The 249,263-nt window shown below is 47.0% G+C and overlaps 2 protein-coding genes, 1 long non-coding RNA gene, 1 other non-coding gene and 4 pseudogenes across 4 annotated transcripts; 4 read left to right on the top strand and 4 right to left on the bottom strand.

Annotated features, from left to right (window-relative positions):
• Window positions 1–17,523: 17,523 nt before the first annotated feature.
• LOC138996765 (uncharacterized) lies at window positions 17,524–57,486 on the top strand. Its single transcript, XR_011468859.1, has 2 exons — window positions 17,524–17,840; window positions 56,385–57,486. It is a non-coding gene; the product is annotated as an uncharacterized lncRNA (long non-coding RNA).
• Window positions 57,487–71,487: 14,001 nt separating this feature from the next.
• Window positions 71,488–71,779, bottom strand: LOC138997109 (U6 snRNA-associated Sm-like protein LSm3 pseudogene; annotated as a pseudogene).
• Window positions 71,780–82,551: 10,772 nt separating this feature from the next.
• Window positions 82,552–82,696, bottom strand: LOC138997465 (small nucleolar RNA SNORA48; annotated as a pseudogene).
• Window positions 82,697–96,857: 14,161 nt separating this feature from the next.
• On the top strand, window positions 96,858–116,271 carry LOC138996716 (cell adhesion molecule CEACAM21-like). The gene is made up of 3 exons (XM_070397859.1): window positions 96,858–97,043; window positions 98,051–98,410; window positions 115,606–116,271. The coding sequence occupies exons 1-3, from the start codon at window positions 96,866–96,868 to the stop codon at window positions 115,890–115,892; spliced, it is 825 nt and encodes a 274-aa protein (XP_070253960.1). The 5' UTR covers window positions 96,858–96,865; the 3' UTR covers window positions 115,893–116,271.
• Window positions 100,431–100,503, bottom strand: TRNAM-CAU (transfer RNA methionine (anticodon CAU)). The gene has a single exon. It is a non-coding gene; the product is annotated as a tRNA-Met (tRNA).
• LOC138996715 (heterogeneous nuclear ribonucleoproteins A2/B1 pseudogene) lies at window positions 106,137–107,731 on the bottom strand (annotated as a pseudogene).
• An 18,147-nt stretch (window positions 116,272–134,418) lies between the features above and the next one.
• Window positions 134,419–168,956, top strand: LOC138997295 (cell adhesion molecule CEACAM21-like). The gene is made up of 5 exons (XM_070398898.1): window positions 134,419–134,482; window positions 136,044–136,403; window positions 142,881–143,159; window positions 159,720–159,846; window positions 167,431–168,956. Coding segments are annotated over exons 1-5 (831 nt in total). The 3' UTR covers window positions 167,432–168,956.
• Window positions 168,957–207,543: 38,587 nt separating this feature from the next.
• LOC138996767 (cell adhesion molecule CEACAM1-like) lies at window positions 207,544–226,259 on the top strand (annotated as a pseudogene).
• The last annotated feature ends 23,004 nt before the right edge of the window (window positions 226,260–249,263 follow it).

Here is a 249,263-nt window from a genome sequence, read left to right as displayed (position 1 = left end):
AGGCTTGGTTGCCCTGGCGATGGAGGAAGCCAAGCTTCCCACCTTCCCTGGCTGGCTGTGACCTCGGCTCAAGGCAACAAAGTTTCAATTATAGAAGATAAAAAAATCCCAGATACCTGCTTCCAGCCAGCCTCTACTGGGAGCTTGGGTGGCTGGGGGCCGTGGCCAGTCTGCAAACAGCCATCAGCCCCTCACCCAGGATGGCCATACTCTCATGGGGTGAGGGTCCCTGCTGGGGGGCTTGCCAACCTGCAAACAGCCATCAGCCACTCACCCAGGCTGGCCAGGCACCCCAGCAGGACCCCCCTCCCTGAAGGGGGTGTGGCCAGTTTGAAAATGTCCCTCAGCCCCTCACCCAGGCTGGCCAGGCACCCCAGCAGGACCCCTACCTTGATCTGGGACACCCTTCAGGGCAAACCAGCCGGCCTCCACCCATGCACCAGGCCTCTATATAATATGCAATATGATAAAAGGGTAGCCGAAACCGGTTTGGCTCAGTGGATAGTGCGTCAGCCTGTGGACCGAAAGGTCCCAGGTTCGATTCCGGTCAAGGGCATGTACCTGGGTTGTGGGCACATCCCCAGTAGGAGATGTGCAGGAGGCAGCTGGTCGATGTTTCTCTGTCATCGATGTTTCTAACTCTCTATCTCTCTCCCTTCCTCTCTGTAAAAAATCAATAAAATATATTTTAAAAAAAGGGTAATATGCTATATAATAAAAGGGTATGCTATATAATAAAAGGGTATGCTATATAATAAAAGGGTAATATCTATATAATAAAAGGGTAATATGCAAATTGACCCTAACAGCAGAACTACTGGGAATGACTGGTCACTATGACACACACTGACCACCAGGGGGCAGACACTCAATGCAGGAGCTGCCCCCTGGTGGTCAGTGCACTCCCACAGTGGGAGCTCTGCTCAACCCCAAGCCAGGCTGATGGCTGCCAGTACAGCGGTGGTGGTGGGAGCCTCTCCCACCTCCTCAGCAATGCTAAGGATGTCCAACTGCAGCTTAGGCCCAATCCCCTGGGGAGGAGGCCTAAGCCAGCAGGTGGTCATCCCCCGAGGGGTCCCAGACTGTGAGAGGCCACAGGCCGGGCTAAGGGACCCCCTGAATGCACACATTTTTGTGCACCGGGTCTCTAGTAGGATATAAAAACTACCCCCATCTATGGAATGTTCAGCTGACACCCAAGATAATCAAAGTCTCCCATATTCGATATCCCACTATTTTCTGGTTGTACCAAAAAATAAACAACCAGCAAATGATTTCACCTCTTAAGAAAAAGCATTTACACTTAAAACAATGGGGTGAGGTGGAATTCCCTCCTTCTTAAAAATGTTTCTAGAGCTACTGAAAAACTTGCATTTACAAAATAGTTGATAAAAATATTCCTCTGGGTTGTACAAGAAGGGAGACAGGGACCACTGATAAGACATGGCATATGACATTAATCAGACTTGGCTTCTTTTTCTCCTGCTTCATCTGAGGTTGGACTCTCCTCATTTTTAGTTTCTCTGTTTTCTGCAGGTAGATCTTCTTTAGGTTCCTGGTCAGCCACTTCGGCCTGCTTTCCCTTTGCTCCCCTTTTCCCTTTTGTTTGCACTTTTTTGTCTGCAAACTTATCCTGAAAGATGTTGTGTAGTCAGGTTGACTATCATATAATGAGTAGCTAAAAGGATCGATTTTACTTTCCATCATGGGTTAAAGCAAGTCTTTGTTGGAAGGTGATTTTGATCAAAATCTCACAATGGTCTTGGCAACAAGTGGCTAGGTGATCTCCTTGAAGGTTGGTGCCATGCTGCTGGCACAGTATTGGTCTGTTTCTGTAAAGTTGGGCATTCAGTGGTGGCAGTGGCTTTGCCAGCTTGCCAAGGGGAAGCTCATGCTGTGGGGCCATGCATAGCTTCCATCTGTGCCACATTCATGAGCTCATTGTGCAAGCACTGGGGAGGGTAAGGACCATTTCCCCTCACGAATGTCTCTCCATCAAGGCTGCCCATGGGTGGGAGTGTAGTACACTCTCTGTCTGTTTGAGCTCAGAGGCCCTTACCGAGCTTCTACCTGTGAACAAGCTCAGGCCTTTTCCCTTCTCTGTAGGCTGATGTGTGTGTGTGTGTGTGTGTGTGTGTGTGTGTGTGTGTGAGAGAGAGAGAGAGAGAGAGAGAGAGAGAGAGAGAGAGAGATCGGTCTATTTATCTATATTATATACCTATCAATGTCTATATATCTGCTCAAAGAAATTTATTATAAGAAATTAGCTCTCAGGATTATAGAGGCTGAGCAGTTAGTTCCAAGAATTGCATATTGAAGGCCTGAGAACCTGGAAAGCTGATGGTGTAAGTTCCAGTCTGAGTCCAGAGACAGAAGACTGATGTCTCAGCTCAAAGATCATTGGGCAGAGAGAGCAAATTCTCCCTTGCTTAGTCTTTTTTTCCCCATTTATGCCTTCAATGACTGGATAAGACCCACCCACACTAGGGAGAGCAGTCTGATTTACCCAGTCCACTTACTTAAATTTTAATCTCATTCATACACACACACACACATACACACACACACCAAGAATAATGCTGAACTAAATATCTCGGTATCCAGTAGCCCAGTCAAGTTAACACACAAAGTTAATGATCAGAGCTAGTTACAGGGAGCTTATAGGTGTGAATGGAGAGGGTCTTAGTCACCTGTCCATGCCTGATTCTGTATGTATCACTCCTGTTGTATGATGGATGTGCTAGGTCTGCCTGAACAGATGATTTGGTGTATCTGATGGAACCTAGATCATGATGACAAATTCTGGCTACCGGGTCACTCTATATCCCAAGTTCTGACATAACATCACTTTTAAGGCCTAAAAGCATGTCAGGAGCTCTTTTTCTATTGTTGCAGAGGAATGGCCTTGCCCCAGAACCCTAGGAGTCTGCCCTTGTACTCTCATTAGGTCCTGATAGAGGTTCAATAAATGATTTTTCATTCTTCCAACATGGGTTAGAGGAGATACAAAGTGCAGTAATGTGAACCTTTTTTCGAGGGCATGTCAAGCATGCCCCAACTATTGGAGCCTTAAAATCATAATAGATACAGCAGATCCCTAAATGATCACAGATGTGGATAGTGCACAAGGCCATTAAACTCTCACACTACGTTCTAAATTGCTGATGACTAGATGTACCCATTTCCAGAATTCGAGAATTCTCAAGAAACAGCTAGTCTTTTTTCATCTATATTTCCATTCACTGTCCAGGGAGTACTTTCTGGTCTAGGTCTTCTCCCAACAGGAAACTTGAAAAAGAACAAAGGAATCCACAGACAGGACCCGATCCTAAGGGACAGAGGCTCCCACTGGGCTGGTGGCCCCATCCAGATGTGAGGGACAGGGAAAGGTGCCAGATCAGGAGAGGCAGTGAGCAGCATCCAGGTGGTCCTGTGGGGACAGCAGAAGGACCTATGCCTGTGGGAAAGGAAGAGGAACAAGCCAAGTCACGGAAATACATAAAGATGTCAGCAGACAGTGGAGGTCAGGAGAGGACAAGGGCCAGGGGGTGGCTGTCATGAGCTTCGGAAGGTGCAGAGCAAGAGGCAGGTAAACTCTGTATTAGCTTATGGGACACAGGGTCCTAGTGAGGGACTGGCCAGCTAAGGGTCCCTTTTTTCATTCTTTGGCCAAGGAATAGCCAATGTGTGGCCTGGTCCGAGGCTAGGGTCAGTGGGTTGGCAGTGGTGAGGTGAAGAAGGTATCCAATTTCTAATGGGGTCCTTTCTGTAGCCCCCCTCAGGGCATCCAATTAAAAATCATCCTCTTCTCTCCATAATGAAGACAAAGGGTAGATCTCCCCATGTGGGCAAAATCCCTTGGAGGTTCACATTTTGACATTATTGTGCCAGCACTTTTGCCCCTGATGTAAAAACTGGGAAGTGTGTAGGCTTCTTTAGCAGTTAGTTGCTCTCTGGCTTCTGACACTTGGGAGGAAATATGAGAGGAGCATTCCTTGCAATGAACCTCTTTTTTTTTGTCATCAGAACTCTGCTTGTCTATCTGATTTCTCAGGTTCTCTTCCTATAGGAGCTCAGGGGTCAAATGATTGATTCTGCTAAGTACTGGAGTGCAGGGGCCCTCTTGGAATAATTTTATTTCTCATGACTTTCCTCTTTCCCTCTTCACTCCTCTTCCACTCCCTCCCTTGGGGCACTTCATTCCCTTTGTTCTTCCATCTGCCTCTTCTCATAACTCTTACTAGTGTGTTCCCAGGACATCAATTTGGACTCCTTTTCAAAGAAGAAGGGACATTCTGCAGACAGCCGGGGGGGGGGGGGGGGGGGGGTGTGTGTGTGTGACCTGCCAGGTAGAAATGTCAAGTATGGGGAACAGACATCTATCCAAACAGAAATTGGAGACCACGCAGCTCAGCTGGGCTGGGGTGCTGCATGGCCCAGGCCCCCTCATGCAGTGTGGGGACAGGGACTGCAGAGGGGCTGTGACCTACTGGTCTCTGGCTCTTCAGTAGCATTTTCCAAAGTAACCTTGTTGACAGATGATTCCTGCGACACTCCCCACCCCATGCTTTTTACCAAGCTGTGCTATGTTTTCACCTGTAGGCACAGTAGTATCCCACCAGGGTGGCTTCCAGGGATCCTAATGTGACCTCACTGGTCTCTTCCCTCACATACACCTAGCCTGCCAGTCATCACCTTTTCCCCTGGTGCCCTGGCTGTTCCTGTCCTTTGCAAGAATAGAGATGACAAACAGGTAGGTGTGAAGTGGGTCCCCTTCAATAGTGTGACTGCCTGTGTAGGTTTAGGAAAAGAGGAAACTATAGAACAGGAAGGATGGATAAGAAAGAGGTCATTATGGTTAGGAAAGGGACAGAGTACTGTATCTGTTATCATCCATGGTGTCAGCTTGCTACATAAAAACCTAGTGACCTTGCCGGACCCCAGCGTGTATATGCATTCATTTTTTCTCTATTCTGTCATGCTCTGATGCCCACTGGGATCCCTGAGCAGGAGAGGGGGCCTTTGCAGGCCTTGGACCTTGGGCTCTGGAAGGATGTCCACCAAGCCTGTCTCTAGTGTCATTGTCATCAGTGCATGCCAATGTCATCAATCAATATTAGCAAGCATCAACTTTCACCCTTTGGAGCACATGTGTCTTACTAGACATTCCGAATACTTGCCACTTCTCGTTTATCAGGTCTGATTATCATGTGTTATCAATACAATAGATCAATGTGATGTTGTGCAGAGTGTCCAGGTAGCCTCGATCCCTTAGGTCTACAATGGGGCAAGACTATGAATGCATATTGTTTTTGGTCCCATATCCATGCAAACTTTTACTGATTCATCTTCCTGATGAATTCTGAAGCATACAATTTGGGAGAGATGTAAAAGTTAAGGTTAAGAAAAGTTCCAGATGCTAAGCTCTGTTGTCTTCTCCCTGTGTAGCGACGATGCCACCCTTTCCTGGCACGTTGATGTGTTCACCACCCAGGACCTCACCCTGTTCCCTTGTCCAGAGTTTTTACTGGGGTTACATCATGTAGACTTGATTTTTTTTTTTTCATTTTCAACCGTGTGATGGAGCCCAGTCTGCAGCTTCCCCTACCCTCTGTGGAGATCAGGCTGACCCCAAGCCCCAACCTTCCTGTCACTTGATTAGTCTTTCTGGTGATCCAACCCCTTCTGGATCTTGTTAGCATAAACTTAGGTGGAATCTAAGAGGTTCACACATCACAAAGACACTGCTATGAGAAAATGCCAAGAGTTTTAGAATTTACCTCCCAGGAGCCAGGGAGAAAGACCAGACAAATCATTGTACAAAATCCAAGTCTACACTTTTGGAATTCACTTGGCATTCACTTATTTTAAGCTTCCAAGGGCTATCTCAATGTATCTACTCCCTGGGGCCATTGCCAAGGGGTTAAATCCTGCGTGACAGGAGTTTGTCCATTATGGTTCCTCTTCCTTAGGATCGTCAAAGTCCTGGCTCCCAGGAATACTCTCCCGATCCTTCTCCAGCACATTAGTGTGATTCTGTAATTCCTTTGCAGTATAGTCCCTTCCCTCCTTCTATTTTTCTAGATTCCTTTTTGAGAGAGAGAGCGAGAGAGAGAGATAGAGAGAGAGAGAGAGAAACATCCATGTGAGAGTTAAACCATGCATCCTACCAGGGATCGAACCTGCAACCAGGGCATGTGCCATGACTGGGAATAGAACCAGTAACCTTCCTGTGCATGGGAAGATGCCCAACCAATTGAGCCACACCCACCAGTCAGGGCCCCTCCCCTCCCTTTAGCCAAGGCAACAATTCCTTCTTCTGCTGAGATATGGCCCTAATTGTGGGTATGGTGACCAGAAGGGCTGGTGGGTACAATTTGTGATGGGTCCAGCATTGTCTTGTAAGGCAAGTTTGTTTGGCTTCATTGGAGGCATTGGCATAGTATTTCAAAAAGCAGGGTGTGCTAGTTTTCTATGGTTGCTGTAACAAATAGCCATAAACTTAATGGTTAAAATAATGCAAATTTATTAGCTTACAGTTTTGGAGGCCAGAAGTCAGAAATGAGTTATAATAAAGGTGCTTGACGTGTTGATTTTTTTTTGAGGCCTTAAGGGCAAATTCTTCTCCTGCATTCATTGGCTCATGGCCCCTTCTTCCATGTTCAAAATACAAAAACCAAACTCTGCCTCACCACATCCCCTTCTCTGACACTGTCTCTCCTGCCTCCCTCTGATAAGGTCCCTTGTAATTTATTGGGCCCACCAGGGTAGTCCAGAATTATCTTCACATCTCAAGATCTTTAATTTAATCACACCTGCTATAGGGGAAAGCCCTAAAAGTCTAAATTTAGGATGGATTCCAAAGAACTGACATGGAGACTTATTCATATTCATAAGAGCTTTAATAGGAGAAACTTACATACGTGGGCAAAACAGCTGCTTCCAGTGGTGATGGGCCAGGAAAAATCTGCACCCCTCCAGGCCAGGGTCCCTTTTTACAGGAGGTTGATAGTAAAACCAGATGGTGGGTAGTCACACAGACCACCAGAAAGAACAATGCATTCCTAAGTTAACAGATAACATCAGGCACTTACACTCTATACATTCATTAACCTCTTTCGTGGGGGCATGCTGTTGGTCTTGGGCATCATTCCAGTTTTCTGGGGAGTCAGCCGAGTGTGAGGCTACAGAAAATTAAACGATCACATAGAGTTCAACATTTCCTAGATGCCTTTGCTGCTGGAGCCATATTGCATCTCTAAAATGAGTTCCCCTTTCACTCCACCCCACTTGTAACACGGGTCCTTCCATTCTACAAGACAATCTTCCGTAAATTCCCTTGGACCCTTAATACCAAGCATGTCAAACTCAAAGGCTAACATGGGCCAAATAAACAAGGTTTAAGTTTATGTGGGGCCCCCAAAAACAAAAGCTTCCATTTTCATAGAAACATAGGTGTATTTCGATAGAATACAAAGGGCTGAAATAAATGAGTAACTGTTAACATAAATAATAGAACATTTTAATAAAAATTAATACATATTTTTAAACATTAACTTACCAGACACTGAACAACTGCACAAATTAATAAGTGTAACCCAAATAAACCCATTTTTCTTGTTCCCCGAAAGCAAAATATTTCCTGTTGCGCACACCAAACAAGTCAGTCCAAGACTAATGACATGGCAATCGGCTGCTAAAATATTCACTGCTAGTATTGGTGGAGAGAAATGGTCCGCCTGCATGTAAGACATAAGGGAAATGAATGCAACACGATTATAGTAACCAGTCATTAGTGAACGTTGTAGTTCGTTATTAATAATTATGTATGACAGGATATTGTAAAAATTAAGTGACAAAATTTTTATTAAAATGTTTCTTATATACCATTATATTGGGTGGGCCACAAAAATATTTGTTGTGGACCGCGAGTTTGACATGCTTGCTTTATACCATAATGATTTGGAGTCTGAGAGGACAGCAACGTTATTTTCCACAGAGGCCTAGCATAATTAACACAGACATAACAGTAATTCCCATTAGAATCCCGGTAGTAATTTCACCCACAAATAAATGTTCAATATCTACAACTATAGTCCACATATCTAAATCCAAGAGTCACCACTTATAAACAATGTTCGGTGAATGATTTGCTCACGATCACACTGCATCGCACGTAGTAATTGGTTCTGTTGTCGAGTGGTGTGACTTTCTGCAGCGGTTGTAACAGCTGCCAGCTGATGTTCCGATGTGTGCTAAGCCACGCTCCAGCAGTTTGCATTTGTTTACTCTCAACTGATGAATGTATGCATTTACTAGACCTAGTCAGTATAAGTTTAAAATCACAGTAATACATATAGAAACTTTTCTGTGAAACAATTTTTCATACATACTTAACTTTAATTACACAAACATGTCTAAATGAGTAAAAACAGGTAAATTAACTAATTTGTCAATTGTTTAACATACACATTCGGAAAACCTACTTTATTATATAACAAATTTTTGGTTTTAACGGACACCCCTTGCCTGAATTAGTCCATTATATCGAGCTTTTACTATAATCCAAATAATCGCAAAGGGCATGACCTTAGTCAGTGTTTGGTCTGATGTGTTCTGCACCACCAGCCGACGAGGGGTATTGGAAGCAACCAAGGAGTTATCTTCAAGTTAATATTTTGTCTCTCCCCATGGGCTCCAATGAGCCCAAACCATCTGGGGGGAACTTGCCATACCCAAGGTACCCGTAGGTGACTGGTCCCTAGCCCTAGGTCGTGTGGAGCTGTCAGTAAGATGGCATTATGTGGTCTCAGTAGCAGAGTCCATTCATCAGTTGAGCTCTCCAGCTGAATCCTCATCGCTGTCAGCGGTCTGCTGGTTGAGAGATGATGTGCACTAGGAAGTTCTTGTCTGGCGTAGCTGTTGAGTCCATCAGAACTTCTTGCAACCTATGTGTCCACACCTTTGAAGAGTGAGTTTCTCTTCACAGATCCTGTTTCAACAGTCTGTTCATCCTCTTAATCAATCCAGCAGCTTTAGGATTGTAGGGCAGATGGAAGTGCCACATTATAATGTTCTCATTGGCCGATTCTGCACCTGGTGACCCATGAAGTGAGTCTTCTGGTCACTGTTGATATCTGTGGGTTGTCTGTATGTAACACACAGTTGCCGAAGTCTCTGTACGGTCCTTCTCGGTTGCTTTCTTAGTAGGATATGCTTGCAACAGCAGTATCACGCATGCCAATGCACATCTGCAGTTTTGATACAGTGGCAAGGGTCTGATGTAGTCTACCTGCCACCCCATGGCTGGCGTTCCTGCCCTTGCTATCTGTCCAAGATGCCATGGCAGTTGTCTCTTGCGTTCAAGAGAACAAAGAGTACACTCCTGGAATGCCTCCTTAATATGGGCATGGGTGAGGTTCATGCCCATTTGTTTGGCATTTTCCCAAAGAGTATGTGCCCATTGTGTCCAGTCTTTCTATGTAGCCAGCAGGGTCACTGTTTGAGGGTCACTGCTTACCTCTGTGTGTTGGACCTGGGCCAGCTGATCTGCCTTCTGATTCCCCAGAAGGGACGTAACATTGTGGGCCGGTGCATGGTACACTGTGACCTCAATCTTCTTGTCCTTCCCCAGACCTCATCCCACATTTTGGCTCCCCATAGTGGGAGGAGCTGGACTTCCCAGTTGTCTTTTTCTGTTGTCCTAGCCACAAAGTGAGGCCTAGCGATAGGACTTGGTTCACGCATCAGTATGATCCAAGCTGCTCACAACTCAGCCATTTAATGCTGACTTCCTCCATCCAGCCATATAGCGTCTGTACGTGGCTGTGTGGCCAATGTAGTCCAGCGGGGCGGGTTGTCCTTAGCATATCCATCGGTGTCCTAGGTCTAGTACCTAGACAGGCACAGGGATTGGTGCCTGACCTTCTGTAATATGTGATTCTTATGGTGGGTGTGTCCACAAATCCATGTCAGTGCCTGCAGGCATTTCACTAATGTACGTGACTGTGCATAGGATGGCATGCTGCTCGGCACTATGTGGACCAGTTGATGGAGCACATTGTTGATGCAGGTAGGCATACCATAGTGCACTGAGCCGCCCCCAATGGGGTTTGGCAAATTCCTTATCCATCCAGCGGTGGGGAATTGTGTCTTTGATGTCCCTGGCAGGGCTTTCATGATGCTCTCCACATGCCGTATACTAAGGTACGCTGCAGCAGTTGCTTCTCCATAGGACTATACTTTGTTCAGCTCCCTTCCATATCTGGGACCAGAAACCTAGGGGTACCTTCCACCCATCCTGCTTTTGCCATAAGCCCCGCCCAAAGCCCTCTGGATAGACCGAAACATCTAATTCATAAAGGTTGGCTGCATCCACTACCCCTAATTCTTGAATTTGTTTTACTGCCACCTTTGAACTGGTAAAGGCATTAATACCCTCTGGTCTCCAATCCAAATGGCTCCTTTCTTTACTAATCCATACAAGTGACATAACAGTTGAGCTATATGGGGAGTGAAAGATTTCCAATATCCAAGCAAGCCCAAGAACCTTTGCAGTTGTTCAACTGATTCTGACATAGGATACTTTTGAATCTTATCCAGCACAGAAGCTGGAATGACTTTTGTCTTACTGGACCAGACAAGTCCCAAGAACCTTACACCTTATTGTGGTTTACAACCTGTCCCCCTCCTTCTAGGTGCTCCAGCAGACTCTCCAACACCTTATCTAAAATAGCAAGGTCATTACCAGCTAGCATAATGCTATCCATAGAATGATGCAATGCTACCCCCTCCCCACCTTTCCATATCGATAATATTTTGCTACTAAACCATAACAGATTGTAGGGCTATGCAGATAGCTTTGTTGCAACAACCGAAGCATCCAGCGTTCTTCATTCCAGTGGAGGCGAATCGATCCTGACTTTGAGGGTCTATAAGAATACTAAAAAAGGCATCAGCAAGATCAAGTACAAACTAGTATGTTCCCAGAGACCCACTGACTTTTCAGAAACCCAACAGTTTTTTCTTTTGTGGATTGAAGCCCCTATGGGTCTGCATATAGTAATAATCAATGAAAATCAGGTGCTGCAATTGCACCAGTAAAATGATATAGTTTAAAATAATAACTTCAATGAAAAATCACCTTCTTGGTGCTTAAAGTAAAAATAACACCGCGCTTGATATTTTGGAATTACAGCAGCATATTGTGTAATTATCCCAGGCAAACTGAAAAATCTAATTCCTTAGATGCCTGGCAGCAATTTAAAGAAAGAATTTGTTCCTTTACTTTTGCCTTTTAGCATAACCACTATTACCTGTCTCATTCTTGTTCTTATTTCTTTAATTTTAGTCTGCAGATGCGGAATAAAAATCTTAAAAGAATTGAAACTCTGCAAGCGACATATCAACCTCTATTAAGAATTTAAAGACTGGGGAAATGTTGGAAACCAAGATCAACAGTAATTGATATAAATGTGAGGAGAATGGCAGAAGGCTAGCCCGTACTCCTTTTGATATTCACAGGGTGAATATTTACATTTTATTACTTGCTGCTGACTCAATGGCCTAAAGCAAACTCCCCCAAAACCTGACAATCTTTTTTTTTAATATATTTTATTGATTTTTTACAGAGAGGAAGGGAGAGAGATAGAGAGTTAGAAACATCGATGAGAGAGAAACATCGATCAGCTGCCTCCTGCACATCTCCCACTGGGGATGTGCCCGAAACCCAGGTGCATGCCCTTGACCGGAATCGAACCTGGGACCTTTCAGTCCGCAGGCCACTATCCACTGAGCCAAACCGATTTCGGCAAAACCTGACAATCTTACTGTTTACTAAACATTGCCATTGATATGTCTGCTTGCATTCCTAAAGGCAATTGTGTATTCTAGTAAATAAAAGCGGCTGGGAACGGAGACTCAGAGAGAACTCGACTCCTATGGTTGAGTTTTCCTCTGGTTTCCCCCAGTATCAAAATTAATATTTTGCCTTGTGTGTCATTTGTGCGTCAGCTCTTCCTCCAAGCCTTTGAACCCCGAAAGCCATGCTGGCCGTGGACTTTCACACGAACCTTCTTTCCACAGTCAGACACTGTGCCTGTCCATACGGTAATCAGTATCCTCTAGGCCAGTGGTCGGCAAACTGATTAGTCAACAGAGCCAGATATCAACAGTACAATGATTGAAATTTCTTTTGAGAGCCAAATTTTTTAAACTTAAACTCTATGGGTAGGTACATTGTTATTAACTTAATTAGGGTACTCCTAAGCTGGCCTTTGCTAAAAACCTCCTCAATCTGATTGAGGTACGTTCGCTGAGGTTGACCCCTTCCAACTCTCGTCTTGTATACTTGTTTCGTCTATCTCCTTTCGTTCATCCTCTCTATATGTCCAAACCATCTCAACATACCTTTCTCAATCCTCGACACTACATCTTCTTTCACTCCACAACGTTTCCTAAAATCAACTTAATAAACTTTACTTAAAGTTTTAAGTCTTAGTTAAACTATAGGTACGCTGAATAAAACTAGATATCATACTCAATAACGATATTACTTATTGATAAAATGAAATTCCTTACAATTTACCTTACAATATCCATAAAATTAAACCATGACAATGACTGACAAACACTAATGTGAACAATGGCCTTGCATCTCCTTGGAAAGTTTGGGTAAGTCAGGTTTGTATGTTGTTGTTTTTAATTTTAGGCACGATTCCAGGTTTTCATCAATAAGACGACTTCTCATTTACTCTTGATAAGGTTCATGCTTGAAAATGATTGTTCGCATAAACATGTAGAACCGAATAAGGAAAGAACAGCAAATGCTAGTTTTTTCAGTTGATTATATGAGTCAGGAATACTATTCCCGGTGTTAAAAATCAACATATCTTCCTTCTCCAGGTCTTTCAAAGCAGACCACTTGAGCTGTGAACTAAGTTCACATTTGTTTTTCTCCAATATTTCTATATCAGCACGAAGACGTTCAAATTTTGAGCTCCACAGTTCTTTGTTTTTTAAATCCAGCAATTGCATTTCAAAGTTGCCAATGTCAATATTAAAGGGGAAAAATTTAATTCTGTTGCAGTAGCATTGAGAGGTTTTTTTTAAACAAAGGCTAACGTTGCTTTGCTGTTTCTGAATTCCTGTTGAGAAAAGCTTCCCTCATATTTAAAAGTGTTGTTTTGAAATAGCAAATGTCAATATCAGAATTATTTTCTTGGCAATGTTTCAACAGTCTTGGAAAGTGAATCAAAGTTTCTCTTTCAAAATCTTGAGCAAAAAGAGATACTTTGTTTTCGAATGAAACAACTTCTAACATCGAAAAAACTGTGTTTCCTTTCCCCTGTCGTTTACGATTAAGCTGTTTTAGATGAGACATAACGACTACCATGAAATAAAATTTTTGGATCCACTGATGGTTTGTTAGTTCTGGATAGTGAACACCCTTCTCAAGGAGAAATGCTTTAATTTCTGTTAATAAGGAAGCGAAACATTTCAAAACGTTTCCTCTTGATAACCAACGTACCTTGTTATGCAGCAGAAGATCTGCGTACTCACTCTCCATTTCAACTAAAAATTCTTTAAATTGGTGATGATTAAGAGCTTTGGCTACAATGGAATTGATAATCTTAATCAAAATTCCATAACTTTGCAAATTTCTTCTGGAAATGTCTGTGCACAAAGCACTTCTTGATGAATGATGCAATGGTAAGTAAGTATCTCGTGATTAATTTTTTCTTTCAAAATAGCAACAAACCCATTTCTTACGCCGGTCATACTTTTCGACCTGTCTGTTGAAATTGAGACAATTTTATCAAGTGGAATATGATGTTTTTCAATGCACTCAGTTACAGCATTTGCTATATCCTCTCCGCGTGTTTGACCTTTGAGTGGCAATAATCCTAAAAGTTCTTCTTTAGGAACTGTAGATGAAATAAATCATACAAAAAGTGAAACTTGCGCTGTATCATTTATGTCACAAGACTCGTCAACTGCTTTTGATAAAGCTGAAACCAATTTAATATCTTTGACTTGCTGGTTGGTTATATTCAAAGAAATTTTGGCTGTTCTATCTTTCACAGTTTTAGCAGACAATGGTAACTCTTTAATTTTTTTTAGAATATCTGCTTTGTTCTTAAAATCCCGAAATAGCTCTTTGGATGCATTTATAAAACAACTTTTTATGTATTTGCCGTCTGTATATGGTTTTCCTCTCTTAGCAATCTCTTGACTAACCTCAAAACTTGCAATATTAATATTGTTGGAAGATTGCATCCAGTAATTAAATACAGAACTTGGTTTTTCTTGACTCTTCTGAAGTTCCTCAACTGCTTTCTTCCTTGCATCACCGACAGGATATTTAGTACTAAATAACACGTGTTTAGTTGTTGTTATGCCCAGATTTCAAGATTACCAAGAAACCACATCAGGGAGCCAGCCAATCCGATGCAAAAGCATAAGAATCTGTATTTCAAGCTAGCTTGAGCTCCCCATCCACCAGACTCACCGACACCACGGCAAACCGAGTGGCTGAGAGACAGAACCCCGCCTAGAGACGGTTTTTAAAGGGGGGGTTGGAGTAAGGGGAGGAGAAAGGACTGTGCTCTGCCGATTGGCCAGGCGCAAGTCGATGTCTTGTTCCTGGGTGTGGCTAGCAGAGTCTTAGACTTCTGGGAAGAACCTTCTTGCCAAGCACGTGGCCAAGGTAAGATGGAGGACGTAGCTCTTACCCTGGGGCAAGATGGAGGGTGTAGCCTTTACCCTGGGGCAAGGTGGAGGGCCTAGCCTTCGCCCTTTCAGTTGTAAAGTGTCTCTTCAAATTTGATTTCTTGTTATGCGCCAGTTTTTCCTGACAAATAAGAAAGGTAGGGAGGCTATTTAAGTTTTGAATAAATGCGAAAGTCTCGGTCCATTCAACTTTAAATTCACGGTTTTCATCTTCTGTGTTTCTTTGCTTCTTCTTGGTAGCCATGTCAAACAGGGCACCTAAAAAATGTTTCATTATATAGTAATAAAGCCACCAACACAAAATAATTACAATTCTTAAATTGATGAGAAAAATACCTGTAGGACTCGCAGCTGGTTGGAAAAATACAGGTAACTTTATGCTTCGAGTAGGTACTTTTGTCACCCGCGAGCAATTTGCGGACACGACTGGCACTAACCACTGCACCATGAGACTGCTGACTGACGGGCTCACTCAACTCGTGCATGAATAGCAAGCACCTCCCCCACACTGCGTATCCGTGGCCCCCCTGCGCCTCGTCTCCCGTCGCCTGACCGACCAACACCCCCCACTTCTTCTAACATCACTTCTTCAAAATAGACTCGCCCAGACTGAAAACCGGCTTCTGCACAATCCCACTGTACATGCACACCTGCACATGGTATTTTGTGGAAGAGCCACACTCAAGGGGCCAAAGAGCCCCATGTGGCTCGCGAGCCGTGGTTTGCCGACCACTGTCCTAGAGGAAGAATGGGAAACAGGATTTAGGAGGTTAATGGAGGGGGTGCTGGAAGCAATCAAGGCAGCACACAGCAAGGCAGCACATAGCAAGGGTCAGGTATGACTTGGGACGGAACCTACTGCAGCCTGACCATGGGGTTCTGGAAAACACACTGCAACCCAGAGTCATCTCACTTTGTGCCACTCCAGAGCCATGTGCCAGGCAGTCCCTGGCTGCTGGCTGCTCTCAGGAGTGGGTGTGGGGCAACCACCTGGGGAAAAGACATTGGCTCAGCTGAGGGAAATCTATGCTGCAGAAGTATCTGTGGGGATGAATGAGCAGCTTGGCGTATAGGAACTGCACAGGGAACCAAAAGCATTCACTATATTGTGTAAGTACTTTAAAGACAACTATCAGGTACTTTGGGGCAGGAGGGGGTGGGGAAATCAGCTACTTTGGAAATTAGAAGTGGCAGTGAGTGGTGATAAGGAAGGATAGGGTTCTGGGCAGAGGCGAGATGGGAGGTTGTGAGGCCACCAACGCATGATCAGGTTTAAAGGGAGTTAGTAAGAAAAAGGAATAACAGAGAAAAGAGAGAGAGAAAAGAGAGAAAAACATTGATGTGAGAGAGATACATTGACTGTTTGCTCCCACACACATCAGAGCCCAGAGGGAAGTGTCTTTGATGGAATGTATCAAGAGCTTAGGGGGAGAGCCCTCTGGGCTGTGTGTGTGTGTCTGTGATTGTGTGTGTGATTATGTTGGTGGCGAAATGGCACCAAGTTTTAGGTCAGTGGAGTCAGACCAAACCTTGGTACTTGAGTTCTGGCTAAGAAAGAATTCAGAGCCAAGACTCAAACTATAAGAGAACGTTTATTTAGAGAAAGTCACAGGTAGAAGTGATCCTGATCTGTAGAAGAAATGGGCTCAGAAAACAGGTTACAGAGGCAAAGAAGGGCCCGTGGGTGGAACTTAGGAGAAAGAGATGCAAGGGAAAAACATGCCTGGGGGGAGCGGGGGAGGAGGAAAGGCATGGGCATGCTCCCCATACAGAGAGCTGTGTTAGGTCCTCCCTTCTCAGGGTGTTTAAGGGAGGAGATTATAGGGGAGATCCCATGGGTGGATCTCAATAGAAAATTCATTAGCTTTTCAGGTGTGCCCTTTCATGGCCGTGGTGTCTACTGATTGGTCAGTGCCAGGGTCATTAGACAATGCACTGATCTTAATGCCTGCCATGGTTTTGCTGCTTTTCTGGGCCTAGAGCTGCAACACAACTGAGGCCTAGATATATTTCATGTAAATCAGAACCTCACTGTCCTGGGGGCTTATTGCTTAAGGGCTCTTCTCTGGCTCCTTGTTCGTTCCCCCTCTAGGGGGTCTACAGCATGACCAGCGGCATGCCAGGGGAGGACGGGTCAGGGAAGGGTCTGAACTGCATGACCAGCAATATGCTAGGGGAGGAAAGGTTACCCTGGGGGCAAGATCCTTGTTTCCCCAGTTTTTCTTGTTGTCAGGCACCCAGGGATTTCCTCCCAGGTGACCTTCCATACCTGACCTATTGTCCTTGCTCTGCTCATGTCTAAGTGCCTACCACAATTATATGTATGTATGTGTAATTGTGAGTGTCTATATGTCTGTGTATATGTGTGTCTGTGTACACATGTGTATGTATGTGATTATTCATATGTATGTGTAACTGTGTTTATGTCTGTATGTGTTGAATTACACGAAGGGACACAGGCACAAATTTCAGGGGCACAGGACCAAATTTCAGGGGCACAGGACCAAATTTCAGGGATACAGGCACAAATTTCAGGGGCACAGAACCAAATTTCAGGGACACAGGCACAAATTTCAGGGGCACAGGTTGAGGAGTAAGGCTCATTGGACAGCCCGACAGGGGACAAGGGACAGGGAATAAGGTGAAGAGGGAGATTCAATTGCAGCTGGGGCTAGAAATCCAGAGTGGTCAGGAATGGGGAAATGACATTAGGACTCTGTGGAGAGGGAAGTTCTGACCTGAGGGTGTTGGTCAATTCAAAACAGGAAGGGAGTTGTGCGGAAACAAGGTTATTGTGCAGAAGTGCGTTGCCCTTGGGGGAAGGGCAGCCAATACGGTTGGGGTGAGCACAAGAAAGGTCCCACACAGTTTACAGAGCCAGAGAAGGGTTTCCATGTCCAGCTGCCACAAGACTGAGAGGTGCGCAGCTGATCTCAAAGCCAGGTACAGGTTGGGTAGTTGTGGCATCTCCGGTTGTGTATAGGAAAGCTAATGTGAACCTCCAAGCTTCAAGATGTCCTTCAGCCCTGCTTTCAAGTTAACAAGATGCCAAGATCTGTAAGTGAAACTAACTGAGGCCCGTATGGAGGCTGAAAAGGAGCCTGGAAGAGGTAAGGGGGCAGGGTGAGGGAAGGAGGGTTGGAAGACCTTGGAGTGTTCTGAAGGCAGAAGAATGTAGAAAACATTCAGAAGGAGGGGTGTGGTGGAGGGGATAGAGGACCAGGGAGACATGGAGTGTGGGGAGCCCAGAAAAATCTAGAAAATGGAGAGGTGGAAAGGGGGTGGTGTGGAGGCCTAAGATGGGCAGAGCCTAGAGCAGCCGTGGGCAAACTATGGCCCTCGGGCCAGATCCGGCCCGTTTGAAATGAATAAAACTAAAAAAAAAAAAAAAAAAAAGAACATACCCTTTTATGTAATGATGTTTACTTTGAATTTATATTAGTTCACACAAACACTCCATCCATGCTTTTGTTCCGGGCCTCCGGTCAGTTTAAGAACCCATTGTGGCCCTCGAGTCAAAAAGTTTGCCCACCTCTGGGCTAGAGGAATATAGAAAAGAGGGGGAGAGGACAAGAAAAAAGGAGGGAAGAGGATGAAGAAAGGGCCACTACTCTGGAGAAGGGTGGTAACTCTCGAGCTGAGGAATTATCTTACCGGGGTTGGACTACTTGTCCACACTTTTATTTCTTAATACAAACAGAGGCCTCAACCATATCCCATGCTGTTTAAACTGTAGGACTAACAGGCTCCCTTAGATGGCATGGGGGCTTGTTCAGGTTCACACCCTTCCCCAACCAAGGTGTGTCTTTAAACGTCTGAGGGATCCTCTGCAGCACGGAGCTTCATCTTCCCTCTGTCTCTACCATAATTTGTCCCCGGCCCCCACTTTTTTGGTTAATTCTTACCTGAGGATATTTCTTCCATTACTTTTTCTGAGACAATGGAAAGGAAGGAGCGAGGGAGAGAGAGAGAGAGAGAGAGAGAGAGAGAGAGACAGACAGACAGATAGATAGATAGATAGATAGATAGATAGATAGGGAGAAACATTGATGTGAGAGAGACACATTGACTGGTTGCCTCCCTCACATACCTAACCAGGGGCGGGAGTAAACCCTTGACTGGGAATCAAACCCATGACCCTTCGGTGCAGAGGCCCTAACCACTGAGAAAGGCCAGCAAGGCCTTGAAGACTTCCTGCCCCAAAGGCCGCTGGCTGGGGCTGATTCACTGCGTTGATTTCCTTTGGCTGCCATTTTGTTGAATCTTCCCCTCAAATCCGGAAATGCCCTCGATCAGCCCCTGTTAGCTGTACTTACAGCGCCCTCTCCTGTTCTTCATGCTAAGGCAAGAGGTTTTCAAAGTCTCCTCAGTAATCCACTCCAGAATTTCAGCTCTAAAACCTCCCCTTCCCCTAAACCAGTGGTTCTCAACCTTCCTAATACAGCGACCCTTTAATACAGTTCCTCATGTTGTGGTGGCCCTCACCCATATAATTATTTTCGTTGCTACTTCATATAACTGTAATTTTGCTACTGTAAACAATATGTAATTATATATGTGTTTTCCGATGGTCTTAGGTGATACCTGTGAAAGGGTCATTCGCCCCCCAAAGGGGTCGCGACCCACAGGTTGAGAACTGCTGCCCTAAACCCCCCTGCCCCATGGAGATGTCCTCCTGGCTCCTCATAGTTTCCCTCTAGATGGGGACCCTTCCCCAGCTCAGAGCCCAGGCCAGAGACTCACCTCAAAATGAGAAGGAAGTCACCACAGAACCAGCCCGGAGACCACATTCTTGTTGGGGAATCCTTTATCCTCTCAGCCTTAAGGTGGAGTTAATATGAAGATGAAAACATAGTCCAGGATGAAAATTTCACACCAGTTGTTTTTGTAACTGCAGTTGAGGAATTGGTCCAGGCAGCCAAGATAGGAATCTGTTTGTCTTTCTAAGATGATTAGTGTAATGTATGGGAATTATATTTAGTAATGAAGCAGCAGTCTCCTCTGTTAATGTCCCACAAAAGCTCATAAAAAATGTCAGCTTAACTTTTAAGAATTCACAAGGATTGTGTAGACACAAGCAGGATTCATAAACAGAAATTAAGGCACAATTACTTTTTCTAGTTGGCGAAGTATTATCTTCTAAAGAAATATGTTTTCTAAAAATTTCACGATCTACAGGTTAAATGCAGCTGAAATTATCTTGCCAAGCACAAATCTCAGAATAATTCCAATTACACCTGGTGCCCATGAGTCTAAGATGCTCACGGCTTGCTCAATTCCTCTTGCTATTAATTCAGCTCTTACCAAAGTCCATATGTGCCTAGAGAGAGCAGCAGAAGTAGTAGTAGCCACAGTTTCTTCTATGTGCCTGGCGAGAGTAGTAGCCACAGCTTCTATGCACCTGGCGAGAGTAGTAGCCACAGCTTCTATGCGCCCGGAGAGAGTAGTAGCCACAGTTTCCTCTATGCGCCTGGAGAGAGCAGTAGCCACAGCTTCTATGCACCTGGCGAGAGTAGTAGCCACAGCTTCTATGCGCCTGGCGAGAGTAGTAGCCACAGTTTCCTTTATGCGCCTGGTGAGAGTAGTAGCCACAGCTTCTATGCACCTGGTGAGAGTAGTAGCCACAGTTCCCTCTATGGGTCCAAGGAGAGTAGTAGCCACAGCTTCTATGCACCTGGCGAGAGTAGTAGCCACAGTTTCCTCTATGAGACTAAGGAGGGCAATAGCCACAAATTCCAGCAGACGGCCCATGGCCTTGTCCTTGCGGATTCAATCCCAAATATGATTGCACTGTAGGACAGTCTATTGCTCCTCCCGCCTTAAGGAAGCCTTGGCCAATGAGAACCACTTGCGATCCACACTTCCGTGAAGAAGGTACTAGGTCATTTCCGTCAAGTGGGTCCAGGCGCCATGATAACTAACATTGCAAGTGCCGGAGGGAGTGAGAGGCAATGAGAACCCCCAGTGCAAACAATGCCGGGAGAGCATATAGCAGTTCAACTACAGGACCAGCGTTGCTTATATAGGAAGATTGACTATTTGGAAGTTGTTTTAATGGTGGGTTAAATAAGGGTGCCCCAAATGCCATCCTTCGTCCCCACAAGCGGAAGCCTGCTGAAGTTGCAGAGGCCGGGAAGGGCAGCACTGAAGCAGCACTAACCACTAACACTGTTGTAATTCCATGTACACGTTCACTTCACTTTGAAGAACAGGATCGCACAGCCTGACAGCCTGTTTGTTGTAACGATCCCTTAAAAAGCCATCGGCCATCACTCTCCGGTGCAGTAAGGATCCTGGCTGCTGTCAGCTGCCCCACAGCCTCACTGCAGGCTCACTCCCCAGTGTTCCCCTGGGTTTCCCCCTCTGGGCTGATATTTGTGTTCTCAAGTATGTGCTTTCTTTGTTTATTCACAAATTCGATGTGCCTATCTGAAACAGAGGGCAAAAGCAGGACTCAGAAGATGAGGAATAGCTTCTACCATATGGGCTGTCTTGCTTTTTGCTCATGATAGCTAGTGAACATTGGGTTGAATCCTAGAGGATCTGCCTCAGAGATGGGTAGTTGAAACGTGAGATGGGCAGCAGGTAAAGGCATGGAGGGATGAGCTTCTATGCTGAACTGTAAAGCCTGGGAGGGGTGTGGGGTGTTGGATAGATTTGGGATTAAGTGGATTAACTGGTGCCATGGAAGAGGGCTGTGGGGAGAGGGGCTTAAGGATGAAGATGTGGACCCTGAGTGGGGGGTGGACCTATCATTTGAGAGGGTAGCAACTGAAATTGCTTTTTAAAAATTTTATTTCAAGAAAAACGATTTTTATGAAACATATATTTGTATTGATTTCAGAGAGGAAGGGAAAGGGATAGAGAGATAGAAACATCAATGATGAGAATCAGTGATTGGCTGCCTCCTGCACACCTCCTATTGAGGGGGATCAAGCCCACAATCCAGGCATGTGCCCTTGGCCAGAATTGAACCTGGAACCCTGTAGTCCGCAGGCTGACACTCTATCCACTGAGCCAAACCGCTAGGGCAAGAAAAAGGATTTTAAGTATAATAATGTTACATGCAATAAACATTAGTATTTCAAGAAAAACAATTTTAAATATAATATTACATGCAATAAATATTAATATTTCAAGAAGAAAAATATTTTTTAAAAGATATATTTTTATTGATTTCAGAGAGGAAGGGAGAGGGAGAGAGAGATAGAAACATCAATGATGAGAGAGAATCACCACACGCCCACCCACCAGGGATCGAGCCTGCAACCTGGGCATGTGCCCTTGACCGGAATTGAACCCGGGACCTTTCAGTCCACAGGCCGATGCTCTATCTACCTAGCCAAACTGGCTAGGTCAAGAAAAAAAGATTTTAAATATAATAATATTGCCAAAACTGTACTAACATAGTATAATATCACAAAATTTGTAGGAAATATTAAAAATCTGCAAATAATAAGATTACTACTATTATATTCTAATTTATTTTTCTTCTGGGTCTATTCTGGGTCATCAGTTTATGTTGTTCATTATATTCCACAAATGAGTGAGATCATGTGATATTTATCTTTCTCTGACATGCTTATTTTACTTAGCATAATACTCTCCAGGTCCATCCATGCTGTTGCAAATGGTAAGAGGTCATCCTTCTTCTTCTTCTTCTTCTTTTTTTTTCCAGAAGTGTAGTATTCCATTGTGTAGATGTACCACAGTTTTCTAATTCACTCATCTGCTGATGGGCACTTAGGCTGTTTCCAAACCTTAGCTATTATAAATTATGCTGCTATGACCATAGGGGTGCATATATCCTTTCTGATCGGTGTTTCTGATTTCTTGGGATATATTCCTAGAAGTGGGATTACTAGGTCAAATGGGAGCTCCATCTTTAATTTTTTGAGGGAACTCCATACTGTCTTCCACAGTGGCTGCACCAGTTGGCATTCCCACCAGCAGTGCAAGAGGATTCCTTTTTCTCCGCATCATCGCCAGCACTTGTCATTTGTAGATTTGTTGATGATAGCCATTCTGACAGGTGTGAGATGGTACCTCATTGTTGTTTTGATTTGCATCTCTCAGATGATTAGTGACTTCGAGCATGTTTTTACATGTCTCTTGGCCATCTGTATGTCCTTTTTCGAGAAGTGTCTATTTAGGTCCTTTGCCCATTTTTTGATTGGATCATGCATCTTCCTTTTGTTAAGTTGTATGAGTTCCCTGTAAACTTTGGAGATTAAACCCTTATTGGAGATAGCATTGGCAAATATGTTCTCCCATGCAGTGGGCTTTCTTGTTGTTTTGTTGATGGTTTCTTTTGCTGTGCAGAAGCCTTTTTATTTTGATGTAGTCCCATTTGTTTATTTTCTCCTTAGTTTCCATTGCCTTAGGAGCTGTATCAGTAAAGATATTGCTATGACATATGTCTGATATTTTGCTGCCTATGAATTCTTTAATATTTTATGGTTTCCCGTCTTATGTTTAATTCCTTTATCCATTTTGAGTTTATTTTTGTGTATGGTGGTCTAGTTTCATTTTTTTGCATGTATCTGTCCAATTTTCCTAACACCATTTATTGAAGAGACTATCTTGGCTCCATTGTATGCTCTTGCCTCCTTTGTCAAATATTAATTGAACAAAATGGCTTGGGTCAACTTCTGTTCTCTGTTCTGTTCCATTGGTCTATGTCTGTTCTTGTGCCAGTACCAGGCAGTTTTGAGGACAGTGGCTTTGTAATACAGCTTGATATCTGGTATTGTGATCCCTCCAACATTGTTCTTCTTTCTCAAGATCGCTGCAGCTATTTGGGGTCTTTTTTTTTATTTCATATGAATTTTTGGAAAATTTGTTTTAGGTCTGTGAAATATTCCATTGGTATCTTAATGGGGATTGCATTGAATCTATAAACTGCTTTGGGTAGGATGGAGGTTTTAATGATGTTGATTCTACCAGTCCATGAACACGGAATATTCTTCCATTTGTTTATGTTTTCCTCTATCTCTTTTTTCAGCGTTCTGTAATTTTCTGAGTACAGGTCCTTTACCTCCTTGGTTAAATTTATTCCTAGGCACCTTAATTTTTTCTTGCAATGGTAAATGGGATTGTTTTTTTTAGTTTCTCTTTCTGTGAGTTCATTATTAGTGTATAAAAAAGCCATAGAGCCCTAGCTAGTTTGGCTTACTGGATAGAGCATCGATTTGGGGATGGAAGGGTCCCAGGTTCGATTCTGGTCAAGGGTATGTACTTTGGTTGTAGGCACATCCCCAGTGGGGAGTGTGAAGGAGGCAGCTGATCGATGCTTCTTTATCATCAATGTTTCTAACTCTCTATCCCTCTCCCTTCCTCTCTTTTTAAAAAAAAAAATCAATAAAATATATTTTTAAAAAGCCATAGATTTCTGTGTGTTAATTTTGTATCCGGCTACATTGCTGAGTTCATTTATTAAGTCTAGCAGTATTTTGATGGAGTCTTTGGGGTTTTCTATGTACTATATCATGTCATCTGTGAAAAATGACAATTTTACGTCTTCTTTTCCTTCCAGCTTATTGGCATATAGTTGTTCATAGTATTTTCTTTTTCTTTTCTTTTTTAAAAAACATATATTTTATTAATTTTTTACAGGGAGGAAGGGAGAGGGATAGAGAGTTAGAACTGGTCAGGGCAGTATTTTCTTACAATCCTTTGTATTTCTGTGGTGTTGGTGGTTACTCTCCATTTTTGTTTCCAATTTTATTTATTTGGGTCCTCTCACTTTGTTTCTTGATGAGTTTGGCTAACAGCTTATCAATTTTGTTTATCCTTTCAAAGAACCAGCTCTTGGTTTCGTTGATTTTTTGTATTATTATTATTATTATTTTAATTGTTTTATTGCTTAAAGTATTACAAAGAGTATTACATATGTCTCCTTTTTTTCCCACCCTTAACAATCCCCCGGCCTCCCCTACCTCCCAGTGTCTTATGTCCATTGGTTATGCTTATATGCATGCATAGAAGACCTTCGGTTGATCTCTTACCGCTCCCCCCGCCTCCTGCCCCTCAACCCTCCCCGGCTTTCCCGCTGTAGTTTGACAGTCTGTTCAAGGCAGCTCTGCCTCTGTATCTATTTTTGTTCATAAGTTTATAATCGTCTTTATTATCCATGAGTGAGTGAGATCATGTGGTGTTTTTCCTTCATTGACTGGCTTATTTCACTTAGCATAATGCTCTCCAGTTCCATCCATGATGTTGCAAATGGTAAGAATGCCTTCTTTTTTACAGCAGCATAGTATTCCATCATGTAGATGTACCACAGTTTTCTAATCCATTCATCTACTGATGGGCACTTAGGCTATTTCCAGATCTTAGCTATGGTGAATTGTGCTGCTATGAACATAGGGGTGCATATATCCTTTCTGATTGGTGTTTCTGGTTTCTTGGAATATATTCCTAGAAGTGAGATCACAGGGTCAAATGGGAGTTCCATTTGTAGTTTCTTGAGGAAACTCCATACTGTTCTCCACAGTGGCTGCACCAGTCTGCATTCCCAACAGCAGTACACGAGTGTTCCTTTTTCTCCACATCCTCTCTACCACTTGTCGTTTGTGGATTTGTTGATGATAGCCATTCTGACAGGTGTGAGATGGTACCTCATTGTTGTTTTGATTTGCATCTCTCAGATGATTAGTGACTTGGAGCAAGTTTTTATATGTCTCTTGGCTTTCTGAATGCCCTCTTTTGAAATGTGTCTATTTAGGTCCTTTGCCCATTTTTTGATTGGATTGTTTATCTTCCTTTTGTTAAGTTGTATGAGTTCCCTATAAATTTTGGGGATTAGGCCCTTATCAGATATGACGTTGGCAAATATGTTTTCCCACGCAGTGGGCTCTCTTATTGTTTTGTTGATGGTTTCTTTTGCTGTGCAGAAGCTTTTTATTTTGATGCAGTCCCATTTGTTTATTTTCTCTTTACTTCCCAATGCCCTAGGAGCTGTATTGGTGAAGAAATTGCTTCAGTATAAGTCTGAGATTTTATTGCCTTTGGATTCTTCTAGTATTTTTATGGTTTCCCGTCGTACATTTAAGTCCTTTATCCATTATGAGTTTGTTTTTGTGTATGGCATAAGTTGGTGGTCTAGTTTCATTTTCTTGCATGTATCCGTCCAATTTTCCCAACACCATTTATTGAAGAGACTATCTTGACTCCATTGTATTTTCTTGCCTCCTTTGTCAAATATTAATTAAACATATTGGTTCGGGCCGATTTCTGGGCTCTCTATTCTATTCCATTGATCTATATGTCTGTTCTTGTGCCAGTACCAGGCAGTTTTGAGAACAGTGGCTTTGTAATACAGCTTGATATCTGGTATTGAGATCCCACCTACTTTGTTCTTTCTCAGGATCGCTGCAGCTATTCGGGGTCTTTTTTTATTCCAGATGAATTTTTGGAGAGTTCATTCTAGGCCTGTGAAATATGCCATTGGTATTTTAATGGGAAGTGTATTGAATTTATAGATTGCTTTGGGTAGTATGGACATTTTAATGATGTTGATTCTACCAATCCAAGAATATGGTATGTTCTTCCATCTGTTTATGTCTTCCTCTATCTCTTTTTTTCAACATCCTGTAGTTTTCTGAGTAGAGGTCTTTTACTTCCTTAGTTAAGTTTATTCCTAGGTAGCTTAATTTTTTTGGTACGATGGTAAATGGGATTGTTTTTTTAGTCTCTCTTTCATAAGTTCACTATTGGTGTATAGAAATGCCATAGATTTCTTGGCTGACCAGCTATTTTGAATGATATCCTTGCTGGATATAGTAATCTTGGTCTCAGATCCTTGCTTTCCATTACCTTGAGTAATTTATGCCATTCCCTTCTGGCCTGTAGAGTTTGCGGTGAGAAATCAGGTGTCAGCATTTATGGGAACTCCTTTGTAGGTAAAAGTTTTCTTTTTTCTTGTTGCTTTTAAGGTTCTCTCTTTGTCTTTAATTTTTGGCATTTTAATTATGATGTGTCTGGGCTTGGGTCTGTTTGGGTTCTTCTTGTTTGAGGTTCTCTGTGCCTCCTGAACTTGTGTGACTTTTTCCTATACCAGATTAGGTAAGTTTTCTGCCATTATTTCTTCAAACACCTTCTCTATGCCTTTCTTCCTTTATGCCTCTTCTGGTACAAGTACTATTGTAATATTGTTATGTTTCATGCTGTCCCACTGCTCCCTTAAGCTGTCCTCCTGTTTTTTAATTGTTTTTTTTTTCTTTTTGGTTTTCTGATTGAGTGATATTTTCAACTCTGTCTTCTAATTCACTGATTTGATCCTATCCTCAGCTTTCCCTAATCTTCTGTGTATTCCTTCCAATGTGTTCTTTATTTGTGTTATGTTATTCTTTACCTCATACTTATTTTTTCATAGTTACTATATCTTTTTTCATGCTGTTGAGCATCTTTTCCATCATTACTCTGAACTCTGTTTCAGATAAATTTTTTTAAATCTCTGCTTCATTTATCTCTTCTTCTGGAGAATTTTCTAGTTCTTTCATTTAGGGGTGTTTCTTTGTCATTCTGGCTTTCTGCTTGGGTTTGTGACTATGTATTATACCTCTACACCTCTCAATCTCTAGTGCAGGACAGAGTTAAAAGCTATTTCTGACTAATTAGATCAGGCAGAGACTCAAAGTCTCCAGAGACAGCCTCTGTCTACAGACTGATAGGATTTTGACTTAATTGCCCCCCAGGCAATCATCCTCAGGTGTGGTGAGAGTTTTTTTTCAACAGGGTGGGGCAGTTGCTACTGCATGGAGGCTAAGGGCAAGGTGTTTTCCAATAGTGTGTGTCAACTTTGTTCCCCCCATGCAAAGTAGATGTCTATGTGGAAAGATGTCCTCTGCTGTGTAAGGAAATGACTCAGCCCTGGAAACTTGGGGTGTCTGCCTTCTGAGTTCTATCCCTCGAGTCCCCATTCCTGGCTTCTGCCCTCACAGCTCCAGTCCACTTCACCCTCCCTCTGTCAGAGCACAAGGTGAGTGGCTTCACGTGGAATTTTGTGAGTCGGCCCTTTAAGAGGGTGCCTGAATTTTCAGCTGTTACTCTCTGGCAGATAATGCCCCACTGCTTTTCACAGTCAGATGTTATGTGGGTACCCTCCTCAGTTTTGGTGCTCTCTGCTGGGGGGCCAGGCTTGGGATTAGAACCCAGAGTTCTCAGTGGCAATCCCCCACAGCTGAGATACCTCTCTAGGACTCAAGGTGCTGTCTGTGGGTGCCCAGCCAGCCCTTTTGCACCTCTGCCCCTCATGCCAGTCTCCATGCGGTCTCCAGTTTCGGTCCCCAGGTATCAGGGTTCTCTCCTGCAAGTTTTGTTGAGTATTCAGGAAGTTTTTCTATATTTTAGTTGTAATACCAGTTTGTTTTTGGAAGCATGTTCTGTGTTGCATCCAATTACTATGCCACCATTTTTAATCTCTCAAAATTGCTTTGATGAAGTCTAAAGTACTATTCTTCCAGACTGAGACGGATTTAGGGTTGCAATATAGAGAATGAAGGAAAGAATAAGGACTTGAAAAGTCACATCAGTTCCCTGACATTAGGGACAAGAGGGAGCCCCCAGTGTACAGGACACCAGGGGGCATGAGAAAGAAGCCAAGTGGGAGAGGGAGATGAGTATCTAGTGGGGTATCTATGAGGCTGGAGCACAATGAGGGATTGGAGGAATGAGGATACCATGAACACAGAAGACTTGAGCTGAGGGTGTTTGGTGACTTGAATCAGGAAGGGAGTTTGAGTGGGAGGTAGTCAGACTAGAAAAGAGATTAGGATAGCAGTTTGGGGGAATGTGGTGAATGGAGAGCAAGGAGCAAATATACAGCAAGCAGAGTGAGTGCCAAAGTTTTACAGTGTCTACCTGTGACCAGGTTGATGTGTGCAGCTTGCTTTAAAGTGTGGTCTGGAGTTAGAAATTTCAGCATCTCTTTGGGTGCTCTGTAGAAAAGCAAAATGTTGCCCTCTTTTCAAAGTCCTTCTTTATTCATGTGAGCTGAGGATTTGTATGTGAGTGAATAAAGCTGAATAGCAATTTGGACAGGTGGGGGAATTGTAGATATGTCAGGATTGAAGTAAAGAATCATTTGGAGATGGGCCTCCTTTTCCTTCTTTGTTGACTCATCAGAGTGAACAAAGACGTGTGTCAGGTCACAGTGCTGGTGTCAGGTCACAGTGCTGGAGTGGTAGGTTTCAACTGTCTAGGACACTTGTCCTTATCTAATACAAGTTGTAACACTTCTACTTGTTATGGATGCTGTTCTCCCCACCTGACCTTACTAGTATATTGGTGGATGTGATAGGACATGATGAGGAGTTCTGGATACCTGGACATGTTACATTCAGATACTCCATGTCTTCTGAAACCTAGAGGTAGGTCAGGAGTGTTGTTCTATTGCTGTAGAAAACATGGCCTTGCTCCAAACCCTAGGAGTCTGCATGTGATTTTCTTATGTCCCACCAGAGGCTTCAAAAATCATTTTTCATCCTTCTAACATGGATTAGATGGAGGTACAAGTACAGTATCTTGACCTTTACTCCGGAAAGTACGTCCAGCATGGCCCAGACTATTGGAGCCATATAAGCCTCATAGATGTAGCAGATTCCTGAATGGACACAAACGTGGATGTCCCTATGTTACTGGTGAGATGACAAGACCTTGATTCTTGTTTTCTTGAAGGAAAGATTTCAATCAATAGACATAGTGTAGCAAAGCAGGCAAGATTTTATTGGCCACAGCAAAAGCACACTTAGGACAGTGAAACAAGGAAGGGCATCGAAGAAGCAATAGGAGAGTCTAGGATGGGCTGCTTTAGCTCACTGGAAAGTCAGAGAAAAGAGGGCCTTTGAGACATGTTCAGGGGGTTAGCATGGGAGGAGCTGCTGCTGCCTATTGCTCCTTCCCCTGGGTTGCAAGTCTCCTGGTGTCCCTTGGAGTTTAGGAGATACATGCATGTGGGGGTAAGGAGAGGGGAAAGGCATGCATGGGCATGCTCCCTTGTGGGAGAGCCCACCCTGGGTCCTTTCTGTTGAGGGTACTTATCTCTCTCTTGCGGGTGAAAATCCTAGGGGAGATCTCAGGCAAGGGTCTCAATAGAATATTTATCAGCTTTCTAGGTCTTCTCATTCAGGATTATGGTCTCCACTGATTGGTTGGAGACAGGGCAGGGGGTCAATGCAGCTGGTCCTGGGGCAGCCATGGTGTCACTTGTGTGATTTTGCTGCTTTTCTGGTTTGTGGAGCTAAAATACAACTGAAAGGCCAGGAGGTCTAAATTGCAGGACTAGCAATAGAAAGGTCAGGGATCCAAACTGCATGACCAGTGATATGCTAAGGGAGGAGAGGTTACCCCGGGTTGAGGTTCTTGTTTTCCACCTTGCTAGGTACCTGGGGCTTTCTGTCCTGGTGAGATTCTGTACTTGGCCTATCATCCTTGCTGTACTCACGTCTGTCTCAGCGGTTCACAACCTTCGGGTCGCAAACAATGAAAATACATCCTGCATATCAGATATTTACATTACGATTCATCACAGTAGCAAAATTACAGTGATGAAGTAGCAATGAAAATAATTTTATGGTTGTGGGTCACCACAACATGAGGAACTGTATTAAAGCAAGGTTGAGAACCACTGACTGCCTATTACACCTACAGCTCATGCAGCTCTCACACTTTGCTTAAATTACTTATCACTAGAGCTGTATCTGAGAGTGGCATTATTCTTTTATTAAAAAAAAATCTTTATTGTTTAGAGTATTACAGATGTCTCTTACTTTTTCCCCCACTGCCCCATTCCACCCAATTCCTGCCCCACTTCAGGCCTTCACCACCCTATTGTCTATGTCCATAGGTAATACGTATCTATATCCTATCTAATAAAAGAAAAACATGGTAATTAGCCATACATCCGCTACCCTTCCCATTGGCTAATCAGGGCGATATGCAAATTAACTGCCAGCCAAGATGGCGGTTAACCGCCAACAAAGATGGCGGCTAATTTGCATACTGCAGGCAGGATGAGACAACGCTATTCTGCCTGCCCCGCCGCCATCCTGGCCTGTGACCCGACCCAGGGCTGGCGGCCTGACCCCAGCTATCTGCCACTGGCCAGGCCCTCAACCGGCTCTCCCTCTGGAGATCCGGCACTGGCTGGGACTGCTGCCATGCCCCCAACCAGCCCTCCCACCAGGGATGAGCAACCGGAGATCAGGAAAGGGCGGCCTCTAGCCACCCCCCCCCCGTGCGCCTGCCCGTGGGATCACTGTGGCGATCACGGAGCAGGAAAAGGGGGCCTGCAGCCAGCCCCTGTGTGTGCCTGCCCCCTGGGTCACTGCTGTGATCCCCGAGCAGGAAAGAGCGGCCTCTTGCCAGCCCCTCTGTGCGCCTGTCCCTGGGTGGCCAAGGTGATCCCACAGCAGGAAATGGCGCCCCACCCTGGCCACAGCTCAAGGGAGAGTACAACATGCAGTGGAGGCCAGGAGCCTGAGAGATCAACAGAGAGGGGTGCCTGCTCCAAACCTCCAAGGTATGGCTGGAGGCAGGCCCCCAGCAGACACACACACACACACACACACACACACACACAGCGCCTACTCTGAGCTTCCAATGTGGCTGGGAGCAGACCACCAGTGGACACACACACACACACACACACACGGGGACACCTGCATCGAGCCTCTGCTGCCAGACTGTGGCCATCAGTAGGACATCCACTGAGGGCTCCCGGACTGAGGGGCAGGCTTGGCTGAGGGAGCCCCATCCCCCAGTGCACAAATTTCGTGCACCAGGCCTCTAGTCCTATCTAATAAAAGAGAAACATGGTAATTAGCCATACGGCTGCTACCCTTCCCATTGGCTAATCACTGAGATACGCAAATTAACTGTCAGCCAAGATGGCGGCCGGCAGCCATGCACTGAAGCAAAGAGGGAGGCTTGCTTGCTCCAGTGACTGTGGACTCCAACGTTCCCCGCCTGACTTGCCGGCCTCTCAGCTGCAACTATAAGCAACTATGTTGCAAATATAGAAGCTAAACAAAACCCCAGAAACCTGAGTTAGTCAGCCAGGCTTCAGCCAGCCAGACCGCAACATTGTATCAAATACAGAAGGTAAACAAAGCAGCAGAGGCCTCAGAGCTAAAGCTGGCCCAGAATAAAAAAAAAAGAGAAAAAAAGGAGTGGTTGGGAGCTTCAGTCACCTGCCAGCCTGAAAACGGCCCTCAGCCCCTCAGCCAGACTGGCCAGGCACCCTAGTGGGGACCCCCACCCTGATCCAGGACACCCTTCAGGGTAAACCAGCCAGCCCCCACCCATGCACCAGGCCTCTATTCTATATAGTAAAAGGGTAATATGCCTCCTGGCACCAGGATCAGCATGACAGGGGGCAGCGCCCAAACCCCCTGATCGCCCTGCAGCTCTGTGTGTGACAGGGTGCAGCACCCCAACCCCCTGATCAGCCCTGCTCTGTGCCTGATAGGGGGGAGCTCCCCAATCCCCTGATTGCCCTGCGGCTCTGTGTGTGACAGGGTGCAGCGCCCCAACCCCCTGATCAGCCCTGCTCTGTGTGTGACAGGGTGCAGCGCCCCAACCCCCTGATTAGCTCTGGTCTGTGGGTGATAGAGGGCGGCGCCCCAACCCCCCCACGGGCCCTGCTCTGTGTGTGACAGGGGGTGGTGCCCCAACTCCCCAATCGACCCTGCTCTGAGCCAGACCAGGGGCTGTACCTAGGGATTGGGCCTGCCCTCTGCCACCCAGGAGCAGGCCTAAGCCAGCAGGTCGTTATCTCCCGAGGGGTCCCAGAGTGCTAGAGGGCACAGGATGGGCTGAGGGACACCCCTTCCCCCCCCACCCCCCAGAGTGCACAAATTTTTGTGCACCAGGCCTCTAGTCTATATATAAAGGGGTAATATGCAAATTAGGCCGGGACGGTGTAATGGATTGCCACAGTGAAGCCCTGAGCAGAGTTGGAAACAGAGACAGTGGGGCCGGCCCAAGCCACCATGGCTGAGCCCAGGCTGGAAGAGGAGAGGGAGAGCCTGCCCGCAGCCTCCCTGATCGCAGGCCCTGAGAGGAAAGGATGGGCTGATTGGAGGCCCTGAGAGAAAAGGGCGGGTCTGCCTGCAGCCTCCCTGGCCAATTGCAGGTCCTGAGAGGAAAGCGTGGGTCAGCCTGCAGCCTCCCTGGCCAATTGCAGGTCCTGAGAGGAAAGCGTGGGTCAGCCTGCAGCCTTGTGTCCTGACATAGGCCCTGACAGAAAAGGGTGGGTCGGCCTGCAGCCTTGTGTCCTGACATAGGCCCTGGCAGGAAAGGGTGGGTCAGCCTGCAGCCTTGTGTCTTGACATAGGCCCTGGCAGGAAAGGGTGGGTCAGCCTGCAGCCTTGTGTCCTAGCTTAGGCCCTGGCAGGAAAGGGTGGGTCAGCCTGCAGCCTTGTGTCCTGACATAGGCCCTGGCAGGAAAGGGTGGGTCGGCCTGCAGCCTTGTGTTCTGACATAGGCCCTGGCAGGAAAGGGTGGGTCGGCCTGCAGCCTTGTGTTCTGACATAGGCCCTGGCAGGAAAGGGTGGGTCGGCCTGCAGCCTTGTGTCCTAGCTTAGGCCCTGGCAGGAAAGGGTGGGTCGGCCTGCAGCCTTGTGTCCTAGCTTAGGCCCTGGCAGGAAAGGGTGGGTCGGCCTGCAGCCTTGTGTCCTAGCTTAGGCCCTGGCAGGAAAGCGTGGGTCGGCCTGCAGCCTTGTGTCCTGACATAGGCCCTGGCAGGAAAGGGTGGGTCAGCCTGCAGCCTTGTGTCCTGACATAGGCCCTGGCAGGAAAGGGTGGGTCGGCCTGCAGCCTTGTGTCCTAGCTTAGGCCCTGGCAGGAAAGGGTGGGTCAGCCTGCAGCCTTGTGTCCTAGCTTAGGCCCTGGCAGGAAAGGGTGGGTCGGCCTGAAGCCTTGTGTCCTGACATAGGCCCTGGCAGGAAAGGGTGGGTCAGCCTGCAGCCTTGTGTTCTGACATAGGCCCTGGCAGGAAAGGGTGGGTCGGCCTGCAGCCTTGTGTCCTGACATAGGCCCTGGCAGGAAAGGGTGGGTCAGCCTGCAGCCGTGTGTCTTGACATAGGCCCTGGCAGGAAAGGGTGGGTCAGCCTGCAGCCTTGTGTCTTGACATAGGCCCTGGCAGGAAAGGGTGGGTCGGCCTGCAGCCTTGTGTCCTAGCTTAGGCCCTGGCAGGAAAGGGTGGGTCAGCCTGCAGCCTTGTGTCCTGACATAGGCCCTGGCAGGAAAGGGTGGGTCGGCCTGCAGCCTTGTGTCCTGACATAGGCCCTGGCAGGAAAGAGTGGGTCAGCCTGCAGCCTTGTATCCTAGCTTAGGCCCTGGCAGGAAAGGGTGGGTCGGCCTGCAGCCTTGTGTCCTAGCTTAGGCCCTGGCAGGAAAGGGTGGGTCGGCCTGCAGCCTTGTGTCCTAGCTTAGGCCCTGGCAGGAAAGGGTGGGTGGGCCTGCAGCCTTGTGTCCTAGCTGAGGCCCTGGCAGGAAAGCGTGGGTGGGCCTGCAGCCTTGTGTTCTGACATAGGCCCTGGCAGGAAAGGGTGGGTCGGCCTGCAGCCTTGTGTCCTGACATAGGCCCTGGCAGGAAAGGGTGGGTCGGCCTGCAGCCTTGTGTTCTGACATAGGCCCTGGCAGGAAAGGGTGGGTCGGACTGCAGCCTTGTGTCCTGACATAGGCCCTGGCAGGAAAGGGTGGGTCGGCCTGCAGCCTTGTGTCCTGACATAGGCCCTGGCAGGAAAGGGTGGGTCAGCCTGCAGCCTTGTGTCCTGACATAGGCCCTGGCAGGAAAGGGTGGGTCAGCCTGCAGCCTTGTGTTCTAACATAGGCCCTGGCAGGAAAGGGTGGGTCGGCCTGCAGCCTTGTGTCCTGACATAGGCCCTGGCAGGAAAGGGTGGGTCGGCCTGCAGCCTTGTGTCCTGACATAGGCCCTGGCAGGAAAGGGTGGGTCAGCCTGCAGCCTTGTGTCCTAGCTTAGGCCCTGGCAGGAAAGGGTGGGTCGGCCTGCAGCCTTGTGTTCTGACATAGGCCCTGGCAGGAAAGGGTGGGTCGGCCTGCAGCCTTGTGTCCTAGCTTAGGCCCTGGCAGGAAAGGGTGGGTCGGCCTGCAGCCTTGTGTCCTAGCTTAGGCCCTGGCAGGAAAGGGTGGGTCAGCCTGCAGCCTTGTGTCCTGACATAGGCCCTGGCAGGAAAGGGTGGGTCGGCCTGCAGCCTTGTGTTCTGACATAGGCCCTGGCAGGAAAGGGTGGGTCGGCCTGCAGCCTTGTGTCCTGACATAGGCCCTGGCAGGAAAGGGTGGGTCAGCCTGCAGCCTTCTATCCTAGCTTAGGCCCTGGAAGGAAAGGGTGGGTCGGCCTGCAGCCTTGTGTCCTAGCTTAGGCCCTGGCAGGAAAGGGTGGGTCGGCCTGCAGCCTTGTGTCCTAGCTTAGGCCCTGGCAGGAAAGGGTGGGTCGGCCTGCAGCCTTGTGTCCTAGCTTAGGCCCTGGCAGGAAAGCGTGGGTGGGCCTGCAGCCTTGTGTTCTGACATAGGCCCTGGCAGGAAAGGGTGGGTCGGCCTGCAGCCTTGTGTCCTGACATAGGCCCTGGCAGGAAAGGGTGGGTCGGCCTGCAGCCTTGTGTTCTGACATAGGCCCTGGCAGGAAAGGGTGGGTCGGCCTGCAGCCTTGTGTCCTGACATAGGCCCTGGCAGGAAAGGGTGGGTCGGCCTGCAGCCTTGTGTCCTGACATAGGCCCTGGCAGTAAAGGGTGGGTCAGCCTGCAGCCTTGTGTCCTAGCTTAGGCCCTGGCAGGAAAGGGTGGGTCAGCCTGCAGCCTTGTGTCCTAGCTTAGGCCCTGGCAGGAAAGGGTGGGTCGGCCTGCAGCCTTGTGTTCTGACATAGGCCCTGTCAGGAAAGGGTGGGTCGGCCTGCAGCCTTGTGTCCTACCTTAGGCCCTGGCAGGAAAGCGTGGGTCGGCCTGCAGCCTTGTGTCCTGACATAGCCCTGGCAGGAAAGGGTGGGTCGGCCTGCAGCCTTGTGTTCTGACATAGGCCCTGGCAGGAAAGGGTGGGTCGGCCTGCAGCCTTGTGTCCTGACATAGGCCCTGGCAGGAAAGGGTGGGTCGGCCTGCAGCCTTGTGTCCTGACATAGGCCCTGGCAGGAAAGGGTGGGTCAGCTTGCAGCCTTGTGTCCTAGCTTAGGCCCTGGCAGGAAAGGGTGGGTCGGCCTGCAGCCTTGTGTTCTGACATAGGCCCTGGCAGGAAAGGGTGGGTCGGACTGCAGCCTTGTGTCCTAGCTTAGGCCCTGGCAGGAAAGGGTGGGTCGGCCTGCAGCCTTGTGTCCTGACATAGGCCCTGGCAGGAAAGCGTGGGTCGGCCTGCAGCCTTGTGTCCTGACATAGGCCCTGGCAGGAAAGGGTGGGTCAGCCTGCAGCCTTGTGTTCTGACATAGGCCCTGGCAGGAAAGGGTGGGTCGGCCTGCAGCCTTGTGTCCTAGCTTAGGCCCTGGCAGGAAAGGGTGGGTCAGCCTGCAGCCTTGTATCCTAGCTTAGGCCCTGGCAGGAAAGGGTGGGTCGGCCTACAGCCTTGTGTCCTGACATAGGCCCTGGCAGGAAAGGGTGGGTCAGCCTGCAGCCTTGTATCCTAGCTTAGGCCCTGGCAGGAAAGGGTGGGTCGGCCTGCAGCCTTGTGTCCTAGCTTAGGCCCTGGCAGGAAAGGGTGGGTCGGCCTGCAGCCTTGTGTCCTAGCTTAGGCCCTGGCAGGAAAGCGTGGGTCGGCCTGCAGCCTTGTGTCCTGACATAGGCCCTGGCAGGAAAGGGTGGGTCGGCCTGCAGCCTTGTGTCCTAGCTTAGGCCCTGGCAGGAAAGGGTGGGTCGGCCTGCAGCCTTGTGTCCTGACATAGGCCCTGGCAGGAAAGGGTGGGTCAGCCTGCAGCCTTGTGTCCTAGCTTAGGCCCTGGCAGGAAAGGGTGGGTCGGCCTGCAGCCTTGTGTCCTAGCTTAGGCCCTGGCAGGAAAGGGTGGGTCGGCCTGCAGCCTTGTGTCCTAGCTTAGGCCTTGGCAGGAAAGCGTGGGTCGGCCTGCAGCCTTGTGTTCTGACATAGGCCCTGGCAGGAAAGGGTGGGTAGGCCTGCAGCCTTGTGTACTAGCTTAGGCCCTGGCAGGAAAGCGTGGGTCGGCCTGCAGCCTTGTGTCCTGACATAGCCCTGGCAGGAAAGGGTGGGTCGGCCTGCAGCCTTGTGTTCTGACATAGGCCCTGGCAGGAAAGGGTGGGTCGGCCTGCAGCCTTGTGTCCTGACATAGGCCCTGGCAGGAAAGGGTGGGTCGGCCTGCAGCCTTGTGTCCTGACATAGGCCCTGGCAGGAAAGGGTGGGTCAGCCTGCAGCCTTGTGTCCTAGCTTAGGCCCTGGCAGGAAAGGGTGGGTCGGCCTGCAGCCTTGTGTTCTGACATAGGCCCTGGCAGGAAAGGGTGGGTCGGCCTGCAGCCTTGTGTCCTAGCTTAGGCCCTGGCAGGAAAGGGTGGGTCGGCCTGCAGCCTTGTGTCCTGACATAGGCCCTGGCAGGAAAGGGTGGGTCAGCCTGCAGCCTTGTGTCCTGACATAGGCCCTGGCAGGAAAGGGTGGGTCAGCCTGCAGCCTTGTGTTCTGACATAGGCCCTGGCAGGAAAGGGTGGGTCGGCCTGCAGCCTTGTGTCCTATCTTAGGCCCTGGCAGGAAAGGGTGGGTCGGCCTGCAGCCTTGTATCCTAGCTTAGGCCCTGGCAGGAAAGGGTGGGTCGGCCTGCAGCCTTGTGTCCTGACATAGGCCCTGGCAGGAAAGGGTGGGTCAGCCTGCAGCCTTGTATCCTAGCTTAGGCCCTGGCAGGAAAGGGTGGGTCGGCCTGCAGCCTTGTGTCCTAGCTTAGGCCCTGGCAGGAAAGCGTGGGTCGGCCTGCAGCCTTGTGTCCTGACATAGGCCCTGGCAGGAAAGGGTGGGTCGGCCTGCAGCCTTGTGTCCTGACATAGGCCCTGGCAGGAAAGGGTGGGTCAGCCTGCAGCCTTGTGTCCTAGCTTAGGCCCTGGCAGGAAAGGGTGGGTCGGCCTGCAGCCTTGTGTCCTGACATAGGCCCTGGCAGGAAAGGGTGGGTCAGCCTGCAGCCTTGTATCCTAGCTTAAGCCCTGGCAGGAAAGGGTGGGTCGGCCTGCAGCCTTGTGTCCTAGCTTAGGCCCTGGCAGGAAAGGGTGGGTCGGCCTGCAGCCTTGTGTCCTAGCTTAGGCCCTGGCAGGAAAGGGTGGGTCAGCCTGCAGCCTTGTGTTCTGACATAGGCCCTGGCAGGAAAGGGTGGGTCGGCCTGCAGCCTTGTGTCCTAGCTTAGGCCCTGGCAGGAAAGCGTGGGTCGGCCTGCAGCCTTGTGTCCTGACATAGGCCCTGGCAGGAAAGGGTGGGTCGGCCTGCAGCCTTGTGTTCTGACATAGGCCCTGGCAGGAAAGGGTGGGTCGGCCTGCAGCCTTGTGTCCTGACATAGGCCCTGGCAGGAAAGGGTGGGTCAGCCTGCAGCCTTGTGTCCTAACTTAGGCCCTGGCAGGAAAGGGTGGGTCGGCCTGCAGCCTTGTGTTCTGACATAGGTCCTGGCAGGAAAGGGTGGGTCGGCCTGCAGCCTTGTGTCCTAGCTTAGGCCCTGGCAGGAAAGGGTGGGTCCGCCTGCAGCCTTGTGTCCTAGCTTAGGCCCTGGCAGGAAAGCGTGGGTCGGCCTGCAGCCTTGTGTCCTGACATAGGCCCTGGCAGGAAAGGGTGGGACAGCCTGCAGCCTTGTGTCCTGACATAGGCCCTGGCAGGAAAGGGTGGGTCAGCCTGCAGCCTTGTGTCCTGACATAGGCCCTGGCAGGAAAGGGTGGGTCAGCCTGCAGCCTTGTGTCCTGACATAGGCCCTGGCAGGAAAGGGTGGGACAGCCTGCAGCCTTGTGTCCTGACATAGGCCCTGGCAGGAAAGGGTGGGTCGGCCTGCAGCCTTGTGTCCTAGCTTAGGCCCTGGCAGGAAAGGGTGGGTCAGCCTGCAGCCTTGTATCCTAGCTTAGGCCCTGGCAGGAAAGGGTGGGTCGGCCTGCAGCCTTGTGTCCTGACATAGGCCCTGGCAGGAAAGGGTGGGTTAGCCTGCAGCCTTGTATCCTAGCTTAGGCCCTGGCAGGAAAGGGTGGGTCGGCCTGCAGCCTTGTGTCCTAGCTTAGGCCCTGGCAGGAAAGCGTGGGTGGGCCTGCAGCCTTGTGTCCTGACATAGGCCCTGGCAGGAAAGGGTGGGTCGGCCTGCAGCCTTGTGTCCTAGCTTAGGCCCTGGCAGGAAAGGGTGGGTCGGCCTGCAGCCTTGTGTCCTGACATAGGCCCTGGCAGGAAAGGGTGGGTCAGCCTGCAGCCTTGTGTCCTGACATAGGCCCTGGCAGGAAAGGGTGGGTCAGCCTGCAGCCTTGTGTCCTGACATAGGCCCTGGCAGGAAAGGGTGGGACAGCCTGCAGCCTTGTGTCCTGACATAGGCCCTGGCAGGAAAGGGTGGGTCGGCCTGCAGCCTTGTGTCCTAGCTTAGGCCCTGGCAGGAAAGGGTGGGTCAGCCTGCAGCCTTGTATCCTAGCTTAGGCCCTGGCAGGAAAGGGTGGGTCGGCCTGCAGCCTTGTGTCCTGACATAGGCCCTGGCAGGAAAGGGTGGGTTAGCCTGCAGCCTTGTATCCTAGCTTAGGCCCTGGCAGGAAAGGGTGGGTCGGCCTGCAGCCTTGTGTCCTAGCTTAGGCCCTGGCAGGAAAGCGTGGGTGGGCCTGCAGCCTTGTGTCCTGACATAGGCCCTGGCAGGAAAGGGTGGGTCGGCCTGCAGCCTTGTGTCCTAGCTTAGGCCCTGGCAGGAAAGGGTGGGTCGGCCTGCAGCCTTGTGTCCTGACATAGGCCCTGGCAGGAAAGGGTGGGTCAGCCTGCAGCCTTGTGTCCTAGCTTAGGCCCTGGCAGGAAAGGGTGGGTCGGCCTGCAGCCTTGTGTCCTAGCTTAGGCCCTGGCAGGAAAGGGTGGGTCGGCCTGCAGCCTTGTGTCCTGACATAGGCCCTGGCAGGAAAGGGTGGGTCAGCCTGCAGCCTTGTGTCCTAGCTTAGGCCCTGGCAGGAAAGGGTGGGTCGGCCTGCAGCCTTGTGTCCTAGCTTAGGCCCTGGCAGGAAAGGGTGGGTCGGCCTGCAGCCTTGTGTCCTAGCTTAGGCCCTGGCAGGAAAGCGTGGGTCGGCCTGCAGCCTTGTGTCCTGACATAGGCCCTGGCAGGAAAGGGTGGGTCGGCCTGCAGCCTTGTGTCCTGACATAGCCCTGGCAGGAAAGGGTGGGTCGGCCTGCAGCCTTGTGTTCTGACATAGGCCCTGGCAGTAAAGGGTGGGTCGGCCTGCAGCCTTGTGTCCTGACATAGGCCCTGGCAGGAAAGGGTGGGTCGGCCTGCAGCCTTGTGTCCTGACATAAGCCCTGGCAGGAAAGGGTGGGTCAGCCTGCAGCCTTGTGTCCTAGCTTAGGCCCTGGCAGGAAAGGGTGGGTCGGCCTGCAGCCTTGTGTTCTGACATAGGCCCTGGCAGGAAAGGGTGGGTCGGCCTGCAGCCTTGTGTCCTAGCTTAGGCCCTGGCAGGAAAGGGTGGGTCGGCCTGCAGCCTTGTGTCCTAGCTTAGGCCCTGGCAGGAAAGGGTGGGTCGGCCTGCAGCCTTGTGTCCTAGCTTAGGCCCTGGCAGGAAAGGGTGGGTCGGCCTGCAGCCTTGTGTCCTAGCTTAGGCCCTGGCAGGAAAGGGTGGGTCGGCCTGCAGCCTTGTGTCCTGACATAGGCCCTGGCAGGAAAGGGTGGGTCAGCCTGCAGCCTTGTGTCCTAGCTTAGGCCCTGGCAGGAAAGGGTGGGTCAGCCTGCAGCCTTGTGTTCTGACATAGGCCCTGGCAGGAAAGGGTGGGTCGGCCTGCAGCCTTGTGTTCTGACATAGGCCCTGGCAGGAAAGGGTGGGTCGGCCTGCAGCCTTGTGTCCTAGCTTAGGCCCTGGCAGGAAAGGGTGGGTCGGCCTGCAGCCTTGTATCCTAGCTTAGGCCCTGGCAGGAAAGGGTGGGTCGGCCTGCAGCCTTGTGTCCTGACATAGGCCCTGGCAGGAAAGGGTGGGTCAGCCTGCAGCCTTGTATCCTAGCTTAGGCCCTGGCAGGAAAGGGTGGGTCGGCCTGCAGCCTTGTGTCCTAGCTTAGGCCCTGGCAGGAAAGCGTGGGTCGGCCTGCAGCCTTGTGTCCTGACATAGGCCCTGGCAGGAAAGGGTGGGTCGGCCTGCAGCCTTGTGTCCTGACATAGGCCCTGGCAGGAAAGGGTGGGTCAGCCTGCAGCCTTGTGTCCTAGCTTAGGCCCTGGCAGGAAAGGGTGGGTCGGCCTGCAGCCTTGTGTCCTGACATAGGCCCTGGCAGGAAAGGGTGGGTCAGCCTGCAGCCTTGTATCCTAGCTTAAGCCCTGGCAGGAAAGGGTGGGTCGGCCTGCAGCCTTGTGTCCTAGCTTAGGCCCTGGCAGGAAAGGGTGGGTCGGCCTGCAGCCTTGTGTCCTAGCTTAGGCCCTGGCAGGAAAGGGTGGGTCAGCCTGCAGCCTTGTGTTCTGACATAGGCCCTGGCAGGAAAGGGTGGGTCGGCCTGCAGCCTTGTGTCCTAGCTTAGGCCCTGGCAGGAAAGCGTGGGTCGGCCTGCAGCCTTGTGTCCTGACATAGGCCCTGGCAGGAAAGGGTGGGTCGGCCTGCAGCCTTGTGTTCTGACATAGGCCCTGGCAGGAAAGGGTGGGTCGGCCTGCAGCCTTGTGTCCTGACATAGGCCCTGGCAGGAAAGGGTGGGTCAGCCTGCAGCCTTGTGTCCTAACTTAGGCCCTGGCAGGAAAGGGTGGGTCGGCCTGCAGCCTTGTGTTCTGACATAGGTCCTGGCAGGAAAGGGTGGGTCGGCCTGCAGCCTTGTGTCCTAGCTTAGGCCCTGGCAGGAAAGGGTGGGTCCGCCTGCAGCCTTGTGTCCTAGCTTAGGCCCTGGCAGGAAAGCGTGGGTCGGCCTGCAGCCTTGTGTCCTGACATAGGCCCTGGCAGGAAAGGGTGGGACAGCCTGCAGCCTTGTGTCCTGACATAGGCCCTGGCAGGAAAGGGTGGGTCAGCCTGCAGCCTTGTGTCCTGACATAGGCCCTGGCAGGAAAGGGTGGGTCAGCCTGCAGCCTTGTGTCCTAACTTAGGCCCTGGCAGGAAAGGGTGGGTCGGCCTGCAGCCTTGTGTTCTGACATAGGTCCTGGCAGGAAAGGGTGGGTCGGCCTGCAGCCTTGTGTCCTGACATAGGCCCTGGCAGGAAAGGGTGGGTCGGCCTGCAGCCTTGTGTTCTGACATAGGCCCTGGCAGGAAAGGGTGGGACAGCCTGCAGCCTTGTGTCCTGACATAGGCCCTGGCAGGAAAGGGTGGGTCGGCCTGCAGCCTTGTGTCCTAGCTTAGGCCCTGGCAGGAAAGGGTGGGTCAGCCTGCAGCCTTGTATCCTAGCTTAGGCCCTGGCAGGAAAGGGTGGGTCGGCCTGCAGCCTTGTGTCCTGACATAGGCCCTGGCAGGAAAGGGTGGGTCAGCCTGCAGCCTTGTATCCTAGCTTAGGCCCTGGCAGGAAAGGGTGGGTCGGCCTGCAGCCTTGTGTCCTAGCTTAGGCCCTGGCAGGAAAGGGTGGGTCGGCCTGCAGCCTTGTGTCCTAGCTTAGGCCCTGGCAGGAAAGCGTGGGTGGGCCTGCAGCCTTGTGTCCTGACATAGGCCCTGGCAGGAAAGGGTGGGTCGGCCTGCAGCCTTGTGTCCTAGCTTAGGCCCTGGCAGGAAAGGGTGGGTCGGCCTGCAGCCTTGTGTCCTGACATAGGCCCTGGCAGGAAAGGGTGGGTCAGCCTGCAGCCTTGTGTCCTAGCTTAGGCCCTGGCAGGAAAGGGTGGGTCGGCCTGCAGCCTTGTGTCCTAGCTTAGGCCCTGGCAGGAAAGGGTGGGTCGGCCTGCAGCCTTGTGTCCTGACATAGGCCCTGGCAGGAAAGGGTGGGTCAGCCTGCAGCCTTGTATCCTAGCTTAGGCCCTGGCAGGAAAGGGTGGGTCGGCCTGCAGCCTTGTGTCCTAGCTTAGGCCCTGGCAGGAAAGGGTGGGTCGGCCTGCAGCCTTGTGTCCTAGCTTAGGCCCTGGCAGGAAAGGGTGGGTCGGCCTGCAGCCTTGTGTCCTAGCTTAGGCCCTGGCAGGAAAGCGTGGGTCGGCCTGCAGCCTTGTGTCCTGACATAGGCCCTGGCAGGAAAGGGTGGGTCGGCCTGCAGCCTTGTGTCCTGACATAGCCCTGGCAGGAAAGGGTGGGTCGGCCTGCAGCCTTGTGTTCTGACATAGGCCCTGGCAGTAAAGGGTGGGTCGGCCTGCAGCCTTGTGTCCTGACATAGGCCCTGGCAGGAAAGGGTGGGTCGGCCTGCAGCCTTGTGTCCTGACATAAGCCCTGGCAGGAAAGGGTGGGTCAGCCTGCAGCCTTGTGTCCTAGCTTAGGCCCTGGCAGGAAAGGGTGGGTCGGCCTGCAGCCTTGTGTTCTGACATAGGCCCTGGCAGGAAAGGGTGGGTCGGCCTGCAGCCTTGTGTCCTAGCTTAGGCCCTGGCAGGAAAGGGTGGGTCGGCCTGCAGCCTTGTGTCCTAGCTTAGGCCCTGGCAGGAAAGGGTGGGTCGGCCTGCAGCCTTGTGTCCTAGCTTAGGCCCTGGCAGGAAAGGGTGGGTCGGCCTGCAGCCTTGTGTCCTGACATAGGCCCTGGCAGGAAAGGGTGGGTCAGCCTGCAGCCTTGTGTCCTAGCTTAGGCCCTGGCAGGAAAGGGTGGGTCAGCCTGCAGCCTTGTGTTCTGACATAGGCCCTGGCAGGAAAGGGTGGGTCGGCCTGCAGCCTTGTGTTCTGACATAGGCCCTGGCAGGAAAGGGTGGGTCGGCCTGCAGCCTTGTGTCCTGACATAGGCCCTGGCAGGAAAGGGTGGGTCGGCCTGCAGCCTTGTGTCCTGACATAGGCCCTGGCAGGAAAGGGTGGGTCGGCCTGCAGCCTTGTGTCCTGACATAGGCCCTGGCAGGAAAGGGTGGGTCAGCCTGCAGCCTTGTGTCCTAGCTTAGGCCCTGGCAGGAAAGGGTGGGTCAGCCTGCAGCCTTGTGTTCTGACATAGGCCCTGGCAGGAAAGGGTGGGTCGGCCTGCAGCCTTGTGTCCTGACATAGGCCCTGGCAGGAAAGGGTGGGTCAGCCTGCAGCCTTGTGTCCTAGCTTAGGCCCTGGCAGGAAAGGGTGGGTCGGCCTGCAGGCTTGTGTCCTAGCTTAGGCCCTGGTAGGAAAGGGTGGGTCAGCCTGCAGCCTTGTTTCCTAGCTTAGGCCCTGGCAGGAAAGGGTGGGTCGGCCTGCAGCCTTGTGTCCTAGCTTAGGCCCTGGCAGGAAAGGGTGGGTCGGCCTGCAGCCTTGTGTCCTGACATAGGCCCTGGCAGGAAAGGGTGGGTCAGCCTGCAGCCTTGTGTTCTGAAATAGGCCCTGGCAGGAAAGGGTGGGTCGGCCTGCAGCCTTGTGTCCTGACATAGGCCCTGGCAGGAAAGGGTGGGTCAGCCTGCAGCCTTGTGTCCTAGCTTAGGCCCTGGCAGGAAAGGGTGGGTCGGCCTGCAGCCTTGTGTCCTAGCTTAGGCCCTGGCAGGAAAGGGTGGGTCGGCCTGCAGCCTTTTGTCCTGACATAGCCCTGGCAGGAAAGGGTGGGTCGGCCTGCAGCCTTGTGTTCTGACATAGGCCCTGGCAGGAAAGGGTGGGTCGGCCTGCAGCCTTGTGTCCTGACATAGGCCCTGGCAGGAAAGGGTGGGTCGGCCTGCAGCCTTGTGTCCTGACATAGGCCCTGGCAGGAAAGGGTGGGTCAGCCTGCAGCCTTGTGTCCTAGCTTAGGCCCTGGCAGGAAAGGGTGGGTCAGCCTGCAGCCTTGTGTCCTAGCTTAGGCCCTGTCAGGAAAGGGTGGGTCAGCCTGCAGCCTTGTGTCCTAGCTTAGGCCCTGGCAGGAAAGGGTGGGTCGGCCTGCAGCCTTGTGTCCTAGCTTAGGCCCTGGCAGGAAAGCGTGGGTCGGCCTGCAGCCTTGTGTCCTGACATAGGCCCTGGCAGGAAAGGGTGGGTCAGCCTGCAGCCTTGTGTCCTGACATAGGCCCTGGCAGGAAAGGGTGGGTCAGCCTGCAGCCTTGTGTTCTGACATAGGCCCTGGCAGGAAAGGGTGGGTCGGCCTGCAGCCTTGTGTCCTAGCTTAGGCCCTGGCAGGAAAGGGTGGGTCAGCCTGCAGCCTTGTATCCTAGCTTAGGCCCTGGCAGGAAAGGGTGGGTCGGCCTGCAGCCTTGTGTCCTGACATAGGCCCTGGCAGGAAAGGGTGGGTCAGCCTGCAGCCTTGTATCCTAGCTTAGGCCCTGGCAGGAAAGGGTGGGTCGGCCTGCAGCCTTGTGTCCTAGCTTAGGCCCTGGCAGGAAAGGGTGGGTCGGCCTGCAGCCTTGTGTCCTAGCTTAGGCCCTGGCAGGAAAGGGTGGGTCGGCCTGCAGCCTTGTGTCCTGACATAGGCCCTGGCAGGAAAGGGTGGGTCGGCCTACAGCCTTGTGTCCTAGCTTAGGCCCTGGCAGGAAAGGGTGGGTCGGCCTGCAGCCTTGTGTCCTGACATAGGCCCTGGCAGGAAAGGGTGGGTCAGCCTGCAGCCTTGTGTCCTAGCTTAGGCCCTGGCAGGAAAGGGTGGGTCGGCCTGCAGCCTTGTGTCCTAGCTTAGGCCCTGGCAGGAACGGGTGGGTCGGCCTGCAGCCTTGTGTCCTAGCTTAGGCCCTGGCAGGAAAGGGTGGGTCGGCCTGCAGCCTTGTGTCCTGACATAGGCCCTGGCAGGAAAGGGTGGGTCAGCCTGCAGCCTTGTGTCCTAGCTTAGGCCCTGGCAGGAAAGGGTGGGTCAGCCTGCAGCCTTGTGTTCTGACATAGGCCCTGGCAGTAAAGGGTGGGTCGGCCTGCAGCCTTGTGTCCTGACATAGGCCCTGGCAGGAAAGGGTGGGTCGGCCTGCAGCCTTGTGTCCTGACATAAGCCCTGGCAGGAAAGGGTGGGTCAGCCTGCAGCCTTGTGTCCTAGCTTAGGCCCTGGCAGGAAAGGGTGGGTCGGCCTGCAGCCTTGTGTTCTGACATAGGCCCTGGCAGGAAAGGGTGGGTCGGCCTGCAGCCTTGTGTCCTAGCTTAGGCCCTGGCAGGAAAGGGTGGGTCGGCCTGCAGCCTTGTGTCCTAGCTTAGGCCCTGGCAGGAAAGGGTGGGTCGGCCTGCAGCCTTGTGTCCTAGCTTAGGCCCTGGCAGGAAAGGGTGGGTCGGCCTGCAGCCTTGTGTCCTGACATAGGCCCTGGCAGGAAAGGGTGGGTCAGCCTGCAGCCTTGTGTCCTAGCTTAGGCCCTGGCAGGAAAGGGTGGGTCAGCCTGCAGCCTTGTGTTCTGACATAGGCCCTGGCAGGAAAGGGTGGGTCGGCCTGCAGCCTTGTGTTCTGACATAGGCCCTGGCAGGAAAGGGTGGGTCGGCCTGCAGCCTTGTGTCCTGACATAGGCCCTGGCAGGAAAGGGTGGGTCAGCCTGCAGCCTTGTGTTCTGACATAGGCCCTGGCAGGAAAGGGTGGGTCGGCCTGCAGCCTTGTGTTCTGACATAGGCCCTGGCAGGAAAGGGTGGGTCGGCCTGCAGCCTTGTGTCCTGACATAGGCCCTGGCAGGAAAGGGTGGGTCAGCCTGCAGCCTTGTGTCCTAGCTTAGGCCCTGGCAGGAAAGGGTGGGTCAGCCTGCAGCCTTGTGTTCTGACATAGGCCCTGGCAGGAAAGGGTGGGTCGGCCTGCAGCCTTGTGTCCTGACATAGGCCCTGGCAGGAAAGGGTGGGTCGGCCTGCAGCCTTGTGTCCTGACATAGGCCCTGGCAGGAAAGGGTGGGTCAGCCTGCAGCCTTGTGTCCTAGCTTAGGCCCTGGCAGGAAAGGGTGGGTCAGCCTGCAGCCTTGTGTTCTGACATAGGCCCTGGCAGGAAAGGGTGGGTCGGCCTGCAGCCTTGTGTCCTGACATAGGCCCTGGCAGGAAAGGGTGGGTCAGCCTGCAGCCTTGTGTCCTAGCTTAGGCCCTGGCAGGAAAGGGTGGGTCGGCCTGCAGGCTTGTGTCCTAGCTTAGGCCCTGGTAGGAAAGGGTGGGTCAGCCTGCAGCCTTGTTTCCTAGCTTAGGCCCTGGCAGGAAAGGGTGGGTCGGCCTGCAGCCTTGTGTCCTAGCTTAGGCCCTGGCAGGAAAGGGTGGGTCGGCCTGCAGCCTTGTGTCCTGACATAGGCCCTGGCAGGAAAGGGTGGGTCAGCCTGCAGCCTTGTGTTCTGAAATAGGCCCTGGCAGGAAAGGGTGGGTCGGCCTGCAGCCTTGTGTCCTGACATAGGCCCTGGCAGGAAAGGGTGGGTCAGCCTGCAGCCTTGTGTCCTAGCTTAGGCCCTGGCAGGAAAGGGTGGGTCGGCCTGCAGCCTTGTGTCCTAGCTTAGGCCCTGGCAGGAAAGGGTGGGTCGGCCTGCAGCCTTTTGTCCTGACATAGCCCTGGCAGGAAAGGGTGGGTCGGCCTGCAGCCTTGTGTTCTGACATAGGCCCTGGCAGGAAAGGGTGGGTCGGCCTGCAGCCTTGTGTCCTGACATAGGCCCTGGCAGGAAAGGGTGGGTCGGCCTGCAGCCTTGTGTCCTGACATAGGCCCTGGCAGGAAAGGGTGGGTCAGCCTGCAGCCTTGTGTCCTAGCTTAGGCCCTGGCAGGAAAGGGTGGGTCAGCCTGCAGCCTTGTGTCCTAGCTTAGGCCCTGTCAGGAAAGGGTGGGTCAGCCTGCAGCCTTGTGTCCTAGCTTAGGCCCTGGCAGGAAAGGGTGGGTCGGCCTGCAGCCTTGTGTCCTAGCTTAGGCCCTGGCAGGAAAGCGTGGGTCGGCCTGCAGCCTTGTGTCCTGACATAGGCCCTGGCAGGAAAGGGTGGGTCAGCCTGCAGCCTTGTGTCCTGACATAGGCCCTGGCAGGAAAGGGTGGGTCAGCCTGCAGCCTTGTGTTCTGACATAGGCCCTGGCAGGAAAGGGTGGGTCGGCCTGCAGCCTTGTGTCCTAGCTTAGGCCCTGGCAGGAAAGGGTGGGTCAGCCTGCAGCCTTGTATCCTAGCTTAGGCCCTGGCAGGAAAGGGTGGGTCGGCCTGCAGCCTTGTGTCCTGACATAGGCCCTGGCAGGAAAGGGTGGGTCAGCCTGCAGCCTTGTATCCTAGCTTAGGCCCTGGCAGGAAAGGGTGGGTCGGCCTGCAGCCTTGTGTCCTAGCTTAGGCCCTGGCAGGAAAGGGTGGGTCGGCCTGCAGCCTTGTGTCCTAGCTTAGGCCCTGGCAGGAAAGGGTGGGTCGGCCTGCAGCCTTGTGTCCTGACATAGGCCCTGGCAGGAAAGGGTGGGTCGGCCTACAGCCTTGTGTCCTAGCTTAGGCCCTGGCAGGAAAGGGTGGGTCGGCCTGCAGCCTTGTGTCCTGACATAGGCCCTGGCAGGAAAGGGTGGGTCAGCCTGCAGCCTTGTGTCCTAGCTTAGGCCCTGGCAGGAAAGGGTGGGTCGGCCTGCAGCCTTGTGTCCTAGCTTAGGCCCTGGCAGGAACGGGTGGGTCGGCCTGCAGCCTTGTGTCCTAGCTTAGGCCCTGGCAGGAAAGGGTGGGTCGGCCTGCAGCCTTGTGTCCTGACATAGGCCCTGGCAGGAAAGGGTGGGTCAGCCTGCAGCCTTGTGTCCTAGCTTAGGCCCTGGCAGGAAAGGGTGGGTCAGCCTGCAGCCTTGTGTTCTGACATAGGCCCTGGCAGGAAAGGGTGGGTCGGCCTGCAGCCTTGTGTTCTGACATAGGCCCTGGCAGGAAAGGGTGGGTCGGCCTGCAGCCTTGTGTCCTGACATAGGCCCTGGCAGGAAAGGGTGGGTCGGCCTGCAGCCTTGTGTCCTGACATAGGCCCTGGCAGGAAAGGGTGGGTCGGCCTGCAGCCTTGTGTCCTGACATAGGCCCTGGCAGGAAAGGGTGGGTCAGCCTGCAGCCTTGTGTCCTAGCTTAGGCCCTGGCAGGAAAGGGTGGGTCAGCCTGCAGCCTTGTGTCCTAGCTTAGGCCCTGGCAGGAAAGCGTGGGTCGGCCTGCAGCCTTGTGTTCTGACATAGGCCCTGGCAGGAAAGGGTGGGTCGGCCTGCAGCCTTGTGTCCTGACATAGGCCCTGGCAGGAAAGGGTGGGTCGGCCTGCAGCCTTGTGTCCTAGCTTAGGCCCTGGCAGGAAAGGGTGGGTCGGCCTGCAGCCTTGTGTTCTGACATAGGCCCTGGCAGGAAAGGGTGGGTCGGCCTGCAGCCTTGTGTCCTGACATAGGCCCTGGCCTGAAAGGGTGGTTCAGCCTGCAGCCTTGTGTCCTGACATAGGCCCTGGCAGGAAAGGGTGGGTCGGCCTGCAGCCTTGTGTTCTGACATAGGCCCTGGCAGGAAAGGGTGGGTCGGCCTGCAGCCTTGTGTCCTGACATAGGCCCTGGCAGGAAAGGGTGGGTCAGCCTGCAGCCTTGTGTCCTGACATAGGCCCTGGCAGGAAAGGGTGGGTCAGCCTGCAGCCTTGTGTTCTGACATAGGCCCTGGCAGGAAAGGGTGGGTCGGCCTGCAGCCTTGTGTCCTGACATAGGCCCTGGCAGGAAAGGGTGGGTCAGCCTGCAGCCTTGTGTCCTGACATAGGCCCTGGCAGGAAAGGGTGGGTCAGTCTGCAGCCTTGTGTCCTGACATAGGCCCTGGCAGGAAAGGGTGGGTCAGCCTGCAGCCTTGTGTCCTGACATAGGCCCTGGCAGGAAAGGGTGGGTCGGCCTGCAGCCTTGTGTCCTGACATAGGCCCTGGCAGGAAAGGGTGGGTCAGCTTGCAGCCTTGTGTCCTAGCTTAGGCCCTGGCAGGAAAGGGTGGGTCAGCCTGCAGCCTTGTGTCCTGACATAGGCCCTGGCAGGAAAGGGTGGGTCGGCCTGCAGCCTTGTGTCCTAGCTTAGGCCCTGGCAGGAAAGGGTGGGTCGGCCTGCAGCCTTGTGTCCTGACATAGGCCCTGGCAGGAAAGGGTGGGTCAGCCTGCAGCCTTGTGTTCTGACATAGGCCCTGGCAGGAAAGGGTGGGTCGGCCTGCAGCCTTGTGTCCTAGCTTAGGCCCTGGCAGGAAAGGGTGGGTCGGCCTGCAGCCTTGTGTCCTGACATAGGCCCTGGCAGGAAAGGGTGGGTCAGCCTGCAGCCTTGTGTCCTAGCTTAGGCCCTGGCAGGAAAGGGTGGGTCGGCCTGCAGGCTTGTGTCCTAGCTTAGGCCCTGGTAGGAAAGGGTGGGTCAGCCTGCAGCCTTGTGTCCTAGCTTAGGCCCTGGCAGGAAAGGGTGGGTCGGCCTGCAGCCTTGTGTCCTAGCTTAGGCCCTGGCAGGAAAGGGTGGGTCGGCCTGCAGCCTTGTGTCCTAGCTTAGGCCCTGGCAGGAAAGGGTGGGTCGGCCTGCAGCCTTGTGTCCTGACATAGGCCCTGGCAGGAAAGGGTGGGTCAGCCTGCAGCCTTGTGTCCTGACATAGGCCCTGGCAGGAAAGGGTGGGTCAGCCTGCAGCCTTGTGTCCTGACATAGGCCCTGGCAGGAAAGGGTGGGTCAGCCTGCAGCCTTGTGTCCTAGCTTAGGCCCTGGCAGGAAAGGGTGGGTCAGCCTGCAGCCTTGTGTTCTGACATAGGCCCTGGCAGGAAAGGGTGGGTCAGCCTGCAGCCTTGTGTCCTGACATAGGCCCTGGCAGGAAAGGGTGGGTCAGCCTGCAGCCTTGTGTCCCGACATAGGCCCTGGCAGGAAAGGGTGGGTCGGCCTACAGCCTTGTGTCCTGACATAGGCCCTGGCAGGAAAGGGTGGGTCGGCCTGCAGCCTTGTGTCCTGACATAGGCCCTGGCAGGAAAGGGTGGGTCAGCCTGCAGCCTTGTGTCCTGACATAGGCCCTGAGAGAAAAGGGTGGGTCGGCCTGCAGCCTTCCAGGCCAATTGCAGGCCCTGAGTAAAACTTTGACAGGAAGTCCTTTCAGTATAATTTGGGCATTAGAGGCCCACAAAATGATAATTTCTTTTTCCACAAAACTCTCTGATACACTATTTACAATTAAGTAAGTTCCATATATTTTGACATTTTACAGCCCTGGAAATTTACATATAATGATTGTTATGCCCAGATTCCAAGATTCCCAAAATACCACACTGGGAGCCAGTTCGATGCAAAAGCAGAAGGTCCTTTTATTTTTGGGCTAGCTAGACCGACCCCGTTCCCGGCCGGCCTGACCCTGCTCCCAGCCAGCCCCGGCGACAGGAAGAGAGTCCCCTCCCATGGGAAAATCCGGCTTTAATAGGGGGGTGACACAAGGGGATTGTGGGCCCTGCCGATTGGCCAGGCGTGAGCCGGGTCTTGTTACACAGGATGTGGTCATATCTATGGTGCGCACTTCCCTTGATTGTCATTGGTTAGTTTAAAATCCCGGGCGCAGCCAGCAGAGGCCTGGGCTTCCGGGAAGAAGGCTACACGTGGCCCCAACATGGAGGATACAGGCCAGATGGAGGGGAGGGCATAGCCCTCACCCTTTCAATGATCAGCAAAGTGAGAGATGAAAAGAATTTTTAGGCTTTTAAAGATGTAACTAATTTCTGTCTAGAAGACAAACCAATTCAAAAAGTGATGGTTTTATTGTTCTATAGGACATTAGCCAGATTGTATCTAATTTAGCAGTTTTACTTCAGCTTTCATCTGTGGCAATCTCCTTTGAACAGCCTTATCATCCTGCCAGTCCCTTCACTGAGTTAAACAGAACTTTTGCATCTGCTATTATGTATTTGAATAAGAATTATGTATTTCACACATGTAAAATTTTGTTTTGACACAATAAAACAAAAGATCATTTGATTCTTCCCTGGAACACAGAAAAGCACAAACTTGAATCATTGGTGTGGCTTCGGCTAATTTTCCAAATATTGTTAATAAAATTCATGTAGGGCCCTTCGCAGAGCCAAGAATTCTCTCTTTCAGGCCTACATATTCAGCATCTCCAAGGAGGAGGCCTGTTATTCTGTGTTTTGTTTTGTTTTTTAAATACTCACCATAAGATATTTTTTCACTGTTTTTAAGAGAGAGTGGACCGGAGGGAGAGGGAGAGGAAGAGGGAAAGGGAGAAGGAAAAAAAGAGGGAGAGGGATAGGGAGAGGGAGAAGGAGAGGGAGAGAGAGAGGGTCCACTTGCAGCTGAGGGCAGGCCCTCACCAGCAGTCCAGCCTCTGCACGTGAGCTGCAGAGGAAACACCTTTTCTTACTGCTCACTGGCTAAGCTCCCCGTACACTACTCGCAGTGTTCTTGGTAACTTGGGTAATAAGAATCCAAGAAGGTGATCTAGGGTTTTTCCACCTCACGCCTGGAGGAAAAAACGAAGGTCTGCTGCTGGAGGGGCTAATAAATGTCATATCCTGCCCTAGCCAGTTTGGCTCAGTGGATAGAGCTTCGGCCTGCCGACCGCAGGGTCCAGGTTTGATTCTGATCAAGGGCATGTACCTAGGTTACAGGCTCCTCCCTGGCCGGGGCCCAGGTCAGGGCTCATGCAGGAGGCAACTAATCGCAGTGTCCCTCTCACATTGATGTTTCTCTCTGTCTTTCCCTCTCTCTTCCACACTCTCTAAAAATCGATGGAAAAATATCCTCAGGTGAAGCTAAAAAGAAAGAAAGAAAGAAATGTCATATCCTATGAAAGAGACATCTTGAAAATGTCTAAAGAAAGTTGTCATTTTTTTTGTGGTGAAGGGACTGGAGTCCATGTTGATGAAAACACCTTGGCAGCTGTGGCAGCCAGCAGTGGCAGCAGCAGAGCTTTCCCCTGATCAGCCAGGTTGCCTCCTGCAGAGGGAGGCTTACTGATGCCTTAGGCCCACAGGGAGAGGGCTTTTCTTGTTGTTCTCTTTCTAATTCTTTAATTTGTAGGGTTAAATAGTTTATTTTTAACCTTTTTTTTTTTTTTTTTTTTGAGGCAGGCCTGTAGTGTTATGAACTTCCCTCTTAGGACTGCTTTGCTGTGTCCCAAAGATTTTGGGTTGCTGTGTGTTCATTTTCATTTGTCTCCAGGAAGTTTTTGGTTCCTTTCTTGATCTCATTGGTAACTCATTTGTTGTTTAGTAACATGCTCCAGGTGTTTGAATATTTTTGAGTGGTTTTACTGTAGTTGATTCCTAATTTTATTCCACTGTGATCTGAGAAGATGCTTGATATGATTTCAATCTTCTTGAACTTGTAGAGACTTGTTTTGTGTCCTAACCTGTGGTCTATCTTTGTGAATGACCCATGTGCACTTGAGAAGAATGTATATTTTGCAGCTTTGAGGTGAAATGTTCTATACTGAATGTCAATTAAATCCATCTGATCCAGTGTGTCCTTTAGAGTCACTGTTTCCTTGTTAATTTTTTGTCTGGAAGATCTATCCAGTGAAGTGAGCAGGGTGTTAAAGTCTCATACTATGACTGTATTTGTGGTCAGTATATTTCTTAAAGTCCTCTAGAACTTCTAAAAATATATATTTAGGTGATTCTATATTGGGTGCATATATGTTTACCAGGGTTATATCCTCTTTTTGGATCGATCCCTTTAGTATAATGTAGTGACATTTGTTGTCTCTTGTGATGGACTTCATTTTGAAGTCTATTTTTTCAGATATGAACATTGCTATCTCAGCTTTTTTTCTTTTCCATTCACATAGAAATTTTTTTTTCATCCTTTCACTCTCATCCTGTGTGAGTCTTTTGTTCTGAGGTGGGTTCTTGTAGAGAGCATATAATTGGGTCATATTTTTGTATCCATACAGTTACCCTATGTCTTTTGGTTGGAGCATTTAATCCATTTACATTTAGATTATTATTGATAGGTACTTATTTATTGCCATTTTAATTCTGTATGCCTATGTTTCTCTCTGTGTTTCTTCTCATTACAGCAGTCCCTTTAGCATTTCTAGTAGTGCTGGTTTGGTGGTGATAAACTCTTTCAGCCTTTTTTTTTTTTTTGGTCTGGGAAGCTCTTTATTTCACCATCTATTTTGAATGATAGCCTTGCTGAATATAGTAATCTTAGTTTCAGATCCTTGCTTTTCATTACCTTGAGTACTTCATGCCATTCCCTATTAGCTTGTAGAGTTTCTGATGAGAAATCAGTTGACAACCTTATGTATCAGTTTGCTTTTCTCTTGTTGCCTTTAAGATATTCTCTTTGTCTTTAATTTTTGGTATTTTAATTATGCTGGGCATGGGCCTGTTTGGGTTTTCTTGCTTGGCACTCCCTGTGTCTCCTGAACTTGTGTGACTTTTTCCTTCACCAGGTTAGGGAAGTTTCCTGCCATTATTTCTTCAGACACATTTTCTAATCCTTGTTCACTTGAGCCCAGCTTCTGGCTGAGTGGCACTCCCCTTGTGGGAGCACACTGACCACCAGGGGGCAGGTCCTGCATTGAATGTCTGCCCCATGGTGGTCAGTGCACATCATAGCAACCGGTCATTCTGCCATTCGGTCAATTGCCTTTTATTATATAGGATTGTTATGTTTCATATCCCACAGCTTCCTTAGCTGTTATACTGTTTTTTAATTGTTTTTTTCCTCTTTGGTTCTCCAATTGAGTTATTTTTTCTACCCTATCTTCTAATTAACTGATTCAATTCTCAGCTTCCCCTAATCCAGTGGTTCTCAACCTTCTGGCCTTTTAAATACAGTTCCTCATGTTGTGGTGACCCCCAACCATAAAATTATTTTTGTTGCTACTTCATAACTGTAATGTTGCTACTGTTATGAATCGTAATGTAAATATCTGATATGCAGGATGGTCTTAGGCAACCCCTGTGAAAGAGTCGTTTGACCGCCAAAGGGGTCGTGACCCACAGGTTGAGAACCACTGCCCTAATCTGTTGTGTATTCCTTCCACTGTGTTCTCTATTAGTGCTGAATCATTCTTCATAGTTACTATATCTTTTCTCATGCTGCTGAGCATTTTGCCATCATTATTCTGAACTCTCTGTCTGATAAATTTATTATCTCCATTTCATTTAGCTTTTCTTCTAGAGAATTCTCTTATTCTTTCTTTTTTTTTTCTCCCCATTTTGGCTGCCTGTTTGGGTTTGTAACAATGTATTAGGTAGCTCTACATACCAGTGTCAAACGCTGTTTCTGACTAATTAGATAAGGCAAAAGCTCAAAGCCTCCAGAGCCTTGCCTCTGCCTGCAGACTGATTGGATCCTATCTTGAGTAGCTTCAGGTAATTGTCCATAGGTGGGGCAAGAGGTTTTCTAACAGGGAGGGGCAATTGCTTATGCCTGGAGGCTATTTGTTATTCTAAGTCTCCCAATGGGCCTCAGAAACTCCACAGGGTGGGGCAAAGGGTTTTCCAATAGGGTGGGGTAACTGTTTCACTCCCTGGCCAAAACTGCCAGGATAGCAATGTTTTGCCTGAGAAAGATGTCCTCTGCAGTGTGAGGGAATGACTCAGCACAGGAAACCAGGGTGTTTGCCCTCTGAGCTCTAACTCTAGAGCCCCCAACCCTGGCTTCTGCTCACACAGTTCCAGTCCATTCTGCCCTTCCTCTGACAGAGCCCAAGGTGAATGGCTGCACATGAAATTTTGTGCTTTGTCCCTTTAAGAGGGTGCCTGCATTTTCAGCCATCTTTTCCTGGCAGATAGCAACCCTGCTGCTTTTCCCAGCCAGATGTTTATCTGGATGCCTTTCTCCGTTCTGGTGCTCTCTGCTGGTGGGCCCAGCTTGGGGTTTAGACCCCAGAGTTCTTAGTGGCAACACCCCACAGCTGAGATATTTCTCTGGAAATTCAGCTTCTGTCTATGGGAGCTGGACCAGCACTTTCATGCCTCAGCTCTTTCTACCAGTCTCTATGCAGTTTCCACTTTCCATCCTTGGTAATCAGGGTTCTTTCCAGCTGGTCTTCAATTGATTATTCAGGGTGTTTTTTTGCTTTTGTTTTTTGTTTTTAATTTTAATTGTAATTCCAGTTTGGCCCTGGAGAGTAGATCTGTGTAGCATCCACTTACTCCATCGCCATTTTGAATCTCTTCTTTCACTTTCTTAATGAGGTCCTTTAAACCACAAAATTTCAAAATTTGAATGAGGTCCAGCTTATTTATTTCATTTTTGTGCTTGTTCCAAAATATATTTTGTGACATTTTTGTAGCCATGATCTAAACAAGGCTCCCAAAGTGCATGTGATGTCAATCTAGAAAGCCCTCCTTTTTCTATAAACTTGACTCTTTGTGGACCTAGGCTGGTGGTCTTTGGGGCACATGTCTGGAAGCTCTCTCCTGGCATCTCTCGGTCTCCCCTCCAAGTTCCCCACTTCTGTAAACTCAAGGCAAAGCCTAAACTCAGTGGGACTCGTTGCATGGTTTAGCGGAGCCCCCATGGATGAAGCTCTGGAATCAACCCACATCCCAGCATGGACTGGACCACAGAATCACTCTGCCTATAGAGAGTTGAGTGGGGGCTCCCCACAAAATATGACCACATCCTAATTCCTGGAATTTATGAATGTGACCTTATTTGGGAATATGTTCTTTGCTGATGCAATTGTTTAAGTTAAAGATTTCGAGATGAGATTATGCTGGGTTATCTGCATGAGTCCTAAATCCAATAATATATTCCTTCTAAGAAACAGAAGATGAGATGACATGCCAGGAGAAGTTCACATGAAGATGGAGGCAAAGATGGGAGTGATGCAGCTACAAGCCAAGGAATGCCGGCAGCCACCAAAGATGTAGATAAAAGGAATGGAATCTTTCCTAGAGTCTGTGGAGAAAATGAGGGCTTGCCCATACTTTGATTTGGATTGCTGGCTTCCAGAATGTCAGAGAATAACTTTTTTATTTTAAGTTATTCAGGTTGTGGAAATTTATTATGGCAGCCACAAGAAACTAGTGCGTTGTCTCCCTCCAGGAAAAGGAGATCATCTCCCAGTACAAATAGACAACTCTGTCTCCCAATGTTAACTTCATAGCCTCTTAGATCCTGTGGGAACCTGACTGGACACTTAAGCACCGGAGTGTGTCACATCCTCTGCTCCACTGCTGCATCCCCACCGTGTTCCTGACCTGAACCCATTGTGTGTTCTGGGGCACAAGGATAGTCACTGACTCTCTTGTCCTTCCTGCATTCAGATGCAGGCACCTTCAGATGTGTCACTGGCAAATATGTTCTTCCACTCAGTGGGTTCCTTTTCATTTTGATGGTTTCCTTTGCTGTGCAGAGGCTTTTTGGTTTGATGTAGTCCCATTTGTTATTTTTTCTTTGTTTCCCTTGCCCTAGGAGATTTATTGGCAATAATAATGCTACATGAGATATCTGAATTTTACCGCCCATGTTTTTTTCTAGGATTTTTATGGCTTTGTGAGTTACATTTAAGTCTTTTATTCATTTTGAGTTTATTCTTGTGTATGGTACAAGTTGGTGGTCTAGTTTCATTTTTTTTTCCATGTATTTGTCAAATTTTCCCAGCACCATTTATTGAAGAGACTATCTTTACTCCATTGTATGCTCTTGCCTCTTTTGTCAACTATTAATTGGCCATAGAGATGTGGGTTCATGGGACTATAACATTCCTCCCCAAGGCTCCAGCTCACATAAGGAATGTTCTCCAGTACTGATGTACTTCAGAGATGAAAATTTTTGACTCCACAATTCAAGAGGTTTTAAAAAATCACAGCTATTTGGATTAAATGTGAACAGCATAACATAGAAATAAAGTCCACATGAAATATTGGGTTTTAAAAAATTATTGGAAAGACAGGATGGGAAGAGTGTGTATGTGTGTTTTGGTGATGGGAAAGAATGCTAAGTCCTTGTCTTCTGAGAGGGACCATCTTGGATAATACCTAATATGAATGAAAGGGAATATCTCACCTGTGAACAATTGCATGCTGGGAAGTGAGTAACATCTCTTCAGATCTCAAGCACTTTTTCTTCAGTAAAACTGAAAATCTATACCCATTAAAACAGTGACCTATTTTATCCTCCCCCAAGTACCCCACAATGACCAATGTTCTTTGTTTCTGTAAATGTGAATACTTGAGATACGTCATATAAGTGGAACATACGTTTTCTGTCTTCCTGTGACTGGCTTGTTTCACTTAGCATCATATTGAGAATTACCGCCCCCCCCCCCCCAAGGCTGAATAATATTCTGTTGTATATGTATATACCACATTTTATTTTCCCATTACTCTGTGTATGGATAATTGGGTTGCTTCTGCCTCTTGGGTATCTACACTAATAAAAGAGAAACATGGTAATTAGTGTACGACCGCTACCCTTCCCATTGGCTAATCAGCATATCCTTATGCAAATTAACTGTCAGCCAAGATGGCGGCCAGCAGCCAGGCAGCTGGAAGCGAACATGAGGCTTGCTTGCTCCAGTGACTGCAGAATCCAACGTTCCCCGCCTGACTTGCCAGACTCTGAGCTGGCAGTTTGAAACATTCTAACAAATATAGAAGCTAAACAAAACCCCAGAAACCAGCTTTCAGCCAGCCGGGATCTCAGAGCTGGAGTTATACATTGTTTCGATTATAGAACGCAAACAAACCAGATACCTGCTTTCAGCAGCGGAAGCCTCAGAGCTAAAGCCAGAGCTAAAGCTGGCCCAGAATAAAATTTTAAAAAAAAGAGAAAAAAAAGGAGCGGTTGGGAGCTTCAGTCAACAACTGCTAGCCTGAAAGCAGCCCTCAGCCCCTCACCCAGACTGGCCAGGCACCCCAGTGGGGACCCCCCCACCCTGAAGGGTGTGTGACCAGCTGCAAACAGCCATCATCCCCTCATCCAGGCTGGCCAGGCACCCCAGTGGGGACCCCCACCCTGATCCAGGACACCCTTCAGGGCAAACCAGCCAGCCCCCAGGCCTCTATCCTATATAGTAAAAGGGTAATATGCCTCCCAGCACCGGGATCAGCGGAGCTGAGAGGCCTCCTGGCACCGGATCAGCGTGACAGGGGGCAGCGCCCAAACCCCCTGATCGATCGCCCTGCGGCACTGTGTGTGACAGGGTGCGGCGTCCCAACCCCCTGATCGGCCCTGCTCTGTGTGTGACAGGTTGCGGCACCCCAACCCCCCCCCCCCCCCCACACACACACAGGCCCTGCTCTGTGTGTGACAGGGTAGAGCCATAACCTCCCCATCGGCCCTGCCCTGATTGTGACAGTGGCGGCGCCCCAACCCCGATCGGCCCTGCTCTGTGGGTGATAGAGGGCGGCGCCCCAACCCCCTGATCCGCCCTGCTCTGTGTGTGACAGGGGGCAGTGCCCTAACTCCCCTATTGGCCCTACTCTGTGCATGACAGGGGGCAGCGCCCCAACCCCCTGATTGGCCCTGCTCTGTGCATGACAGGGTACGGAGCCCCAATCCCCCTGATGGGCCCTGCTCTGTGAGTGTCAGGGGGCAGCGCCCCAACCCCCTGATTGGCCCTGCTCTGTGAGTGACAGGGTGCAGCGCCCCAACCCCCTGATCGGCCCTGCTCTGTGCGTGACAGGGGGTGGCGCTGCAACCTCCCCATCGACCCTGCCTTAAGTGTGACAGGGGGCGGTGCCCCAACCCCCCAATCGGCCCCACCCTGAGCGTGACTGAGGGTGGCATTGCAACCTCCCAATCCGCCCTGCTCTGTGCATGACAGGGGGTGGCGCCCCAACTCCCGAATCAGCCCCGCTCTGAGCCTGACCAGGGGCTGCACCTAGGGATTGGGCCTGCCCTCTGCCACCCAGGAGCAGGCCTAAGCCAGCAGGTTGTTATCTCCTGAGGGGTCCCAGACTGCGAGAGGGCACAGGCCGGGCTGAGGGACCCCGCCCCCCAGTGCACAAATTTTTGTGCACCAGGTCTCTAGTTATGAATAATGCTGCAATGAAAATGGATGTGCAAATATATCTTCAAAATCCTGATTTCCAATCTTTTTTTTTTTAACATAAAAGCAGAAGTGAGATTGCTGGACCACATGATAAGTCTATTTCTTATACAGTACCTGTACCATTTTGCATTTCCACAAAGAGTGGGCCCAGGTTCCAATTTTTCCACATTGTGCCAGGACAGGTTACTTTCTGTTTTTGTTATTGTTGTTTTCCGTTGAGGGGATATTCCATTGTTGTTTGAATTTTATTTATTTTTTTAAATGTATTTTTATTGATTTCAGAGAGGAAGGGAGAGGGAAATAGAGATAGAAACATCAATGATTAGAGAGAATCATTGATTGACTGCTTCCTGCACACCCCACACTGGGAGCCTGCAACCCAGGCATGTGCTCTGACTGGGAATCGAACTGTGACCTCCTGGTTCCTAGGTCGACGCTCAACCACTGAACCACACCAGCTGGGCAATATTTTCTATTTCTAAAAAATAGTCATTGGATTTATAATATATTACATGGAATCTGTAGATCACTTTGGATAGTATGACAGCTTAACAATATCAAATCTTCCAATCTATGTTTTTTTGTTTTGTTAATGAGGATGGATTTTCAAAGAAGCAGTTGCTCTTGTTCCCTTCCCTGTAATCTCTTTGTACTCAGCCCTCTGAGGGGTTTCATGCAACCCTCGCACACCACTCGGTGACTCCCTGGGGTGAGACAGACAGCGGTTCCAAGGCTTCAGATCCAGGGGCTGTGTGAGGAGATTAAACAAGCTGGACACTTTCCCTGCTCCTTCCATGTTTTTCCCTTTGGTTTAACTATCTGTTAACCTCATAGGTAACTATTCGATAGTCCATTCTCATTCTTCTGTCAACTCTACCTCAACTGGAACCCTTTTGTTCAGTATAGATAAGAACTTTATTCAATAGAAAACTTCTGGAGGAGGGAAAAGAGATTTTGCTTGGGGCAATGGGACACAGATGTGTGTTTTATTCAGTTGTACACTTAACCTATATGGCTTTATGAACCAATGTAACTCCAATAAATTCAAATGAATAAATGAATAAATAAATAAATAAATAAATAAATAAATAAATAGAAGTAGACAACTTCTGATGTAAGAAGGTTGGTGACGGGTTCATTGGACACATCATTAATGTGTCAGAAGTATTTAAAATTCATTCATAAGAAATGTAGTCAAATTGTCCATTAGACATTCTAAAGCTTTGTCTTTCATAAATGAAGTAACTGAATCTTTGGAAGATATAATGAGCATGCCTGTGCCCTTCAGTCCCAGGAATGATTTCAGACCTGGAAGGCTGGCTTCTTACAGAGTCACAGATCTGACATGAGCAAACCCCACACCCTTGGGGAGTGCTCCAGGCCAAGGAGGCTGTGCACCAGTGCAGAGCCCCATTTCCATTCCAATGGAACCAGATCGTCTGGAAGGGTGTCTGACAACACAAATGTCCAAGGGGGCGGGAAGCCATGGTACCCTCCTCTAGAGCTGGTACCATGAAGAGCTTCAACTGTGGAGACAACACTTATCCCATTCAAGAACACAGGAATGAAATAGGTAGTTTTAAAAAGCTTTTTATAATATGAAGAAAAGACATTTTGAAGTTCTTTGAATACTGTGGTAGGGACAATCATTGCACCCCTAAAGATATCCGGAGTTCTATCCCTGGAACCTGTGACTGTTATATTCCCTGCACAATACACTTTGCATATGTGATGAAGTCAGAGGTGGTGAGATGGAAAAACTACTGTAGATTTTTCAGGTGGTCCCTCCATGTAATCTCAAGTGTTCTTATGAGGGAAAGATTGAGTCAGAGGGAGATCAAACAACAAGAAGGAAAAGAGCAGATGTGACTATGGGGGCAGGGGAGGGAAAAGGCGTGTGATGGGGGGACATGAACGAAGAATGAGAACAGACCCCAGAAACTGGAAAAGGCAAACACAGATTACTCCAGAGAGTCTGGATGGAGCAGGGTCCTGCAGACACACGCCAGGATTCCAGCACAGTGATGCCCATTTCAGGCTTCTGGTCTCCAGCACTGTTAGAGATGGTGTAAACAGGCTGGATGTCTTATCCACTCAGATGTGCTTTGGAGACACCCAGGTGACCACCTGCTCACTCCTTAGTTTCTTGTCTAAAATGTTTTTCACAACCTCGATAGATCACAAATCAGAACAAAGGTAATATTTAAGGTCTCCTCACTAACATTGCCAGGAACATTGAGAAAATTACATGTGTGGTAAGTGACCCACTATTGGCTAGAGAGCTGGAAGGACCCTAACCACCAACATTGTTCCAATTCCACATGCATTTTCACCTCCATGTAAGAAAGCAGAAGCACAAATCTTTCAAAGATATTTTGTCATAGAATCTTGATGGTGTGTGGAGTATAAGGACCACGTAAAGAGGCAGCAGGTTAGAGGCCTCTACTAGACAAACAGATGTCCACTGGGCCTGTGCCCCTAATCCCTTCACTGCCCTGTGATCACTGCCATCCGGGGGTGCATCAACAGCACAGAAGACATTCTTGGCTTTCGATGTCATTTTCAACAACTTCCTATGCCTGTTTTGAAGAAAGTCCACAAGCAAGATACAAAGTACTGGAAAATAGACCCTATCCTTGAATTTCTGTTGGGATTTGTTGGCTCTGGTTAGCTTCTAAGAATAGAGCAAATCCTAGAGAGACCTGTAGGCCAGATGACTGTTAGAAACCAGGGTGCTTTAAGAAGGGCAGAATTACATTAAAAATGGTAATCATTAGATAGGAAGAGAGGAAAGGAAGGGTATAGTTTGTTACTTTGGTTTTAGGATGAAGAGAATGTGGAAGGAATAGGGAGGGGAGCAAGTGTTCAGGAGAGGCTGAGGGCTCCAAATTGGGGATGGGGTGAGGGTGAGGTAGACAGAGTCACTGTAGCCAGAGAAACGCCAGGTCACTCTTGACTAGAGCAGCGATGGCGAACCTTTTGAGCTCGGCGTGTCAGCATTTTGAAAAACCCCAACTTAACTCTGGTGCCGTGTCACATATAGAAATTTTTTGATATTTGCAACCATAGTAAAACAAAGATTTATATTTTTGATATTTATTTTATATATTTAAATGCCATTTAACAAAGAAAAATCAACCAAAAAAATGAGTTCACGTGTCACCTCTGACACGCGTGTTATAGGTTCGCCATCACTGGACTAGAGGCTCAGGAGCCCTCGGTTTAGACTTGGTGACCCAGGGGAAATGGCAATGGAGACCCTGGGAGAAGTGTGAGAGGGAGACCCAAGGTGAGAGGGAGACTAGAGAGTGAGGGAGAGTCTAGAGAGCAAGGAGGGGTGGGAGGCTTTGTGGACCACACAGGCAGACTAAAGGCTTGAGAAAAGGCGGGAGGAGACTCTAAGGAGGAAGGAAGTCAGGCACTCTGTCAGATCTGAAGAGGTCTAGGAAACTCGAGCCTGAGGGAAGTGTATAAAAGGCAGGTGGCAGGTTTTGAGAGGTGGGGGAGGTGGCTATTGGGGAGACTGAGTGGGTTAGAGCCCAGGGCTCCTGTTTTCCAGATTGAGGGCCAAGGTTTTCAGTGTTGGGCTCCGACCAGGGTGAGACTGGTGCTGCTCTTCCCCAAGGCAGGTCAGAATCCCGCAATTTCAGCTTCTCCGGGAAGTACCATAGAAACACAAAATTTCACCTCCCCAGTACCCCAAGATTTCTGATCCCGAGGCTGCAATTGGGAGTAAGTACACAGGAAAGAGGCACCTAGTGGAGGCACCCAGCTCCCAGGGAATCCCGCCATGATGTCCACTGCATCAGCATCCCATACTCCAATGCAGATGGCCCCCAGGCCCCCCATTTGGAGTATGGGAATCAGTGCCAATCAGAAGAGTCCCAGAGTATGCGTAGTTTTCCAGAATGATCTGGTGAATTATTCCAGAGCCAGGCCGCCAGAAGCCCATGCCATACTTGGCACCTGCAGTTGCCAGAAAATTATGTACTTCTTGGTTTATGTCCTTGGCCCAACAAAGGTCTTTCTCCTGGGCCTGGGCCTTGATCAGATGGTCGCAGTGGATGGTGGATGGCATGGCCACCTTGGGCAGCTGATGAGCTGCAGCATGACCATCTGGGCCGTGGCATCCTGCATGGCCACGTGGTCTGGTCTTGCCCCCCTCGATCTCCTGATTGGCTGGGTCACCCAAGGGTCCATACACAAGCTTCTCAGAGAGGGTCCAAGACCAGTTCACTCATTTGCGAACAATGTTAATGCTCTTCTCTAGTAGGTCATAGTGGATGTAATCACTGGGCTCAAAGTGGCTCATGGTCACCTTGGCCGCTGGCACACGATTGAGGCCACATGGTACTGCCACACACCCAAGGGCTGTAAGGCGCCATTTTATGAGCTGACAAAGATGAGGTTGTGTCCTTTTATTAATTTTTAGAGAAGACTTTCAGCATCTGTATTTGCTCTTGGTAAACACTTTTTATGGACATGGGGGAGGTGGTGCTCCTTAGGTAAGAGAAGCTTTTAGTCAATCTTCTAAAAAAGCCCTTTTCCCCATTTTCCCTTTGGTTGTTTAGCCTCAGGGACTATGGGCTGTGTTTTCATCCTTGTTATCCGTAGGAAGGCCTTACACATTGCTGAGAAGGCTGTTAAAAATCTTATTAGACTTTTACTTTTGCCAAACTTCTGATCCTAAACTTATTAAATTCTTTGAAATATCTTGTCAGCGTTCAGGCAGGACAAACAGCAAGACATTTTTAAGCACCTGCTCAAATGCTAAAAGTTCTTTTAGAGAAATTACTTTGTTTTTTTAGAAGCTTCTACTTATCAACCAACAAACGTATTCCATTGTCCGGAGAGGTTTGGATTCCTCTTCTTATGGAATCTCTTTCTTAGGACAAACAACATAACAGACACGGACAAGAAATGGAAACAAAACAACACACAACCAAATAAATACTCACCCATCAGGAACCCCTGTGAGCTGCTACGGGGCACTTGGTAAATGTGAGAGCTGTGACCAATCCCTCCCGAGATAGGAAAGATCCTTTTCCCTGTGGTACAAGCTCCTGCGGATCCCACCCCATGCCACCACCTGGACCACCACCCCCCTGAGGGACACCCCTCCCAGCCTCAAATAAAGACATTTGACCTCAACCAGGAAGGCAGGGAGACCCACCCTAGGAGAGATGCACAGTCAGAGCAACAGCAGCCCATGGAAGCGGTGAGCACAGAAGAGGCTCCGCAGGCACCACACCCCATTCCAGGGCATGCAGGCCCCCGACAGTGAGGCCACGTTAGGCCCCGGTTCCTGAGCCAGATACTAGTATGTTAAACTAAAAATAAAAGGCCAACGTGAGAGGCAACAAGCATTTATTTGAAATTAAACATGAGAATAGCTGTTTAAAAAGCACTGATTCAGGCAGAAGCACAGAGTGTTTGTTTATAAGAAAAGGAAGGGAACACTGATATCAACAGAGGGACGGCCTTTCTGTTGGTGCCAATAAGCGAACATAGTGATGCTCATTCTAAGAATGTTTTTAATTTTCAGTTCGGCAATTACCTGTCTGGTAGTCATAATATTTGCTTTCTTCTCATCTTCATAAACAGATTTTTGGTCACAACGTTGCTTTAGATCCAGTTCAAAGGATACTTCACCCTGTTTTAGCATCCCAATATTTTAAGGCATAAGATATGCAAGGCAGTTTATCTAGAATGGCAGCTCGGGCCCCATTAAAAATGGCTCCATGTGTGTATATATTTTACAGTTTCCTTTGCTGTGCAAGAGCCTTTCAGTTTGTTGTAGCTTCACTTGTTTATTTTTACTTTTGTTACCTTTCCTTTGGTGTCAAAGCACATATACTATGGGGGTAATTAATCCACAACCACAATGGCCAGTTTAGGAAACAACTTATTCTTTTGGAAACCATACAAGATATTTATGAAAGATTTATCCACAATCAGATTGTGTACAACCGGAGCAAGACCACCCAGGGTGAAAATAAAGGTCGTCTTCAACAGAAACTTGCACATCTTTTGAAACACCACACGGACAGCCAGTGGTTCGCCAGAGATTTCATGATCTGTTCTGGGAGATACATGCTTATCTTACCCAGCCATGCCCTCCACCACCAATTCCATGACATTGTCTTTTATAAGAAACTTGATTTAATCCTGAGAGAACATAGAACCGTGCCAGGCTGGGGTCCTCTCAGGATAATGACTGCAGGCTAGAGGTCCTGCGTTTACAGCCACAGGAACGAGTCATGCATCACCCTGCCCCCATTACACAGAGAAAGGACTTCTGACTCTTGAGCTTGTTTTCCTTGTTGACCTGGGTGAACCGCTTATGTTACAATCTATGATGTGCCCAAACTAGGGCTGTCTCATCCTGTCACTGCCAGTGAGCACTTGGTATATTAGTAATGCATTTTGGGGGGGAAGGGGATAGACTTTTAAACTTTTATTTATTTTTACTTATTTATATATTTTTATTGATTTCAGGGAGGAAGGGAGAAGGAGAGATAGAAACATCAGTGGTGAGAGAGAATCATTGATCAGCTCCCTCTTGATCCCCCTTCTAAGGATCAAGCCCACAACCCGGGCATATGGCCTAACCGGGCAAGTGCCTTGACCAGAAATGCTCAACCATCGAGCCACACTGACTGGGAAATGTTCTCTCTTTTTTCTTTTTTAAACTTTATTGTTGAAAGCATTAGAAATGTCCCCTCTCCCCTCCCATTGATCTGCTCCACCCTGCTCCCACCCCCTCCTTAGACCTTCCCCATATAATTTCTTTGTTTAATCTCTTCCCACCCCACCTCTGAAATATGTCAGTCTGTTGCATGTTTCAATGTCTCTGTATCTACAGTGGGGCCTTGACTTACGAGTGTCCCGACTAACGAGTTTTTTCTGAGGTACGAGCCTTCTCTCGGCTGATTTTTTGCTTTGAGTTGCAAGCTAAAATTCGGGTTACGTAAGAGCCAGCTTCAGATACCCCACCGCTAGTTGGTGCAGCGAATGTCACAGTGATTTGACATATGAGTAATTTGAGTTACGAGCTCCGTCACGGAACGAATTAAACTCGTAAGTCAAGGCCCCACTGTATTTTGTTTGTCAGTTTATTTTTTTTATTAAATATTTATTGTTCAGATTATTACATTTGTTCCTCTTTTTTCCCCCCATAACTCCCCTCCTCCCAGTTCCCGCCCCACCCTCCGCCCTCACTCCCCACCCACTGTCCTCATCCATAGGCTCACGATTTTTGTCCAGTCTCTTCCCGCATCTCCCACTCCCCTTTCCCCCCCAAGAATAGTCAGTCCATTCCCTTTCTATGTTCCTGATTCTATTATAATTACCAGTTCATTCTGTACATCAGATTATTTATTCACTTGATTTTTAGATTCACTTGTTGATAGATGCATGTTTGTTGTTCACAATTTGTATCTTTACCTTTTTCTTCTTCCTCTTCTTAAAGGATACCTTTCAGCATTTCATATAATACTGGTTTGGTGGTGATGAACTCCTTTAGATTTTCCTTATCTGTGAAGCTCTTTATCTGACCTTCAATTCTGAATGATAGCTTTGCTGGATAAAGTAATCTTGGTTGTAGGTTCTTAGTATTCATCACTTTGAATATTTCTTGCCATTCCCTTCTGGCCTGCAAAGTTTCTGTTGAGGAATCAGCTGACAGTCGTATGGGTATTCCCTTGTAGGTAACTGAGTTTCTTTCTCTTGCCGCTTTTAAGATTCTCTCTTTGTCTTTTGCTCTTGGCATTTTAATGATGATGTGTCTTGGTGTGGTCCTCTTTGGATTCCTTTTGTTTGGGGTTCTCTGCACTTCCTGGACCTGTAAGTCTATTTCTTTCACCAGGTAGGGGAAGTTTTCTGTCATTATTTCTTCAAATAGGTTTTCAATATCTTGCTGTCTCTCATCTTCTGGCACCCCTATAATTCTGATGTTGGTACGCTTGAAGCTGTCCCAGAGGTTCCTTACACTATCTTCGGATTTTCGGATTCTTTTTTCATTTTGCTTTTCTGGTTGGGTGTTTTTTGCTTCTTTGCATTTCAAATCTTTGACTTGATTCTTGCGCTCCTCTGTTCTGCTTTTGGGTGTCTGTATAATATTCTTTATTTCAGTCAGTGTATGCTTAATTTCTAGTTGGTTCTTTATCACAACATTGAGGGTCTCATTACATTTCTTGTAGATCTCATCAAGTTTATCGGCAGTTTCTAGAAAATTATTGAAAGACCTTAAAAGTGCATTTTTTAGCTCTATATCCTCCATTTCTGTCATGTTTCTTTGTCTCCGCATTTTTTATGCTTTCTTGGTGCACCCCCTTGTGGTCTTTGTCCACAGCCTTGTTGTAGTTAAGCCTTGATTGTTGTTGGCAATACTGGGGGTAATTTGCCCTCCAGGCTAACTGGCTATGAGAGTCAGCTGTGTCTGCAGTGGGAGAGCTTCTGTGCTAGATCTCTAGGGTGGTGCTAATCTAGCATTTGCCTAAGGCTATCCGGCAAATGCCTCTGTGCAGGGCTTGGACGGGGCGGGTCCCCGGGGATCTACAGGGTGGGCGGAGCGAGCAGTTATGGCTGCTCTCAGTTCCATCCCCAGGGGCTCTGCCTCTCAGAGTCTCAGCATCCGCTGCAAACCTCAGAGAGAAAGCTGCCTTCGAGTTCCGACCAAAGCCAGACAGTCCCGCTTCTCCCGTTTGAGTCTGGGTCCCTAGAGACTCGCCCGGATCTGGAGCTCAGAGTCTGAAACTCCCTCCTGATCGAAAACAACAACCGCGCCCTCCGCCGCGGGCCCACTCCACATGCACTCCGCACCTTAGTATTTCACTTCAGCACTGTGCCTCCTCTGAGTCTTGGTATGTTATTCTCTTTCCTCCTAGTTGTAGAACTTCCACTCAGCCAGCCTTCCTGTGGTTCTAGATGATGTCTGTTCCGTCTTTTAGTTGTATTTTTGAAGTGGTTGTTCGAGGCAGCAAACTCCGGCATTAACCTATGCCGCCATCTTGGTTCCTCCTGTCAGTTTATTTTGTTCATTAGATTCCACATATAAGTGAGATCATGTGATACTTGTCTTTCTCTGACTGACTTATTTCACTTAGCATGATATTCTCCACGTGCCTCTATGCTGTTTCAAAAGGTAAGAGGTCCTTCTTTTTATAGCTGCATAGTATTGCCAATGTACCACAATTTTTTAATCCATTCATCTGCTGAAAAGCACTTGGGCTGTTCCAGATCGTAGCTATTGTAAATAATACTGCTATGAACATAGGTGTGCATATATTCTTTCTGATTGGTGTTTCACAATGTTCTCTTTTTAAACTTTTGAATTCTCTGAGAGAGTTTGTTGAGGATGATCTTTAACTTGAAGATCTGTTAGAACTCACCCATGAAGATCCCAGAGCTTGGCATTGTTGTGTTGGCAGGACAGTACTAGCTCTCACTCTAATTTCTTTAGTAGTTAATGCTGTATTCATATTATCCATTTTTTTCTTGATTTAGTTTTAGTGATGGACATTTATGTAGATAACTATTCATTTAACCTAATACTTAAACAATGTTGGCATAGCTTTCATGGTTGTTTCTGATAAATTATAAAATCTCTCTTTTATCATCCTGATATGTCCTTTATACAGTTATATTAATATATCAATTCATGCCTTTCTCTCTCTCTCAAAACCATGGTTTGGAGGTGAATGGTACAGGATGGAGGGAAACACAGAACAAAGATCTTCTCTTTGACCAGACTTATTCAGGATCCTCTGAGCCCTCTGCTAGACTAGGCCTGACCTTGAGTTTCCATCTTCATTCTTGTAGAGTCCAGATTTGCAAGAATCTCAAGTGAGTTTAGCCAGGATCCCCTGCAGTTGATATCTAATCAGCTTCCAAAACTGACCTCACCATTTCAGGTAATACCTGGTCAGGCTGGCCTGCCTCTAGTAAAAATCTTGTTAGGTCCATTTAGCAAGAATTACTCAACCCTTCTGGTAATTTTCCATCCACTGATGGCCCATCCTACTCCTTGTCTATAAATTCCCACTTTTCTTTGTTGATTTGGTATTGAGCCCAAACTCTGTCCCTTGATGCAATTCCCAGTGCAGTAGTCACTCTGAATAGAGTGTGCCTTACTGTCTTTCACAAGTGAGAGAATAATTTTTTAACTCATGTGAACAAATAATGATAAAATGTTTTATGAGTGCTACAGGAAAGTTTATAGAAGGGGCCCTAGGTCACACAGAAATTAATTGTATGGTAGGGTTTGTAGAGGTCCAAGTTTTGGAAACTATTGAGAAAGGTGGTAGTACTCAGGCTTGATGGGGAATTGGGCACAGGCAGTGCTAAGCACTGTTAAGGCCAAACTGATAGAAGGTATTTGGGGCAGTTCAATAGCGCTCAGTTACACATGTGCATATCCTAAGAGGGAGCAAGTACACTTCTAGACACTCCCTCACAGACATGCACAAGCACACCGCGTCAAATGTCCATGGAGTTGACTGCAGCTGCGTCTGAATGGTCATTGAATCAATGACACTTGAGTCCCAGATACAGCAAACAGCTGTATTTGCTGCTGCACAACAAGGCGTCCCATTCTCCAGCCTGTGGTGGAGGTGTGGCTGCTAACCCCAAACTCAAGCCTTTGCACATTTTAGGGTTCTGTCCTGAGGATGAATTTCTGGGTCAGTTAGCACCTACATTTGTTTACAAATAGCAAATCCAGCACAAGCTGAGTTAAGCGGCAAAAGGGCCTGTGTCAGCTCATGGAATTGGCAGTCTGGCTACCAACTGGGCTTGGGCGTGTGGATGTGGTCCAAGCAAGTCTCCAACAATCTCACTGCCTCTCCTGACAGTAGGGAAGGTGATGGTTTAAAAAAAAAAAATAGAGTGGTGGGAATGGGCATTGTGGAGCGAAGGACAGGAAGAGGCTGTAAGTTTTGCCCTTGGCCTCTCCAAACTCTGTTTCTGGTCCCTCCTCTAGTCTCAGTGCTGCGTGCACTTCATCCTGTGACATGGTGTTGATGATGAATGGGTGAGGCATGTGACTGAAATTTTAGGGACCAGTGGTCTTCAAGGACATGACCCTGGTTGTGGCTCCCGGATCCTCTCCGAGAGGCCTATACAGAGACATGATGCTGGAGAACTGCAGGCACCTGCTCTGAGCAGCTGAGGACAGATTCCACATCCTCACACAGCCCCTTGTGGTGGGGTCTCTATCTCCTCAGGTGTCAGGGCTGTGGGAGGCTTAAAGGGCCCATAAAGGTCACAGAGTCCCAAGCTCATAACTTTGGGTCTAAAATTCAGGGACTAGAATGTCTAAAACCTTAACAAATAGAGAAAGAGACATTCTTTTCACACCTGGACAAATATTTTTCTTTGTAAAGGGCTGTTTCACTGGGTTGTTTCTGAAGCCTTATCTTACCTGTCTTTTAGAGATTTCAAAGATCATGTGTGGCTAGTACTACATTTGTGGTAAGTTGTCTCCTGCATGTTTTCCCAGGCCCTCATTCTCAGGGAATCTACTCTTTTTTTTTTTTTTTTTGCATTTTAAAAAAGAAAACATCAAATTTAATTTAAATTTAAAAAAAAAGAAATTTTCAGGAAAAAACATTGGAGCAAATAAACTCCTAAAAAAGAGGGCTGTGTTTTGGAGATCACATTTATTGGAAGGGTTGGAGAAAGAAAAATGCCATTTAGCTTAAGAATTTGTGAGTTATGTGCAAATAAACTCATTTCAGGAGCAGAAGAATCCTTGGTCATTTCTAAACATCAAAATTTACACAGGTTTCTCTTCTGCATATCTTCTACCTTTAAAGACGCAATCATATAAAGTCTTCTAATTTCCACACAGGATATATTCTTTGTTTCAACCAACTCTCAATGGAGGAGCAACTAGCACAACACCATCTCCCCGGACAAAAAGCATTGGAATATTCTGTTTTGTTGACTTATATATCTCTTCATATGTTTCTTCATCAGTTTCTATAGTGGTCACAGTTTCTCCCACATCTCCCAATAGCATATTTAAATGTTGGTCATAAGCATATAATCTTCCTCAAAGCTCTCAGTTTCTCATTTTCACATAAATTCGCTCATCCAGGCTGAGCCTCATAAGATCCAGTGTTGGTAATTTGTTGCCGGTCCACGTCGTCCCCCATGTTTCAAACCCTGCCGGAATCTACTCTTTCCAGCAGACTTTACATCCCAACTGGTCCCAGAAGAACAGCTTTGCATGTTGAAGTAAGAACCCTCCCAAGAAGCATGACCTGGTGGGAACCTTAGGCTGAGAGTTCTGGCAGGTAACACTCAGGTCAGCCCTGTCCAGGGGAGGAGTCAGTCCCTACGTGTGGTTGCTGAGTCCTTGAAACAGGGGGTTCAGAGCTGACAATAGTATTCTTATCTCCTGAGTGTCCAGGTACCTCCTCACAGCTGGTCACATATTTGCTTGGATATTGTGGTCTTGTCTTATGGATCAGGATGAGGAGGACATACTTGTAAAACTCCTGTAATCCATAACATGGCAACATCTGTCCCACTAGTGGAACTTGTAACTTATACCATTTAGGGAAATGTTTCTCAGATTTGCTTTGTCCCTGAGAATTTCCTGAGGTGTTTTTTGATATGGAGATCCCTGGACTCCATGTTCTTTTGGCCAAGCCTGGGACAAACAGGGCTGGGGTGGGGATATGCTATCCTGTAGTGGGAAGAGCTGCAAGGCGCAGGTAAAGGGGTGGGTGTGTCATTCTACCATGGGAAGGCAGGATGTTAAGAAGAGTAATTCATCTACAACATGAACCTTTGTTAATTGGATGTGGAAGACCTAACCATGAATTCTTGCATTTAAAATAAATAGTTGTTAAATGGCCCTCAAATACCTTTACCTTGAGATTCACATGTGTACAGAGGCCCATCGCACACCCACATGCACACACACATATAACCCTCAGGGAACCTTCGTGGACATGGACAGCACCAGGCAGCCAACAGGAGCAGAGCAAAGAGAGCGAATGGCCCACACGGTGTCCCTGGGGCAGTCAACTCAGAATCTTCTCTGAGGACTGAGATGGGGATGGAGAAGGGGTAGGACCTGCAGGAAGGGGGGAGGGTACCAGGGGGCTGGGTACTGCTGTCCAGGAAGGAGCACTAGTCCCAGCAGAGAACACATCTGTCTGCAGAGGGGCCCCAGGACTGGCTGTCCCTGCCTCATCCCAAGACCAACCCTGAACCAGCGTGCTGAAGTTGCAGTCTGTGTCCCAAGTGGGTAGGACTAACAATGACCGTGGCAACCGAGGGAAACCTGTAATTCCAAACTCAAAGGCATGTCCTCCAAAATAAGAAAACATCCATGCATTTTCTATTAAGTTCCCAACACATACACTCCTGACGTCTAAATTAGCAGGAAGTTCCGTCATTTCCTGGACTCCTGCCCCACATGTCCACTTGCAGACACACAGGGTGATAACAATTGTCCCTGCATCTCTCCCTTGTCCAGCTGCTGCCACCTCCTGGCAGGTGATGGTAATCAGGACATGGAGCCTGAGAGCCTGGTCCCACAGCTGACCAGGAAGGCAGGACTGGGCCTCCACACTGGTGGGGTCACGGGCAGCAATGACCATTCTGCAGCCCTGGGGGGACTGGGCAGTTGGGCAGACAGAGCTGCCTGAGTGTGAGGTGGACAATGAGTTGATGCAGGAATGAGTGGGGAAGGACTGAGGCCTCAGCTGGAAGTGTGGTAAGCAGTTAGACGAGCAGAGCAAGGATGATGGGGCAGGTAAAGAAGGTCACCAGGGCAGAAAGCTCTACCAAAGGACAATCATAGTGTGGGTCCTTGTCCCCAGGGTGACTTTTCCTCCCTTAGTATATCGCTGGTCATGCTACTTGGACCCCCTGACCTTTCCTTCCTGGAGATGACATCTAGGCTTCCGTTGTATTTCAGCTCCAGGCCCAGAAAAGCAGCAAAACCAAACAAGCAATGTCATGACCAAGGCTGATCTCAGGACCAGCTGCATTGAATAATGACTGCCTGCCTTGGCAAGGACCAATCCACCAGTGGAGAGCACAACTCTGAAAGGACACACCTGGAGAGCTGCTGAATATCCTATTGAGATCTTCCCCTGGGACTTCCCCTAAAATCTCCACCCTTAAAACCCTGAGGACAGAGAATCCAGAACACTCTCCCTCCTGGGAGCATGCCTGCACCTTCCCTTCCTCCTTTCTTTCCTTCCCCCCAGGCATGTCACCTTTACCTTCCTCACTTCTAAGCTTCGAGGGCCCTTCCTTTACCTCTTTAACTTGTTTCCTAAACCCATTTCTTCTACAAATGACTTCGTCTACTTCTGTTATTTTCCAAATAAATGTTTTCTTATAGTTCGAGTCTTGGCTTTGAATTCTGTCCTAGTCAGAACTCAAGTACCAAAGTTGTTGAACCCAGGTCTGTTCAGAACCCATGAGTCTAACACCTGGTGCTGTTCCCACTGCTCACGTTATGGTGCCATGACTCGGGATTGTGTGGCAGAAAAGCCCACCCAAGACCACCTTGCAGATCTGGACCAGTGCTGGGTACCAGCAGGGACCCAATGTGCCCCACAAGCTCCTTGCTTTGCGGTGGGTGAACTTGGGTGAGTTTCTGGGAACTCTGAACCTCTTTGTTTTAAGCTAGAGGCCAACTTTCTTTGAGCTGTTTTGTTTTCTTTTTTCAATCCTTGAGGTAGAGCTAAAGGCTAAAGGTTAAGAGAACCAAGGCTAAAGAGAAGAATTGAGATAACTAAGGACAGGAGGGGGGAAAAAGGATGACTGCTCTGTAACTTTGGCTTTTCAATTAGAATTGCTTTCTGAGAGTCTGCACGAACTTTTGCTGGATAAATGAGAGCCTGAACTCATTCAGCTTCAAAGATAAGGAGCACTGGGCAGTTTCTTATCTTCCTAGAGAAGGCTGACAGGATTCGTCCTCAGGGCCCGAGGTGCTGCCTCTGTCTGGCTGGCCCAGCTAACATACATAGGTCACCAGGAATCTTCTTGGATCCCTTGCAGGTTCCTTGTCTTTTAAAACATCTTTTCTATGTGCTCCCTAAGGTTCCTGAAACCAGGGAATGGGACCACCCTCAACTCCTTCCACATTCTTTTAACCATCTTTTCTTTATTTCCAACTTCTATGAAAGCCTCAGGGATAACTTAACAGGGACTATCCCTTCCCTTCGAAGGGCGGCTGCTCTCCCTCTCCTAGGCCTCCTACAGGAGCAGGGCTTTTTCAAACATTATAGGCAGGGCAATATCTCGACAACTGGAGACTAGCGTTTGTAGGATGAGTTTTCCGTTGGAGGCCACAGAGATATTAGGCACCCCTTGTATGGGGAGACCTCTAAGTCCAGAGGCAGGCAAGCAGGGACACTTTGCTTGGGATTGGCTACGTTTTGAGTGGAGTTCAGCTGTCTGAGTGGAGGAAGTCCATTGTTACAGTGCCCAGCCATCACTGTGACAACTGGTAAGCCTGCCCTCAGGGCATGGGGTGAAACTACACCTGGGTGGCACCTGAATGCCAGGATATCCCTGAGGAGTGGAGTCCACCTGTGTGCGTAGAGTAAGTCCACCCTCCCCATGAAGGCTTTTGGCTTTTCAATTAGAATTGCTTTCTGAGAGTCTGCACGAACTTTTGCTGGATAAATGAGAGCCTAAACTCATTCAGCTTCAAAGATAAGGGGCACCAGGCAGTTTCTTATCTTCCTAGAGAAGGCTGACAGGGCTCGTCCTCAGGGCCTGAGGTGATGGGATCATTGGTAAGTCTGCCCTCAGAGCACAGGGCATGCACTCCACACCCCAGGTAGTGTCCGGCTGATAGGGAACCTGCCCCCACTGTGGTTCTCAGACCACAGGACAGCCCAGTACCTCCCAGAAACTAGTAGGGATGCCTCTAACTCTCAGCTTGGAATTTATTTGTCTTTCCATGGATGGGGAACCGGTCCACAGTGCCTCTCGATACTCCCTTGGGAAAAATTTGACCCTGAGTCCCTCAAGCTTCTTTTGCAGCGTAGCCTGGCCCCACCATAAAGTGGGCAACGGAGAGGTTTGGGCAGTTAATGGCAACATTAAGTTCGATATTATCCTGCAGCTAACCTGTTTTCTCATTCCCAAGGAACTGAATGGAGGATGAGGCTTCATTAGATCGATGTGTCTTTTCCATGCTGTTATGGAAGCTGTTATGGCTCTCAGAAATGACCCTCGGCTATGTGCTACCTGTAAACTAGATCTCTCTATAATTGCTGCAGATCCCAAGAAAAAAATATACCCAGATGAAAAATAACATTTCAAAAATGGATGAATGAGTTTGTTAGTCATTTGCCAACATTTGCCAATCCTTGAGGTATTAAAAATGACTGCCCTTGTTTCACTTGACGCTGACTTTTCCTGGGTCTGCCCCTAGGAGTGACCCTGGGTTGGGAAAAATGGCTTGACCTTATTGGGAGGTGTAATTTGTAATATAACCACTAGAGGGCGGCACCTCAGCAATGTAACCTGGAGGGACTGTGAAAGAATGTGGAGTTTTGGGCGTTTTCTACTCTATTTTTGTCATTAGAAGTATCTAATGGGCAAAACCACCCCATCTCCACTTCGGTGGCTCACAGAAGGAAGCTTCTCCATCTCTGATGTGCTTCAGAGATTTAAATTTTTAAAAAATCACAGTTAGTGGGCTCACATGTGAATAGCATTAAACAGACGCAATGCAGACTATACTAAATAATGGTCTTTAGAAAAATCCTGGAGAGACTGGATGAGAAGAATGTGTGTGTGTGTGTGTGTGTGTGTTGTGATATGAATGAAAGCTGCTGAGTCCTATCTTCCAAGAGGGAAGACCTTGGATTAGATAACAACTAAAAGTGATAAATCAGTAAGTAGTTTCAAAGCATGTTGTTGAGACCTCTCTAAATAACTCCCAGGAAGCTGTCATTGTCTGGGGCCGATGTCCTCAGCGTGGCCCAGAGAGAGAAGCCAGAACCTTCCCGTGATCACTTTGAACAGAACACAGAGACACAGGGCTTATCACAGCAACGTCTAGTGTTGTCACAAATACAAGAAAGAACATCCAACAGTGTGAATATCAGACACAGAATAATAATTTTATGTTCCAGCCACAATGGGAGTTAAAACGTGTTTGAGGCTGTAAGGGATCACGTCAAAACAACATGCCCTCTTTGGATTTTATACACTGATTAAGATTTATTTGAGAAGCCCAAGCTTTTTGGCTCTTTGTCCAAATGACATTGGATGGGCACTGACATATTCTTTGTGTTTGTTTTGTTTTTTGATATTAGGAACATCGAATTTAAACATTTTAATCCTCAGTTCATTAACCAGCCCACAATTGCTCTGCTTTCCTTTGGAGAAAAGTACTCTTTATTTAACTTTATTTTTATGTATTTGGAAGCAGACTGAAGTTTCAGCTTCCAATGATATCCAAGGCCTCACTAAGGAAGTGGCTGCTAATTCCCGGATGAAAACACTGGGAAATGGACACACGGCATTGGTCTCAGGCCACGGCCCCTCTGCAGCCTCTATAGTGACAGTCTAGGACCCACAAGCCCCATGGCCCTGAGTGCTGAGAGAGGTACAACGTGCACCTCACAAAACCACTTTCCTCTTCCAGACTCGCACTGAATCTGCTGTCAGAGATTCTGGAATTGCTATCTTCAGCTTCCCGGTTTTCTGTGTGTTCTCCAAGGGTTTAGGTGAGAATGAGTTAAGCCAATCTGGGGCATCTCTCCTACACAGCATTGGGGTACCTTTAATGTAACCTGTGCACAACCAAGATCTTTATTCTCCCAACTTCCCAACCTGAAGCATCCAGAGCTTCCTTCTTCTCAGTCAAGGTCAACACCAACCTTCCAGGTGCTCAGGTCAGGAATCTTGGCATGACACTTTCTGTCTCTCTTGCTCTGGCGGTAATCTCTAATCCATCAGCACACCCCCAGTCAGTCTACAAAGATAGAACCCAAACACTCAGGTCCAAGCCACCATCACTAATACATGGGGTTAGTGTATCAGTCTCCTAACTGGTCTTCCTGCTGCCTCCTTAACCCACCTTACAGCAATCTCCCCAGAGCAGGATCTGTGAATTCTTAGAGATGAATTCTTTAAAAAACCCAAGTCAGGTCATCCTTTTTCTTCTCAAAGCCTGTCTGTCACGTCACTCACGCCTCAATCACACCAAAATCCAAAGTCTACACCACAACCCACAAGGTCCCACATTAGCGCTGCTCAAAGGGCTGGTCTGCACAAGACAGGGAGTTTCCACCAGAAGGTCAAGCAACTCAGTGCTTTGGTTGAGAGTCTTGCAATGAAGAACATGTCAGCTGAAATAAACAGGACACAGAGCGATGCGGTTGGTCTACTTTCTGTCCCAGGCTCTTTAGCTTCTTACAGATCACCCTTTGATAACAGAGCCCTAAAAAGTCTGGTCCCTGTCTACACTTCTCATGTCATTCTCCTCACCTGGCCACAGTGGCATCCTGACCTTTGAACATGGCCAGCATCCTCCTGCCCAGGTTTTTGCCCTAGCTGTTTCATCTCTCTAAATAATTTTTCTTTAGAGACCTCCATGACCCCTTTCTCCCGCTTCTAGGTCTTGCTCAAATGTCACATAGTCATGGAGGGTTTCCCTGACCATCTTATATAAGAAAGTAAACCCCAACCCACCCATTCCCTCTCTCCTTCACCCCACTTTATTACACTTCAGAGGACTTATCGCCATTTGAAATACTGCTAGTTTATTTCTTGACTTGAGGCCCACTGCATGAATTGGTGCATGGGTCGGGGCTGGGCCAGACAGGGCGGGAGGGATGTGGCAGGTTGGCCCTGCCCCCAATTGGGGTGGGGCTGGCCAGGGGGAGGGGCCGTGGGAGGTTGGCCGGCTGGCCCTGCTCCCAAACGAGTGGTTGGTGGGCTGCAGTGTGCATCATAGTGACTGATCGTTCTGGTCGTTCCAGTCGCTTGGCTTTTATATATATAGATTGCCTTTTCCTCTTCAATAGAATATCAGCTCCATGAGGCCAGTTCAAAAGTGAACTGGCAGGTTCATTTTTGTGTCCTTACAACCACCCTAAGCCCGTGCAGAATGTGTGCCCATTGTTCAAAAACGGAATTAACTCGCCTGTAAATAACTGCATGCTGGGAAATGAGTAACATTCCTTCAGTTTGACTCTATATAATGTGAATAATTCCAGCTCCATCAACATGTAGCAATCATGTAACAATAAGCCTCCTTCCTGATATCTATTGCTATGTAACAAAAGACCCCAAACTTAAAATCGCTGCATGTCTGACATGATGAGGGACCTGGGATGACAAACTTAAATCATGATGATAAATGGTCAATTTTTGCACAAGGTACTAAAGACACAAAATCTTTTTTTTTTTTAATTAAATCTTTATTGTTCAGATTACATTTGTTCCTCTTTCCCCCCTCCCCCAACTCCCCTCCTCCCAGTTCGCACCCCACCCTCCGCCCTCACTCCCCACCCACTGTCCTCATCCATAGGTGCACGATTTTTGTCCAGTCTCTTCCCGCATCTCCCACTCCCCTTTCCCCCCCAAGAATAGTCAGTCCATTCCCTTTCTATGTCCCTGATTCATTATAATCACCAGTTCATTCTGTACATCAGATTATTTATTCACTTGATTCTTAGATTCACTTGTTGATAGATGCATGTTTGTTGTTCATAATTTGTATCTTTACCTTTTTCTTCTTCTTCCTCTTCTTAAAGGATACCTTTCAGCATTTCGTATAATACTGGTTTAGTGGTGATGAACTCCTTTAGCTTTTCCTTATCTGTGAAGCTCTTTATCTGACCTTCAATTCTGAATGATAGCTTTGCTGGACAAAGTAATCTTGGTTGTAGGTTCTTGGTATTCAGCACTTTGAATATTTCTTGCCATTCCCTTCTGGCCTGCAAAGTTTCTGTTGAGAAATCAGCTGACAGTCGTATGGGTATTCCCTTGTAGGTAATTGAGTCTCTTTCTCTTGCTGCTTTTAAGATTCTCTCTTTGTCTTTTGCTCTTGGCATTTTAATGATGATGTGTCTTGGTGTGGTCCTCTTTGGATTCCTTTTGTTTGGGGTTCTCTGCGCTTCCTGGACTTGGAAGTCTACTTCTTTCACCAGGTGGGGGAAGTTTTCTGTCATTATTTCTTCAAATAGGTTTTGAATATCTTGCTGTCTCTCATCTTCTGGCACCCCTATAATTCTGATGTTGGTGCGTTTGAAACTGTCCCAGAGGCTCCTTACACTATCTTCGTATTTTCGGATTCTTTTTTCATTTTGCTTTTCCGGTTGGGTGTTTTTTGCTTCTTCGCATTTCAAATCTTTGACTTGATTCTTGTGCTCCTCTGGTCTGCTGTTGGGTGTCTGTATAATATTCTTTATTTCAGTCAGTGAATGCTTAATTTCTAGTTGGTTCTTTATCACAACATCGAGGGTCTCATTAGTTTTCTTGAGGCTCTCATCAAGTTTATTGGCAGTTTCTAGCAAATTATTGAAAGCCCTCAAAAGTGCATTTTTTAGCTCTATATCCTCCATTTCTGTCATGTTTTTTTGTCTCCACATTTTTTATGCTTTCTTGGTGCACCCCCTTGTGGTCTTTGTGCACAGTCTTGTTGTAGTTAAGCCTTGATTGTTGTCGGCAATACTGGGGGTAAATTGGCCTCAAGGCTAACTGGCTATGGGAGTCAGCTGTGTCTGCAGTGGGAGAGCTTCTGTGCTGAATCTCTAGGGCGGAGCCTCTCCTGAGGCTCTCTGGCAAATGCCTCTGTGCAGTGCTTGGGCGGGGCGGGTCCCAGGGGATCTACAGGGCGGGCGGAGCGAGCAGTTATGGCTGCTCTCAGTTCCGTCCCCAGCGGCTCTGCAACCACTGCAAACCTCGGAGAGAAAGCTGCCTTCCCGCTTCTCCAGTTTGAGTCTGGGTCCCTAGAGACTCGCCCGGATCTGGAGCTCAGAGTCTGAAACTCCCTCCTGATTGAAAACAACAACCACGCCCTCCGCCGCTGGCCCGCTCCACATGCACTCCGCACCTTAGTATTTGACCTCCGCACTGCGCCTCCTCTGAGTCTTGGTACGGATTTCTCTTTACTTCTAGTTGTAGAATCTCTCCTCAGCCAGCTTTCCTGTGATTCTGGGTGATGTCCGTTCTGTCTTATAGTTGTATTTTTGAAGTGGTTGTTTGAGGCAGCAAACTCCAGCGTTAACCTATGCCGCCATCTTGGTTCTCTCCCTCATCTTCTCAACTCCCAATAAGGCATATCATACTCCAAGTGCCAATTTATCTTACATCTTTTATTTTCTATTAAGCTGTGTCAAGCCTATTGCAGCAAGCAAGGGGTCATTCTTTTTTCTTCTTAACTTTATTTTTAATGTGGCAAAATACACATAAATAAAATTTGCCATTGTAGCCATTTTTAAGTGCACAATTTACTGGCATTAAGTACATTCATAATGTTGTGTATCCATAAGCACTATTTATTTTTAGTGTGAGTGTGTCTTTTAAACATCTGAGGACAATCTCATTGTGCAGCTATTGTGCTCAATTTGTAAGAAGTAATTAAACTACAACCATTGTCACTGGTTTGCAACACATTATCTAAAAAAAATATACTGTTTTACACATTTCACCACTAACTGGTTCTATAGAACTGGGGCCCTCTTGCCCACTACAAATGCAGGCGGGCTTTAGCAGTTAGACATCTGGCTTAAGGAGAGCATCGACTCTCTCTTTGACCATATCACTAGTCTGTTAGGGATATCCTTACCCCAGCCGTGGGAAATGCAGCCAGCATATTCACTAGCATTTCCATGGCTTTGTATTTGGAGGTAAAATAATCAAATGCTTAGAAAACACAATGTGGATGTCTCCTTGCCTCAATCCTGATTATGACTTCACCCCTGGAGGGTCGGCTATGAAAGAAGTAAGGAGACACGTCTGCTCCTCCCACAGGGCAGCAGTGCTCCTGGCCACTGAGCACGTGCCACGTCAGCCAGCACCATGAACTTTCCTCATCAGCGCCCTGCAACCAGCCTGTCAGGGGTGGCAGCCAGTGGTGCAAATGTCCAGGAGGTGAGGGGAAAGGGGCAGCCTGGCGGCAGCAGAAAGAGGTGCAAATAAGCAGACAACACTTTACCTGACCAAGTAAACAGGTTTTGTAAAGGATGGTGTTTAAAAGAGATCTTAAGTACGAATTCTGGACATTTTCAAGTTCTTTTTATACTTGGTAGTCTGAGTAATAGCCGTCAGAGGTATCCAGAGTCTCATTCTGGAACCTTCCATTACCAGTGATGGCGAACCTTTTGAGCTCGGCGTGTCAGCATTTTGAAAAACCCTAACTTAACTCAGGTGCCATGTCACATATAGAAATTTTTTGATATTTGCAACCATAGTAAAGCAAAGAGTTATATTTTTGATATTTATTTTATATACTTAAATGCAATTTAACAAAGAAAAATCAACCAAAAAAAAAAAATTAGCTCGCATGTCATAGGTTCGTCATCACTGCATTAGCCCTTTAGGTGAGAAGAAGGACTTTGCAGATGTGGTGATGTTAAGGATCTTGAGATTCCGAATGGAATCAGTGTCCTTATAAGAAACAGGCAGAAGCCAGAGTGAGAACAGCCGTTAGAAAGAACGCAAGGGGAGAAAAACCTGCGCGATGCTGCCCGGGGTGCAGGGAAGGAGGGCCTTCACTGAAGCTGGAGTCAAGGAGACGCTCCCTCCCGCAGCCTCCAGAGGGCGCACGACCTGCAGTGCCTTGATTTCTGCCCTGGGAAGAACATGCAGCCATGGGAAACAAATGCCAACAACACTTCAAAAAGTATATGTCCCAAAATGTTTCCACATTGAGACATAAACTTCCTTAAAAGTTTATTTTTATTTATTTTATTTTTTAAATTTATTTTTATGCTCCTCAGGCATGAAACAGCTCTGGCCACCGACACAGGCATCAAGCTAGGATGAACTAAGGGCTGTACATCTGCTTTGCCCCTGATTGATCCAAGAGCAGCACCACCATTCAGGTGTCTCCTTGCCCATTGCCAGGGGGTAAAGTTTCTTTTTACAGCAAAAACACAACTACTTTTATTTTTAAGAACTATGCAGCCTCTCTGGTGTAGCTCAGTGGTTGAGCATCCTTCGATTCTGGTCAGGGCACATGCCCTGGTTGCGCCTCGATTCCCAGTGGGGAGCATGTAGGAGGCAGCCGATCAATGATTCTCTCTCATCATTAATGTTTCTCTCTCTCTCTCTCTCTCTCTCTCTCGTATTTAAAAAAAAAAGAAGTATGATGTGAGCCTTCTGCTTTGACAAAATAAACTGAGGCAGAGAGAGTATCAGGTGTAGTCCCAGGATGGGGGTGGGGTCTCAGAACCAACCTAGAGGAAGCACGTGCTCTCACGAACTGTCAGTGCCACTAGGAGGCGCTCAAGGCCTTTTGCACAAATGGAGGTCCAGCGAATACCTGCGAGGGCAGCCTCTTGGGGGAGGTGAACGGGGTAAAGGCAGCGGAAGTGGTGGGGCTGTCTGGAGGGGGTGGGGCGTGTCCCCAGGAGAGTGAGGAGGGGGTGGGGTGTGTCCCCAGGAGAGTGAGCTGAGGGAGAGGCCGATGCCAGCCTCCAGGGGCACAGAGTCCTCTGGTGAGGAGGAGGCGCAGAAGAGCAGACAAACACAGAACAAGGAACGAGGGACAGGGCGACAGGAGACAGAATTGAGTGGGAACTAGGAGTCTAGAGCGAGGAGGGGTTCTGGGTGTCAGGACAGGGAGGCCAAGGCTGGAGCCAAGGGCTTGACGGGTCCCTCTCTAGTGAGGAAGGGCCAGGGCAGGAGGGGGTCAGGTCTGCAGAGGCTCCTGGACAGAGAGGGGCAATGACTGAGGGCCTGGGGGGTAGGCAAGCAAGACTGAGGGATCTGGGGTGCAACTGAGGGCAGGGTTTCCTGTGTCCAACTAAGAGCTGGGGATCCAGGCAGGTGGCTCTCAAAGGAGGTGCTAGGGTTCTAGCCATTGAGGCATGGCCCTGCAGCTAGAGCAGCAGACTCTTGTCACCAGCTCCATCTGTTGTCCTGATTTCCAGTTTGCAAGAGACCCCAGGCTGGGCTTCCAGGAGAAACTGACTGAGTCCACAGGAGCCTGCTGAAGAGGAGGTGGAGGGCAGGGGGAGGGGAGGAGAGGGATGGAGAAAGGTCAAGGACCCGATGACCTTAGAGTGTGTGGAGCCCCAAAAACAGAAAAAGGGGGAACATTCCTAGAATTGGGGATAATCGCTGAGAGCTATTTCCATAGTTTCCTCCCTTCAGACATCAAAGGCGCTCTGTGGTATAACGTGCTGTTCCAAACACTAATCCAAACTTGCCCATTTAGGGCATACATTTCCCACCAAATATGTTTGACGTTAAACCTACTAAGGTTCAGAAGCTGTGTATGAAGTCAACATACCCAAATTCGTCCCGTTTTATAGACTTTTCACCGTCAGAAGCGTGCAGCGCACTCCTCTTACAGCCATGACAAGGCGCTGACAATATGGAGCAGAGGCTCCAAGGGAACAAACGGACAACAGGACAGGACCCCTCGTTTTGTCTTAAAGCGACAGGGCTTCTCACTGTTGCTGTAGAGGTTGATATTTACATGATTTGTTATGAATGAGGAGGCACCTTTCCAGTCAGCCCAGGAGAGGTGTCCCCAGTGAAGGGCTGTTCCCCTCATACCCTTTTCCCCTCCAGCATCTCTTCGACCCGTGCAGGGCTCCTTCCTCTCTGACTTCAGAGGTCTGTCACCACCTGCACCCCCCACATGTGGACTTAGAAGGGCAGCCCCTGGAGAGTTGGGCGCTCAGACCACTGACAGGTGGTGATGCTGGAGTTTAGTGAGACACAAGCTGCTAAGATTCCCAAGGAAAGGAAGGGTCAGTGCAACATGCCCAGGCTAGGTGAGTCCAGCTTGGAGCCCAGGGCCCAGGGCTGTGTGTCAGGTTAAGAAACTATGGTAAGAAATCATGTCTCTTAGGGAAACGTTAATCAAACTGACAATGAGATTACTCAGAAAATTAGAAGAACTACCATATGACCAAGGAATTCCACTTCTGGTCATTTATCCAAAGAAAATATAAACACTAATTCAAAAAGACATATGTGCCCCTTTGTCCATTGCAGCATCCTATATAATAAGAGAGGGATACGCTAATTAGCCATTATGCCCTGAGGCATAATGACCAAAGGTATTGCTACCAGATCACGGATCAGCAGGAGGGTGGGCCAGAGAGGTACAAGTGGCTGCAGAGAGCTACAGGAGTGGGCAGGGTAGCAAGCTATGAGGCGGGGAAGCGGGAAGGGGGTGGGGGAAGCTACAGGAGGGCGGCAGCGACCTACTGGATATAAGCGGGTGGCAGAGAGCTACAGGATGGGGCAGGGCAGCAAGCAAGCAGGAGGCAGGAGGTGGAGAGCTACAGGAGAGGGCAGGGCAACAAGCTATGGGGCGGGGGGGGGGGAGCTAAGGAGGGCGGGGCAGCGGGCGAAGAGCTACAGGAGGCAGCAGCGACCTACTGGTGCATGGATTCGTGCGCAGGGCTACTAGTTGTTAATAATAGCCAAAATATGGGAGCCACCAAGGTATCCATCAATAGATGAATGGATAAAGAAGATGTGGTGCATATGTGTGATGGCATACTACTCAGCCATAAAAATAAAGGCAATCTTGCCACTGCAACAACATTGATGGACCTGGTCAGTGTACGATGTTAAGTGAAATAAGTCAGACAGAGAAAGACAAATACTATGATTTTACTTATACATGAAATGTAAAAAAACAATAAATGAATAAAACTAAACAGAAATGGACTCATAGATATAGAGAACAAATCAATCGTGGCTAGAGAGATAGGATTCAGGGTGTGGGCAAATTAGGAGAAGGGGATCAAGAAGTACAAACTTCCAGTTATAAGATAAATAACTCACAGGGATGTACTGAACAGGCTAGAGAGTGTAGTTAATAATATTGCGATAACTTTGTGTGGTGAGGAAGGGAACTGGACTTGTGGTGCTTCCTTTCTGCCAGTAAATAAAACTGCCTAAGGACAATCCCGTCTCATTCTTGAATAGAACACCCCAAGTGGCAAACCTCTTGAGTTTGGAAACGATACCACCTCACGCCCAGTAGGATGGCTATTACCAAAAACAGAAAAAAACAAGTGTTGGCGACAATGTGGAGAGGTCAGGATGCCTGTGCACTGCTGATGGGAATGTGAAATGGTACAGTTACCTTGCAAAACAGTATGGCAGTTCCTCAAAAAGTTAAATGTAGAGTTACCATGTAACGGAGCAATGTCACTTCTGGGTATACACTCAAAATAATTGACAGAGGGTCTGGAATAGGCATTTGTATGCACATGTTCATAGAAGATTTATTCACAATAGCTAAAATGTGAATGCAACTCTAGGGTCCATGGATGGATAAATGGGTAAGCACAATGTATATACAGACAATGGAATATTATTCACCCTTTAAAAAAGGAAATTCTGGCCCTAGATGGTTTGGCTCAGTGGAAAGAGCATCAGACTATGGATTGAAGCGTCCTTGGTTCGATTCCAATCAAGGGCTCATGCCCAGGTTGTGGGCTCAAACCCAGTAGGGGACATGTAGAAGGCAGCCAATCAATGAGTCTCTCTTATTATTGACATTTCCATCTCTCTCTCCCACTTCCTTCCTCTCTGAAATCAATAAAAATATATTTAAAAATGCCTCTCCTAAAAAAGGAAATTCTGTAATATGCTACAGCATGAATAAACATTGAGGATATTATGCTAAGTGAAATAAACGGGGCACAATAGGACAAATATTTTATGATTCCAATTATATGAAGTACTTAAATTAATCAAAATAATAAAGACACAAGGTATAATAGTGGTTGTCAGGGGGCTTGGGAAGGGGAGAATGGGGATTTTTTGATTAATAGGTAGTGTTTCAGTTTTACAAGAGTTATGGGATGGATGGTGATGATGATTGTACAACATTGTGAATGTATTTAATACAATTGAGCTCTACCTTAAAATGGTTAAGGTAGTAAATTTATGTTATGTTTTTTGTTGTTGTTAATCTTCACCTGAGGATATTTTCCCATTGATTTTCAGAGAGCATGGAAGGGAGGGGGAGAGACACACAGAGAGAAACATGAATGTGAGAGAGACACATCCATAGGTTGCCTCCCACACGCACCCCAACCGGGGACAGGATTGAGCCTGCAATTAAGGTACATGCCCTTGACCAGAATTGAACCCAAGGCCCTTCAAACTGTATGCCAACACTCTATCCACTGAGCCAAACCAGCTAGAACTGTTATGTGTTTTTACCACATTAAAAAAAGAAAATAGAAATCATGGCTCATTCGCCAACGGTACACTTGACTACAAAATGAGGACCGTCCTGAGGGTGCTATCCAGCCCTGTTGGTGGTTAGGGTGGTTGATTTTCAAAAAAACAGTTGTCTGGTTCCCTTCCTGTGACTTTACAGCTCTCAGATGTTCTGAGGGGGTTCATTGCTGCCCTAACTGTTATGTGAAAATGACAAGTCATTTACCTTCTCTGTGCCTCAGTTTCCCTATTTGCATAATGGGGGTAAAGGTATTGCTAAGCTCATAGGATTATTGGAATGGTTACAAGTTAATAAATGGGAAATTGTTAGCTATCACTGAAAAGGTTGTAAAGGTTGTATTGTCTAGTCTTGAACACACAAAAAAGAGCTATTTCAAATCTTCTTGTGGAAAGTAAAAATCATACACTTAAAAAAATTGACAGTATTACAACTGTTCCCCATTCCTCCCCTTTCTCTACTCCATCCAGTCCCCATCCCACCCCAGGCCTTCACCACATTATTGTCTGTGCCCATGGGTTATGAATATATGCATATATGTTCTTTGATTAGTTTCTTCCAGACCCCTCAATTTTTCAAAAAATTAGACATTTTACTTTGAGATAATTACAGATTCACACCCTGTTGTAAGAAATAACACAGAGACATCCCATGTACCCTCCAACCAGTTTCCCCTAACTGGGTACTAAACTATAGTAGGATACCACAGGAGGACATTACCACTGATGCAGCCCACTCATGTGATTCCAGTCTCATGAGTTTTGCAGGTGTGTGTGTGTGTGTGTGTGTGTGTGTTTAGTTCTATGAAATTTTGTCACCTGTGTAGGATTGTGTATCCACCACCACAGTCAAGATACAGAACAGTTCCAGCACCACAAGGACCCTCCTTGCCTTTTATAACCAGGCCCGCCTTCCTCCCCACCCACTGCCTCCACCGCACCCTCACTCAGTTCCTAACTTTTCAAGATACAGAACAGTTCCAGCACCACAAGGACCCTCCTTGCCTTTTATAACCAGGCCCGCCTTCCTCCCCACCCACTGCCTCCACCGCACCCTCACTCAGTTCCTAACTTTTGGCAACCTGGTAATTTTTGGCGATCTGTCTGCAGCTCCTCACAGCCCCGGTTTCATCCAGAAGGTCGTCCAGATGGTCGTTCTGCTGTTTGGTCTAATTAGCATATTAGCTCTTTATTATATAGGATATGAATAGAACCATATGTTACATATGATACGTTTGGAATTGACTTTTTGAAACCAGCATAATCCCCTGGAGATGCACCCAGGTTGCTGCATATATCAATAGTTTTTTTATTGCTGAGTAGCATTCCATGGTGTGGATGTACCACAGTTTGTTTAACCGTTTGCTCACTGAAGGACATCTTGGTCGCTCCCAGTGGTTGGCAATGAAGAGTAAAGCTGCAGTGAACACTCCTGGACAGGTTTTTGTGTAAATTTTAGTTCCCATTTCTCTGCAATAGATGCCCATGTTTCATGTTTATGAAATGGTCAAACGTCTCCGGAATGACTGTATCATTCTATATTGCTACCACGCCATATGTGAATAATTTGCATCCTTGCCAACATTTGATTTTAACCTGATAAAATCACCATTTTTAAAATTTTTAACCTGATAGGTGAATGCATTGCTTTTTAAAAATTTCACCACATTCTTCCAGCTTTAAGTCTTCTGATTTTAAATCCACTTGTCAGTAATAATAACAGTTGCCCTTTATTGAGCCAGTACTATATGCCGGACACTCTACCAGGTATTTTATATACATTGTCTTATTTAATTTCCTTTATCCCTCAGCATGAACTGGTGATATGGGATAATGTGTGCATCACAGGCAAAATTCTTAGACTTTTGCAAGAGAAATATACTAATGTATTAGACAAATTTAAATGTGTCCATTCTTTAAGAAATTCCCATTTTTACTAATTTAATCTATAAAAATAGTGAGACAAACATGCAAAGATATATATAAAAGAATGGTTCTGCTGACATGTTTTACATTTTAAAGAATGTGGAAACAATTTATGTCCATCACTTTTTCCTCTCAGCATGTTTTATCCATTAGTGAAATATTCTGCAGGCATCAAATGGGTGTCTTTAAAATGAGGGAGAATTACACTTTTTGACATGGAGCAATGTTATGTATATACTAGAGGCTCAGTGCACAAAATTCATGCATGGGTAGGGTCCCTAGGACTGGCTGGTGATCAGGGCCAATTGGGGCCTTCTGACTGCTGGCAGGGCCTTCCTTCCGGCTGCTGGCCGGGGCCTTCTTTCATTCCACACCGCCCCCTGTTGGTCAGCGCATATCATAGTGAGTGATCAAACTCCTGGTCTTCCAGTAGAACTCCTGAGGGGACAATTTTCATATTAGCCTTTTATGTATATAGATAATAAAAATATAATATATTTTTTTCTTTTAATCTGAAACATTTCCTACATACATAAAATATTGTAACAGTCATCTGTTTGCTCACTTTCAAGATTTCACAGATATGGACATTTTAGATATTTGTTCAGATCTTCCTTTTAGGGAAAGAGGCAAATCTACACTAATAAAAGACAAACAAACAAATTGACTGTACCTTTGCTATGCCTTAAGCCCTGCCCACCAGCCAATCAGAGCAACTATATGCAAATTAACCCAACCAAGATGGCAGCCGGCAGCCATGGAATTGGAGCAAGCAGGAGGCTTGGTTGCCCCAATGATGGAGAAAGCCGAGCTTCCCATTGCCGGCTCTGAGCTCCACTCAAAGCAACAAAGTTTCAATTATAGAAGGTAAATAAACCCCAGATACCTGCTTTCAGCCGGCCATGGCCACAGAGCTGGAGCGATCAGGAAGCCAAGCTCCCCTGCTGTGGCCGGCTCTGAGCTCCACTCAAAGCAACAAAGTTTCAATTATAGAAGGTAAATAAATCCCAGAATCTTACCTAATAATAGACAAACATGGTAATTAACCATACCTTCGCTACGCCTCCCATTGGCTAATCAGCAAGATATGCAAATTAATTGCCAACAAAGATGGCGGCTGGCAGCCACGAAGCTGGAACGAGCAGGAGGCTTGCTTGCTCCAGTGATGGAGGAAGCCAAGGTTCCCCGCCTGCCACGGCCTGCTCTAAGCTACACTCAAAGCAACAAAGTTTCAATTATATAAGGTAAATAAACCCCAGATACCTGCTTTCACTGGGCTGTGGCCACGGAACTGGAGCCTTGGGTTGCCCCTGGTGATGGAGGAAGCCAAGCCCTGGCTGGCTGTGAGCTCCACTCCAGGCTACAAAATTTCAATTATAGAAGGTAAATGAATCCCAGAAAAAAAAGAAAAGAAAAAAAGGAGAGGCTGGGAGCTTCTGTCACTGGGGAGGCTTGGCCAGCCTGAAAACAGCTATTAGCCCCTCACCCAGACTGGCCAGGCACCCCAGTGGGGACCCCCACCCTGAAGGGCAAACCAGCCGGCCCCCACCCATGCACCAGGCCTCTATCCTATATAATACAAGAGTAATATGCAAACTGACCCTAACAGCAGAAATACTGGGAATGACTGGTCACTATGACACACACTGACCACCAGGGGGCAGACGCTCAATGCAGGAGCTGCCCCCTGGTGGTCACTGCACTCCCACAGAGGGAGCTCTGCTCAGCCACAAGCCAGGCTGACAGCTGCCAGTACAGCGGTGGTGGTGAGAGCCTCTCCCTTCTCCTCAGCAGCACTAAGGATGTCAGACTGCAGCTTAGGCCTGCTCTCTACTGGCAAATGGACATCCCTCCAGGGCTCCCAGGCTGCCAGAGGGATGTCTGACTACCAGCTAAGGCCCAATCCCCTGGGGAGCAGGCCTAAGCCAGCAGGTGGTCATCCCCCGAGGGGTCCCAGACTGTGAGAGGGCACAGGCTGGGCTGAGGGATACCCCCCACCTGCACAAATTTTTGTGCATCAGGTCTCTAGTAAAAAAAAGAAAAAGAAAAAAAGGAGAGGCTGGGAGCTTCTGTCTCCAGGGGGGGCTTGGCCAGCCTGAAAATGGCCCTCAGCCCCTCACCCAGACTGACCAGACACCCCAGTGGGGACACCCCACCCTAAAGGGGGTGTGGCCAGCCTGAAAACAGCCATCAGCCCCTCACCCAGGCTGGCCAAACCTCCATGGGGTGAGAGTCCCCACTGGGGGTGGGAGGCTTGACCAGCCTGCAAACACCCATAAGCCCCTCACCCAGGCTGGCCAGGAACCCCAGCGGGACCCCCACCCTGATCTGGGACCTCCTTCAGGGCAAACCAGCCAGCCCCCACCCATGCACCAGGCCTCTATCCTATATAATAAAAGAGTAATATGCAAACTGACCCTAACAGCAGAAATACTGGGAATGACTCGTCATTATGACACACACTGACCACCAGGGGGCAGACACTCAATGCAGGAGCTGCCCCCTGGTGGTCAGTATGCTCCCACAGGGGGAGCTCTGCTCAGCCACAAGCCAGGCTGATGGCTGCCAGTACAGCGGTGGTGGTGGGAGCCTCTCCCGCCTCCTCAGCAGTGCTAAGGATGTTAGACTGCAGCTTAGGCTTGCTCCCCTCTGGCAAGTGGACATCCCCTGAGGGTTCCTAGGCTGCCAGAAGGATGTCTGATTGCCAGCTTAGGCCCAATACCCCGGGGAGCAGGCCTAAGCCAGCAGGTGGTCATCCCCCGAGGGTCCCAGACTGTGAGAGGACACAGGCCGGGCTGAGGGACCCCCCCATTGAGTGCACAAATTTTTGTGCACCGGGCCTCTAGTGTTACATAAACTGCAACCCCACCTTCTCATCCTTTCCCTCCTCTTTCCCAGGCATAAGCACTCTCCTGTAGGGGAAGGGTCTATCTGGTACTTCTTATCTTCTGCTTGTATTCATAACTGATATGTTGTATAGTTTTATATTTTAAAATGTACAGAAATGGGTCATGTTTTTGGAAACAGGCTTTTCTTTTAAAGAAAGAACTCAACTCTTTTATGGTCTGCTTTTTGCTAGTTTTGGTTTGTCACGTCTCCCACATCTCCCCTCCAGGCCCCAACTACCTCTCCTAGCAGGTGTCTCTCTAGCTGCCTGCTCTAACAGTTTCTCTGTGGATCTATTAATACAGAACATGGAGCTGCTGGCTCTAGAGCAAGGACATCTTTTTTTTTTTTTTTTTTTCGCTAAAAGTATTACAAAGTGTATTACATAAGTGTCCTTTTTTCCCCCCCCCGCCCTTGACAGACCCCTGCCCTCCCTTACCCCCCAGTGTCTTATGTCCATTAGTTATGGTTATATGGATGCATACCAGTCCTTCAGTTGATCTCTTAATCCCCTCCCTCCTCCCCCCCAACCCTCCCTGGCCTTCCCACTGCAGTTTGAAAATCAGTTTGAGGCAGCTCTGCCTCTGTATCTATTATTGTTCAAAAGTTTGTAATGGTCTTTATTATCCATGAATGAGTGAGATCATGTGGTATTTTTCCTTCATTGACTGGCTTATTTCACTTAGCATAATGCTCTCCAGTTCCATCCATGCTGTTGCAAATGGTAAGAATTCAGCAAGGACATCTTTAATGATCATGGAAATTGCCAGGTTACTCATCTCAGTGGTTATGCTAATCCACATATCTGTCCATGAAAATAAAATTCGCTTCCCAGCTTCTCACCACCCTTGGTGATATACCACATCCCTCGGTGCTATAAATTCCTGTGTTACCCACAGTGAACTCACTGAATAAAAATAAGAAGACAACATGCTGTTGTATTGACAGCAACTAACTCTTGATGATTCATTTTTACTATAGCATTTTGCAGGCTTTGGAGCAAGCATGTATTAGGTTGACACGTCTCTCCTTAAAAAGCCACTTGGAATTCACTCTCTTGTAGGAGATTTGAACCCATCTTTTTTAGTAACTGAGAGAACAAAGTGGTCAGTGAAGATATAGGACATGAACCATGTCCTAGAAGCTTAATGAACAGACCTGCATATAATATTGTAATACAGTTTACCAAACACACGTGCCTAAGTGGGCTGTGTGTCTCCTGTCTGCCCATCATCTCACAGCTCCCACATCCACATCCACCTGCCCTCCCTCACCTGGGCTCCTTCATGGTCCACTCTACATGAAGGGGCTCTGAGTCCCTCTCCCCAACAGCAGGAATGGGGAGGGGAGGCTGAGTTCCCCACAGACATCCCAGCAGTGGTGTTCTGAGGGGTGGGGGTCAGGGAGGACCACACACTCCCACCTCCTGGGTCCTGATCTGGAGTTGATGGCCAGGACACTGCCTGCTCCTTCAGGTCCTAAGAGAACCTGTGTCATGGAAATTACACATCTCTCTTAATTCTTCCAGGTAGGACACTTCTTGAAATATCCCAGGGGACCCATCTCCCGCTGTGGAAGGCCCAGTCTGGAAAGTTCCGCAGCAACTCAGGCCGTTCCACTTGAACAGATCTTGTGACAGGGCCTTTAGTGTTATAGGCTCATGACCATTTTTCTTAAGGCTACACCTGGGGCAGGGGCAACTGGGCCCTGAGATCCCAGCCTACACGGTCCACCCCTCTCCCCAATGATGGACCCTGGGGTTGTTTCCGGGTCATGAGTCTATGCCTTCATACCCTCTAGCCAGTGAGAATCCTCCTGGGGACCCTGATGTCTGCTCCAGTAGCTCAACCCTGAGAAAATCTAAAGAGTATTTGAGGGCTGGAGCAGGAGGTGGAGCCAGGGCTCTGGCATCTTGGATTAACCCATGATGGCAGATGGGGAAGTCCAGTCCTTGTGCCCAGGCAGGGACTCTAAGGATGAGACAGAAGCCTCCCTCCAGTGGCATCTATGAGGATGATACAGAAGCCAGGCCAGTATCCAGCTCTGCTTGTCTTCACCCTCACAGATTCTTCATACACATGGTTAAATGGATGTGGGACACCACACAACCGAAGCATGTCACCCTGTGTGACACCTGGGGTCAGAGCATGTTCCTGCAGACCAGGCCTGGTGTCAGTATGGGAGGAGGGCAGCAAGTGCCCACAGCTGTCCCAGGGACGAGCCATTACCCTCGTACAGTCAGGAGGGAGGACAGGGCTCTCCTAACAGCGAGGGGTCTTGGGACAGCATGGAGGTAACATCTGAGTTCCATCTTGACTGAAAGAAGTCCATCTCCGAGGCCTGACATGACTCCTTGCTTTCAGTAAAATTCCGTAGTTGAAGTTAACCTAACCGCATCCTTAAAGGAAAGAATATAGGATGATAACATCCTTTCTTGACATCCTGTTCTGCAAAATAGTTTTTTTGTTGATTAAATGGTAGCTAGAATGTTTGCACAAGCATTATTCTACAGGCCCTTTGGGTGGTCCACTGACCATGGGAAAACCCTGGACTACCCTGGGACCAGCCACCACCAGATGAGGCTCATGGGACAGCTGACCTCGTCCTCATGCCCAAGCCCTGCACCCACCCCAAGGCCCCCATATAAGCCACCCACAGGAACCCCTTGGGGAACTCCACTTCTCTTTTCTGGCTGATTCCCTTGTGCACAAGCTTCCCCCCCCTCCCCCCCCCCCAATAAACTCTATCTGCTTGAGATTGTACTGGGTTCAGTGTTCAGTTCTGATACTGAGACTCAAAGACCAGGCATTCAAGGTTCTGTAACACCCTGACCCCCATTCATTTCCAAAGTATCACAGCCCTCCCCATCCCATCTTGTGAATGATGTCTTGTCTCCCCAGGACATGGGCAGCAGCCTGTATCCTTCCTCTTCTCACAGAGCCCTGACCTGGCAGAAATCCCAGGTGGAGTTACTACCATGGGAAAAGGAAGCCCACCCTGACCTCAAAGGAATCAGGGGACGACTCCCATCCCCACGGTCCCTGGTCTATGGGACACTTTCCTGTGGTCCCTGAAGACATCTCACCAGCCCCTGGTGTCCTGGGGAACAAGGGGGACTTCCCATGCAGGATGGGACAGGAGAATCCAGGATCTGGGGGTTCTTCCATCTCAGAGGGGCTGAGGGTCCCCAGGGCCTCCTTTCCCCTAACAGAGGGACCCACAGGATCCCTGGTTGACACTTTACATGGAGCTGCCCCAGTTCCTGGGCCCTGTGGGGAGGCCTAGAGCAGATGACAGACAGGGACACAGATCACTTGGATGCAGTGCCCCAGTGCTGTGATGGGGACACGCAGGGCATTCTCGGGATCAGTCCTTCAGGCTGGCACACTCTCCTGTAAGCCTCAAGAGACCCCTCACCAGGCCTTTCCTTGGAAATCTCGGGGACAAGGAGCTCCTCCTAAAACAGCATATTCCCCTGGGGGACAGTTCTCATGACACTGGATCCGGACTCCTCTGGACAATGCCTGTCCTCTCCCTGCGCTCACCCTGCCCTGGGATGAAGTCAGGCAGCCTGAGACCCATCGTGACTGACCACTCAGCCTGGAGGTCAGAGCCCGCCTCTCCCAGGCCTCAGGGTCAGCTCACAGCACCTGGAGCCTGGTCAGCATCCCTGGTGCTGTCCCTGACATTGGCTGCAGGTCTCCTTCACGACCTCCAGGTGGCAACATGGAGACACGCAGACAGCACACCGGAAATGCACACATGAACCTGGCCTTGGCTAAGGAGGTGCAGAAGGAGCCTGATTTCCACCCCCTGCTCCAACAGGCCTCTGGGCTCCTCCCTAGTACCCAGCACCTTTGCTCTCAGGGGTCTCAGTGCTGCTCCCCAACACCATGCCTGGCACCACCCATGGGGAAGGCAGGGTGACCACAGGAAAGTCCCCAGGCAGAGGAGGGACAGGCTGCTCTGACCATCAGGGAGCACGTGGACAGGCCCTGAGCCACAGCTCAGCCAACAGGCACAGAGAGGGAAGGTCTCCTTGAACCCTAGAATCTGAGGACCAGGGAGCCCACAGCCATCTGACCACCAAGCACAGTCCTCACTTGAGAGGATACACAGGACACCTACACCTTCACCCGGGAACTTCAGGTCCTTCTGAGACACCTGGTCCTGGTCTCTGTGTGGGAAGCAGGGGCCAGGTGGGTGACAGCTGGAGACAGAGAGGGGCTCCCCTCCCCGTCATCATTCAGCTGACCCTTTTATCACCCCAGAGTCACCTCTGTGGCCTTCCAGCTGGAAGGAAATCCAACCTTCCCAGTGCATTTGAGATCACAGGGAAGACCCAGATGGGTTTCTGTGTCAAAAATGGAGTAATCCCCAGGTTTGGGGACACCTGGAGCTGTCTGTGTTGGTGACAGATCCAAGGCCTCTCCACAGCAGAGGCCAAGGCTGTGTGCAGAGTCTCAGGTCCACCACACACCTGCCCAGTCAGAATCTGCATTTGAACAGGATCTGGAGACCCTCTCTGTGCACAGGAGATGGGGAGGGGCTGCCCCACCCACACAGCATGGGTCTCAGCCTGGCGGGCATCTACCTTAGCTGGGCAGCTGTTGAAGCAGCGTTTCTATGGTGCCACCTGGGCATTGCAATCTTTACCAAGTTCCACAGGTGATTCTCACACATGACGGGAGATGACATTCCTGTGACAAGAGTTCCTGATGAGGCCCAAGGGTCCAATTCTTAAGGGAAAAGTTCCAAGTGATGAAAGGGGGCTCTGGGGGATGTCTGAGACCCCGACACCTCAGCATCCCAGGCTTGTGTTTGTCCTAACAGGACGTGTGTGTGTGTGTGCTTGCTTGGTGGATAATCACAGCTAAAGAAACTGAAGCCTCAGCAGTTCCCAGGAAACAGAAATGCAGATGGAAGGAAAAGGGGAGGAGGGGACAGGGGACTCAAGAATGAGAGGGAAGGGAGAAGGAGAGTCCTAGGGATAGACGCCGCCCCCTCCCACGTGACCGGGAAACATTCCTGCCCTGGGAGGAGGTTCAATGCACTGGAAGAAAGGACAGCAGATTCCAGGCAACCAGAACAAAGGTGCCTGGGAGTGTTCCTGGGCCCAAGCTCTTCTCACAGAGGGAGGGACGGAAAAGACAGCAGACGCCATGGAGTCCTCCTCAGCCCCTGCGCACAGAGGGTGCGTCCCCTGGCAGGGGCTCCTGCTGGCTGGTAAGGAGGGAACAATCCCTGGGGGTGAGCAGGAGGAGGGGAGACAGAGACTGGCTGGGGTCTCCTGGGGAGCACAGCGCTCTGAGAGCGGACAGAGGGCTTCTGTTTGGACCTGAGGGAGAGGACAGGGGAGCAGAGTAGGTTGGGGGAGGGGGCTCAGCAGCAGGACAATCCCATGATCTGGAGGTGGCGAGGGGCAGGAAAACCTTGACTGCTGTGTGTTTTTAAAGTTAATAATTTCTGAACAATAAGTTTTAGAAACTGATGACAATAATCACAATTTATGTCAGGGGGCAAAGAACTTAACCAGGGGTGCTAAATTGTGTCCTCACCACCAAGCTCAGAAATGGGCTGATACATCCCCTGAGGTGCAGGACCCTGCAGCACTCACTCATTCACCCACAGGTACTTACAGCCTGTTGCAGGCGCTGTGGATGCAACAAGACCAGACAAGCCCCTGCCCCCGTGAAGCTCATGTTCTATGAGGAGACAGAGAAGGAAAGATCTAGGTGTGATGTCAGGTCCCCACAATGCCATGCAGGGAACAACCCACGGACAGGTCAGAAAGTGAAGATAGAGGTCTTTAGAGGAGGTGATCAGGGAAGGGGTCTCCCAAAGACACTTCTGAGTGTCAGCAGGGATCTGAGGGCAGACACCTGGGTAAGAGTATTCAAAACAGAGGAAATACAGTGGTGCCTTGACTTACGAGTTTGATTCGTTCCAAGACAGAGCTCATTAAGGAGCTTGTTAACTCAAATTACTCTGTCAACTCAATGCAAAAAATCTGCCGAGAGACAGCGGGACACTCGTAAGTCAAGGCCCCACTGTAACAGGATCAGAGGTGCTGAAGTCATGGTGGCCATGCTGCTGAACTTGACTACAGGAGATACACACACATACTCAGACCAAGGCTGGGAGATGAAGAGACCTGCTCAGGACCCAAAGCCTCATCTCTCCTTCCCAATACAGAGCTCCAAATATTGATCAATTTCTCTCTTCCCTCCTAGCCTCACTCTTAACCTTCTGGAGCCTGCCCACCACTGCCCAGCTCATTATTGAATCAGTGCCGCCCAATGCTGCCGAAGGGAAGGATGTGCTTCTCCGTGTCCACAACCTGCCAGGGTTTCTTGGAGGCTATGTCTGGTTCAAAGGGGAAAGTGCGGACAGCAACCATCAAATTGCATCATATATAATAGATACTCAAGAAATACACCCAGGACTTGCATACAGCAGTCGAGAGACAATATACCCCAATGGGTCCCTGCTGTTCCAGAACGTCACCCTGCAGGATACAGGGTACTACACTCTACTAGCCATAAGGAAAACTTTTCAAGGTGAAATAGTAACCGGACAGCTCCGTGTATACCGTGAGTGATTGCTCTTTGACCTCTGGGTGTTGGGTGGGGTGAACTCTACTTCACACACAGGACTGACATCCCTGGACTCTGCCTCCATCCCCTACTGCATCATCTCCCAGGTTGGGTTTGGGCATTTAGTGCAGGACACACAGTGGAGACAAACTTTCTAAGATCAGAGTTCCCTTCCTGGATTCCAGGCCTGCAGACATTCTCCACAGAGAAGGGCCAATCTGATGGGAGTGACTCAGCAGAGGGAGGCCAGTCTCATCCAGCCCCTGGGCCCCTCCCCATGACCATGACCCTGAGACAGGCTCTACAGCAGAGGTTCTCAATCTTCCTAATGCTGAGACCCTTTAATACAGTTCCTCATGTTGTGGTGAACCCCAATTTCATTGTTACAAATTGAACATAATTAAAGCATAGTGATTAATCACGAAAACAATATGTAATTATATGTGTGTTTTCCAATGGTCTTAGGCGACCCCTGTGAAAGGGTTGTTCGGCCCCCAGGTTGAGAACCACTGCTCTACAGGGATCAGTCAGGTCATGGACTGAGGGGCCCCTAGGATCCTCACACAGAAGTTCAGCTCAGTCAGCCCCTCCCCAGACCTTTGATCCCAGGCTTCTCACTCCAGGGACCTTGGGGAGCCTGTGTCATGCTGGGTTTGGTCTGTGGGCAGGGCTGACCGGGAGCAATTACTTCCCAGGTGCCCAAGTCACAAGGCTCCTGAGCTGGTCACCAGCCAGAGCTCATCCTCAAGAGCCACATCTGGGCAAGGACGGAGCCTGGCCCTTCACCTGAGACTGTGTGTGGAGAGCACAGATGGACAAAGTGGCCAGGTATTTGGCTAACTGCCCTGGGGGACTTAGAAGAGTCCAGGGAAAGGCCAGCATCCCCAGGGAGGAACAGAGGAGAGAAGATGCTCCGGGGGCTCCTTGTCCACCAGGAATCAGCCCAGGATTTAGGTCAGGTGCTGTGAATATTTTAGGGTTAATTCACTGACAACCTGGCAGCCAAATATTTATCCTCCTTCATTGAAAGGAAACTGAGGCACAGGGAAATACAGTCACTAAAGTGGAGTTCCACAGACCATGAGCAGCTGATCAGAGTCATCTGAGGTCTGTCTGCAGCCAGAGCCCTGTCCTCTCCTCCACTCCAGGGGCCTATTAGGTGTCTGTGATTCCCTAGACCAGTGGTCGGCAAACTCATTAGTCAACAGCCAAATATCAACAGTACAACGATTGAAATTTCTTTTGAGAGCCAAATTTTTAAAACTTAAACTATATAGGTAGGTACATTGTTATTAACTTAATTAGGGTACTCCTAAGGCTTAGGAAGAGCCACACTCAAGGGGCCAAAGAGCCGCATGTGGCTCGCCAGCCGCAGTTTGCCGACTACGGCCCTAGACCAACTATTTATTCAGATCCTTCCTTCTTAGGCATCTTCAGCTCAGAGGGAGAGATTCTGGTCTGGGGAAGAAAAGGAAATGGAGAATTAATCTGTTTTTATGCTAAAACAAAATTACCTGCATTAACAATCGGAGTCAGTGCTGGGTACACCCCGCCCTCCCATCAGGTGGCTGATCCACCCCTCCCTGCACTGGTCTTGAAATCACTTATTTGTTTCCTATGTGTTGGTGTCACTCCCACTGGATATACTAGGTGTACCGGTTAATAATGGCGGATTTTGTAATCAAAGAAAACATGATAATTTCTTTTTTTAAATTGTTTTATTGCTTAAAGTATTACAAAGAGTATTACATATGTCTCCTTTTTTTCCCACCCTTGACAATCCCCTAGCCTCCCCTAACCCCCAGTGTCTTATGTCCATTGGTTATGCTTATATGCATGCATACAAGTCCTTTGATTGATCTCTTACCCACCCCTCCTACCCCCTCCCCTCCCCAGCTTTCCCACTGTAGTTTGACAGTCTGTTCGAGGCGGCTCTGCCTCTGTATCTATTTTTGTTCATAAGTTTATAATGGTCTTTCTTTGCACGGCACCCGGGGGTCCGGCCGGATAAAAGCCGGGCCCTCTCTGAGGCTCAAACTCAGGACCTTCAGATTATGAGACTGACGCGCTGCCTACTGCGCTAAGAGGGTGCCGCTTATAATGGTCTTTCTTATCCATAAATGAGTGACATCATGTGGTATTTTTCTTTCATTGACTGGCTTATTTCACTTAGCATAATGCTCTCCAGTTCCATCCATGCTGTTGCAAATGGTAAGAGTTCTTTCTTTTTTACAGCAGCATAGTATTCCATTGTGTAGATGTACCACAGTTTTCTAATCCATTCATCTACTGATGGGCACTTAGGCTGTTTCCAGATCTTAGCTATGGTGAATTGTGCTGCAATGAACATAAGGGTGCATATATCCTTTCTGATTGGTGTTTCTGGTTTCTTGGGATATATTCCTAGAAGTGGATCACTGGGTCAAATGGGAGTTCCATTTTTAGTTTTTTGAGGAAACTCCATACTGTCTTCCATAGTGGCTGCACCAGTCTGCATTCCCACCAGGAGTGCACGAGTGTTCCTTTTTCTCCACATCCTCTCCAGCACTTGTCGTTTGTTGATTTGTTAATGATGACCATTCTGACAGGTGTGAGATGGTACCTCATTGTTGTTTTGATTTGCATTTCTCGGATGATTAGTGACTTTGAGCATGTTTTCATATGTCTCTTGGCTTTCTGAATGTCCTCTTTTGAAAAGTGTCTATTTAGGTCCTTTGCCCATTTTTTGATTGAATTGTTTATCTTCCTTTTGTTAAGTTGTATGAGTTCCCTATAAGTGTTGGAGATTAAACCCTTATCGGTGATAACATTGGCAAATATGTTCTCCCATGCAGTGGGCTTTCTTGTTGTTTTGTTGATGGTTTCTTTTGCTGTACAGAAGCTTTTTATTTTGATGTAGCCCCATTTGTTTATTTTCTCTTTAGTTTCCAATGCCCTAGGAGCTGTATTGGTGAAGAAATTCCTTCGGCATATGTCTGTCTGAGATTTTGTTGCCTTTGGATTCCTCTAGTATTTTTATGGTTTCCTGTCTTACATTTAAGTCCTTTATCCATTTTGAGTTTATTCTTGTGTATGGTGTAAGTTGATGGTCTAGTTTCATTTTCTTGCATGTATCTGTACAATTTTCCCAACACCATTTATTGAAGAGACTATCTTGGCTCCATTGTATGTTCTTGCCTCCTTTGTCAAATATTACTTAAACATATTGGTTCTGGTCGATTTCTGGGCTCTCTATTCTATCCCATTGATCTATATGTCTGTTCTTGTGCCAGTACCAGGCAGTTTTGAGAACAGTGGCTTTGTAATACAGCTTGATATCTGGTATTGAGATCCCACCTACTTTGTTCTTTCTCAGGATCTCGGCAGCTATTCAGGGTCTTTTTTTTTTATTCCAGAGGAATTTTTGGAGAGTTTGTTCTAGATCTGTGAAATATGCCATTTGTATTTTAATGGGAAGTGCTTTTAATTTATAGATTGCTTTGGGTAGTATGGACATTTTAATGATGTTGATTCTACCAATCCAAGAACATGGTATGTTCTTCCATCTGTTTATGTCTTCCTCTAGCTCTTTTTTCAACGTCCTGTAGTTTTCTGAGTAGAGGTCTTTTACCTCTTTAGTTAAGTTTATTCCTAGATATCTTAATTTTTTTGGTGCGATGGTAAATGAGATGGTTTTTTTAGTCTCTCTTTCTGTAAGTTCACTATTGGTGTATAGAAATGCCATAGATTTTTTGGTGTTAATTTTGTATCCTGCTACATTGCCAAATTCATTTAAGTCTAATAGTTTTTTGATGGAGTCTTTAGGGTTTTTTATGTATAATATCATTGTCATCTGCAAATAAGGACAGTTTTACTTCTTCTTTTCCAATTTGGATGCCTTTTATTTCTTCTTCTTGTCTAATTGCAATGGCTAATACTTCCAGTACAATGTTGAACAGGAGTGGTGAGAGTGGGCATCCCTGTCTTGTTCCTGTTCTTAGGGAAAATGGTTTTAGTTTTTGTCCATTGAGTATGATGTTGGCTGTGTGTTTGTCATATATGGCTTTTATTATGTTGAGGTATGATCCTTCTATTCCCACCTTGCTGAGAGTTTTTATCAAAAATGGGTGTTGGATTTTGTCAAATGCTTTTCTGCATCAATTGATATGACTATGTGGTTTTCTTCTTTCAATTTGTTTATGTGATGTATCACGTTTATTGATTTGCGGATATTGTAGCATCCTTGCATCATTTTCAGTCTGTGTGAGTCCCTTATCCTGAGGTGGGTCTCTTGTAGACAGCAAATATATAGGTCATGTTTTTTTATCCATTCAGCCACTCTATGTCTTTTGATTGGAGCATTTAGTCCATTATGTTTAGAGTTATTATTGAAAGGTACTTGTTTGTAGCCATTTCTATTTTTTGTGGCTGTTTTATTTCTGAGCTTTTTATTTCTTCTTTTTACACCAGACCCTTTAGCATTTCTTGCATTGCTGGCTTGGTGGTGACAAACTCCCTTAGCCTTTTTTTGTCTGTGAAGCTTCTTATTTCCCCTTCAGTTTTGAATGATAGCCTTGCTGGATAGAGTATTCTTGGATTCAGTCCTTTGCTTTGCATCACTTTGTAAATTTCTGTCCATTCTTTTCTGGCCTGATGTGTTTCTGTTGAGAAATCATTTGATAATCTAATGGGAGATCCCTTGTATGTAACTTTCAGTCTCTCTCTTGCAGCTTTTAAGATTCTTTTTGTCCTGAACATTTGCCATGGTAATTATGATGTGTCTTGGTGTGGGTCTTTTTGGGTTCACCTTGTTTGGGATTCTCTGTGCTCGTGTGACTTTTTTCTTCCCCACCTCAGGGAAGTTTTCTGATATCATTTCTTCAAATAGGGTTTCTAACCCTTGTTCCTCTTTCTGTTGTTCTGGCACCCCTATTATTTGTATGTTGTTTTGTTTCATGTTGTCCCATAGCTCCCTTAGGCTCTCCTACTGTCTTTTAATTTTTTTCTCCAATTGCAGTTCAGTTTGTGTGTGTTTTGCTTCCCTGTCTTCTATTTTGCTAATTCAGTCCTCCGCTTCTCCTAGTCTACTATTGAAACTTTCAATGGTGTTTTTTATTGCAGCTATATCACTCTTCATTTCTTTTTGGTTCTTACATAAGTTATTGATCTTTTCATCCATTTCTTTTTGGTTCTTACATAAGTTGTTAATTTTTTCATCTGTTTCTTCTTGATTCTTGCATAAGTTGTTGATTTTTTCCTCCATCCGGTTTATGCATTCTAGGACCCTTAATCTGAATTCTTTTTCTGTCATGCTGCATGCCTCTGTTTCACTTAGCTGCTTTTCTGGCGAGTCCTCCTTTTCTTTCCTTTGGGGGTTTCTTTGTCTACCCATGTTTGATCTCACCGACATATCTAGATGTTGAGTCATTCAGGAGCTGCTCCTCGGGTGGCAGTGGCTCCTCAGTTGGCAGCAGCTCCTCTGGTGGGTGCTGTTCATAGCTGTGGTGGCTCCTCTGGCTGGTGGGTGGAGGCTTCACACACAGCTGCTGTTTCTCAGACAGAGGGTGTGCTGATCATGAGGCTGTTGTTCCTTAGATGTGGACGGGCTCCATATGCAGCTGCTACTCCTTGAACTGGGGCAGACTGCTCACGTGGCTGCTGTTCCTTGAATGGGGGCTGGCTGCACGCTGCTGTTGTTCCTCTGATGTGTTGGGCTGCTTGTGGGGCTACTGCTCCTTGGACTTGGACAGGTTGATTGCAAGTCTGCTGCTCCTCGAATGGGGGTGGGCTGCTTGCAAGGCTGCTGTTCTTTGGATGGGAGTGAGCTGCACGCGTGGCTGCTCCTCCTCAGACAGGGATGTGTCATTCACCCGGCTGCTGCTTGTCAGACAGGTGCAGGCTGTTGTGGCTCTGCTCCTCAGACCAGTGCGTGCTGTGCAGGGCTGCCGCTCCTCGGACATGGGCGGTCTGCTTGTGTGGCTACTGATCCTCGGACCAGAACTGTTGCTCCTCGGATGGGGGCGGGCTGCTCACACAGCTGCTGTTCCTTGGATTGGGCAGGCTGCTTGTGCGGCTGCTGCTGCTTGGACGAGGGCAAGATGCTTGTGCAGCTGCTGCTCCTCGGACTAGTGCAGGGTGGGGGCTGTGCGCAACTGCTGCTCCTTGGATGCTGGTGGGCTGTGCAGGGCTGCCGCTCCTTAGACGTAGGTAGACTGCTCATGCGGCTGCTGCTTCTCGGACAGGTCGGACTCTTGCATGGTTGCTTTTCCTTGGACAGGGGCAGGTTGCTCACGGGGCTGATTCTCCCTGGACAAGAGCATGCCACTCACGTGTCTGCTGCTCACGTGGTTGAAAAAACAATGTGAAAAGAAGTAGGAAATAAAGGAACAAACAAAAAATGGAGAACAAAGAAAAAAGCAAAAAAAAAGAGCACCAAACAAACAAACAAAAAAAGGAAAACAAAGAAAAAAGCAAAAAAAAAAAAAAAGAGCTAACAAAATAATAATGAAAAATGAAAAATTGAAATGTCATTCCTTTGGCTGGCTTAAGATCCCAGTTTTTTGGAATGTCTGTGATTTTGTTGTTGTTGTTGTTGTTTGAAAACACGATAATTTCAAGAGAAACATCAAAAGTGCTTTATTCAAAGTAATGTCCATCACTAGCTACACATTTCCCCCATTTTTCAGGTAATTTGTGGATACCATCCCAATAGAACTTCTCTTTTTTGAGGCAAACCATTCAGAGACCCAATTTTCCACTTATTCGTATGTTTTGAAGTGCTGCTCAGAAAGTGTGTGTGCCATCGATCAGAACAAGTGGTAATCTGAAAGAGCAAGGTCTGGTGAATACAGCGGGTGGGTTAATACTTCCCAGGAAAGATCTTTTAATGTGTCTTTAACTGGTTTTGAAGTGTGTGATGGTATGTTATCAGGAAGCTAAATTATTTTGCCGTGTCTTCTGGCCCATTCTTGTCATTTCACCATCAAAGTGTGGATCAAATTGTTGTTTGTTGTTGGTAGCGACCAGTATTAATGGTTTCACCTGGTTTTAGAAGCTCATAATACACCACACCTTCCTGATCCCACCAAATGCAGAACGTTGTCTTCTTTCCGAAGCGATTTGGCCTTGCAGTATATGTTGATGGTTGACCTGGATCAACCCATGATTTTGTGCATTTGGGATTCTCAAAATAAATCCACTTTTCATCGCCAGTCACAATTGGATGCAAAAAAAAGACTTTCTTTCCTGCTGTCGAAGCAACATTTTACTGATGACTTTTCGGTTTTCCATTCGTCTTTTGTTCAGTTGATGTGGCACCTATTTTCTTTCATTTAAAATCTTTCCCATTGCTTGTAAACAATCGGAAATTGTTTGCTGAGCAACGTTTAATCTTTCTGCAAGTTGTTTTTGAGTTTGACATGCATCTTCATCCAATAATGCTTGTAATTGTTGGTCTTCAAACTTTTTCGGTTGACCTGGACGTTCTTTGTCTTTCACATCGAAATCATCACTTTTAAAGCGTTTAAAACAGCATTCACAAGTATCTTGAGATGGAGCATGTTCACCATAAGCTTCCTGAAGTATACGATAACTTTTTCTTCAAAACAAAGTAATGAATTAAAAATTCCTGCAATGCTCTTTTTTTAGCATGAAATTCAACATTTTTTCCCTCCAGAATTATTTTATTAAATCATAAATGTACAACAGCTTCTTAGCTCTACACTCACACTTAAATTTTTTTAAAGGAAAAACGTTATGTCTTATTACACCATGATGCTGGCTAATAGCTTTTCAAAACTTTGAGAAAAATCTTAAAAAAGGTTTCACATGTCACCTGAAACTTACAAATTTAACATTATCAAAGAAGGAATGCTTCTAGACTCTTACAAAGACCACTAGAAATAAACAACAATTAAAAAGCTAAGAAACTGTCTCAAAGGCATTTTTTTTTACAATCCTTCCTCCACAGTAAGGTAATGTTATTAAATAATCCAATCCATTCACAAAATGGCTCTCTGCATCTGCTCTGGTGTCTTCTGCCATATCACTGCATACTTATGCATGACTGAGACAAAAGTTTCCTTAACATTGTTATTTGATAACCTGAAGCTGTTCTGTTACCTCTGGGCTCTCATCCTCTCCTATTTATACAGTGAAACCCATGGCAAATAGGAAGAAGCTCAATATCGGCTTCTCCCTCCATAGCCCCCACTTCCTCCACTTCCTCCAGGACCATAGTTTCCTCCACCATATGGTCCCCCCATGTTCCTGCTACCACCAAAATTTCCACTCTTCATTGGACCATAGTTAGATGGTTGCTGGTTATAATTTCCAAAATCATTGTAATTTCCACTTCCATAATTTCCTCCTCCATAGCTGTCATAACCACCTCCGTAGCCCCCACCCTGGTTGCCATATCCAGGTCCTCCACCACCATATCCTCCTTTTCCTCCTCCATAATCAGGGCTACCTCCAAAATTGCCACCTCCAGGTCCTCCTCCATACCCAGTATAGCCATGCCCAAATCCACGACCACTTCCGTAGCCATCAGATCCTCCTCTAAAGTTACTTCCTGGTCCTGGTCCAAAATTTCCACCACCACCTCGAGAGTCTCCAAAACCAAAGCTGCCTCCTCTTCCACTTCTAGAACTTTGAACTTCCTGCATTTCTTGTCTAGACAAAGCCTTTCTTACTTCTGCATTATGACCATTGATGGTATGGTATTTCTGCAACACAATCTTATCCACAGGATCATGGTCATCAAAAGTAACAAATCCAAAGCCTCTCTTCTTTCCAGACTGCCTATCAGTAATGATCTCAATGGTATCAATTTTTCCATATTCTTCAAAGTAATCTCTAAGATGATGTTCCTCAGTATCTTCTTTAATCCCACCAACAAACAGCTTCTTCACCGTTACATGAGCCCCTGGCTTTCCCGATTCCTCTCTTGCAACAGCACGTTTTGGCTCAACCACTCTTCCATCAATTGAATGAGGTCTTGGAGCCATGGCGGCATCAACCTCAGCCATGGATGAAAAAGTTACAAAACCAAATCCTCTTGATCTTTTGCTTGCAGGATCTCTCATTACCACACAGTCTGTAAGTTTCCCCCACTGCTCATAGTAGTTCCTCAAACTTTCTTCTGTGGTTCCAAAGCTCAAGCCACCAATAAAGAGTTTACGGAACTGTTCCTTTTCTCTCTCCATCGCGGACTCAGTCGCTTCAGCCCGATTTCCCGCAGCCGAGCGGGATGAGAGAGATCTCCGCGGTCGCACGCGAACCGGACTCGTCCTGGCGCTGTAGTGAGAACTGCCCCCGCTGGAGAAACAACAAGGCTAGAGGCACGTCCGCACGCCGAGCCGGCGCCGCTGCTAATGCCACTCCAGCCGCGGTCGCCACTTTTCTAGAACCTTCCCTCCCACCGACGCGTCCCTCCGTCAGGGCGCTGCGTGAACGTCCTAACTGCCGCCAATGGCGGGAACCCTCCACGCCCTCCTTAAGCCGAAGGTGTACTCCGCCCTCCTCCCCGCCCCGGGGAGCGCTGGGCGTCCCGGGCGTAAGCCGGCTCCGTGAATTGCGGGAGGCTCCCGGTGGCACAGTTCCCTCGCTGGAACCGGGTTCCAGCCCCCGCCTGAGCGCAGGGCAGATGAGAAATGGTCGCGCCCTTGGAGACTAAAGCTGTCCAGTGACGCTTGATCCACAGCCCAGAGGCCCCCTCCCTCAGCACAGCCTTGGACAGTGCTCCCTCCTGGCCTGCTGCCCCTGGGGGAAATCTCGAAATTCAACATATATATATATATTTTTAGCAATCACTTTTTAATATCATAAAATATTCAGTAATTTTTCACATTTTTCTGATGGTCACATTTTTAAGTTTTTTCAAAGAAGGTTTTATATATAGCAATTGGCTGATAAGTCTTCAGTCTTAATCTCTAGGCTTCTCCTGCATCTCTTTTCTCCTGACGGTTTTCCACAGGGTGCTGCACCAGTCTGCATTCCCGCCAACAGCTTCTCCATGTCCTCACCAGCACTTGTTTGTTGATTTATTGATGTTAGCCATACTAACATGTGTGAAGTGCTATCTCATTGTGGTTTTTTTCTCTGATGATTAGTGACATGAAGCATCTTTTTGTTATGGGTTGGCTCAACGAGATAGACCACGACTCAGAATTTAAATTTGAAAGCCTTTTATTAAGCTGGCCAGCTGACCACAGCCCGGTACCTTCCCCCTCTGGGAAGCCTCGCGGCATGTGGCAAAGAGCAAGTGTGCATTATGATTTTTATAGCAAAAGTGTTACCTTAGAAGCAAAACAGTGTTACCTTAGAAATTTACAGAAAGTTCATAAACACAAAAAGGGGGGTAAACAGAGTCACACTTGACTAGTCTAAAACAATCTAGCAATTTTTCTTCCATGGTTCCTAACCCTGCAACTCCCCTCCATTCATCAGTCCCTCCTCCCAGCACATACTCAATCCTTCTTCATATCCTAGCAACATAATTCTTCCTCATACATCCCCCTCCCTCAGAGCACATTCAATTTCTCATGTCTTATTTCCTCCCCTTAGCACATTCTGTAACCTTCTGTAACCCTTCCATGCCGCAGTCCCTCACCCTAGCACACTTTTCAGTTGTATTGATTGTATGTCCTCTTTGGAGAAGTATTTATTCAGGTCCTTTGTCCATTGTTCTTTTTTTTAAATTAAATCTTTATTGTTCAGATTATTACATTGGTTCCTCTTTTTTCCCACCATAACTCCCCTCCACCCAGTTCCCACCCCACCGTCCACCCTCACTCCCCACCCACTGTCCTCATCCATAGGTGCACGATTATTGTCCAATCTCTTCCCGCACCCCCCACACCCCTTCCCCCCCCCCAGAATAGTCAGTCCATTCCCCTTCTATGTCCCTGATTCTATTACAATCACCAGTTCATACTGTTCATCAGATTATTTATTCACTTGATTTTTAGATTCACTTGTTGATAGATGTGTATTTGTTGTTCATAATTTGTATCTTTACCTTTTTCTTCTTCTTCCTCTTCTTAAAGGATACCTGTCAGCATTTCATATAATACTGGTTTGGTGGTGATGAACTCCTTTAGCTTTTCCTTATCTGTGAAGCTCTTTATCTGACCTTCAATTCTGAATGATAGCTTTGCTGGATAAAGTAATCTTGGTTGTAAGTTCTTGGCTGTTCATCACTTTGAATATTTCTTGCCACTCCTTTCTGGCCTGCAAAGTTTCTGTTGAGAAATCAGCTGACAGTCATATGGGTACTCCCTTGTAGGTAACTGATGTCTTTCTCTTGCTACTTTTAAGATTCTCTCTTTTCTTTTGCTCTTGGCATTTTAATGATGATGTGTCTTGGTGTGGTCCTCTTTGGATTCCTTTTGTTTGGGGTTCTATGTGCTTCTTGGACTTGTAAGTCCATTTCTTTCACCAGGTAAGGGACGTTTTCTGTCATTATTTCTTCAAATAGGTTTTTAATATCTTACTCTCTCTCTTCTTCTGGCACCCGTATAATTCGGATGTTGGTATGCTTGAAGCTGTCCCAGAGGCTCCTTACACTATCTTCGTATTTTGGGATTCTTTTTTCATTTTGCTTTTCTAGTTGGGTGTTTTTTGCTTCTTCGTATTTCAAATCTTTGACTTGATTCTTGCGATCCTCTGGTCTGCTGTTGGGAGTCTGTATAATATTCTTTATTTCAGTCAGTGTATGTTTAATTTCTAGTTGGTTCTTTATCACAACATCGAGGGTCTCACTAGATTTCTTGAAGATCTCACTACATTTATCAGTGGTCTCACCAGTCTTTTTGAGGGCCTTACTAAATTTATCAGAGGCTTCTAGACAGTTCTGTAAAGACTTTAAAAGTGTGGTTTTGAACTCTATATCCAGCAGTTTGCTTTCCTCCATTTCTGTCATTTGTGTCCTGTTTCTTTGTCTCGGCATTTTTTATGCTTTGCTGTGTCGATAGAGTGCCTTTCTGTGCTAAGTGTCCCAATTACCTGAGGTAGACACTCTTGGTGCACCCCCTTGTGGGCTTTGTGCACAGTCTTGTTATAATTAAGCCTTGATTGTTGTAGTTATCCCTGGGAGGAATTGACCTCCAGGCCAATTGGCTGTGAGAATCAGCTGTGTCTGCAGTGGGAGAACTTCTGTGCTGGAGACACCCCTCTGGGGCAAGACTTGCTTCAATGGGGCTTTGGTGCTCACTGAGTCTGCCCCCTGAGTATGTCTTGTATGGTTCCACAGAGCTGCAAACTGGATGGTCCCACTCTGACCTCTGGGCTTCCTGGCTCCTGGATCTCTAGGGAGGTGCTAATCTAGCCTTTGCCTGAGGCTATCCAGCAAAAGCCTCCCTGCAGGGTTTGGGCGGGGCAAGTCCCACAGGATCCACAGGGCAGGACTAGCAGTTATGGCTGCTCTCAGTCTTGCCCTCAGAGGCTCTACTTCTCAGTGTTCCGGTAATCGCTGCAAGCCCCTTGGAGAGAAAGCTGCCCTCGGGTTCTGATCGATGCCAGACAGTCCCGCTTCTCCCGTATGAGCCTGGGTCCCTAGAGACTCGCCCGGAACTGGAGCTCAGAGCCTGAGACTCCCTCCCGATTGAAAACAACAACGGCACCCTCATCTGCCAGCCCGCTCTGCATGCACTGCCCACCTTAGTATTTTACTTCTGCACTGCACCTCCTCTGAGTCTCGATATGCTTTTCTCTTTCCTTCTAGTTGTAGAATTTCCACTCAGCCAGCCTTCCTGTGGTTCTGGATGATGTCCGCTCCGTCTTTTAGTTGTATTTTTGAAGTGGTTGTTCGAGGCAGCAAACTCTGCTGTTTACCTATGCCGCCATCTTGGTTATCCTCAAAATTCAATATTTTTAAGTGTAACAATATCTATGCTGTTTAACACCTTCAGCAAATTTGACATATGAAGTTTTGAAGCTTGTCAATACAACAAAATAGCATACATATCAAATCGCATATATATCAACATAGGTGTAACTTCATCTATTGAAAAAAAAAATCCGCATTATTAACTGGTACACCTAGTAAAGGAAAGGACTTTTCCTGCTCACTCCTCACTCTACACCTGCAACCAGTCCAGGGACCAACGGGTAACAAACACCCAATTGCTTTTGATGAATTAGGAAGAAATAAATGGTGAACGAATGAGTGAATGATTCCAAATCTCTTCAGAGACTGGAACCTGGCTGCCAAATCCTTGGAATTCTGGTCACATGGGACAGGTTACCTGTCCATCCAGGGGTTGAGATCCCTGTCTCAGGCCCTTTGCTGCTGTCTAGAGAAATAGTCCTTCCTGCCCTGGATGGTTTTTAACTCAGTGGACAGAGCATTGGCTTGTGGTTTTGCTCAGTGGACAGGGCATGTACTTGGTTGCAGGCCCGATCCCTGGCCCCAGTTGGGGCACGTGCAGGAGGCAACCAATCGATCTGTCTGGCATTGATGTTTCTCTCTCTCTGTCTCTCTCCCTCCCTTCTACTTGCTCTAAAAATCAATGGGAAAAATATCCTCTGGTGAGGATTAACAACGCAAAATGAAGGGAGAGAAAGAGAGAGAGAAAATGAGAGAGAGAGAGAGAGAATAGTCTTTCCTGCTATTGGTCTTAGGCTCCTACGTATTAATAATACTTTTCACATATGAAATATTTTAAATTCCTTTCAAGTTTCTCTTATAACCACCAAACACAAATGGTCCACAAGGGCCAGAATGTCAGTAAGTCCATGCTCCCCTCTTGCTGTCCATCACCTCTTCTGCATCTGCATCTGCACAAGTCCTCCCCTGCCCTCAGCAGAGGGAGAATGACTTTAATGACCAAGGGCAAAGCACATGATTCTGCTGCCACAGTCAGCTCCTGTCTGTCCTTTCAATCTTTTCTAGCTCATTCATTGGACTCTGCTCTGTCATTTATTGGCTCACTGGCTCATGTCAGTCATACTCACCTGGGAAGGCCTAACCTAGCTCCTGGCCTCAGGGGCCTGAGTAGTCAACTGACCACCAGCTTGCTCTTGTTTTCCATGTTTTATTTCTGCTCCAATCCCAGTCTCTAGGATGCCCTGGGAAATTGTGCCTCATAGAAACACACTTTAGCTGGGTGATGGAAGTCTGAGCAGCTAGAAGAAATGGCCCCTGTTCAGCCAGGCAGTCAGCTGGTCATTGAAGAACCAGGAGAAGTGCAGGGTGGTCTCTAGCTCCCCATCTTGTGTCTTTCCATGATCAACGATAGTTAATTGACACCTGAGAAAGTCTGTACTTTTCCTCAGATAGTGTTGGAGGCCTTACATTCTCTGAGCACTAAGATCCCCATGTGTTTATCTTGTGATATACCAGCCTGCTTACCACCACCCCCCCCTTTACTCTTATGAGGACTTAAGCGGCTGAGAGTGGAGAAGTCCAACTCTGATGCCTTTGGAGGAAACAAAGGTACCACACAGAGCAGTGATTTTTTTGTTACCTTAACAGCAGAGTTACCCACACCCAACATCACTCCAACAACTTCAACCCCAAGAGTTTTGATTTGTGTTTTCCTAGTGACAGTGATGTTGAGCATCTTTTCCTGGGCTTATTGGCCACTTGTATATCTTCTCTGGAGAAATGTCTATTCAAGGGTTTTGCCCATTTTTCAACCCTGATTATTTGGTTTTGTTTTTGTTGTTGAGTTGTAGGAGATCTTTATATATTCTGGACATTAAACCTTCACCCTATACAGACAGTCCTCATGTTACGTTGGACTCGACGAATGTCTCCCATTTATTTATATATTAAAAAGTTCCCTCATTTTGAAGTATGTACATATATGCTTTATGGTGTTTTTTAAAAAAATATATATTTTATTGATTTTTTACAGAGAGGAAAGGAGAGGGAGAGAGAGTTAGAAACATCGATCAGCTGCCTCTTGCATACCTCCTACTGGGGATGTGCCCGCAACCAAGGTACATGCCCTTGGCCGGAATCGAACCTGGGACCTTTCAGTCCACAGGCTGATGCTCTATCCACTGAGCCAAACCAGCTAGGGCTATGCTTTATGTTTTTTATTATTTATTTAACACAGGTAACAGTCATGAATTGTTATCTTTCTTTAAAAATTTTTTTTTACTGTTTTACTTCATTACTGCTGTGTATGTGCTCCATGTGAGTGACGTAGGTGCTTGTGTAGGTGGGTTCCGACTTATAGCGAAAATCGCGTTATGTCGTGCCATAGGAACAGATCTCCGATGTAACCCGAGGACCCACTGTATATGATTTGCAAAGTATTTTCTCCCATTCTATAGGCCACCTTTCACTCTGTTGATTGTGTCCTTTGATGAACAGTTTTTCATTTTTATAAAGTCCAGTTTATTAGTTTTTTTTTGCATGTGTTCTTAGTGTCATATTTAAGAAATCATTGCCAAATCCAATGTCATCAAGCTTCCCCCTATATTTCCTTCTGGGTTTTATAGTTTTAGGTCCCACCTTTAGAATTAAATCTGTTTTGAATTAATTCTTGTTTACAGTGTAAGATAATTAGGTCCACTTCATTCATTTGCATGTGGATAAAGTTGTTCACTACCATTTGTTGAAAAGACTGTCCTTTTCCCATTGAATGGCCTTGGCTCCTTTATTGAAACCATTTGATCACATAATGGAGGTTTTATTTCTGGGTCTCCATTGTATTATTACATGGACTACATGCCTGTCTTTATGCCAGTGACACACTATTTTGGTTACTTTAGCTCTTTAGTAGGTTTTGAAATCAGGAAATATAAGACTTCCAATTTCATCCTTCTTTTTAAAGATTGTTGCAACCATTTGGGGACCCTTAAAATTCTATATGAATTCTAGGAAGGATTTTTCTATTTCTGCCAAAAAAAAGTCATTAGGATTTTGATGGGGATTACATCAAATATGTAGGTAGCTGGGTGGTCTTCCAATTCATGAACATGGATGTCTTTCCATTTATTTGTTTCTTCTCAAATATGTTTGGTAGTTTTCCATGTATACGGTACTTCTCCCATGTATTGGTTAAGTTTATTCCCAAGTATTCTGTTATTTCTGATGCTATTGTAAATGGAACTGTTTTCTTAATTTCATTTTGGGATTGTTCATTGTTGTTGTAAAGAAATAGAAAATGCTGAGTGTTGATTTTTGTCTCCTGCAACTTCACTGAATTCATTAGTTCTAACAGTTTTTCCCCCTATATGTGGAATATTTAGGGTCTTTTACATCTAAAATTATGTCATCTGTTAAAATACATAATTTTTCTTCTTCCTTTGCAATTTGTATGCCTTTTATTCCATCTTCTTGTCCGATTGCTCCAGCAAAACTTCCAGTACTGTAGTGAGTAGAAATGGTGAAAGCAGTATCTTTGTCTTGTTCATGACCTTAGTAATGTTTTCTGAGTTTCTTCACAGAGAGTTGTGTGGCTGTGAGCTTTCATGTGTGGCCTTTAGCATATCAAATAATTTTCTTCTATTCCTACAGTTTCTGCCTTTTATTAAAACCTCTTCTCTCTAGAGATGTCCTTCATGGCAATATCCAATCACATACCAGGAAGTAAAGTCCTGTTCAGATTGAGAAATAAATCCTTTAGATGGAACCTCTCCAGGTCCAAGGTCATGAAAACTGGGTTGGGCTGTTTTTATTGCCTAATAAATTATTTAACAAGAGGTACATGCCTTTCCACTTTCTGTAAAGTTTCCCTGACCCCAGAAATGGACAGAGGTGGTAAACCTCCCTTTCCCAACATGCATGAAGTTTACATGAGAAGCAGGAGCTGATCTTCTTTGAAATCAAGAAAGTTCTAGAAAAGGGTCAAAATGTTTGTAAAAATAAATTCCACAGGAGAATAAGGTTGCAGGACACATGGGCTGAGGTTGCAGGACACAGCCTGACCCTGCATGCTGACTGGCCCCTGCTTGCCCTGCTCAGAAAAAATTCCACCTGAGAATGAGGTTGTAGGAGACATGAGCTAAAAAGGTGTTCCTGGTGTTGATATAAAGATGTCCATGGGGACAGGTCAGGCATCATCCTGGGGTGATCTGGGGTCAGAGAAGAGGTGCAGCCCCCTCTTACACATTGTCACCTGAACAAAATACTCATCCTGCAGAGGTTGGGACCATCTTCTGGTGACCTTTACAGAGATCACTGTGGCCCTGTGAGTAGCTGAGATCTCTGAGGAAGGAGCCCACTCTCAGTAAGTCACCTCCTCTGTTCTCCACAGAGCCTGTGGGGAAGCCTTCCATCCGAGCCAGCAATGCCACAGTCACAGAGCACAAGAACGCCGTGGTCCTGACCTGCCTCACCAATGACAAGGGGATCTCCATCCGGTGGCTCTTCGAGAACCAGAGTCTCCTGCTCACAGGCAGGATGAAGCTGTCCCAGGGCAACAGTGTCCTCACCATAGACCCCGTCAGGAGGGAGGACGCTGGGGGTTATCAGTGCGAGGTCTTCAACCCGGTCAGTTCCAGCAAAAGTGAGCCCCTCAGGCTGGATGTGTATTATGGGTAACCCTCCTCCCCTCCTCTATGCTATTAAGTTCTGAATAATTTTTTTCTTTTTTAAAAATATTTTTTTATTGATTCCAGAGAGGAAGGGAGAGGGATAGAGAGATAGAAACATCAACGATGAGAGAGAATCACTGATCGGCTGACTCCTGCACACTCCACACTGGGGACTGAGCCCCCAACCTGGGCATGTGTCCTGACTGGGAATTGAACTGTGATCTCCTGGTTCATAGGTTGGTGCTAAACTACCGATAAATTTTTTCTTATCTGAAAATTATGGCCATGATGCACTTTCTAAATAGGTTCCTTGTGAATAGTCAATGACAAAGGTGGAAAGTCCTTAGAAGACTTTCATTGAGTCAATAAATGCTTAAAACTGTGAACTGACATTGTCATTATTGTTGACTCAAGATCACATCTACACCAGAACCCACCTCTGGTTGGTCTCAGTCGCACCATCTCCACAGTGGAGGCAACACCGAGTTCCTCAGAGGATGGGCAGTGGCTGTGAAATGACCAGTGGGAGCATGTGAGTAGCTCACAGGAATCTGAGCTCTGTCCCTCCTGCATGGGGTCATGTGGATGGCGCCTGGACTCTGACACGGACAATGAGAGTAGACAGGAGGTAAGATTGAGATGAAATGCACTCAACACAAAGCAGTTTGTCCACATCATCCTTCTCAGAGGTGGGAGGAGGAATCAGAGAGCCCAGGTCTCACGCTGAGACCCTGGGACAAGGTGAAGCCTGAAGGGAAATAACAGTCTCCAGGCAGGTTCCATCCCCATCTACAGACCCCACCACACACCAGCTTACCTGAGAGGTGCCTCTTAAATAGCAATGTGTGAATCAGGGACACGATTCTTCTGTAGGGACAGGGACCACCTGGGCTGAGACTCAACGATAGAGGAACCCATGCAGGACAAGGTCTCTCTCCACATGAGGTTTCACCATCGCCACAGAAAGATGCAACCCGGCACACCTGCTCATAGTGGACAGCAGCCCAGGCGGACTCATGCTAGAGGTGAACCCCAAAGTCATGGGCCATCTCACACACTCCATGCCTATTCCAGCTCCTTCAGGCTTTGCCCTCCTGGGCAGCAACCCCAATCCTCAGTCTCTAGGGTGTGGCTTTCACCTCACTAAGCAACAGGGGTCCTGGACACCCAGACATCCCTGCAGAGATTGGCCATTTGGGCGCTTGTCCTTGTCTTTCCCCTGAACCTCTCAGGGCCCAGGAGGCTCTCCTTCTAGGCTCTCCCTTTATTCAGGGGCTCAGGGAACTGCACATCCCTGAACCCCACTTGGAAGGAAGCTGCCCCTACCCTCTTCTTGACTCCATGTGGACAGCTGTGCACAGTGAGCAAAGACTGCACAACTTCAGGAGGCACCCTAAGCTAGAATACAACATCCAGTGCCTATGGGACTCACCAGTGGTACTGACCTCTCTACTCCCCAGACCTCAGCTTTTCTCACAACTCAGTCATCCTAGTGAGCTCCATCCCCTCTGTCCACACCTGCCTGCAGGGTATAACTGGCCCTCCTCAGCATTGCCAGTCTGAGCACAGGGTGGGTCCCTGTCCACTGTGGAAAGCTGAGGGGCCTCATCCAGAAAAGAGACAGGGCTGAGGTCCCCTGGAGAGGAGCACCCAATGTTCCCATTCAGGCAGGTGACTGGTGACTGAGCTCTCACTCAAGCCTCCCCAGAGAGGACCAGCAACCCAACCACATCTCTGAGGAGGGGTCTCGGGGAGGCAGCAGGAGGGTGGGAGGTTCTGATGTAGGGAAGTGGTTGTGGAAGGTGTTCAGTAGGATGGAGAAAAGCCTGGGGACAGTGCAGGACCTGGTGTGAGGAATGGACAGGAGCAAAGAGAGGGGTGAGGGAGGTCAGAGAAAGCTGCCCCCTCATCTTGAAGGTGATGGGGACAGTGAGCTCTGAGGGAAGTGGCTACATGAGGTCCATCTTGGGTTCTGACAGGTCTCCCCTCCCAGAGTAGGTCTCCCAGGAGGCTTGCCAAGGTTCCCCGCCTGCCGCCACCCAGCTCTGAGCTCCTGATGCAACAGTGTTGCACTTATAGAAGCTAAACAAGCTCCAGATAGCTGCTTTCAGCCAGCAGCGGGCTCAGAGCTTAGAGTGCCAGTGATGGCAACAGAGTTTCAATTATAGAAGCTAAACAAAGCCCAGATATCTGCTTTCAGCAGCCGAGGCCTCAAGCTGGAGCCGGTCTCAGAGCTAAAGCCAGCTCTCAGCTCCAGTGACAGCCATAGAAAGTAAATAAATCCCAGAATAAAAAAGAAAAAAAAAAAAAGGGAGTGGTGAACCTGTAGAGATAAAATATGGCTAAAAGCCTATGGAGTAAGTGGAAAAGGAAGATGCGTGCTGAAAAGAGAAAAAAGAATGCCCTAAAGGAGCTTAGCAGACTTAAAAGTATTCTTAAAGTAGATACTGATGTTTTAATGAAAGATGTTCATGAGGTAGCAACTGTGGTGGTCCCCAAACATTCTGAAGTGAAAACCCAGTGTGTGGTGAAAGATGACAAAGGTGAGTTAAAAAAAAAAAATTCTGTCAGTTTCCTTTTATGACTTTTTTTCTTTTTTCCTGTCTTCCATTCACTCCCACACTTGCGTCCCTACAAACCTCCTGCCATGCCCACATTATTCTTTGAAGGCTTATGGTGCTGCTAGAGATTCTGTGCTAAACTATTTTATAGCCAGTTCATGTGAATAGGCACGTTTGGGGGGATAGGCAGATTGGGCCTTTGATGTTTATACAATAGCCCAAATGTCTCAGAAATAGACAGTGCTATAGGAGTAGGCAAACCTAGACATCCTAAAAAAAAAAAAAAAAAAAAGAAAGAAAAAAAGGAGAGGCTGGGAGCTTCAGTCACTGCCAGCCTGAAAACAGCTCTCAGCCCCTCATCCAGACTAGCCAGACACCCCAGTGGGGACCCCCACCCTGAAGGGGGTGCGGACAGCCTAAAAACAGCCATCATCCCATCATCCAGGCTGGCCAGGCACTCAAGCAGAACCCCCACCTTGATCCAGGACACCCTTCAGGGCAAACCAGCAGGCCCCCACCCATGCACCAGGCCTCTATCCTATACTACAGGCAGGGTGGGACAGTGCGAGCTGCCATCTGGGCAGTGGGGCATAAGCCCCGCCCCCAGCCGGGACCCTTATGTGTCACCTGAGCCCCCAGCCGGGACCCCTGTGCCGCCTAAGCCCCCCGCACTGCTAAGCCCCGCCCCCAGCCGGGACCCTATGACTATTGGGGAGCAGGAAAGTGCCGCTGGGCCCTGGGTTGCTGTGGTGATCCAGCCATCAGTAAGTAGAAAAGTGTGGCCTGTAGGCAGCCCCCAGCTGCGCCTGATCCGGGAGCAGGAAAGCAAGCCAGGCCTGCGGGCAGCCCCAAGCTGGGCCTGATCCAGGAGCAGGAAAGCCTGGCCTGTGGGCAGCCCCCAGCTGGGCCTGCTCCCTGGTCGCCATGGGGATCCGGGAGCATGAGAGCAAGCCCCACCTGTGGGCAACTCCAAGCTGGGCCTGCTCCCCGGTTGCCATGGGACCTGGAAGCAGGAAAGCCCGGCCTGTGGGCAGCCCCCAGCTGGGTCTGCTCCCTTGTCGCTATGGCGATCCTGGAGCAGGAAAGCCCAGCTTGCAAGCAGCACCTCCATCCTGGCCATAGCTCAAGGGAGAGTACAACATGCAGTGGAGGCCAGGAGCCTGAGAGATCAACACAGAGGGGCTCCTGCTCCAAGCCTCCATGGTGTGGCTGGGGGCAGGCCCCCAGCAGACATACACACACACACACACACACACACACACACACACACACATGGCAACTGCTTTGAGCCTACATGGCACAGCTGGGGGCAGGCCTCAGCAGACACACACACACACACACACACACACACACACACACGGGAAGCCTGCTCCGAGCCTCTGCTGCCAGACTGTGGCCATCAGTAGGACATCAACTGAGGGCTCCCGGACAGTGAGAGGGGCAGGCTGGGCTGAGGGAACCCCCACCCCCCAGTGCACGAATTTCATGCACCGGGCCTCTAGTATCTTATATAATAAAGAGGTAATATTCAAATTGACCATCACTCCAACACACAAAATGGCCACCCCATGTGGTCAAATATGGCTGCCCCAATGTGGACACAAGATGGCCAGCAGGGGAGGGCAGTTGGGGGGACCAGGCCTGCAGGGAAGGGCAGTTGGGGGGGACCAGGCCTGCAGGGGAGGGCAGTTAGGGGTGACCAGGCTGGCAGGGGAGGGCAGTTGGGGGCAATCAGGTCAGCAGGGGAGCAGTTAGGTGTCGATCAGTCTGGTAGGCAGAAACAGTTAGGGGCAATCAGGTGGGCAGGCAGGTGAGTGGTTGGGAGCCAGCAGTCCTGGATTGTGAGAGGAATGTCCAACTGCCCGTTTAGGACCGATCACACTGGAGTCCCAGATTGGAGAGGGTGCAGGTGGGCTGAGGGACAACCCTCCGCTGTGCATGAATTTCATGCACTGGGCCTATCCTATCTAATAATAGAGAAACATGGTAATTAATCATAACTTCGCTACCCTTCCCATTGGCTAATCAGGGCGATATGCAAACTAACTGCCAAACAAGATGGCGGCTGGCAGCCAGGCAGCTGAAGCAAACAGGAGGCTTGCTTGCTCCAGTGATGGAGGAAGCCAAGGTTCCCCACCTGCCACTGCGGGCCTCTGAGCTACAGTCTAAGAAACTATGTTGTAAATATAGAAGCTAAACATTCCCCAGAAACCTGCTTTCAGCCAGCCGGGATCTCAGAGCTGGAGTCGCAACAAAGTTTCAAATACAGAAGGTAAACAAAGCCCAGAAACCTGCTTTCAGCAGCCGAGATCTCAGAGCTGGAGCCAAGCCTCAGAGCTAAAGCTGGCTCTCAGCTCCAGTGACAGCCATAGAAGGTAAATGAATCCCAGAATAAAAAAAAGAAAAAAGGGAGAGGTTGGGAGCTTCAGTCACCCGCCAGCCTGAAAACGGCCCTCAGCCCCTCACCCAGGCTGGCCAGGCACCCCAGTGGGGACCCCCACCCTGATCCAGGACACCCTTCAGGGCAAACCAGCCGGCCCCCACTCATGCACCAGGCCTTTATCCTATATAGTAAAAGGGTAATATGCCTCCCAGCACCGGGATCAGTGGAGCCTCCCAGCACCGGGATCAGCAGAGCAGCGAGGCCTCCCAGCACCGGGATCAACGGAGCCACGAGGCCTCCCAGCCTGGGATCAGCAGAGCCACAAGGCCTCCCGAACCCGGGATCAGCTGAGCAGCAAGGCCTCACTGCCACTGTGTCAAGCGGAGCCACGAGGCCTCCCAGCACTGGGATCAGCGAAGCCGCGAGGCCTCCTGGTCCCTGGAGCAGCATGACAGGGGGTGGCACCCAAACCCCCTGATTGCCCTGTGGCTCTGTGTGTGACAGGGGGCGGGGCCACAACCTCCCTATCACCCTGCTCTGTTCATGACAGCGGAAGGCGCCCCAAAACCCTGATCGGCCCTGCTCTGTGCCTGATAGGGGGAGCTCCCCAACCCCCATGGGCTCTGCTCTGTGTGTGACGGGGTGGTGCTGCAACCTCCCCATCGGCCTTGTCCTGAGTGTGACAGGGGGGAGTGCCCCAACCCCCTGATCAGCCCTGCTCTGTGGGTGACAGGGGGCAGCGCCCCAACCCCCTGATCTGCCCTGCTCTGTGTGTGACAGGGGTTGGCGCTGCAACCTCCCCATCAATCCTGCCTTGAGTGTGACAGGGGGCGGCGCCCCAACCCCCAATCGGCCCTACCCTGAGTGTGACTGAGGGTGGCATCACAACCTCCTGATCCACCCCGCTCTGTGCATGACAAAGGGGAGCTCCCCAACCCCCTGATTGGCCCTGCTCTGTGCATGACAGGGGGGAGCTCTCCAACCCCCTGATGGGCCCTGCTGTGTGCATGACAGGGGGCAGCGCCCCAACCCCGTGATCAGTCGGCTCTGTATGTGACAAGGGTGGTGCCACAACCCACTGATCTGCCCTGCTCTGTGTGTGACAGGGGGTGGCGCCTCAACCTCCCCATCAACCCTGCCTTGAGTGTGACAGGGGGCGGCACCCCAACCCCCCAATCGGCCCTACCCTGAGCGTGACTGAGGGTGGCATCGCAACCTCCTGATCCACCCTGCTCTGTGCATGACACGGGGCGGTGCCCCAACTCCCCAATCGGCCCAGCTCTGAGCCCGACCAGGGGCTGTGGGCAGGCAACTAGGGATTGGGCCTGCCCTCTGCCACCCGGGAGAAGGCCTAAGCCAGCAGATCGTTATCTCCCGAGGGGTCCCAGACTGTGAGAGGGCACAAATGGGGCTGAGGGATACCACCCCCTGCCAGTGCACAAATTTTTGTGCACTGGGCCTCTAGTCCTATCTAATAATAGACAAACGTGGTAATTAACCGTAACTCCAACATGCTTCCCATTGGCTAATCAGGGCGATATGCAAATTAACTGCCAACCAAGATGGGGGCCGGCAGGCAGGCAGCTGAAGCGAACAGGAGGCTTGCTTGCTCCAATGAAGGAGGAAGCCAAGGTTCCCCGCCATCCACTGCTGGGCTCTGAGCTTGCACTCTAAGAAACAATGTTGCAATTATAGAAGCTAAACAAACCCCGTGCTTTCAGCCAGCTGGCCGAGCTGGAGTTGCAACAGTGTTTCAATTATAGAACCCAAACAAACCAGATACCTGCTTTCAGCAGCCAAAGTCTCAGAGCTGGAGCCGAGCCTCAGGGCTAAAGCCGGCTCTCAGCTCCAGTGAGAGCCATAGAAGGTAAATAAATCCCAGAATAAAAAAAAAGAAAAGAAAAAAAGAAGAGATTGGGAACTTCAGTCACCTGCCAGCCTGAAAACGGCCCTCAGCTCCTCACCCAGACTGGCCAGGCACCCCAGTGGGGACCCCCACCCTGAAGGGGTGTGACCAGCTGCAAACAGCCATCATCCCCTCATCCAGGCTGGCCAGGCACCCAAGCAGGACCCCCACCCTGATCCAGGACACCCTTAAGGGCAAACCAGCCGGCCCCCATCCGTGCACCAGGCCTCTATCCTATATAGTAAAAGGGTAATATGCCTCCCAGCACCGGGATCAGCAGAGCCGCGAGGCCTCATGCCCCTGGATCAGTGGAGCCACGAGGCCTCCAGGCACTGGGATCAGTGGAGGAGCGAGGCCGCCCAGCACCGGGATCAGAGGAGCAGTGAGGCCTCACTGCCCCTGTGTCAAGTGGTGCCTCGAGGCCTCACTGCCCCTGTGTCAAGTGGAGCCACGAGGCCTCCCAGCACTGGAATCAGCTGAGCAGTGAGGCCTCCTGGCCCCTGGAGCAGTGTGACAGGGGGCGATGCCCAAGCCCCCTGATCACACTCGGCTCTGTGTGTGACAGGGGGCGGGGCCACAGCCCCCCTATCTGCCCTGCTCTGTTCATGACAGGGGAAGGCGCCCAACCCCCTGATCGGCCCTGCTCTGTGCCTGATAAGGGGGAGCTCCCCAACCCCCTGATCAGCCCTGCTCTGTGTGTGACAGGGTGGAGCCGCAACCTCCCCATCGGCCCTGCCCTGAGTGTGACAGGGGGGAGTGCCCCAACCCCCTGATCAGCCCTGCTCTGTGGGTGACAGGGGGCGGCACCCCAACACCTAATAGGCACTACCCTAAGCATGACTGGGGGTGGCATCGCAACCTCCCATCCACCCTGCTCTGTGCATGACAAAGGGGAACTCCCCAACCCCCTGATGGGCCCTGCTGTGTGCATGACAGGGCGCAGCGCCCCAACCCTGTGATCAGTCAGCTCTGTATGTGACAAGGGTGGTGCCACAACCCACTGATCGGCCCTGCTCTGTGTGTGACAGGGGGTGGCGCCTCAACCTCCCCATCAACCCTGCCTTGAGTGTGACAGGGGGCGGCACCCCAACCCCCCAATCGGCCCTACCCTGAGCGTGACTGAGGGTGGCATCACAACCTCCTGATCCACCCTGCTCTGTGCATGACGGGGCGGCGCCCCAACTTCCCAATCGGCCCTGCTCTGAGCCCGACCAGGGGCTGCACCTAGGGATTGGGCTTGACCTCTGCCACCTGGAAGCAGGCCTAAGTCAGCAGGTCATTATCTCCTGAGGGGTCCCAGACTGTGAGAGGGCACAAGTGGAGCGTGGAGCTGAGGGACACCCCCCGCCCTCGGCAGTGCACAAATTTTTGTGCACCGGGCCTCTAGTCCAGCCTTGGGCAAACTACGGCCCCAGGGCCGGATCCGGCCTGTTTGAAATGAATAAAACTAAAAAAAAAAAAAGATCGTACCCTTTTATGTAATGATATTTACTTTGAATTTATATTAGTTCACACAAACACTCCATCCATGCTTTTGTTCCGGCCCTCCGGTCCAGTTTAAGAACCCATTGTGGCCCTCAAATCAAAAAGTTTTCCCACCCCTGCTCTGGTCCTATCTAATAATAGACAAACATGGTAATTAACCGTACCTCCGACATGCTTCCCATTGGCTAATCAGGGCGATATGAAATTAACTGCCAACCAAGATGGCGGCCGGCAGGCAGGCAGCTGAAGCAAACAGGAGGCTTGCTTGCTACAGTGATGGAGGTAGCCAAGGTTCCCCACCTTCCTTGCTGGCCTCTAAGCTGCAGTCTAAGCAACTATGTTGCAATTATAGAAGCTAAACAATCCCCAGAAACCTGCTTTCAGCTGTCAGAGCAGGAGGAGCAATTATAGAACCCAAACAAACCCTAGGTTCAGGAAGATTGCTGGATGAACTCCCATTAAAACACGAAGCCAGAACAAGAAAGAGTTCCCAGAAGTTAAAAATGTACACAGAAAAATTTAGTGTAATTGCTAAATAAGTGGAAAGTAATTGCTGAAAGAAAGCGAATGACCTGGAAGATACAACTAAGGAAGCCAACCACAACATGAGGAGGAAGGCAGAGAGGGCATGCGAGAGAAGTGGTGCCGGGATAGGTGCACCTTTGTTTGGGGTTCAGTGGATGCGGGCTCTGCTCTGATGAGTTACTTCTATGAACTCATCCAGTCTCAGACAGCTCTACGAGGAGCATATGGTTCTCCTTCCAGGTATTAGGAGACTCATGGGATTTTTGTGCATGAATTAGGCTTGAATTTGATCAAATTATTTTACAAAATCTATTGATATCAAAATTTTATACTTTAGTCTGTTGGCATGAAGAGCTCCATGATGATATTAAAACACACTTGCATCCATGATATAAACCATACTCCATCATGATAACACTTTGTTGTTATCAATTCTAAATTTGATTCACTAATATTTAATTTGATTTTGTAAGTTTCATCCGTAATTTTCTGTCTGGTTTTGTATCAGCTATACTAGCCTCATAAAATGAGTAAGGAAATGTTCTCTTTTTAAACCTTTGAATTCTCTGAGAGAGTTTGCTGAGTAAGATGTGTTAGAACTCACCATGAAGACACCAGGGCCTGGCATTGTTGTGTTGGCAGAGAGACAATACTGGCTCACAATGGTTAATGCTCTATTCATATGACCCATTTTTTGAGTCAGTGTTAGTGCTTGACATTTATCTACTAGAAGATAACTAACTGTCCATTTAACCTAAATTTTAAGAAAATATAGGCATAGCTTTTGTGATTGTCCCCTAATAGATTATAAAATCTCTCCTGTATCTCCTTCATATGTCCTCCTTAAATTTATATCAGCATAGCAATTGATCCACCTCTCTGTCTCTCTCAACACAATGGTTTGGAGGTGAATGCTACAGGATGGAGAGAAACGTGTAAAAAAGATCCTCTCCTGGACCAGACTTATTCAGGCTCCTCTGAGTCCTCTACTCAACTAACACTGGCCTTTTGCTTCCATCTCCATCCTTGTAGAGTCCAGATTTGCAAGAATCCCCCTAAGTGAGTTTAGCCAGCACACCCTGCCCTTGATATCTTATCAGCCTACATATCTGACTTTACCATTTTTTGATCATGTTGGCCTGCCTCCAATAAGAATGCTGTTAGGTCTACTTAGCAAGAATTACTCCACCCTCCTGGTAATTTTCCACCCGCTGATGGCCCATCCTGCTCCTTGGCTTTAAATCCCTACTTTCTTTATGGATTCAGCATTGAGCCCAATCTCTCTCCCTTGCTGCAAACCCCCGTGCAGTAGTCCTTCTGCATAGAGTGTACCTTACCGTCTTTCACAAGTGAGAGAAAAATTTGTTCTTTAACACATATAAACAAGAAAGTACAGCATGGTTGAGGAGTGCTGTAGAAAAGTTCATAAAAAGGACCATAGGGTTACACTGGAACCAATTAATTGCATGGTACTGTCTGTAGAGGTCTAAGAATTTGGAAAATATTGAGAAAGGTGGTAGTATCCAGGCTTGGTGGGGAATTGGGCACAGGCAGTGCTAAGCACTGTTAAGGCCAAACTCATAGGGGGTATTTGGGGCAGTTCAATAACACTCAGTTACACATGTGCATATCCTATGAGGGAGCAAATACACTTCTAGACACTCCCTCACAGACATGCACAAGCACTTCACATCAAATACCCATGGAGTTGACTGCAGCCACATCTGAATGGTCATTGAATCAGTGACACTTGAGTCCCAGATACAGCAAACAGCTGTATTTGCTGCTGTACAACAAGGCGTCCCGTTCTCCAGAGAGTGGTGGAGGTGTGGCTGCTAACCCCAAACTCAAGCCTTTGCACATTTTAGGGTTCTGTCCTGAGGATGAATTTCTGGGTCAGTTAACACCTACATTTGTTTATAAATAACCCAGCACAAGCTGACTTTAGCTGCAAAGGGAGCTGTGTCAGCTCATGAAATTGGAAGTCTGGCTACCAACTGGGCATGTGGATGTGGTCCAAGTAAGTCTCCAGCAATCTCACTGCATCTCCTCACAGTAGGGGAGACGGTGGTTCGTAGTTTTTTTTAAAAAAAGTATTGGCGGGAACGGGCAGTGTGGAGTGAAGGACAGGAAGAGGCTATAAGTTTTTTCACCTTGGACTCTCCAAACTCTGCATCACTTTGTTTCCAGTCCCTCCTCTAGTCTCAGCTTTGCGTGCACTCATCCCGTGACATGGTGTTGATGATGGATGGGTGAGTCATGTGACTGAAATTTTAGGGACCAGTGGTCTTCAAGGACATGACCCTGGATGTGGCTCCTCAACCCTCTCCGAGAGGCCTATACAGAGACATGAGGCTGGAGAACTGCAGGCACCTGCTCTGAGCAGCTGAGGACAGATTCCACGTCCTCACACAGCCCCTTGTGGTGGGGTCTCTATCTCCTCAGGTGTCAGGGCTGTGGGAGGCTTGAAAGGCCCATAAAGGTCACAGAGTCCCAAGTTCAAAACTTTAGGTCTAAAATTCAGGGCCTAGGGTGTATGAAGCCCTAATAAATAGAGGAAGAGACCTTCTTTTTCACTCTTGGGCAAGGATTATTTTTGTAAAGTTGTAAAGGGCTGTTTCACTGGGTTGCTTCTTACCTGTCTTTTAGAGATTTCAAAGATCATGTGTGGCTAGTACTCCATTTGGGGTAACTTGTCTCCTGCATGCTTTCCCAGGCCCTTATGGCTTCCCTCTTTCTCAGGGAATCTACTCTTTCCAGCAGACTTTACATCCCAACTGGTCCCAGAAGAACAGCTTGGCATGTTGGAGTGAGAAGCCTCCCAAGAAGTAAGACCTGGTGGGAACCTTAGGCTGAGAGTTCTGGCGGGTAACACTCAGGTCAGCCCTGTCCAGGGGAGGAGTCAGTCCCTACGTGTGGTTACTGAGCCCTTGAAACAGGAGGGTTCAGAGCTGACAGTAGTATTTTTATCTCCTAAGAATCCAGGTACCTCTATTTCATTGCTTAGATATTGTGGGTTTGTTTTATACATTAGGATAAGCAGGACAAATTTGTAAATCCCTGTAACTCATAATGATGGAGAACATAAAAATACATTTTTGGGGAAGGGGCTAGTAATCTGACTCTCTACCTACTTAATCGGTATCCCCAATGCACATTCTTGTTAGCCTATAATCAAGTCACTGCCCATTTCTTAATTATCTGGTCTTGCAAGACCTGTTTGCCTAAATACTCACATTTTACAGAGGCCATAAACCATGAACAATACTCAACCCCCAGAGGGCATTATCAATGCTGGCACCAGGCCAGGCCTTTAGGTGTGGTCTCATGGTCCCCATCCCAACACATGGGGCTTTTTGCAAAGCCCGTGAAATGTCTGGAAGTCTGATTCTTATTTGGGGGCAAAGAAACCAAAGGGTATAAAGAGAAAGCTTCCTCCAAATCGGATTGCTCAGGATTTGGAAACAGACTCCCCTGAGTCACGATACTAGTACATCTGGAAACAAATGGGTTTTTCCTGTATCTCTGAGTACTCCTGTGTGTGTATTTTCCAGTCGCCTGGTAAATTCTGTAACAATAATATGGACACATCTGACCTCTTGGTGGAACCTGTAAATTATACCATTTAGGGAAATGTTTCTCAAATTCTCAGTGTTCTTGAAATTACCTGCGGTGCTTTTTGATATGGAGATCCCTGGATCTATGTCCTTAGGGCCAAACCTGAGATAAATGGGACTGGGGTGGGGGCTGTGCTGCCCTCAAGAGGGAAGACCTGCAAGGGTAGGCAAAGGGGTGGGTGTGTCATTCTAATGTAGAAGGCAAAGAAGGTAAGTCATTCCTTCTACAACATGAGCCTTTGTTAAATAGATATAGAAGACCTAACCATAAATCCTTGCATTTAAAATAAATATTTGTTGAATGGCTCTCACATACACTTACCTTGAGATTCACAGGTGTACAGAGGTACATCACACAGACACACACACACACACACACCACCCAGGGAACCTTCATGGTCATGGACAGCACCAGGCAGTCAACAGGAGCAAACAGAGTGAATGGCCCACATGATTGGCTGGGGCAGACAGCTCAGAATCTGCTCTGAGGGCTGAGATGGGGGTGGGAAGGGGCAGGGCAGGCAGGGAGCGGGGAGGAGACCAGGGAGCTGGGCACTGCTGTCCAGGAAGGAGCACTATTCCCAACACAGAATACATCTCTCTGCAGAGGGGCCCCGGAACTGGCTGTCCCTGCCTCATCCCAAAACTAACCCTAAACCAAGGTGCTCAGTTTGCAGTGGGTGGGATGGAGGTTAATGGTGACGACCAAGGGAAGCATGTAATTCCAAACTCAAAGGCATGTCCTCCAAAACAAGAAAATATCCATGCATTCTCTGTTGAATTACCAAGGCATACATTCCTGACGTCTAAATTAGCAGGAAGTTCTTCATTCCCTGGGTTCCTGCCCCCCAGGTCCACTTGCAGACACACAGGGTGATAACAATTGTCCCTGCATCTCTCCTTTGTTCAGCTGCTGCCACCTCCTGGCAGGTGATGGTAATCAAGACATGGAACCTGAGAGCCTGGCCCCACAGCTGACCAGGAAGGCAGGACCGGGCCTCCAGACTGGTGGGGTCAGGGGCAGCAATGACCATTCTGAAGCCCTGGGGGGGATTGGACAATTGGGCAGACAGGGCTGCCCGAGTGTGAGGGGGACAAAGAGTTGATGTAGGACTGAGTGGGGAAGGACTGAGGCCTCAGCTGGGAGCACTGAAAGGGAGGTAATGGAATGTTCGCAGGGAAAAGGCTGGATTCTGCAGAGGAAACGCTCTGGTGCACTGACTCAGCTCCAGGTGCTAAGCAGGCTGTGTGCCTCCTGCCGGCCCTCATCTCACAGCTCCCACCTCCAGGTAAGGCTCTCTCCTCACGTCCACCTGCCCTCCCTCACCTGGGCTCCTGATGGTCCACTCTACATGAAAGGGCTCTGGGTCCCTGTCCTGCACTGCAGGGAGGGGGAGGGGAGCCTGAGTTTCCCCACAGACAGCCCAGCAGTGGTGTCCTGAGGAGGGTGGGAAGGGTCAGGGAGGTCCTCACCCTCCCACTTCCTGGGTCCTGATCTGAAGCTGATGGCAAAGCCCAACACCACCTTGCTCCTCAGGTCCTGAGAGAACCTCCCTCGCCACCTTGAGCAGACCTCCCCCTTGGCTGCCATCATTTGGACACTTTCCTCTTTCTATGGGGGTTCACCTGCTTTCAGGCCCTTAGGGAACGTGTGACTCCCTGTGTACAGGGATGAGTAACAGAAATGGGCAGAGAACTGGCTTTACTCTTCACAGAAGATGGTCTAGCTTAACCTTTGAAAGCTTAAAATTATAGGAGTGTCTACATAAAATCAACATTTTCAGATAAAACATGAAGGTGGCTTTCACCATTTCCTTAAGAGCACAACTGCAAAAAGGACATTAATAATGAACTATAAGTACATGCATCATAGTTACTGGTAAAATAAAGTTGTTTCTTTGTCTTTATAGGAGCATTCCCGTGGATTATCTTCATGTTCACCACGTAGAAAGGGGTTGCCTTTCAATCCGTATGTCTTCCCACCATCCTGAAGCACCTGGCTCAGGAAGCACCTGCAGTGAGATTGTTGGAGACTTGCTTAGACCACATCCACATGACCCTTTCTCATTTTAAATATCAAATACAAGACTAGAGGCAGCTCTGGACCCATCTCCCAGAGCCAACTACCTGCGACCATGTTCTTGGGGTACTGCTGAACCCTGATGTCTCCGTATCTGTCAGGCACCAGCCTGGTGTGTCCTAAGTACTATCCTGTAGTCCACAGTCACAAGAGCCCTGCCCACCTTTCACAGGCCTCATCCAAACCCTTGGGACTTTCTGGCAGCCAAATACATGCACCAAGGCACCCACACCACCACCTGCTCCTCCAGGTCAAGGTCAACAGCAGAAGTGAGGGTCCTATGCCTGCCGTTCCAGGCATGTGGCGGCCACCTAGGCTTGGAGGCACTTTCCAATGCACGGCTCTGATCCCACAACCCAGCCCTATTCTCCAATGCTGGGAGGGTTACTAGAGTCAGAGGGTTTGGTCTGCTCCGCACCAAGAGTGGAGTGTGGAACCTCAAGCTCACTCTTAGTGCAGAGGGACACTTGCCTGTCCTCAGGGCAGGCACCCAGAAGATCTATAGTGCCTCTACCATCAGAGGAGCACCCAGACCTCAGTGCCAGGGAGACCGGGCAGAGCACTCAGGAGCCCAAGGTATGACCAGGAACTGCTCTTTTCCAGAGGCTATTGGCGATGAAGCCCCAGATGAGAAATGGGGGCGGTTCTTCCCTTGTGCCCTGAGGGGTCTCTGAACAGAAGCCTTCGCCCCTATAAGGGAGGATAAGAAACTACCTGATATCTGTCTCCTTGATCCTTGTCTGCTGACCACCTACTGTAGGACCACACCAGCCCAGGCCCCAATCCTCAGGTGGTTGAGGACTCAACTCCAGGGTCTCGGGCCTGACCTGAGTCTGCAGCAGTGGTCACAAGTGGGGATCATCTTCTGCTATGGACACCTGCAAAGTCCCCCCACCAACCACCCTAAAGTACAGCCCTGCCAGGCACCTGTGGAGACTCCAGTCCCACCTGCTTCCACCTGCTGGGCCTGCATCTCACCATCTCACCACCAGGGGCCACTGACCACCACAGGCCCTCACCAGCTCCCACTGACAGGCCTGCCAACCTCCCAGACTCCTGTCCTTCTCCTGTGGAGCCCATCAAGGAAAAGAGTGTGTTTGGAATCATGAGATCTCAGTCCCCAGCATCCTGCCCTGTACTTCCTGTGGGCACTCTGCTCCTCCATATAACAGTAGAACCCACTCTGGGGCCCCTCAAAAGAAGATTGGAAGCCGCTTGTCATCTCCATCCAGTCCCAGCTACAGCACCTCCCAGCCCTTCCCTCTCACCCTTCTCAACACCTCAGCCCCCACCTTTGCCAACCCCAAGGGCATCACACCCACAGTGGCCTGTGTCCGCATCACACCAACCCCAGCTCAGACCTCAGCCTCTTCCGGGTCTGTGAACCAAACACTCCCAGGTTCCTGCCTCAGCCATCAAGGACATAGTGCTCACCACAGGGCTCCTCACACATCTGTCTAGAAGCTGGAGGCCCAAGGCCTCTGTGAGAACCCAGGACGAGGCCAGACAGGACCCCTTTGGATATGAACTCTCCTCCTGTGCACACTGGTGAGAGTCGTTCCTTTCAAAAGATTTGCCAGCTCCCTGCCTGCCCCCTCCTACCTGCCTTCTCCCAGGGGAGCACACTTGCCAGAAAGACTCACCTTCCCCACCTCCCCATTTGCACATGGACAGTCTCAGCCAACAGACATGAGAGAGGGTCTCCCTGGAATTGTCCCCTGAGGACCAGGGAGCCCACAGCCACATGACCTTCCACCAACATCTTTACTCCCAGGACATGCTGGACGCCTCTCCCTTCACACCCGGGAACTGTAAGACCTTCTGAGACACCCAGGCCAGGAAGTAGGGGCCAGGCTGCTGGCATCTGGAGATAGAAGGTAGGTCCCCTTTCAGGCATCACCCAGCTTGCCCCCTTCTCACCCCCAGAGTCCTCTCTGTGGCCTTCCTGCTGGGAGGAAATCCAACCTTCACAGAGCATTTGAGAACACAGGGAAGACCCAGTGTCACCGCACAAACAGTGGGTCCATGCTTCCTGTCACTACTCGAGCCCATGAAGCAGAGACAGGGTGGAATCATATGAGCGTTTATTCCAAAGCTGCCGGCAGCATGGGAGAGCAGCAGATCAGCCACAGAAATCTGCTCTGCACCCCACCACAAGCCAGTTGTTTATATAGCAAAAGCACAAAGGAAAAGTAGGCAAAAGGGTATTTTACAGATATGCAAAAGGCTAAGGGTCTTTAAAGGGCTCAGGGACATGCAAGGGCTGGGGTTACATGGGAAGTAACCAAAGCGAGTGCCAGATGGGCAGTTAACAGGTAAGCAGGCTGGAGGTGTGCAAAGGCCTGCAGGTGTGCACAGTGGGCTGGGGGATCTTCAAAGGACTGGGATTTTGGTCTGCAGCAAAGTTGTTAATCGTTCCATGGTAATAGGCAGCTCCAAATGGGGAGGAAGGGCTACATCTCCAGGTGAGCTCCAGCCAGGGTAGAATATGCCTTCCTTAATCAGAATAAAACAATCATGGTTAACAGAGCGTGATTAATATTTCTTACAATACTGGCTGGTTCCCAAAATTCTATGGCTGCCCCCTTTCACCAGTGCCCAGCTGGGTTGAGTGTTACAAATGGAAACAAATCCCCAGGTTAGGGGAGCAGAGGGGCTATCTGAGTGGTGCTCACAGACCCAAGACCAGGACACAGCAGAGGCCAATGCTGGCGTGATGGGGTCATCCTCTCAGGTGAAGGGGTTTCCATCAGCCTGGCTATGCAATTGTGCTCCGATGCCCTCATAACTTTTAAACAAACAAATTTAGATGTTTACCAAAAAAATGTCAAGTGAAAGGCTCTCATGGATTTATTAATAAGCATTGGATTTCCACTTCTGTTTTGTGGACTGCTGTATGCCCAGCTATACTGCCTGGGAGAGCAGAATAAGCTCAATAAATATGTGATAAATGACAAAAAGAAAGACAATGGGCTCCTCAGGCCAGTAAGATCCACCTCCCCTGAGAGCTTGTTAGATGCAGAGTCTCTGGTCCACTGCACACCTACTGAGTCAGAATCTGCATGTGTCTTTGGCTTTTTTATTTTATGTTTTTTAATTGATTGATTTTAGGGAGGAAGGGAGGATGGGAGAAACATCAATTTGTTGTTCCACTTATTTATTCATTTATTGGTTGATCCTTGCAAGTGCCCTGACCTAGGATCAAACTGGCAACCTTGGCATATCAGGAGGAAGCTCTAACCAACTGAGCTCCCCAGCCAGGGCTCTCAGAATCTGCCTTTGAACAGGATCTGCAGACACTCCTGTGCACAGGACAGGGGCGGGACTGCCCCACTCCCAGTTCACAGGGTCTCAGCCTGGCAGGCATCCACATTAGCTGAGCATCTGATAAGTAGCATTTCTACAGTGTCCTGTAGGCATCACCATCTTTACCAAGTTAAACAGGTGATCCCATGCACAAGAGGGTGACATTCCTGTGACAAGAGCTCCTCATGTCACCCCAGGGCTTCTGCTCAGAAACATAAGGCCAGACAGGATAAGAGAGGCCCCAGGTGGCGATACTGTGCATTCAACTTGAGCTCTAGGGAATTTCATCCCCACCGCCCCCCACCGCCCTGCCTCCCCCCCACCAACTTCCATGACCAAGGCTCAAGTTTATCTAAAAAGATAATGCCCCTACCGGGGTGGGAGATGGGGGGTGGGGGGAGAATCACTGAGGAAAAAGAGTCCTCAGCAATTCCCAGAATCTGACATTTAGATTGAAAGTAACCAGGAAGGTGGGAGAAGGGAGGCAGAAAGGAGGGGAGGATGAGGGAGAGTCATGGGCACAGACCCCGCCCCCTGCCCATGTGACCAGGGAGGTGATCTTGTCCCTAGAGGAGGCTTAGCAGGTCCCACCAGTAGGGAGAGCAGTGCCTGTGTCTCTGGATCTCAAGCTCTTCTCATAGAGGGAGGGACAGAGCAGAGAGCAGACACCATGGAGTCCCCCTCCGCCCCTGTGCACAGAGGATGCATCCCCCGGCGGAGGCTCCTGCTGACTGGTAAGGAGGGAACAATCCCTGGGGGTGGACAGGAAAAGGGGAGACAGAGACTGGCTGGGGTCTCCTGGGGAGCACAGCGCTCTGAGAGCGGACAGAGGGCTTCTGTTTGGACCTGAGGGGAGAAGACAGGGGAGCAGAGTAGAAAGGGGGAGGGGGCTCAGCAGCAGGACAATCCCATGATCTGGAGGTGGTGAGGGGCAGGAAAACCTTGATTATGGTAAGTTTCACAAGTTATTCATCACTGAAATTGTTCCTGAAAACTGATTATAATAATATCAATTTATGTCAGGGTGATACAAGAAAAAATGAACTAGGGACACTAAGCGTCGTCTTTACCACCAACCACAGAAATGTGCACATGGACCCCAGAGATTCATACATTCACCCACAAGCACTTCAGCCTGCTGCAGGCCCTGGGGCTACAACAGATCAGACAAGCCCCTTCCTCCATGGAGCTCACCTTCTATGGAGAGGATACACACAAGGAAAGATCTAGATGTGAGGTCAGGGACCCACAACTGCCATGAGGAAAACAGAACAGGGACAGGTCAGAAAGTGGAGACACAGGTCTTTAGTGTCAACAGGGGTCTGAGCTGTGCCTGTGAGCATTTCTGACCTCAAGAGCCAGGAGCTAGGCAGGCACCTGGGAGTTTTCAAGCAGAAAATAAGGTCAGAGGTGCTGAAGTATTGGTGGCCATACTGCTAAACTTGACCACAGGAAATACACTCACACACACACACACACACACACACACACACACACACACCAAGGCTGAGAGCTGACGAGACCTGCTCAGGACCCAAGGCCTCATCTCTCCATCCCAATACATAGCTCCAAATCTTTTTTTTTTTTTTTTTTCCGCTTAAAGTATTGCAAAGGGTATTACATAAGTGTCCTTTTTTCCCCCCGGCCCTTGACAAGCCCCTGCCCTCCCTTACCCCCCAGTGTCTTATGTCCATTAGTTATGGTTATATGGGTGCATACAAGTCCTTCGGTTGATCTCTTACTCCCCTCCCTCCTGTCCCCCAACCCTCCCTGGCCTTCCCACTGCAGTCCGACAATCAGTTTGAGGCAGCTCTGCCACTGTATTTATTATTGTTCAAAAGTTTGTAATGGTCTTAATTATCCATGAATGAGATCATGTGGTATTTTTCCTTCATTGACTGGCTTGTTTCACTTAGCATAATGCTCTCCAGTTCCATCCATGCTGTTGCAAATGGTAGGAGTTCCTTCTTTTTAACAGCAGCATAGTATTCCATCGTGTAGATGTACCACAGTTTTCTAATCCATTCATCTACTGATGGGCACTTAGGCTGTTTCCAGATCTTAGCTATGGTGAATTGTGCTGCTATGAACATCGGGGTGCATATATCCTTTCTGATTGGTGTTTCTGGTTTCTTGGGATATATTCCTAGAAGTGGGATCACAGGGTCAAATGGGAGTTCCATTTCCAATTTTTTGAGGAACCTCCATACTGCCTTCCATAGTGGCTGCACCAGTCTGCATTCCCACCAGCAGTCATAGCTCCAAATCTTGATCAATTTCTCTCTTCCCTCCTAGCCTCACTCTTAACCTTCTGGAGCCTGCCCACCACTGCCCAGCTCACTATTGAATCAGTGCCACCCAATGCTACCGAAGGGAAGGATGTGCTTTTCCGTGTCCACAACCTGCCTGGAGATCTAAAGATCTGTATCTGGTACAAAGGGGAAAAAATTGTCAGCGACCTTCAAATTATATCATATGCAACAGACACTCAAGCAATTACTCGTTGGTCTGCAAGCAGCGATCGAGAGACAATGTACCCCAATGGATCCCTGCTGTTCCAGAAAGTCACCATGAAGGACACTGGATACTACACCCTACAAGCCATAGACAAAGCTTTTAAGAGCAAACAAGTAACTGGACAGCTCCGTGTTTACCGTGAGTGATTGCTCTCTGTCCTCTGGGTGTTGGTGGGGTTTAATCTACTTTACACACAGGACTCACAGCCCTGGACTCATTCTGCCTCCATCCCCCTCTGCCTCACATTCCAGATTGGATTTGGGCATTTAGTACAGGACACACACAGTAGAGACAAACTTCCTAAGATCAGAGTTCCCTTTCCGGATTTTAGCCCTGCAGACATTCTCCACAGAGAGATGGCCCATTCTGATGGGAGTGGCTAAGCAGAGACCGACCAGTCTCAGTCCAGGCCCCTGGGCCCCTCCCAACCATGACCCAGAGACCACCCCTGCAGGGCTAATGCAGAGCCTGGCCTGGGGGAACCCTGGAATCCTTTTCAGAAGTTCAATCCTGGCAGTTGCTCCACCCCTCTCCCCCAGACCTCCTGTCCCAGGGCTCCTGACTCCAGGAAACCCGAGGAGCCTCTGGGCAGTTGGGTTGATCTTTAGGCAGGACTGACTGGCAGCAACAATTTCCCAGGTGCCCATGTCACAAAGCTCCTGAGATGGTCACCAGCCAAGGATCAGCCTCAGGAACCCCATCTGGCAAGGGATGGAGCCTGCTCATTCACCTGAGACCATACGTGGGGAGTATGTGGACACGGTCCCAGGCCATTAGCCAACTGCCTGGGGGACATAAGAAGGAAGAGGAACATGGTCTCCCCAGGGAGGAAAAGAGAAGATGTCCCTCAAAGCTCCTAGTCCACCAGGGATCTGCCCATGACATCCTCTCTCACAGACACAAATAATAACAGAGGCTGTTAACTTGGGCAGCCCCTCTATTACAAGCTTTAGGTTAGGAAATTGTCAAAGATTTAAGGTTCATTCAAAGGCAACATGGGAAACCTGAGACCATTTACCATTTGTCCTGTTTTATTCAGGGAAAACTGAGTTACAGGAAGATACAGTCACTCAATCAGAATCACACAGACTGTGACTGACCAACGTGAGTCATGCCAAGGCCTCTCCTCCACTCCAAGGGCCTTATTATGCTCACTTCACCCCTGACTCATAACTCAGGTCCTCATCCTGGTGTGAGGATGTGACTGGTTCACTGCCTGTTTCACACACGTGTGTCCTCAACCACAGGGTGAGATCCTCTCAGATGGTGAGATTCAACAGCCACTGTCCTTTCTCTTAGACGCTGCCCATTTGAATGAATTTGACTAAACTCCAGTTGTTTCCTGAGTTAGAAAGGAAAGAACACATACCACATGCCTGTGTGGGGGTCCTATATGCCTGACTGTCCATAGAAACATGAAGGGACCTTCTTCCTAACTTTACTAACACGGCACATGTCCTTTCTACCAATCGGGTGTCATCCCTTCCTGTATAAAGCAGACACACCTGGACTTTCCCCCTGGTCACTTCTGTTCTCTTCGCAGGACTCACCCTCTCTCTATCACAGGGAGTCACTGATTCCAAACCCACTGTGACATCGCCTTTGGTCACAGTGTGACCTGATTGGATGGCAGAACTTGGTCTATGACCTTCCTGCTTTCTAGACAGAGATTCCTGCAAAAACTGGTCTTAGGTCTTTGGGGCATGAATAATGATTTTCACATATTCTTTCACAGTTTAACTAAAAATCTATCTCATCACTGCCAAACACAATTGGACCATGAGGGTCATATTTTCAGCAAGTTCATGCTCCCCTACCTCCACAAGCCCCCCTTCTGTATGTGCTACTGTCTGCGTGTTGAGGAAGGATCCCTGCCCTCTGCAGTGGTAGAAAGGACATTACAGACCAAGGGCAGAGAGCATGGCTCCGCTGCCACCGCCAGCCAGCTCCCGCCATTCCTCACTCTTTTCTAAATCATTCCTGGACTAAGCTCTGCCCTTTCTGGGGTCACTGTCTCATGTCAGTCACCAATGAAATCCTGGGCAGATGGCCATTCCTCTTGGCACTGCAGCCTGGGTACTAAATTCACCGCCACTGCAGCCTGGGTACTAAATTCACCGCCAGACTTGCTTCTGGTCTCCCGTGTATTGTTTCTGCTCAGCCATCCAGTTCTAGGACACCCTGTCCAGTCTTCTCTGGGTTTAAGGACTATGGGGTGGCCCATCATTACGCATCTCTAGGTTAACCCTGGAATGTGAGGCTTCAGTGGCAGCACATCTCAACCCGGCAATGTAGGTCTGTGTAGCTGGAAGGAACTCAGCACCTGCACTTCCAGGTGAGACCCAAGGTCAGCCAGGCAGTCAGCTGGTCAGTGAGGAGCCAGGACAGGTGCCGGGTGGTCTCTGACTCCCAGTCCTGTGTCTTTCTATGATCAAACCCTGATAGTTATCTGACACCTGAGAAAGTCTGTGCTTTTTCTCCCAGACATAGAGCAGGCGGCCTTACAAACTCTAAGCACTCAGCTCCTCATGCATTTGTTTGTCTTGTGATGCACAGACCTGCCTTATTCTTTTAAAAACTCAGGTTGGCTGAGAGGCAAGAGATGTCAACTCTGATGAAAGAGCCTTTGGAGGAATCCAAGGTACCACACAGGGCAGTGCTCTCTCTGTTACCTGCACAGAGAATTTACCCAAACCCAACATCACAAGCAACAATTCCAACCGTTAACACAAGGACCCTGTCCTGTCAATGTGTGAACCTCAGACTCAGGACACCCCCTACCTGTGGTTGATCAGCAGTCAGAGTCTCCCGGCCAGTGCCAGGCTGCAGCTGTCCAAGGACAACAGGACTCTCACTTTACTCGCTGTCACAAGGAATGACACGGGACCCTATGAGTGTGAAACCCGGAACCCCGTGAGTGCCGGCCGCAGTGACCCATTCCCCCTGAATGTTCTCTTTGAGTAACTTCTGTCCCTGCCTGGGCCAGGCTGCCCACCCGAATCCACACTGCCAGAGGCCAGACCACATCCGTCCCTCTCTGGTCCATGTATGCAGACACGAACTCCAAACACTCAGGGTGGCCAGGAGTTCCTATACTAGGCACATCTGGGCAGCTCTTGGGACTGGGACAAGAAGGTCAATGTCTCAGGCTCAGGCTCAGTAAATACAGGGGGTTATGGTTGGGGCTTTTTAAATTATTATTATTAATATATATTTATTGATCTCAGAGATGAAGGAAGAGGGAGAGAGATAGAAACATCAATGATGAAACAGAATCATTAATCAGCTGCCTCCTATACATCCCACCCTGGGGATAGACCCTGCAGCCCAGGCATGTGCCCTGACTGAGAATTGAACCATGACCTCCTGGTTCATAAGTCAGTGCTCAACCACTGAGCCACGCCACCTGGGCTGGGCCGAGCTGTTTAAAACCAGGCTCGGGGTAGGGTTGATGTGGCATGTAGGGGGTCAATAGAGAACAAGGGGGACATCTTTAAAAGATACTAGTAAATTTGTATAAATATACTGGAAGGTGGAAGTTTCAGGATAGCTAAAGTTGACCACCAGCACCTTCATCTTTTTGTTTGGAGGAGTAGGGAGAGTCATGAGTGGACACAGAGGGTTTTGCACATAAACGTCCATTGCTTCAGAGGAGGGCAGTTGTTCTAACTCATTTTATAGCTGCTCTTGGAGCAGAAACACTTGGCAGCGATGGTATCTACTCACAAGGCAATATCACTGAGGAAGTGTCAACAGGCAGGTCATTCTCTCTATTTCAGTAGCAAAATCAAGTAGCAGAGACATGCATTTGGGTAGAGATTTCTTTTTTAAAAATATATATTTTATTGATTTTTTACAGAGAGGAAGGGAGAGGGATAGAGAGTTAGAAACATCGATGAGAGAGAAACATTGACCAGCTGCCTCCTGCACACTCCCTACTGGGGATGTGCCCACAACCAAGGTACATGCCCTTGACCAGAATCGAACCTGGGACCTTTCAGTCCGCAGGCCGATGCTCTATCCACTGAGCCAAACCGGTTAGGCCTGGGTAGAGATTTCTTATGTTACATGCATCCCAATAGCTGTTTCATTTATTGCAGGTTGTGAAATGGATCTATCAAAAAGCTGCATACAGATGATGCAAATTGTTCAGTAGTGACAGTTTGAAATTTCATATTTTTCCCCAGTAAGGAAAATTCATTTAATTTCACACTAGTGTTAGGAAGTCTCTTTTAGACCCCAGAAAGAGAATTTGGGCAAACATTCTGCATAACACTTATGTAATTCAAATTGATTGTTAATGTGAATTGAATTGGATCTAAAACCAAAAACAACAACAACAACAAAAAAAACGGGCTGAAAACCAGCTCAGAGGGAGAGTGTGGCCCTTACACAGACCAGAAGCTTCCCTTCCCTCTGCTTACATCATGTGTGGCTTTGTTCTCTTTCCTCCAGATGGCCCTGACCCCTCTCACCACTTCCCTCTCAGAGGACCCTTACCTTCCAGGGGCAAACCTCAGCCTCTCCTGCCACTCACCCTCTAACACCCATAAATAGTATTTTTGGCTTATCAATGTGAGGCCCCAGAAACCCACACAGGAGCTCTTTATCCCCAACATCACTGCAGGTGATAGTGGATTCTAAACCTGCCTCACTCATAACCCTGTCACTCATCCCTATAGGACCACGGTCAAAACTATCACAGTCTCTGGTAAGTGCCCCCTGGACCATCAATACCAGGCTCTAGGGTGCAGGCCTGTCTAGTTTTCAGAACAGAGCCTAGAGGGTGTTGTCTCCCATCCTGTGGCCATGGACACAATCAAATCACAGTCTTCCCCTGAGCCCTCCCACTACATCTCTGTAGACTCTCCTCCCTTGCTCTTCTGATCTCTCATGGCAGAGCTGAGGTCCAGCCTAGGAACGTGAGGAGGGGGCTCTCTCAGCCCGAGGAAGAGTCACCTGGTGGAGGGAGGGAGCTTTCCAGAAGGGAAAACAAGGGTCCTCAAGGTCAAGTTGCTTCTTCTGTCACTAACACTTTCCTTCTGTCACCTCCTGTCTGTTACCTGCTCCATGTGCTACAAGGAACATACAAGGCTTTGAACAAGCTCATCACTTTTTCCCCAAACTAAAGGAGGAAACCACCTCTGAGGAGGGGTGAGCAGGTCAGACCCCTGCTCCCTGCTCTGCTCCAGGCTCACCTGGTGACTGGCTTTTCTGTGCCCTCTGTGGTGGGACAGGGGTCTGGGCTGAAGGTGCATGGGTGGCCTGTCCTCAATCTGGCCATTTTGAGTCACCCACCAACACCACAGCCTCCCTCAGACCAGGCTGCATGAAAATGGGGAGAGAGTGAGCCACAGGGGAGACTCCTCTGAGCTGTGTCCTGGCTCTGAAGTCACCAGCTGTACAACACGTGGTGGGTGACACGAGTGTATGCGACATTGCTGAGGGGAGCAGTGACGGTGGTGCATACCTGACAAGTAGGTAGATTCATCCACGCAGTCCCTTCATGGGACAGAAGGAGCAGTGCCAGAGAGTTTGTGGTTTACGGAGGAAGCTAAGAGTACCCGCCTTTTGTTCAAACTGTGACTACTTCTCTCTAGGGATTTCCTTCTCTGTGATATTCCATCCACAGGCCAGGAAGTGAAAGTCCTATTGAGACTGAGAAATCCTTTAGATTAAAACTTCTCCAGGTCCTAAGGTCATGACTGGGCCATTCTCATTCTGTAATAAATTATTATTTTTTTAAAAAATATATTTTATTGATTTTTTACAGAGAGGAGAGGAGAGAGATAGAGAGTTAGAAACATCGATGAGAGAGAAACATCGATCAGCTGCCTCCTGCACATCTCCCACTGGGGATGTGCCCGCAACCCAGGTACATGCCCTTGACCGGAATCGAACCTGGGACCTTTCAGTCCGCAGGCTGACACTCTATCCACTGAGCCAAACCGGTTTCGGCTGTAATAAATTATTTAACGAAAAGGAAATTCCTTTCCATCTGTGTGTAGCCACTATACTAAAGAGGGGGTGTGACTATTTAGAAACTCACAGAAAGGTCTGGGAAAGAGTCACACAAAAGTCAATTGGTGGAGCCCAGCTGATGTGGCTCAGTGGTTGAGCTCCAACCACTGACCTGTGAACTAGGAGGTCATGGTTCGATTTCCAGTCAAGACATATTCTGGGTCTTGATCCTGAGTAGGGAATGTGAGGGAGGCAGCCAATCAATGATTCTCTCTCATCAATGACATTTCTATCTCTCTTTTCCCAATCCCTTCCCCTCTGAAATCAGTAAAACTATATATTTTTTAAAAGTCAATGGATGGAAAATTCCAACTAATATTGAGAAAACTGGACGTGTGGTCTTATAAGAGGTTCCTGGTGCTGATACTACAGATGTCCAGGGAGACAGGTAAGGGTCATCCTGAGGTGATCTGGAGGGCAGAGGGGAGGTATAGCCCTCTCCTTACAGACTGTCACCTGAACAAAGGTCCTCACCCTGCAGAGGTCAGAGTCCTCCTCTGGTGACCCTTACAGAGATCACTGTGGACTGTGAGTGGCTGACATCTCTGAGGAAGGGGCCCACTCTCAGTCAGTCACCTCCTCTGTTCTCCACAGGGCCCGTGGGAAAGCCCTCCATCCGAGCCAGCAATGCCAGAGTCACAGAGCATAAGGACGCCGTGGTCCTGACCTGCCTCACAAATGACAAGGGCATCTCCATCCGGTGGATCTTCAAGAACCAGATTCTACCTCACAAGGACAGGATGAAGCTGTCCCGGGACAACAGCACCCTCACCATAGACCCCGTCAGGAGGGAGGACGCTGTGGGTCATCAGTGTGAGGTCTTCAACCCCGTCAGTTCCAGCAAAAGTGACCCCTGCAGGCTGGATGTACAATGTAAGTGACCCCTTGCCCCATCCTACGTCTCCCTGGGAGGATTGCTCTTACCAATGGTGTGAAAAATGGACAGAAGTCACAGGGGCAGAATGTCAATCAGGAGACATTACAGTAAACAGAATGGCAAAGTGGTTAAGAGCTCAGTTTCCGAATCTGGGTCTGGCCTTCACTGTGACCTTGCACAAGGTTATTTTTTTGTGCTCATTTTTTATGTGATAAACTATACACAAAATTTACCATTTTCACTTTTAAGTGTACACTTCGGTGGCATTAAGTGCATTCACATTGTTGTGCAATCATTACCACTATCCATCAGGACCTTTTTCATCTTACCACACTGAAACTCTGTACCCATTAAACAATAGCTCCCCAATCCCCAACCCCAACCCCTGGAAGCCACCATTCTACTTCTGTTTCTATGAATATGACTATTCTAGTTACTTTATATAAATGGAATCATGTGATATTTGTCCTTTTGTGTTGGCTTTTTAAAATTAGCATAATGTCTTCAGTTTCATCCAGGTTGTAGCATATATCACAGTTCCATTCCTTTTTAAGGCTGAATAATATTCTGTTGCATGTATCCATCCCATTTAATTTATCATTCATCTGTCCATGAATTATGGCTTGTTCCTACCTATTGTCTATTGTGAATAATCCTGCTATGAACAAGGTGTACAAATACCTTTTCAAATCCCTGCTTTCAATTTTCTTGAGTATTTACTCAGAAGTAGAATTACTGGATCAAATAGTAATTTTTGTTCAATTTCCTGAGGAACTGCCACGCCATTTTCCATAGTGGCTGCACCATTAAATATTGCTGCTGGCAAAGCATAGACGTTCCAGTTTTCGCCATCCTTGCCAACACATTGTTTTCTGGGTGGTTTTTGGTTTTTTGTAATAGCCATGTCAATGGGTGTGAGGTGTTATCTCATGGTGGTTTTGATTTGCATTTCTCTAATGATTAGTGATGCTGAGCATCTTTTCATGTGCTTTTTGTCCATTTCTACATCTTTTTGGAAGACATTTGTATTCAGTTCCTCTGGCCATTTTTAAAAATATTTTTATTGATTTCAGAGAGGAAGCGAGAGGGAGAGATAGAAACATCAATGATGAGAGAGAATCACCGATAAGCTGCCACCGGCACGACCCTCACTGGGATGGAGCCCACAACCCAGGCATGTGCCCTTAAATGGAATCAAACCCAGGACCCTTCAGTCCACAGGCCGATGCTCAATCTACTGAGGCAAACCTGCTAGGTCCCTCTGGCCTTTTAAAAATCCAATTGTTGCCAAGACCAGTTTGGCTCAGTGGATAGAGCGTCGGCCTGCGGACTGAAAGGTCCCAGGTTCGATTCCGGTCAAGGGCATGTACCTTGGTTGCAGGCACATCCCCAGTGGGAGGTGTGCAGGAGGCAGCTGGTCGATGTTTCTCTCCCATCAATATTTCTGACTCTCTATCTCTCCCGCTTTCTCTCTGTTAAAAATCAATAAAAATATATATTTTTTAAAAATCCGATTGTTTCGTTGTTGTTGTTGAGTAATAGTTACTTATATATTCTGTGTATTAATCCCTTATCAGATATATGATTTTCAAATATTTCTGTCCATTTTGTGTGTTGTCTTTTTTCTTTGTTAACACTGTACTTTCATAAACACAATTTTTAAAATTTTGATAAAGTCCAATTTATCTATTATTCTTTGTTACTTGTGCTTTTAGTTTCCTATCCAAAAATTCATTGACAATTCCAATATAATAAGATCTCTTTTAAGAGTTTTTTAAAAATTAAATCTTTATTGTTCAGATTATTACAGTTGTTCCTCTTTTTTCCCCCCATAGCTCCCCTCCACCCGGTTCCCACGCCCCCCCTCTGCCCTCACCCCACTCCCCGTCCTCATCCATAGGTGCACGATTTTTGTCCAGTCTCTTCCCGCATCCGCCACACCCTATTCCCCCCCAAGAATAGTCAGTCCATTCCCTTTCTATGCCCCTGATTCTATTATAATCATCAGTTTATTCTGATCATCAGATTATTTATTCACTTGATTTTTAGATTCATTTGTTGATAGATGTGTATTTGTTGTTCATAATTTGTATCTTTACCTTTTTCTTCTTCTTCCTCTTCTTAAAAGATACCTTTCAGCATTTCATATTATACTGGTTTAGTGGTGATGAACCCCTTTAGCTTTTTCTTATCTGTGAAGCTCTTTATCTGACCTTCAATTCTGAATGATAGCTTTGCTGGATAAAGTAATCTTGGTTGTAGGTTCTTGGCATTCATCACTTTGAATATTTCTTGCCACTCCCTTCTGGCCTGCAAAGTTTCTGTTGAGAATTCAGCTGACAGTCATATGGGTACTCCCTTGTAGGTAACTGAGTTTCTTTCTCTTGCTACTTTTAAGATTCTCTCTTTGTCTTTTGCTCTTGGCATTTTAATTATGATGTGTCTTGGTGTGGTCCTCTTTGGATTCCTTTTGTTTGGGGCTCTCTGCCCTTCCAAGACTTGTAAGTCTATTTCTTACACCAGGTGGGGTAAGTTTTCTGTCATTATTTCTTCAAATAGGTTTTCAATATCTTGCTCTCTCTCTTCTTCTGGCACCCCTATAATTCGGATGTTGGTACTCTTGAAGCTGTCCCAGAGACTCCTTACACTCTCTTCATATTTTTGTATTCTTTTTTCATTTTGCTTTTCCGGTTGGGTGTTTTTTGCTTCTTCGTATTTCAAATCGTTGACTGTATTCTTGTGATCCTCTGGTCTGCTGTTGGGAGTCTGTATAATATTCTTTATTTCAGTCCATGTATGCTTAATTTCTAGTTGGTCCTTTATCACAACATCGAAGGTCTCACTAGATTTCTTGAGGGTCTCATTAAGTTTATCGACGGTTTCTAGAAAATTCTTGAAAAACCTTAAAAGTGTGGTTTTGAACTCTATATCCAGTAGTTTGCTTTCCTCCATTTCTGTCATTTGTGTCCTGTTTCTTTGTCTCCACATTTTTTATGCTTCCCTGTGTTGATAGAGTGGCTTTCTGTGCTAGGTGTCCTATAGGACCCAGTGGCTCAGCCTCCCCAATTACTTGAGGTGGACACTCTTGGTGCACCTTCTTGTGGGCTTTGTGTACAGTCTTGTTGTAGTTAAGCCTTGATTGATGTAGGTATCACTGAGAGGAATTGACCTCCAGGCCAATTGGCTGTGAGAATCAGCTGTGTCTATGGTGGGAGGACTTCTGTGCTGAAGACACTCTTCTGGGACAAGACTTGCTTCAGTGGGGCTTTGGTGCTCACTGAGTCTGCCCCCTGAGTGTGTCCCTTATGTATCTGAGGAGATGTAATTGGATGGTCCCACTCTGACCACTGGGTACACTGGCTCTTGCATCTAAGGAGGTGCTAATCTAGCCTCTGCCTGAGGCTACCCAGCAGAAGCCAGCTCTAAAGCAATGCAAGTTGCCCTGGGGCCTTGGGGCAGCTGCAGTTTGTTTAGTAATTTTCAGATTACAATGGGCTGGGCCTTTCATATGCAAAAGCCTCCATGCACGGCTTGGGCGGGGTGGGGTCCCAGGGGATCAACAGGGCGGGCGGAGTGAGCAGTATGGCTGCTCTCAGTCCTGCCCTCAGATGCCCGGGCAATCACTGTGAGCGCCTCCGAGAGAAAGCTGCCCTCGAGTTCCGACCAATGCCAGACAGTCCAGTTTCTCCCCGTATGAGTCTGGGTCCCCAGAGACTCACCCGGAACTGGAACTCAGAGCCTGAGAGTCCCTCCCGATTGAAAAAGACAATCCTGTCCTCAGCCGCCAGCCCTCTCCGCATGCACCTCCGCACCTTTGTATTTTACTTCCGCACCACACCTTCTCTGAGTCTCGGTATGCTTTTCTCTTTCCTTCTAGTTGTAGAATTTCCACTCAGCCAGCCTTCCTGTGGTTCTGGATGATGTCCGTTCCGTCTTTTAGCTGTATTTTTGAAGTGGTTGTGTGAGGCAGCAATCTCCAGTGTTTACCTATGCTGCCATCTTGGTTTTCCCCTCACCAGACTTTTTGAGGGTCTTACTAAATTTATCGGCGGTTTCTAGAAAGTTCTTGAAAAACCTTAAAAGTGTGGTTTTGGACTCTATATCCAGTAGTTTGCTTTCCTCCATTTCTGTCATTTGTGTCCTGTTTCTTTGTCTCCACATTTTTTATGCTTCCCTGTGTTGATAGAGTGGCTTTCTGTGCTAGGTGTCCTATAGGACCCAGTGGCTCAGCCTCCCCAATTACCTGAGGTGGACACTCTTGGTGCACTTTCTTGTGGGGTTTGTGCACAGTCTTGTTGTAGTTAAGCCTTGATTGTTGTAGGTACCACTGGGAGGAATTGACCTCCAGGCCAATTGGCTGTGAGAATCAGCTGTGTCTGCAGTGAGAGAACTTCTGTGCTGGAGACACCCCTCCAGGGCAAGACTTGCTTCAGTGGGGCTTTGGTGCTCACTGAGTCTGCACCCTGAGTGTGTACTTTATGTATCCGAGGAGCTACAATCTGTATGGTCCCATGCTGACCACCAGGCACACTGGCTCCTGGATCTCTAAGGAGGTGCTAATCTAACTTCTGCCTGAGGCTACCCAGCAGGAACTCAGCTGTGAAGCAATGCAAGTTTCCGTGGGGTTTGGGCCAGCTGCAAGTTTGTGAGGTAATTTTCAGATTGCAGAGGGCCAGGCCTTTCATGTGCAAAAGCCGGCACACAGTTTGGGAGGGTCGGAGGTCCCAGGGGATCAACAGGGCGGAGCAAAAAGCTATGGCTGCCCTCAGAGGCCTTGCTTCTCAGTGTCCCAGCAATCACTGCAAGCACCTCCGAGAGAAAGCTGCCCTCGAGTTCCAACTGATGCCAGACAATCCAGTTTCTCCCGTATGAGTCTGGGTCCCCAGAGACTCACCCGGAACTGGAGCTCAGAGCTTGAGACTCCCTTCCGATTGAAAAAGATAACCATGTCCTCAGCTGCCAGCCCTCTCCGCGTGCACCTCCGAACCTCTGTACTTTACTTCCGCATCACACCTCCTCTGAGTCTCGATATGCTTTTCTCTTTCCTTCTAGTTGTAGAATTTCCACTCAGCCAGCCTTCCTGTGGTTCTGGATGATGTCTGTTCCATCTTTTAGTTGTATTCTTGAAATGGTTGTGCTAAGCAGCAATCTCCAGTGTTTACCTATGCTGCCATCTTGGTTTTCCCTCTTTTAAGAGTTTTTTTAAGTTTAGCTTTCACACTTAGAATTTTGGTCCATTGTAAGTTAATTATTTGTATATGGTGTTAAGTAGTTCAAACTCATTCTTTTGATGGATACCTTATGTTCCCAGTACCGTTTCTTGATAAAACTGTGCTTTCCTTCTTGAATAGTCTTGGCACTCTTTTTTTCTTTTTAATTGTTCAGAGAGAGAGAGAGGGAGAGAGAGAGAGAGAGAGAGAGAGAGAGAGAGAGAGAGAGAGAAAGAGAGAACATTGATGTAAGAGTGAAACATGTACCAGTTGCCTCATGCACATGCCCCACCTGGAGATCAAACCAACAACCTGGGTAATGTTTCCTGGCCAGGAGTACACCACCTTTTGGTGTATGGGATGATGCTCTGAACAATTGAGCCACACCTGCCAGGGAAGGTCTTGGTACTCTTATCAAAATCATTTGACCATATATATGAGGGTTTATTTCTGTCTGGGCTTTCTAATCCATTTATATATGTCTGTACCACACTGTTTTTACTACTAAAGCTTTGTAGTAAATTTTGAAATAAGGAAGTATGAATCCTTCATCTTTGTTCTTTTTCCAGTTTGTTTTGGCTATTGGGGGTCTCTTGAAATTCCATATGAATTTCAGGATGGATTTTTCTATTTTTGCCCCAAAAATGTCATTGGGATATTGATAGGGATTGCATTGAATTTGTAGATCACTTTGGGCAGTATTGTCATCTTAACAATATGAAGTCTTCCAATCCATGAACACAGAATGTCTTCCCATATTTTTCCAGCAATGTTTTTTAATAATTGTTCAGTATATAAGTCTTTCATATCTCAGATTAATTCCTAAGTATTTTATTCTTTTTTATGCTACTGTAAATGGCATTTTTTTCTTTTCTTAAATTTTGTTTTATTGCTTAAAGTATTACAAAGAGTATTACATATGTTTCTTTTTTTTCCCCCTTGACCTTCCCTTGGCCTCCCCTACCCCCCAGTATCTTGTGTCCATTGGTTATGCTTATATGCACGCATACAAGTCCTTTGGTTGATCTCTTACCCCTGCCCCCAACCCTCCCTGGCCTTCTTGCTGTAGTTTGACAGTCTGTTCGATGCTGCTCTGCCTCTGTATCTATTTTTGTTCATCAGTTTATAATAGTCTTTATTATCCATAAATGAGTGAGATCATGTGGTATGATTGACTGGCTTATTTCACTTAGCATGATGCTCTCCAGTTCCATCCATGCTGTTGCAAATAGTAAGAATTCCTTCTTTTTTATAGTAGTATAGTATTCCATTGTGTAGATGTAGCACTGTTTTCAATCCATTCATCTGGTGATGGGCACTTAGCTGTTTCCAAATCTTAGCTATGGTAAATTGTGATGCTATGAACATAAGGATGCATATATACTTTCTGATTGGTGTTTCTGTTTTCTTGGGATATATTCCTAGAAGTGGGATCACTGGGTCAAATGGGAGTTCCATTTTTAACTTTTTGAGGAAACTCCATACTGTCTTCCATAGTGGCTGCACCAGTCCGCATTCCCACCAGCAGTGCACGAGGATTCCCTTTTCTCCACATCCTCTCCAGCACTTGTTGTTTGTTGATTTGTTAATGATAGCCATTCTGACAGGTGCGAGATGGTACCTCATTGTTGTTTTGATTTGCATCTCTCGGATGATTAGTGACTTTGAGCATGTTTTCATATGTCTTTTGGCTGTCTGAATGTCCTCTTTTGGAAAGTGTCTATTTAGGTCCTTTGCCCATTTTTTTGATTGGATTGTTTATCTTCCTTTTGTTAGGTTGTATGAATTTCCTATAAATGTTGGAGATTAAACCATTATCAGTGATAACATTGGCAAATATGTTTTCCCATGCAGTGGGCTTTCTTGTTGTTTTTTTTGGTGGTTTCTTTTGCTGTGCAGAAGCTTTTTATTTTGATGTAGTCCCAGTTGTTTATTTTCTCTTTAGTTTCTAATGCCCTAGGAGCTGTATTGGTGAAGAAATTGCTTTGGCATATGTCTGAGATTTTGTTGACTTTGGATTCCTCTAGTATTTTTATGGTTTCCCGTCTTACATTTAAGTCCTTTATCCATTTTGAGTTTACTTTTGTGAATTGTGTAAGTTGATGGTCTAGTTTCATTTTTTTTGCATGTATCTGTCCAATTTTCCTAACACCATTTATTGAAGAGACTGTCTTGACTCCATCGTATGTTCTTTGCCTTCTTTGTCAAATATTAATTGAGCATATTGGTTCGGGTCGATTTCTGGGTTCTCTATTCCATTGCATTGATCTATATGTCTGTTCTTATGCTGGTACCAGACAGTTTTGAGAACAGTGGCTTTGTAATACAGCTTGATATCTGGTATTGAAATCCCACCTACTTTGTTCTTCTTTCTCAGGATCGTTGTGGCTATTCGGGGTCTTTTTTATTCCAGACAAATTTTTGGAGAGTTCGTTCTAGGTCTGTGAAATATGCCGTTGGTATTTTAATGGGAAGTGCGTTGAATTTATAGATTGCTTTAGGTAGTATGGACATTTTAATGATGTTGATTCTACCAATCCAAGAACATGGTATGTTCTTCCATCTGTTTATATCTTACTCTATCTCTTTTTTCAACGTCCTGTAGTTTTCTGAGTAGAGGTCTTTTACCTCTTTAGTTAAGTTTATTCCTAGGTATCTTAATTTTTTTGGTGTGATGGTAAATGGGATTGCTTTTATAGTCTCTAGTTCTGTAAGTTCACTATTGGTGTATAGAAATGCCATAGATTTCTTGGCGTTAATTTTGTATCCTGCTACATTGCCAAATTCATGTATTAAGTCTAGTAGTTTTTTTATGGAGTCTTTAGGGTTTTTTATGTACAATATCATGTCATCTGCGAATAAGGACAGTTTTACTTCTTCTTTTCCAATTTGGATGCCTTTTATTTCTTCTTCTTGCCGAATTGCAATGGCTAATACTTCCAGTACTATGTCAAACAGGAGTGGTGAGAGTGGGCATCCCTGTCTTGTTCCTGTTCTTAAGGGCTTAGTTTTTGTCCATTGAGTATGATGTTAGCTGTGGGTTTGTCATATATGGCTTTTATTATGTTGAGGTATGATCCTTCTATTCCCACCTTGCTGAGAGTTTTTATCAAAAACGGGTGTTGGATTTTGTCAAATGCTTTTTCTGCATCAATTGATATGACTATGTGGTTTTTTTTCCTTTCAATTTGTTTATGTGATGTATCACGTTTACTGATTTTTGGATATTGTACCATCCTTGCATCCCTGGGATAAATCCTACTTGGTCATGGTGTATGATCTTTCTGATGTAATGCTGGATCGATTTGCTAAGATTTTGTTGAGGAGTTTGGCATCTATGTTCATGAGGGATATTGGCCTGTAATTCTCTTTACCTGGTTTTGGTATTAGGGTGATGCTGGCTTCATAGAATAAGCTTAGAAGTGTTCCTTCCTCTTGAATTTTTTGGAATAGTCTGAGGAGGATAGGTTTTAGTTTTCACTTGAATGTTTGGTAAAACTCCCCTGTGAAGCCGTCTGGTCCTGGGCTTTTGTTTACTGGAAGCTTTTTAATAACTGCTTCAATTTCTTCCATAGTTATTGGCCTATTGAGATTTTTAGATTCTTCCTGATTGAGTTTTGGAATGTTGTATTTTTCTAGGAATATGTCCATTTCCTCCAGATTATCTAGTTTGGTGGAGTAGAGTTGTTCATAGTATTTTTAACAATCATTTGTATTTCTGTGACGTCAGTTGTTATTTCTCCTCTTTCATTTCTGATTTTGTTTATTTGGGTCCTCTCTCTTTGCTTCTTGGTGAGTCTGGCTAGAGGTTCATCAATCTTGTTTATCCTTTCAAAGAACCAGCTTTTGGTTTCATTGACCTTTTGTAATTTTTTTGGTCTCTATGTCATTTATTTCTGCTCTAATCTTTATTATCTCCTTCCTTCTGCTCACTCTGGCCTTTTCTTGTTGCTTTCTTTGAGGTGTAGAGTTAGATGTTTTACTACCATTTTTTCTTGTTTTTTCAGGTAGGCCTGTAGAGCAATAAACTTCCCTCTCAGGCCTGTTTTCTTTGTGTCCCATAGGTTTTGGTTATTGTGTTTTCATTGTCATTAGTTTCCAGGATGTTTTTAATTTCTTCTTTGATCTCATTGGTAACCTAATCAATATTTAATAACATGCTATTCAGCTTCCAAGTGTTTGAGTGTTGTGGATTGTTTTTTATTATAGTTTATTTCTAATAATATGCCATTGTGGTCTGAGAAGATGCTTGGTATGATTTCAATCTTCTTGAATTTGGTGAGACTTTGCTTGTGACCCAATATGTGGTCTATTTTTGAAAATGTCCCATGTGCACTTGAGAAGAATGTATACTCCGTGGCTTTGGGGTGAAATGTTCTGAAGATGTCAATGAAGTCCATCTGATCTAGTGAGTCATTTAGGATTGATGTTTCTTTGTTGATTTTTTGTCTAGAGGACTTATCCAGTGATGTCAGTGGAAAGTCCCCTACTATGATTGTATTGTTGTCGATCTCTCCCTTGATATCTTCCAGGAGGTTTTTTTTTATGTATTTGGGTACTCCTGCATTGGGTGCATATATGTTTATCAGGGTTATATCCTCTTGTTGTATAGATCCCTTTAGTATTATGAAGTGGCCTTCCTTATCTCTTGTTATGGCCTTCACTTTGAGGTCTAGTTTGTCAGATATAAGTAATGCTACCCCAGCTTTTTTTTTTCATTTCCATTTGCCTGAAAGTCATTTTTTCTACCCTTCACTTTCAGTCTGTGTGAGTCCCTTATTCTAAGGTGGGTGTCTTGTAGACAGCAAATATATGGGTCATGTTTTTTTTATCTATTCAGCCACTCGATGTCTTTTGATTGGAGCATTTAGTCCATTTATGTTTAAAGTTATTATTGAGAGATACTTGTTTGTAGCCATTTCTTTTTTGTGTGTGGCTGTTTTCTTTCTGAGCTTTTTATTTCTTCTTTTTACACCAGTCCCTTTAGCATTTCTTGCATTGCTGGCTTGGTGGTGATAAACTCCCTTAGCCTTTTTTTGTCTGGGAAGCTTCTTATTTCCCCTTCAATTTTGAATGATAGCCTTGCTGGAAAGAGTATTGTTGGGTTCAGTTCCTTGCTTTGCATCACTTTGTAAATTTCTGTCCATTCTTTTCTGGCCTGATGTGTTTCTGTTGAGAATTCAGCTGATATTCTAATAGGAGATCCCTTGTATGTAACTTTCTGTCTCTCTCTTGCAGCCTTTAAGATTCTCTCTTTGTCCTGAACATTTGCCACGGTAATTATGATTTGTCTTGGTGTGGGTCTTTTTGGGTTCATCTTGTTTGGGAGTCTGTGCTTGTTTTACTTTTTTCTTCCCCACCTCAGGGAAGTTTTCTGACAATATTTCTTCCAATAGGTTTTCTAACCCTTGTTCCTCTTCCTGTTGTACTGGCACCCCTATTATTTGTATATTGCTTCGTTTCATGTTGTCCCATAGCTCCCTTAGGCTCTCCTACTGTCTTTTAATTTTTTATCTCCAAATTGCAGTTCAGTTTGGGTGCATTTTGCTTCCCTGTCTTCTAATTTGCTAATTCGGTCTTCCGCTTCTCCTAGTCTACTCATAACTTTCCATTATGCTTTTTATTGCAGCTATATAACTCTTCATTTTTTCTTCATTCTTACATAAGTTATTGATTTTTTTATCTATTTCTTCCTGATTCTTACATAAGTTGTTGATTTTTTTCTCCATCTGGTTTATGCACTCTAGGACCCTTATTCTGAATTCTTTTTCTGACATATTGCATGCCTCTGTTTCACTTAGCTGCTTTTCTGGCTAGTCCTTCTTTTCTTTCTTTTGGGGGTTTCTTTGTCTACCCATTTTTGGTCTCACCTACTGATCTAGATGTCGAGTCGTGCAGGGGCTGCTCCTTGGGTGGCAGTGGTTCCTCAGGCTGCAGTTGCTCCTCAAGTAGTTGCAGTAGTGGCTGCTCCTCAGTTGGCAGCAGCACCTCTGGTGGGTGCTGTTCGCAGCAGTGATGTCTCCTCTGGCTTGTAAGGAAGGCTGCTCACACAGCTGCTGTTCCTTTGACAGGGGTGGACTGATCATGAGGCTGCTGCTCCTCAAATGGGGGTGGGCTGACCATGACTGTTGCTCCTTGGACAGGAGTAGGCTATTCACATGGCTTCTTCTCCTCAGATTAGTGTGGACTGCTCACGTGGCTGTTGCTCCTTGGATCGGGGCTGGCTGCACGCTACTGCTGTTCCTCAGATAGGGCAGGCTGCTCATGAGGCTGCCGCTCTTTGGACATGGGTAGGTTGCTTATAGGACTACTGCTCCTCTGACGGGTGCGGGTTGCTGTTCCTCGGATGGGGTTGGGATGCTCACCCAGCTGTTGCTCGTCAAATAGGTGCAGACTGCATGTGGCTGCTGCTCCTTGGACCAGTGTGGGCTGAGGCTGTCACTCCTCAGATGTGGGCGGTCTGCTCGTGTGGCTGCTGCTTCTCGGATGGGGGCAGACTGCTCGGGTGGCTACTGCTCCTTCAATGGGGGCAGGCTGCTCTCGGCACTGCTGTTCTACGTATGGGTATGGGCTGCTCACACCACTGCTGCTCCTCATATGGGGGCAGGCTGCTCGTGCAGCTGCTGCTCCTCAGATGTGGGCAGGTTTCTCGCACACCTACTGCTCCTCAGACAGGAGCAGGGTGTGGGCTGTGCAACTGATGCTCCTTGGATGGGGGCAGGCTGCGTGGGGCTGCCGCTCCTCAATCATGGGCAGGCTGCTCATGTGGCTGCTGCTCCTCAGACAGGGCAGGTCGCTCACGTGGTTGCTGCTCCTGGGATGAGGGAGCAGGCTGCTCACATCACTGCTGCTCCTTGGACAGGGGCAGGTCACGTGAGGCTTCTACTCTTAGGCCTAGGGCAGGCTGCTCACGGGGCTGCTGCTCCTTGGACAGGAGTGGACTGCTCACGTGTCTGCTGCTTGCGTGGTTGCAGTGTCACTCTCTCCCTCACTGACGTCTTCTTCCTGCCTCTGTAGTTGGGTCTGGGGTGTTATAGACCCATTCGTGGATGGAGTTTCCTCTCCAGATGTCTGGTTATGAGGCTCACTCTGTAGCACCTTCTTTCCACTTTGCCTGTCCCAAGGGACGTGGCTCGGCGCCGGTGCCGTGTGGATTCCCTCTGATCCTCAGGCCTCAGAGGTCTGGCAGATTATCCTTCCCAGAGCCTTGCTTTTACCTTTTTCCAGGAGTCCTCTGTCTTTCCTGGCTGCAAACCGTCTCCCAGCTGAATCTCCTTTGCCAATTCGAGCTGGATGTTACTCATTTCAGCTGCTCACTCTATCTGCTCTGGGACAAGGCACGGGACATGTCCATCTATACCACCGCCATTTTTCTAAATGGCATTTTCTTAATTTTCTTTCTGAATTGTTCATTGTTCATATATAGAAGCGCAACTTATTTTTACCTGTTGATTTAATATATTTTATTGATTTTTTACAGAGAGGAAGGGAGAGGGATAGAGAGTTAGAAACATTGATGAGAGAGAAACATCGATCAGCTGCCTCCTGCACACCCCCTACTGGGTATGAGCCCACAACCAATGTACATGCCCTTGATCGGAATTGAACCCGGGACCTTTCAGTCCGCAGGCTGAGGCTCTACCGACTGAGCCAAACAGGCTAGGGCATACCTGTTGATTTAATATCCTGCAGCTATGCCAGACTTGTTTATTAGTTCCAACAATTTTTGTGAGACTTTAGGATTTTCTACATAGAAGATTATATTATATGCAAACAGACATAATTTTACACCTCCTTTTCCAATTTGGATGCCTTTTATTTGTCATTCTACTTGCTGGCTAGGACTTCCAATACTGTTTTGAGTAGAAATAGCAAAAGAAGGCTGATCTTTGTGCCTGATCTTAGGAAAAAGCTTTTAGACTTTCACAATTGAGAGTCATGTTAGCTGTGGATTTGTCATAAATGGTCTTTATAATGTTGGCGTAATTTCCTTCTATTCCTAGTTGGAGCATTTTTATCATGAAAGGATGCTGACTTTTGTCAAATGCTTACCTTGATTCAATCTCCTTACTATTTATAGGTCTATTCATATTTTCTATTTCTTTGTTATTCCATCTTGGTAAGGTTTTGTGTTTCCAGAAATTTGTCCATTTCATCTAAGTCATCCAATTTCTTGTCATACAATTATTCATAGTACTATTACAATTCTTATTATTTCTATAGAATTGGTAATAATGTACCCACTTTTATTTATGATTTTAATAATTTGAGTCTTCTCACTTTTTTCTTAGTCAATATAGGTTAAGTTTTGTCATTTTGTTAATCTCTATTGAGGAACCAACTTTTCATTTCATTGATTGCCTCTATTGTTTTTCTATTCTGTAATTTATCTATCTCCACTCTAATCTTTATGAGAATTTAGTTTGTTCTTTCTCTAGTTCCTTATGTTGTAGAGTTAGGTTGCTTATTTGAGATCTTTCTTCCTTTTTAAAGTAAGCATTTACAATTGCCAATTTCTTGCACAAGAGTCTCAACATATCTGAGCCTCATATTCCACAACAGAAAATTACAATAAGAGTACCTGCTTCATGGTATTGTTTTAAGTATTTAATGTGCTGTTGAATTAAACCCTAAGCAAAATGTCACACACAGCATAAATGTTCCACAATATTAGCTGTTATTATTACTTCTATTATCACTAGCCTCTATGAAATCAGTGGTCCTAGAGTCAAGGATCCACCCCTTACTAATCATATGACTTTGGGTAAATTTTTCACCACTCTGAGCCTCAATTTTTTCATCAGTAAAACAGAAATAATGTCTGACAGGGTTATTATATGAATCAGATGAGATATAACTAAAGTACTTAGCACAGAGCTTGGCACATAGTAAGTGCCCCATAACAGCAGTTAAATTAATATTAATCCTTAATCTTGAGTTCACTAGTGAGGGCCACAGAAATTTTTTTTGAAAGACACAGGTGCAAAATGATTTAAATTACACAAAAAAATCATTGGGACATATTTACTGACAAAATATAGGAAAAGAAAAAGAGTTGAATGCAAAGTTTCAAGCCTGGTTTGTTAATTTTCATCATCTGACAGGCAGCCACGATGGAATTAGACATACAAATATTTATTTGGAAGAAAATCCCTGTGAAGGAAAGAAAGTGGGATGGAAGTGGGAGGAACCTGGAAGATTCCTTGGGCAAGGATGCAGATCTGGTTACTGTGTAGGAGAAAGAAAAGAAAGATTTAGGTTGCAGTGCCATCTTGTTTTGTTGTTCTTTGTTTGTTTGTTTATTAATTTTTGTGAATTAACTTTGGAAGACAGCAAAGCATCTAAATGAAAAGTTTTGAAACTATGATTGATTATTATATAAGAATACTTAGAGAACATTTAAAGGATATAACATTACTGTTTAGGATTCTCTTGGCAAACTGAAGAAGAAAACTGCTGAAGTTCTGCCCCCTTTAGACAATTATTTTCAAACTTTAGTTTGCATAGGAAATCTTTAGGGTGCTTGTTAAAATTTCAGATTCCAAGGCTCTGCCCATAAAAGTTCTGATTCAGAATGTCTGGAGTGGGACCCAGAAGTTTGCATTTTTAGAAAACATCCCAAAGAATTCTGTCGTAGGTGGTCTTTGATATACAACATTTCAACATACTGGTTTAAAGGTCTCAAGTAACTCTAGAGAACAGCTAAAGACAAAAATAGTCCTAGGGTAGTGAGTGTTTTCTTCCTAGAATCACTGTGGATCTCATGCAAAAGTCAAAGGAACACAAACTCTTCGGGTTCGGTGACTATGGAAGTAAAGATCCCTCCACCCTACCACTCCCAATTGCCCATAAAGATCATCAAGGATCAATACCTGTGATTCCCAACCCATTATTTTCACAAGAGGAAACTAGGAGACTGCCCTTTAACTCTGCCACCAGGGCTTCCTAAAATGTGGTCTTTCTCCATGAGCCAAGCTGTGATAGGTTCTATGAGATGAGAACCTATCACTTCCCAGTGCACCATCTCTCTGCTAGGCCCCCTCAAGCATCCCTGCTTTCCAGGATGGAATGCCGTGGAACAAAACAAAGGTGTTAGTGGTGACTATTTGGGATGGAATCATTTACTTCTCAAGAAATTAAACTTACCCCTTTCAGGGTAGTTGGAGAGCATATGACTGTTTCAGGTTAGAAAAGAGAGCTGATGAGTCACACACTGCCTAAAAAGCAACATTTCCACAACCTATGTTCAGTGTGCCTTCTGGGTTTGCTACCACCATCCTTAAATGTAAAATCTGTTTTAATGGTACAGGAGCTGGCAGACATTTTTGCTCTAACATGAATAGAAAAAAATTCTCCTGCACAAGACACCTTTAGGTTTATTTGGGGGTTTAGGCCTCAGGAAGAGACCTGTTTTAATTTTTTTTTTTAATTCAACCCTGGAAGTAGTGAAGGGAAGCAGGGTGGACAATACCTTTAGTTCCCCAGCAGCTCTCATTTTAAAAAATGTTGGGAACACCTCCAGTGCCATGTTCTTTTAATGTTGTTGTTGGTGGTGGTGGTGGTGGTGGTGGTATGTGTGTGTGTGTGTGTGTGTGTGTGTGTGTGTGTGTGTGTAATATTAGAGAGAAGAAGGGAGAGAGAGAAAGAGAATTATCAATCAGCTGCCTCCTGTACACCCCTCACTGGGGATCCAGTCAGCAACACTGGCATGTGCCCTGACTGGGAATCAAACCAGTGATCTTTTGGTGCAGGGAACAATTCTTCAACCACTGAGCAACACCCGCCAGGGCTACAGTGACTTCTAAGAGAGTATCTGCAGGGTTGATGGGGAGTCCTTGAGCTAAAGTTACCCACAAGATGAAAACCATTGCTCACAGCATTGGGCTTATTTCAGATGCCTGCTGGGAGTCCGGGGGACATCTGTGCAAAGTAGGTGGTGCATTCACCACCTTCCATCAGTTAAGTCCCCACCAAGGAGACCTGACTGGCACATATTCGTGGCAGCCACACCTGTTGCAGAAAAACATGCCACCATGAAAGGTGGGAAGTTATAACTTACAAAAATGGCCATCAGCTTTCTCACATTTCCAAAGCTCCAAACATATCTCCATGCAGAAAGGCCAGGATGGAATTGTGGCAAGTCTGGGCACCAACCTAGAAATATAGTGAGAGAGAATAATTATAAGGATATAGTCAGTTACTTACATCATAGCAACCCTCCTAGGGGCATTTTTTCCCTTGGAGGAACAAGTAGAGACCACTTCATGTTGCGAGTTGTTTCCCAGGGCACCCCCACTGTAAAATAATGTCACCTCCACTCATTCTTCTCTTTTCTATCCATGACAGATGGTCCAACACTACCAAGTCCTGGCCTCTCAGCCTGGGCTATTGCCGGCATCGTGGTTGGCGTCCTGGCTTGTGGAGCTCTGATAGTAGTCCTGGTGTACTTCCTGATTTTCATAAAGACTGGATGGTATGATGGCCTTCCCTCTTGTCCCGCTTCCTCCAAAGCTAACAACCATGCTTGTGAGAGCGAAGGAGACTTCCCCTCTGTCTCTGGGCCTGGATCTGCTCCTCCTCCTTCTTAAATCCCTGCTTCTCAGCACTGATTCCTGAGGCCTCTTCTTCCTGGTCTTCAAGCTTCCTGTACCCCACTCTCTTTGGGACATGGTTATTCCCATCCCCCTGTGGTTTAGAGGGGGCAGATCTGATTATGTTTCTTGGTCCTACAGTCATGGAAACCAAGGTCAAAGAAGAAAAACAAATCAGCAAATGAAAAGAGGAGCAGGAGAAAGCAACTCGTGTGCTCTGTCAATCATAGGAAAAGGAGAAAAGAGGGGCAGGACAGGAAGAGAACCTTAAAAATACATGAAACCAGCCTGGTCTGTGTGGCTCAGTGGTTGAGTGTCCACCCATGGACCAGGAGGTCACAGTTCATTTCCCATTCGGGGCACATACCAAGGTTGTGGGCTGAATCGCCAATAAGGGGCACAGAGGAGGCAGCTGATGCATGATTCTCTCGCATCATGAATGTTCCTATTAAAGCTGACACCAAAGGCCTCTTAGGTAGTAATTAACATGAGAATGAAATAATCGACAAAAGTGAAAGTTGTCCATGTAGAAATAGGCTCAGAAGCAATTGATAAAGAATAGACCTTTGTGCCCTGGCCAGGTGGCTCAGTTGGTTGGAACATGGTCCCATAGAAAGGTTGCATGTTCCATCCTCAGTCGAACACAAACCTAGGTTGAGGATTCTATCCCCAGATGGGGTCTCTCTCTCTCTCTCTCTCTCTCTCTCTCTCTCTCTCCCTTTCCTCTTTCTGAAATTAGTAAACATCAGATGAAGATTTTTATAAAAAATATGGACCTGTGTGAATGTGAGAACAGCAGGAAAGGAGTGCACTCTAGAAGGGACGGTGGGTACACTGAAGAGGAGCCCTAGGAGGAAAGGCAATACTGACTCTGGTCTAAATGAGCAGACAGTGTCCTTCCTACTTCAAGGAGCAAAGAGCCTGTGCTTGGGAATAGCAGTCACAGTCTCTGATATTTGTTTAGGGCAAGCGACCAGCTCGATCTCACAGAGCACAAACCCTCAGCCTCCAACCACAGTAAGTAAAGCCATCACCAGTGAGAGCTGGTGTGTTCCACCACGTGCCCTGCCCTAGCAGGAAACCTGGTCCCAAGGACTCAGTACCTTCTGAAATGTTAGAGAGGATCTCCACTTCCCAACCTTAGGTTGCCATAGGTCCTCACACCCTTCTAGTCACAAAGATTCCTCTGAGACCCAGCCCTGGGAGAGACTCACTCAGCCAGACCTGGCAGGCCTGAGTAAGATGGACATGTTTTCCAAAGCCATTCCTCACTTTACCCCTTCCCCTCCTCCTCTATTAGGGATGTGGGCACTCTCCTTTGGTGAGACTTTCTGTTTCTTGTGGTGCTCTGGGTGCTGTGGGTCTCTATGCCCCTCCTTGCCACTGGTGCCTGTTGCTGAGAAACACAACTGGGCAAAAACAACGACTTGTGAGCTGGAAAAAACATTCAGAAGTGGACTGAGGCCTCCCTGTCACTAATCCGGCCACACTCACCCCTCAACCCCACCCCCTCCTGCTGGTACTAACACCCTGGGTCTGGACCACAGATCTGAGAGAAGAAATTTCCTTAAGTAATCATGGGCCACATCCCACTCCCCTCCCACCACCTTCCACCTCCTTCAACTAGAAATCACAACAGCCTAGGAACATCAAGGCTGTGAAATCATAAGTCAGTTTTGCATTTTCATGGATTGCTAACTCTTTCAACTCCCAGGTCAGGGCCACTCTGACAGCTCACCTAACAAGCTAAGTGCAGCCAGTTGCACTGGCTCATTTTCTCATGGATATACCTCTATAGAGAATGAGTTACTCTTGAAAACACAAATGAGATCACGTTTGAGTCTAGGTTCCTCAATGTAGCAACAAACCAAGGTGTATTGGTTAACTACTCCCATGGGTCTACCCCATGCAAGAATGTGGGCTCTGGAGTTAGCCCCATCCTGAGTTTGAATCCTGGCAGTGACTCTTAGTTCCTCTGTGACCTTGGGCATGTAACTTGATCTCTCTGATCCTCACGCTGTCATCTGTAAACACGAAATGCTGCCTACTTTAGAGAGAAGCTGAAAAAATGAAATGAGATAACACATGCAAAGCACCAGCACGGTGCCCAACATCAGGAAAGCACTGGGTCATTCTCCCTCCTCTACCTTCAGTCTGATCCTGTTCTTCCTGTCAAAGGATAATGTCCATTCCAATGGGTCTGAGGTCTTAGTTCCTTCACTTTAGTTTTTTTTAATTAAATCTTTATTGTTCAGATTATTACAGTTGTTCCTCTTTTTCCCCCCATTACTCCCCTCGACCCAGTTTTCACCCCACCCTCCGCCCTCACTCCCCACCCACTGTCCTCATCCATAGGTGCAAGATTTTTGTTCAGTCTCTTCCCGCATCCGCCACACCCCTTCCCCCCCCGCCCCCAAGAATAGTCAGTCCATTCCCTTTCTATGCCCCTGATTCTATTATAATCACCAGATCATTCTGTTCATCAGATTATTTATTCACTTGATTTTTAGATTCACTTGTTGATAGATGTGTATTTGTTGTTCATAACTTGTATCTTTACCTTTTTCTTCTTCTTCTTCTTCTTCTTCTTCTTCTTCTTCTTCTTCTTCTTCTTCTTCTTCTTCTTCTTAAAGGATACCTTTCAGCATTTCATATTATACTGGTTTGGTAGTGATGAACTCCTTTAGCTTTTTCTTATCTGTGAAGCTCTTTATCTGACCTTCAATTCTGAATGATGGCTTTGCTGGATAAAGTAATCTTGGTTGTAGGTTCTTGGCATTCATCACTTTGAATATTTCTTGCCACTCCCTTCTGGCCTGCAAAGTTTCTGTTGAGAAATCAGCTGACAGTCATATGGGTACTCCCTTGTAGGTAACTGAGTTTCTTTTTCTTGCTACTTTTAAGATTCTCTCTTTGTCTTTTGCTCTTGGCATTTTAATTATGATGTGTCTTGGTGTGGTCCTCTTTGGATTCCTTTTGTTTGGGGTTCTCTGCGCTTCCTGGACTTGTAAATCTATTTCTTTCACCAGGTAGGGGAAGTTTTCTGTCATTATTTCTTCAAATAGGTTTTCAATATCTTGCTCTCTCTCTTCTTCTGGCACCCCTATAATTCAGATGTTGGTACGCCTGAAGTTGTCCCAGAGACTCCTTACACTCTCTTCGTATTTTTGTATCCTTTTTTCATTTTGCTTTTCCGGTTGGGTGTTTTTTGCTTCTTCGTATTTCAAATCGTTGACTTGATTCTTGCGAACCTCTATTCTGCTATTAGAACTCTGCATAATATCCTTTATTTCAGTCAGTGTATGCTTAATTTCTAGTTGGTCTTTTTTCATAACCTTGAGGGTCTCACTAGATTTCTTGAGGGCCTCACTACATATATTGGCGGTCTCACCAGTCTTTTCGAGGATCTTACTAAATTTATAGGCGGCTTCTAGAAAGTTCTTGAAAAACCTTAAAAATGTGGTTTTGAACTCTATATCCAGTAGTTTGCTTTCCTCCATTTCTGTCATTTGTGTCCTGTTTCTTTGTCTCTGCATTTTTTATGTTTCCCTGTGTTCATAAAGTGGTTTTCTGTGCTAAGTGTCCTCTAGGGCCCAGTGGTTCAGCCTCCCCAATTACCTGAGGAGGACACTCTTGGTGCACCCCCTTGTGGGCTTTGTGCACAGTCTTGTTATAGTTAAGCCTTGATTGTTGTAGTTAACACTGGGAGGGAATGATTTCCAGGCCAATTGGCTGTGAGAATCAGCTGTGTCTGCAGTGGGAGAACTTCTGTGCTGGAGACACCCCTCCGGGGCAAGACTTGCTTCAATGGGGCTTTGGTGCTCACTGGGTCTGCCCCCTGAGTGTGTCCTCTAAAGGTCTGAGGAGCTGCAAACTGGATGGTCCCACTCTGACCACTGGGGACTCTTGCTCCTGGATCTCTAGGGAGGTGCTAATCTAGCTTTTGCCTGAGGCTATCCAGCAAAAACCTCCGTGCAGGGCTTGGGCATGGCAGGGCGGGTCCCACGAGATCCACAGGGTGGAGCGTGCAGTTATGGCTGCTCTCATTCCTGTCCTCAGAGACTCTGCTTCTCAGTGTCCCGGTAATCGCTGCAAGCACCTCCAAAAGAAAGCTGCCCTCGAGTTCCAACAGATGCCAGACAGTCCTGCTTCTCCCGTATGAGTCTGGGTCCCCAAAGACTCGCCCGGAACTGGAGCTCAGAGCCTGAGACTCCCTCCCAATTGAAAAAGACAACCTCACCCTCAGCCGCCAGCCCACTCTGCGTGTGCCTCTGTACCTTAGTATTTTATTTCCGCACCGCTCCTCCTCTGGGTCTTGGTATGCTTTTCTCTTTCCTTCTAGTTGTATAATTTCCACTCAGCCAGCCTTCCTGTGGTTCTGGATGATGTCCGTTCTGTCTTTTAGTTGTATTTTTGAAGGGGTTGTGCGAGGCAGTGAACTCCAGTGTTTACCTATGCCGCCATCTTGGTTTCTTCTCCTTCACTTTTTAATAACGTTACTGAGCTTCTCTCATTTAGCCTTTCAATACAGCACACATATGTATTGAAAAGTGCTAAAAGCATATATATATATATATATATATATATATATATAGTAATATGCAAATTAGCCAGACACCGTAAGAGTAGCAACCAGCTCAGGAGGAGGCTGTGCGCACAGATGGCGGGCCCTGAGTGGAGACACAACACAGCGCACCAGCAGTCCAGCCCCTGCACGTAAACTGCAGAGGAAACACCTTTTTTTACCGCTCATTGGCTAAGCTCCCTGTACACCACTTGCAGTATTCTTGGTAACATGGGTAATAAGAATCCAAGAAGGTGATCTATGGCTTTCCCACCTCATTCCTGGAGAAGGTCTGCTGTTGGAGGGGCTAAGAAATGTCATATCCTGCCCTAGCCAGTTTGGCTCAGTGGATAGAGCCTCAGCCTGTGGACCGCAGGGTCCAGGTTAGATTGTGATCAAGGGCATGTATCTAGTTTGCAGGCTCCTTCCTGGCCAGGGCCCAGGTCAGAGCTCACGCAGGAGGCAACCAATTGAAGGGTCCCTCTCACATTGATGTTTCTCTGTCTTTTCCTCTCTCTTCCACCCTCTCTAAAAATCAGTGGAAAAATATCCTCAGGTGAGATTTTAAAAAAAAAAGAAAGAAAGAAATGTCGCCGAAATGGTTTGGCTCAGTGGATAGAGCGTCGGCCTGCAGACTGAAAGGTCCCAGGTTCGATTCCGGTCAAGGGCATGTACCTTGGTTGCGGGCACATCCCCAGTAGGAGATGTGCAGGAGGCAGCTGATCGATGTTTCTAACTCTCTATCCCTCTCCCTTCTTCTCTGTAAAAAATCAATAAAATATCTTTTTTCTAAAAAGAAAGAAATGTCATATCCTATGAAGGAGACATCTTGAAAATGCCTAGAGAAAGTTGTCATTTTTTTGTGGTGAAGAGACTGGAGTCCATGTTGATGAAAACAACTTGGTGGCTGTGGCGGCCGGCAGTGGCAGCAACAGCGGGTGATAGGGCTGGCACCTTCCCCTGATCAGCCAGGCACATCCTGCAATCAGTAGGACATTCCCTGAGGGCTCCATGTCTGTGAGAGGGGGCAGGCTGCGCTGAGGGACCCCCGCCCCAGTGCACAAATTTAGTGCACCGGGCCTCTAGTATGTTAATTATACATAAACTAGAGGCCCAGTGCACAAAAATTTGTGCACTCGGGGCGGGGGGAGGGGGGGTCCCCCAGCCTGGCCTGTGCCCTCTCGCAGTCTGGGACCCCTCGGGAGATAACGACCTGCTGGCTTAGGCCTCCTCCCAGGTGGCAGAGGGCAGGCCCAATCCCTAGGTGCAGCCCCTGGTAGGGCTCAGAGCAGGGCTGATTGGGGAGTTGGGGCGCCGCACCGTCATGCACAGAGCAGGGCAGATCGGGAGGTTGCGATGCCACCCTCAGTCATGCTCAGGGTAGGGCCGATTGGGGGGTTGGGGCACCGCCCCCTATCACACTCAAGGCAGGGTCGATGGGGAGGTTGCGGCGCCACCCCCTGTCATGCACAGAGCAGGGCCAATCAGGGGGTTGAGGAGCTCCCCGCTGTCACTCACAGAGTAGGGCCGATAGGGGAGTTGGGGTTCTGCCCCTGTCACACACAGAGCAGGGCGGATCAGGGGGTTGGGGTGCTGCACCCTGTCACATTCAGGGCAGGGCCAATGGGGAGGTTATGGCTCTACCCTGTCACACACAGAGCAGGGCCCATGGGGGGGGGGGGGGTTGGGGTGCCGCACCCTGTCACACACAGAGCCGCAGAGCAATCAGGGGATTGGGGAGCTCCCCCCTATCAGGCACAGAGCAGGGCAGATAGGGAGGTTGTGGCCCCGCCCCCTGTTACACACAGAGCTGCAGGGCGATCAGGGGGTTTGGGCGCTGCCCCCTGTCACGCTGATCCCGGTGCTGGGAGGCATATTACCCTTTTACTGTATAGGATAGAGGCCTGGTGCATGGGTAGGGGCCAGCTGGTTTGCCCTGAAGGGTGTCCTGGATCAGGGTGGGGGTCCCCACTGGGGTGCCTGGCCAGTCTGGGTGAGGGGCTGAGGGCTGTTTTCCGGAAGCGAGTGACTGAAGCTTCCAACCGCTCCTTGTTTTCTTTTCTTTTTTTTTTTTTTTATTCTGGGCCAGCTTTAGCTCTGAGGCCTCGCCTCTGAAAACATCGATACAATGTTGCTAAAGCCCGGCTGAATGAAAGCCCGTTTCTGGAGTTTTGTTTATCTTCTTATTTGCAACATAGTACATAGTTGCTTAGAGTTGCAACTGAGCGGCCGGCAGCGGCAGGCGGGGAACGTTGGAGTCCGCAGTCACTGGAGCAAGCAAGCCTCATGTTCGCTTCCAGCTGCCTGGCTGCTGGCCGCCATCTTGGCTGACAGTTAATTTGCATATACTCACTGATTAGCCAATGAAAAGGGTAGCGGTCATATGCTAATTACCATATTTCTCTTTTATTACTGTAGATTATCATGAATTGAGCATACCCTTGTAAGCAGCATTGAAATGAAGAAACAAAACATGTTATCTCCCTACAAAATGAAACCCTCCAGTCACTTCCCTCCAAAGAGTAACCATATCCTGACTTCCAATGCACTAGATTATTTTTGCCTGTTTATGCTCTTACATTAAAAAGCACAGTATATCCTTATATGTGTGTTGTTTCCTTCATTCAAAATGGTCTCGTGAGACTTATCCATATTGTGGTATGTATTTGTGGTTGTTCATTCTCATTGCTGTATCCTCTTCTTCCATGGTATGAATACATAATCTATCTCTTCTAATGGTCACTGAAAGGATGTCAGCAAGCAGAGATAATGGGTAATAAAAGTCCTTCAACAAAGCTAGAAGTTTAAAAGTGGTGAGAGCAGGTGCTGCCTAATCACAGGAGGCCAGGAAAGGGCCTGACCTGTGATACTGACTTAATTGACCACTTCTCATCCCTTTCAGATCCATGAAGTTACATATTCCTTGCTGAACTTCAGTGGCCAAGAATCAAAGAAACCAACGTCAGCCTCCCCATCCCCAACAGCCACAGAACCAGTTTATTCGGAAATAAAAAAGAAGTAATGCAACCAGCCCTGCTCACCACACTACTGCCTGGTTCCAAGTCTCATCCCATCACTAGGAGACCCCGTTGCCCTCAGGGAAAAGGAGAGGATGCGACCACAACCCTGGAAGAGCACACCTGGAAAGCCTCTTTCTCCTCCGCCCCCGCCCCCCGCCCTCCCCCCCCCCCCCCCCTCACTCTGTCATGAGGCAGCTCCAGGCTCCTGGTCACAGCCCCTCCCTTTGGTGTCAGCAGGTGAAAGGGAGTCTGTAGGAAGCCCAGTCTTCCTTTTCATTAAAATTTGTCTCATTAAATTAGTACTAAAACCAAGAAAGTCTAGAGATGGCTCTTTAAAAAGCAAACTTCTGACTGAATTATTAAGAAGAAATGACAGTGATCACAATAAGCAATATTAGGAGTAAAAAAGGAAACAATGACAGAAGGCAATAGGAGGACATCAGGAGCATCCCTATTGCAAATATTTGAAAGATTAGATTAAAAGGAATAAATACTTAGAAAAATAAAATGAAAACAGAACTGAGTCAAAAAGAAAGAAAAGTATGAGTAGCCCTATTAACCAATAAAGAAACTGAGTTGGTAATCCTTCCAAAAAAGGATACATATAATCTAGATTATTTGATGGTGTTTTCCAAACATTCAGAGAACAATTAATACTAATCTTATAAGTGCTCTTACAGAAAATAGAAGAGAGAGAACACTTCCCCAGCTGTTTTTGTGTGGCTAGTATAATCTTGACCATGGAATCAGAAGAAAGTTGCTAGACATGAGCAGAGCAGAGACAGAGAGGTACAGAGACTCACCAGGGCAGAAAGTTCCAGAAGACTATTAAGGGGCACAATTGAGAAAACAAGAACCTATTCTCCCCTAGCATATCACTGGACATGTGGTTTGGACCTGGGATCTTTCATATCTCTGGTCAGGCAATTTAGACCCCCCTGACCATTTCCTCCCATAACATAACATCTAGGCTTCGGTTGAATTTCAGCTCAAAGCAAAGAAATGCAGAAAAACCAGACAAGTGACACAGGGCTGCCTAAAGACGTTGACTAATGACCTCCTGCCTTGACATTGTTGTGGTAAAGCGGGAAGAAGTTAACTAGAAGAGGGCGCTCTGCCGGGAGAAGGCGTAAGCCTGCACACAGACCGCATCAGAACAAAGTCTTGCACACGAGACTTATTGTTCCGAGGCAGAACTTTCCTTGACGTGATGAATAGTCCATGAGGGCATAGAAAGTTCAGGGGAGGGTGCACTGCTGCAGGTGGAAAGAATCTTTGTATAACATAGGAAATTAATAGTGTCATGTATAACTTAGCTTTGATAATTTCATAAAGCATGTTTGTTAATCATTGTCACTTGCTGTACCCCATTGTTATTTGCTGTGCTCACCCCCAATAAAAGCCAGAAGGGATCAGAGGATCTTGGCTATTCGCCTGAGCAAGCGGTAGCCCTCTGCTTCTCCGTATCCTGTCGTCCAACTCATCTCTGCGTCTCCGTTCACCAAGAACATCAATAGACATCGTCCAATCAGTGGAGAACACGACCCTGAAAGAGCACACCTAGAAAGCTGATGAATATTCCATTAAGACCCTCCCCTGAGACCTCCCCTAAGATTTCCACCTGCTAGAAAGAGAGACATGTGCTCAGGATAAAGGACCCAGTGTGCACTCTCCCTCCAAGGAGCATGCCCTTCCCATTCCCCCACAGGCACGTATTTCCCAACCTCTAAGGGATCCCATGAGACCTGCAACCAGAGGAGCAATGGGCAGTGGCAGCTTGTCCTCAGCTAACCCCCTAAACTTGTCTCCAAGGACCCTTTTCTCTGACTTCTCAGAGTCAAAGCAGCACAGCCTAGGCTTCTCTGTTGCTTCTTCTATGTCCTTTCTTGTTTCACGGTCCTAAGTACATTTTTGCTGCCATCATGGGGTATAATACCTTTTGCTCAGTGCTGTGTAGTCCTTCCCATTGCATATCCCCATCTCCCATCCCCTTTTCCTTAAATGAATTCCATTTTCTTTAATCACCATCTGAGATGGCTATTTAGCCTGCCTGAGCACCACCCACTTTAATCTTTCAAAACTCAGAAAGGAAAATAACAGGATTAATATTCTTGTATATGAACATCCTCAGGAACAGTAACATAATCAGCAATGAATAAAAACAATGACATGAAGGAAATATGGGTTTATTTCAGAAAGAGTTTAGCAGTATAAAAGTCACTGTAATTCACAGCATTAAAGGTTTAAAGGAGAAAAAGCATGTAAATTTTTCAAAAGACACTTTCAAGAAAAACTCTACCTAAAATTCAGCCTCTATTTATGTGAAGAACTTAATAAGCCAGAAATAAAAGGAACTTCCTTAATCTGAAAACGAGTGTTTACAAAATGTTATGGTAAAGTGTGGGCCAAAAGAGGCCACACTGGGTGGTGGCCTTGCAAATTCAGGGCCATAAAGTGACCACAAAGGATGGTGTGAAATGAAAACTTTGAACTAAAAGCAGTTTATGGCAGCTAGTAATGTCCTAGGCTAGACTCTTCCCTAGCAAAAGTCAATCTTGACCTTAGCTGACCCTGTCTAATGTCCTTTGCATCCGCTATAGCTTTCCTATGGAATGTCCGGAAAACTCCCCTTTCTTTTGACTGTTAATTATCCTGTACCCACACACGTAAAAGATGTGAAACATTTTACATCCAGTCCCAGGGGTCCCCCCATTTGCTTTCTCCCACCTCCCTAATCTATTACCAGTGGATGTCAAGTGACCCACTTGCCTCTGATCTCTTGATTGAGATGTATAAAATAAGATGCAAATGGCCATTCTCTAGAGCATTGTCTCAATCCATGGAGATTTTGCTCCCCAGCTATTGTCAATAGTTTAGCTCAAGTAAACTCACAAAAATTCTTCACCAGTTTGGAGGGTCATACTTTGACCTTTACTCATTATAGTGCGGCAGGATTTCAAAGAAGTTCACCTAGGACGACCCTGCAGACCCAGACCCAGTGCTAGGATCCAGCAAGGGGTCCACTGAGCTCACTAACCCCCTGGCCCCCTATCTGGTAAACTTGCTGAGTTGTCTCTTGGATCCAGGACCTTCCCTTGCTTGTGGTAGAAGAATGAAGAATGAGGATCTGACTTTAATTGGGCTGTATTTTAAATCTGCAAGGTGGAACTAAGGTTAAGGGTTGACAGAAGCAAGGCTAAGGGGAGACACAAGGAAAAATGGGTGGCTGTTTTTTTAACTCAGGCATTTCAACTGGAATTGTTTTCTGAGAATCTGATCAAAAAACCTTCACTGTATTAATGAGAGCTGAAGTTGTTCAGCTCTGAGGGTCAGGGGCACATCCTCCCTCCAGCACAAATCTCAGGTGTTCTTAAAGGCTTGGCGGGAGCCTTGACTTGCAAATGATTTATAGAAATGAGAAGATTTAACTAGAAATTATGTTAACTTAAAATGGTCAAAATGCACCTGGCTGGTGTGTCTCAGTGGTTGAGCATCGACCTATAAACCAGGAGGTCAGCTCTAGCCGGTTTGGTGCAGTGGATAGAGTGTCCGCCTGAGACGGAAGGTCCTGGGTTCGATTCCAAACAAGGGCATGTACCTCAGTTGTAGGTTCCCCAGCCCTGGTCGGGGGAGCATGCAGGAGGCAACCAATCGATGTGTCTCTCTCACATCAATGTTTCTCTTTGTCTCTCCCTGTTTTTTTCCACTCTCTCTACAAATCAATGGAAAAATATTCTCAAGTGAGGACTAACAACAAAAAAAACCACCACACTAAACCAGGAGGTCATAGTTTGATTCCCGGTCAGGGGACAGGGCTGGGTTTTGGGCTCAATCCCCTCTGGGGGTCATGCAGGAAGCAAATGATCAATAATTCTCCCTCCATTAATGTTTCTATCTCCCCCTCTCCTTACCTCTCTGAAATCAATACAAATATTTTTTAATAAAATAAAATGGTCAAAATGCAGTTGCCTTTGGGTGCCTAAATTAATTTTTTCATGCAAAAATTAGAAAAAATGGAGGCTCTAACATTATACGGAATGAATGAATGGGAAATGTGTCTTTTTTTATCATTATTATTTTATTTATTTATTTTTAATTATTATTATTATTATTTTTTATTGCTTAAAGCATTACAAAGGGTATTACATATGTGTCCTTTTTTTCCCCCCACCCTTGACAATACCCCGGCTTCCCCTACTCCCCAGTGTCTTATGTCCATTGGTTATGCTCATATGCATGCATACAAGCCCTTCAGTTGATCTCCTAACCCCCTCCCTCCTGCCCCCCAACCCTCCCCGGCCTTCCCGCTGCAGTTTGACAATCTGTGTGAGGCAGCTCTGCCTCTGTATCTATTATTGTTCAAAAGTTTATAATGGTCTCTATTATCCATGAATGAGTGAGATCATGTGGTATTTTTCCTTCATTGACTGGCTTATTTCACTTAGCATAATGCTCTCCAGCTCCTTCCATGCCGTTGCAAATGGTAAGAGTACCTTCTTTCTTACAGCAGCATAGTATTCCATCGTGTAGATGTACCACAGTTTTCTAATCCATTCATCTACTGATGGGCATTTAGGCTGTTTCCAGATCTTAGCTATGGTGAATTGTGCTGCTATGAACATATAGGTGCATATATCCTTTCTGATTGGTGTTTCTGGTTTCTTGGGATAAATTCCTAGAAGTGGGATCACAGGGTCAAATGGGAGTCCCATTTCCAGTTTTTTGAGGAAACTCCATACTGTCTTCTATAGTGGCTGCACCAGTCTACATTCCCACCAGCAGTGCACAAGTGTTCCTTTTTCTCCACATCCTCTCCAGCACCTGTTGTTTGTTGATTTGTTGATGATAGCCATTCTGACAGGTGTGAGATGGTACCTCATTGTTGTTTTGATTTGCATTTCTCGGATGATTAGTGACTTTGAGTATGTTTTCATGTCTCTTGGCTTTCTGAATGTCCTCTTTTGAAAGGTGTCTATTTAGATCCTTTGCCCATTTTTTGATTGGATTGTTTATCTTCTTTTTCTTAAGTTGTAAGAGTTCCCTATAAATTTTGGAGATTAGGCCCTTATCAGATATGACGTTGGCAAATATGTTTTCCCACGCAGTGGGTTTTCTTGTTGTTTTGTTGATGGTTTCTTTTGTTGTGCAGAAGCTTTTTATTTTGATGTAGTCCCATTTGTTCATTTTCTCTTTAGTTTCAACTGCTCTAGGAGCTGTATCAGTGAAGAAATTGCTTCGGCATATGTCTGAGATTTTGTTGCCCTTGGATTCTTCTAGAATTTTTATGGTTTCCTGTCGTACATTTAAGTCCTTTATCCATTTTGAGTTTATTTTTGTGTATGGTGTAAGTTGGTGGTCTAGTTTCATTTTCTTGCATATATCTGTCCAATTTTCCCAACACCATTTATTGAAGAGACTATCTTGACTCCATTGTATGTTCTTGCCTCCTTTGTCAAATATTAATTGAGCATATTGGTTCGGGCCGATTTCTGGGGTCTCTATTCTATTCCATTGATCTATATGTCTGTTCTTGTGCCAGTACCAGGCAGTTTTGAGAACAGTGGCTTTGTAATACAGCTTGATATCTGGTATTGAGATCCCACCTACTTTGTTCTTTCTCAGGATCGCTGCAGCTATTCGGGGTCTTTTTTTATTCCAGATGAATTTTTGGAGAGTTCGTTCTACATCTGTGAAGTATGCCGTTGGTATTTTAATGGGAAGTGCGTTGAATTTATAGATTGCTTTAGGTAGTATGGACATTTTAATGATGTTGATTCTACCAATCCATGAACACGGTATGTTCTTCCATCTGTTTATGTCTTCCTCTATCTCTTTTTTCAATGTCCTGTAGTTTTCTGAGTAGAGGTCTTTTACCTCTTTAGTTAAGTTTATTCCTAGGTAGCTTAATTTTTTTGGTGCGATGGTAAATGGGATTGTTTTTCTAATCTCTCTTTCTGCAAGTTCACTATTGGTGTATAGAAATGCCTCAGATTTCTTGGCATTAATTTTGTATCCTGCTACTTTGCCAAATTCATGTATTAAGTCTAGTAGTTTTTTGACGGAGTCTCTAGGGTTTTGTATGTATAATATCATGTCGTCTGCAAATAAGGACAGTTTTACTTCCTCTTTTCCAATTTGGATGCCTTTTATTTCTTCTTCTTGTCTAATTGCAGTGGCTAATACTTCCAGGACTATGTTGAACAGGAGTGGTGAGAGTGGGCATCCTTGTCTTGTTCCTGTTCTTAGGGGAAATGGTGTTAGTTTTTGTCCATTGAGTATGATGTTGGCTGTGGGCCTGTCATATATGGCTTTTATTATGTTGAGGTATGATCCTTCTACTCCCACCATGCTGAGAGTTTTTATCAAAAATGGGTGTTGGATTTTGTCGAATGCTTTTTCTGCATCAATTGATATGACCATGTGGTTTTTTTCTTTCAATTTGTTTATGTGATGTATCACGTTTATTGATTTGCGTATATTGTACCATCCTTGCATCCCTGGGATAAATCCTACTTGGTCATGGTGTATGATCTTTCTGATGTACTGCTGGATCTGATTTGCTAAGATTTTGTTGAGGATTTTGGCATCTATGTTCATGAGGGATATTGGCCTGTAATTCTCTTTCATTGTGTTGTCTTTACCTGGTTTTGGTATTAGGGTGATGCTGGCTTCATAGAATGAGCTTGGAAGTGTTCCTTCCTCTTGAATTTTTTGTAGTAGTCTGAGGAGGGTAGGTTTTAGTTCTTCCTTGAATGTTTGGTAAAACTCCCCTGTGAAGCTGTCTGGCCCTGGGCTTTTGTTTTCTGGAAGCTTTCTGATGACTGCTTCAATTTCTTCCATAGTTATTGGCCTATTGAGATTTTTAGATTCTTCCTGATTGAGTTTTGGAATGTTGTATTTTTCTAGGAATTTGTCCATTTCCTCCAGGTTGTCTAGTTTGTTGGAGTAGAGCTGTCCATAGTATTTTTTAACAATCATTTGTATTTCTGTGGGGTCTGTTGTTATTTCGCCTCTATCGTTTCTGATTTTGTTTATTTGGGTCCTCTCTCTTTGCTTCTTGGTGAGCCTGGCTAGAGGTTTGTCAATCTTGTTTATCCTTTCAAAGAACCAGCTCTTAGTTTCATTGATTTTCTGTATTATCTTTTTGGTCTCTATGTCATTTATTTCTGCTCTAATCTTTATTATCTCCTTCCTTCTGCTCACTCTGGGGTTTTCTTGTTGCTCTCTTTCTAATTCTTTGAGTTGTAGAGTTAGATGATTTACTACCATTTTTTCTTGCTTTTTGAGATAGTCCTGTAGAGCTATAAACTTCCCTCTCAGGACTGCTTTCATTGCGTCCCATAGGTTTTGGATTGTTGTGTTTTCATTGTCATTAGTTTCCAGGATGCTTTTAATTTCTTCTTTGATCTCATTGGTAACCCAATCAATATTTAATAACATGCTATTCAGCTTCCAAGTGTTTGAGTATTTTGGGTTGTTTTTTTTTTTGTAGTTCATTTCTAATATTATGCCATTGTGGTCTGAGAAGAAGCTTTTTATGATTTCAATCTTCTTGAATTTGTGGAGACTTTGCTTGTGACCCAATATGTGGTGTATTTTTGAATATGTCTTATGAGCCCTTAAGTCGAATTTATATTCCATGGTTTTGGGGTGAAGTGTTCTGAAGATGTCAATTAAGTCCATCTGATCAAGTGAGTCATTTAAGGTTGCTGTTTCTTTGCTGATTGTTTGTCTAGAGGATTTATCCAGTGATGTCAGTGGTGTATTAAAGTCCCCTACTATGATTGTATTGTTGTCAATCTCTCCTTTGATATCTTCCAGGAGTTTTTTTATGTATTTGGATGCTCCTGCATTGGGTGCATAAATGTTTACCAGGGTTATATCTTCTTGTTGTATTGATCCCTTTAGTAGTATGAAGTGGCCTTCCTTATCTCTGGTTATGGCCTTCACTTTGAGGTCTATTTTGTCTGATATAAGTATTGCTACCCCAGCTTTCTTTTCCTTTCCATTTGCCTGGAAGATATTTTTCCATCCCTTCACTTTCAGTCTGTGTGAGTCCCTTTTAATGAGGTGGGTCTCTTGTAGACAGCAAATGTATGGGTCATGATTTTTTATCCATTCAGCCACTCGATGTCTTTTGGTTGGAGCATTTAGTCAGTTTACGTTTAAAGTTATTATTGAAAGGTACTTGTTTGTAGCCATTTCTTTTTTTGTGTGTGGCTGTTTTCTGGGAAATGTGTCTTGATTTGGAAATTAAAAGTTCCCAGTAGAAGCACAGGTCAATTTTTGGAAAAAAAATAATAAGAAATATTAGAGACTGTCTCTGAACTCTTCTGAAGTGATAAATGCCTACACCTCATTCTTCCTTCTTCTATTCCTCCTCCACTATATCCTTTGCTCTCAGAGCTTCCTTGTTCAGACTTGCCCTTCCCCTCCCTTCTTCCTTCCCCTTCTGTCTTTTCCACGACCACTCTCTAGTGACTTAAGGGAATTCTAACATCTCCCTTTGGAGAAAAGTTGGTCTCAGCCAGAGAGGAACAAGCAATTGTTCCTGATTTTATCTGGGAACCTGATGGGTTCACAGAGAAATTTAACTGTTAGAACGTGTAATCCTGGGTATTCTAATTTATTGCAATTAATATAGCTACTGGTTTCTGGAAGCAAACGCAATAAAATCACTAAATAAGGTTCACAAGAAAACTTCTATAGAGAAGTCTACCCACCTTAAGGATTATAAGGAACCGAAATGGGATTTAGGGGGAAAAAAATCAGAAACAAGCATAAAGCTGTTCTGTGGACTACAAGAAGGCATTTCCCCTTCTTATTAATAGTTTAGGAGAAATTAAAATTACCATGAAGAAGGAGGAGCTTATAATTCCTTGTATGAGACCCTGTAATTCTCCTATCCTTCTAATAAAGAAACTGAATGGTAAAAGGGAAATTTGTACAAAATCTCAGAGCTATAAATAAACTAGTTATCCCCAGACATCCTGTAGTTCCAAATCCACAAACCTTATTATTAACCATTACTATGACTGCCAATGTTTCCCAGTAATAGATTATGTAGTGCCTTTTTAGCATTCCAGTAGAAAAAGACAGTCCATACCTCTGCTTTCACCTGGAAGATTAAAGTTTACTTGGCCAGTAATGCCCAGGGATATGTGAAGAGTCCCACCTATTATCTTAGATACTAAAAGCTGATTGAAATTATGTTGAATTTTCTAGATATTCCACTCTACTCCTACATGAGGATGGTTTAGTTGTATGCTCTAGTCTAGAAAATTACTAGACTCCCACAAGGACACAATTTACCTATGACAACAGCTAGCTGTAAAGGCACATGGGTGCCAAAGAACAAGCTCTGATTCTGTTTCCCAGTAAAGTACTTTGGTTCTAATGTTAAAGATGGGCTATTAATTAGCGGTGAAAGACTCAGAGGAATCCTATCTTTCCTCTTAAAAAAACAACAACAAGGAAGCAGCTTAGAGGTTTCCTGGTTTGGACTGAATATTGGCACAACTGGGTTCCAAATTTTTCATTAATGGCCCACCCTCGAGATGTCTTATTAAAACTAAAACGACCTGATCCAGTTTAGTGGAACTAAAAAGAGAAACAAACTATAAAAATCTCTAAAGAATTATCTAAAGCTTCCACTTTGGGACACATTCATTATAGAAATTTTAACTCAAAAATATAGATCATCATAGACCTGTAGGTTGTTATAGTTAGCAACTAGACAAACTAGACAAAAGGCCCCCTCCCTGCATAACAGCCATTTCTGCTACAGACATGTTATGCAAACAAATAAACAAAAGATAGTTATGGTCTCTCTTTAGTTTATGTTCCTCATTCTATTAAATCTCCACTGAATTCTCATCACATTCAACACTTGTGCCAGCTGACTGGTTCTTACCTTCGCAATAAATTTCACTTAAGCTCAATGTAAGTCTTAACCCAGCCACTTTGCTACTTTCTCTGCAGGATAAAGACCTCCACAATTATATTTTGGTTATTGACCACATTCTTATTCCTAGAAATGGTTTCTAGGAAATGATTTAGTATTACTGATTTAATTGGTTTACAGATGTTAGGGGCAGAAATAGAATACTGGGGATTAGCTATAGTTATCTATATATTTAAAAGCCTAAGCGACCATTACAACCGAATGACCGGAACGACCGGTCGATATGATGCGCAGGGACCACCAGGGAGCAGATGCTTAATGCAGGAGCTACCCCCTGGTGGTCAGTGTGCTCCCACAGCCAAACTCCTGCGGTCCCTGCACGCCCCACCCTCACCCCCGTGCACAAATTCATGCACCGGGCTTTTAGTAAGAAATACTAACCATGTTCTATTAAACGTTATTGTTTTGTTCTGATTAAAGAAAGAACGTTCTAACCTGGCTAGGAGTTGTACCCAGGACCTGGGTACTCATCTGGTAATGCAGCCCATCCTCTTCCTGGGAGAGCTGCCTATTATCATGGAAAAATTAATAAACTTGTTGCAGAAACCAGAGGAGCAGTCCTTTATAAACCTCCAGTCTTTGCCAATAGTTGGGTAGCAACCCACTTGCTGAGGTATTTAAAAATAGATAAATTTTAAAAAGTAATGTCCTTGTTTTACAAATGCGGTCGTTACAGAATCAAAGGTATGGTTCCAGAACATCAAAAGCCCACCAAGTACTTTTACCTCCCTATTCATCTCAAGAGACTGGTAGATGTTAGGTCCACCACTAAAGGAGCCAGGCCCAGAGATGTTGTGAGGGTTAAGAAATTTTATTACATTTTCTCACAGTGAGCTGAGACAAGTGTATTGGCGTCAGCCCTGCAGGGGTGGTTAGGTTCTCTTATATAGGGTAGAAGTATGCAATATAGTGTCAGGGTGTGGGTGCACGAGTACTGGAAAGAATTCATAAATGCCCCAATGTGTGGATTTCAAAGGTCTGGAATACTACTGCCAGATGCCTCCCATAGGAAACTATTACTCTAGGCTTTGTTATGCACATTCTTGCACCCCATTATGCTTTGCTTGGGCCCTTGCCACTCCCTGAAATGTTATGTACATTCTTGAGCTCCATTATGCTCCCTGGGGACTCTTGCCCCTCCTGTGATTTTCCAGTTATTCTCATGGCAGGTCTCAGGATTAATTGCCTTCTGTTTCCAGTAAACCACCTCACCAGTTTCCAGTGACCGCCTACACCTGGCCCCATCTGCACTGGGTCCCACTGGTTACTCTGACTGACCTTCACAAGACACAAAATATCCCACTCCCCCTACTCTGTGCTGCTGATGCCGCTTTGGCCTCAGCCCTTCTGTTAGCAGATGTTACAATCTATACTAACAAAAGGGTAATGTGCTAATTAGACCAAACATCTTCCAGATGCCCTTCTGGACAAAGCCATGGTAGTGGGGGCCGAGGTAGAGGCAGTTAGGGGCAATCAGGCCTGCGGAGAGGGCAGTTAGGGGGCGATCAGGCCGGCAGGGGAGCAGTTAAGGGGCGATGAAGCCAGTAGGCAGAGGCGGTTAGGGGTGATCAGGCAGGCAGGCAGGTGAGCGGTTAGGAGCCAGGGGTCCTGGATTGCGAGGGGGATGTCTGACTGCCGGTTTAGGCCAAATCCCACACATGGATCTGGCCTAAACCAGCAGTAGGACATCCCCTGAGGGGTCCCAGATTGGAGAGGGTGCAGGCTGGATTGATGGACACCCCCCCACCCCCATGCATGGATATCATGCACCGGGCTCCAGTCTATATATATAAAAGGCTAAGTGACCATCAGATCAGCTGGTAGGTATGATGCGCACTGACCACTAGGGGGCAGACACTCAATGCAGGACCTGCTGAGCTGCCATGACTAGGCAGCGGTGGTTCTTGGGGGATGTCGGAGAGCTGGTTTTGGCCTGATCCCCACAGGCCAGGCCGAGGGACCCCACCTGCTGAAGGGACCCTACTCACTCTGCAGATACCCTTCGAGCTGTGGCGCTGCCCCAGGAGCAGCTGGCCTGGGAAGGACCAGAGGTTAGCACCAGGGCGTGTCCCCCTGTCTTGCCCAGTCCCGCCCCGCCAGCCACCTTCTATTTAATTACTTTTCAATGTGCAAGAATCTGCACACTGGGCCACCAGTAAGTTTAATTCTTTACCCCTTTTGGCCTGGTGGGTTCCCTTCGGCAACCCTAACATTTGGTGCTAAAACTCAGGAGGGTTCCACTGGAAGGGGAGCCATAACCCAGGCTTTGTTCGCCCTGAGTTTGCTACTTGGAGAGTAGCAGGCAGCAGCAGCTCATCCTGGGCTTACCTGAGAATCCTACTCCGGTGACATGATTGCCGACCTCGATTAGGCCTCCCTGCTTTACGGGCTTTCCCGAATCACCCAAGGAGGACATTGGACTGGAAACCTCGCCTTCCCATTGCTGACTCTGTACTCAACATCTCCGGTAAGTAACAATCGGATCACCCTTCTGGATTTCTGATTTGCCATCTCAGACAAAAGACCTAGTGCTAGGCCAGAAATCTCTCCAGTCCAGCCTCAGCCCCTGGACCAGGTCCCATAGTCTTCCTTGTTGCAGGGACACCTGCCACGTGGATTAGACTGTACTCTTCCCTCCAAGCCTGACTAGACAGTGGGGACACCCTCCCTCTAGTCTCGCTCCCCGGGTCTCCCCCTATTGCTTACCTCCTCTTTCTAATTTACACCATGAGAAATTCTTTTTTTCTGCTCCCCCATGCCCCCCCCCCAAAAATAATAAAACCACTCTGGGATGTCTCCTTTCCACGGAGATCTAGCCAAAGAGCCTTATCCACTATATAAATTAGACAAGGATTCACACTGGCCTGAGAATGGAACTTTCAATTTTAATATTCTCCGGGACTTAAATAATTTCTGTCACTGCAGCGGGAAATGGTCCAAGATCCCCTATGTCCAGGCCTTTTTCCTTCTCCACAGTCACCCTTCTCACTGTCAGGACTGCACCACTGACCAAATTCTTCTTCATTCTAAACCTTCCTCGATGTAGTCCCTTCCTGATGAACCTTTCTTTGACCGAGCTGGTCATTTAGTCCCAACACCTACTGCTCTCTCTTAACCATAGCACCATTCTCTCCTATCATCTCCTTTCTTCTCTGTCAAATAGAAAACCACAAGATTTGTGCCTTAAAAAATTAGAAAAATCTGAAACTCAAACTTGAAAAGGAGAGATTAATTTTCTTCCCCAATATCAACTCTGGCCTATAGAGGAATCTCTAAATTGTAGAGATTACAATTAAATTTGGTCTTCAATTAAATTTGTTTTGCTAATGCTTATAGCCCTTTTACCAAGATAGGAATTTAAGGAAACTTTCCTAACAGTCCCTGCAAACTGCCTGCCTCTCAAAAAGGCAGAACAGCTGCTTTCCTCCATCCTCCACCCCACTCTTTCCAGGGAGCAGCAGCTGTTTAACCCTTTCTTTGCAGGCACTTGCCTAACAGTCCTGCCAGTATCAGCAGTGGAGCTCATTATCACCCAAATCTTAGCATCTTATCTCTAAGGAAAGTAGTACATTTACTTAAATAATAATAATATTAATAAACAGGGGAAAAAACATGAAAAAGAAATTATTTGGGTGTGTTCAGGGCCCAAAATGTTTGGAATACATTTTATCCAATAGGCTGCCTCAGGCATTAGAAAAAATGACCAAAACTAGCCTTAGGATGCCAGACCCCCACTGAGCAATTAACAGATGTAACTTTCAGTGTTTTTTAACATCTAAGACAGAGAAAAGGAAGGAATCCCTCCCATCCTCCAGAGCCTGATGGGCCCAGCACCTCACTCCTGGAGGCTGGCTGTGTGCTCTCTGGGCAGGGAGGACTCCAGGCAGGGAGGAGCCGAGGACCAGGCCTTGTCTGGAAGCTGGTGCAGGTAAATGCAGTCAGACTTGAAGGGGCAGCGGCCATTCCCCTGTGCAAATTACCGGCATCGGATCTGGCTGGTCCGAGCCTTGCAGTTCCTGATGCTCCTTCTCGGCCCCCTGGCTCACCCAGAATTTGTGGGGGATGATGTAGCTGGAATGGACACGGCACTGGGGACAGGTCCTGAGGACATCCAGTGGGAAGCCCTGGTGGAAGAGGGACTGTTCTGGGGACTGGAAGATGCCCAGGACTAGAGTCTACCCACACAATGGCCTTAAGCTGATGGGGCCCAACCCTCCAGTCAACCCTCTCTAAGAGCATCACCGTTAAAGGGATGGAGCCAAAGGTAGCCCTCAATGTGACAGATGAGAATTAAATGTTTCTTAAATATGGACTGCTTACTCTCTTACCAAGGCCTCTTGCTTCCAAAGCTTTCTTTGATCACTGTGGTAAATAGGCATCCTCAATGCTACCCTTTCATTCGACCCCTTTAACTGCAGCCTCAAGAATCTCTTACTTTTAGTCATGCCTTTCAGAAACTACAGGGAGGAATACAGCCCCTCCCATCTTAAAGAAAGCATGTGGTGCTTTTGAATCCAAGCAGATGGCATTAAGGCCTGCACCTCCCACCTCCCACACACACACCTGTTTCTACATTCTAAACAAAAAGGCTGCTTATAAGGCAGTCAACTATGACAAATTTAATGAAATCACTCAGGGCCCTGAGGAAAATCCAGCACTCTTCCTTTCCCACCTCACAGAGGCCTTACAGTCTAGCAAGACCACTCTCTGGATCCGGTTTGGAGTTCCCAGAAGACTGATGCTGCCCAGGCCCTGACAAGACCCCACAGACTTACACCACTGGGTAATGACTGTGCTGACAGGTAAGCCATCTATTCTTTCCTTCACACAGGGGCCACGTATTTTGCCATCCCCAAATTTGCTAGGACCCTTGTCCCCTCCTCAGTCTCTATTATGGGGTTGACAGACTAATCTCACAGCCATTAGCCACCTCACCTCTACACTGCATCTTACTAGACACCCCCTTTATCCACTCTTTTCTCATTCTATGTCGGTGCCTGACCAGGGCTGCCACTCGTCCCCTCATAAAGCCCAGTTGTCCCAAACCACAGTCACCTACCTCGGTTTCACTCTCACCCCCACAAAGCTGAGCCATTACCTTGGACCATAAACTCCTTATACTGTCACCTCCTATAAACAAGAAATACTCTCCTTTCTTGGGCTCACTAGGTTCTTTCACCTCTGGGTTCCCAACTTCAGTCTCTCCCAAAGCCCTTCTATGACGCAGTGTAGGGACCCCCTCACTGAACTTTTAGATCCCAAGGCCAGCATTTTCACCCCTCTTAATGCTCTTCCTGGCACTCATCTTTGGTCTGGGCATCCTAAGAGCCCTCCCCTCCTTTCTCCAAAACCACATTCAGACAATTACCAATAGATCCATAGGGGAGATGATGCTATTCCAGACTACACTAGATATCATCCCCTCCCTCAAACACCGACGAATCAGGGACATCTCTACACTCCACCTAAGCATGAAGAAGCTACAGAAAAACGAGATTGGCATCCCTCATCAACCCCAGCTTGCAGGAACCCCAGCTTCTATGAACCCCAGCTTATAGGCAAAAAAGAAAAAAGAGAGGCTGGAATGGTAGGCACATTCTTACACTCCAGTAGGCTCTGCTTGAGTCCCTCACCCCTCCCTAGAATGTTGGGCACATTCTGGCGCTCCATTATGCCCCCCCCCTCCCCCCGAAGGCTCTTTCCGCACCTTGTGGATTTTTCTGTTATTCTCATTGCCGGTTTCATGATTAATGGCCTTTGATTTTCCTGTTATTCCCATTGTAGTTTTCATGACTAAGAGCCTTTGGTTTCCAGTAAACCATCTCACCCAGTTTCCCGTGAGAACCTACACCTGGACCCCACCTGCACCTGACCTTTACAGGAGACATAAATAACCCGCTCCCCCTACTCTGCACTGCTGATGCTGTTTTGGCCTCAGCCCTTCTGCTAGCAAATCTGATAGTAAATTATTCATTCTTCACCCCTTGTGGCCTCATGCGTTCCTCCTTAGGCGACCCTAACAGGTTTGTCCAGTGTCACCGACAGGAGACCTGTTACTTCTGAGAATCTCCTCTTTGAATTCAGCTCTAAATCTTTCTAAGTCCCTTCCTAGAGCAGACTGAAATTTCCAGAACATTAATTGTAATATTACTATATGTATATAAACATAGTTATTATTATTAATTTTTATTTGGCAAAGCTTCTCATGTAATGTTTCAGGCATCTTTTGAAATTTAAAATTTGGGAAGTTTGTCAAATACACTTACCCAAAAGAATATATTATAAATCTTTTGTAAATTTAGGTAAAAGAAATGTATAGCCTTATGGTAATAACTTTAAAAGATATTAATTATACTTAAACCAGTTTTAATATTCAATATTTTGTCTAGGTCATTGAATCTTATTTAAAATTTTCTGTAGGACAACAAGATATTATGCCCTAGAGGATTCAAACATGGCGGCCAGCAGGACAGCGGTGAGGAAGAGAGGAATTAAAATCCCAACAGCATTTTCATGGAACTTGACAAGCTGATCTTAAATTTATATAGAAATGCAAAGGCTCAAGAATAGCCATGATTCTTCTGAAGATGAAGAAAAAGTGGGGAGAGGAATGACGTGCTTTATCAAGTATAAAGGTTTACTATAAAGTTATAAAAATTAAGACAGTGCAGTATTAACACAGGAATAGATAAATTGACCAATGAGAAAAACAGGGAGCCCAGAAACAGACTCATACCAATAAGGAACTCTGACATTTGAGAAAGATGTCATTGCAGATACATAAATAGGGAGAAAAGGGATTATTCAATGAAGGGAGGTGGGAAATTAGTTATCCATGTGAAAAAACGAAAAGATTCCTACTTCAAAGACACACAAAAATCAATTCTGCACAAATTGAGAACTTAAATTTGAAAAGTTAAACAAATTTTTGGAGAAAATAAAGGAGCACATATCTTACATATTTGAGTAGAGAAGGGTGTCTTAAGCAAGGTACAAGCAGAATCAACCATAAAACTGGAAGACTGATAAATTCAACATTAAAAATCTGTTCTTCAAAACATACCAAATAGAAACTAAGACAAATCATCTGACAAAGGATTAGTGTGGAATAATGAACATACATAAGGAATGCCTACATATCAGTAAGGAAGAGATAAACAAGTCTGTAGAAAAAGAGACCCCAAAATAGGCATTTTACAAAAGAAGCACAGACAATCTACACTAATAAAAGAGAAACATGGTAATTAACGCACGACCTCTACCCTTCCCATTGGCTAATCGGCATATCCTTATACAAATTAACTGTCAGCCAAGATGGCGGCTGGCAGCCAGGCAGCTGGAAGTGAACATGAGGCTTGCTTGCTCCAGTGACTGCAGACTCCAACGTTCCCCCTCTGACTTGCCGGCCTCTGAGCTGCAACTCTAAGAAACATTGTAACAAATATAGAAGCTAAACAAAACCCCAGAAACCAGCTTTCAGCCTGCCAGGATCTCAGAGCTGGAGTTATACATTGTTTCGATTATAGAACGCAAACAAACCAGATATCTGCTTTCAGCAGCGGAAGTCTCAGAGCTAGAGCCAAAGCTAAAGCTGGCCCAGAATAAAAAAGAAAAAAAAAAGAAAAAAAAGGAGCGGTTGGGAGCTTCAATCAACTGCCAGCCTGAAAGCAGCCCTCAGCTCCTCACCCAGACTGGCCAGGCACCCCAGTGGGGACCCCCACCCTGATCCAGGACACCCTTCAGGGCAAACCAGCCGCCCCCCAGGCCTCTATCTTATATAGTAAAAGGGTAATACGCCTCCCAGCACCGGGATCAGCGGAGCCGCAAGGCCTCCTGGCACCGGATCAGCGTGACAGGGGGCAGCGCCCAAACCCCCTGATCACCCTGTGGCTCTGTGTGTGATAAGTTGCAGCGCCCCAACCCCCCTCCCTCCACAGGCCCTGCTCTGTGTGTGACAGGGTAGAGCCATAACCTCCCCATTGGCCCTGCCCTGAATGTGAGAGTGGTGGCGCCCCAACCCCCTGATCGGCCCTGCTCTGTGGGTGATAGAGAGCGGCGCCCCAACCCCCTGATCCACCCTGCTGTGTGTGTGACAGGGGGCGGTGCCCTAATTCCCCTATCGGCCCTACTCTGTGAGTGATAGGGGGGAGCTCCCCAACCCCCTGATAGGCCCTGCTCTGTGCATGACAGGGGGTAGCTCCCCAACCCCCTGATTGGCCCTGCTCTGTGCATGACAGGGGGCAGCGCCCCAACCCCCTGATTGGCCCTGCAGGGTACAGAGCCCCAACCCCCTGATTGGCCCTGCTCTGTGCGTCACAAGGGGTGGCGCTGTAACCTCCCCATTGACCCTGCCTTGAGTGTGACAGGGGGCAATGCCCCAACCCCCCAATCGGCCCTACCCTGAGCTTGACTGAGGGTGGCATCGCAACCTCCCGATCCGCCCTGCTCTGTGCATGACAGGGGGCAGCACCGAAACTCCCCAATCGGCCCTGCTCTGAGCCTGACCAGGGGCTGCACCTAGGGATTGGGCCTGCCCTCTGCCACCCAGGAAGAGGCCTAAGCCAGAAGGTCGTTATCTCCCGAGGGATCCCAGACTGCGAGAGGGCACAGGCCGGGCTGAGGGACCCCCCCCTTCCCCCCCCCCCCCCCCAGTGCACAAATTTTTATGCACCGGGCCTCTAGTATTCCTATATAATTAAAAAAAAAGAAAAACTTGCAAATTAACCATCCCACCACTATGCTCAAGCCACACCCACAAGCCATGCCCACAAGCCAATCAGGAGTGAGTATGCAAATTAAACCAACTAAGATGGTGGCCATGGAGCTGGAGTGAGCAGGAGGCTTGGGTTGCCCCAGGCAATGGAGGAAGCCAAGCTTCCCGCCTGCCCTGGCCAGCCCTCGGCTCCACTCAAAGCTACAAAGTTTCAATTTTAGAAGATAAATAATTCCCAGATACCTGTTTCCAGCTGGCAGTGGCCTCTGCTCAAGGAGAGGCTGGGAGCCTGGGTTGCCAGGGGTAACCCAGGCTTCCAGCTGGACCTGGGTTCCACTAAAGGCTACAAAGTTTCAATTTAGAAAATAAATAAATCCCAGGAAAAAAGAAAAGAAAAAAAGGAGAGTCTGGGAGCTTGGGTCACTGGGGGCCGTGGCCAGCCTGAAAATGGCCCTCAGCTCCTCACCCAGGCTGGCCAGGCACCCCAGCAGGGACCTCTTCCACCTTCCTCCCCCAGAACCCTCCCCCAGAACTCTGTCCCTGACTCTAGAGAATATGAGGAGCCTCTGGGTAATTGAGGTTGATCTGTGGGCAGGGCTGACTGGCAGCAACAATTTCCCAGGTGCCCATGTCACAAGGTTGTCCAGGTGGTCACCGCCAGGGCTCAGCCTCAAGAGCCACATCTGGGGAGGGATGGAACCTGCTCCTTCACCTGAGACCATGCGTGGGGAGTATGTGGACAAGGTCCCCAGGCCTTTAGCCAACTGCCCTGGGGGACATAGGAAGGAAGAGGAACATGGTCTCCCCAGGAAGGGAAAGAGAAGATGTTCCTCGAAGCTCCTAGTCCACCAGGGATCTGCCCATGGCATCCTCTCATATGGACACAAATAATAACAGAGGCTGTTAAGTTGGGCAGCCCCTCTATTCCAAGCTTTAGGTTAGGAAACTGTGAAAGATTTAAGGTTCATTCACAGGCAACATGGCAAACCTGAGACCATTTACCATTTATCCTGTTTTATTCAGGGAAAACTGAGTTTCAGGATGATACAGTCACTCAATCAGAATCACACAGACTGCGACTGACCAACGTGAGTCATGTCAAGGCCTCTCCTCCACTCCAAGGGCCTTATTATGCTCACTTCACCCCTGACTCCTGACTCACATCCTTGTTTTAATGTGAGACTCCCATTCCTCCCAGTGGCTCCTGAGACCTTCCCAAGGTGGGCCTGGTGACCCTGACCATCTGACTGGTTCACTGACTATTTCACACATGTGTCCTCATGATGGCACCTTGACAACAGGGTGAGATCCTCTCAGATGGTGAGATCCACCAGCCACTCTCCTTTCTCTTAGATGCTGCCCAATTTGCATGAATTTGACTAAACTCCAGTTGTTTCCTGAGTTTGAAAGAAAAGGAAGAACATGTACCACATGCCATGTGGGGGCTCCTCCCCATCTGCCTGAGGGGCAGGTCTGGCCACAGCAAGCACCACACTCATCTGGATGTGTTATGCCCAGAGTTCGGGGTCCCCAATAATCCACGACCAGGGAGCCTTTTCCGTTGCAAAAGCAAAGGGTCTTTTATTCAAGCCCGGGACTTGGTCCCCCTCCTGCCTCCATTACTGGATGCAAGAGAGAGCCCCGAGTTCTAAGAGAACAAAGAATTTATAGGGCTTGAGACTGGGGGTGGGGGCTCACTCGGACCACTGATTTGGCTGATTCTGGTTGGTTGAGTGATGGCCGGGGGGGGGGGGGGGGGGGGCTGGGGGGGGGGCTAATGACCCAAGGGTAGGGTGCAGCTAGGGTCTGGTTACACAAAGACAGGAGGTGGCTAGCATACTTTTGGCCTTGGGCTAGTTTCCTTGCGTTCCTATTGGCTGAGATAAGGGCTGGCTGAGCAACTGATACATTCTATGGCTTTTGCTTGAAGAGGAGTTAGGAACACGGTTATCAGCCCAGTTCTGTCCTTTCAGATGCCACATGAGGCTGGCACTGCTGCCCTCTGAGGCCTTGACCTTTCCACTAAGTCAGACCCTCAGGGTAGATTCCTGTCCTGGGCCTCAGCCCCTTTCCTAGTAACTCCTCCCAGACCCCCATCTGCCTGTGGGTCCTTCCCCTGTGGGCCCAGGTCAGCAGTGGATCCTTAAGGCCTTGCCTCAGTTCCCTTCCCCTGGGCCCGACCCCCTAAACAGTGGAGAGAGGCCTCCACCCTCTGCTGGGAAAGGAGACCCTCCTTGCTCCCTCTTGTGACACCAAAGCTCTCCTGTACCCCTCACAAGTAAATCTGACCTTTCCCAGGGCCAGTGACCCGCATGGCCTCTGAGAGCACCCACCTCCAGCAGCCACCCCTGGTGTATGTCTCTTCAGTCTGGAGCCCCCAAGCCTTCCCCACAGTGTCCACCCCTGCCCTTGTCCCTCAGGCTCTGACCCTTCCCAGGGCTTCAAGGGGGATTCTCATCACCACTCTGTACAGGGGACCCGGGATCGCCAGTCAACTTGACCTGTAGGCTGTGTCATGTGTCACCATCTCTCCCTCACTGGACCCTGAAATGGCCAGAGTGTCTTGCCTGGGAGATGACCTTTCACCCCTGGCTCTTGGGAGCTAAAGAAACACCCTCTCCTGGGAGAACAGGCCAAAGCTTCCTCCTCATTGGGTGCTAACTCCTCCTGTCTCTGCTCCCAGGCCAGGGTCTTCTGGAATCTCTGCCTTCCCGGTAAGTCCATCCCCTCCCTATTCCCTCACCCAGGGCCTCAGTGACCCACGCTCAGGGCAGGGGCACCATCCAACCTCACAACACAACACAAACCCCCTTCCCCAGAACAGCCAGCACAAGGGAGCCCTGAGTGGCCTAGTGGGGCCCTCACATCAGGGATGGACAGGGCAGGGACAGAGTCTGAGGGGAACCCTGGAGTCCAGCATGGAGCAGAATGGGCACTGGGAGCACCAGTAAGGGTCCCAGACAAACAAGGGTGAGGGGGTGCAGTGTGGGCTGAAATTGGGGTGCTGGGCTACAGGTGTGAAGACAGCTGCTCAGGAGACAGAGTGACAGCTTCTCCCTCCCCATTCTCTGATGCCCTCTCTACCCTTGCACAGGACCCCCTACCCGCCCCCAGGACAGCAGGCCCCATCTGTGAGGTGAGTTTGGGTTATGAATGTTCTGTCTTGCAGGTCCCAGGGGCCCCAGGAGCTGCCCCCAGCCCAGCCCTGGCTGTGCTTCCAGGCTCAGGAAAGGGCAGCAAAAAGTGAAAACAGGGTGGGAGGAGAAGTTGTCCGGGACAGACACCCCAGCACAGTCAGCCCCAATGGCGCCTGTGTTCTGAGGAAGCTGCAGGGCTAGGAGATCTCTTCTTTCTTTAACAGGAATTACTCAACCCAAACACAGAGGTGTACTGCCGGATCATCCCCAGAGCAGACGTGGCTTCTTAGTTCCTCCAGGACCTGAGACCCCAGACCCTGTGGGGGGTCAGGAACTGGATGGGGCCTGCGCCAGAGAACCAGCTCTGAGCCCTGAGGATATTAGGCCTGGGCCCATGGTCAAGGACCTTCCTGATCACTGGAGACCCTGACAGCCACCCTGAGTCCTGATGGACCAGGATAAAGGCTCCCATCTTCCAGAAAGTGACCGGGCCTGTGCGCCACCCTGAACCACCTGAGTGATCTGAATATAGAGGATCTTCCCCTCCTTTGCTCCTTTCCTACCCATGGGAACTTCTTTTAGCAGAAATTCACCTGAACCTCTGGGTCCTTTCTCTCCAGGGTCACACAGGGAAAACTTCTGTCTAAGCTACCCCAGCGCCCGTCTCTGTTTCCTGGGAGAAGGAGGTGTGGGTGGGAGATGGGGGGACAGGCTAAAGGAAAGTCAGAGATGAGAGGGGCTGCGGCCCGGCCAGGAGAGCGCTCGGCTGTCCTCACATGGCCCAGGGACAGGCCATGGACACCTCCCAGCGTTTGCCCCTCTGCACATGGGCCCTGCGTCTCAGGAGCACAGAATAGGGGCCATCCTGTGTCCTCACAAAGATGAACAAGGATCATTCTTTCGGGTCATTGCCTGCACCCAAGGGTAGGGCACATATCCTGGGTGGGGCCCCTTGAGTCTCGAGTGTCCTGTGCCCGTCCTTCATCACCCAGGCCCTGGTGTCCTGCACAAATAAGCTTGCCTTTCCCCAAATCCAGGATCCAGGATGCTGGGCTCTGTCCGGGAGTTTGTGCTTTGACCCAAAGGCTGGCCCTCAGGGCATCTTTACATCTAGGGGACACAGAGAAAGGCTGGCAGGATAACGGAGGTGGGGAGGACCCCAACTGCTGCCCTGAGCAAGGCCCTCCTTGGCGTTATCCATAACCTGCAGCCCTCACTTCCCATCCGTTTCCACTTTCCTACTTGACACGGATCTCATTGAAACAGTCCTCTTTCCCACAATGAGCGTCCAGGTCTTTCACCCACGCTTCCATGGCAACTGGACAAAGTGTCTCCTCCTCCACCTGGCCCACGGGTCTCCCCCATGCACTGCTCACGGGCAGCCCCCTCTCCACACCTGGGCCAGCAGTTCTCAGTGCTTCCCTGAGGGCCCGGGATGGGCGCTGTTCCCACGTACGTTCACTCGGTCACACAAACAAAGCTGGTCCAACACTGAGGCACAGAGCCACAGTTCGGGAGGATGTTCCACGTTGTCTCTCATGAGATGAGAGATAGTAACAAACTTTCAGAGTTTCACATCATGATTTAGCCCTAAGTCACTCCTCATCCCAATCACACAAGGTTGGATAAGACAAGCTGTCGCCTCTCGTTGGTCTCCTACGGCTGCTGCGGCAAATTACCACAAACTTAGAGTCAGACAGCACAAATCCAGGTGCGCACATGGCAGTTCTTTCTGTGGGTTCTTTCTGGTGTCCTTGCCTTTTCCAGCTGCTAGAGGCACCTGCATCCCATGGCTGTGACCCCTCCTCCATCTTCAAAGCCTGCAGCTCAGCTTCTTGGTCTCCCTGCTCTGCTTCCATCATCCCATCTCCTTCTCCAGCCCTGCCTCTCCTGTCTCCCTCCTGCCCCCACGTGGCCGGTTTGATAACCACAACTAACCTCCAGACACAAGCAAGGGGTTCACAATTTATAAATTAGAGCAGAATCGGGTCATCCCTATAGCAACATCCGCCTGGCTGTGTCTTTCTCACGTAGAAGGGAAACAGGTGGCCTTTCCAGCAGTCCCTTCTCACTGTGCCAGCCCTGCTGCGCAGACGGAGGAGCATCCCCCAGACACTGTGGTGCTGAGGGCAACCAGCTAGGGCTTGTGAGCTCTGATCTTGGAGCTATGAGTTGAGTCTGATTCCTTTTCATTGTGAACAGTGAGCGTTACTGACAAGGAGGAGGTGGAGAGGGCTGCGGGAGTGTGAAATGACCTTTGTCCCAATCACTTGGGGCATAAGGGTGTTGTGGGCATCACTGCAGAAACTGACCGCATAGTCCACAGGACCAAGTCCAGGTTGCCCACAAGCATTGTCTCACAGAGCTGAACAAACCTTCCATCACATAACCACAGGGGTACATGTACAAGAGTAGTCATAGCAGCAATGGCTATAAGTATCAGAAAAATTGGGGGGTGGGGAGAACGCATACACAATGGACAAGACTTGCGTTGTGATTCAACGCCTCCAGAGGTTCTACATCAGGGAAAATGGAAGAACAAAACCATGCACTGAAAGATGGGTGAATATTAGAAATATGATGATGAGTTTTTTAAAAGCAAGTTCCAGAACACTACATCTACTTTGCCATTTTTACATAGATCAAAAGCAAGCAAATCTAAACAACATTTGTTGCTGTAGCATATTCTACATATGTGATCAAAGTATATAAAAATTCCAACCAACTAAAATGGTGTTTATTTCATGGGAGGAAGCAACGAGGTGGGATGGGAAGAAACATACAGCTAAAATGCAAGTTACTCCTGATATCCTATTTCTTTTTGGTGTTAAGTTTTATGTGTTCCTTATATATTTTGCATACTAACCCTTTATCAGATGTATCAGTATTTTTTCTCTCCCCCAGCCTCATTAAGGTATAATTGACAATGAAAATTATATATCTTTAAGGTATAAAACTTGATAATTTGAGATACATTGATACACCTCACATAGTGACCTTTTTCGTGTGTGTGTGTGTGTGTGTGTGTGTGTGTGTATTTATATTGTATTGGGGTGACGTTCGTAGATGTGTCACTGTTTAACATCTTCTCCCACTGGGCTGGTTATCACATTCTCTATGCTGTGCTTTAGAGTCCCATGACTATTTTGTAACTACCAATTGGTTCTTGTTAATTCCTTCACCTTTTTCAACCAACCTCCTCTCATCTAGCAGCCATCAGTTTGTTCTCTGTATCTATGAATCTGATTTTGTTTTGTTTGTTCACTTATTTCATTCATTAGACTCCACATATAAGTAAAATCATATGGTATTTGTCTTTGTCTAACTTACCTCACTTAGCATAATAACTTCTTGGTCCATTCATGTTTTTGCAAATGGTAAGGTTTTGTTTTTATAGCCAAGAAACATTCCATTGCATATATGTACCCCCTCTGCTTTATCCAGTCATCTGTTGTGGACACTTAGGTTGGTGCAATATCTTGGCTACTGTGAATAATGTTACAAGGAACTTAGGAATGCATATAACTTTTCTAGTTATTGTTTTGGATTTCTTAGGATAAACACCCAGAAGTGGGATTTGGTAGCTCTATTTTTAATTGTTTGAGGAAACTCCATTCTGTTTTCCATAAAGGTTGCACCAATTTGCAATTGCACTGACAGTGCACAAGGGTCTGCTCTTTTTCCACATTCTGGCCAACATTTGTTATTTGTTGATTTATTAATGATAGCCATTCTGATAGGTGGAGGTGATATTGTGATTTTAATTTGCATTTCTCTGGTAATTAGTGACACTGAGCATCTTTTCATATGTCTATTGGCCATCTGTATGTTCCCTTTGGAGAAATGTCTATTCAGGTCCTCTGCCCATTTTTTAATTGAATTGTTTATCTTTTGGTGTTAAGTTGTACAAGTACCTTATATATTTTAGATATTAATCCCTTATTAGTTCATTATGGTTGACTATCTTCTTTGACTCAGTGGGTTGTCTTTTCATTTTATTGATGGCTCCCTTTGCTGTACAAAACTTTTTCGTTTGATATAGTCCCATTTGTTTGTTTTTTTCTTTTGTTTCCCGTGCCTGCGGAGACATTGCTCCCCAAAGTTACTAAGAGCAATGTCACAGAGTTTACTGTCCATGTGTTCTTCTAGAACTTTTATGGTTTGGGGGGTCTTACGTTTAAGTCTTTAATCCATTTTGGGTTTAACCTTTTTTATGGTGGAATAATGTGTCTAGTTTCTTCTTCTTTTCTTTCTTTCTTTTTTTTTTTTTTTTTGCATGCATTTGTCCTGTTTTCTCAACACCATTTAGTATTTAGTAGACTGTCTTTTCCTCATTGTATGTTCTTTGTCATAGATTAATTAACCCATATAGGTATGGGTTTATTTCTGTGCTCTTTATTCTGTTCCATTGATCTATATGCCTGTTTTTATGCCAGTACCATGCTGTTTTGATTACTATGCCCTCATAGTATGGTTTGATATCAGGTAGTGTTATACCTCCAACTTCATTCTTCTTTCTCAAGATTGCTGTGACTATTTGGGGTCATTTATGATTCCATATGTACTTTGGCTTATTTGTTTTAGTCCTGTTAAAAACACTGTATTTTGATAGGAATTGCATTAAATCTATAGATTGCTTTGGGTAGTATAACCATTTTAATGATGTTAATTCCTCAGATCCATGAGCATTGTATATGCTTCCATTTATTTGTTTCTTTTTGGTTTTGGTTTTTGTTAATCTTCAAAAATGCTTCACACTGTGAAATCAGACAAGCTCCAAAAGCTTCCCGATTCTTTTAAATTAACACATCCCTCAGGCTCTCTAACTGAGAGGAGACCTGAGCAAAGACGACCCAGTGTGATACTTGGTACTAAACAGATGCCGAGCTAAGATTGTTTTCCCTTTTATTCCCTTAAACTGAAGTTCTAAAAATTTTCTTCAATACATTTGACATTCAGTGTTATATTAGTTTCAGGTGTACAGCATAGTGATTAGATATTGATAAAACTTACAAAGTGATCTCTAATAAGTCTAGGGCCCACCTGTCACGATACATAGTTATCACAATGTTAGTGACTCTCTCCCCTGTGCTGTACTTCACATCCTTATGACTATTTTGTTGTTCACTAGTTTCTCTTATTAATGTCTCACCTCAACCGCCAGCAATGTCTCTGTCCCCAGTGGCTGCCACATAAAACTCCCATGTCCGGCCCTGGGTGTACACAGCACTCCCCGGGTTCCCCGAGGTATTCAAGCCTGTTATCGGCCAGCCCCAGCCAGCACCCACTGCTCCACTCCTAAGAGCCCCTTGGCTCTGCCCACCTCCCCAACCCCACCCACCACAACCTCCAGTTCCTATGCTAGGCCTTTGCTCCTGCTGCTCCCATCACCAGAAATGTCCTCATTTCTCTTGGAGGCTCAAATTCTAAATGTCCTCCAGGCTGGAGCTCATGTACCATCCATCACCTGTTACCATATGCTCAGTTTTCAACCCAAATAACACTCGGTCTCTGCCCTTCGGGAACTTAGGATCTAGTCAAGAAAAACAGACATACTGTAGATTAAAAACTTGGAGAACTGTGGGTTTCATGGACTCGGGCTAGAACACAGCTCGCTTTGAGTCTCCACTGTCCCCCTCACAAGCTGTGGGCCCTTTGCCAAATTATTCTCTCATCCTAAACATGGAAGTAGTAGCAGCATCTAATTAACAGGGTGATTGTAAAAACTAAATAAGATAATGTATAGAAAGAACTTAGTACAGTGTCTGGAACATGTGGAAAAAAGTAAGTATTCAAAAAATATAGAAAAATAATAATTTTTGTGTCTCAGTTCTTTTTAAGAAAAATAACATTCCAGCACATTTAGGGGGAGGCATCGTGCCCTGAAGTACTCAGAAGTCTGCTCCCCCTTCTTCAGATGCAGGAGAGGGAAGGCCTAGTGGTGCAGCTGCCTCCAGATGACAAACCAGCCTGGAATCCCAGCTCAGAGCTCCTGCCTGGAGCCCTCCCACCACCTTCTGCCCCTGCTTCCATCCCAGCTCCCTTGCTGCCCTCCACAGGAGGCTGCTGAGATTGGCAGGGCTTGGCTGGGTGGTGGCCTCCCTCTACCACAAAGCTGGAAATGGGGGTGGGGGAGCAGGTTCTCATGAAAGTCTTACATGCCTTTTTAACTAACTTGCTATGAAAAAACTCAGCCCATGAGAAGAGAAACAATAACCTCACTTTGAGATTAGACTCCACTGAAGACTAGTCTGTGCAGGAGAACCACCTTTTTACCTGGGACCCCATGGTCGGAAATAGCAAACCAGGGCACACCCGGGCCCCACTGGCTCTGGTTTGCCACTTGCCAAGTACAGGGATCTGGCAATCGATCATATAAGGCTAAGCCAGCCATGGGCAAACTACGGCCCGCGGGTTGGATCCGGCACGTTTGAAATGAATAAAACTAAAAAAAAAAAAAAAAAAGACCATACCCTTTTATGTAATGATGTTTACTTTGAATTTATATTAGTTCACACAAACACTCCATCCATGCTTTTGTTCCGGCCCTCCGGTCCAGTTTAAGAACCCATTGTGGCCCTCAAGTCAAAAAGTTTGCCCACCCCTGGGCTAAGCTCAGCACAGCTGCTGAGGCTGGGGTCCACAAACTGGCCTCTGCAGCTAGATTTCGTTATCGGGAGCTTTAAAAATGACGTTTTCTAGCCAGCAGGAATCACTAGAAGTGCTGGGAGGGCACCCAGGAAGCTGCCACCCACAGACTCTGCCCCTTCCAGCAAGACCCTGCCATCCTCAGCAAGGCAGCTGCCTAGGTCTTCCCCTCCCCGCCCTACAGGCTGAAAACACAAGTTCTGATCCCAAAGAGGCCACCCATGAGCCCTCCCGCCCTCCTCAGGCCCAAGCTGCTGCTGCTGGGAGTCAGGGGTGGGAAGCAGGCTCTCTGAGAAACCCTGAGCACAGGGCTTGCTGCCCTTGTTCACCTCCTGATGGTAGGGCTGGGGGCGGGCCTTATTCCCTGAAGCATCTGTTCAGTGAAGTTTGTCCAAAGGAAGGAAAGCTTAAAGTCTGGTATCTTTCGAAGAGGAAATCGTATTTAACCGTTTTGTGTTCTAGATTTACTTACACACATAACCTAGAACTCAGTTTCAGTTTTAACAATGTAAAAATAGTAAAAGAATCTTGTAACTTTACTCTGTTTTCTCTATTTGCTTAAGAAAATTTAAATCAATTATATAAAATAGTCAAATCTCTGGTAAAGACTTATACAAACACAAAACAGACCTTTACTATATGCCCTTAAGTCCTTAATAACTATGGACTTTACAACCAAGAATATAACATATTTGCAAATATTCAAACTCGTGAAGAATTTTTGTGAGTTTATTTGAGCCAAACTCTCTACAATTGCCAAGAAGCAAAATTTCAACAGGTTGGGATAATGCTTCAGAGCATGGCAGTTTGGCACCTTATTTTAAACATTACAATCAAAAGAGGAGATGTATGTGGGTTACATGAAATCCATTGGTGATAGATTTGGGAGGCTGGAGAAAGCAAAGTGGAGAAACCTCTGGGATTGGATAACAATTAAAATGATAGGCACATACTTATTTTACACAAGTGGGTACAGGAGAGTTAAGTCAACAATCAACTCAATGACAATGAGGGCATATGTGGTCTCTGCAGAGCAGTGCCTGTGCTTTGGGGCCGGGAAGGAAAATTACTTTGCCATTCCAACAACATCTTATCTTAGATGCAAAAAGACAATAGACAGCCTCAGTTCAGGTAAATATTGACCTTTGTCAGGGCAGATATTTTCCTAGGATCTCACTATCCACCATAAATTGCTTTTTGGTTAAAGAAGTTTTAATTTCAGACCATCCTTTGTGGTTACTTTCAGTCTCTGAGCTTCCAAGTCCACCAGGCAGGCCTTCCCTGAGCTTGACAGGTTAGCATGTGGCCTTTTTTCATCCACACATTTGAAAAAATCTGTAACAAAACAGAAAAGGGCAGCGGGGGGGGGGAGTAATTATTGAAAAAATAAATAAAGCATAGCATTTTAGAGTCAGAAAAATAAAAGAAATAAAGAAAGGAAACCAGGTAACCAAGGCACACATGTTGTGAGGATCTCCAGTGAGGGGAAGATGTGAAATGCATGATAAACAAATGGACCATGACTGGAAGAAACTTCATTTAAAAGTTCACAAGACGTTTAAACATCCTTATGACTAGGGGTTCGGGAAGATTGCTGGATGAACTCCCATAAAAAGGTGCAGTCAGAACAAGAAAAAGTTCCCAGAAGTTAAAAATGTACACAGAAAAACTTAGTGTAATTGCTGACTAAGTGGAAAGTAATTGCTGAAAGAAAGCAAATGACCTGGAAGATACAAGTAAGGAAGCCAACCACAACATGAGGAGGAAGACAGAGAGGGCATGTGAGAGAAGTGGTGCCGGGATAGGTGCACCTTTGTTTGGGGTTCAGTGGATGCGGGCTCTGCTCTGACGCATTACTTCTATAAACTCATCCAGTCTCAGACAGCTCTACGAGGAGCATATGGTTCCCCTTCCAGGTATTAGGAGACACATGGAATTTTTGTTCATGAATTAGGCTTGAATTTGATCAAATTATTTTACAAAATCTATTGATATCAAAATTGTATACTTTAGTCTGTTGACATGAAGAGTTCCATGATGTTATTAAAACACACTTGCATCCATGATATAAATCATACTCCATCATGATAACACTTTGTTGTTATCAATTCTAAATTTGATTCACTAATATTTAATTTGATTTTGTAAGTTTCATCCATAATTTTCTGTCTGGTTTTGTATCAGCTATACTAGCCTCATAAATTGAGTAAGGAAATGTTCTCTTTTTAAACCTTTGAATTCTCTGAGAGAGTTTGCTGAGTAAGATGTGTTAGAACTCACCATGAAGACACCAGGGCCTGGCATTGTTGTGTTGGCAGAGAAACAATACTGGCTCTCAATGGTTAATGCTCTATTCATATGACCCATTTTTTGAGTCAGTGTTAGTGCTTGACATTTATCTACTAGTAGATAACTAACTGTCGATTTAACCTAACTTTTAAGAAAATATCGGCATAGCTTTTGTGGTTGTCCCCTAATAAATTATAAAATCTCTCCTGTATCTACTTCATATGTCCTCCTTAAATTTATATCAGTACAGCAATTGATCCACTTCTCTATCTCTCTCAACACAATGGTTTGGAGGTGAATGCTACAGGATGGAGAGAAACGTGTAAAAAAGATCCTCTCCTGCACCAGACTTATTCGGGCTCCTCTGAGTCCTCTACTCAACTAACACTGGCCTTTTGCTTCCATCTCCATCCTTGTAGAGTCCAGATTTGCAAGAATCCCCCTAAGTTTAGCCAGCATCCCCTGCACTTAATATCTAATCAGCCTCCAAAATTGACCTCACCATTTTTGATCATGTTGTCCTGCCTCCAATAAGAATGCTGTTAGGTCCATTTAGCAAGAATTACTCCACCCTCCTGGTAATTTTCCACCCACTGATGGCCCATCCTGCTCCTTGGCTTTAAATCCCTACTTTCTTTATGGATTCTACTTTGAGCCCAATCTCTCTCTCTTGCTGCAAACCCCAGTGCACCATAAATTGCTTTTTGGTTAAAGAAGTTTTAATTTCAGACCATCTGGATAGGCAGGGGTGGGCAAACTTTTTCACTTGAGGGCCACAATGGGTTCTTCAACTGGACCGGAAGGCCGGAACAAAAGCATGGATGGAGTGTTTGTGTGAACTAATATAAATTCAAAGTAAACATCATTACATAAAAGGGTACGGTCTTTTTTTTTTTTTTAGTTTTATTCATTTCAAAAGGGCCGGATCCCGCCCGTGGGCCGTAGTTTGCCCACGGCTGGGATAGAGTGTACCTTACCATCTTTCACAAGTGAGAGAAAAAATTGTTCTTTAACACATATAAACAAGAAAGTACAACATGGTTGAGGAGTGCTATAGAAAAGTTCATAAAAAGGACCATAGGGTTACACTGGAACCGATTAATTGCATGGTACTGTCTGTAGAGGTCTAAGAATTTGGAAAATATTGAGAAAGATGGTAGTACCCAGGCTTGGTGGGGAATTGGGCACAGGCAGTGCTAAGCACTGTTAAGGCCAAACTCATAGGGGGTATTTGGGGCAGTTTAATAGCGCTCAGTTACACATGTGCATATCCTATGAGGGAGCAAATACACTTCTAGACACTCCCTCACAGACAAGCACACCGTGTAAACACCCACAGAGCTCACTGCAGCCGCATCTGAATGGTCAGTGAATCAATGACACTTGAGTCCCAGATACAGCGAACAGCAACTGAGCATTTGCTGCTGTACAACAAGGCGTCCCATTCTCCAGCCTGTGGTGGAGGTGTGGCGGCTAACCCCAAACTCAAGCCTTTGCACATTTTAGGGTTCTGTCCTGAGGATGAATATCTGGGTCAGTTAGCACCTACATTTGTTTATAAATAACCCAGAACAAGCTGACTTTAGCTGCAAAGGGAGCTGTGTCAGCTCATGAAATTGGAAGTCTGGCTACCAACTGCACTTGTGCATGTGGATGTGGTCCAAGCAAGTCTCCAGCAATCTCACTGCATCTCCTCACAGTAGGGGAGGTGGTGGTTCACAGTTTTTTTTAAAAAAAGTATTGGCGGGAAAGGGCAGTGCGGAGTGAAGGACAGGAAGAGGCTATAAGTTTTTTCACCTTGGACTCTCCAAACTCTGCATCACTTTGTTTCCGGTCCCTCCTCTAGTCTCAGCGTTGTGTGCACTCATCCTGTGACATGGTGTTGATGTTGGATGGGTGAGTCATGTGACTGAAATTTTAGGGACCAGTGGTCTTCAAGGACATGACCCTGGGTGTGGCTCCCGGACCTTCTCCGAGAGGCCTATACAGAGACATGAGGCTGGAGAACTGCAGGCACCTGCTCTGAGCAGCTGAAGACAGATTCCGCATCCTCACACAGCCCCTTGTGGTGGGGTCTCTATCTCCTCAGGTGTCAGGGCTGTGGGAGGCTTGAAAGGCCCATAAAGGTCACAGAGTCCCAAGTTCATAACTTTAGGTCTAAAATTCAGGGACTAGGTTGTATGAACCCCTAATAAATAGAGGAAGAGACCTTCTTTTTCACTCTTGGGCTAGGATTATTTTTGTAAAGTTGTAAAGGGCTGTTTCACTGGGTTGCTTCTTACCCGTCTTTTAGAGATTTCAAAGATCATGTGTGGCTAGTGCTCCATTTGGGGTAACTTGTCTCCTGCATGCTTTCCCAGGCCCTTAGGCTTCCCTCTTTCTCAGGGAATCTACTCTTTCCAGCAGACTTTACATCCCAACTGGTCCCAGAAGAACAGCTTGGCATGTTGGAGTGAGAAGCCTCCCAAGAAGTATGACCTGGTGGGAACCTTAGGCTGAGAGTTCTGGCAGGTAACACACAGGTCAGCCCTGTCCAGGGGAGGAGTCAGTCCCTACATGTGGTTACTGAGCCCTTGAAACAGGAGGGTTCAGAGCTGACAGTAATATTTTTATCTCCTAAGAATCCAGGTACCTCTATTTCATTGCTTAGATATTGTGGGTTTGTTTTATACATTAGAATAAGCAGGACAAATTTGTAAATCCCTATAACTCATAATGATGGAGAACATAAAAATACATTTTTGGGGAAGGGGCTTGTAATCTGACTCTCTACCTACTTAATCAGTATCCCCAATGCACATTCTTGTTAGCCTATAATCAAGTCACTGCCCATTTCTTAATTATCTGATCTTGCAAGACCTGTTTGCCTAAATACTCACATTTTACAGAGGCCATAAACCATGAACAATACTCAACCCCCAGAGGGCATTATCAATGCTGGCACCAGGCCAGCCCTTTAGGTGTGGTCTCATGGTCCCCATCCCAACACATGGGGCTTTTTGCAAAGCCCGTGAAATGTCTGGAAGTCTGATTCTTATTTGGGGGCAAAGAAACCAAAGGGTATAAAGAGAAAGCTTCCTCCAAATCGGATTGCTCAGGATTTGGAAACAGACTCCCCTGAGTCACGATACTAGTACATCTGGAAACAAATGGGTTTTTCCTGTATCTCCGAGTACTCCTGTGTGTGTGTATTTTCCAGTCGCCTGGTAAATTCTGTAACAATAATATGGACACATCTGACCTCCTGGTGGAACCTGTAAATTATACCATTTAGGGAAATGTTTCTCAAATTCTCAGTGTTCTTGAAATTACCTGCGGTGCTTTTTGATATGGAGATCCCTGGATCTATGTCCTTAGGGCCAAACCTGAGATAAATGGGACTGGGGTGGGGGCTGTGCTGCCCTCAAGAAGGAAGACCTGCAAGGGAAGGCAAAGGGGTGGGTGTGTCATTCTAATGTAGAAGGCAAAGAAGATAAGTCATTCCTTCTACAACATGAGCCTTTGTTAAATAGATATAGAAGACCTAACCATAAATCCTTGCATTTAAAATAAATATTTGTTGAATGGCTCTCAAATCCACTTACCTTGAGATTCACAGGTGTGCAGAGGTACATCACACAGACACACACACACACACACACACACACACACACACACACACAACACTCAGGGAACCTTCATGGTCATGGACAGCACCAGGCAGTCAACAGGAGCAAACAGAGTGAATGGCCCACATGATTGGCTGGGGCAGACAGCTCAGAATCTGCTCTGAGGGCTGAGATGGGGCTGGGAAGGGGCAGGGCAGGCAGGGAGTAGGGAGGAGACCAGGGAGCAGGGCACTGCTGTCCAGGAAGGAGCAGTATTCCCAACACCGAACACATCTCTCTGCAGAGGGGCCCCGGGACTAGCTGTCCCTGCCTCATCCCAAAACTAACCCTAAACCAAGGTGCTCAGTTTGCAGTGGGTGGGATGGAGGTTAATGGTGACGACCAAGGGAAGCATGTAATTCCAAACTCAAAGGCATGTCCTCCAAAACAAGAAAATATCCATGCATTCTCTGTTGAATTACCAAGGCATACACTCCTGACGTCTAAATTAGCAGGAAGTTCCATCATTCCCTGGGTTCCTGCCCCACATGTCCACTTGCAGACACACAGGGTGATAACAATTGTCCCTGCATCTCTCCTTTGTTCAGCTGCTGCCACCTCCTGGCAGGTGATGGTAATCAGGACATGGAGCCTGAGAGCCTGGTCCCACAGCTGACCAGGAAGGCAGGACTGGGCCTCCACACTGGTGGGGTCAGGGGCAGCAATGACCATTCTGCAGCCCTGGGGGGACTGGGCAGTTGGGCAGACACGGCTGCCCGAGTGTGAGGGGGACAAAGAGTTGATGCAGGACTGAGTGGGGAAGGACTGAGGCCTCAGCTGGGAGCACTGAAGGGGAGGTAATGGAATGTTCGCAGGGAAAAGGCTGGATTCTGCAGAGGAAACGCTCTGTCGCACTGACTCAGCTCCAGGTGCTAAGCAGGCTGTATGCCTCCTGCCGGCCCTCATCTCAGCTCCCACCTCCAGGTAAGGCTCTCTCCTCACGTCCACCTGCCCTCCCTCACCTGGGCTCCTGATGGTCCACTCTACATGAAGGGGCTCTGGGTCCCTGTCCTGCACTACAGGGAGGGGGAGGGGAGGCTGAGTCACCCACAGACAGCCCAGCAGTGGTGTCCTGAGGAGGGTGGGAAGGGTCAGGGAGGTCCTCACACTCCCACTTCCTGGGTCCTGATCTGAAGCTGATGGCAAAGCCCAACACCACCTGCTCCCTCAGGTGCTGAGAGAACCTCCCTCGCCACCCTGAGCAAACCTCCCTCTTCAGTGCCACCATTTGGACACTTTCCTCTTTCTATGGGGGTTCAGCTGCTTTCAGGCCCTTAGGGAACGTGTGACTCCCTGTGTACAGGGATGAGTAACAGAAATGGGCAGAGAACTGGCTTTACTGTTCACAGAAGATGGTCTAGCTTAACCTTTGAAAGCTTAAAATTATAGGAGTGTCTACATAAAATCAACATTTTCAGATAAAACATGAAGGTGGCTTTCACCATTTCCTTAAGAGCACAACTGCAAAAAGGACATTAATAATGCATCACAGTTACTGGTAAAATAAAGTTGTTTCTTTGTCTTTATAGGAGCATTCCAGTGGATTATCTTCATGTTCACCACGTAGAAAGGGGTTGCCTTTCAATCCGTATGTCTTCCCACCATCCTGAAGCACCTGCTCAGGAAGCACCTGCAGTGAGACTGTTGGAGACTTGCTTAGACCACATCCACATGACCCTTTCTCATTTTAAATATCAAATACAAGACTAGAGGCAGCTCTGGACCCATCTCCCAGAGCCAACTACCTGCGACCATGTTCTTGGGGTACTGCTGTACCCTGATGTCTCCGTATCTGTCAGGCACCAGCCTGGTGTGTCCTAAGTACTATCCTGTAGTCCACAGTCACAAGAGCCCTGCCCACCTTTCACAGGCCTCATCCAAACCCTTGGGACTTTTTGGAAGCCAAATACATGCACCAAGGCACCCACACCACCACCTGCTCCTCCAGGTCAAGGTCAACAGCAGAAGTGAGGGTCCTATGCCTGCCGTTCCAGGCATGTGGCGGCCACCTAGGCTTGGAGGCACTTTCCAATGCACGGCTCTAATCCCACAACCCAGCCCTATTCTCCAATGCTGGGAGGGTTACTAGAGTCAGAGGGTTTGGTCTGTTCCGCACCAAGAGTGGAGTGTGGAACCTCAAGCTCACTCTTAGTGCAGAGGGACACTTCCCTGTCCTCAGGGCAGGCACCCAGAAGATCTATAGTGCCTCTACCATCAGAGGAGCACCCAGACCTCAGTGCCAGGGAGACTGTGCAGAGCACTCAGGAGCCCAAGGTATGACCAGGAACTGCTCTTTTCCAGAGGCTATTGGCGATGAAGCCCCAGATGAGAAATGGGGGCGGTTCTTTCCTTGTGCCCTGAGGGGTCTCTGAACAGAAGCCTTCGCCCCTATAAGGGAGGATAAGAAACTACCTGATATCTGTCTCCTTGATCCTTGTCTGCTGACCACCTACTGTAGGACTACACCAGCCCAGGCCCCAATCCTCAGGTGGTTGAGGACTCAACTCCAGGGTCTCGGGCCTGACCTGAGTCTGCAGTAGTGGCCACAAGTGGGGATCATCTTCTGCTATGGACACCTGCAAAGTCCCCCCACCAACCACCCTAAAGTACAGCCCTGCCAGGCACCTGTGGAGACTCCAGCCCCACCTGCTTCCACCTGCTGGGCCTGCATCTCACCATCTCACCACCAGGGGCCACTGACCACCACAGGCCCTCACCAGCTCCCACTGACAGGCCTGCCAACCTCCCAGACTCCTGTCCTTCTCCTGTGGAGCCCATCAAGGAAAAGAGTGTGTTTGGAATCATGAGATCTCAGTCCCCAGCATCCTGCCCTGTACTTCCTGTGGGCACTCTGCTCCTCCATATAACAGTAGAACCCACTTTGGGGCCCTCAAAAGAAGATTGGAAGCCACTTGTCATCTCCATCCAGTCCCAGCTACAGCACCTCCCAGCCCTACCCTCTCACCCTCCTCAACACCTCAGCCCCCATCTTTGCCAACCCCAAGGGCATCACACCCACAGTGGCCTGTGTCCGCATCACACCAACCCCAGCTCAGACCTCAGCCTCTTCCGGGTCTGTGAACCAAACACTCCCAGGTTCCTGCCTCAGCCATCAAGGACTTAGTGCTCACCACAGGGCTCCTCACCCATCTGTCTAGAAGCTGGAGGCCCAAGGTCTCTGTGAGAACCCAGGACGAGGCCAGACAGGACCCCTTCGGATATGAACTCTCCTCCTGTGCACACTGGAGAGAGTCTTTCCTATCAAAAGATTTGCCATCTCCCTACCTGCCCCCTCCTACCTGCCTTCTCCCAGGGGAGCACACTTGCCAGAAAGACTCACCTTCCCCACCTCCCATTTGCACATGGACAGTCTCAGCCAACAGACATGAGAGAGGGTCTCCCTGAAATTGTCCCCTGAGGACCAGGGAGCCCACAGCCACATGACCTTCCACCAACATCTTTATTCCCAGGACATGCTGGACGCCTCTCCCTTCACACCCGGGAACTGTAAGTCCTGAGACACCCAGGCCAGGAAGTAGGGGCCAGGCTGCTGGCTTCTGGAGATAGAAGGTAGGTCCCCTTTCAGTCATCACCCAGCTTGCCCCCTTCTCACCCCCAGAGTCCTCTCTGTGGCCTTCCTGCTGGGAGGAAATCCAACCTTCATAGAGCATTTGAGAACACAGGGAAGACCCAGTGTCACCGGACAAACAGTGGGTCCGTGCTTCCTGTCACTACTCAAGCCCATGAAGCAGAGACAGGGTGGAATCATATATGAGCATTTATTCCAGTGCTGCCGGCAGCATGGGGGAGCAGCAGGTCAGCCACAGAAATCTGCTCTGCAGCCCCCCATAAGCCAGTTGCTTATATAACAAAAGCACAACGGAAAAGTAGGCAAAAGAGCAGTTTACAGATATGCAAAAGGCTAAGGGTCTTTAAAGGGCTTAGTGATATGCAAGGGCTGGGGTTACATGGGAAGTAGCCAAAGGGAGTGCCTGATGGGCAGTTAACAGGTAAGCAGGCTGGAGGTGTGCAAAGGGCTGCAGGTGTGCACAGTGGGCTGGGGGATCTCCAAAGGGCTGGGTTTCTGGTTTCTGCAGCAACGTTGTTCATCTTTCCATGGTAACAGGCAGCTCCAAATGGGGAGGAAGGGCTACATCTCCAGGTCAGCTCCAGCCAGGGTAGAATATGCCTTCCTTAATCAGAATAAAACAATCATGGTTAACAGAGCGTGATTAATATTTCTTACAATACTGGCTGGTTCCCAAAATTCTATGGCTGCCCCCTTTCACCAGTGCCCAGCTGGGTTGAGTGTTACAAATGGAAACAAATCCCCAGGTTAGGGGAGCAGAGGGGCCATCTGAGTGGTCCTCACAGACCCAAGACCAGGACACAGCAGAGGCCAATGCTGGCGTGATGGGGTCATCCTCTCAGGTGAAGGGGTCTCCATCAGCCTTGCTATGCAATTGTGCTCCGATGCTCTCATAATTTTTAAACAAACAAATTTAGATGTTTACCAAAAATGTCAAGTGAAACACTAGCATGGATTTATTAATAAGCATTGGATTTTCACATCTGTGTTTTGTGGACTGCTGTATGCCCAGCTACACTGCCTGGGAGAGCAGAATAAGCTCAACAAATATGTGATAAATGACAAAAAGAAAGACAATGGGCTCCACAAGCCAGTAAGATCCACCTCCCCTGAGAGCTTGTTAGATGCAGAGTCTCTGGTCCACTGCACACCTACTGAGTCAGAATCTGCATGTGTCTTTGGCTTTTTTATTTTATGTTTTTTAATTGATTGGTTTTAGAGAGGAAGGGAGTGTGAGAGAAACACTGATTTGTTGTTCCACTCATTTAAGCATTTAATGGTAGATGCTTGCAGGTGCCCTGACCTGCCATCAAACAGGCAACCTTGGCTTATCAGGAGGAAGCTCTAACCAACTGAGCTCCCCAGCGAGGGCTCTCAGAATCTGTTTTTGAACAGGATCTGCAGACACTCCTGAGCACAGGAGAGGGGTGGGGCTGCCACTACCCCAGTTCACAGCCTGGTGGGCATCCACATTAGCTGGGAAGCTGATAAGCAGTATTTCTACAGTGTCCTGTAGGCATCACCATCTTTACCACCATCCACAGGTGATCCGATCCGATGCACAAGGGGTTGACATCCCTGTGACAAGAGTTCACGTCACCTCAGGGCTCCTGCTCAGAAACAGAAGTCCAGGAGGAATAAGAGAGGCCCCAGGGGGCGCTACTGGGCACTCAACTTGAGCTCTAGGGAATTTTCCCCACCCCCACCTCCATGTCCAAGACTCAAGCTTATCTCAAAAGGAAATGCGCCTATGGGGTGGGGTTGGGGTGGGGTGGAGAATCACTGAGGAAACAGCTGTCTCATCAATTCCCAGGATCTGACATTTAGATGGAAGGTAACCAGGAAGGTGGGAGAGGGGAGGCGGAAAGGAGGGAAGGACATAGGAGGGACCTGAGCACAAACCCCGCCCCCTGCCCATGTGACCAGGAAAGTGATCTGGTCCCTGGAGGAGGCTCAGCAAGTCCCACCAGTAGGGAGAGCAGTGCCTGTGAGGCTTCTGGACCTCAAGCTCTTCTCACAGAGGGAGGGACGGAACAGACAGCAGACACCATGGAGTCCCCCTCAGTCCCTGCTCACAGAGGGTGCGTCCCCCGGCAGGGGCTCCTGCTGGCTGGTAAGGAGGGGATAAATCCTGGGGGTGGACAGGAGGAGGGGAGACAGAGACTGGCTCAGGGTCTCCTGGGGAGCACAGCGCTCTGAGAGGGGACAGAGGGCTTCTGTTTGGACCTGAGGGAAGAGGACAGGGATCAGAGTAGGATGGGGGTGGGAGCTCAGCAGCAGGACACTCCCATGATCTGGAAGTGGTGAGGGGCAGGAAAACCTTGATTATGGTAAGTTTTACAAGTTATTCATCACTGAAATACTTTCTGAAAACTGATTATAATAATATCTATTTGTGTCAGGGTGACACAAGAAAAAATGAACCAGGGGCCCTAAGCGTTGTCTTTACCACCAACCAACTGCCATGAGGAAAACAGAACAGGGACAGGTCAGAAAGTGGAGACACAGGTCTTCAGTGTCAACAGGGGTCTGAGCAGTGCCTGTGAGCATTTCTGACCTCAGGATCCAGGAGCCAGGCAGGCACCTGGGAGTTTTCAAACAGGAAATAAGGTCAGAGGTGCTGAAGTATTGCTGGCCAGGCTGCTAAACTTGACCACAGGAAATACACTCACACACACACACCAAGGCTGAGCGATGAAGAGACCTGCTAGGACCCAGGCCATCATCTCTCCTTCCCAATACAGAGCTCCAAATCTTGATCGATTTCTCTCTTCCCTCCTAGCCTCACTCTTAACCTTCTGGAGCCTGCCCACCACTGCCCAGCTCACTATTGAATCAGTGCCGCCCAATGCTGCCGAAGGGAAGGATGTGCTTCTCCATGTCCACAATCTGCCTGGGAATCTAATGGGCTATATGTGGTACAAAGGGGAAATAACGGACGTTGACCTTCAAATTGTATCATATGTAATAGACACTCAAACAACTACTCTCGGGCCCACATACAGCCATCGAGAGACAATATACCCCAATGGATCTCTGCTGTTCCAGAAAGTCACCCTGCAGGACACAGGATACTACACCCTACAAGCCGTAGACAAAGATTTTCGGAGCAAAAGAGTAACTGGACAGCTCCGTGTATACCGTGAGTGATTGCCCTCTGACCTCTGGGTGTCGGGTGGGGTATATTCTGCTTCACACACAGGACTGACAGCCCTGGACTCTCTTACATCCCCCTCTGCCTCACATTCCAGGTTGAATTTGGGCATTTAGTGCAGGACACACACAGTGGAGACAAACTTCTTAAGGTCAGAGTTCCCTTCCCGGATTCCAGCCCTGCAGACATTCTCCACAGAGAGAAGGGCCAGTCTGATGGGAGTGACTCAGCAGAGGGAGGCCAGTCTCAGTCCAGGCAACTGAGCCCTTCCAACCATGACCCAGAGAACAACCCTGCAGGGCTCATGCTGGGCCTGGCCTGGGGGATCCCTGGGATCCTTACAGACAAGTTCAATCAGGCAGCTCCTCCCCGCTCCTCCCCCAGACCTCTGTCCCAAGGCTCCTGACTCCAGGGAACCTAAGGAGCCTCTGGGTGATTGAGGTTGATCTGTGGGCAGGGCTGACTGTCAGCAACAATTTCCCAGGTGCCCATGTCACAAGGTTGCTGAGGTGGTCACCGCCAGGGCTCAGCCTCAAGAGCCACATCTGGGAAGGGATGGAGCCTGCTCCTTCACCTGAGACCATGCGTGGGGAGTATGTGGACAAGGTCCCCAGGCCTTTAGCCAACTGCCCTGGAGGACATAGGAAGGAAGAGGAACATGGTCTCTCCAGGCAGGAAAAGAGAAGATGTCCCTTGAAGCTCCTAGTCCACCAGGGATCTGCCCACGGCATCCTCTCTCACAGACACAAATAATAACAGAGGCTGTCAAGTTAACAGTTAGGCAGCCCCTCTATTCCAAGCTTTAGGTTAGGAAACTGTGAAAGATTTAAGGTTCATTCACAGGCAGCATGGGAAACCTGAGACCATTTACCATTTATCCTGTTTCATTCAGGGAAAACTGAGTTAGAAGAAGATCCAATCACTCAATCAGAATCACACAGACTGTGACTGACCAACATCAGTCATGCCAAGGCCTCTCCTCCAGTCCAAGGGCCTTATTATGCTCACTTCACCCCTGACTGGTGACTCACATCCTCGTCCTGGTGTGAGGCTCCCATTCCTCCCAGTGGCTCCGGAGACCTTCCCAAGGAGGGCCTGGTGACCCTGCACCATCTGACTAGTTCACTGCCTGTTTCACACACGTGTCCTCATGATGACACCTTGACCACAGGGTGGGATCCTCTCAGATGGTGAGATCCACCAGCCACTCTCCTTTCTCTTAGATGCTGCCCATTTGAATGAATATGACTAAACCCAGTTGTTTCCTGAGTTAGAAAGAAAAGGAAGAACATATGCCACAGGCCGTGTGGGGGCTCCTCCCCACCTGCCTGACTGTCCATAGAAACAGGGAGGGACCTTCTCCCTAACTTTACTAACATGGCACATGTCCTTTCTACCAACTTGGTGTCATCCCTCCCTGTACACAGCAGAGACACCTGGACTCGCGCCCCGCCCCCCCCCCATCCCCCCCCCCCCCCCCACACACACACCAGTTACTTCTGTTCTCTTAGCAGAACTCACCTTCTCTCTATCACAGGGAGTCCCTCATTTGAAACCCACTGTGGCATCTCCCTTTGGTCACAGTGTGACCTGGTTGGACTGCAGAACTGGGTCTATGACCTTCGTGCTCACTAGACAGAGATTCCTGCAAAAACTGGCATTAGAACTTCGGGGCATGAGTGATTTTCACATATTCTTTCATAGTTTAACTCAAAATCTATCTCATAACTGCCAAACACAAATGGTCCATGAGGGCCATATCTTCAGCACGTTCATGCCCCCCCACCTCCACAAGCCCCCCTTCTGTACGTGCTATTGTCTGAGTATTGAGGAAGGATCCCTGCCCTCTGCAGTGGCAGAAAGGACATTACAGACCAAGGGCAGAGACCATGACTCTGCTGCCACCGCCAGCCAGCTCCCGCTGTCCCCCACTCTTTTCTAAATCATTCCTGGACTCTGCTCTGCCCTTTCTGGGGTCACTGTCTCATGTCAGTCACCAGTGAACTCCTGGGCAGATGGCCACACCTCGTGGCCCTGCAGCCTGGGTACTAAACTCACCACCAGACTTGCTTCTGGTCTCCCGTGTATTGTTTCTGCTCAGACACCCAGTTCCAGGCCACACTGCCCAGTCCTCTCTGGGTTTAAGGACTATGGGGTGGCCCATCATTACTCATCTCTAGGTTAACTCGGACTGTGAGGCTTCAGTGGCAACACATCTCAACCCGGCAATGTAGGTCTGTGTAGCTGGAAGGGACTCAGCACCTGCACATTCCAGGTGAGACCCAAGGTCGGCCAGGCACTCAGCTGGTCAGTGAGGAGCCAGGACAGGTGCCGGGTGGTCTCTGACTCCCAGTCCTGTGTCTTTCTATGATCAAACCCTGATTCTTACCTGACACCTGAGAAAACCTGTGCTTTTCCTCCCAGGCCTTACATCCTCTGAGCGCTCAGATCCTCATGCATTTGTTTGTCTTGTGATGCACAGACCTGCCTTATTCTTTTAAAAACTCAGGTTGGCTGAGAGGTAAGAGGTGTTAACTCTGGTGAAAGAGCCTTTGGAGGAATCCAAGGTACCACACAGGGCAGTGCTCTCTCTGTTACCTGCACAGAGCATTTACCCAAACCCAACATCACAAGCAGCAATTCCAACTGTTGAGACAAGGACCCTGTAGTGTTAATGTGTGAACCTCAAGCTCAGGACACCACCTACCTGTGGTTGATCAGCAGTCAGAGTCTCGGGCCAGTGCCAGGCTGCAGCTGTCCAAGGACAACAGGATTCACTTTACTCCCTGTCACAAGGAAAGACACAGGACCCTATGAGTGTGAAACCCACAACCCTATGAGTGCCGGCCGCAGTGACCCATTCACCCTGAATGTCCTCTGTGAGTAACTTCTGTCCCTGCCTGGGCCAGGCTGCCCACCCAAATCTACAACGACAGAGGCCAGACCACATCCATCCCTCTCAGGTCCACATACACAGACATGAACTCCAAACACCCAGGGCGGCCAAAAATTCCTACACCAGGCACATCAGGGCAGCTCTTGGGACTGGGACAAGCAGGTTAATGTCTCAGGATCAGTAAACACAGGGGGTTATGGTAGGGGCTTTCTTATATATATAAATATTTATGGTTATTGATTTCAGAGAGGAAGGGAGAGGGAGAGACATAGAAACATCAATGATGAAACAGAATCATTGATCAGCTGCCTCCTACACATCCCAGACTGGGGAAAGATCCTGCAGCCCAGGCATGTGTCCTGACTGGGAATTGAATAGTGACCTCCTGGTTCATAAGTCAATGCTCAACCACTGAGCCATGCCAGCTGGGCTGGGCCGGGCTTTTTAAAACCAGGCTGGGGTGGGGTTGATGTGGGGAAGAGGGGGTCAATGAGGAACAAGAGAGATCTCTATAATATTTTCATTAGTAAAGATAAATTTGTATAAATATATACTGGGAGGTGGAAGTTTCAGAGTAGCTATAGTTGACCACCAGCACCTTCATCTTTTTGTTTGGAGGGGTAGGGAGCGTCGTGTGTGGGACACAGAGGGTTTTGCACATAAACAACAATTGTTTCAGAGAAGGGCAGTTGTTCTAACTTGTTTTATAGCTGCTCTTGGAGCAGGAACACTTGGCAGTGATGGTATCTACTCACAAGGCAATATCACTGAGGAAGTGTCAACAGGCAGGTCATTCTCTCTATTTCAGTAGCAAAATCAAGTAGCAGAGACATGCATTTGGGTAGAGATTTCTTTTTACATGCATCCCAATAGCTGTTTCATTTATTGCAAGTTGTGAAATGGATCTTTCAAAAAGCTGTATAAATATGAAAAATTCATATTTTCCCCCAATAAGGAAAAGTCATTTAATTTCACATTTCACACTAGTGTTAGGAAGTCTTTTTTAGACCCCAGAAAGAGAATTTGGGCAAACATTCTGCACAACACTTATGTAATTCAAATTGATTGTTAGTTTGAATTGAATTGGATCTAAAATTAAAAAAAAAACAAAAACGGGCTGAAAACCAGCTCAGAGGGAGAGTGTGGCCCTTACACAGACCAGGAGCTTCCCCTTCCCTCTGATTACATCATGTGTGGCTTTGTTCTCTTTACTCCAGATGGCCCTGACCCTCCCCCACCACCACCACTTCCCCCTCAGAGGACCCTTACCTTCCAGGGGCAAACCTCAGCCTCTCCTGCCACTTGGCCTCTAACCTGCCTGCACAGTATTCTTAGGTTATCAATGGGAGGCCCCAGAAACTCACACAGAAGCTCCTTATCCCCAACATCACTGCAGGTGATAGTGGATCCTATACCTGCCTCACCCATAACTCTGCCATTCATCCCTATAGGACCATGGTCAAGACTCTCATAGTCTCAGATAAGTGCCTCTTGGATTATTATCACCAGGCTGTGGGGTGCAGGTCTGTCTGGTCTTCAGAACAGAGCCTAGAGGGTGTTGTCTCCCATCCTGTGGCCATGGACACAAGCAAATCACAAAGTCTTCCCCTGAGCCCTCCCACTACATCTCTGTAGACTCTCCTCCCTTGCTCTTCTGATCCCTCATGGCAGAGCTAGGGTTCAGCCTAGGAACATGAGGAGATGGCTCTCAGCCCGAGGAAGAGTCAAGTGGTGTAGGGAGGAGGCTTCCCAGAGGGGAAAACAAGAGTCCTCAAGGTCAAGTTGCTACTTCTGTCACTGACATTTTCCTTCTGTCACCTCTTGTCTGTTACCTGCTCCATGTGCTACAAGAAACATACAAGGCTTTGAACAAGCTCACCTCTTTTTCCCCAAACTAAAGGAGGAAACCACCTCTGAGGAGGGGTGAGCAGGTCAGACCCCTGTTCCCTGCACTGCTCCAGGCTCACCGGGTGGCTGGCTGCTCTGTGCCCTCTGTGGTGGGACAGGGGTCTGGGCTGAAGGTGCATGGGTGGCCTGTCTTCAATCTCACCATTTTGAGTCACCCACCGACACCATGGCCTCCCTCAGACCAAGCTGCATGGAAATGGGGAGAGAGTGAGCCACAGGGGAGCCTCCTCTAAGCTGTGTCCTGGCTCTGAAGTCACCAGCTGTACAACACGTGGTGGGTGACACGAGCATATGTGACATTGCTGAGGAGAGCAGTGACGGTTGGTGCATACCTGACAAGTAGGTAGATTAATCCACGAAGTCCCTTCATGGGACAGAAGGAGCAGTGCCACAGAGTTTGTAGTTTACGGAGGAAGCTAAGAGTACCCGCCTTTTGTTCAAACTGTGACTACTTCTCTCTAGGGATTTCCTTCTCTGTGATATTCCATTCACAGGCCAGGAAGTGAAAGTCCTATTCAGACTGAGAAATCCTTCGATTGAAACTTCTCTAGGTCCTAAGGTAGTGGCTTGGCCATTCTCATTCTCTAATAAATTGTTTAACAAAAAGGAAAGGCCTTTCCATCTGTGTGTAGCCACCATACTAAAGAGGGGGTGTGAGTATTTAGAAAGTCACAGAAAGGTCTGGGAAAGAATCACACAAAAGTCAATGGGTGGAGCCCAGCTGATGTGGCTCAGTGGTTGAGCTCCGACCATTGACCTGTGAACCAGGGGGTCATGGTTCGATTCCCATTCAGGACACATTCTGGACCTTGATCCTGAGTAGGGGATGACAGGGAGACAGCCAATCAATGATTCTCTCTCGTTATTGATGTTTCTCTCTCTCTCTCTTTTCCAATCCCTTTCTCTCTGAAATCAGTAAAAACATATATATTTTAAAAGTCATTGGGTGGAAAATTTCACCTGATGAGGATACTGGACACACAGTGTTATAAGAGGTTCCTGGGCTGATACTACAGATGCCCAGGGAGACAGGTCAGGAGTCATCCTGAGGTGATCTGGAGGTCAGAGGGGAGGTATAGCCCTCTCCTTACAGACTGTCACCTGAACAAAAGTCCTCACCCTGCAGAGGTCAGAGTCCTCCTCTGGTGACCTTTACAGAGATCACTGTTGACTGTGAGTGGCTGACATCTCTGAGGAAGGGGCCCACTCTCAGTCACCTCTTCTGTTTCTCCACAGAGCCAGTGGGAAAGCCCGCCCTCCGAGCCAGCAATGCCACAGTCACAGAGCATAAGGACGCCGTGGTCCTGACCTGCCTCACAAATGACAAGGGGATCTCCTTCCGGTGGCTCTTCAAGAACCAGATTCTACCTCACAAGAACAGGATGAAGCTGTCCCAGGGCAACAGCATCCTCACCATAGACCCTGTCAGGAGGGAGGACGCTGGGGGTTTTCAGTGTGAGATCTTCAATCCTATCAGTTCCAGCAAAAGTGACCCTCTCGAGCTGGATGTACAATGTAAGTGACCCCTTGCCCCGTCCTACATCTCCCTGGGAGGATTGCTCTACCAATGGTGTGATAAATGGACAGAACTCACAGGGGCAGAATGTCAATCAGGAGACTTGACAGTAAACAGAGTGGCAAAGTGATTAAGAGCTCAGTTTCCAACCCTGGGTCTGGCATTCACTGTGACCTTGCACAAGGGTGTGTTTTTGTGCTCATTTTTTATGTAAAAAAAATATATATAAAATTTACCATTTTAACTTTTAAGTGTACAGCTCAGTGGCATTAAGTGCATTCACATTGTTGTGCAATCATTACCACTATCCATCGGGAACTTTTTCATCTTACCACACTGAAACTCTGTACCCATTAAACAATAGCTCCCCAATCCCCAACCCCAACCCCTGGAAAACACCATTCTATTTCTGTTTCTGTGAATATGACTACTCTAGGTTCTTCATATAAGAGGAATCATATGATATTTGTCCTTTTGTGTCTGATTTTTTTCACATAGCATAATGTCTTCAAGTTTCATCCAAGTTGTAGCATATATCACAATTTCATTCCTTTTTAAGGCTGAATGATATTCCATTGCAGGTATCCATCACATTTAATTTATCATTCATCTGTCCGTGAATTCTGGGTTGTTCCTACCTATTATCTGTTATGAATGATGCTACTATAAACAAGGGTATACAAATATCTGTTCAAATCCCTGCTTTCAATTATTTTGAGTATTTACCCAGAAGTAAAATTACTGGATCAAATAGTAATTTTTGTTCAATTTCTTGAGGAACTGCAGTGCCATTTTCCATAGTGGCTGCACCATTAAATATTTCTGCTGGAAATGCACAGACTTTCCAGTTTTCCCCATCCTTGCCAACACATTGTTTTCTGGGTGGTTTTGGGTTTTTTGTAATAGCCATGTCAATGGGTGTGAGGTGTTATCTCATGGTGGTTTTGATTTGCATTTCTCTAATGATTAGTGATGCTGAGCATCTTTTCATGTGCTTTTTGTCCACTTCTATGTCTTCTCGGAAGACATTTCTATTCAGTTACTCTGTCCATTTTTTAATCCATTGTTTTGTTGTTAATAGTTACTTATATATTCTGGATTGTTGGGGTCCAACCCCAACAGGTCCAGGGGTCCCCAAAGGTGTGGACGGAGTCGGCAATGAAGGAATGACAAGGAGATGGCTTTCAGTTGATCAGCAGCCTAGCCAGGATCTCTAGCCAAGTTCTGGTCAGGATCTCTAGTGTCCATGTTCTCTTGCTAGGTTCTCCAGCCAAGTTCAGTCACCAGGTTCTAGTCAGGTTCTCTTGCCATGTTCTATCCAGGTTCTGTCCCTAGGTTCTTCAGCCAGGTTCTCTCCCGAGGTTCTGTCTCTAGGTTCTGTGTAGGATCTTCAGCCAAGTCCTGTCTCTAGGTTCTGTATAGGATCTCTAGCCAAGTCCTGTCTCTTGGTTCTCTCTCTAGGTTCTCTGTCTTGTTGTCTTGTTACATCTGTATTTATACCAGTTGATTTTAATCCTGTCAATTTCTATTGCAAAGGTTAGGGCGTTTCTTATCTCCATTCCAGGGAGTAAAGATTATGTAGCTTAAGGGTGATTGTTTGTAGTTAAAGTGATTAACTACCCGCCTGGCACTTAGTTAAGAGGTTTTATCCCCTCCTTAACTTCAGGGAAAAATCCCTACCTGGGAAAACAACCTTTCTCGGAGAGGTGACCTTGGTTAAAACACATAGCGCTAAAGGGAGCAAACATATTAAGAACAGTATGCCATATACGCCAGGTCCCTTGAAACATATGCTGTGCAGATGTTTCTTCTCTGCAGCGACTGTGTCAAGCAGCAAGGATGGACCGGCTCCCGGCACTGGATATTAATCCCTTATCAGATATATGATTTTCAAATAGTTTCATTCATTCTGTGTGTTGTCTTTTTTCTTTATTAACACTGTCCTTTCATAAACACAATTTTTAAAATTTTGATAAAGTCCAACTTATCTATTTACTAGAGGCCTGTTGGGGTCCAACCCCAGCAGGTCCAGGGGTTCCCAAAGGTGTGGACGGAATCGGCGAAGAAGGAATGACACGGAGAAAGCGTTCAGTTGATCAGCAGCCTAGCCAGGTTCTCTAGCCAGGATCTCCAGCCAAGTTCTGTGTTTTATTGTCTTGTTACATCAGTATTTATACCAGTTGATTTTAATCCTGTCAATTTCTATTCCAAAGGTTAGGGGGTTTCTTATCTCCATTCCAGGGAGTAAAGATTATGTAGCTTAAGGGTGATTGTTTGTAATTAAAGTGATTAACTACCCTCCTGGCATTTAGTTAAAGGGTTTTATTCCCTCCCTAACTTCAGAGAAAAATCCCTACCTGGGGAAACAACCTTTCTCGGAGAGGTGACCTTGGTTAAAACACATAGCACCAAGAAGGTGAACAAACATATTAAGAACAGTATGCCATATACGCCAGTTCCCTTGAAACATATGCTGTGCAGATGTTTCTTCCCTGTAGTGACTGTGTCAAGCAGCAAGGATGGACCGGCTTCCAGCAGAGGTCTAGTGCAGGTAAAGTCCCTAGCAGCTGCTGGCTGCCAGCCGGGGCCTCCCTGGTGGTTAGTGCACGTCTAACTCCCTGTCGGTCGAACTCTCACCCTTGGGGACAATTTGCATATTAGCCTTTTATTATGTAGGATTCTTTGTTGCTTGTGCTTTTAGTTTCCTATCCAGAAATTCATTGCCAAATCCAATATCATAAAGATTTCATCCTATGTTCTCTTTTAAGAGGTTTTTTAAGTTTAGCTCTCACACTTAGATTTTTGGTCTAGTGTGAGTTAATTTTTTTGTATATGATGTTAAGTAGTTCCAGTTCATTCTTTTGATGGAGATACCATTTTCCAAGTACCCTTTCTTGAAAAGACTGTGCTTTCCTTCTTGTATGGTCTTGGCGCTTTTTTAAAATTGATTCTAGAGAATGAAAGAGAGAGAGAGAGAGACTGTTGATGTAAGAGCGAAGCATCAACCGGCTGCCTCCCGCACATGCCCTGCCTAAGGATCAAACCAACAACCTGGGTAATGTTTCCTGACCAGGAACAGAACCCCTCATGTTTTAGCGTACGGGACGATGCTCCAAACAGCTGAGCTACACCTGCCAAGAAAGATCTCGGTACTCTTGTCAAAATCATTTGACCATATATGTGAGGGTTTATTTCTGGGCTTTCTAATCCATTTCTATATGTCACACTGTTTTTGTTACTGTAGCCTTGCAGTAAATTTTGAAATAAGGAAGTATGAATCCTCCAATTTTGTTCTTTTTCCAGTTTGTTTTGGTTATTGGGGGTCTCTTGAAATTCCATATGAATTTCAGGATGGATTTTTCTATTTTTGTTGCCAAAATGTCATTGGGATATTGATAGGGATTGCATTGAATCTGTAGCTCACTTTGGGCAGTATTGTCATCTTAACAATATGAAGTCTTCCAATCCATGAACACGGAGTGTCTTCCCATATTTTTCCATCAATGCTTTTTTGTAGTTGTTCAGTATATAAGTCTTTCACATCCCTGGTTAAGTTAATTCCTAAGAATTTTATTCTTTTTGATGCTATTGTAAATGGCATTTTCTTAATTTCCTTTCTGAATTGTTCATTGTTCATACATAGAAGCACAACTTATTTTTACCTGTTGATTTAGTATCCTGCAGCTTTGCCGAACTTGTTTATTAGTTCTAACAATTTTTGTGGGACTTTAGGGTTTTCTACATATAAGGTCATATCATATGCAAACAGACATAATTTTATGTCTCCTTTTCCAAATTGGATGCCTTTTATTTATCATTCTTGTCTAATTGCTGGCTAGGACTTCCAATACTGTTTTGAGAAGAAATGGCAAATGAAGGCAGATCTTTGTCTCTGCCTTATGTTAGGAAAAAACTTTCAGCCTTTCACTATTGAGAATCATGTTAGGTGTTGGTTTGTCATAAACGGCCTTTATTATGTTGAGGTAGTTTCCTTCTATTCCTAGTTTGAGCATTTTTATCAGGAAAGGATGTTGAATTTTGTCAAATGCTTGCACTGATTCAATCTCCTTACTATTTATGGGTCTATTCATATTTTCTATTTCTTTCTGATTCCATCTTGGTAAGGTTTTTTGTCCATTTCAACTAAGTCATCCAATTTGTTGGCATACAATTATTCATAGTACTATTATAATTCTTATTATTTCAATAGAATTGGTAATAATGTACCCAGTTTCATTTATGATTTTAGTAATTCGAGTCTTCTCACTTTTTTTCTTAGTCAATCTAGAATAAGTTTTGTCAATTTTGTTCATCTCTTGAGGAACCAACTTTTCATTTCATTGATTATCTCTCTTGTTTTTCTATTCTGTAATTTATCTATCTCCACTCTAATCTTTATTAGAATTTAGTTTGTTCTCTTTTTCTAGTTCCTTATGTTGTAGAGTTAGGTTGGTTATTTGAGATCTTTCTTCCTTTTAAAGTAAGCATTTACAATTGCAAATTTCTTGCACAAGAGTCTCAACTTCTCTGAGCCTCATATTCCACAACAGAAAATTACAATAAAAGTACCTGCTTTATGGTATTGTTTTAAGTATTTAATGTGCTATTGAATCAAACCCTTAGCAAAATGTCACACACAGCAGAAATGTTCCATGGTGTTAGCTGCTATTATTACTTCTATTATCACTGGCCTCCATGAAGTCAGTGGTCTTAGGGTCAAGGATCCACCCCTTACTAATCATATGACTTTGGGTAAAGTTTTCACCACTCTAAGCCTCAATTATTCTATCAATAAAACGGAAATAATGTCATTCTGACAGAGTTATTATATGAATCAGATGAGATATAACTAAAGTATTTAGCACAGAGTCTGGCACATAGTAAGTGCCCCATAACAGCAGCTAAAATTAATATTAATCCTTAATCTTGAGTTCACTAGTGAGGGCAACAGAAATGGAAACAAGAAGACACAGATGCAAAATGATTTAAATGTTGGGTTAGGGGGGCATTATGCCAAAAAAATTATTATAGGAAAAGAAAAGAGGAGTTAAGTGCATAGTCTCATGCCTAATTTGTTAGTTTTCATCCCCTGAGAGGCAGCCATGATGAGATTAGACATACAAACATTTATTTGGAAAAAAAATCCCTGTGAAGAAAAGAATGTGGGATGGAAGTGGGAGGAGCCTGGAAGTTTCCTCTGGCAAGGATGCAGATCTGGTTATTGTGTAGGAGAAAGGAAAGAAAGATTTAGGTTGCAGTGCCATCTTTTCTGTTGTTCTTTTTTCGTTTGTTAGTTTTTTTACCCATGTTTGTGAATTAACTTTGGAAGACAGCAAGCCATCTGAATGAAAAGTTTTGAAATTATGAAAGATGATTATATAAGAATACTTAGAGAATGTTTAAAGGATATAACATTACTGTCTAGGATTCACTTGGCAAACTGAAGAAGAAAAGTGCTGACATTATGCCCCTTTCAAACAATTATTTTCAAGCTTTGGTTTTCACAGGAAATCTTTAGGGTGCTTGTTAAAATTTCCAGATTCCTAGACTCTGCCCATAAAAGATCTGATTCAGAATGTCTGGAGTGGGACCCAGAAGTTTGCGTTTTTAGAAAATATCCCAAAGAATTCTGTTGTAGGTGGTCTTTGAAATACTACTTTTTGACATACTGGTTTAAAGGTCTCACATAACTCTAGACAACATCTGTACGCAAAAAATAGTCCTAGGGTAGGGAGCGTTTTCTTCCTAGAATCACTGTGGATCTCATGCAAAAGTCAAAGGAACACAAACTCTTCAGACACCATGACTATGGGAGCTAAACATCCCTCTGATCTAAAGAACACTCCCAACTGCCCAGAAAGATCATCAAGGATGAATATCTGTAATGACCAACCCATTATTTTTACCAGAGGAAACTAGGAGACTGCCCTTTAACTCTGCTACCAGGGCTTTTGGAAGCTCCAAACAGCTTCCTAAAATGTGATCTTTCTCCATGAGCCGTGGGCCTATGAGATGAGAACCTATCACTTCCCAGTGCACCATCTCTCCGCTATGTTCCCTCGAACATCCCTGCTTTCCAGGATGGAATGCTGTGGAACAAAACCAAGGTGTTAGTGGTGACTATTTGGGATGGAATCATTTACTTCTCAAGGAATTACACTTACCCCTCTCAGGGTGGTTGGAGAGCATATGTCTGTTTCAGGTTAGAAAAGGGAGCTGGTGGTTCACAGACTGCCTAACAGCCACATTTCCACAACCTATGGTCAGTGTGCCTTCTGGGTTTGCTACCACCATCCTTAAATGGAAACTCTTTTTTCACGGTACAGGAGCTGGCAGAACCTTTTGTTCTAACTTGAAAAGGAAAAAATTCTCCTGCACAAGACACCTTTAGGTTTATTTAGGGAGTTAGGCCTCAGGAAGAGACCTGTTTTAATTGTTGTTGTTTTTTTAATTCAACCCTGGAAGTAGTGAAGGGAAGCAGGGTGGACAATACCTTTAGATCACCAGTAGCTCCCATTTTAAAGCATATTGGAAACACCTCCAGTGCCATGTTTTTTTAATGTTGTGTGGCGGTGTGTCTGTGTGTGAGAGAGGAAGGGAGAGAGAGAGAGAATTATTGATCAGCTGCCTCCTGCACACCCCCCACTGGGGATCCAGTCAGCAACAGTGGCATGTGCCCTGTCTGGGAATCGAACCAGTGACCTTTTGGTGCAGAGAACGATGCTCCAGCCACTGAGCCACACCCGCCAGGGCTACAGTGCCGTCTAAGAGAGTATCTGCAAGGCTGATGGGGAGTCCTTGAGCTAAAGTTACCCACAAGATGAAAACCATTGCTCACAGCATTGGGCTTATTTCAGATCCCTGCTGGGAGCCTGTGGGAAGTTTCTGTGCAAAGTAGGTGGTGCATTCACCACCTTCCATCAGTTAAGTCCCCACCAAGGAGACCTGACTAACACATATTCATGGCCGCTACACCTGGTACAGAAAAAACGCAACCATGAAAGGTGGGAAGTTATGACTTACAAAAATGGCCATCAGCTTTCTCACATTTCCAAAGCTCCAAACATATCTAAGTGCAAAAAGTCCAGGTTGGAATTGTGTCGAGTCTGGGCACCAACATAGAAATACAATGAGAGAAAAAAATTACAAGGATATAGTGAGCTCTTTACCTCATAGCAACCCTCCCAGGGGAAATTTCTTCCTTCGAGGAACAAGTAGAGACCACTTCATGTTGGGAGTTGTTTCCCAGGGCACCCCCACTGTAAAATAACGTCACCTCCACTCATTCTTCTCTTTTCTATCCATGACAGATGATCCAACACTACCAAGTCCCGGCCTCTCAGATGGGGCTATGGCCAGCATCGTGATTGGCGTCCTGGCTGGCGTAGCTCTGATAGCAGCCCTGGTGTACTTCCTGTATATCAGAAAGACTGGAGGGTATGATGGCCTTCCCTCTTGCTCCGCGTCCTCCATGGCTGATGACCATCCTGGGAGAGGGAAGGAGACTTCCCCTCTGTCTCTGGGCCTGGATCTGCTCCTCCTCCTACCTAAACCTCTGCTTCTCAGCACTGATTCCTGAGGCCTCTTCTTCCCTGGTCTTCAAGCTTCCTATACCCCACTCTCTTTGGGACATGGTTATTCCCATCCCCCTGTGGTTTAGAGTGGACAGATCTGACTATGTTCCTTGGTCCAATAGTCAGGGAAACCAAAGTCCAAGAAGGAAGACAAATCAATAAATGAAAAGAGTAGCAGGAGAAAGCAAGTTGTGTGCTCTGTCAACCACAAGAAGAGGAGAAGAGAGGGGCAGGACAGGAAGAGAACCTTAAAAATAAGTGAAACCAGCCCAGCCTGTGTTGCTCAGTGGTTGGACATTAACCCATGAACCAGGAGGTCACAGTTCAATTCCCAGTCAGGGCATAGGCAAGGGTTGTGGGCTCAATTGCCAGAACAGGGCTTGCAGGAGGCAGCTGATGGATGATTCTCTCATCATTGATGCTTTTATCTCTCCTTCTCCTTTCCTCTCTCTAAAATCAACAAATTTATATATTTTTTAAAGCTGAACCCAAAGGCCTTTTGGATAATAAATGAAGAATGAAAACAGAATCAACAAAGCCAAAAGGTATCCAGGTAGAAATAAGCTCAGAAGCAATTAATAAAAAATAGACCTTTGTGCCTGGCCAGGTGGCTCAGTTGGTTGGAACATAGTCCCATAGAAAGGTTGCAGGCTCCATTCTCAGGGCACAAACCTAAGTTGAGGGTTCTATCTCCAGATGGGGTCTCTCTCTCCCCACCCCTGCTCCCCTCTTCCTCTTTCTTAAATAACAAATACCAGATGAAGATTTTTTAAAAAGGGATGGGCCTGTGTGAACGCTAGTGCAGCATGAAAGGAGTGCACTCTAGAAGGGACGGTGGGTACACTGAAGAGGAGCCCTAGGAGGAAAGGCAATACTGACTCTGGTCTAAATGAGCTGACAGTGTCCTTCCTACTTCAAGGAGCAAAGAGCCTGTGCTTGGGAATAGCAGTCACAGTCTCTGATATTTGTTTAGGGCAAGCGACCAGCACGATCTCACAGAGCACAAACCTCCAGCCTCCAACCACAGTAAGTAAAGCCATCACCAGTGAGAGCTGGTATGTTCCACCACGTGCCCTGCCCTAGCAGGAAACCTGGTCCCAAGGACTCAGTACCTTCTGAAATGTTAGAGGGGATCTCCACTTCCCAACCTTAGGTTGCCATAGGTCCTCACACCCTTCTAGTCACAAAGATTCCTCTGAGACCCAACCCTGGGAGAGACTCACTCAGCCAGACCTGGCAGGCCTGAGTAAGATGGACATGTTTTCCAAAGCCACTCCTCACCTTACCCCTTCCCCTCATCCTCTATTAGGGATGTGGGCACTCTCCTTTGGTGAGACTTTCTGTGTCTTGTGGTGCTCTGGGTGCTGTGGGTCTCTATGCCCCTCCTTGCCACTGGTGCCTGTTGCTGAGAAACACAACTGGGCAAAAACAACGACTTGTGAGCTGGAAAAAACATTCAGAAGTGGACAGAGGCCTCCCTGTCACTAATCCGGCTGCACTCACCCCTCAACCCTACCCCCTCCTGCTGGTACTAACACCCTGGGTCTGAACCACAGACTCTGAGAGAAGCGATTTCCTTAAGTAAACATGGGCCACATCCCACTCCCCTCCCACCACCTGCCACCTCCTTCAGCTAGAAATCACAACAGCTTAGGAACACAGAGGCTGTAAGACCATAAGTCAGCTTTGCATTTTCATGGATTGCTAACTCTTTCAACTCCCAGGTCAGGGCCACTCTGACAGCTCACCTAACAAGCTAAGTGCAGCCAGTTGCACTGGCTCATTTTTCTCATGGATATACCTCTATAGAGAATGAGTTACTCTTGAAAACACTTCACGGTTCTTCAATGCAGCAACAAACCAAGGTGTATTGTTAACTACTCCCATGGGTCTACCCCATGTAAGAATGTGGGCTCTGGAGTTAGCCCCATCCTGAGTTTGAATCCTGGCAGTGACTCTTAGTTCCTGTGTGACCTTAGGCACATAACTTGATCTCTCTGATCCTCAGGAAATGCTGCCTACTTCAGAGAGAAGCTGAAGGAATGAAATGATCCTGTTCTTCCTGTCAAAGGATAATGTCCATTCCAATGGGTCTGAGGTCTTAGTTCCTTCACTTTGTAATAACGTTATTGAGCTTCTCTCATTTAGCCTTTCAATAGAGCACACATATGTATTGAAAAGTGCTTAAAACATATATATATATATATATATATATATATATATATATATATAGTAATATGCAAATTAGCCAGACCCCTTAACAGTCGCAACCGGCTCAGGAGGAGGCTGTGCACACAGATGGCGGGCTCTGAGTGGAGACACAACACACAGCGCACCAACAGTCCAGCCCCTGCGAGCAAACTGCAGAGGAAACACCTTTTTTTTTACTGCTCATTGGCTAAGCTCCCTGTACACCGCTTGCAGTATTCTTGGTAACATGGGTAATAAGAATCCAAGAAGGTGATCTAGGGCTTTTCCACCTCATTCCTGGTGGAAAAAACGAAGATCTGCTGCTAGAGGGGCTAAGAAATGTCATATCCTGCCCTAGCCAGTTTGGCTCAGTGGATAGAGCCTCAGCCTATGGACCGCAGGTTCCAGGTTAGATTCTGATCAAGGGCATGTACCTAGTTTGCAGGTTCCTTCCTGGCCGGGGCCCAGGTGACGGCTCATGCAGGAGGCAACCAATTGAAGGGTACCTCTCACATTGATATTTCTCTCTGTCTTTCCCTCTCTCTTCCACCCTCTCTAAAAATCAATGGAAAAATATCCCCAGGTGAGATAAAATAAAATAAAAAGAAATAAAGAAATGTCATATTCTATGAAAGAGACAAATGAAAATGCCTAAAGAAAGTTGTCATTTTTTTGTGGCGAAGAGACTGGAGTCCATGTTGATGAAAACACCTTGGTGGCTGTGACGGCCGGCAGTGGCAGCAACAGCAGGGTGATGGGGGTGGCGTCTTCCCCTGATCAGCCAGTCGCATCCTGCAATCAGTAAAACATTCCCTGAGGGCTCTAGGTCTGTGAGAGGGGGCAGGCTGGGCTGAGGGACCCCTCCCTCCAGTGCACAAATTTAGTGCACCGGACCTCTAGTATGTTAATTATGTATAAATTATCATGAATTGAGCATACCCTTGTAAGCAGCACTGAAATGAAGAAACAAAACATGTTATCTCTCTACAAAACGAAACCCTCCAGTCACTTCCCTCCAAAGAGTAACCATATCATCCTGACTTCCAATGCACTAGATTATTTTTGCCTGTTTATGCTCTTACATTAAAAAGCACAGTATATCCTTATATGTGTGTTGTTTCTTTCTTTCAAAATGGTCTCGTGAGACTTATCCATATTGTGGTATGTATGTGTGGTTGTTCATTCTCATTGCTGTATCCTCCTCTTCCATGGTATGAATACATTATCTATCTCTTCTAATGGTCACTGAAAGGATGTCGGCAAGCAGAGATAATGGGTAATAAAAGTCCTTCAACAAAGCTAGAGTTTAAAAGTGGTGAGAGCAGGTGCTGCCTAATCACAGGAGGCAAGGTGAGGGCCCGACCTGTGACACTGACTTAATTGACCACTTCTCATCCCTTTCAGATCCATGAAGTTACATATTCTTTGCTGAGCTTCAGTGGCCAAGAATCAAAGAAACCAACGTCAGCCTCCCCATCCCCAACAGCCACAGAACCAGTTTATGCGGAAATAAAAAAGAACTAATGCAACCAGCCCTGCTAAGCACACTGCTGCCTGATTCCAAGTCTCATCCCATCACTAGGAGACCCCGTTACCCTCAAGGAAAAGGAGAGGATGCGACCACAACCCTGGAAGGGCACACCTGGAAAGCCTCTTTCTCCCCCTCACTCTCATGAGGCAGCTCCAGGCTCCTGGTCACAGCCCCTCCCTTTGGTGTCAGCAGGTGAAAGGGAGTCTGTAGGAAGCCCAGTCTTCCTTTTCATTAAAATTTGTCTCATTAAATTAGTACTAAAACCAAGAAAGTCTAGAGATGGCTCTTTAAAAAGCAAACTTCTGACTGAATTATTAAGAAGAAATGAGAGTGATCACAATAAGCAATATTAGGAGTAAAAAAGGAAACAATGACAGCAGGCAATAGGAGGACATCAGGAGCATCCCTATTGCAAATATTTGAAAGATTAGATTAAAAGGAATAAATACTTAGAAAAATAAAATGAAAACAGAACTGAGTCAAAAAGAAAGAAAAGTATGAGTAGCTCTATTAACCAATAATGAAACTGAGTTGGTAATCCTTCCAAAAAAGGATACATATAATCTAGATTATTTGATGGTGTTTTCCAAACATTCAGAGAACAATTAATACTAATCTTATAAGTGCTCTTACAGAAAATAGAAGAGAGAGAACACTTCCCCAGCAGTTTTTGTGTGGCTAGTATAGTCTTGACCATGGAATCAGAAGAAAGTTGCTAGACATGAGCAGAGCAGAGACAGAGGTACAGAGACTCATCAGGACAGAAAGCTCCAGAAGACTATCAAGGGGCACAATTGAGAAAACAAGAACCTATCCTCCCTTAGCATATCACTGGACATGTGGTTTGGACTTGGGATCTTTCATATCTCTGGTCAGGCAATTTAGACCCCCCCCCCCCCGCCCCCGACCATTTCCTCCCATAACATAACATCTAGGCTTCGGTTGAATTTCAGCTCAAGGCTGAAATGCAGAAAAACCAGACAAGTGACACAGTGGCTGCCTAAAGACATTGACTAATGACCTCCTGCCTTGACATCGTCCAATCAGTGAAGAACACGACCCTGAAAGAGCACACCTAGAAAGCTGATGAATATTCCATTAAGACCCACCCCTGAGACCTCCCCTAAGATTTCCACCTCCCAGAAAGAGAGACATGTGCTCAGGATAAAGGACCCAGTGTGCACTCTCCCTCCAAGGAGCATGCCCTGCCCATTCCCCCACAGGCACGTATTCCCCAACCTCTAGGGATCCCATGAGACCTGCAACCAGGGGAGCAATGGGCAGTGGCAGCTTGTCCTCAGCTAACCCCCTAAACTTGTCTCCAAGGACGCTTTTCTCTGACTTCTCAGAGTCAAAACAGCCCAGCCTAGGCTTCTCTGTTGCTTCTTCTATGCCCTTCCTTGTTTTACGGTCCTAAGTACATTTTTGCTGCCATCATGGGGTATAATACCTTATGCTCAGTACTGTGTAGTCCTTCCCATTGCATATCCCCACCTCCCATCCCCTTTTCCTTAAATGAATTCCATTTTCTTTAATCACCATCTGAGATGGTTATTTAGCCTGCCTGACAACAACCCACTTTAATCTTTCAAAACTCAGAAAGGAAAATAACAGGATTAATATTCTTGTGTATGAACATCCTTCATAAACAGTAACACAATCAGCAATGAATAAAAACGATGACGTGCAGGAAATGTGGGTTTATTTCAGAAAGAGTTTAGCAGTATAAAAGTCACTGTAATTCACAGCATTAAAGGTGTTTTTTTTTTTAAATCTTTATTGTTCAGATTATTACATTTGTTCCTCTTTTTTTCCCCCCATAACTCCCCTCCTTCCAGCTCCCACCCCACCCTCCACCCTCACTCCCCACCCACTGAGTTCATCCATAGGTGCATGATTTTTGTCCAGTCACTTCCCGCATCTCCCACACCCCTTTTCCCCCAAGAATAGTCAGTCCATTCCCTTTCTATGTCCCTGATTCATTATAATCACCAGTTCATTCTGTACATCAGGTTATTTATTCACTTGATTCTTAGATTCATTTGTTGATAGATGCATATTTGTTGTTCATAATTTGTATCTTTACCTTTTTCTTCTTCTTCCTCTTCTTAAAGGATACCTTTCAGCATTTCATATAATACTGGTTTGGCGGTGATGAACTCCTTTAGTTTTTCCTTATCTGTGAAGCTCTTTATCTGACCTTCAATTCTGAATGATAGCTTTGCTGGATAAAGTAATCTTGGTTGTAGGTTCTTGGTATTCAGCACTTTGAATATTTCTTGCCATTCCCTTCTGGCCTGCAAAGTTTCTGTTGAGAAATCAGCTGACAGTCGTATGGGTATTCCCTTGTAGGTAATTGAGTCTCTTTCTCTTGCTGCTTTTAAGATTCTCTCTTTGTCTTTTGCTCTTGGCATTCTAATTATGATGTGTCTTGGTGTGGTCCTCTTTGGATTCCTTTTGTTTGGGGTTCTCTGCGCTTCTTGGACCTGTAAGTCCATTTCTTTCTCCAGGTGGGGGAAGTTTTCTGCCATTATTTCTTGAAATAGGTTTTCAATATCTTGCTGTCTCTCATCTTCTGGCACTCCAATGACTCTGATATTAGTCCGCTTAAAGCTGTCCCAGAGGCTCCTTACACTATCTTCACACTTTCGGATTCTTTTTTCATTTTGCTTTTCCAATTGGGTGTTTTTTGTCGAATCTTTGTTTTGATTCTTGTGCTCCTCTGGTCTGCTATTGGGTATAATATTCTTTATTTCAGTCCGTGTATGCTTACTTTCTAATTTCTTTATCGTAGCATCGAGGGTCTCATTAGTTTTCGTGAGGCTCTGCTCAAGTTTATAGCAAGCCCTCAAAATTGCGATTTTTAGCTCCATATCCTCCATTTCTGTCATGTTTTTTTGTCTCCGCATCTTTTATGCTTTCTTGGTGCACCACCTTGTGGTCTCTGTGTGCAGTCTTGTTCTAGCCAAGCCTTAATTGTTGTAGTTAACACTAGAGGGATTTGACCACCAGGCCGACTGGCTGTGGAAATCAGCTGTGGGAAAACTTCAGTCCTCAGGGGAGGCGCTAGTCCAGCCCTTGCCTGAGGCGATCGGCAAATGGTTGTGCGCAGGGTTTGGGCGGGGTGGGCTCAACAGGGCGGGGGGAGGGAGCAGCTATGGCCGCTCTCAGTCCGTCCCCAGGGGCTCTGCCTCTCTGTCCCAGCAATCGCTGCAAACCTCGGAGGGGCCGTAGCCAGACAGTCCCGCTTCTCCCGTTTGAGTCTGGGTCCCTAGAGACTCGCCCGGATCTGTAGCCCAGAGTCTGAGACTCACTCCTGATTGAAAACGACAATTGCGCCCTCAGCCGCCAGCCCGCTTTGCGCGCGCACCCTCACCACCGCACCGCCATACCTTTAAATTTTCCACACTGCGCCTCCGCTGAGCGTCGGAATGCTGTTGTTTTTGCTTCTAGTTGAAGAGTCTCTCCTCAGCCAGCCTTCCCGTGGTTCTGGTTGATGTCTGCTCCGACTTTTAGTTGTATTTTTGAAGTGGTTGTTTACGGCAGCAGTCTCCGGTGTTTACCTATGCCGCCATCTTCAATTCCCACAGCATTAAAGGTTTAAAGGAGAAAAACCATGTATATTTTTCAAAAGACACTTTCAAGAAAAACTCTACCTAAAATTCAGCCTCTATTTATGTGAAGAACTTAATAAGCCAGAAATAAAAGGAACTTCCTTAATCTGAAAACGAGTGTTTACAAAATGTTATGGTAAAGTGTGGGCCAAAAGGGGCCACACACTAAACACAACGGATCAGGGGAGGCCTGGGTGGTGGCCTTGCAAACTCAGGGACCTAAAGTGACCACAAAGGATGGTGTGAAATGAAAACTTTCAACTAAAAGCAGCTTATGGCAGCTAGTAATGTCCTAGGCTAGACTCTTCCCTAGCAAAAGTCAATCTTGACCTTAACTGACCCTGTCTAATGTCCTTTGCATCCGCTATAGCTTTCCTATGGAATGTCCGGAAAACTCCCCTTTCTTTTGACTGTTAATTATCCTTACCCACCTAGTTAAAAGATGTAAAACATTTTACATCCAGTCCCAGGGGTCCCCCCATTTGCTTTCTCCCACCTCCCTAATCTATTACCAGTGGATGTCAAGTGACCCACTTGCCTCTGATCTCTTGATTGAGATGTATAAAATAAGATGCAAATGGCCCTTCTCTAGAGCATTGTCTCAATCCATGGAGATTTTGCTCCCGAGCTATTGTCGATAGTTTAGCTCAAGTAAACTCACAAAAATTCTTCACCAGTTTGGAGTTTCTTTGACCTTTACTCGTTATAGTGCGGCAGGATTCCAAAGCAGTTCACCCAGGACGAACCTGCAGACCCAGACCCAGTGCTAGGATCCAGCAAGGGGTCCACTGAGCTCACTAACCCCCTGGCCCCCTATCTGGTAAACTTGCTGAGTTGTCTCTTGGATCAAGGACTTTCCCTTGCTTGTGGTAGAGGATCTGACTTTATTTGAGCTGTATTTTAAATCCGCAAGGTGGAACTAAGGTTAAGGGTTGACAGAAGCAAGGCTAAGGGGAGACACAAGGAAAAATGGGTGGCTGTTTTTTTAACTCAGGGAATTCTATTGGAATTGTTTTCTGAGAGTCTGAGCAAAAAACCTTCACTGTATAAATGAGAGCTGAAGTTGTTCAGCTCTGAAGATCAGGGGCACATCCTCCCTCCAGCCCAAATCTCAGGTGTTCTTAAAGGCTCGGCAGGAGCCTTGACTTGCAAGTGATATATAGAAATGAGAAGATTTAATTAGAAATTATATTAACTTAAAATGGTCAAAACGTACCTGACTGGTGTGTCTCAGTGGTTGAGCATCGACCTATAAACCAGGAGGTCAGCTCTAGCCAGTTTGGTGCAGTGGATAGAGCAGGGGTCCTCCAACTACAACCCGCAGGCCACATGAAAATACAAATATTGTATTTGTTCCCATTTTGGTTTTTTACTTCAAAATAAGATATGTGCAGTGTGCATAGGAATTTGTTCATAGTTTTTTTTTAAACTATAGTCCGGCCCTCCAATGGTCTGAGGGACAGTGAACTGGCTCCCTGTTTAAAAAGTCTGAGGACCCCTGGGATAGAGTGTCAGCTTGAGGAGGAAGGTCCTGGGTTCGATTCCGAACAAGGACACATACATCAGTTGTAGGTTCCCCAGCCCTGGTCCGGGAGCATGCAGGAGGCAACCAATCGATGTGTCTCTCTCACATCAATGTCTCTCTTTGTCTCTCCCTGTTTTTTCCACTCTCTCTACAAATCAATGGAAAAATATTCTCAAGTGAGGACTAACAACAAAAAAACCCACCACACTAAACCAGGAGGTCATAGTTTGATTCCTGGTCAGGGGACAAGGCAGGGTTTTGGGCTCAATCCCCTCTGGGGGTCATGCAGGAGGCAAATGATCAATAATTCTCCCTCCTCATTAATGTTTCTATCTCTCCCTCTCCTTTCTTCTCTGAAATCAATAAAAATATTTTTTAATAAAATAAAATGGTCAAAATGCAGTTGCCTTTGGGTGCCTAAATTAATTTTTTCATGCAAAAATTAGAAAAAATGGAGGCTCTAACATTATACTGAATGAATGAATGGGAAATGTGTCTTGATTTGGAAATTAAAAGTTCCCAGTAGAAGCAAAAATCAATTTTTGGAAAAAAATAATAAGAAATATTAGAGACTGTCTCTGAACTCTTCTAAAGTGATAAATGCCTACACCTCATTCTTCCTTCTTCTATTCCTCCTCCACTATATCCTTTGCTCTCAGAGCTTCCTTGTTCAGACTTGCCCTTCTCCTCCCTTCTTCCTTCCCCTTCTGTCTTCTCCACAACCACTCTCTAGTGACTTAAGGGAATTCTAACAGCTCCCCTTGGAGAAAAGTTGGTCTCAGCCAGAGAGGAACAAGCAATTGTTCCTGATTTTATCTGGGAACCTGATGGGTTCACAGAGAAATTTAACTGTTAGAACGGGTAATCCTGGCTATTCTAATTTATTGCAATTAATATAGCTACTGGTTTCTGGAAGCAAAAGCAATAGAATTACTAAATAAGGCTCACAAGAAAACTCCTGTAGAGAAGTCTACCCACTTTAAGGATTATAAGAAACCGAAATGGGATTTAGGGAAAAAAATATCAGAAACAAGCATAAAGCTGCTCTGTGGACTACAAGAATGCATTTCCCCTTCTTATTAATAGTTTAGGAGAAATTAAAATTACCATGAAGAAGGAGGAGCTTATACTTCCTTGTATGAGACCCTGTAATTCTCCTGTCCTTCCAATAAAGAAACTGAATGGTAAAAGGGAAATTTGTACAAAATCTCAGAGCTATAAATAAACTAGTTATCCCCAGACATCCTGTAGTTCCAAATCCACAAAACTTATTATCACCCATTACTATGACTGCCAATATTTTCCAGTAATAGGTTATGTAGTGCCTTTTTAGCATTCCAGTAGAAAAAGACAGTCCATACCTCTGCTTTCACCTGGAAGATTAAAGTTTACTTGACCAGTAATGCCCAGGGATATGTGAGGAGTCCCACCTATTATCTTAGATACTAAAAGCTGATTGAAATTATGTTAAATTTTCTAGATATTCCACTCTACTCCTACATGAGGGTGGTTTAGTTGTATGCTCTAGTCTAGAAAATTACTAGACTCCCACAAGGACACAATTTACCTATGACAACAGCTAGCTGAAAAGGCACATGGATACCAAAGAACAAGCTCTGATTCTGTTTCCCAGTAAAGTACTTTGGTTCTAATATTAAAGATGGGCTATTAATTAGCGGTGAAAGACTCAGAGGAATCCTATCTTTCCTCTTAAAAAAACAACAATAAGGAAGCAGCTTAGAGGATTCCTGGTTTGGACTGAATATTGGCACAACTGGGTTCCAAATTTTTCATTAATGGCCCACCCTCGAGATGTCTTATTAAAATTAAAACGACCTGATCCAGTTTAGTGGAACTAAAAAGAGAAACAAACTATAAAATCTCTAAAGAATTCTCTAAAGCTTCCACTTTGGGACACATTAATCATAGAAATTTTAACTCAAAAATATAGATCATCATAGACCTGTAGGTTGTTATAGTTAGCAACTAGACAAACTAGACAAAAGGCCCCCTCCCTGCATAACAGCCATTTCTGCTACAGACATGTTATGCAAACAAATAAACAAAAGGTATTTATGGCCTCTCTTTAGTTTATGTTCCTCATTCTATTAAATCTCCACTGAATTCTCATCACATTCAACATTGTGTGAGCTGACTGGTTCTTACCTTCACAATAAATTTCACTTAAGCTCAATGTAAGTCTCAACCCAGCCACTTTGCTACTTTCTCTGCAGGATAAAGACCTCCACAATTATATTTTGGTTATTGACCACATTCTTATTCCTAGAAATGGTTTCTAGGAAATAATTTAATATTACCGATTTAATTGGTTTACAGATGTTAGGGGCAGAAATAGAATACTGGGGATTAGCTATAATTATCTATATATATGTTTTAAAATATATTTTTTATTGATTAAGATATTACATGTGTCCTTATACCCATGCTACCCCCTCCCCCCTCTCCCCCGCTCATGCCCCCACCCTCCCACTGTCCGTGTCCATTGGCTAGACCTACATGCTCGCATGTAAGTCCTTTGGTTGATCTTTCCCCCTTACCCCCACCCTCCCCTACCTTCCCTCCAAGGCCCGACAGTCCAATCAATGCCTCTCCATCTCTGGATCAGTCCTTGTTCATCAGTTTATGATGTTCATTATATTCCACAAATGAGTGAGATCATGTGGTATTTATCCATCTCTGACTGGCTTATTTCACTTAGCATAATGCTCTCTAGTTCCATCCATGGTGTGGCAAATGGTAAGAGTTCCTTTTTCTTCTTCCTCTTCTTAAAGAATACCTTTCAGCATTTCATATAATGCTGGTTTGGTGGTGATGAACTCCTTTAGCTTTTTCTTATCTGTGAAGCTCTTTATCTGACCTTCAATTCTGAATGATAGCTTTGCTGGATAAAGTAATCTTGGTTGTAGGTTCTTGGCATTCATCACTTTGAATATTTCTTGCCACTCTCTTCTGGCCTGCATGGTTTCTGTTGAGAAATCAGCTGACAGTCGTATGGGTACTCCCTTGTAGGTAACTGACTTTTTTTCTCTTGCTGCTTTTAAGATTCTCTCTTTGTCTTTTGCTCTTGGCATTTTAATGATGATATGTCTTGGTGTGGTCCTCTTTGGATTCCTTTTGTTTGGGGTTCTCTGTGCTTCCTGGACTTGGAAGTCTATTTCTTTCACCAAGTAGGGGAAGTTTTCTGTCATTATTTCTTCAAATAGGTTTTCAATATCTTGCCCTCTCTCTTCTTCTGGTACCCCTATAATTCTGATGTTGGTACGCTTGAGGTTGTCCCAGAGGCTCCTTACACTATCTTGGTATTTTTGGATTCTTTTTTCATTTTGCTTTTCTGGTTGGGTATTTTTTGCTTCTTCGTATTTCAAATCTTTGACTTGATTCTTGTGATCCTCTGGTCCGCTGTTGGGAGTCTGTATAATATTCTTTATTTCAGTCAGTGTATGCTTAATTTCTAGTTGGTCCTTTATCACAACATCGAGGGTCTCATTAGATTTCTTGAGGATCTCACTACATTTATCGGCGGTTTCCATAAAATTCTTGAAAAATCTTAGAACCACGGTTTTGAACTCTATATCCAGTCGTTTGCTGTCCTCCATTTCTGTCATTTGTGACCTGTTTCTTTGTCTTCGCATTTTGTCTGCTTCCCTGTGTCAGTAGAGTGGTTTTGCGTGCTAGGTGTCCTACAGGGCCCAGTGGCTCAGCCTCCCCAGATACCTGAGGTGGACACTCTTGGTGCACCCCCTTGTGGGCTTTGTGCAGTCTTGTTGTAGTTATGCCTTGGTTGTTTTAGGTGTCACTAGGAGGAATTGACCTCCAGGCCAATTGGCAGTGAGAATCAGCTGTGTCAACAGTGGGAGAACTTCTGTGCTGAAGACACCCTTCTGGGGCAAGACTTGCTTCAGTGGGGCTTTGGTGCTCACTGAGTCTGCCCCCTGAGTGTGTTCCTTATGAATCTGAGGAGTTATAATATGGGTGGTCCCACTCTGACCACTGGGTACACTGGCTCTTGGATCTAAGGAGGTGCTAATTAAACCTCTTCCTGAGGTTACCCAGCAGGAGCTATGAAGAGATATGCAGATTCCCCTTCCTTTTTTGGGGGCTTGGGGGTGCCCAGATGAGGCCCAGCTGTGAAGCAATGCAAGCTGCTGTGGGGCCTTGGGCCTTCTCTTGGAAGTTCTGGGTCTGCCTGGCCCCGCTGCAATTTGTTAGGTAATTGTCAGTTTGCAAAGGACCTGGGCATTCATATGCAAAAGGCTTTGCAGCAGCCTGGAAGGGGCGGGGTCTCAGAATCAACAGGGTGGAGCAAGCAGCTATGGCTGATTCTCAGCCCTGCCCTAAGGGGCCATGAGTCTCAGTGTCCTGGTAATTGCTGCTAGCACCTCTGAGGGAAAGCCGCCCTCAAGTTCCGAGTTCTGCCTGCTGCCAGACCGTCCAGTTTCTCCCCTGCATGAGCCCTGGGACCCCAGAGATTTCCCGGAACCAGAGTTCATAGCAGTCGGGAGCTTGTGACTCCCTCCGGATTCAAAAAGACAGCCGAGTCCTCAGGTGCCCGCCCCTTTTCACACGCGCCGGAGATGCCATAATTCTACACTTCACTTTCGTAGATCCTCTGAGTCTGTGTGCTCTTCTCTTTCCTTCTAGTTGTAGAATTTCCACGCAGCCAACCTTCCTGTGGTTCTGGATGATGACCATTCTGTCTTTTAGTTGTATTTTTGAAGTTGTTGTCGGAGGCAGCAATTTCCGGTGTTTCTCTATGCCACCATCTTGAGTTCCTCAATTATCTATATATTTAAAAGCCTAAGCAACCATTACAACCGAATGACCAGAACGACCGGTCGCTATGATGCGCATGGACCACCAGGGAGCAGATGCTTAATGCAGGAGCTACCCCTGGTGGTCAGTGTGCTCCCACACCCAACCTCCCGTGGTCCCTCCATGCCCCCACCCTCACCCCCGTGCACAAATTCGTGCACTAGGCTTTTAGTAAGAAATACTAACCATGTTCTATTAAACATTATTGTTTTGTTCTGATTAAAGAAAGAACGTTCTAACCTGGCTATGAGTTGTACCCAGGACCTTGGGACTCTCCTGGTAATGCAGCCCATCCTCTTCCTTGGAGAGCTGCCTATTATCATGGAAAAATTAACAAACTTGTTGCAGAAACCAGAGGAGCAGTCCTTCACAAATCTCCAGTTCGTTGCCAATATTTGGGTAGCAACCGACTTGTTGAGGTATTTAAAAATAAATTTTAAAAAATAATGTCCTTGTTTTACAAATGGGGTCGTTACAGGACCAAAGGTATGGTTCCAGAACATCAAAAGCCCACCAAGTCCTTTTACCTCCCTATTCATCTCAAGAGACTGGTAGATGTTAGGTCCACCACTAGAGGAGCCAGGCCCAGAGATGTTGTAAGGGTTAAGAAATTTTATTACAGGGGAGAATCGAAGATGGCGGCATAGGTAAACACCGGAGTTTGCTGCCTCGAACAACCACTTCAAAAATACAACTAAAAGACGGAACGGACATCACCCAGAACCACAGGAAAGCTGGCTGAGGAGAGACTCTTCAACTAGAAGGAAAAACAACAGCATTACGAGGCTCAGAGGAGGCGCAGTGTGGAAAATTTAAAGGTACGGTGGTGCGGTGGTGGGCGCGCAAAGCGGGCTGGTGGCTGAGGGCGCGGTTGTCGTTTTCAATCAGGAGTGACTCTCAGACTCTGGGCTACAGATCCGGGCGAGTCTTTAGGTACCCAGACTCAAACTGGAGAAGCGGGACTGTCTGGCTACGGTCCCTCCGAGGTTTGCAGCGGTTGCTGGGACAGCGAGGCTGAGCCCCTGGGGACGGACTGAGAGCAGCCATAGCTGCTCCCTCCCCCCGCCCTGTTGATCCCGCCCCGCCCAAGCCCTGTGCAGAGCCATTTGCCGATCGCCTCAGGCAAAGGCTGGATTAGCGCCTCCCCAGAGGACTGAAGTTTTCCACACAGCTGATTCCTACAGCCAGTCGGCCTGGTGGTCAAATCCCTCTAGTGTTAACTACAACAATTAAGGCTTGGCTAGAACAAGACTGCGCACAAAGACCACAAGGGGGTGCACCAAAAAAGCATAAAAGATGCTGAGACAAAATAAAATGACAGAAATGGAGGATATGGAGCTAAAAATCGCAATTTTGAGGGCTTGCTATACACTTGAGCAGAGCCTCACAAAAACTAATGAGACCCTCGATGCTACGATAAAGAAATTAGAAAGTAAGCATACACGGACTGAAATAAGAATATTATACCCAATAGCAGACCAGAGGAGCACAAGAATCAAACCAAAGGTTCGACAAAAAACACCCAACTGGAAAAGCAAAATGAAAAAAGAATCCGAAAATACGAAGAGAGTGTAAGGAGCCTCTGGGACAGCTTCAAGCGCACTAATATCAGAATTATTAGGGTGCCAGAAGATGAGAGACAGCAAGATATTGAAAACCTATTTCAAGAAATAATGGCAGAAAACTTCCCCCACCTGGTGAAAGAAATGGACTTGCAGGTCCAAGAAGCGCAGAGAACCCCAAACAAAAGGAATCCAAAGAGGACCACACCAAGACACATCATAATTAAAATGCCAAGAGCAAAAGACAAAGAGAGAATCTTAAAAGCAGCAAGAGAAAGAGGCTCAATTACCTACAAGGGAATACCCATACGACTGTCAGCCGATTTCTCAACAGAAACTTTGCAGGCCAGAAGGGAATGGCAAGAAATATTCAAAGTGCTGAATACCAAGAACCTACAACCAAGATTACTTTATCCAGCAAAGCTATCATTCAGAATTGAAGGTCAGATAAAGAGCTTCACAGATAAGGAAAAACTAAAGGAGTTCATCACCGCCAAACCAGTATTATATGAAATGCTGAAAGGTATCCTTTAAGAAGAGGAAGAAGAAGAAAAAGGTAAAGATACAAATTGTGAACAACAAACATGCATCTATCAACACGTGAATCTAAGAATCAAGTGAATAAATAATCTGATGTACAGAATGAACTGGTGATTATAATGAATCAGGGACATAGAAAGGGAATGGACTGACTATTCTTGGGGGGGAAAGGGAAATGGGAGATTCGGGAAGAGACTGAACAAAAATCGTGCACCTATGGATGAGGACAGTGGGTGGGGAGTGAGGGCGGAGGGTGGGGCGGGAACTGGAAGGAGGGGAGTTATGGGGGGGAAGAGGAACAAAGGTAATCTGAACAATAAAAATTTAATTAAAAAAAAAAATTTTATTACATTGTCTCACAGTGAGCTAAGACCAGTGTGTTGGTGTCAGCCCTGCAGGGGTGGTTAGGTTCTCTTATATAGGGTAGAAGTATGCAATATAGTGTCAGGGTGTGGGTGCACGAGTATTGGAAAGAATTCATAAATGCCCCAATGTGCGGAGTTCAAATGTTGGAGTACTACTGCCAGATACCTCCCATAGGGAACTCTTACTCTAGGCTTTGTTATGCACATTCTTGCACTCCATTATGCTCTGCTTGGGCCCTCGCCACTCCCTGGAATGTTATGTACATTCTTGAGCTCCATTATGCTCCTGGGTACTCTTGCCCCTCCCAGTGATTTTCCAGTTATTCTCATGGCAGGTCTCAGGATTAATTGCCTTCTGTTTCCAGTAAAACACCTCACCAGTTTCCAGTGACAGCCTACACCTGCCCCCATCTGCACTGGGTCCCACTGGTTACTCTGACTGACCTTCACAAGACACAAAATATCCCACTCCCCCTAATCTGTGCTGCTGATGCCGCACAGATGTTACAATCTATACTAATAAAAGGGTAATGTGCTAATTAGACCAGACATCTTCCAGATGTCCTTCTGGACAAAGCCATGGTAGTGGGGGCCAAGGTAGAGGCAGTTAGGGGCAATCAGGCCAGCAGGGGATGGCAATTATGGGGCGATCAGGCCGACAGCGGAGTGGTTAGGGGGCAATCAGGCTGGCAGGGGAGCAGTTAAGGGGCGATCAGGCCAGTAGGCAGAGGCGGTAAGGGGTGATCAGGCAGGCAGGCAGGTGAGCGGTTAGGAGCCAGGGGTCCTGGATTGCGAGAGGGATGTCTGACTGCTGGTTTAGGCTCAATCCCGCACATGGATCGGGCCTAAACCAGCAGTCGGACATTCCCTGAGGGGTCCCAGATTGGAGAGGGTGCAGGCTGGACTGAGGGACACCACTCCACCCCTGTGCATGAATATCCTGCACCGGGCTCCAGTCTATATATATAAAAGGCTAAGTGACCATCAGATCAGCTGGTAGGTATGATGCGCGCTGACCACTAGGGGACAGACTCTCAATGCAGGACCTGCTGAGCTGCCATGACTAGGCAGCGGTGGTTCTTGGGGGATGTCGGAGAGCTGGTTTTGGCCTGATCCCCACAGGCCAGGCCGAGGGACCCCACCTGCTGAAGGGACCCTACTCACTCTGCAGATACCCTTCGAGCTGTGGCGCTGCCCCAGGAGCGGCTGGCCAGGGAAGGACCAGAAGTTAGCTCCAGGGTGTTTCCCCCTGTCTTGCCCAGTCCGGCCCCACCAGCCACCTTCTATTTAATTATTTTTCAATGTGCAAGAATCCGCACACTGGGCCACGAGTAAGTTTATAATTCTTTACCCCTTTGGCCTGGTGGGTTCCCTTCGGCGACCCTAACATTTGGTGCTAAAACGCAGGAGGGTTCCACTGGAAGGGCAACCATAATCCCTGAGTTTGCTACTTGGAGAGTAGCAGGCAGCAGCAGCTCATCCTGGGCTTACCTCCAAATCCTACTTGGGTGACATGATTGCCAACCTCGATTAGGCCTCCCTGCTTTACGGGCTTTCCCGAATCAGCCAAGGCGGACATTGGACTGGAAACCTCGTCTTCCCATTGCTGACTCTGTACTCAACACCGGCTCGTGTCATCTCTGGTAAGTAACAATTGGATCACCATTCTGGATTTCTGATTTGCCATCTCAGACAAAAGACCTAGTCCTAGGCCAGAAATCCTCTCCAGTCCAGCCTCAGCCCCTGGACTAGGTCCCATAGTCTTCCTTGTTGCAGGGACACCTGCCACGTGGATTAGACTGTCCTCTTCCCTCCAAGCCTGACTAGACAGTGGGGACACCCTCCCTCTAGTCTCGCTCCCCGGGTCTCCCCCTATTGCTTACCTCCTCTTTCTAATTTACACCATGAGAAATTCTTTTTTTCTGCCCCCCCACCACCCCCAAAAAAATAATAAAACCACTCTGGGATGTCTCCTTTCCACGGAGATCTAGCCAAAGAGCCTTATCCACTATATAAATTAGACAGGGATTCACACTGGCCTGAGAATGGGACTTTCAATTTTAATATTCTCCCGGACTTAAATAATTTCTGTCACTGCAGCGGGAAATGGTCCAAGATCCCCCATGTCCAGGCCTTTTTCCTCCTCCACAGACACCCTTCTCACTGTCAGGACTGCACCACTGACCAAATTCTTCTTCATTCTAAACCTTCCTCGATGTAGTCCCTTCCTGATGAACCTTTCTTTGACCGAGCTGGTCATTTAGTCCCAACACCTACTGCTCTCTCTTAACCATAGCACCATTCTCTCCTATCATCTCCTTTCTTCTCTGTCAAATAGAAAACCACAAGATTTGTCCCTTAAATAATTAGAAAAATCTGAAACTCAAACTTGAAAAAGAAAGATTGATTTTCTTCCCCAATATCAACTCTGGTCTATAGAGGAATCTCTAAATTGTAAAGATTGTAATTAAATTTGGTCTTCAATTAAATTTGTTTTGCTAATGCTTATAGCCCTTTTACCAAGATAGGAATTTAAGGAAACTTTCCTAACAGTCCCTGCAAACTGCCTGCCTCTCACAAAGGCAGAACAGCTGCTTTCCTCCATCCTCCACCCCACTCTCTCCAGGGAGCAGCAGCTGTTTAACCCTTTCTTTGCAGGCACTTGCCTAACAGTCCTGCCAGTGTCAGCAGTGGAGCTTATTATCACCCAAATCTTAGCATCTTATCTCTAAGGAAAGTAATACATTTTAAAAAAGAAAGAAAGAAAGAAAGAAAGAAAGAGAGAGAGAGAGAGAGAGAGAGAGAGAGAGAGAGAGAGAGAGAGAGAAAGAAAGAAAGAAAGAAAGAAAGAAAGAAAGAAAGAAAGAAAGAGGGAAAAAACATGAAAAAGAAATTATTTGGGTGTGTTCAGGGCCCAAAATGTTTGGAATACATTTTATCCAATAGGCTGCCTCAGGCATTAGAAAAAATGACCAAAACTAGCCTTAGGACGCCAGACCCCCACTGAGCAATTAACAGATGTAACTTTCAGTGTTTTTTAACATCTAAGACAGAGAAAAGGAAGGAATCCCTCCCATCCTCCAGAGCCTGATGGGCCCAGCACCTCACTCCTGGAGGCTGTCTGTGTGCTCTCTGGGCAGGGAGGACTCCAGGCAGGGAGGAGCCGAGGACCAGGCCTTGTCTGGGAGCTGGTGCAGGTAAATGCAGTCAGACTTGAAGGGGCAGCGGCCATTCCCCTGTGCAAATTACCGGCATCGGATCTGGCTGGTCCAAGCCTTGCAGTTCCTGATGCTCCTTCTCGGCCCCCTGGCTCACCCAGAATTTGTGGGGGATGATGTAGCTGGAATTGACACGGCACTGGGGACAGGTCCTGAGGACATCCAGTGGGAAGTCCTGGTGGAAGAGGGATTGTTCTGGGGACTGGAAGATGCCCAGGACTAGAGTCTACCCACACAATGGCCTTAAGCTGATGGGGCCCAACCCTCCAGTCAACCCTCTCTAAGAGCATCACCGTTAAAGGGATGGAGCCAAAGGTAGCCCTCAATGTGACAGATGAGAATTAAATGTTTCTTAAATATGGACTGCTTACTCTCTTACCAAGGCCTCTTGCTTCCAAAGCCTTCTTTGATCACTGTGGTAAATAGGCATCCTCAATGCTACCCTTTCATTCGACCCCTTTAACTGCAGCCTCAAGAATCTCTTACTTTTAGTCATGCCTTTCAGAAACTACAGGGAGGAATACAGCCCCTCCCATCTTAAAGAAAGCATGTGGTGCTTTTGAATCCAAGCAGATGGCATTAAGGCCTGCACCTCCCACCTCCCACACACACACCTGTTTCTACATTCTAAACAAAAAGGCTGCTTATAAGGCAGTCAACTATGACAAACTTAATGAAGTCACTCAGGGCCCTGAGGAAAACCCAGCTCTCTTCCTTTCCCACCTAACAGAGGCCTTACAGTCTAGCAAGACCACTCTCTGGATCCGGTTTGGAGTTCCTAGAAGACACCTTGGGCCCCACCTTCCCAGAGGAAACCCTTCTTCTGATTCCATTTTATATCCCAATGAGCCCCCAACATATGCCACAAACTTCAAAAAATATACACAGGTCCACAAAGCCCTCATAAACACCTCATTAACCTGGCCTTTAGAGTATTTAATAATAGAGACAAGGAGACCCAAATCCAAAAACAAAGGGGCGATCAGGCCAAAGCTGAGGCCCAGAAGGAGGCCTTCCAGCTCCTAGCCACCACTCTCAAGAACCCTAAACGAAGTGCTGGTCCTCCAACCAAGGGTAAGTCAAGGGCTAAGCCTCCTCCGGGCCCATGCTTCAAATGCAACAAGGATGGACACTGGACCAAGTCCTGCCCAAATCAGAGACCCCTGCCTGGGCCCTGCCCAAGGTGTGGAAGGGAAGGCCACCGGAAATCAGACTGTAGTGCGATCCCCCCAGGTCGCACCTCTGCCAGTCTAGCAAGACCACCCTCTGGATCCGGTTTGGAGTTCCCAGAAGACTGAAGCTGCCCAGGCCCTGACAAGACCCCACAGACTTACACCACTGGGTAATGACTGTGCTGACAGGTAAGCCATCTATTCTTTCCTTCACACAGGGACCATGTATTTTGCCATCCCCAAATTCGCTGGGACCCTTGGCCCCTCCTCAGTCTCTATTATGGGGTTGACAGACTAATCTCACAGCCATTAGCCACCTCACCTCTACACTGCATCTTACTAGACACCCCCTTTATCCACTCTTTTCTCATTCTATGTCGGTGCCTGACCAGGGCTGCCACTCATCCCCTCATAAAGCCCAATTGTCCCAGACCACAGTCACCTACCTCGGTTTCACTCTCACCCCCACAAAGCTGAGAACTTTTAGATCCCAAGGCCAGCATTTTCACCCCTTTTAATGCTCTTCCTGGCACTCATCTTTGGTCTGGGCATCCTAAAAGCCCTCCCCTCCTTCCTCCAAAACCACATTCAGACAATTACCAATAGATCCATAGGGGAGATGATGCTATTCCAGACTACACTAGATATCATCCCCTCCCTCAAACACCGACGAATCAGGGACATATCTACACTCCACCTAAGCATGAAGAAGCTACAGAAAAACGAGATTGGCATCCCTCATCAACCCCAGCTTGCAGGAACCCCAGCTTCTATGAACCCCAGCTTACAGGCAAAAAAGAAAAAAGAGAGGCTGGAATGTTAGGCACATTCTTACACTCCAGTATGCTCTGCTTGAGTCCCTCGCCCCTCCCTAGAATGTTGGGCACATTCTGGCGCTCCATTATGCACCCCCTGAAGGCTCTTTCCGCACCTTGTGGATTTTTCTGTTATTCTCATTGCCGGTTTCATGATTAATGTCCTTTGATTTTCCTGTTATTCCCATTGTAGTTTTCATGAGTAAGAGCCTTTGGTTTCCAGTAAACCATCTCACCCAGTTTCCCGTGAGAACCTACACCTGGACCCCACCTGCACCTGACCTTTACAAGAGACATAAATAACCCGCTCCCCCTGCTCTGCACTGCTGATGCTGTTTTGGCCTCAGCCCTTCTGCTAGCAAATCTGATAGTAAATTATTCATTCTTCACCCCTTGTGGCCTCATGCGTTCCTCCTTCGGCGACCCTAACAGGTTTGTCCAGTGTCACCGACAGGAGACCTGTTACTTCTGAGAATCTCCTCTTTGAATTCGGCTCTAAATCTTTCTAAGTTCCTTCCTAGAGCAGACTGAAATTTTCAGAACATTAATTGTAATATTACTATATGTATATAAACATAGTTATTATTATTAATTTTTATTTGGCAAAGCTTCTCAGGCATCTTTTGAAATTTAAAATTTGGGAAGTTTGTCAAATACACTTACCCAAAAGATTATATTATAAATCTTTTGTAAATTTAGGTAAAAGAAATGTATAGCCTTATGGTAATAACTTTAAAAGATATTAATTATACTTAAACCATTTTAATATTCAACATTTTGCTTAAGGAAGCAAGATGGCGGCGATATAGGCAGACGCGTCCCAGGTCTTGTCCCGGAGCAAACGGAGTAAGCAGCTGAAACTAATAACACCCACCCCGAATTGGCAAATTTACTCAGCTGGTGAGACGGCTTGCAGCCTGGAAGGGCAGACCTCCCCTGGAAAGGTTAAAAACCAGGGATCTGGGCAGGAAAGTTTGCCAGACCTGAGCCCAGAGGGTCGGAGGGAGACCGCATGGCAGACAGCCGCGTCTCTTGGGACAGACACAGACCCTGACCGGGGTAAGGAGTTCCGCGGGTTTGCTGGCGCCAGGAGATTTGAGATTTGGATTTTGTGATTGCGGAGAACTGAGACTAAAGGGGGCATCCTGAGGAACTGATCAGATCGTGCAGTGCCCATAAGAGAGGAGCGTTTCCCAGACCATGCAGTGCTGGTAAGAGGAGCGTTTCCCAGACCGGTAAGAGGAGCGTTTCCGCGGCCGGCCGGCGTTTGTCTGTTTCTTTGTTTTCACTGAACCCTGCTCATAGGACAGTTCGGATACAGACACTCACCTGTGCTGAAGAGAGGGTGAAGGTGCAGACGAGGGGAATCTGGGGAGAGGCTGAGGAAAGAGGGGGAGCCGGAGGAGGTGGCAGCGAATTGAGTGCTGAGACCCCCCTGGGCCCAGGACTGGGGCAGCCATTCCTCCAGAGGGTGGAATTCCTCCCCCCAGCCCCCCAGGCAAGGAGCACAGCCACACCCAGATTCCACCCTGTATGAGATAAAGGACTAAAACAAGCTGATTAGTCCCTGGGAGTTACCAGGGTCTGGCCTATAGAGGGATTTTCAGTCCCACCAACAACACAGAGCAGGGTAAGGATTAAAAAAGGATAGAGAAGCTGTATAGCCTCAGAGGCCAACCCAAAAACACTGCCACCCAGAGGTCGAGCCACAAACTGACTCTTAGGGGAATACAAATTAAGGCAGACTGGATCACAAATACGGTCTGCTTTAAAATCAGGACTGTGATTTACAACACGGAGGAACAGTGTAATGCAGGCAACACTCTCCTAAATACCTGGCAGGACCAAGGCGAACCAGGCTGAAGAGTAGAAGAACCGAAAGACCATCACTACTGCAAATTTTTTCTTTTTCTTTTTCTTTTTAATTTTTTCACCTTTTTACTAAGAAACCAATTTTTTTTTTCTCTTTTTCTTCTTTTTCCATCACCTGATTTTACCCTTTCAATTACCACATTTTTATTTTTAACCAGTATTATTACTCCTACCATTTTACCATTTTTTAAAGTGCCATTTTATTTTCTCTTTATTTTCTTTTGGGATTAGTGTTCTCCATTCTATTTTCATCGTTCCTTTAGCATTAATTTTCCCTATCTCAATTCCACCTCTTTGCTAAAACCCTCTTCCTTACTTTTCCCCTTTTGGTGTCCTGTTTCTCTTACCCTATTCCTGCTCCAGACTTTCCCAATTCCCTCTTTTTACCCCCTGTCTAATTCCACCCTACTTATATATCCCATTTCCAATCTACGGCTCTAAATCCTTATACACCTATTCTTTATCCTTCTTCACTTTCCAACCATTTTTTTTTTCTCTCTTATCTTTCTATTGTTTTCTTGATTGTTGAATATATTGGGTTTTTGTTTTTTTTTTTTTGTTTTTTTGTTTTTTTTAATTTGTTTGTTTGTTTTGTGTTTTTTCTTCTTTTTTAGGACTGGTTGTGAGGTTGTTTTTCTTTTTCTTTTTCTTTTTCTTTTTTTTTTTCTGCTGGTTTTTCCCTTCCCTCCCCCACCCCACCCCAGCTATTTTTGTGCTTCTGTTTTCCCTTACCCCTCTGGATATTATTGGTGGTTTGTAGTTTGCATTCATCTCCAGGGATCTGTTGCTGGAATTTGTTGAGATTAGTGGCAGTTCTATTGGAGTTTGCTCCTCATACGGGGAGTCTCTTCCCCACTTCTACTTCATTCTCTTTTTTCGCTCTCTTTTTTCCCCCCTCTTTTTTCCCAATTCTATTTTTGCACTCCTTTTTTGTTTGTTTTTTTCTTATTTTTCTTTTCTGTTCTCTCTTTTATCTTCTTCTCTTCTTTCTCCCTTATCCCCTAATTCTCTTAATTCGGGTGGTCACCTTTATTTGGAGTTATTAATATTGTGAATATACTTGTGTTCAGTGCCTGGTACGTTGTGCCTTGCTCTGTTGTATTTTGTGCCTTTAAATCAACGCAGCAGATCCAAGCAACAGCAGCCCCCTGATCACCGCAGCCTCCTGATCACCACAGCCTCCTGATCACCACACCCTCTGTCTGTGGAACAGCAACTGTACGTGAAGCCTCCCCCCACCAGCCAGAAGAGCCAACACAGCTGTGAACAACACCCACCAGAGGAGCTGCTGCCAACTGGAAAGCAGCTGCTACCGCAACCGTCTGAGCAGCAACCACAACCCAAGGAGCCCCTGCCACCCAGGGAGCAGCCACTGAACACCTCAACATCTACATATGTCAGCGAGATCAAACATGGGTAGGCAAAGAAACCCCCAAAGGAAAGAAAAGGAGGACTCGCCAGAAAAGCAGCTAAGTGAGACAGAGATATGCAACATGACGGAAAAAGAATTCAGAATAAGGTTCCTAGAGTACATGCACCACATGTTCAAGAAGCAAGAAGAAACAGATGAAAAACTCAACTACTTATGCAAGAAGCTAGAAGAAACAGATGAAAAAATCAACAACTTAAGTAAGCCCCAAGAAGAAATGAAGAGTGACATAGCTTCAATAAAAAACTCCATTGAAAGTATCAACAGTAGACTGGGAGAAGCGGAGGACCGAATTAGTGAATTAGAAGACAAGGAAGCAAAACACACTCAAACTGTACGGCAAATGGAGAAAAAAATTAAAAGGCAGGAGGAGAGCCTAAGGGAGCTTTGGGACAACATGAAACGAAACAACATACGAATAATAGGGGTGCCAGAACAACAGAAAGATGAACATGGATTAGAAAACCTATTCGAAGAAATAATATCAGAAAACTTCCCTGAGGTGGGGAAGAAAAAAGTCACACAAGCCCAGAGAGTCCCAAACAAGGTGAACCCGAAAAGACCCACACCAAGACACATCATAATTACCATGGCAAATGTTCAGGATAAAGAGAGAATCTTACAGGCTGCAAGAGAGAGACGGAAAGTAACATACAAGGGATCTCCCATTAGATTATCAAATGATTTCTCAACAGAAACACATCAGGCCAGAAAAGAATGGACGGAAATCTACAAAGTGATGCAAAGCAAAGGACTGAATCCAAGAATACTCTATCCAGCAAGGCTATCATTCAAAATTGAAGGGGAAATAAGAAGCTTCACAGACAAAAAAGGGCTAAGGGAGTTTATCACCACCAAGCCAGCCATGCAAGAAATGCTAAAGGGACTGGTGTAAAAAGAAGAAATATCAAGCTCAGAAAGAAAACAGCCACACACACACACACAAAAAGAAATGGCTACAAACAAATACCTTTCAATAATAACTTTAAATGTAAATGGACTAAATGCTCCAACCAAAAGACATCGAGTGGCTGAATGGATAAAAAAACATGACCCATACATCTGCTGTCTACAAGAGACCCACCTCATTAGAAGGGACTCACACAGACTGAAAGTGAAGGGATGGAAAAATATCTTTCACGCAAATGGAAAGGAAAAGAAAGCTGGGGTAGCAATACTTATATCTGACAAAGTACATCTCAAAGTGAAGGCCATAACCAGAGATAAGGAAGGCCACTTCATAATACTAAAGGGATCAATACAACAAGAAGATATAACCCTGGTAAACATATATGCACCCAATGCAGGAGCACCCACATACATAAGAAAACTTCTGGAAGATATCAGGGGAGAGATCGACAACAATACAATCATAGTAGGGGACTTTAATACACCACTGACATCACTGGATAAATCCGCTAGACAAAAACTCAGCAAAGAAACAGCAATCCTAAATGACTCACTAGATCAGATGGACTTAATTGACATCTTCAGAACACTTCACCCCACAGCTGCGGAATATACATTCCTCTCAGGTGCTCATGGGACATATTCAAAAATAGACCACATATTGGGTCACAAGCAAAGTCTCCACAAATTCAAGAAGATTGAAATCATAAAAAGCTTCTTCACAGACCACGATGGCATAATGTTAGAAATAAACTACAATAAAAACAACCCAAAATACTCAAACACTTGGAAGCTGAATAGCATGTTATTAAATATTGATTGGGTTACCGATGACATCAAAGAAGAAATTAAAAACATCCTGGACACTAATGACAATGAAAACACAACAATCCAAAACCTCTGGGACACAATGAAAGCAGTCCTGAGAGGGAAGTTTATAGCTCTACAGGCCTATCTCAAAAAACAAGAAAAAATGGTAGTCAATCATCTAACTCTACAACTCAAAGAATTAGAAAGAGAGCAACAAGAAAACCCCAGAGTGAGCAGAAGGAAGGAGATAATAAAGATTAGAGCAGAAATCAATGACATAGAGACCAAAAAAACA

The sequence above is a fragment of the Myotis yumanensis genome, unplaced genomic scaffold, assembly GCF_028538775.1.
Source record: "Myotis yumanensis isolate MYYU_CA2020_CCGP unplaced genomic scaffold, mMyoYum1.0.hap1 SCAF_18, whole genome shotgun sequence".
Classification (NCBI taxonomy): Eukaryota; Metazoa; Chordata; class Mammalia; order Chiroptera; family Vespertilionidae; genus Myotis; species Myotis yumanensis.
This window is presented reverse-complemented; position numbering and strand designations above follow the sequence as displayed.

Bases quoted from the DNA above. Each gene is read 5' to 3' on its own strand.
- LOC138997295 (XM_070398898.1), top strand. From the start codon at position 134,419: ATGGAGTCCCCCTCCGCCCCTGTGCACAGAGGATGCATCCCCCGGCGG. The intron at 134,483-136,043 runs GTAAGGAGGGAA...CTTCCCTCCTAG, and splicing joins GCGGAGGCTCCTGCTGACTG to CCTCACTCTTAACCTTCTGG. The intron at 143,160-159,719 runs GTAAGTGACCCC...TATCCATGACAG, and splicing joins CTGCAGGCTGGATGTACAAT to ATGGTCCAACACTACCAAGT.
- LOC138996716 (XM_070397859.1), top strand. From the start codon at position 96,866: ATGCACTGGAAGAAAGGACAGCAGATTCCAGGCAACCAGAACAAAGGT. The intron at 97,044-98,050 runs GTAAGGAGGGAA...CTTCCCTCCTAG, and splicing joins GCAGGGGCTCCTGCTGGCTG to CCTCACTCTTAACCTTCTGG. The intron at 98,411-115,605 runs GTGAGTGATTGC...TGTTCTCCACAG, and splicing joins CGGACAGCTCCGTGTATACC to AGCCTGTGGGGAAGCCTTCC.